Raw genomic sequence first — 288,358 nt, 5'->3', positions numbered from 1 at the left:
TCCTGAATCAAACAGCCAGCTGAAGTTTGGAAATTAAGTCCATCTTCCTTTCTTCTGCTTTTATTATATTTATGGTCATTTAGGATAACAGGCTTGACTTTGCAAATGAAATGAGAGATGTGGCTCAGCAGACAGGTGGCAACACAGCATGCCTCGATAACCTAGTCCCTTTTGGCTGTGCAACCTGTCCAAGTTTGGAGAGCTTGTCAGTGACAAAAAAAAGGATTAGCCTCTTGCAGCACTTTATGCAGAGCCCATTGCTCATAGAAGCAACCACCTTTTGCATTTTTGGCTCTAAAAATGTTCAGCTTTCTTTGATCTAAACCTAAGACCTACTGAATAAGTATATCTGGCTGATGCCTCATAATGTTTGTATAGGAAGGTAAGTTCAAGAAGAAAAGTAAAAGCATGTCTAAAAGATTTAAGGGTTTGTATGTATGCATATATGCATGTATATGCAAATGCAAAGGGATACAAAACTTTGAAAATGTGGATTTTTGATAACCTGTTTTTCTTGGCAGCAAAAATATTTTTTTTTCACCGGTCTTAAAGGACACGCATCACTGAAATTCACAGTAGTAGTAAGAACCCTAAGACGAACAAAATATGTGTCAGCCCTGAAGGAAAATAAAATTATTCACAAGCAAAGGAAACAGTTAAGTCTGCATTTATGTACAAAATCTTGGAAGGTGTTATTTCCCTCCGATTTCACCACAATTGGAGAACCAGGAATTAAAACTGACAATATACATTTCTATTACTATCTAATTTTTCATAAATTAGTTAAGCAATGATGGTTTTCCATTTGAGACTGCTTTTGTAATGCTACACTAATTATTTAACCTACATAGGCATTGAGCATTCCCCTCATCAATACTGATGTTGAATTTATGTTTAAAAAGTGTCAGTTTGTGTCCTGTGTTTCATAAGCAAATGTACAGGCACTTGTTTCAGGGTTCCTTTTTTGTGTTCAGTGGCTGCAGGCCAAGTATAAACAAATTAATCAGGTTATTACCTTGGACAGGGCTATGAATTACTACTCCACACACAGAGAGCAGAACATCTAAAACTTGCCCTTATGACCTGCAGAATGGCTAAAGAATTGGCACAGAAACACAGCATTATGCAGGTACATTGTCCAAGAGCCTTGAAAGTCAGCCAGTGGAGCATAGCAGAGCACAAGCCTGACCAAGTCAAGCTAAAATATTTTAACACAAGTCCCTCAGTGGAGGCCTTTGCCCTCTGCTCTGACCTTTGTGCCTTACATGGCAACTGTCTCCAACCTCTGGTCCATCCAATCCATAGGTAGAAGCATAACTGACTAATGCTGTATAAATAATGCAAATGTCATTCCTCATATGTCAGACACTTTTGATCAAAGTAAAGTTAAGGGATGATATTTTGGGCAATTATGCATTGTCAAAACATAATGAACATGTTTAAAAAGCAAAGCTGAAAATGAGCCACTCAAAACAAACCTACCAAAAGAGTCAAAGGCTTAGTATGACTTAATCATACTTGGCATCCTAGTAGCACGGCCAGTGCAAGCACCGATTCAACCTGTTGCTGCTATGGGCTTGAAAGCTGACTTGGTAGCAGGACGTGAACAAAAGCTGGAAAGGGATGGTGTCTGGTGCTGGGAGCGAACCCTATGTCACCAGCAGAGAAAACGTAACGAGTGGGCTGAATAATATATCAGATGTGTGGTCATAAAGCACCATTCACACATGGGAGTGGAGAAGACATGATATGGAGAAAACATAACACAGAGCAGCCCCCGGAGGAGCCGTGCACGAGTAACAGAGCTGGGGTGGTGTGGCCACAGCAACATCCCCCAGCTCACAGGGAGATGTCTCCTCTGCACGGCTCGCTGGGCAGCATGCGGGGAGCTCAGTCACAGGGTCTTCTGCACACCTGCTCCTCTTCCCTTGCTGTACAGCGAGTGCTGCCACCGGGAAAGCTTGGGGGACACGAGGAGCTAGGAGCACAGCTCACTGCTTCCTTTTCCAGTGGGAAAGGAAGCAACCGTTTGGTCTGTACTAGGAAAATATTTGTTTCCAAAGAAGGGCAGGACCTAACCCTGGAATCTGGAAGCATCTAATGAAGTCCAGGGAGCATCAAAGTGTGGGAGAAGGATAACAGGGCTGTGAAGGATAACAGAATGTTGTTACCAAACATTTCTTAATAATTTTGCTTTTCTTTCTGCTTGCAAGTTCTGAAAGACTGCACACTCTGTGCTAGTCAAAATCACAAGACCTTGAAAGTCTGATTTACTACAGCACCAAAACACAGGTTCAGCAGTTTTAAATGACAGCTTTCAATTAGTTTGAAGCTGAAGTATATTTGACTCCAGCTTTAGATATTTTAAGTCATACACAAGTAAATGTATAAGTGATTTACTGTATATTGCTTTTATGATACAGCACAATAGTTGTTCATAGCACTTTGATATATTAAGTGAACAGTTCCTGCCTTATTATTTTATGCTGTAAAATGAAATATATATATTATATATGTGTATGTATGCTTATAATTTTAAATACACAGTTTCCAGTGCTGACAACACAGAATTAATGAAGTCAGCTTTCCTCCTGCTTAAAACAGCTGTCAGCTTTGGCTATTCTGAAAGAATCAAGCAGAATTCTGACAAAATCAGATAGAAAGTTGCTGCTAACGGTAACAACCTGAAGTCCTCATTGGGGAAAGCAAATACGCCAACTGAAAAAATAATTTCTCAATCCTTGTGAATGAGTTGCTAAAGATAATCTCAGTCAGTTAAACAAACCATTCTTCAGTTACACGACAGATAGCTCAGTAGGGTCGCAGCTTGCCTTGGCCCTCACATTACAGCACAGTCTCTAAGACAGGGTAGATACAAATACACACACGTTATACCAGCTGCTTTCACTAAATGAATACAAAGCAGGCAAAGACACTGAAAGAGCCAGAGGAACCTGATTAGAAATTAATAGCTTAAGTCAGGTTACCTTGAAGCTTTCCTTCCACCATGCAATACAGGAAACACATTCATTCCCTCACAGAAGGAAGCTGTGGGTGAAATATATTCTGCGTGTTCTGACCCTGCCTAAAATACCATGTATTGCAGGTCTGCTTGATTACTTCCTAGCTGGACTCTTACCAAGCTGCTGTGAAGCACAACCAAGACCTGGGTTCCTACATGTCCCTTTGCATCAGAACTGGGTGGTGGGCTTTTTCTCCCATTAGAGTGTCTTGCACTTTTCCTGGGGACTTAGACTTAGAAAATGACATTTTTTACCTGCATTAAGAATGGCAAGGCTAAGGGCATTAGCAGCAGATCTTGAAGGCAGTCCACCTATGGGAAAAACATGTTGACATAAAGGGGAGAAGGGAAATATGCATAGATCCTAACTAAGAGCTTCCCACTGAGGTAAAAGGTTAGCTTAGGTAAAGCTTAGGCTAGATCACTTCTACAGGTGTTTCCAGATGGTGACTCAGAGCATTAGGCTCCAGCTCTTTACATGTTCAGGGTGTGCTTATTTGTCCACCAACCATAGTGGGAGTTTGGGGAAACCATCCTCCTAAATCTGGTGCCCAGACATAGTTCCTAATGTTGGTAGTAGTAAACACCTTCAGTAGTTTCAGACTCTCTTCACATGTACTCTCCATGGGACTGTGGTCAAACTGCAGAGACCTCTCCTTTCCCTACTTTTTGGCTCAGTAATTTGGGCCCATTTATTTCAACACCATCATCATCTCTCTTGCCACTCAGGAAAAAGTGGAATTCCAAAGAAATTATATGTTTTCAATCAACCCAGAATATTTTTTCAGAATTTTTATTGGAGTCCATGCAATAGGAATTGCTAGTCATTTGTTCCACGTCAGAAGATCTTGCCAGAATATTTTCAAAAATAATCATTTCATGGTGCTTGAAAAAGTAATACAGTTTAAACATCCCTTCCAAGCACATGCTGTGCTTCTTTAGATGTAATTTTTTCAAATTCTTTTTTTTAGAAGTTAGTTCAGCGAACTTTGTTTCTGCATCACAAGCTCCCTAACTCTTCTAAAAAAATGCCCTTATCCAAAATTATCCAAACTTTTTTCATTCAGAGCACTCACTGGGCACATTAACTTGACAAATATGTCTACACAATATCATGCAGTGCCATATGGAGATACTCAAACCAGCTCCAAACCAATCAAGGCACCCAGTGCTGTTAGCATAGTTCTTTGCTCAAGGCTAAAGCATCCAGCATTGCAAGTGGCCTCACTGCTCTGCTCCAGGGCTGCCACTCTGGCCCTGTTTCCCAGACTAGACCATTCATTAAATCTTGCCACATTTCCCCCCAAATTTCAAAGCAGTATTTTTTTCTCCTGTGGAGATGAAAGAAATAGGAGTTACCAGATCCTGTAAAAAATACTGGGCCCAGGCTCATTTAGAGAAAGTGGTGAGTACAGACAACAAATCCCATGGCAACAGCTTCAAGGCAAGTGTGGCATCCGGCATCTCTGGGCCCTTAGGTCGTGAGGGCTTCTTCCTTTTTCACATGCAGAGGCACAGACAAGGCATCCAGGCAGCAACGCGATGGTGGAGCTGTGCTGCAAGAAGGAAACGTGACTGCAAGGCATAAACTAACACTATAGTGAAGAACATTAGATTATAATCAGAAACACTAACTTTAGCCAGCTGAAAGTTAGACAATGAGTCTAAGGTAGTTGTCTAAGCTCCCTCTTTCAGGGGAATAGTTGGGTTTCTTCCAGCCTAAGATTCATCCCACCCTAAAGTGAGTTTCTAAAGTAAATGGAGTGAATCACTGTTCATCTCTCTTTACATCAACTAGAGAGAGCGCCTGAGAAATACTGAAGCAGGCACCAGATGACTAGGTGGCTGAAGTTACATGAGATGGACATATGACAGGAAACCGGCTCCATAGATCAACTATTCCCTTATTCTTCCCTGGTAAGGACTGCCACATCTTTCAGATCCCTATCACATGGGTTCCCCTAAGATCCAAGACAGAAAAACTCTGCCTACAGGTTCCCTTCAGCATTAGGAAGCATCAGAGGCAGACAAAGTCACTTATTCAAAATCCTTTCACTTAAACCTCTTTCAGTGTTTTCTGAGGATGTGGAGCTGAGAAAGGTTTTTTTATTTGCATTTGTTTCCACCTAATTTCTATTCCTCTCTGGTAAAATTTTACAAGGCCATTAATCAAATCTAAATTTAAATAAAAATCCTATTGCATTATCTTTTATTGTTGGTACTATTGCTCTCTTAATGCTGAATAATGTTAATGATGTGCTTTATGCAACCAAAAGATAAATTAAAAAACATTTCATAATGGAACTTCTTGTTTCACATTGAACCTAGGACAGATTTTGCTAGATTAGGTCTGGTCTGATATATTTCATTGCAAAATAATTCAAATTTTCTTTTTTATTTGCTATAAATAAACTGATTTGCAAATGATAATTATTTTATGCAGAATACTAAACAAACTATAGCCATATATATATACACACACACGTATATGTATAACCTAGTTATTAATACATACATGAAGCAGGTAGAGCACCTATACATATCAATCTTTTTGCAAATAATTTATACAGTTTGAACAGACGTGCTGCATTTTTCAGTACAAGGTCTAATTCTAAGGAGTGCCATTCCCCTATATCAGGGCGGTCAGCATTTTGCTAGTGCAGCTCTTTTACCTCTTTGCTTTCATCCACTTTCACATGCTTTTTGTCTTTGCTTTTGATCCTAATAGAACTAAGATCAATCCCAAAATTCCTGCTGGGAGCAGAAGGAGATGTTATCTTTGTGATGTCTAAATCCAATATTTGCCACCATTCTTCTTTCACAATCAGCTGCGGACAGGTGTCTGCTCTTCTGACTAGTCAGTTTTAGATCTTTCACTGTTTAAAACAAAGAAGAAAAGAATAGAAAGATGAAAAACTTCAAATAATGATGCCTATTTCTATTATTAACATCCCAGAAGTTTTGCACAGCTTATTTTCTAATCCCATTTCATATATTCACTGTTGCACTATTGGTTTAGCTACAAAAGCCTGCAGGACTAGAAGGTCAATTTCTCCATATTTTTTCACAAGAGCTGAGCAAGCAAAATTCACGTTCCCTAGCTGCTTATGGGTTTTCAGAACGCATAAAATAAACCCACTTATAGAAATCCATCAATATGGCTATAAAAAGATATCCGGTTTCAGCCACTCAGAGAGGAAAAACTGAGTTGAAGATCTGCAGGTTGTCAGTAGGTCTATGCTGAAACTTTCTTTCTGTCATACGGCTCCTTTGTTGCAGTACTGTGATGATTCCTCTTGAGAAATAGATTTTTCACAGTCTTCACACAGGGTAGAAGAAATTAAGTATATTTTTTTCCCTTCTAATACCAGCTCACTAGGAGGAAAATAATTAAAAATTATGTGCATTCTCATATCATTTCTATTTTCAAAGGATGCATGGTACACATAGATTGCTCATCTCACTAAACATACTTGTGAAATCACTTTAAAAATGAATACTTGCCGCTGGATATTATTTTTATCCAATTAAGACTGATAGTGGATGAAAGAGCAGCAAGGTAAATATCATTTTAATCAAAACAATTGCCGTAACTGCTCTCTGCTATTTTACTACTGCTTCCACTGGTATGGAAAATGAAAATTATTTCTCTGATATTTCCACACCTCAATTTTAAGACTACCAGTTTTATGAAACAAAACAGAAATCTTTTCGTCAGGTATTTTTTGAATCAGCTTTAACTTTTGTTGGAAAATAGATGCCATAAGAAATGCAAACATTTTAACTGCCTTTTCTGCTGCCCTGATAGATTAGCATGCAATTCACTGATTTTTTTAAGTTCTTAAGTTATCACAGAGTTAAAGGTACTTCTGAACATGACAGTCCATGCGTGTGAATACATACGGACTAATCTTCCAGATACACAATATTGTTCTTCTGAAGTTAACCTCAGGATTTCTACAGATTTCATGAGGCATTGCTTAGACCAGGATTGTTGCCACCAAAGAACTATCAGACAATCAGCAACGAAGCTAATCATGGCTGTGAATCTGATACAATTTGGATCATGGTAGGACTTCCCATGATACTGGAAAATTGTTAATTGTACACCAGTATTCCAAAGGGTGACCAGAAAGACCAGGATAGTGTGATACTCAGCCAAAAAATTGAATTATTTAGGAATGAATTAAATAACCTAAGGCTGGAAGTAGAAGTAATGCCTATCAAGATGGCTTTATGGAAAATAGATTGTTAGCAAATCCAGTTTTATTCTTCTAATAGCTTACAAGACTAAAAGGACAAGATAAAAGTAAGCATATAGACATTATATATTTAAATGTTATTGTTGTCTGTGATTTAATAGTATTCTTCAGAGCAGGAAAAAACAGATTCAGAAGGTCACTCACAACACGTTCACAAAGTCCAAGAGCAGTAAATATAGAAAGATAGAATTGAAAAACATTTTAAGAGGTCATTCAGTCCATACCCTACCAAAATGATGCACTACCCCTATGTCATTCCTGAAAAATGTTTGTCAAACTTGTTCTTAAAACCTTCAATTATGGAGATTCCTTGAGGACTTCTCTTTCATTTCTAACCAAGTTCTCTCAGGCTTTCCTCAGAGACTGTTTTCTACATCAGCAAGCATCCCCGCTCTTTGTCGTGGGACTCCTTCCAATTTGTCCACCTTCTTGAAGCTGAAACATCAGCAATGTGAAATGAAACAACAGAATTACTGCAGAAACAATGTGTTTCCTTAGGAGGGATAGTTTGATGAGAGGATTAAAATGAAGACTACAATCCACTGAGCAGTCACATGTAGCAGTGTCCTATCAACATCACCTTTTCCAATTATGAATGTTCAAAAACTGTAAGACAGACAGTTCAAAAAAAAGTTTTAAGTTGTTTTAGAATTTGGGTTTTAAAAACAATAAGCACTGCATTATTTTTATGACCTTCTAATTTGCCTTCAGAGTAAAGCTGTCATGCCTTTGAGTTTTTCACTGCAACCACTAAGACTAATAACTGTTTGTGCTTTTTTCTTTTTAAATAAGGGAACTGTAATCACTTATTTCCATGAGCAAAAGCTTTGACTGAAAACCCAGCCACTGCATAATTTGAAAACTATTGTTTCTCATAAAGAGCTGGCAATTTTGAAATGCAGTGCAGCTTTCCAGAAGTAAGTGAGAAGCTGGAACTACACAGAGATTTTATCAGATGACATGAAAGAAAACAAAAGCAAGCTCATATTTATTAGAAGGCACGCACGAGAACAAGAGTCATTTAATAACTGAACACTTCCTGTATTTTAGTATTATTCAGAATTTAGAATTGTCCTAGGTGTCACTTTTATTTGCCATCAGTGCTGGACCTGTGGGTTTTCTAATACGTGTTGGCCCTTGGAAATTTGGGAACAAAGATTTGGACAGAGAAAGACGATATTTAAGGAAGAAGGGTGTTTATATTGCCTGATTTAAAGAAAAAAAAAAAAAAAGGGAAAATTCAGCAGCTCTGCCTGAGACAAACAAAATGTCCAAAGCTTATAAAAAGCTGGCTGTCCACATCAGTTGCTAACTGTTCATACTCCTTAAAAAAATAAAAAAGACAAAAGCTAACCTAACTGTCTTTTTAGCATATATAATTTCTGATAAGTTTTACAGCTAGTTTTCTTCCATAACCTAAATGGCAAATGGGGTTCAACAGAAGCTACTGGATGGGGACATTGTGTGATTTTCACCTCCCAGCAGCTCTACAATACTGAATTTCATACAATATCACCACCTGGGATGACTAGGAAGAGGGCAGTCACTGAGCTATTACACTGTATTTGTGCATGGTAGAGTTTAACTCAGTTTGACTGCCACATCAAAATGCAGCCTGTGCTAGATGCTAATGACAGGCTTCTGCAATTCAATGCTTTCAACAATTTATTAGCTTGGATAGAATCTAAGAGGGCATAAGGCATTATATTCACGAAAATGTATTCAAATAAACGAGAAACACCATCAAAACACAGCAGTGCTATTTTCATGACCAGTCTGTGGGGGCTTCCACCTATTTAAAATTTTAACACTTTTTTAAAGCTCTTATTTATTAACAGTCCTAGTGAGAAAACATTGGAAAATGGCTCCTAGCACAAACAAATCACCAAGGACTTACAGGCAAGGTGACTAAAAGTGAGCTGTTTCTCCTCAAGTAAAGTAACGCTCACTCCTATCATGGGATGCAGCTGCAGATACACGGCTATTACTTGTCTTCCTCATCCCCTACCATTTATATCAGGGTTTTATCCTCTTCAGTAAACAAAGTGTGTTTAAAGGAGAAACATACTGGAAGTACATACAAGGCATTGTGCAGCAAAGGTTCTTGCTAGCTAGCTCTGAGCTCAAAGTGCTCTCCAGAACCAAAGGGAGTTAGTACTGGTGCTAGGGAGCCTACACAGAAAGTTCTTAAGTTCAAGAACTTTTTTGGCTGCTGGCACTAAAAATCTTCATGCTCCTCTAGATCTGGGCTGTTTTCATGCAGAAAGGCTTGGATATTTCACTGGAGTTTCCTTGTCGCAGGCAGCTCTTTACCCCCAGAGAAGGAGGAGATCTAATCCCTCCTGAGCATTCAACAGCTTGGCAGGAAAACGGACTCGCTCTAGCTGCAGACCTCAAAACCTTCTCAGCATACATAGGACGAGATCTGGGCCATCCTGAGACTTTCCCACCTGGCAGCCCCACAGCTCACTTCCACACAGCAGGCACCCAAACTGGAACTGATGAAATGGCCAGGATGGCTTATGCATCACTCAGGTCCTGAACAAATACAGTGTGAGAGGGCAAACCAATACCAGCTAACCCAGCAGGCTGGAAACTGCAGAGAGGCAGTTGTTCATAAGGGGTGAACACCAGAGTGCAGATTGCTGAGGAAATGGTGAAGCGGGCAAGGGTTGGCAGTCACCACCTTGGTGCTCATCACATCTTCATTTGCTGCTCACGAGCTGGCTCCTACCATGGCTCCATGTCATTCCCAAGTATCTTGAAAGAAGGGCATCCTTTTATATTGTCACGTGCAAGATCAACATGAAGAAAGCATGCCTGCAATTTCCAAGCCTCATAACTCTGTACTTAAAAACAGCCTGCCTCAATAAAATTCAAATAGAAAAATTTACCTCTTTTTTTCAGCTTTTGATAGCTTCTGTTATAAAAAAGAAAAATATTGAAAAGAAAGTCATAATGTGAAACTGTCTAAATGGAGATACAATTTTGTCTCACACAATACATGAGTCAAAGACTAATGGCATCTCCAGAGTCCCATCTTATTCCAGTCAGCCTTTTAGGTTATGTGATAAAAACCTCGTCTGCACACACACAGAGGAGCACAGAGAGACAATGGCAGGAGGGGGAGCCTGAATAATACCTGCTCCAGTTACTCCCAGGCCATCATGGGAGAGCGATCACCCCATCCAGGGCTCATCTCCACAAGCACAGAAGAGCACAGAGGCATGGTGGCAGGCAGGGGAACCCAAAATACCTACTCGGAGAGTAGGTGAAGGAGTTTGTGATTGCCAGCAAGTAGCAAGCAGGACTAACCAGCAAGTAGGTTAAGTGGCCTGGGAGCCAGACGTGTGTGTGCATCTCTAGGGCTGAGACCACAGGGGAGCTGGCTACTGGCAGGACCAAGGGGTGCTGGCCAACCGCTAGAGTCAACTGACACCTGCTAGTGCGTGTGTGTGTGTGTGTGTTTATGAGGGGTCGGTACCAGCAGCAGGAGTGGGGCTACAGCCCTGAGGGTGCATATGTACAGGTGGCAGCAGCTGGGGATACTGGGGATCCCAGGACCAGCTACTGGTTTGACTGTCTAAGCCCAACTACTGGAGGGATCCACATTGTATGTATGTATGTATGTATGTATGTCCCACTAATGGACCTTCCTCCTGATCAGCCAAAAAGGGGAACAAGATGAGGCTGCTGGTGCTGCTTGTGTTTGTGTGAGTGCTGTGTATGCTTGTGTGTGCTAATCCGGGTGGCCAGCCGTGTGTATATGTATGTACATATGTGTTGTATATGTGCATTTGTGTGGGTCCCTACTGGGAACACTGTCTCAGTCTCGCTACCTGTTGGACCTGGGGGTATGAAGCTGCTAGGAGACAGCGGGAGAAAAAAATCAACCCCAGTTCAAGCCACTAATGTTGGTGGGTTCACAATGCAACACATACTTACCAAAACCATCCTGGATCACTTGAGACAGAAATAGTAACGTGGGAAGCAACTCCCTTTAAATAACAGGCTATTTATGCACTTATAATAAGGTCCTTTGCAGAAAAACTGATCACAGCTTGACTTTCCATGGGGCAGAGCCTCTCCAACAGGTTTATATACAAATAACCCCATATTTCATACAGCGTTCTGGGGGCTTCTTTGAGAGCCAGTACTGATCACTTTTTGCACAGTGGCAGCTTCTTAGTTAAATAAAAGGCCTTTAAAGTATAGAAGGGTTGAAATTAAATATGCCTAACTTCTCCCCTTCAAGGAAAAGCTTGTTTAGCTGAGAAGTGCTAGTAAAAGCAATAAGATGCAAACAGATAATGTCAGATTGCTCAGATACTAATTCATCTGTTTCCTGCAGTTTTATCCTCAAGTAAAAGTCCTTAAGATTTAGGGACGTTACTGAGTTTTTCAGAAGTGCCATGTGAGCATTATCTACTGGCTTGTCTCTCTGACTCTCGCTTTCTATAGATAAACCTCAATTGCTGGACAGACTGTGTAAGCAAGGGCAGATCTATCTCAGATATTACCAGTGCTACCTGCTGCGAAGTTATGCCTCCATGCAGTAGCATGATGGCATGTGGCCCAGTCCCAAGTTTTGGTCACTCACCAGAATGCTGTCTTGGGACTACCTTTTACACTGAACACTGCACAAACTGGATTGACACAAGTCATTTTTCTTTTCATCACATAGTTTTTGTCCTGTACCAGTTCAGCAAGCAAAACAGAGGTCTGCTATTATGCAAAAGAAAGAAAAAAATCTTAAGGCTTAGGCTTAAATCTGGAAACAATACCTAGGAATCAGACTGACTGATCATACAGGATGGGGAACCTTAGAGGTATGATGCCTGTATTCATTTATTTGAATTACTTTTGTTGTAATTACATGGTAAACCAAAACACAAAATAGGTACCTGCAAATGAACAGGTTATTTGATATCAAATTAACTGGTAATTAATATAATGTCTGCATTTTGCTGAAAACTATTTCTTGTTATAAGTGAATATTTTGAAATTTAAGAATATGTGATATTTCTAGCCCTAAATAGCTCTCTTTGCTGTTGAACAGAAAGGTAAAGTGTCTTAGAGTGCAAGAGAAGAAATCAGCGCTACAGAATTTCCTCTCAGAAGACATTTAAATTTTATGTAATAAGCAAGCCTATGACAAAAGTATGTGTAATGTAATATAATTGTATCATTTCTCAAAGTTTTACATAATGATTTTCTGTTTCTGAACAGTACTTCATTATTCGGAGTAGGAAATATAATTGTTCTCTGGGTGCTACTGATAGCTCCTAAGGGTGCGATCAGTCCTGCTGAGACATATAATTCACATACTGTTTGTTTCTGATATAACCACATTTATGAAAGGAGTACTGCGATTAGATTTCTCCAGAATAAATGTGTCTATAAATCCATGTGTTGCAAATATTACTAAAAACTACATCCAGTAAAGGATTTGGGCCACTAACACAGGGCTGAAGCAGAACTAACCAAAACCATAATCCAAAAAAAAAAAAAAAAATCCTCACTCAGCTGTTGCTTAACCCTCAACACATTTATACTCATGAGGCACCTTCCTGACTAACTCTTGTCCTCTTGGTGCCTTCCCTTCTGCTCCTGCTCCTGATCTGTAGTAACTGGGCTGCTCAGACATCTCTTTTCCACATGAGGGAAACCAGAATCAAGACATTTTTGGAAAGATTCAGTCTGAGAGGCCTTTAACACAGCACAAGCAGAATTAGAGCCCTCCACAAAATGTAACTGCAGCCACCCTCATAAAACAGCAGTCGCATTGCTGGCCACTCTAGCTCTGGGCAGATGCTCATGAAGGGAGACAGCTCTCTGCAATGCCTCCGGCCAGAGGAGAACAGTGCCCTCAGCTACCTCAGCCTAAGACCCAGGTACATGCAGAAGTTGAACACAGAGGGTGAGATTCATCTCTCCAAATTAAGACACCTGCATTGGAGCTAGCAGGACAAAGATGAGCGTTTTTAGGGCATAATTCATTTCACTGTAGGGAACATACACACCTAAAATTCATGATGTGCATCACTCCTTAGGGTTGTGTTTCCCACACTAACTGTAAGGGAAGCCCTAAATAGCTAGGTAAGATATAAATGTATGCACTGCAGACTGACGAAGTTAGCTGAAATCTGTCTTACAGTAAGTGTGTATTAATAATTTAGCTAACCAGAAACAGGGATAAAAGAGAGTCAGTGCATTGTTTTAATGTTATTTATGTTACCATTGAACCACACAGAGAGCAGACAGATGAATCAAAGATTGAAAAGGCAAAAATCTTGCCTAAAGTGGGAGCCCTGATAAACCTATGGTACTCTTATGGGAGTCCAGAGATTTTCACCTGAGCTTCCCAGACAGTACAAATTTTATTGGGTTCCACGGACACTGTCAGGGAATCTTCTCAGGACAGGAATATATTCAGTTTGTTTCAGCACATTTCTGAATCAGTCTTGAGGCAGACTGATATTATTTACCTTACAGTATAAAAAGGCAGATTCTCAGAGCTTTCCTCCCATTTGCAACCAGAGTATATAATGCTTGGGTATTTGTAATGCGTTACTATTTCCACAATGGCCTGTTTCCAACATGTATATAATTCAAAGACAGACCACCTGTGTGAAGATATGGTCCAACTTATTTCCTGTGTTCATACCACACCTAATAGCATGGAATCCCAGTGCAGACCTGACTGAGACTTTATTACATTAATATTACATTACATATTACATTAAAAATATTTAATACTAATCTCTATTGGCCTGACATTATGCATATAGGCCATCTATGTGAAGGCCCACTGAAGTATGCATGACTTTGCCTGGTGCACTGATCTGCTCACATCTTTACCCCATTGGCAGAAGTGAAACCTAAATTTCCTGTTGGATGATGTGGGATGTTTTATGCTTTGAAAGCAAATGAGAACTACACATCTACTTTAAAAAGGCAGCATCATTGCCCTGTGTATCACCTCTTGTTGACATTAGTCTCTAATTTGGAATATGCCCACATCCACCCAGTGAATCTCACCAATAAATCTGTTGGTTTCTTTGGTTCATAGCCTGACTTCCAGAAGAGCATCACTGATTGTTTTCTGAATGTTCAATTAGCTGGTACTTCAGATAAACACATACTGTAATTTTCCTGCAAATGACTCATTCAGGGAGAGCCAAAGATGATAACTATCACAATGTCAGAGAGAAAAAAAGACAAGAAAAACAACAAAAATCAAAGGCAACAGTTGGTAAACCCCCACTGGATTTTTCAGTCCTCACCAGAAGAAAGAAAGATAAGAAGTAATCACTAATTGAAAGAAAGCAGTACTCAGAGTCCAGCACTCACATAGTTCATCTCTTTCAGTTCTGCTTTCTCCCTGAGTGCACACCAGCTGCAGCATAACTATTGTTGGCTGTGTTGGCTACGGTCTTCTTTCATGGTCTAATTGTTGCCTATGGTCTTTTTTATTCCTCATGTTTTAACTCTTTCCTCTCTTCATTACCCATTCTCCCATGTTAATCTTGGCTCGTCTCCCATTTTTAACTTTTATCCACTATCTACTTTTTGATTTCATTTTTTTAATGCTTTCTTTTCCCTGCTTTGTATAAGTACAAACTCATTTACGTATGTGCTCTTACGTATGCACTCAGTCCAAGCCATCTCTTCAGCATGGGCACAGGCAGGGCAGGCACCTTGACACCCTCATACCTACCCAACCAGTGACTTGAGCTAGCTCTGCATACGCATGTTTGGATGTTAAGGCATGGGGCAGCTGAGATGATTGCTCCTGAGGGCATTGCCCTGACAGCTCTGGTCTCAGGCCCTCTCCTTATCCCTGTCCCAACAGAGGGCTGATGCCAAAAGGGAAGCGTAAGCGCTAGGATACTCCTTTGCTGTCTCAGTCCTTCAATGCCATATTGGCCCTAAAGAGCATCAAGACTTTTTCCCCTTCTCTTCTTGATGCATCACAGCTGCTTTAGCTCTAAATCAAACTCTTCAACATCCAGGCTTATATTTCTCCCAGCTCCAAACACTGTCAATGGTGCATTCTTCTCAAAAAATTACCTAGGGACAAAAGGAGGGCTTATTATATTCGATTCTCAATTTGACAGATTGGGCTCACTCAAAGCTCTGAGCAGGCTGCAGTAATTACATTGACAATAACCACCCAGGAATATAAATACAAATAAACAAACTCACACAGCACTCAGTAATCAAATGGAGGTAATAATTTACCTCACCCAGCAGATGATAAAAATGAAAAATCTCCAGGGGAGGTCTTGTGATCCCCCAGATCATATTCAGTGGCATACCCTCAACCTCCTCACAAACTCATGTACAAAAAGGCTAGTTGTACTGTTCTTGTCCAGAAGGATATGTGGTAACCCCAGGTAGCACTCGAAGGATTTAGCCTCTGAGCTCTCAGACAGTAATTATCAATCCCCTGAAGGAAAATAAAAATCATTCTGTTCTCTGCAATCATTCCAGTAACAGCAATATACAGCAGTTTCAGTATGATACTAGATCCAGTTGGGGTCTTTAATATAAATAGGAACCATAAAGAGACATAAAACTTTATTAACCTCCCTTTTCCCTCTGTATTGTGCAATTGCAAGACTGAAGGAACCTGAGGGGTGAAGTGGTTTAATTAGAGTTGATCTTGCCTTGAAGGAGATGGGGATTGGGAGTCCTCTTGAGGTCCCTTCCATCCCCATTTTCTATAATTTTCTGACTGGTTAAAGTAAAATAACTCTCTATTCTGCCTAAAGACTGACTCTAACCTCTTGAAAGAATCAATTTATAATAAGTAAGAAAATATTCCTCAGCTCTTCATCGAATTGGAGGATGTCTCCCATATTAAAAAGAGAAAAGATCTATCCACTTAGCACTTAGATGACATTCCTAAGACGTGTTCAGACACATGAATTGCACCGATTCCTTAAAAAAATTGTAGCAACAGTGCTTTCACTAAAAATTAGTAATACTTATCATTTTCACAGGTATTTTTTATTTCTGGATCTCAAGGCCTTTGGCAGAGGTAAATAACTGCAAAATAAACCTCTGAGGGAGTGGAGTTCTAGCAGCTATGTGTTGTATGAGAAATTGGTTATGAATGTATAATTTAGAGCTTCAAGGAATGTTTTAAAGCCAGGTATAAATTAAGGACCTAATACTGCTTTCACTGAAGTCTGTTAGAACATGACTGGACTCTTAATGACCACTGGAGGTTCCTGTTTCTCCACAGAAATTCAACGAGTCAAGCATTATGCTAATTCTTTTCAATTATTAAAGACAGACATCCATAATATCAATGGCTGCAAACTGCTCCCACACATGGCCAGTTGTGTGAGTGTGTTTGGGGGTGGTAGAAAGGGAGGGTGTATGTGAGCATAGTGAGGGAGTTGGAGAAAGATTTCTTTTTATATATTATTATTATTTATTATCATTTGTGTTACCTCAGGACCTAAAAAGCCAACATTTACCAAGTTTCTGGCGTGTGAAGTGCTCTACAAATTCAAAATGCTGCCTTAACCACCCACAGTCTAAGTGAAGAGACAATGGCCCCTTTTGGGCAGTGAAGAAACACTCAGACAGTATTGATCGGCATAATAGACAGCGTCAGGACACCAGCAGCCTGATCATTGTCACGTCCTGGTAGAAAATCCGGAAACAGTGGGCTATTTTAAGGGAAGATCTGAAGGGGAATAATGAAGCTGTTTTGTACTTGTTTACAGAAGTTGCTCTGAAGCATATTGAGCAGCATGAGCTTTAGTGGTGCACCCTTGAAAACTGGCAAGCGGATCTCTTACATAGATTTAAATAACATGTAAATACACACACAGATGCTAATCTTGGCATTCTGGGGCAATTGGGGCAGGAATCAACATCCTCAGCATGAATGAGAGATGCTAGGCTGGCTGATATGACTGATTAACTTTCTATTTTCAGATTTTAGCCACTGTGGGTGCCTTGTACAACACCATGTCAGGAGGAGACACCCCAGGTAGCATGGGTACAAGAACTTAGATAATCACTTTAACATGCCACTTTGCCTTGGAGCTGGTAGGAAGGTGGCTATTTTAGGATAAATGTAGCATTATTCTCCTTTGACTATATTCTTTTGCTCAGCTTGCTCAGATTTTTCTGCACAGCTCTGCGGAGATTTAGGTCCCTGCTGTAGAGTGGGGATAATAACATTTTCTTTCTATTGCCTTTTTTCTGTCTTACCTGTGAGAAGGCAAGCTCTTGGAGGCAGGCATTGCCTTTTAATATCCATTTGTATAACATCTGCGCAACAGGGTCCAGATCGAGATGAGCTTCCCTAAAAACTCCTTCACTGCAAATAGTTAAAACAATAATAAGGTAATTCCACCTCTCAAAATATCTTCAGAGAGAAGACGAAGTCTATAATATTATAAACCATGTCAGGAACAGCCTAATGGCAGTTTACCCACGAGAACCTTATCCTCTCACTCACTATTGGCACTCAGAGGAGCCTAATGGTATGTTAGAGGCAGAGGAACAAGGGAAGATCAATGTGACACAAAAAGAAAAAACGCTAACCCAGTGGTGTGTGGAGAAAGCATTCAGTCAAGCACAGGGGAAGCAGCTGCTTTGTCATCTGTAGGACTCTCTAATATACCATGGTATAAAAAGAATAAAAGAATTATAAAAATAGTACTCCATTTTCCCTTCTTTAAAGATTTTCACCCCCATCATTTTCTCTTCTGCAAAGTTCTCCTCACCATCAAAGCCTTTTAACTTTAATATTAAAGTGATATATCACTTCCTTCATCTTTCCTTTTTTTTTAATTTGAAAAATTTCCTTCATTGTTGGATTATTTTTTTTCTTCGATCTAAAAATGGTTTTGAAATTCTATGCAGGTTTAAAAGCTCTGGTAAAAATTAAACAACCTTCTCCTAGTTATTGAAAAAAATTTTTTTCTGTGACTTAAATCTCTGTCATACCACGTGAGGGGATTAGCACTCTCTTCAGCTCTTTGCAGCTGTTTCATGGAAAGTCTATCTGCAGGCAAACCTGAGCAGGACTGCAGAGTGCCAGAGGAAGCTCCTCTCCCAGGGTATTCGGTCTGGTTGCCCTTCAAATGCCTTCTCACGGGCACTGACCAGCACCTCCGTTGGTAGTAGGATATAGAGTCTTTCTCCTTCCAGCCACTTCTTTGAATCTGTGTGAGTGGCAGACAGCAGTAGCCGTTGCCACTTAACTCAGTATGGGAAAAACACTGCAGGACAGACTGTTGTTGGTGTAAGGCTATTTGTGACCCTTCTCCCAGGACTTGAATGGAAGCAGGAAGAGGTTTAATTTAATAATCGCGTTTAAGGGCTACATCAGTCTGGTCAAAATTCTCCAGCTCTCATCACCCCATCAGTCTTCCTGGGAAGCACAGGCTCGGTGCTGCCAAGAGCTGCGAGGTACGCCATGGCCCACCTCATCTGCCCAAAGGACACATGAACAACACTCTCCACTCCCTTTGCCGTGCCGGCACAAAGGAAAGGGTCTCAGAGCACGCTGGGTCTCAGAGAGCTTTGCTGAGTGCTGGTGCAAGGTGAGCACTGTCCTTTTAGGGAGGATGCCCTGGATTTTGGCAATCCCCAAACATGGTTATGTGTCTTAGGGTAGGGAGGGCAGGAGGGAAGGCGGAACTAGAGAAGGAGCGCACCTTTCAGCATGCAGACATGTCCCTCTGCCCCACCGGAAATATGGACAACAGTTGCTTCTTACATGTGCTACCTACACAGCAATGTGATGTCTCTGCTCCTGCATTTTTGCACAGTACAAAGCATTCAGCTGGAAACTGCTTGTTCCAGCCCCTGCTTTCTAACTAGCCTGTGAAAGGAGACAGACGTCACTCACCTCCGAGAGCTGCGCTGGCAAATTGTGCTCTGAGCGACAGAAGGTGCTGATGGCTTTCCCGTGTCTAAAGAAAAGTGACTATTGTGACGGGGGCAGAGGAAGCACACAGGGGAGGAGGCGCATGCAGGAGTACCCTGGCAGAAGGGAAAACAAACATTCGCATGCAGATGCCCAAAGAGGATCATGATGGTGGAACTGGAAAGGAAACAAGAAGACTCACTTAGTGTCATACATTTGCTTTTTCACAGGTCTGGAAGCTCCCAGGAGGTGAAAAATGTAGCCTCCACAAAGCCTAGACAATACTGTGTTTCATCAAGGGCAGAATGAAAGGAATGTGGGGGATTCCTTGTTTCCAACAGGAAAACCATCCCTGTCTTGTATTATAAGTGAAGAATGCTAGTCCTGATAAAACCTCATGCAAAACTCTGAAAGAATGTTCCTCAAGAACCTTAAAGATTAACGTTATAGTACTCAGTTAATCTCTTCACTGCAGAAAAATGTAAGGCTGATAGAAACAGGACCGGCAAGTTCTGAACTCACTCTTGCCCCAGTCAAGAGTTGTCTAGAGCAAACAGCATTCTTATTGGTAAAATAACATTTCATTTATTGTGGTTTTTATAAGGATGCCTATTTTGCTCACAGAAATCTGCTGTTGATTGAAAAAGCCAACAGTTTTCAAAGTAGCAGAGAGACAGAAATGATTTGCCTTTCTCTGTGTGTAGTGTTTGCTTTTTCCCCTGATTTAGCTGCCTTGGTAGCAAAATTGATTTAATTAAATAAGTGCAGCCTGCTTGGGCAGATGCAGTTATATCAATATAAAGATGTTTATATATTTATAGCTGGTATCAACAAATAAGCACATCAACATAATAGTTATATAGATTTAAATCAATTTATTCTTCTCCCACAATAACTGAGTAGAGCCAAGTCTTCTGAATAAGTGATATCTATAATAGGTACACACAATAGTTGGTAAACTTTTATATCAGCTTGATTTGATTACTAAAGCTGAGATGAAAATTGTTACCCATGATTCCTATCTATAAAATCCCAGAAACATCCAATAAAGATTTTAAGGAAAAAATGGTATTTTGCTGGAGCATTTATTTTCACTGTGTAGTCAGATAAATTTCAGCCAGTGCAGACTGACAAAAACGAAGCATTCAGTGGTTCCACTTTGACTGCAACCATTACTATACTGCTCAGTCCTGTGCCCCTTCTTTTATAGATCATTTCATGCTTTTTTTCAAGCAAAATAAAGAGTGGAATCTGACTTTTTGTTCTACCTTTGATCAGCAGTATGACAGTGGGGGGTTGATTTATGATAACACAAAATAATTAACAAATAGATGTATTACAGTAGAACTGGTAATTATCAGTTGATATTGAAACTGCAGAAGGTTAGCAAAAAGGAAAACACATTTGGAACTGCAGAGCACACCAAGTAATCCACAAGTTTTGATTACCACGTCACTGAATAGTTTAACATATCTTCAATAACAATCAAATTAAACTTAGCTCGTAAGAGAGAGACCATATGCTAAAGCTTTCTTCAAAAGTTTATTGCTGAAATTTTTATAACATTTTGATAAATTATGCAGTCAGTTTGGTCATATTTTCTTAAAACTGACAAATGTCGCTCTTTTTGAAGCTCTGAACATGCAGTAACCATTCTAGTTGAGATGAAAGGAGGAGAGGGGAGCACAACTTACCCATTTCAGAGACTGCCCTTTCTAATTACAATCAAAGCAGTCAAAGAGTTCTTTGTAGAGCAGGTCAAGAATTTTTCAATTAAAGGCTCCCACCTCCCCAGTGGGAAATATTGGCTTGGTGAAACTCTTTGTAGAAAAGAGTTATTTTTGACAGATTTCTTCATACAAAAAATTGGAAGTAAGTTTTCAAATTGTTGTATGGTTTTATTTGGAAACAAAAAGCTACAATTTATGTGTTCAGAATATTTTGTTTTTAAATTTAAGCAAAAAGAACTTTCACCTGGCCTATGTTCTTTAAAGATTTTTAATGACAAACATTTTTGAGATTTTAATTTTGCATCCTAACCAAGAAAGAGAATATTTTAATGTCTGGAACATTCTCCCACTTGCCTCTCATTTTTTTCCCTCTGAGAATTAGGAGAGTTTTGAATAGTTTGATTCAATGTACATAAAAGTTACAGGCGGAGACAACTGTCAGTGGGATGTTTTAACATGCTCTGAAATTTCTTCTCCAAAACAAGTTTTCAGCAAAATCAGTAAAATTTCAAAAGATAACAAAACCATTCCATCTAATTTTTCTTATCAGCTTTGAGCACGTTATTTACCTTCTCTTTCACTGATGTTCTGTCTGCTTCCTGTCTCTATTTTCATCTCTTCAGGTTGCTTCTGAAGTTTGGTTATTGAAATACTGTATCAGAGAGGTAAAATATCTGAGTTAAAGACAGTGGGACATCCATCTCATTAATAAATTCGTGTGCAGGAGGGGTCACCATGTTACCCTTACTGAACCATTTCCATGAGCAATGTATTGCAGAATTACCAAGAACGTCTTTAGGCACAAGAAAATAATTGCTGTAGCATTGTAAAGCCAAATAACCTTATACAAGTTGTAGATATTAAATGTTATTGGTTCCACTAAATCTGAGATCATGCAGGCTGAAAGTTTGTCCAGTGGAGAACTAGAGAGATGTATCCCCATAACTCCGACATAGTTACTGCCACCTTATTCCAAAACACTATTAGATTAGATTAGATTAGACTTTATTAAAGGAAGGACATAAATTCATAGCTTACTTCACTTACTCAAAAGGAAACAAAACAAGTCTCCTTCTGTTACGCATTCTGCCATTTGGAAGGACACTGACAGTCAGGAAATTTTAATCTGGGTGTTCCAAGGAGAACACATCTACTTGATCTCCTTTGATGTAGCTCTCAGTGGAAATAGACTTTAAGTGAACAAACTTTAAATGAACAAAGTAGTTTCTTTTAATCTCCAAATAATGTCTTGAAGGAGAAATGACGTTAGAGGTTTATTTCACAGCTGAGAGGAAAAAAGAATGGGATCATTATTCCATAGTCAATCTGAGTGTATTTAAACATTATCTTCCTCTCTGGATTATGACTTTCAGTTCTACTGCCAATAAATTTTGAAAGGTTTATGGTGGTTACAGTACAGAACCTCAGTCTTGTCATCAAACCTTAATGTTAACCATTGCATTTTATAGCTGGTTATCTTAATCTCACAATGCATACCTGCCTTCCAATTGCAATGATACAACCTAATCATTTAGTAATTCTTTCCCCACTTGGGACCACAGCCATTTTTTTCTCTGACATAACAACACACGTAAAAATAGATAGTGAAAATAACTAAGAGGACAGACTCCATATCTTAGAGGACATAATCAGAAGTCTTCTACGCAATAAGCACCATCAGCAAAATCTAAAATAATAATAACTGACAGTGCAATACAGGCCAAAAAAAATAATTTGAACACAAACCAGGAATAAAGAAAAACACTTCAGTGTTTCTTTCAAGAAAAGACAAATTGAATGCCTAGTTCTGTGAGTGGCAGAAATGATGAAGCCTCGTTTCCTGCAGATTTGTATCTCAAGATTATGCTTTCCTCTGAATTCTCTGACATCTAAGCAACGTCATTCCACACCAGCTTTTCCCTATGGGAGCCATTAATGTTCTGCCTCCTCTACCTGGCCAACTGTTCTCACAGAACTTGTAGAAGTTTATTATTTTTGATATCTTTACCTTCCTGGCAAATTTGGATGACATTAGCTGAGAGGTTCAAAAGTTTGCGGCCAGCATGAGCACAGGACTGCGGACAACAGACCAACAGTCAGACAGACAAATGTAATACATTTCTATAAGCATCATTTGCTTATGAAAATTAGGCTAAAATAAAAACTCATCCTTGAAACAAAAATTGAATGTCTCCTGTTATTTACTGAATATTAGCTTCCATGCGATCTCTTTCAGCTGGCTACTATTTGGTTGTGTCATTTACTGCTCTTCCCTGCCAACACGCTGCTTAATTTTGACAACATGTGAGGAAGTTGCCACTACATAAACATAACATCAACACCTTTATTACTGTTTCTTATGCAAAGGCAGGAGGAGAAGCAAACAATGAAGTGGGACTACTACACCTGAGATTATTAACAAGGGGCTCAAACAAAGGTGTAGATACAGATACAGAAAAAGGGACATAAATTCCAACAGGAGAAAGGCCCAGCCAGTGGAGGGAGAAGGGGATGGGGAAGGTGACTGGGATAATGAGGCAGAGTTGTTACTATCACATAGGAGGCCCTGTCAGCCCATCATTATAACAATCTCTGTCCCCTTGCCTTTGAGTTAACAACCAGGAAGTGCAGCTCACACATGTCACTATAGAGAAACCAATGTGGGTCAGAAAATTCCCAAGGACAGAACTAAGCTCAAAGTCAAGGAGATGACTGATTTTTTATTTGTTTGTTTTTCCTGGTGTTCCCACCTGACATCTTCCAACTCTTGCTACTTTTGCTTTATCTACGAGGAGGAGGATCACTAACATGTCAGAAGAAGGGGTAAAGGAGGGAAATTATCAGCTCTTCTAAAAATTACAGAATTGAGGAAGGGTGGAGACAGAGTGCAAGAGAGGCGTTTAGCTGCAACGTTACAGACATGCCATGGGAGGACACTGGGAAGCGGATGGCCCAGAAAACAAGGGAAAATCTTGCTCCACATCTGAGAGCTGGAAAAAGTGTAAATCCCCTTGAGATCTACCCAATGAAGAAAACCATTCCCATGAGAAAACCAAATCTTTGGCACTGAAAGCAGTAGTTTGCTTTCTGCCAGCCTGAAAGCAAAACTGCTATTTCCAAAACCAAAATGTTCTGAATCACATTGAGAGTGTGAAGAAAGGAGCCACAGATGTAATAGGTATCGCTTATCCCTAAGTACTTCTGTGACTCATCTGGTGATACAACTCACGTCTGAATGATTCTCAGAAAACTTCTGAAGCTCACTAAGCAAGTATTGCAAAGAAACAGAAAGAGGCAATGGCATTTACCATTTAAATAACATCTCTGTCTTTGAGCTATTCCATGCGAGAAGAGACAACAAGGAGAGATGTCTACCTTTAGTTACCAATAAACAAATACGAGTGAACAAAGCAATAAACAGTTTTTATAAACATGCATTCATTTTGCATAATGGACTTACTACTCAGAATATTAACTAATGTTTGAAGGCTGCCACTGCTCAGAACGAGGGTAGAAGTACTGCCTCCTGTGGGCTGCCATGTCCCAGAGCTTTTAGTGGCGTTCTGGCTACTGCATTATACTTTCTTGTGCTTGTCCCACTTGTCTCCAAGCAAAGGGGAGGTTGTGGAGGGTTAGTAATTGACTCCAATTTAGCTTATGATAGTGTTGACTAACTGACTGTTGGCCTGTAAGAAATTAATTTATCGCTGTACCATTTCATTATCTCATTAACAATTAAACGGTTAAAGTCTACTAGCTGAATGCCTGAATCAGTTGTAAATTAGAGCACCATCCCCAATAGAAATGGGCCAAAAAACTAGTGCCAAATTCTGTATCTCATTATGTTTTCAGAGGGTTGAATTTTGAGGTATGAATCCAAACTGTTCTCATTGATACTTTGCAACGGCAGATGAGTAATTCTATCCACTTTTTAACAGCGAGTTCTGGTAGCCACATCCCAATGTAGAAGCCCCATTTCCACACAGATAAAACAGCTGAATTCAGCCTCTCTTCCCACTTGGAAGGAGTAAGAAAAGGCCCCCACTTTCTCTGTGTGATTGTCATGGTGATGAAAGAGACTTCCATGAATCTCTCCTTCTGGCAGCTCGAACTGACATGGGTGAAGGTATAAAAGGGTAGAAGTGAGCCCAAGTGGATCTCCTGGCTTTGCCCACAGAAGGGAATGAAGACGGTACTTATATCCATGTCTTCAAAAACAAGAAGGCACCTACCTTGAACTGGAGTCAGTGGAAGTTATGCAGATGCTTACATTTGATGACATGATCCCTAAAACTGTAGAGTTTAGACCCTGTATTGATGTCCCATTGTGAAGATTAAATTGTTTTAGACACTGGATTTTAAATAAGAAAGAACAGGACAAACTCTGTTTCAAAAAAATACCCTTACGTGTTCTGTCCATCTCTAACCAATATTTACTACCTTGACCAAGAAGGCAAGGTTTTAACACGGATTTGAAGATTGAACTAAATTAACTTTTCATCCTTAGAAATAACCTGGTATGAACAGTGTCATGTGATTCTGTGTTTTGGAATACAAATGTATTCCAAAAGATTTTATGGAGTTAAGAAATCAGTCTTAGCAACACAGTATTTTCAGTCCTAAAGCACTTCAAAAGCTTTGCCCAGGACTGATGCTCCACAAGCTGCCACAGGATTTGTGCCCTCGCATTCGCCTGTTTGCCAGTATGGGTGGCACTGATTTCTTCAGGGCCGTTCCCCTGGCTGAGGCCAGCCATGGTGCAGTGCTGGACAACCTTCCCCAGAAATGCTAAGCACAGAAATTTATTGTACAACCATGGGTCATATGTACATTCAATAGCTCTCCAGAAAACACAAGGCAGCTTTGGGAAGATTGCGCCTTTTCTCAAACTTTAATTTCATTCTGCTGCCAGTGTTGCAAGGCTCTGTGCTTCATCGGAAGAGGTACTTGTTAACAGTTCTGCTCTGGGAACTCCAACTGATTTAAAGGAGAACATGTACCCTTTGAAAAAGATCTAATGGGAATCTTCTCTTTCAAATCACTCCTCAAGACCTGCTTCTGCTGTGACATCCCTCAGTTAAGCAGCAATCGTTATGTAACAGCAGTCAGGGGCAACCTGCATTCCTTATTAAACATGTTTTCTAATGATGCAGAACACCATGCTGGGCCCACAGATAATTTATGTAATCTTGTGATAACATTCTCACCTTGTTTCCTTCCTTACTACCTCCTTCCTCTTTTAGTTAAACTTACTTCTTACTTTTATTTTTTATTTTTTTACAAAAATCTCTGTTCTTTGATGGTTTTGGGGTTGCACCAGAGGCTAGCCAGATTGCATTAACCTTGCAACTGAAGTTCTGCACTGATAGCTGTGCAGGTGCCTATGTATACATATATCCATATGTACATGCATGTGTACACACTCATAGACAACTCTGTGTGTGTGTATATATATATGTATACACACACACACATATATATACATACACACCCCTATACACACACTCTCAGTTCTCAGAAAAACCCTATGGAGCTCCTTACAGCAAAAGTTCCATAAATGAAATGATTCATGCTTTGTTGACCTTGTAACATATACAAATCTTAAAAACCCAAAGTAAACAAGCCAGAATTCTCTTACATATGCTTTTTTTTTATCTGATTGGAAGAATATTTGTTTTACAAGGAGCATGAATTAATGTTCTTAAAGATATATAATTGCATTACTTGAGAAATGAAATTATACTTAACAAGATCAAATAAGAGACTACACCTGTCAAAAGAAATCTCTTTAAGGAAAACGTTCAAACACATAAAAATCTTAATAGTTTTTCCCTTGGAAGTCGCATTTAAGAGAAAAGCAATTGTGTCATCATTCTAATGAATTTTTAAAAGGTAAAGAATCACTGCTGGTTTTACTACCTCTCTATATATTGAAGATTTACTTACTTACAATGCAAAAGATGTTTGTCAACAAAGTGGTACATAAAACATGATAGGCTAAACTCAAAATGCTTTGGGGCTGCTAGTGCTTGGGAGAGGGACTGTTTATTGCTATGGAGGACAGCCAGGCCCTTCTTGAGATCAGTTCAAGCTTTGCTGTCATGGCTTCATTCAGGCCATTGTGCTGGGACAGGCTGGTCTCTGTTTGATTACCTGGCTTGAGCACTTCAACCAGTAACACACTGGTGCAGTGGTGCAGTGGTGCAGGGAAAAATTAAATATAAGAGGAAATGAAATGTCAATTAATCATCGCATTTAGAACAGAAATCTTTCAGTAGAGTTTCAAGTTCACAAGGGTAGGTGCAGCCGAATTCTGGCCCTGTTTACACAGGGGGGACCCAATAAGTCCCTGGTGAACCTGAGGTCAGCCTTCAGTCACGCAGGAAAGCAGCAAGCTCCCAGTCCCTTCGTCAGTGCAATAAGTGGCTCCACAGGCTGCTCCTTATATAGAACTCATTGCAGTCTAGACTACAAACTTTTCTTGTTTCCAACTTTGCATGCTGCTGTAAGAGGCTATCAAAGCCTTTTCTCTAGTGCTGAGTAACACAAGCTGAGATACCCTCTTTGGCTATGAATAGAAAGGCCACAGTGGTGCGGCCCCGGGTCCATTAAAACTCCAGACAGCTGTTTGATGGATTCCTGATCCCAGCTTTGAACATGTTACCACTTTTCTTCCCCACATGAAAGCTCTTTAAAACTTTCACAGCTGTCTGAATGCCACAACAGTGGCAGATTATTTAATAAAAGCAGCAGAGGGAAGCTGAAAATAGTGCAGTCTGAGGGTTACACAATAGCGAAGATTTAGGAAGTCTTTGTAATTGCTTGCTCACAACCCAGCACACATTAGAGCAGCCTTAGCGCTCATGACTTCCAAAGTCATGCCAGCACCTGGGGATTTTGCCCTCTTGCAGGATTTTCAGCCGCATACCAGCAACCAGGAGGGAGATAAGGGCTGACGTAGTGGTTTCATATGATCTGGAAGTTTCCTCAGCAACACTGAGTTCTCTAAGGCCTGAAAAAATGCACAAGTGAGTTTCACATTGTCCAGATAGCATGAAACTACCTCCTAGAGAAGAGACTTCTATGTCTTGTGCTGTAGTTACGGAAGGATTCCTGATCAACCTTTCCCTTATTTGGGTAACAATGAGCATGCTCAGAATTTACAGAAAATTCACAGAATTTACTGTTATCACAGTGAATATAAGAGATTATCAAGGACAGACATAGCCAATTTGTAAAGCTGAGTTAGGCTAAACCAAATACTACACTATAAATTAGATATCATACTAAAACCTTTGCCCCATGAAAAAAAGCAGACATAGATAATGTACTCCTGTCTTTATACATCCTGAACAACTAGGATGTCTCCAAATACCTCACTCATTATGTCTCAGAACCAATCTGTTCAGGATTATTTATCACCTTCTGTAAATGAGGTTTACAAATGTAAGATGTACACAATAAAATTAAATTTTTATTAGAAACCCTCAGATGTCATATAGATTAAACTGCTGTTGCTAAGACATTTTCATTCTGAGCTGTTTCAAGCCATCTGCAGTATTCTAGAAAATCATATCAGGAGTACATGTCAGAAATCATTTTGCAATATATTTGCCAAAGATAAACAAAACCTGATACAGCTGCATTAAGCTGATGATTTAAAAATGTAAAAAAAGGTATAGGAATGAGGTGCTAGGGAGTTAAAGTCTGTTTTGGGAAGATGTTTGAAAAAAACTGCATAGAGAAAGGTCAAAGCTCACCTTTTTCCACCTGTCTGTATTCTGGTTGTCTGCTCGCTTCTTGGACTACCCAGTGTGGCTAAATCCTCTGGCTAAGCTGTAGATTTTCTCTAAAAAGTGTCTCATCTCCACAAGTAAAATCTGAGCTGGCACCTTGGACTTCCTGAGCCGTAAGCCATCCAAATGCCCATTTCAAACTCTACTGCCATAGAAATGAGAAGCTATCCAGCAAAGTGCTTCCTTACCACTGATGCTGAACTGTAGACCAACTGCAGGTTTGCACACATTTACTGAATATTTTGCATAACAGAAGAGTTAAAATACTTTGCTACAATATAGTAGAAAAGTTGCTGAGCAGAATTTAAAAAGCTTGTTAAAATAGACTTGATATGCCTCCAGAACAACATAAGTCAGGCAATATTCCAAAACATGTCCTTAAAATCACTATGACCAAGAGAAAGTAGTTCAAAATTACATTATCTGTGCATTTAAGTCCTAATGGTATTCATACTGAATTAGCTCCCACTGAATATAATGGTATAGAGTCACCACCTTTATCCTTTATATCCTTTATATGCTGTCTCCTAGGGTTTGGGTTTTTCTTTTTCTAATAATCTACAGAAAGAGACAGATGTTAGTGTCCTTGTCAGCAGCAGACTGTCTGTATAACCTTTGGTCCATAATTCAGCTTCAACACTATTTATGCACTGCTTTTACTGCCAACCAAAACTAAAGGAATCATCCCTATTCCAAGAACAAATTCACCTAAGGGTGTGCCAGCTTCTATCTCTTTACAACATCAAAAGGAGAAAGAACAGTCTCCTGATCACTCTAAAGGAAAGGATAAAAACACAAATTCTCCTTTGTTAGAGGGGAAATTGAGGTGTATTAAACATGCATGAATCAGAGACTCCCCAAAACATCTCTCTCTACTAACCTGCAATAAAGTCTGTGTCCCCAGAGTGCATCTCTCCACCAAAGGAGTAAGCCATAGGAAAGGGATTTATTTCATCTCCATTTAAATACTAATGCACTATTGAAAAATTCCACACTATTGCACTCAAAAATGTGGGAAGAGCTGTGCAGTGCTCCATGTTCCTGGGATTCACCACTCCGGCTATTCTTTGTGTAGCTTATTTTGAATATCAAGGTATCCTACTTGAGAGATAAAATTGTCTATCAACTTGCAGAAAGTGGTTAAAGAAATCTAAAGAAAACTATAAACTTTCTATGCTGTCCTACAACTCTTGCAGCCTCTCTAAAAAAAACTGCAATACGTGTCTACCAGTTGGTGCAATGCAGTGTATTCCAAGGGCAAGAACTTTTGTTCTTCAGAATTATTTTTATAACGTCACCTCTGCCAGGGATGATTTAGGAGTTTCCAGATAAAGGAATGAATTTCATCAGAAGCAGAGAGATCACCTCAAATCTCCATTTTGCCTGTTGATGACTAAAGTACCCTCCCCAGCCCTCTCCGACATCTCACTGCTATGGCCAAAGGCAAGACTTTCAAGGGAGGGAAATTATTTGTGTGTCTCAATCTAAAGAACATTCCATAAAATTAAGAGAGTAAACATGAACATACTGATTAGAGATGAGCTTTCTGACTAAGCTTTAGACACCTTTAAAAGTGAAACTGTCTTAAACCAGCAACATGTCCAACCTACCCCTCTGAACAGCTGTTTCTACTAGTGCCACAGTCGGGCTGCAAGTAAGAACAAATAGTACCTCACATTTTCAGAATATCAGTCATTGCAACAGCCATCACAGTATTTCAGTAAGTATCATCATGTAAGCAGGAATCCTCTCTCACTAAAACTAACTTATACTTCTTCCAATGCTAGACACAGCTGAGCATCTGCTAAAAACTTAAATAAAGCCAATTCCAAAGGGATTTAAATGCAAATCTTCCTCACTATCTAGAAGAGATTCCTACTGGTCTTTCTTACCAGGCATTTCTTTCCCCACTACCTATCAGTTCTTTTTAGTAACCTCAAATAAATGGGCAAAAGAGAACTGGAGCTGTGAAATCATTTGCAATTTGCTCCTTCAGCCATCATAAGCAGCAGCTAAAACAGTATGTGATAGGGCCCATCCTCTATTGCAATCCTTCTGCACTGCACCATTAAGGAAAAGGAATCCTAAATATTGCACGTACCCAGTCATGAGTTCCCCGCATTAGGCATTATGCTGGGTGGCCAGCAATACTCATGCACTGGGACCTTTCCACTCAGGTGCTGGATCTGAGGTGATTTTTTTAAATAAGTCTTCATAGGCCTGGCCATGCTATTTCCCATACAGACAACAGAGGAGCAATATTGTTGTATTAAGCTCTGATAAGGAAGGTGTCAGCTCAAATATCAAGTACAATTCTTAATTGTTCATGTTATAGAAAGAGGAATTCAGACCAGTACATGTTTGGAGAATACTAGGTACAGGATTGGAGAAACAGAGAGTCTTGTCTTGTAAGGGGACACTATACCAGCTAGGCTTATTTAGCTTAAGAAAAGCCAATCCTGAGACAGGATGTGATTGCACTAGAAATACATCAGGGAGCAAACACAAAAGAGAGAAGAACTTTCCAAGCTCACAGACAGTGTTGGCATATGAAGAAAATCGTTACTAAGAAATGAGATTTCTAGCCATCTGGAGCCTGAAGTTCTGGAACAGATTTCCAGAAAAAATTTTAGGAACAAAAAAAAACCCCAACCAGTTTCCAAGATAAGGCTGGATGTGTTTATAAAGGGGATTATTTGACATCTACTTCAGTACTGTATCTTCTCTTCCAATGCTGGGAATAACTTATAAGCAATTCTAGGGAATCAAAGCATCCAAAAGCTGTTTAAACAAACCACCAGTCACAGTAGCCTAGTGGCTGTTGTGATCAAAATACAACACCAAAATACAGTGCTGTCAAAAAGCTTTTTTTTTTTTTTTAACACTCTTTCCTGTCTCTCCAACTCCACTGCTGTCTGAGTGGCACCATGAGGTGCAATACAGCATTATATTCAAACAGAGCAACATAGTTAGGAAAAATGTATCTGAAATATTTAAGCATGAGGCAGCAGACAAAATAAAAGATTTAAACGTTCATTTAGGAAAAATATTACCTACAGCACACAGTTTACTGAAGGGCAAGGAATGCAATCAGTGCTTGCTGCTGTATTTCATGAGTCCCTGATCATTTTTTCTCAGCACATAATTTACATATTAATACCGGAAATGCCACTTGTTTGTCCATTGCATTATCACTCCTTGGTAAGTATGTGTCATTAATGCATACAAATAAGAAGCTTCCACCTGTCTGCTAGGAATCACAGTCAGAAGTCTTTAGAAAGCTGTTTTGCACTGTAATGAACCTGCTGCCTCGCTATGGACACCTTTCCTTCCTCCACACCAAGCAGGTATAGAAAGACCCTATCAGCAGAGCTTGTTCTATTTACTGCATGCTGGGTAATGACACAAGACTTGAAATCTTTAAATCTAAAGTGGCTCTTTGCTATGAGAAACATATACAGTTGTGCTGTAATTGTGCCTCTGTGCTTCCTCAATGTACCACCTTGTATTTATGCTCGTTCAAGAGAAAGGAAGTTAAAACCTGACTTTTAAGAAAATCAAGGCTTGGGAGGCAAAAGGAAAGTACAGGACAGTAGAAGAAGTAGGGACAGCCCGAAAGCAGGGCTGGCCATCAGCTCAGCAGGGCCACCACCTCCTGCTGGCAGAGGAGCTACTCACACACAGCAGCCACCTGCCTCACTTGGCGCACACCAGGGTTTGGTCACTCAGTTAACAGTAAAGTGCAGGGTAAGCTCCATGTAACCAACAGAATGTATACTAACAGAAATAGTATTAGCCACTGAGGTCAAACTAAAGGTTCATTTATTCCTGTAGCCATTCTCTGGCACGGGCTAGAAGCGGATGCTACTGCCAGGAAATATGGCATATACACAGCACTATTTACCACAGTTTGTCTTCCCAGGAAGCAGGTGTTTGAGGCTTCTCTGTGCCAGAAGAAGTTGTTGATGGTCTTTCTTCTCTGAATTCATCCAGTCCATTCTTTTAACTCATTCATGCTTTCAGCATCTGATACATCATATGGCAACAAGTTCCAAGGCTGTATTACTGGCTGTGTGGAAAAGTACTTCCTTTGGTTTGTTTTAAGCCAGATGTCTAATAGCATCATTCCATTGTCCATACCACATGTGTTATGAGATACAGTGAACAACCATCCCCTACTGACCTTCTCCACATACCACTCAGTACAGTAGTCTCTTTCCCAGACTAAAAGACATAACTCATTTAATCTCTCCATATGCAGAAGCCATTTCACACTTTGGTTAACCTAATTGTCCTTCTCTCTACCTTTCCTAGCTCTACGATATCCTTTTGAGATGAAGGGATCAGGAATGAGCTCCCTGTTCAACATCCTGCATATGTATATAGTGACAATGATATTTCACCCTTCATTCTTTTCCTTATAACTTCTAACATTTGATTTCCCTTCTGATCATTGACCATTACAGTGATTTTGTTCAGAAAATTATGCATAATGACTTCAAATTGTAATAGTTAATAGCAAATTTATCATTTTGTACATTTAGTTAGTTGTTTTTCACAGGTGCGTTACTTAAACTTTACGGGCACTGGATTTTACCCACCATTTTTATTTTATGATCAATATCAAGGAATCTTTCTGTTGCCCTTCGCAGGTGGTATGAGTTTGGGTTATTCTGAATGATTTTGTCTGATCAAGCAGCAGTTGTCACCACATCATTCACCCCCTTTCTCAGGTCATTAATGAATACACTAAATAGCACATAGTCTAGGACAGTGGACATTCTTCTCCGCTGTGAAAGTGGAGACCTACCTTGTGTCTCCTTTCATTTAACCATTAATCCATGACAGCTTAAACTCTTCAAAAACTTTTGGCAAAAGACTCTGTTGAAAGTTTTTTTGGAAATCCATTATTACCTGCATCATCCTTATCCACACACACATTGACTTTCTTCAAAGTATTCTAACAAGTTGTGAGGAATAACTTCCATCCACAAAATCTGCATTCACTCTTCCCCATTATGTTGTATTTAACATGTCTCTACTAATTCTATTATTTCCTGCATTTTCTGTTGATTTTTCCAATACAAAAGTCAGACTTGCTGTTCTGTAGTTCCTTGAATTCTCTCCAGAGCCCTTTGTAAAAAATGGTGTTACATTCGCCACTTCCCAGTCATCCAAAAAGAACGACCATTTTAAACCACAGCTCAGAAGCCACAGCTAATTGGTCAGTCCTGAGTTCAAAAAGAGCATACTGATTGCATACTGTCTGGTCTTGCCAATTTGATGCTGCTCTTTTCACTGATTTTTCTAAAGTCTCTTCTGGTGACACTTCATTTTGAGATAGATAGTCCCTCAGATTTACCACATATAATGGAAAGTCCTACTACAGGAACATCTTCTACAATGAATGGCAATGAAAAGAATATATTTTAACTTTTGTCCCCTAGTTTCACAAGGTTCACTGTATTTTTCTTCCACTAAGTTTTTCAGATGTCAGTATCTTCACTTAAAATCAGATATTTCAGGTTGTACCTCTCCATTTTTAGACTTCTAATACTGAGATAGAAATACTGATATTCCTATCAGTTTTTCCAGTACCTATGATCTTGGTCAAACTACCTATTTGTGTGTGCCATGCTTAATGGGATGTTCATATTTTTTAAAAAATAAACAATGGAGACACAGAGCTTATTTACCCACACATGCAGTGTTATACAGCCTATATCAAACACTCACTCCATCCCAGAACATCTAGCATCCAAACAATGGATGAGAAAAGCACAAAGAATATATTGAAGACAGCTAGCGCTTTTACTCCTATGTAAATTAGTTGTGTTTTTTTTCCCTTGACAAACTATATTGAAATTGTTAGGCTAGACTGTATTATTTAAGCACAATCTTAAATGGGAAAGGAAGATTTATGTTTTTGGTCTGGGTTTATCATTAATCTCTGAACACAGAGCAAATGTTCAATGTCATATTTACACTGGCACGTGCTGTGATTTTTCCTGCCTGAGAGACTCCAGGGAATATGCATTCTGCTCATGAGCAGTTGTGATAGTATTTAAACTTCTGTTTGTAGAAAGAACAAGGATTAGGGAATAGAAGTGCTAAATCATCCTTTTAAAAACACACAAAATACCTTTGCTGAAATTAACAACACCACTGCAGCGCTCCCTTACAAAACAGAAATATGGAGTTGTCGGTCTCTAATCCCACTTTTTCTTTCACAGCTTATCAAAATTGGATTTTACTTTCATGATGAAATTGATAAATGATTTCTATTTACAATTCAGCATCAAATTTTCTCCCCAAATGCTTGTCAGCAGCGTTTTTTCCTCATTACTTCTAACTAAATATTTTCTAGTAGCAGTATGTTTAGACCTATTAATCATAATCTTATCCAGTCCTTTTAAAAATATGACAATGAGCTTTCCAAACCTATTTATGAGTATCTATTGAGAAACTTTTGGCTCCACACAAGCATGCACTGATATTTTCTTTGCTATGTTAATGTATAATATAAAACATTTTTAACAGTTCTATTTCAGAGAACTCCTCGATAGCTTGTGTTGACTCCACCCTACCCTCTTGTTCCTACCTTCTGTGCCTCAGGCACACAACCACCAAGCTACTTAAACACCTAAGCCCACCACATAGGTATCAATGACTTGCAAAAATACTGTTCTGCTCAGCTCTTACCCTGCAAAGACCCAAGCATCTGACAATAGACAGTAAAAAAATAAATAAAAAAAAAATCACTGCTACAGCCGAACAACTAACATGCTGCCTGCAGGTTTAGCCTGAGCTGAAGCCGTGAGGCAGCTTTTCTGAATTATTAAAGGGAGACACTGTGTCAAAAGCAAACAGAGTCTGGTCACCACTAATAACTGGTGTGTGCCAGCACACTTCTCAGGTAGCTCAGGAAAACCACCAAACAGCAGCACAACATCAGCGCGAACACCAGCAACTTCATATGAAAAGAGAGCATCAAGACCACACAGGGTCATGTCCTTGCTTTGCCTGACTTGGGACAGAGACTTAAACCAGAGATGGTATAGATACTAAGAGGGTACCTCAGCAGCTTCATTTGGGAAGAGGAACTTTGTTTTCTTAATGAAAACCGTTGACATAACTACATGACTGAGAAAAAGCTCTTACCTCCAGAAGAAAGGCCACAGGTAAGGCTGGGGGAGGGGGGGAGGCGAGCACCATTCTCAGGATCTCATCCCTTGGCAGCTTGGGTGGTCAGTGACTGAGCTTGCAAAACTGTGAGAGGCCACAGAATTTCCCCACTCACCGGTACAGGGAAAGCGGCAGAATACCTAGAGCTGGCAGCAGCAATACTGAATACACCTAATACTGAATACACCTAAGAAAACACTTCCACAGAGCTGAGCCCCTCTTTTTGTGGCTTACCTCAGTACAAAAGTCCCTAACTGCCAAAGTCACCGAGCCTTACCCATGCCAGTAGCACTACCAACCTTGGTGGGACTATTTGTACAATTAAGGACTAATTGCACGAGAAGAGATTGCTTGATGAGGTTCTTAGACTTGCATGTTTTGGGGCAAATCATCAACTGATGGAAATTAGCATAGCTCCAGCGAAATCAATGAAGTGATGCTGAAGATTTGACTCCTTGTAATTGTGTGTTTTAGAGGGAGCATGAGAGCTACAAAGAGATTTTGTAAGAGAAAACTGTGTCTCTACTAACATATTAGTATTCTAGTCAGAAGACTAGGGAAGGAGTAATAGGAAAAGGAGACTGGTAAGGTATAATGTGTTTGGATTTTCATTCAGTTCCTTTTAAGGTTATTAAGGAAACTAATGGGTCATGGGTTAAATGTCAAACCTCTGTCCTGGGATTTGAAACTGTTTAAAAGATAGAAAACAAAGACAGAGAATATAAGAATGCGGACTGTGCTAATTTAAAAGAAGCTGTAGATTGGGCAGTATTATTTAGTGTATTTAATTTATTCAGGAGCAGTCAGGAGATCATTTGCTAGGAGTCTATTTGGACGGACACAAAAATGCTGAGGTGCATCAAGTCTGAAGGGGGTTTGAGGAATTAAAAAAAGATGTAAGAACATAAGAAGAGAGTTGTCATTTCTAAGACCAACGTCCCGTTTCTAGCAGGGAACACCCTGCTCTTAATATGAGAGAGCGCTGCCCCCAGCTGTTCTGAGCTTATTAAACTGAAGAACAGTTTCAGCAATTTAAAATAAGTCTCAGCTGAAAAGGGGGAGAAGCCCATCTCCTCCCACAGGAAATGCCAGTTTGTGTGACCATTGCCAAAGCATGAATCAACCTTCTCATCTTGGCTTTTTTTTCTTTTTAATACATGACAATGCTAGCCAGGTATTTATTTTGTCCCAGTGAAAGCTTCTGACAACTTGTGTGTGTCCTGCAGCAGCCTGCAAACAAGCAGCAAAGAGCCGAGTTCGCGGCAATGTGTCCGATCAGCAATGCGTCCAGCAACACCCTGATTCCTATTCAGGGTGATTCCTCCTCACCCAATTTCCATGCAAAGGAAACCTGGAGACATGGATCGAAAGGGAGTCATGCTACCCTCTAGCCAAGTCCTGATTGCTGAAGAATCAGGGGACCCAAAAGCGTGCCTCAAACATATCTACCACACAATTTAGGCAAAACCACGAATGATGAACCCCACTACATGAGAAAAACAGACCAGACTCTCTCTCTCAAAAAAAAAAAAAAAAACCTCAGGGGAAAAATTAAATATTATCAGATTTACAAAAAAATAATAGCGCAAGAGGCTGTACTGGCCACCTTATGGATAAGCAATTGTGGCAAGAGCTATGGAAGTTAAATTATGAGTGAGTTATAAGTATGAAACTCAGGTTTATGCTTTAGTTATAATTGTGGTGTAGCTAGGGGTAGGTGTTGTGGCTGCATGCCCACCCAGGGCACTTACTCATTAATTCCCTGCAAGGCCCATGAACCCCCCAGCTAGTCATCTGCGTAGATGGATGGGCTGGAGACAAGTGACCCACATGGCTGACTGAACTCCCAGCCCCCTTTGCAACTAAGTATTGGACTGATTGTTACAGGAGCCCTCCAGGGGGGAATTCTGGCCACTTCTAGCAGCAGAACTGCAAGTCCCAGGCAGCTCCTGCTCTGCCTAAGCCAATTTGCACGCTCGAATGTGTTGGTTAACATCCTGGGTGAAGTGATCCAGCGACTCTCAGGCAGTTCCTGCTGCAGAAGTGATCATATTGGACATAGATAAGACATTTGTAAACAGTTTAAAAAAATGTTCCTGCAGATGCAGGACAGTCTTTTCTATGCAGTTAAGATGCTTAAGAGATGTTTTTTCTATAGGTAGGATAATTAGTAGCAATGATTAAGCATGTGCTTGAGTGGTCACACAGGACCACAGGCCAGCTGGACTAGAACTGTACCAAACAGCGGTTTGGAGAGTCTCAGCTGATCCAGCTGAAGATACCACTGCCAGGACCCTTGCAAGAGATTCCTATTGCCACTGGACACCAACCAAATTTTCTGCTTGAGAGACTTGAGTCTCCATGCTAGCATTACCCAATGCAAGATCCCAATAAATTTGCTTTTCTTCTTAACACTCTGCTTGTGTTTGTGCAACACCATGATATTGCTTATGCCATGAATGACACCTGTTTTGTAGCTATTTATACACCATATATAACCCTTCTGACTAGTTCAGAGGTGCCAGCTCAACCAAAAGGATGTGCCACTGGAAGTTTCAGTTTATTATATTTAGAACAGGCTGCATTATAACAGTATCTGCAACTCCCATCATATTGCTTTGTCATTCCCCCTTTTCCAAATGCTGGCATCCCTCTTATGAGAGAAGAGATACTCCAGAAAAAGTTGGTATAGTTCAAGGTTGAATTTTGCTCAGGGTGCTTTAATTACTTTTATCAAAAGGCAGAATCATATTAGAATTCTGTCCTCACCTTCTGCTGCCTGCTGGTGCATTTTCCTAATGCTGCTCCAGCTCCTAAGAAAAGCAACAGAATCACAAATGTAATAAAATTGACAGACAGAGCCCAGATTTGTCATTAGAGCTAAAGTAAGTCCACCATCAGGACACTTGCAACTCTTATTTGAGACTATTGTAAGTCCTGCCAGTATTCTTGAATCTTCAGCAAAGGACGCAGCATTGCCTGCAAGCGCTTCATATGGCCTGAGCTAGAGAAAAGCAAAGCTCTAAGATAAGGGCTTTTTTCTCAGCCTTTGTGTAGAAACTGCCAGGAGAGGAGCTGGGTCAGTGCAGAGGACAGTCCCAAAGCACAGTGGAGAGACTGGTGTTTCCCTTACACACCCCCTCGGCCCTGGCAGCGCTGCAGCTGGCATGGCACAGTGGCATTTTCTGATGCTCTGTAATGGTGACTACATGATGGCCAGATGGGCAAGGAATAAGGGAGAAGAATGACTGCCTCTTCCTTTTAAAGCAAGCAAGCTGTTTCTCAAGTTCATTATCAGAAATTTATTATGCTGACTACAAGAATCAAACAAAAGGCTTAGTAAGTGATACTGCAAATCAAGAGACTTTCCTTCCTTTCCTTCTTTTCTTCCTCCCTCCTTCTTCCTTTTCTTTTTTCTTTTTTCTTTCCTTCTTTTTCTTTCTTTTCTCTTCCTTCTTTTCTCTTCTCTTTTCTTTTCCTTTTCTCTTTTTTCTTTTCCTTTTTCTTTTCCTTTCTCTTCTCCTTTTTTCTTTTTTCTTTTTCTTTCTTTTTCTTTTTCTTTTCTGTTCTCTTTGCTTCTTTCTCTTCCTCTCCTCTCCCCCTCATTCTCTCCCTTGCTCTCATTCTTTCTCTTTCTTTGATTTTCTCTACTATAAAATCTCCTTGGGATGAACCACAGTCTATGTGTTTCTGTTCAGAGATACCCTTTGCAGATGCAAGTGTTGATTTGGGAGATGGGGGTGCAAATAATAGTTCTTTCAGCACATTTTCCTATTACTGTCTCATACTTTTAAGGGCATAGTGGCTTCAGAAGACTAAGGAGTCTTGCACACCACCATTTATACAAAAAGCTTTGTCCCCCACTGATCTTGGTCTTGTATATCTGTGGGATACGTATGGTATATAATAACAGCAGTGCTTGGAGAAGTTAATTCAGTCAATCACAGCTTATGCACAAGTAAATGCATTTTATTAACTGGAAAGTTAATAAAAATTATTTTCTTTCCTCTCATGAGTTCACAGGGGCCTAATATAGCATTCTTCTAAGGAGAAAATAGCACAGAACAATCTTTGAAGAAAAGAACCCCATAAAGCTCACAATTAATTCAGCCATATAATATGCAGAATACAGGCCCAAATGCCAATTTAAAATCTTCAGCATAAGATCAAAAACTACTACAAAAGGATATAAGTATTTTTAAACAGGAATTTTCTCTTTAGGAGTCAAACTATTTCTCAAGTTGACAACTTTCTGTGTTCAAACCTAGTAGCTTTCCTTTGAAGCAACTTTCCACTTTGAGATCTGATGTTATCATTCAACATTACAGAACAGGAAAACATTATTCTTATTATTTTGAGAGTTCTAAAAATACAGTCACAGATAAAGACCTCAAGATGTGCACAACTTAAAACAAACAAGTAACTAGTCCCTCCCTTACACAGATTGTAACTGACGTATAAGAAAGCAAGTGGACACAAACACTCAGGAAACATAATGCAATGATGGGTCCAAAAAAACCCCATGAATTTGTATCATGTGAATTTGTACAGGATCATATATAAAGAAATAGCAGGTCAACCATATATTTATAGAAGTTCCCTCTTAAACCAAACATTAAATAAGAAATCTTTTACACTCATCAGTCAAAAATATAAAGATAGGAGTGTAAAAGAAGTGTCACTTTTTTGTTAGGTCAAAATATTGTCATAAACTTTACTTGTGTCTCCAGCACCCTTTCTTTAATTCAACATTAGACTTGCATGATGATTTAAAAAAGAGGGTACTGGTGCTTGAGAAAAAGGAAATGATTTGTGGCTGTTTCCATGACTCCTATGGTAGTTGGAATTTGCCTTTCATGGGATTAGCTGCCCAGACATGAAGTTAGAAATAGGGGTGCTGCAGAAGATAGTGCACCTTTATTCAGGACCAACTGTGTGATGGATTCACTGCTTTAAAGTAAGGCTTTATTCAGCGATGCTACAGCATTCTGATTATGCAACACCACATGGTACCAGCAATAAACAGAAATCAAAGACAACAACATGAATTGAAGAACAGTGCAATTAAAAGCTTCAACAGTGCAGAAACTCTCAGGGAAAAAGGGGAAAAACGATCTGGAAGAGGCTTAAACAGTATGTATCTCCAGGTAACAGGTGCCAAAAAAATAGAAGGATTGTCAAAGGATAGTCTTAATTCTGACAATCTCTAGCTATGAAGTAGTGGATGTTTTACAAGTTTTCAGTTAATTTGGACAGAGGAAACCAAACCTGAAACCATAATACATAGTTTGAAGGAAATCTGTCTTCCATGCAAAAATGACATTCCTTGCTGGCTGGCCCCAGGCTGGATACCCTATGGGTCAGCAAGCAGTTTGGCTCATTTCCAGGACCCCTGTCCCACATAAGTGTCTTAATGATTAAGACAGTTTCATTCACTTTTAGGTATCCTTTAAAAAAGATGTATGTAAATAGTGCACATTTTCCCTTTTCCCACCTTCCTTCTCTTCCACCTTTCACATGTGCTCAGAATATCTGTACCTTCTTGGTTGAGACACTCATTTTGGATGATCTGAATCATTTCAGGTGGAGAAGGGAATGGAAATGTATCACACATGAAGTACTCTATCCACTCAGAATTATAAATTATATATAATATAATTATACACACACATTGTGCGTGTGTGTGTGTGTGTGTGTGTGTGTAAAGAACACACTGCTACTTTCTCTGGTTATGTCTTATAGGCTATGACTGCTGTTCCACTTCTGAAGAAAATTTTTGGGGCACACACCTTCAGCAGCCTGTCTGGAGGGAAACACTTTCCTGCAGATACAAGTCAGATGATTATGAGTCCAGGCAAGGATTTAAGACAGAAGTTTATCCCCTTTTGTTCCTCATAGTGATTTTAGGCAACTTTCCACTCTGAGTGCTGACTGAGAATTCCTGGTGAGGCAGCCACCCCTCAGGGTGCAGGAGACAGGCGATGTAAGGTCCTCAGAAGCTGTGGATTCTAGTATGACACTAGGAACCTTAAGGCTAGACTAGATATACAGACACTCAGCTCTCCAACACCTAAATCCGTTGGTGGACCCAGGCTCATGTCACTGTCTCATGTCAACTGGAGAACCCCTGAGGTAAGCATTGGCATTGATGCATGATGAGCAGAGCATACAGAAACCTACATTACTGCCAGTGGTGCCACATGTGGATTAAAAGGATTTCTATCACCGCTGGGACCAAAGAATTTAACATTATTTGTGAATGCTCTGTTTTCTCTTAAAATAATATTAGAATACTGCCATTAAATGCTCCCTGATTTGCACAGAATTACACTATATGATTCTGTAATTTTTGCTTTGTTTCCTTACGTATTATTTCCATTGTTGCCATAGTCTTTTGAGATTTGTCATCTGTGCCTTGAGCAATAAAGAACTCACTGGGATGCTTCTTACCTTAATCTTTTTTTGACATTTTTCATACACAAAGTTTCCTGCATAGTGACAGGTTCAGTATTGTTAAAAAACAGCAGGAGAAAAACCCAATTAAACTTGCAGTTTTCCATGGAGTAAGGCACATACACAATACGACTGCAAGATTACTTGCTCTGACCTTGCCTGTACATGATATATCTACAAGAAGATTTTCCCCTGTGGGTACGGCATGTCCCACTTCCTAAAATTCTGCTATCCTTTTGCAGAAGAGAAATATGAATAAAACCTGTTTGTGATGCTTTTCTTTACCTCATATCTATATACTGAATTTGCAGGAAGGGCTAAAGTTTCAAAAGAGTCTCTACATTTTTGAAAGCCACCTATGCTTTCAGTTGCAGTTTCTTTGTACACGCACAAAAGAGTTACTGCTTGTCAATTTGTTCAGGCTACTTTGGTGTGTAACTCCTACATGTAATTTTTTAATTTTCACACATGTGCAACTACAGGAGGAAGCCTGTACACACATTTATGTACACAGAACTGGACTCCTCCTTTAGGATCCCATTTGCACTTCAAAATCAATCATACTAAGGAAACTCCAAGCGTGATTCACAGTGAACTTAGACTATGATTCACAGCAGACATAGAGTGTGATTTGTCTCCCATCACTTCAGTTGTCCACAAGCTTATCGCCTAGACTAAGTCAGCCTTCTCCATTCCCTCACAACTCAGAGGAGTAGTAGATATCTTTCTACTCAATGATTCATCAGCATCTCCTACTTTAAGATGGGCTGAATCACCTTCTAGATGTATCTGTCTCTCTCCACTGGTTATAGCAGGAGCCCAGATCACTTTCTTAGACTAAACAGCTAACTCCAAAGCAATTAAAGTTAGGGCAGGTGAGTCTCACCTCCAGCGGAATTGTTATTCTTCAGTACAGGTATTGTTTTTATGTTGGACATGAAACTATGGCATATATCCCAGGGAACTTGGGCAGAGTAACACCTCTCTGAGAGATGAGAGTCCAAGAGTCCCAGGTGTTAATCTCTATTCCAACACTGCTTATACACTTACAATTAAAAAGCCATTGGATAAAATGCATGAACAGTGTAGGAGGGGCACCTCTCTCCCATACTGTGACTCTCATCACTACCCAACAGTGTCAGGTCCCTTCTTCACATTGTCCCATGAGGCTTCCCCTTCTGGCTATTCAACGGTCCAGTTTCAGCGGAAGACTGGAGACACCCACTTGACACCCACAAATCCATGGGCCCTGATGGGATGCACCCACGAGTGCTGAGGGAGCTGGCAGACGTTATTGCTAAGCCACTCTCCATCATCTTTGAAAGGTCATGGAGGACAGGAGAGGTGCCTGAAGACTGGAAGAAAGCCAATGTCACCCCAGTCTTCCAAAAGGGCAAGAAGGAGGACCCAGGGAACTACAGGCCAGTCAGCCTCACCTGCATCCCTGGAAAGGTGATGGAGCAGCTCATCCTGGAGGCCATCTCCAAGCATGTGGAGGACAAGAAGGTGATCAGGAGTAGTCAGCACGGCTTCACCAAGGGGAAATCATGCCTAACCAATCTGATGACAGCCTTCTCTGATGGAATGACTGGCTGGGTAGATGAGGGGAGAGCAGTGGATGTTGTCTTCCTCGACTTCAGCAAGGCTTTTGACACCGTCTCCCATAACATCCTCATAGGTAAGCTCAGGAAGTGTGGGCCAGATGAGTGGACAGTGAGGTGGATTGAGAATTGGCTGAATGGCAGAGCTCAGAGAGTTGTGATCAGTGGCACAGAGTCTAGTTGGAGGCCTGTAGCTAGCGGTGTCCCCCAGGGGTCAGTACTGGGTCCAGTCTTGTTCAACTTCTTCATCAATGACCTGGATGAAGGGACAGAGTGCACCCTCAGCAAGTTTGCTGATGATACCAAACTGGGAGGAGTGGCTGATACACCAGAGGGCTGTGCTGCCATTCAGAGAGACCTGGACAGGCTGGAGAGGTGGGCGGAGAGGAACCTCATGAAGTTCAACAAAGGCAAGTGCAGGGTTGACCTGCTGGAAAGCAGCTCTGCGGAGAAGGACCTGGGAGTGCTGGTGGACACCAAGTTAAGCATGAGGCAGCAATGTGCCCTTGTGGCCAAGAAGGCCAATGGTCTCCTGGGGTGCATCAGGAAGAGTGTTGCCAGCAGGTCAAGGGAGGTGATCCTCCCCTTCTACTCAGCCCTGGTGAGGCCACATCTGGAGTACTGCATCCAGTTCTGGGCTCCCCAGTACAAGGGGGATGTGACACTACTGGAGCAAGTCCAGTGAAGGGCTACAAAGATGATGAGGGGACTGGAGCATCTCTCTTATGAGGAAAGGCTGAGAGAGCTTGGCCTGTTTAGCCGGGAGAAGAGAAGGCTGAGAGGAGATCTTATCAATGTGTACAATTATCTTAAGGGAGGGTGTCAAGAGGATGGGGCCAGACTCTTTTCAGTGGTGCCCAGCGACAGGAAGCGAGGCAATGGGCACAAACTGAAACACAGGCAGTTCCATCTGAACATGAGGAAAAACTTTTTCACTGTGAGGGTGACAGAGCACTGGAACAGGTTGCCCAGAGAGGTTGTGGAGTCTCCTTCTCTGGAGATATTCAAAACGCGCCTGGATGCAATCCTGTGCAATATGCTCTAGGTGACCCTGCTTGAGCAGGGGGGTTGGACTAGATGATCTCCAGAGGTCCCTTCCAACCTCAGCGATTCTGTGATTCTGTGATTCTGTGACAGCATTCGCTCACCATGGTTTGCCCAGCAGCAAAGGTACTTCTCATTTGCAAGGAACCTTGAATTTCCTTCTCCCACAACCCGGGTGACAGCTAAATTATTACATAAAGTAAAAGCACCTCTATTACTCTTACTACAAGAACATTAGTTTCCTTTCCAAGGATTCATCACCTGAGTGCATGAAGCAGTTTCAAGCTGCAAATCCCTCTCTCACCTAAGCATCCAGAGGATGGGGAGGTAGGGAGACATAGTTCTGTTTCCACCACTGACTGGCTTCAGTGTAGGCCATCTACTGCTAAAACCAATCCTAGATGCCTAAGGGTCCCTATTAAATTCAGAAGGAAATTATGCACTTAAAATGAGTTTACAAATTATATTCCCAAAACTGATGCTTAGAGTTGGGCCCAGTGTAAAACATGATACAGATTTTGGGTGCCTGGCCTGTTCCTGAGTTGCTGAATACATTTCCCTAGGAATCTGGAGACACCTTGGATGGATACCACAGACAGGTGTTGATGAACTCTTTTACAGACAGTAAGTGCAATAACCACACAAGAAGCTGTAGCAGCCATATTTTCAGTGAATTGACTTTGGTAGCTAGGTAGGGATCATTAAAAATTCTTTAAACTTATTTTTGAGTAGGTAATCTACTAACCTTTAAATATTTAAAAATGAATTTTGTTTATTCATGCTAAAAAAGAAGTGTAAACATCCAAACTGAGGATTATTTATTCACTACTCTGCAACAGACTCATACCATGCAAGTGAATTTGTTTGCTTTTTAATTTATACAGCATCATTATTAGGAAAAGAATTCAAAGGGGCTATTGGCTGGAGGTGGGAGAGGGGGTAAAAATAATTTTGATCACTCTTCCAGACAGTCTACAGGCAAAGATTCATGACAGAGCCCTACAAAATGGTGATAATGAACCCCCACAAAAGCCAGGTGTTAGACTCATTGTACTACAATCCAAGGGAGACTGGGGGTGGAGGAGATTAAGGCATAAAATAATCTTGAACATGGATAACACTTTTGAGGAGCCTGCTGCACCAGATGCAAGATTTTCTTCCCTCCTGCCTGTGGGTATGCCTACAGCGCCATTCAGCACAGTGGTATCCAAATTATCAAACTGGCCTGTTTGCAGCACATTATCATTATCACAGCCTAGATATTCTGCTTCCCAGCAAGCATGACTCCTGCATTACCCCAGCTATCTTGCTTCGGGAACCTGAGGCACTTCACCCAGGCTGTTCTGTGCAACACTGCTTCATGCCCTGTAGAAAGACCTTAAGTGTGACCAGTAGTACTACAGTCATAAGGGAAGGTAAAACCACACCGCTGAAGAATGAGACACTAGTTCACCACAAATTTAGATTAAAAAAAAGGGCGGGATGACAGAGAAGAAAAGGATGTAGTAAACAAGCTGTACTCACAGGGGAAAACCTTCCTGGAGCTACGGGCAAGGGCAGAACAAGTTTGAATCACAAGCTCTAAATGACATGTTCACTTAACAAGTTCTCCTTCCTTGATCTTTCTCCTGCTCCTAGAAACTTGACATAACATCACTCTCACTAACCCAGAATTCAAGAATGATAAATAAAATAGAACAAACAAATAAATCTTTAATCCAAACATGTGAATTTGGAAATCTACAAATGAATTGCGTGAGGCAGCTGAAATCAGACACCTACACTGGTGGCCAGAAATCCCCACAGGACAGCATTCCTGAACCCACAAGCTATAAAAGGTAAAATACATATCACTAAAGAAAAAGGAACGCTTTCCATATTATGTACTCAAAAGATGAGAATTTCTTTTCAAAGGACTGAATGTGCTTCTACCACAAGGGGCACAACTCCTTTCAACTTCAGTAAGTAAAGCATTCTTTTATGCTGAAACCTTTTGCCTGTGAAGCAATTGCTTGAGTTATATAAAATGTTTGACTAAAGATACAAAAGCACATGAATCCAAATTCAATATTTGGGTGAGTACATTTGCTCATACAGATTGTATCCAGCAAACTCACTCCCTGCTTTTGTAAACGTCTAGAAAAGCAGCGTGTTTTTTCTAAGTTTATAACTTTAATATTCAAATACCTTGTTTTGAAACTTCTATTCCCAGTCATTAACACTTATGAAACAGGATTGTTCGTATTAGTCTAAAAGAGCTACAAAACTAAGCCAGCAAAGACAGTCTTATATCCACCTAGCCAGAACATTACACCTGTACAAAAATAAAGACTCAACATATATAGCCAATCAGAGAGGGCCTACAACTCTGAACAGATCAAATTTTTATATATAATAGATTTTTTATTCATATTTAGTGTTTAATAATTTAGTTTATCTACCAAAACTAATGAACAGCACACTTTATTTCAACATGGTTGCTGAGTTACAGGAGTTTACAGTATCACCTGGAATCAGTTCTACTTTGTGTAGCCTTATTATTAATAAACTGTTCACCTGTGTAGGGGATGTGCACCACGTCTTGGTCTGAAACACATTTATAGCTGTGGTCCGCACCCATGAAGATACAGACTTTACTGAAGCTGACACAACCATAAGAGTTCTCCTGCAAACACTTTCAACCTTTATGTTGAGCAAAACATGAACTACAGGATCTAGCTACACCAAAGGTAAGATATGTAAAATCAACCCAGGAATGGATATAATTGTTTTAACTAAAAGTGTTTCCATCTTCCTGCCTAAACCTCAGGAGAAAAACGCTGTCTATGTAATTTACAGAGTTAAATTTCTGAAATATGTTCTTCTTTCATACTGTGTTTCATGTTAGTCTCAGAAACTGCATGTATTATGGGGAACAGCCTGCTCACTGAAGGAAACACCAGTGCTTTTTCTAGTGCTAGCCTCAAAACTGACTTGGGGGGTGGTGGTGGTGGTGGGGGATTATTTCTTCTTGAAAACACACGAAACAGGATTTTAATTTTTCACTGGCATTCTTGCTTTTGGCTGATTCATTGGTGTACACAGATATGTTTACAAGCCAGTAAGAACAATGTTAAGGTTATTCAGAACTCAGTTTATTAATCCAGCTAATCCTAAAGCCATAGAGGAATTAGTGCAGGGATTCAGAAAGCATAATGAAAGACTATTTTGACGAGTCCCAGACAAAGTAGATCTGAAGACCAAAAATCTAGGTGTTTTATTAAGACAACGAAACAAATAAAAGAAAAGTTTACCTTCATAAATGCGAACACTAAAGCATTCCCTCAAGAGCTTAAAATTCTGGCTAACCAACTAGAGAATTTCACTGAAAATAAAATAACCTATGTTTATATTTGGCATATGCTTTTACTAACAAGCGTTCTATTTTATTAATAACAATTTTAGTTTACTATGCTTTACAACATATGGTACACAATTTTATTATTTTATATATTCTACTTTCCCATTTTGCTGTCAGTTCACATTGACTTCAGTAAGAACCATGTCTGTACAATCGAATCAAATGGCTTATTGTATTCCTTTGGAAATACCTGTATGTGAAGAATCAAACAGTATTTCTACTAGTCACAGAGCTGACCATTTTTAATATATATTATGGATAGGATTCAACTCCACTTGTTACAACAAAAGTGACTTTAATTTACATATCTGATTATGGAGTTGAATCTGACTCCATATAATTTAAACAACTGTCAATTTCAACCTACATTATGTCCTCCATAATGTTCAGAGTATTTAATGAATAGCTCTACTTTATTTGCAGTCATTTCTTCTCTTTTCTAGCATTACTAAAACAATCATTTTGTTCTCTCTCAGTGCAAAAAATGGAAAAAAGGTAGAGAAACCAAAGTCTGTATCTCAAATGATGATCATCACCAAAACGGGTCACGTGTAGTATCATAGATGCCCCCATTTGGACGACTAATTTCCTAAGAATTTTTGCTTGCAATGAAACAAAATGTAACACTCTAAAGAAGAGATCTGGTACATTAAAGTAATGGTATTTCTATTCTAATTAGATAACTCTACTTCAAAACTGAGAATAAAATCATAAATATATTCAACATCTAGGTCAAAAATGTCAAAAATATCTAAATATTAACTACCTTAATAGTCCACATATATTTTCAAATGAAATTTAGAAGCTTAAATGTCATTGACTAACAATGAGATGACTGAGGGCTCAGTAGGAAGATTCTGGTCCTTAAAAATGCAGTATTATGGAAAACCCCACTATGTAACTACCTGCACTTTTAGTAGCCAAATACCTTCAGGAACCCAGCTACTAGTAACAAAATCTCTTTTGAAAATGTAATGTGAGAAAAATTAACCTATACCAACTCAGTAACCAGGCTGTCTGAACAAACGAGGTGTCAGACTTTTTCTTCTCTATGTAGTAAATTGTTTTACTTCTGCATGCAGGACACAACTCTTTTCTATATAGCAATATGAGGAAAGAAATCAAGTTATTTATGCACATATTCTCCTGCATAAATGCTGGGCTGGATTTTTAAAGATATGTAAGTGAATTTTGTCAGTCATCGATTTCAACAAGAATCAGATACCTAAGCATTTTCTTTAATCCAGCCTTAAGAGTAGCAGCTGGAATACAGGAAAACCATATTTGAATCCATGCTAATTTATCATTAGAAGAAGTAGAAAGAATAATAGGGCATATTCAAACTATTCAGGAGGAAAATGAAGGTGCAGTTGAGTTGTGTTCTCCTGTCACTTCAAATTATATAACTAAGCAGCTTATTCAACTGGAATTATCACTCTTGAATCAGAAAATCCGGATTTTTCAGAGAAAGGAAATTAATTTAAGGTAAAATGGTTAGATAGCTGTTTCCTAGCTTATATTTTCTAGAGAAAAGGTAGACCTATCGGAGTGCCAGGAAGATGCCTTTTCCATCCAACAGACCAAGGTGGACTTACCTGCAATACAATCTTAATGGCTAGGAGGAGGAAAGGGGAGAGAGCAAGAGAGAAGCAGCAACAGCAACTTCTAGAGATCCCCATGACAGGACTTTTCTAACTTTATCATCTAAGAGTCAGCTGCCTAAATGTCAGCGAGTCCCCTGGGCTCCTTTATAGTCAAAGGAGAGAAAGAGGCACCTCCAGAAGGCAATTCATCTCATCCTAAAGTGGATGTCTAAGACAGGTTCAATGAATCACTTTCTCATTTCATTTTTATCCTATGGCTATGAAGGGAAAGTGACAACTAACTTTTAGATGCCCAAGTTTGGTAAGATAGATCCTACTCCAGTGTCATTTTTCACTCTACTCTGAAACGTCATGTTTGGATTTTCTTCACCTTTGTGGTATTATTGTCTTTGGGTCTTCATTCCTTTTCTTGCCACAACTGTCAAACTTCATGATGCCTGACCACTCATTGACCTGAGCCAAAGCCCACTGAAAGATTCTGCTTGAGATGAATGATCTTTGGATCAGACTTTAAGGAAAAATCAGCACAGGGGCAAAGAAGCTCATCAAGATTATTGAAGAACAACAAGCAAGTCAGCTTACTCCAGTCTATGCAGGAAAAGTTTTCCCTTGAGTCTTTAAGAGGGGACCAACATATTGAGTAGCCCACTTTGGTCCAGAAGGTTATCAGTTATTGGCCCTGATTTTCTCTACTTCATATCTTGTGCTGTCATACATAATTTGACAAACTGCACCAAAATTGCTCCATATGGTTGTCATTCACTTTTGGCCTGTAGAAAGGCCAATGAGAGGTGTAAGACTCTGTCAAAATCTGTACTGCAAGAGTACTTCTGCACCTGTCTGATGCAGAAAGGACTTTCAGCCAGAATCCTTGTATTTCCCGCATTCTGTTAATTAGAATTTTATTAGATTTGGGATTATGGAATACAACATGTAAAAAGATTGTTGTTTAAACGTGTTCATTCTTGCCGTTGAGGCAAAATCACATGATTAACTAAGTGATTCTTTTCCACTCCCAACAAAAGTAGACTTGAGGAAACCAGTAAATACTTTAAGATCAGATATATCTGCCTGTGTATAGACTCCTCTCTACTTGTCTGAACCTACGTGAGTTAAACATACAAATATGTATTTCATTAAATCAAACTTTGACGTTCTTTACATAATTCAATCAAAAATCAGGGATCTTTATCACTTTCACATCAGAATTAACAGGATACAGACACAGTAAAACATCGCATTATTGGGATTTCATTATTATGCAGTGCCATGCATTTACTATTATAATGTAAAATAACATAAATATTTAAATCTCTTGGTACAATGTGGAAATTAACACCAAATGAAAAATTATTAGCATCAGGGAAGCAGTAAGTTATTTCTAAAACTACTCTGTCTTTCTCACATATGCAGCATAAATGGATGATCTAAATCTCAAATCAGACTCCTTTTCCCTACCAGTACTTTTGTAATGAATGTTTAGAGTTTAAGCCTAGTCAAACAACTATGTGAAGTGCTTCTTATGATGTATTACCCTTGCTCCCCTATATACATACATGTAGCTATTATATTACATAAGATTGAGAATAATTTCACAAATCTTAAGTGCATGTCCACACATATACATACACATACTGAAACTCTTTCTACATAGCTTCTGTATAAGGGTCCAAGCAAATAAAAAAATATTCTGGTAATGAATTATCCACAGTTAAAATCTACTAGAAATTTTATGAATATATAGATGAACCACAGAATGATATATACAGAATGCTAATCTCTGCATTACCCAAGTACTAAAACTGGCAAGAGAATACAAGACCAAAGAAAACAGAAAAAGAACTTTTCTATTTCATTATGGGGGGAACATTTTTAGTGTGAAGGCTTGTTACAGTAGTGCAATATTAAATGTCACTCTATGCAATGTAGTTGAGTTATAAAAGTCTTTGACTGCTTTTGTCTTGTACAGCTTTTGTTCATGTCCTTTAGGATAGACACAATCATTCTGGGATGGTTCATCTAGCCTACATACCTGTCTCCAGCAGTGGCCAATAGCAACTATTTAGAGAAAATATAGAAATACAGAGCACGAATAGAGTAATTTGTCCATGCTGTACCTCCCAAGCAACTAGCAGAACTCTTGAGACTTCCTCTGCAGAAGGTCATATCCAGACCCTATCCTCCATTAGTTTATCATAAAAGGAATTATGAACCCGTTTGGGAATCCATTTATCCTAGAGTAAAGGTAGATAACAGGTGTGATGGATTCTGTATGTTTTGTTCAACATTTGCTGTTTAATTCATGTTAATATAGCACTCCTTTTAAAAAGAGAGTGGGTCAGGTGAACATGTTTGGAGGGGAAATTGTTCCATCTCTGGTATACCACTGGGGAAGAGAAGACTGCAGGGTAGAAGAAGAAGACAAGAATGAATGCTCAGAAAGGGAAGCCTGCAGCACAGTAGAAGGACTGAGGGCAAGTCTATGCTAGGCTGTCAGTTCAGACCAGGAGCATGCTTCAGAAGAAAATCTCCCAACTTCCCCACTTGGTGTGCTCTGGTTCGCATTGTAGAATGCTCTCTGAGCATACTAACTGTATTCTTTTTGGGTGAAAATAAATTGAAAGATGCCATCCAGGAGTGCATTCAGTCTATAGGACCATGCTAGACATAGTTTGAAGCAAATGTGCATAGTGTGGGCACTGGGTCCTCAGCAGCAACTGTTCCACTCTACAGATACGCTCCTAAAAGCTCCCACTACTTGACAAAGCAGATACAGCCTGAAAGACTCCTGAGAGGAGCAGGGCCTGCCACAGATAGCCCTCAAAGCTGATGGGGTGACCAGAGAGAACTGTATAAGTGTGCTACAACCCAGAAAGCCACTGAGTTGACTGAATCTATGCTTGGAAGCAAGGACCTGCCTTCAACAATGCAGTGGGCAGGGGAAGATATTTTTATAAACCATCTTTTTCTACTGTGTTTTGCCTGGTCATTTTATTTTATTAAAAAGAAATCTCTCCAGTTTTATTCTCAAAAACCTGTGTTTGTGAGTTTAAAAGCCCTCTTGGCCTCTAGGGGAGCTCACTATAAAGAAAAATTCTAGGCAAATCCATCCCAAAGCTCTAGCCAGTTCCAGATCCCATTACAAAAAATTATAAAGCAACTTTTAAATAATGAACCACGTAATCCAATTCTGACAATATTTATGACTGCAGTCCTAAACATCAAGTAGCTGAACCACTCCTTTTCATCAGGGAAATGAAAGCATAATCCATACTTACACTTTGTCTGTGGATTGTTGCTAGTCTTCCCACAGGAAACTGGGATGATGCTTACTACAGCCATATGCATGATTGACATTACTGATATACAGCCCACAAAATGCTGCATGACCATCTACAATGCAGAGAAATTGACTATATCACATGTGATCAAACACTGTACTGAAAAGACATACCATAAAATGTCCATTTGACCTCCCCAGAAGCATCAACATTAAAAAATGCTGAAGTAGTATCAAACGACTTTTGCTTTTCATTTCTTGAAATGTTAAAATGTTAGGAAGGAAACAGGCAGATATGAGTTACAACAAGATACTACACATCAAAGATGCAAATATTTATCTCATTGTAATCCATCTCCTATTTACGGATTAAGTTGTTCAGGGAGCATGATAGATCTATATCATCTTTCTGAAAGTCAATTTTGCATTTTGATCTCTGGTTTAAATAACAGATAAAAATCACATATAACTCCCCAGTGAATACATTAATGCAGATGCTGAAAAGAATCAGTTATTTCAGGAAAAATCATGAACTTATACAAACATGAATATTTCTTCTAAATCTATCTTCTCCTGATAAGACAGAGCTTAGACAATACACTGCTAGGCACTTTAGTAAAAACTTATTGCTCATTGTTGTTTTTTGTTGATTTTACTTCATGCAATCACATAACGCCCTTTTTGGTAAGTTACGCACACATTTATAAAGCACTTTCAGATGCAAAGACGAAAAGCACCAGCTAAAAATGCTACCATCATTACCTCTGCAGAGGACTCAGAAAACAGGCATCTTTTTGTCCGAGAGGAGCATGCTGAGGCTATAGAAAGTAGCTTTAAATACAAATGTAAATTCATTACTGAAAATTTGAGCACAGATAAAATGTCTGATAAAATCATAGACACTGCGAAATTACACACCCATATTTTGCAGGTAACATATGCACTCACTTTTTTAGTGATGCTTAAATCAGAGAAATCCTACTGGAATCATTTACAGAAATATAGCCATCTCTCTTTCTCCAGCTTCTTTTCAGATACTTTTCACAAACAGTGATAATCATCATGTTCAAAACTCATTATTCTGGGCAATATAGGCAATCTTATGTCTTCAGGCCATAACCCTGTACTGAAGAGTTATGAGAAGACTCTAAAGTGTAACTAGAACAGCTAATAAAGCATTTCCCAGGGCTTACCAGCCCCTACCAGCCTTTCACCAGGCACAGCCCCCTGGACTTTGACTGACTCTGCCAACAGGGGATCTAGGTCTGCAACAACCTGTTCTCCATGCTGGAGTTTATTAATGGATCACCTTAATAGCCTCTTGGTAGTAACAGGAGTAGTGGTTTTACAAATTCACATTGCCTCCACCACGCTAAGCAGGCAGTAAAGCTGTGTGTGTGTGTTACTGGCACTGCTCTTTGACCTGCTTCATTCCTATCAGTACATGACCCTGTATTGAATATGACTCTAAATCTGGAGTCATTTTCATGCAAGTTAGATAAAAAGTATTAGCACGTAAACTGCAAAAACTTTCACACAGATGGCAATGCAGTGAGAAATTCTATTCCATTTTCCTATACCAAGAGAAGAAACTATAAATGTCAGATAAACTGGAGATTTTCTTCCTCCAGGGAAAAAGAAAAAAGCAAAAAAAAAGTTAGAAACCAGCACCTAGATGGAACTCAGCAACCCCCATTTTGTGACTTGTTATATAATGGTGTTTATTACAAGCCAGTGGTTGATTCACTGGAATGTGTCACTCCAAAACACAATGTTTTGCAATCTCTTACTGCCATCTTATGCCACTTTTTGTCACTGCACAACCCATGACATATATTAAAAATTGTAAAGGAATTTCTCACCTATATCATTCTGTTCATAAGTGTCTGTCATCCTCTCAGCTCATTACTGTCTGGCACGCGTTTCCACATCCCCAACTCTGCAACAGAAAATTGAACACTCTGAATTCTTTTTGAAGTTGAGGAAAACTGAGAACACCCAACACCCCTGAGAAGCACGTTAGAGAGACTAATAACAAGCTCTCCCCTTCCACACTGTTTCTTCAGTTGCTCACTGCTTTTCAAACATTTTGCTTGATTTTCATTTGCACTGATTGATTTCCCTTTGTGCAGCATTGTGCAGGGACTACAAAGCAAATGAAGACAGACCTGTAGTCTGCCTTTTGTAACAAAGATGGCTATAAATGGTGAAAACAGATTCACAGAATGGATTGTTCATGCAAAAACAATTTAGAGAGGTTACTGTTTTAAACAGCGTTAAATAATAAAACGCCAAAATGATTGAGGCATAAGCAAAATTAATGGTCTATAATGTGATCTTTTAAAACAGCCTTTTTTTCTCTCTCAAAAGCTACTCTAAATGACATTTTGGACATTTATGGGTGTCTTCATTCTTTAATTCCACATCAAATCTCTACAACTTACAGGTAAAGGAACACTGTTGTTTTTTTGTTTTTTTTACCAGCAAAGCCAGAAAATTCTCCCTAAACTCTGAGAGTTAAACTGCATTTTCTCCTTTTCTTGTCCCATCAACTCTATCAGATTTTCCGACAACCAAATTATTCCCCTGGCATTACCTGTACCTGGGTTAGATGCTGGTTATTAGAATTCAGTAAAAGCATATCTTGTGGCTGATATATTAGGGAGAACAGATTCAGTTCACATTTTTTTTCTTCTCCCACTCAGTTGTGTTTTTGTTTTTGTTACTGCTCTGACGAAAATTAAAATAGACCTCAGCTTCTCAATACAGCTAATGTAAACAAACCTTCCAATTCACAGCAAATTCCGCAATCACATTTTATGCCACATAAACTCCATTTTCTTAAAATGTGTTGACTTCAAGCATTCCCAGCTATCGTAATCCCAAAGCACAATGTTGCAAGACGACTAACAATTGTATTGATTTTTCAATATGTGCTACAATAACTCCTTTTTAAAGACACTTCAGTGATCATTCTAAATGACAGTGCAATCAAACGAGAGCTGCATATAAGTATTTCTGTGTTTGGCTTTTCCTAGCACTGGAGTAATTGCTGTATCTCACTTAATAACACATTAACAGGAGAATCAACTAATGCCATAGGACTCTACCATGAAGATCGAAAAGCAAAATTATATTCTATGCTCAGTTTCCAGAGAGAAATTAATGTAAGCTAATATTACAAAAAAATGGACAAATTAATGTGATTTGCAGCACTCTTAGACTCTATTAGATTATATGGCCCCTGTCACAACTTTCTGCTCCTTGGCATACTCTAGCGTGGGGAAATCTAATCAGTTATTTATCCCAGCTTTCTACCTACTTGGAAAGAGAGAAGAGTGCAGAATCTGACCTTGAAATACTCCCAAAACATGCCAGATTGGTATAAACAGAACCATACGGTTAATCTTGCAATTATCCATTTTCTTCAGTACTTGTATACTTCCCTGTGGTCTGTATTTTTAAACATAAGGGACCTAATCCACCTTTTCAGGAGCATAGTTTGAGGACTGGTCAGTAAGCTGCCTGGTCAAGGTGCTGCATTGGTATGTAACCGCCATAACAGTTATTTTCACTTGGGAGCCACCCTACTACTGTGCCAAGAGTGCTCCCTGGTACTCAGGGTGGCTTAAACACCCTTGGACAACAGGAACAGCACCACTTCACTCGTGCTGTGTAGGGGAGTACCAGGCAGGTGCTCAGGACAGGAGCCACGGTCCCTCGCAGAGAGCGTACAGGTCCAGGGAGAAAAATTGTTGGTGGCAGGCACCTAACTTCCCACTGTGCTTAGAAGGCACACTGAACTGTCTTTTGTGCCAGAGAAACTGCCTTTAACAACATATATGAAAAATATTCAAGAAGAGGAATGTTAGGCAGTGAAAACTGGTATGATCACTCTACAGGGCTGCACTGCACTGGGAGTGAGTCTAAGTCTCTAATATTAGGCTTAGCTTTTCACAGAGAACAGGATTAGGGTTTCTAGGGAAATTTGTCCTGAGAAAGGACATGCAGAAGAGAGTGGTAACACAGTAAACCCAATCCTCCAAGGAATTCCAGGAATGTAGGAAAAATCTGTAAAAGATACAGAAGGTGAAAACCAAATTGGATGGATTGAGCAGAGTGAGCTGGGAAAAGGAGGGAAAGGGATATGATTTATAAAAAAACCCTAGGGTCTTCAAGGGAACTTTAATCATGGAAAATCAGTAGGATAATAGATGAAAGTTTGTCTAAAATAGAAAGAAAATATTAATTCCTGTTCCTTTTCCAATAACTCCTTATGTACGAAAAGAAAGTCTTGGTACAAAAGTTAGGGACACATTTATAACAGTTTCACTTTTTTAAGGTTGTCACTGTCCCTGTCTGGTTCAAAGCAAATGATTTTTCTAATTTTCATTCCCCTGAGTACAAATAAAAGCACATACAGTCTCTTGCTGTCAACTGCATGGGTCTGACTCTTCCCCTTCTGCTTTCTTTTCTCATCAAAATTCTTACATGCCATATTTTAGTTAATTTCTGAATTGTCACTCCTTCTCATAGCTATTCTTACATCTCATGTTCCCACCATCTGCAGCTTTGTCTTTTAACGTGTACTTTTTAAACAAATATCTGTCTTTAGCTTAACGTGCATCTTACAGTTGTTTATAATATTCATTATTTCAGATCCGTAGACGTTGTTGACAATGGTCTTAAGTCATTAAGCAGACCCACAAGAAAACCAGAGTTACATCTTGTTGCAATTCATTTAAAACACGAGATGCCTTGATCCCAGCCAAATAAACATGTATAGCAATCTCCTGTTAAATAGTTATGCTGATTTAAACCATTTAAGGATTATTAGACTGAAAAAAAAAAGATTAAGGTCATCCAAACATTGACTGGCCCAGATGTAAAGTTGTCACTCTTTACCCTTGTTTTTCCTTGCCTTTTCCTTTTTTGCTTTTCTTTCCTTTACCTTCTTCCTTGCTATTATGTAATAGCAAGAACTTATCTGAGTTGACAGGTTGGGAATGAAAAACTGAGAAAAGGAAATCTTCAGTCAGTATATAATCAACCTATGGATTTCCTTGATGCAGGAGTCTCCTGCTCAAATTACAGGGCCAAGTCTAATGACTGCCTGGGTGATTTTATGACAAATAACAACAGGCGTTGCATCACATACACGATTAATTTCAGGCTTCAATTACATTGTGACTTGTACTGCTGAAAGAGAACCTATTTTTTGTCCGTGTCATGGTGTTGTGAAACTAGGATAGATTCGGTATAGTTAAATAAATAAATAACATGTAAGGGAAAGAGTATTTTTTAATTAAAAAAAAAAAGTTTCTAATCCAAGCTTAGAAAGACAATTTTTAAGTACTGATTTTTAAGATGTCTGCGTTCTACTGTGTAACTTCCATTACATTAACAGAAATGTGAATGAGCAGGCAAATTCCAGGAACTAGACTGATAAAAGCTGCTCTGGGGAAAAAAACAGCCTCATGTCCACCCAGTTAGAATTTAGAGATTGTCACTAAATCAGGCCGTACCCATGAGCAAAGAATAGGGTCTAAGAGCTGAGTCCCAGAATGAAGTCCACTTGTGATAAAAATTGCTTTCTTTTGCATTTCAAAGATGGGACACAGGTTTCTGCAATCAGTTGTGAGGGAAGAAAGTCAAAGAGAGGGTGCATGGGGAAAACTCATCTGAAATTAAGGAACTATGCTCATGGAAAGAAGGGAGACTATGTCTCTTAAAACAGTGTTTTCTGATTACTGATGCTTATAATTAAGTGTTGAGTCAGTGCATTACTTGAATCTCTTGTCAAAAAGGACATGAGCAAACAGCAGACAGTAAGGACAGCTGAGACATTGGGAAGTGGAAAAAAATCCATCTTTGAAGGTTTTTTAGTCTAAAATCTATCAAGGACTGCTGATTCTGCCTTGGAAAAGAATAGACCTGTTAACTTCTAGTCTCTTCCAATCCCTATCTTCTATGAATCTATGTGGCATAATAACTTTTTTAAAACAATGAGAATAATTAATAAATAAATATCTGACCAAGAAAAGCAAGAGGTTCTTCATAATAAATAATTTTTCCATCAAGATGATATATTTTTCTAAAAGTTCAGACAGCACGCTTTTAAATTTATGAAAGCTGTATGGCTTCTTATGGAAGCCAGGACACAGAGATTTGTTTTAGCCATAAAATTTAGGATTCCGTAATTCTCCCCAGCTGCACAGTTGCCTCTACAAAGTTCATTTAACATGCTTTTACTGAAGATGCGGTTGCTATAACTATCAGGTTCCATGACGGTCAAATTACAGGGGTATATTGCATTGTTAAAGAAGGAAAATTTGTGGGCAGTTAACATTAAAATGTTTTATATATGAGAAGTATACATGTGTATTTGTTCACTGTTATTATGTGCTTCTAAGAAAATACAAAATTATAGGCTGGAGGAAATGCATATTATTTCCTTCATAACCCATGAAAGCTCAGCTGACATTTTAAACAATGAACTGAGATTTAGTATTAAAATTGCTAAGCTAGTGTAAATTTTAATCAACTGTTGCTTATAGTATTTTAAATTACTTTTCAATTAATATTATCAGATCCTACAGATTTGCTATTTTGTAAGTTATCAATTTATTTAAATATTGCTTTGTTTGACACATCAATTTTTGGCAAAGATTTATTACTTACAAAGAATAATTCCAGACCATTTCCTCACCAATGCAATAGTGAGGACCACTTCAAGGAGTCATTTAGCCTTCCTGCAATGTTCATATCCTCAAACTAAGACTATGATTTTTTTTCACTTTTAGGTGCCACTGACAACAGAACATGAGGTATTTCAGAGAAACTAGATTTAAACCTAATTTCTACTGGTCTTAGTTTAACTTTCTCTCTTAAAGCTGTCTGCATTATTAACATCAATGTGCTCCATGATTTAGGGCTTCATTCAGTTGTGACTAAGACAGCCATGGACTTTTAAATGATTTCAGCGGCAACTGTATGAAGTTCTTTAGAGGTTTTACAGAAATTGTCAATAGTGATCTGTTATGATGTTTTTTGTACTGTGGGCTCTTGACTAGTAGACTAAAATCTATCAGGTCATTTCATTGATAGCTACAACCAGAGAACAGATAACAATTTCATTGATCACATTGTATGTTAAATTTGAATTAGAAAACAGAGTAGAGAAAACTCCACTTTTATTAAGAGGACAAACTAAAAACTAGAAAAGGTCAGATCACATCTGAGCCCAGCCTGAGCAAAAGCCAGTGGTTTTGTAGGGGTTATCTCTAAAATTACTTCATTCTGTCAAATCACTATTTAAGGGAAAGCCTAGGAAGAAAAAAAATGACAAACGTCATTTCTGAATCTGTGAGATGTTTAACTCTTTAAAGGAAGGCAAAAATTTGAATACTCTATTCTTACTTTCCAGCAATACTGTGACTTTCCATATGTGGACAACATATTCCTCTTGTAAGAGGTGTTTTCCAGCAGATGACATCTATAGCAGAGACAGAATAACTTAACCATTTTTGACCAACCTCCCTAGTTACAAAAATTATTTACAACCCTTGAAAATGTTATAGTGAAGGCTCAGAATGGGAAGAAGCCTGGAGACATTTCTCTTTCTCTATGGAATTCTGAGGGTTGATAAAGGGAAAACCTTGATTTTGCTTTAACATTCTCATCAACTTCACCTCCTGTGAGCCCTAGTATGTTCCCCTCAAGTCTCAGCATGTCTGTCAGTGTTTCTCAGGAGTCTTTCCATGTGGAAAAAAAAGTTTTCTACATGCTGAAGTCTCCTGAGGAAACACATCCTTAAAATAGGATTTTAGTTTCACAGAAATCATCTAAGTTCTATGTTGGCTGGAGCCAGTGCTCCAACTTACCCCCAAAATTTTGATCTTGGAAATAAAACACCAGCCATAGAAGGGCCACTAACTTTGTTTTCTCTTTCCTTCATGCATGTTTCTTCTTAAAAGACAAAAAATGCTGGAGAAAAAGTTTTGAACTCTTTGGTGATCTTTATTAAGTTAAGAATTCAGTGATTTGGGAGAATTCTGACAATTTCTTTTTAAATCTTGTAGAATTTTCTTTATTCTCAGACCTAACATTCTAAATTTTGAGTCTGACAGGGTTTTGAAAGGATAACAAATCAAGGCTTATAATGGAGCAACTGCCAATGCCATATAAGAAGTGAGTGACCAACTCTGCATATAAACATGGTAGGGAATAACCAAGATAACATAGATATGAAATGCTGTTGTAATGCACTAATTCAGCATCTGAGGACAGATGACAGAAAGACTTGAGTCAACATGGTTACAGGAAGCTGTCTTTTCACAAAAAATACATGGAAACAGCTTTAACAGAGACTTCTTTTCCACACACATTCCAAACCTCAAAAAGTCTTACAATTCTCTACTGAACAAACCAAGCTCCATTATTAGAAGTCCTAGGCAATGCGGCACTTCACTGCTAACCTACAGAAATACATTCAGGCATAAACCACTTGTTTCCTACAGAAAAAGTAAATTCCAAGCACAATTTAGCACCTTCTTCATCTCTCCATAATCTGCAGTTAATTCTCAATTGTATAGCTTAATCATAAATTAGCAGAATGATATTCTCAATTATATTGGCTTTTCAAACATTACAAGAACAGTTTAATCCATCATTTTCAAAAATAATTCCTACTCAAAGTCAGAAAAAGCCTATTATCTACAGATTTGGCTTTATATTCAAATTCTGAGTGACAGCTTCTCAATATACTGGTGCTTTGCAAAGTACCCTTAAAAATACTGCAAAGTAAATATGGTTATGTTAGTACATTAACCTTAGTGTACGATGTTCTTATAGTGCATTTTAACTACTCAATAATGCTTGTACTGCGTTTCAGAGAAACATGTTTTTCCATAGATTAATTTGCATATAATGTAATTTCATAACTGGCCTTGGAAAATGTCTTCTAGAACACATCCAAATAAGCTCTTTAATTATGATACCTTTTTGCAGTATTTCTAGTAGATACACTATGTTCCCAGAAAGTTAAACATCGTATAGCATTTAATTTTGATATGCATAAAATCTGTGGCATTTCATTGCACATCTGCATATATGCACATAACTACTCCAATGGATTTGGCTGATACAAGCTGTATGCCATAAAAAGGCAAATTTAGAAGAAAATCAGTTTTCATCAACAGTTAAATCAGAATAGTGCTCACCACATAAAAACAACCTGGATGGTATGCAATTTGGTTTAATTAGGTTATCCAGCATTTTACTCATGATTTCTTGATGACTAGCATTCAATATTTAGAGTGTGCCATTTATACTGTTACATACTGAGTAAGTAAATTCACTACAACATCTCAGCTAAATGAAAAAAAGTTCTGTTTTGACAGACTGCTTTCAAAATCATTTTTAACTCCCCATTTAACAGAAGATTTTATTTCTGAGGAATATACGTTTCTAATTTCCTCCATACTAATTTTCATTTTACATTATATTTCCCTTCCTGAAGCCAGCACTGTCTAGAACTTATTTAAGTAAGTGACCAGACATCAGTATTTATGGATTCTGTTGCAAGCTTCTCCCTTGTCTTGTCATGTGACTTTGATCAAAAAGTCAGTTACACTCAAAATTCCAGGTGTCTCTACCTTTGGTTTTTCATGCTGAGAAACATGGAGTGTCATCTCTAGAGGCAATGAACACCTAACGGATACAATCCATTTCATCTGAAGTTTTAAGTGTTCAGCAAATCTGGAGAGAAAAACAGATTCAAAGTTATACTGGGCAGAAGACTCAAAATATCATGAGGCATGCAAAACTTATTAACATCGCTTAAGGCAGATGTGATACTAATGGTGGGAAAGGAAGTTTGTACAGAATGTCTCTAATGACAAGACATGGAGCACGCACTAAGCAGAGTTAATGAGGGGAAAAAGAGAGAACTTTGGTTCCCTTAATATTTCTCTTTCCCACCACCTCCAAAAAATCTGCATCAGACTTGTAAAATCCAATCTTAATGTCTTTGCATGTGATGAGTATAGCAATATTTATCTGTGTCATATTAGGCAGACTTTTTAATGTTTGCAATGTGTATTCTGAAGGTTACAAGACCCTATATAAACATAAAATATTGTCAGAGGTTTCCATCTCTTTCCCAAATTCATTCAGGACCAACCAAAACAGTAAACAGTAATGACATATCCAGATCCCCCCCTAGACATTCTAGTACAAAAGAGACCAGACATACAGACCAATGCTAGCTAGACACAGATATGAAACTTTGGTTTTAGCTCATTAAAATAATTTGTTTAATTTGAGAATTCCCCACAATCAGAATTTTAACAAATATTTTCATTTTTTGACAACTACATTATATGAACATAAGCCAAGATATGGAAAGCCTACACAAAATGAAGACTGTAAAGTTAAACTATGCATCCTGTTCCAAGCGTTTAGCGATGCTTTTTCACAGAATCACAGAATGGTTGAGCTTGGAAGAGAACTCTGGAGATCATCTAGTCCACTCCCCCTGCTCAAAGTAGGGTCAACGAGCTGACTGTTCTGGGCTGTGTGCAGTCAGGTTTTGAATATCTCCAGGGAAGGAGACTCCACAGCCTCTCAGGACAGCCTGTTCCACTGCTTGACCACCCTCACAGTAAAAAAGTTTTTTATGTTTAAATGGAACTGCCTGTGTTTCAGGCAGTGTTGTGCCCACTGCCTCTAGCCCTGTACCAGGCACCACTGAGAAGAGTCTGGCCTCCTCTTCTTTAGTCCTTCTCATCAGGTATTTATACATATTGATCAGCTCTCCCCTGAGCCTTCTCTTCTCCAGGCTGAAGAGTCCCAGCTCTCTCAGCCTTTCCACATGAGAGATGCTCCAAGTCCCTTAATCATCTTGGTAGCCCTTTGCTGGACTCGCTTCAGTAGCTCCATGTCTCTCTTGTACTGGGGAGCCCAGACCTGGACACAGCACTCCAGGTGTGGCCTCACCAGGGCCGAGTAGAGGGGAGGGAGCACCTGAGTGCTGAACAAAGCCGAGTCCCCACCCCTTTCCTAAGGATAGGGCAGCATTTACTCGGACATGGCCTGCAGACCTCTGTGCAGCCAACTCACGTGCTGCCAGATCCCACTATGGTGAAGGGGCAGCGCCAGCGTGGGAGTGCTGGGGCAGGCTGGTTTGTTACAGGCTCTGCCTGCGCCCTGCCTTGCCTCCAGCAGAGGCCGTGTCATGGCACAAGGAAACCTGGGCTTCCTGCCACACACAGCCACAACAACATCTCTTTTGCTAGTGCTTCTCCTCAGGCTGTATCAGGTCCTAATATTCTGGAAAAATACGATAATATGTGGAAAATATGACAGAAACAGGTGAGCTTTTCTTCTGAGTTTGTGGCCGCCCCCCACAGACCTCCCCAACGGCTGCAGCCCAGCCAACGGCTCCCTCCCCGCTTCAACGGCCAAGGACGTCCTGTCTCTGTATCTGTCATGGCGGAGCTCCCTGAGGCGGGCGGCAGGCACACTTCCGCCTCGGTAGCTGTCATGGCGGAAAGACGCCTCGCTCCGGAGCCCGCGTAGCGATGGCGCCGCTGTGGCTGTCATGGCGACGCGGGGGGGTGGTCACGTGGCCGGATCCCAGGGTGCAGCGGGCGCGCTGGCGTTGGTTGCCATGGTGCCGGGAGAGGCACGGCGGGATGGCGCTGCCCGAGCCGCCTCCCGCCCGCGTCTTCGCCCTGCTGGGCCCGACACCGGCCCCGACCCCGGAGCGCGGCGGCGGCGGCGGCGGCGGCGGCGGCCCGCGGGAGGTTCACGTGAGCGGCAGCGCGGAGCTGAGCGCGGGCCCGGACCGGGCGCGGGTGCGCGTGCGGTTGGGCAGCCGGAAGGCGGCGGCGGCGGCGGCGCGGGGCAGCGTGGCGAGGCGGCTGCGGTACATCGCGCAGAGCGCCCGGCAGCGCGGCGTCCTGGTGAGAGCCCGCCCCGCCGCCGCCGCCCCGCCGGCCCTGCTGCCGCCTCGCCTCGCCTCGCCTCGCCGCCGCCGGGCCAGGCCGCGGCAGGGGCCTGCAGCTGGGCCTGGGCCGCTTTGGCAGCGAAACTTTCGGGGGGGGGGGGAGTTCTTTTATCACAAGAAATTATTTAGCCGTGGGAAGTCATTTTTATGACAGCACAGTCTTTGCCTGAGCAGCTTTGTCCACACTATAAATGCTCCATCACGGTAATTTTTGTCCTGGTGATCCTGCTCGTGGTGTGTTTGGATTTTATAAAGACAGCTCCAGGCGCTGTCCCACACCGAGGCCTCTTAAAATAGAAAAAAAAAAAAAACCTCTGATGGCATAAACGGTCGGTTTTGAAAGTGTTACTAACTGAGGACCCCCAGGAAATTTGTGCCTTTCAGTGTATTCACAGTTGAGCTGGGGAAAAGGGAGATGACCAAGTTTGCTGTTAATGCCAAATTATTCAATGTAGTAAAAATGAAAGAACTGCAGAAGGTTAGACATCTTAGATGCTGTGTGCATTGGAGGGTAAGTGCGGACTATAACTTATTGTTAAGAAAAAGAGCAGGTTTTACTGTTTTATTTTAGAATTGATGGTGCTGCTGCCTCTTTTTCTGTATTAGCTGAATAATGCATTTGTTCTGGAATAAGAGTGATCGTAAGGACGACCCTTAACCCCTGAGTTAGGGAAAGCTCATACTGCAGCCCTGGGGCGAGATGTCCTGCAGGCCTGGGCAGGGAGAGCGCTGTGGGCTGGGTATGTGACCCTTCTCTTATGGGTTTGCTCTAGCACGGCTGGATGTGTCTGTCACATCATGCGAGCCTTGCCCAGAAAAATGGCAACCAGAAGCAGGATGCCTTTAGAACAGCTTGTCCAGTCAGAAACATTTTTGTGGGGGTTTATACATGGACTACCTTTGGTTTCTATTACATGAATTAATAGGAGTTTAAGGTCTGTTGTGTTTGGGGGAGCAACAGGGGAAGGCAAGTGAACGCAATATGCATTCGTTTTTATTAGCAGAGAAAATAATAAGCTTTGTACCCATCACCATAGTGAGTTATCAGACCATGAGCTGTTTTCTTTCTACCCGCAATTAAATAGCTCTTCAAAGCGTGGAAAGATTAGAAAAGATAGTTGCAGATATCTAGCCTACAGTGAATCTGAATAACTGACTTCTGGTTTTGACACGGTGCATTCAGCATCATTGCAGATGATACAGAAAAGGCGTAAACAGAATACTAAATAAATGAGCATACTTTGGAGTGCTGTAAACACTACTGCAGACTAGAAAAAATAATTGCAAAATGAAGTATGACCCGAACAAATAAATGATTGCATTTATGTATATGTAGTCAGATTCAGAAAGGTAATGGGAGCGTGTAAGTGATGGTGTTGTAACCTAGGTGGAGAGAAGACTATTTTTACTCTGTGAGAGCTGAGCATTCAGTGTGTTATTATAGTTATAATTTCATGGTAATCTTTTGGCTGGGTTCAGAGATACTACATGTTGGAGAATGGAAATGTTACTTTTCCTGCTTACTAGAGAGACTGTGAAATGCTGCTTAAGTTCTGGGTTTCTCAGTGTTAGCAATGTGTTAGCTCTAGGAAACTCTGAGAACAACAACAAAAAGTTGTCTTTTTTCAGAGTAGTTTTCTGTGGTATAATTTTGAGTGCTTTGTTCCATCCCATTTTAAATCATTCTGCTACTGGAGCATTCATTTGCTTTGTAGCTTTTCTACTGACTAACAACTCGCATTGCTGGCAATTTCTTCTTAACTGGATTTCCTGACATCACTTCTAGTCAATACCATTCTAGACCACTGTAAAATTAATATCCCTTCATGATATTCATACAATTCCAGTTGTTGCAAGCTTATCCAAGGTCTCTTTAGAAATCATCTGGCTAATCTATATATTTATTTTTTAATTAATCCATAGCACAATTTCCTTAATTTTTTTTTCTTTTTTTTTATTGCTATCATAGGAGGTCTGGGAGATCAGAGGTGCATAATCTTTGTAGCAGCAGGGGCTTGCATTAGTAGCTTGTCAGAAACCTGAGGGCTGCACCTAATTTCCATATATATTTACACAGGATTTTAATCAGAAATAGATGCACACAATACTGTTTATTTATAGAGTGCTGTAAGTATATGCAGCACTTCAGAGCACAGAATCTGCTTTGAGGGCTGCAGGGAAAGTAAAATCAACGGGGAAACCAATCTCTTAGCCCACTGTTCAAAAGTCACATTTTTTTCTCTTTCTCCAGAAGCAAATTGATTTAAATTTATAACTTATGGTTTATTTCAGCATGGTGTGGAGATGATACCCATTTTCTTTAACCATTGCAGCAGACAATTGTCATTGGCCACCTTGTTTAAAAATAACAGTGATATTTGTTGTACTGGTTAAGTGAGGCTCCAGAATCAGAGTATTATTTAACAAAACACACACACCAGCTCACAAATTGTATCCACGTGGGCTCTGACTTAGAGGTTGTCTATACAGGGATATATTCTTGGATATATATGTAGTATCCTCCATATTTGGAACCTTTTATTCAAGAGTGACAGTTATGGATTCACGTCCAGACAGTCAAGGAGAAAAGGATTTAAAAGTTTTGCTTACCCAGATACAAAATTTTCTAATTTCAAAATGTTCTTGATTAAGAAGTGTAGAAACCTGCATAGACATCACCTTTTTTTAGGCTACCACTTATCTTAAGAAATATCCCTGAAGTATTCTTACATTTGCATACAAATCTTCTTCCTACCTTTGTTAAAATAATTGTTCAATATACTTCTGTGATTCCTGGAATGGACTTTAAGCATCAGAAACTTCATCGCTGTAGGTATCTGGTTGTCATTCTGTCCATCTAATGCCAAACAGAAGGGACAGAGTGTGGGAACGAATGGCTGGAGCACGGACACCATGCCTAGTTAGAGCACGTGCGCAATGCTTTCTTGCTAGAGGTGCTCGTGATCTTCAAGCACTCCAGAGGTATTTTGATGGATGGACTGGTAGGAGGTACAAGCATGCATCAAGTCTTATCAAGTATTTCTTTAGCACTAAGAACAAAAATGCTATTTTCAGGTGGAAGAAGCTAACTATCTTTTGGCTGTTTCCTTATCTTTGTATTATTTTGCATAGAGTAAAATTATATTGGATATATCAATGCAAATGTACAAGTACATTTTAAGAGACATTTCCAAGTGTCTCCAGATTTGTAATCTATAACTACACATAATGGCATAGCCCACATAATACACTGCTATGCATTTGTATACGTTTTCAAATTATAAACATTTTTCCTTATTAAGACCAGTCTGGTGCTTTATGAAAAGGACACACAGTTTTGTGAACTCAGTAGCCAGGAGTAGAACACGCAGTTTTACCTTCAGATAGGTTTTTTTCATACTGTGTTGTCATATAGCTGTCTCCTTGAAGCATGCTTTCATTGAATATATATTTAGTTTTTTTCCTGTGCTCTTCTGAGGAAAGAGTAGTCATTCTTTTAAACAGCAGTGGTTTAATTAGGGTGAGCATGATGGTTCCATGAAAAAGAAAGTGTTCATAAGTAGCGAGGAACGGAGGACTATATAGGATTTTGCTGTGCTGAAATAAAGAAAAATGGAAGGTAAAGCATAGTTCTGGACTTGATATTAAAAGCTCAAGGGGATATTGACTGACTTTTCATTTTTGTACAGTACCTAACACAGCACAGCTCTAGTCATAACTTTGGGGTTCATAAATGCTCTTATAAATTGAATAAAATGACCTAATTATTTTTCTGCAGCAGTGATAGTTTATTTCACTGGTGGTTCAGAAAATGCACTTATAAGCAGAGTGCAAATGTGATTCTGTTAAGAATAGTGCATGGGATTCGGGGGGTAATTGAGGTATCATGTAAAAATAATGTTACATTGATTTAATATTTCTGATGTGATTTTTGTCCCACAGATTTAGCAAATGAAAGAAACTATTCCAGAAGTGCAGAGTACCTGACACATCAAAAGTGCAGCTTGTCCTAAAGCACTGTGAAAACTATTTTTTCTCTTGTGACTATTGCAATCAAATAAGTAGCTCCTCAGCCAAAATCAAGTACAATATAAACAGTAGACATAAGCAGTAGGGGAGAAAAAAAAAAGGCTCTTTCTTCTGATGTAGTGGAAACCTTAATTCCAATTTGAAACTGTCACCACCTACCTGTCTTTCCTACATCTTTGAGAATAGAGCACACTCCTGAACAGGGACAGGTATCTAATGGAAGATGTATCATAAGAGGGCATGTTGTTATGACTTCAGTAATTATTTATTCCATTTATCTTCACTACCACATACAGCTACTGTGAACTCTGGTGGGATAAAAATTAGCTCTGAGGGAAATCTTTAATAGATGGCACAAAATGATTTTTCACTTTGATTGCAGATAGATAGTGCAATAGTGCCTAGAACCACAAGATGGCACTGTGCTTAAATACACAGCAAGCGTGCTTAAAGGCAAAACCAAAAAAAGCTTTAGAAGAAGAGGATTTTAATTTGTTCAGAGAGAGATAATGGAATGGGGACCAGGAAAAACAAATGCGCTTTTTCGATATTTATTCTAAAGTTTTATCGCAGTTTGGTTATTTTTATGAAATATGTAAGACTTTTAGAAAAAAAGCTTTACCATATGATTATTTGTGTGAAATATGAGAGGTTTTTTTTTGGGGGGGGGAAGCTTTCCTGCCAATTATATTGAATTCTGTCATAAATAGTAAGATTTTCCCCATCTCACAAATTAAATGAATTGTTGGCGCTGAGCACTCTTCAGTGAGCCATAGCCAGCCTTGCTGCTGAAGTACCTCAAACCTATGACTGTAAAAGGGGAAATATAGTTTCTGGGGGCTACCTGGTCCTGGTCCATGCCTTTACCGGAGAGAGTATCCAAAAATAAGCACTGTCATGCCTGTATTTGAGCACTGCCAATCAGTCATCAAATTGAAATTTCAGAATTCATTTCTTGTAGGCTGCTGCACGGTGATAATTATGGATCTAAACTCCATACAACACTTTAGAAGGAAAATAGTCCTAGATAACAGATTATTGTCATTTCTATGAACTTTTTCATGCTACATGGTAAAGTTGAAAATTTGAATCCTCTACAGGAAATATTCTGAAACAAAGCATCTTTTGTAATAGGTCAACACTGTAAGCAAATATTATGTTTTCCTATACAATCAATTTGAAAGTCTTAGTATCTGCTTCCCAAGGGTTCCTGGGTATTAGATTCAAATAAAAATTTGCAATTAAATTTTAAACTGCACTTTTTGTTTTGCTGCAGTAATTTTTCAATGAACTGTTCTTCCAAAGTGTTAACCTGAGAGGGAAATTGGTGAAAGAAATGTGATGGTTAGACCACTAGTAAGCTGGTCATATATTCAGATGTAACCAGAGTTATTCTGTATCCTAGTTAAATAGTACAGTATCCTATTTGCTAGTGCTCTGTGCAGTCATTACATTGAATAATACAGCTGCTATTAATGCGAAAGTGTCAATGGTGGAATAACCTCTTTTACGGGTTACTGTTCTGCTAGAATAAAAATGATTTACTCATTGTTTAAATCACCTACTTGCTACAAGCTGCTACTCTGGAAATATCTTAAAATAGGGGATCTCTGAAGCACTTTTCCTATACTAACTTTCTGAAAACAATTTAAACTTCTAGTTTTGTGAACCAGGTGAATTGACAGTTACACATGGATACACACAGCTTCTAGCTAGCAGTTGCTTTCAAGACCCAAGTCTTCTCCTCTTTAGGTGAATAGCAGCAGAATTACATTATAGAACTACTGTGTAATTCACTTTAAATAACTGCAAGAAATCTATCTAGTTTTTAATTGAAGAGACTTGCATATAAAAATTACACACTTATGTTGCTAAATTATAAGTAATAAGCCAAAACTGTCCAGCTTTTACAGAATATGATGTACATACATTTCTAACATATCTTGATTTCTGAGTTTTAAAATTATGTTCTTGTACTTTGTTTTAGGAAGAAAATATGACTGTAACAGAGGATTTTAGTAGACTAGAAAACACTTACCAAATGGAAGCAGAGGTAGGTACTCATCCTAGCAAAGAAAAAAAAAATGCACCAAGGACCGGTGGAAATGTGCAGACTGTCTTTCATCATGACTAGAGTAGCTGTTCTCTATAGTAAAGGCAGCATAGTCCAAAGAAACTATGGAAAGACTGCCATTTAAAGTGGCGTTTAGTTGCAGCCTGCTGTTTTGTGCAGAATATTTGTTTGCTGCTACTGTAATACAAAAAGAATTATTTTCTTCTCAGATGAATACGTGTATTTTAAATTTTAGGTGATGCTATAGAAGGGAATATTGTGTTCTAGGACTCTAAGGCTGTCGTTCTATGGCAGTACAGGTAAACATAGGTTAGTGTCCTATCATTCTGCTCTCTCATTCACTGCTAGCCATTCCTGCCCTCTACTTTTTGCCAGGAGTTGTACTTATGTGATCAGTTGGTAGGTTAGTTCAGAAAGCTCCTCAAAAAGTGATTATTTTTTCCATCATTTCAGCTCCCTGAACTGGAGGCAATGCAAGGCAGAGGACAAGAATGGATGGGGGACAAGAGTGGCAACCCCAGTCTAGATCTGCTTAAGTCACAGTTGAGCAGCACCTGGACCTTGGGTCTATTATACATGACTCTGCCACCAGCCTGCTGCAAGTAAAGCAGACCTAATTGTTTCCTAGGTAATTCACTTTGAATTCTGTAGGTAAAAAGTGCTATGTGAAAGCTAAATATGGGAGTAATCCCATTTACTTCAGAAGTGGCCCAGGGGAGTGCAGTTTTGCATGTTCATGCTATAGCAAAAGTAAATGTTGTTCTACAAACGTTCACTGAGGGAAATGATGTGTTTTCAGTCAATGAATCTTTTCAGTGCATCAAACTTTAATGACTACCCAGTAACTTTACGTATTCTTATGAAATCAACCTGGAAGTCTGCAATAAAATGATAGCTGTTTTATAGAGCTGCTACTTACAATTCCCTAAAGCAGGGTTCAGCCTCTTTGATTTGTTTGTTCATTTGTTTTCAGGCATATTCTCATCCAAATAACAACAATAAATATAGAAATAATTGAGAATTTGCAGAAGACAATCTGGAGATAAAAATGAGTCCTCAGCTACTTAAATGATATGCGTCAGTGTCATGTTCTGAATTATTTTAACTTTATAATGTAGACAAGTACCATAAGGAAAGCTGAAATTACCAGGTCTTTTAGATAAGCTATACTTGAAAAATCAATAAAACTGTATCCAATTATTATTTAGACTACAGACAAGCTTAGGCTTACAACTTCAGTCTTAAGTGGTAACTTAACCAATCATCTCCCTTTTCCCGCTATTAATTTTCATACAACAAAGACTGTAACTGGAAAAACTAACTACATGGATCAAGTGTTTGTTTGTAGATGATATGGGCCAGCTGTAATTGCAGTTCAAAAGGCGTATGGTTGCCTAGAACTAGGAGTCAGAACTTGAAAATCTACCCATAGGACTGCTACTTTGGCCGCCTTGTAAGTGTAAGTAGCAGTATGGTAGCTCTTTATGCAGAGATTAGTTTCTCCTTTCCCGCCCCTTTATTTAAGCACTAGTTTCATTAGTACAGCTTCATAAATCAATTAATTTTTATTGACCAGTGCATTTGACTGTTTTAGCAATATAAATTAATTTAAAATTAACTTAAACTGGCTTCTGTACCAGTGAGTTTGCTATTATATTTGTGTCATACATCAAATCTCAAAAGTCATGTTATATTCTATGAACTCTTTTTTAGCATTTTTCTGCTTTAAGAGTTTTTAGAAGACTAAAGAAATTATCAGATAAATAGCTATTTTAAGATAAATATTCAAGATATACTTAAGACCCACAATTCTTTTGTGTGATGGTTCTTTGATCGCCTTGAGGGAACTAATTTTGTAAACACTGACAACAGTCTGGAAGACACTGTGACAGACCTCACAGTGAGACTGTACTTTCTGCTTTCCACAAAATACAATTATGACAACGTTCTTGCAAAACACATCCTAAAAGGATATATGCTTTTTATAGTTTTGGGAAGAGCTCTCACTGAAGAAAGAAATCTAGGATCAGTTTCATCTTCAGTCTTAGTTCAAATCCATACTGCACCTTCCAGAAAGTGCTCCAACTACTATGTTACAGGTAGAGGGTGTATAACTCAGACGAGGAGGCAGACTTGGTGCAGTTTTGCGCACCAGACTTGCCTCTCTGTCCTTGTAGTGGATGGAAGTGAAGATACTGAGCCAGTGCAAGGATTATAGCCAGGATGAGGGGAAATGCACTACACTGAGACGAGCTACCAAGAGTAACAAGATTTGTGCATTAGTTACTTTATGATAATTGTCAGTATCCGTATTTACCTTATCCTGTATGTGAAGTAGTTCTCCCCTCTCTTATTGAGGGGTAAACTTCCTTGGATTCTCTCTCTTATCACAAGGTGTCAATGCACACAGGAAGTAACTGTAGACCAGCTGACATGCAGTAACTTGGATTTTTGTGCTATATACCTTAGCTGGGATAGCTTGCTTCATGGACTGCACAGAAAACATGTTCTGTACCTCACATGAGTGTGCAATGGAATTTTCTTTGCCATGGCTTTCTTCTTCTCTTCCTGTTGAAGCTGTATTAGTGTGCAAAAAGAAATGGGATAAGAGAGAGGAGGAGCCTGACTTGGTGGTGGTGAGAGCACTCTACTGGGAGTTGAAGATAAGGATTTGGTCCTCCTAAAGAGGAGTTTGTGACCTGGGATTTCTGCTACCTGAATGCTCTGACAGCTGGGCATCATGGGTTCACTGCTGACTACTGTGCTCTGCCACAGAGAAAGGCTTGCTCCTGGCTTGAAAGTCAGGTGGCAGGTCCTTGCCTTCAGGGAAGGCTGTAGGGCTCTGGATCCTGGGCACATAGTGATGCCTGTTTGTAGAACTTGTGAGAGCACCTAAATTCTGGAGAGGAATAAGATTCCTGAAGCATTTGTATTTAGTGCTTCTTATTGCCAAAGCCACAGGCAGCTAAATGTTTAAATAGTTTTTAATCTGAGTCTGAAGTGCCCAGTTCTCTACAGGCACTGGAGTGAGCCTGTTCAACCGAAACACAGGGTTTTGAGCCCACTGCAGGGACCAGGCTAGGGTTAGCTTAGTCCGACAGTTTAGGTTTCTTGAACCTAATGCTTGGAAATAAAATGTAAATTTCCTTCCTGCACAATGTTTTCCACATCATTTTGCTCGGGCGTCTACATAATTAACATCTAGTAATCTAAAGCTAATTGTAAAAGTCAGGAATTGGGGTGCATCTGGTCATGTGTCCCAAAGAGCATGTGTTCATTCTTCAAATTGTTTACATACCAAGAATACTGTACTTCCTCACAAAAGAGCATCTTCTCAATCCTCAATTTTAAACCATTTTATAAACATTTCTGTTGCGAAACCAATGGTAGACTCCTTATAAAAATGTTCTAGCCAACTAAATGTTACAGTTATATAGAGGACTCTAGTATGTTTAGTTTGTACACACACTGTCTTTGTAGTGATTTAATTGCAAGTGCATCATAGGAGAAAGTAAAAAGAAAAAAAAAAAAAAACTTGTCTAATCTCTGTGTTCACTCACAGGTCTGTATTATATTCAGTGATTTTGGAAAAATGCAGAATGTTTGCAATCTACTCATTGAAAAGCTAGGGACCTCTGTTACTATCAGTCCACCTCATTTCTACCACACACCAGAAGCTGTAGACACCCTTCGGTAAGTTCCTTCTCACTCCACAAATTTTACAACCTCAGATAACAGTTAATATGAATACATCATGTATACTGATTATAATGGGGACAGATAGTTTCCTTGATGCCTATTAAAATTTATATTTAAGTATTTCAGCATTTTTTCTAAATATAATTTTATAAATTAATGCTGTTCAGCCTAGAAAGATACAGCTTGTTCCTTCTACAGTGCCCTTGTCCAAAAGCAGAATTAATAAAAAAAAATGTTTTCCCACTGATTTCAGTTGGCTGTATAATCAACTGTTAACACTAGCTAGGTCAACATATTTTGGCTTTTGTTACATCAGTGCATATTAGTTTTAATTTGGATTTATGCATGAACGTGTTACCAGATGTTGATAATGCTAAGTACTCTTGCCAATTTCCATTACTCTTAGCTGCTGACAAGCGCTGAAACAAACCATTCACAGTCCTTGCTTAGCATCAAAACATGCTACTTTGAAGCCCAGGGGCCTTGATATTTCCATGGTTAATTATTCAGACTCCTGTTTCTTCTATCATTGAGTGTGTGGGAGGTGGCAGAGCGGACCTTATCTTGGATTGGATTTTGGCTTTTTAAATAATCATCAGGCCTGTTCCCAGGAAGGAAACAGCTAGCTGCTACTAACAACTCTGGAGATGTCAGAAGTGTATCTCAAAGGTTTGTGCAGGAGTCTAGCTGGAAATCAGGCCAGTGAGGTTAAACAGGTCCTGGCATGCCTTAGAGCTGGGCCACCCAAAGGCCTGGAGCAAAGGCTGAACTCTTGCTCTGCACCACACACCCAAAGTGCCTGCAGCATATACATTTGAAATGCTTCATCATAGTTGATAAGGATGCTGACATTTTCTCATTGCTGAGTTCCCCCTCAGACTTTTAAACTACCACTTGGAAGCTGGGGGAGGATGATGTGCCTTGCATCTTACCTAGTCATGAAAACAGAGGCACTGAAAAAATTATTTGGCAGGAAAACTTGTACAACGGTTGGCCCTGCTTGTTATATTGCTGCTTTTCTACTTCTCAGCCGTCAAGTATGTGTTGCTGCTGTTGGAAACACACGGCGAAAAGCTCAAGAAGTCTGTCGATTGTTTGGCCAGTCATTGGGAAAACCCTTCTTAATAAGAGAAGAAGAAGCAAAAGAATGGGGAGGCCACATAGACAGTAATCTATCTAACACCTCAGATTCCCTGACTATGCAGGAAAGAATCCAGAATGCGACTGTTTATGCTTCTTGTAGAGTATTTGCTGTATTTGAGATAAAGGGAAAAGAAAACAGAAGAAACAAGTTGCTCTAGAAATATTCTTGTCACTGAAACCTTGGATTAAATGTCCAAATGTCTTTGTTTTTCAAACATGTACCTTTCATGGAACAGTTTTTAAAAAGAAAATTCTCAAATACTAGACACTTGTAGATTTAGTAGAAGTTTTCAAAGTCACTTCCACTGGCACTGTATATACATTTTATTTTTTTAATTCATACGCTTTTCATGCTTTCTTCATGCTTTTTTTTTTTACTTCACTCTTATGGTAGCAAGTAGGGCTAAGGTAAAATATTAAGAATGCAGTTCATGAGCCAAAGTAGACAGCTTCTAACATGTCTATCCAGGTGCAAGAAATTACATTTAATACACTTCTATGTCACTCACAACTCTTCTTTTGCATGAATCATTTAAAAGCATCACAATACATGCTTTGTAAAAACAGAGTGGTCAAATTATTGCAGGATTTACTTATTACAGCTCCCCCTTGAGTTCCATTTGGCCTTTATTTAGCTCTCTGCCCTTAAATCAAGGTTACTATTAGTTCTGGAAGCTCGTTATTTAACCATTTAACTTATTCCCATCCCTCTGGCAAAAGGCCAAGATATTTGACATTCAAAACCTTAGGTACTGCTACCTGAAGTCTGGCTATATTTAAAGCCTTCCTCCCAAATTAGGAAATGAAACCCAGTCCCGAGTTCATGGTACACTGAATATGCAGTGCATTCATTTCTGCTGAAACAAACTGTCCAACATAAGACATGCTTAATAATTTCAGATTTATTTCTTCATATGAAATAATATACAATCTATTTTATCCTGGTGTCTATTTGCTCCAGTTTAAAGAGGAAGGGTGTTGTGCAGATGTACATCACATATAAAAGAGTTAAATACTTCAGTCATGAGGATAGATTTTTTTCAACCATGGCTGCATAATGTATTTTGATCCATCATAGCCACTGAAGTAGGCTTTCATATCAGGGTGATGTACCTGAGAAAGTAATTTTTCAAGGTGAATAGGTATCAGAACTAGCAATATATAAAATAATCATTAAAGTATCAATTTGTAAGTTATTAAGTTATTATGGTTAATTCCTGTTTGTTGTTAAATACATAATGTATGTAAAGACACTTATCAGGATTTTTGACACACCTTAGCCATTGTTCTGATGGCATAAATGAGGTTTTCCTCAAACTGTTGAACTACTCTACAAATCTTGAGCATATCTCATGAAATAAGTGCTAGATCTAAACTGGGGTTGATGTATTTAAATCAGCACTATTTCTTAGTGAAGTACTTTCCACTTATTTGTTGCTGGTACAGCTGTTTGCTATTTTTCAGCTGGATCAGTTATTTAGTCCAATTAGGCAGCGGGAACAGTAAAGCAGCAGTTGGTGAAGTGATGGCCATAGGTAGCACAATATCCAGCTTTAAGATGCAAATCCACAGAGGGGAATTCACATTGCGTGCTGTGTCATGATCCAGAAAGCTTACAGTGAGTTGTTTAGAACTGACCATTAGGAAATGGTGAGAATGAGTTTAAGCTTTTTCTCTTCCCTTCAGTCCCAAAACCCTTTAGGAAAGTACATTGTCAATTAGATCGTAGGAAAGGAGAAGCAAGGGCAATATGCAGACCTCCTTGTGAACTTAAGGTATAGGTGTGACTAACAAAGTTTGTAATTAATCTCACTCAATTAAACAACTTTCAAAGGTCTGATTTTGCAAGCTTGTTACCATCAGTTCCCCTAATACTTTATGTGTAGAATAAGCCTCTCCTGTAGCTGAATAAAGCAATCTGACATCTTAAAGGCTAGCTTTCACATCAGGTAAATGTTTAAAGTGAGGTATCTGTTTCTCCCCATGGACTATAAAGGTAACTGAAGGTGACCAACTGACATAATGAAAGGTGTGTGGTTTTTTGAAAGGTAAGTTAGAGCAGTCAAAACCCAATTCTAAATATATATGACACTCATCTGAGATGGCATAATTCCCGCTGGAGAGTTCACACATGTTAGCACGTTTTATATTAGTCTTTGGCTAAAACGGAGGCACAGTTTCAACAGAAAGCTTGGAGATTCTTCAGGCCAGCCTAATTTACACAATTTGATTGGGGCTTTCTCCTGAAAGGCAAAAAACACCCATTCGAATCTCCTCCATTTGGCAGGATCAAGCCTTTCACATGTTAGATGAATGGTTTAACTACTTGATGTTATTTTGAATATGGATACTGCCACTGTCCAATTTAAAAGAAAAAGCATCCGCTATAGTGCTGGTTGCCTTGCAAAAATGCTGCCTGTATGTGGCATGCATGCTTGAAGGCTGTCTTCTGAATCAGACTCCTCTCAGGACTTAAACACATCTCCAACTAGTTTAAGAATCAGGTGCACCTCGCATGAGTTAGACATAAAAAGCTACTGAGATCATGATACACAAAACAGAATTTTCAGCTCCCACAGATCTTTGCAGTCAAGCAGAGAGATATTATTCAGTCTGGGCAGCATCTGAGCTAGAGCTCTTTGAAATGCAGTTTTTCCAAAGGGGAATTGCAAAACCAGTATTCTTTGCTAGCTCTAGTAGAAAGAGATTAAATGACTTGTTCAAGTCTGATGGGTCAGTGAAATTCTGAAACAAAGTCCATGTCTGCAACAGCCTGTTTGCAACAGAAGTCAAGTTGCTAAAATCTGATGAGCAAAAAAACTAGAGAGTTGGATACTTGGAAGTAGGCAGCACTTGGCTTTGGTCATTTATCACCTAAAAATATGTATTTGAAAGTACAGCAATAATTTGTGTATCTGCTTTTTCTGCTGGTTTTCACTACCTTTGTTAAATGAATAGTTAGCATCTACAAAGTCAAAGGTCAGCCAACTTTTAAACATACAGGATAACAAACAACTTGAAGTTAAATAAAAAATAAATACTACCTCTAATCCCATAATAATTGTTATCTCCTCCTCAGGAATGTAAGCTGTAGGTTTGCCAAATCCATTTGCTTTGTTAATTAGAATTCGATAGTGAGGAGTATCTTTTAGATCCTGTAAAAATACAAGAAAAATAAATAACCTCAAGGGGAGATCATGACTAAAGATTACATTATATAATAAATTAACTTTCAGTAGATTTACAAATGCTTAAAAAAAACCACCACACACACACACCTCAATATATACATAGGGCAGATTAAATTTATGATCTTATCAACATCAGTTTGGAAACTTAAATATAAAAAAAAAAAAAAAATCAAACCTGTAATCTGTGAAGTTCTATTTGGCATATCAGAAACACTCTTTAAAGAACCAATATTCCAAGTAATCTTTTCTCCAGTAAATCTTACAAGAAACGTGACTTAGAATATCCCTGCTTTCTGTAAGTAGTTCCCATAACAATTTATTAGTCATCCTTCTTCCTTCACATTCACAAGTTTTTACAGAAAGGGACTGAAAAGGGGGCAAATCTAGAGCAAAATAATACCTCTGACAATCTTGGTCCCAATCTTGGGCATCACTTAGGGAACTCCAGCCATGAAGGAGAAGTGTGGCTTACTACTATTTATTTTTATATTCTTATAGCACCTAAAAACCCCAGTCCTAGACCAGGGTCCCAGCATGACGACTACTCAAACATTCCTGCCCCTAACAACCCACAATCTAAACACAAAAGTGATGGATGAATATAGACAGATAAATGGAGAGCCAATGAAGCAGTTAGGCAGTACTGGTCAATGCGACAGGCAGTGGCCTCTGCACTGGTCAATGTATTAATGAACTAGAAGTCAAAGAAAGGCAGTGATGCTGTGAGGAGGTGGAGCTGAAAGCATGGATAGTGTTTGGAGGAGATTTGCAAGGATCAAGCTCAGTAGTTGACTCTTATGGTCAAAAGCGATTTTGTGTAGCTGATGCATGTAATACAATGATGCAAAAGCTAGTTTGAAAAAAAGAAAAAGGGAACCACATGAGTCATCACTGTTGAAATTAAAATCATAAAGATGAACACAAGGTCATTGGGAGAACAGAACTAAACAAGATATGTGGAAGAATCAGCATGCCTGATGGGGAACATTTGGGTGTTCAGTAGGTGACAGTAATATAGAAAGAGAGAAGGAAGAAAAGCACTGATGCAGATATATTAGAAGTCAAGGATGAGTGGCAGGTGGATAAAATTACAACAGGGAAAGGACAGAAGACACAACATAGGACTGAATCTGCTCCCAGTTGAACACCAATTCTCATCTACAGGCAGAGTTTCTTTCTTTTTCTCCTTTTCAGTCCTCTTTGGCCTCCCTTCCACTTTTGCAACATGTGAGCAGGCAACCTGCAGAGTAAGCGACGCTGTATTATCAGAGCAGCACTGTCAACATAGATTTAGGATCTTATTTTAAAATAAACCAAGGACTTAGGCTAGACAATTTCAAAAGCTTCAAGAATTCTAACAAAAACATGTTGTTAAATAAATCTACATTTCAAGTGTCCAGATCCCCCCAAACGTAGCTTTTAAACTGAAATTGATTAAACACAAGAGCTTACTTGCATTTCTTAGGTGCAATGAAGATATTACTATCTGATGTGTAGATGTAAGTAAAGGATTTAAATGCTTCTCAACTTTAATAACATACCACGAGAAATTAGTTCAAACATTATAGGTTGACACTGCTGCTTAAAAGGCAATGTTGCATGTTAAAAGTGAGTAATTTTAATTCAAGAGACTGCCAGTACATCCCTGATCAGTGAAGTTTAACCAATGAGTGCTGCAACGACAAGGCTCTACTGTGATGATAGAGCAGAATAAGCAGAACTATCCCTCAGCTACACAGGTGATGAGAGACTCAAACTATTTTCCATTAGGTTAGCAGAAAGTCTGTCTGTAATGGCGTTTCTGAGTTTTTTTTTTTTTTAAACCTGAGTTATTCCATGTATGTATGAATAAAGCAAGAATTTAATACATTCAAACCTGTTTTGCTGGAGGATATTTGTGTTGTAGCCATTCTTCCGGAGCCTTAGCTTTTACATCCCATCCAACAATGACTCCTGAATAGCCAAATCTTTTGTGAACTATTACTTGTCCCACACTGAACTGAATATATTCAGGCTTTGGACTACGAATGTAAGTTGATTCTAGTTTAAGGAAAAAAAGAGACTTAGCAAGGAAAAGTGTTTGATCTAGTATATTGAACATTTAAACAGATGTTCATCTGACTTCCAGCGCAACAGAACTAGCAGTTATATTACTTGGTGAAGTAAGCAAGGAAAGAGATAACATTCTGGGGAGGGGGGAGAAAAAGAAAGTATTACAGTACTTGACAAAGTAGCATCCACTACGGAAGGTATTTTTGTATTTGTACACTTTTGATATTACGCATGGATCTTAACAGAGTTTTGGAAAGCATAAACACAAGTATGCATTGACAATTATTTTTTACCTTTAGCCTTGTATACAGTATTTTACAAGGCTACACATAGTCCAACTAGTCCTAACCTAGTTTTTCCAGATTGTGTCACAGAATTTCTTCTATTCAGTCAGCCACAGGGATTTTTTTCTTTTTTTCCCTTAAAGGGAACAGCACTAAGTCAAGATCAAAAGACTGATCAACTGGTTATTTATCCTTTTATGAAGCTGATCTAAATCGGTTCACTTGAATAAAATGAAAGGTATACCACTGTTTTTTCGTATGTCAGTTCAAAATAGGTACACTCAGATCTATTCAGTAAAATAGACATACACATATAGGATGGTATACCATATTGATACTGTTATACAACACAGAATGAAAAGGTTTCAGATTTTACATTTTTTGTTTTGCTTACAATCAATAATGTTTGGAGAGAAGGGGGGGGGGGGGGAAGACCATCAGTTACAAGGTAAGTGTAGACATACACCTTAGAATACAATATCACAAGCAAAATCCAAGTAAGACTCCAGTACCTGCAAAGTAAGAATGGGTTGTTTCTTCATTTTCTCCACTTTTAATTTTCTTTTCTCCATAGTACCACTTCCTAAAATGTAAAATTAATAAACCAATGTTCAAACAAGTTCTTTAGAAACTGAGTATTAGGATAATCAGTCTTCTGATTATTTTAAGTAAAGCAATACTGTGAAACATTTGATACAAAATTCATTACAATTTGAAACCCAAACAGAATGACAGTTATACAGGAACACCACTTTTAGGGGATATACAAGAAAAAGGAAAAAAAATTTTTAATCTTGGTTTAGCTCAAGTCTGTAGAAATGCTTAAGGTTGACAAATAGCTTTTAACAGGATCAAAAATGGAAAAAATGTCCTGACTTGTCTGGCTGCATTGTTGAAAATAGCAGCTAATATGGAAGGTTTGGAAGGTCACAAATGTCACCATTTTTTAGAATAATCAATTCTTTATAGTATTATAGGATTTTTAGAAGACACAAGCATCTCCTACTGTAGACAAATAATCAAAGGATCATTTGGTCCTTGAAAGCTTTATCTTTAGATATCCCTGGAGCTTTCTGCAAAGTTAGAGTAAGCAAGTTAAGGGGGAACCTGAGGAAAGCACAGTTTCATGGATTCTTATAAAAAACAGAGAATCTTCCTTTCATATATCACTCCTCTGGGCTTCCCTGGGGGCAAAATTTAAGTCTGAATTTTCCACAGTTCAGAGGTACTCCATGATATTCTTTATTTTTTTTTACCTGGATTAAGAAAGGATCTTTGAAGATACAGACAGGTAAAAACTTTGGAGGATTTCTATTGCACAATAATCGGATCTCACAACACTTTTAACCTCCGCAAACAAGTACAAGCAAGAGTCTTCTTAATTGAAGTGGTGTCTATGATACAGTCTTACTGTTTTTAGACCAGCTCACTTCATCATGAATGTCCAAGTTTCCCCCTTTTTTCTAAATCCATCTGTGTATTCTAATTCCATCTGTGTTTTCTAATTTCACATTCAATTTTCTAATTCTAACTCCAGAGCTGTCATATACAGCGTTAAGATGTTCGTCCCATGTTGCAGAATCTCATCCTACAAACACACCTCTGCTTAAAATCATTAATGTGTTAATCCTACTGACTTCACAATCAGACAAGTTTGAAGTAGAGGATAACACATGCATAACTACTGCTATGATTTATGTTTAGTTTTGCATGGAGTCCAGGATGCATATTTGTGTAGAATATAGGCAAAAAGTAGAAAATCCCAAGTCAGTCTCAACAGGAAAATATGAGACATTTCCCCTTTGTTACTCACATCATCCCAAAAGCATACCTTTCTGTTAAAAAAGAGACCAATTTTGAAAGTTAGACTTAAGTGTAGACAGTAAGTATGTAACATCCTACCTTGTCTTTGATAGCCAGAGCTTTAAATGGTCTGCCCATGCATCCAGGCTCAAATAAGATTTTGTAAAGCTGCTCCACCAGACAATTATCCTTTAGTAGTAAAAATGACCATCACATTATGTTAAAACTCTAGATAGTGTTTATATATATAAACACATTATTTGCTCACATTATTTGTTGTATTTGAATTCTACAGATTAATCACACAACCAATATACTAAACAGACTGTATTATGAAAACCGTAAATCATACAAATCTCTCTTTGCATGGTTGATCTTCAAGTTATCAACATTTGCCCATGGTTATCACCATTAAATATTTGTATCTGATGTAGCATTCTCCTCTTTATATTTGGAGACAGATGGGTGTGATCCTGTCTAAATAATTTCTTAATTAGTAAACAAGATGGCACTATTTACTGAATTCTATCATTATGACTGCCTTAAGCAATTTACTATGAAAGAATTTTTGTTGCTTAAGACTCTACACTGACTCATACTATGCTAGAAAATCTATTTCAATAGTAAGTGTCTAAAGGCAATAGAAAGTTAGAAATAGTCTTATTAATCACACATTTCTCAACTTTTAAGAGATTAAACCCATAGTAACATACATCAGACTCTCCAAAAACAGAATGAGATTAAGATATAGTCACGCAGATTATACAGAGATTTTTATATGAAGAAAACAATAGCTGTTATTCAAATGCTGACAGGAATCTTTAAAAAACTAAATATGCTCACATTAAGCCACAAAAATGTCTGAGGTATGATTTGAATGTTGTTTTTGAGTAGGAATGGCCAGCATCTCCCACCCACACTCCAACTTCCCAGGACAAAGCGTCATTTGGGATAAGGAGGAGATTCTTTTCTAAATAAATACAGTAGGGAAGGAGAGACTTACAACCTTTCTGTTATTTGGATGCGCTGAGCAGAGTCTGTTCCATACCACTGGGATATGAAATACTGCGCAGGAAGCGCAGACAGCAGCACGCAAATCTGCAGAAGTGCAGCTGCACTGACGTTAGGCATTCCCACAGGAAGTTTCTTCAAAGACACTTCTCTGCTCTCTATCTGAAAAGAGGCAAAAAGAGGGAAAGAGGGGGAAAAGGTACGAGTTGGCTTTGCTAACTGTATAGTGCTTAAAAGTTTTCTTCAGACTGTTTTATTGGTTCACAAGAAAATGCACAAAATGTACATATGCATTTCAGTTACATCCAGAGCATATCCAAATTAAATCTAACTGCATTAGAATTTGAGGCATTTATAAAAACTAACTGAAGGCTATCTAAAGTAGACAGCTTCACAAGACAATGAAAAACCTAGTTAAGAGTTATATAGAAATCTCTCTCATCTGGAAATAGAAGAAAAAATATGACTAGAAGTTGTATGATTGCCCGATTTGCAATAAAAAGCTGCTCTCCTTGAACAAAATTCATTGTGCTTCATTATCAAATAATTAAGTGCATTAAACATATTTGACATATCAGCTTGAGGGCCTCAAGAGAAATCTATTTAGACATAGTGATTATTGTATATACAGCAGAAGGGATGTTTTTCATTCAGAATGAAAATGCATATAGCACTACACCAAGACAATAATAATGTGTCATACATCACTATACTAGAAAAGGATTTGACAACATCATTCATTCCATAGACACCTGCACACTTTATCAATGCATTAAAATATTAATAATGATTCCCATTAAATTAAGATTCATCTTCAGATGAAGAGTGCATTTACTGTCTTTACACACCTATGAGAATTTTTCAGATTAGAACTAGGACTTGCTAAAATTAGAGATGTGTATCTTTTACACAAGCATTCTCAGACTGTTTAGGTTTACTGCAACCTTCAAAGAGTTATCTATATAGTATGTGCTCTCCTTTCTGACTCATTAATTTCCAGTAGTGGCTCTTAAAGCTACTACTATGTACTTTCTAGCAGAGTACTCAGCTTGCAAGCACATGCCAATTGCTTCAGTTGTGTCCACTCTAGTTTTTGCTATCCTAGTTTACTTCGTTTTTAAAAAATAGTTTAGGTTACTGTAATACAGAAGGGACATATGCACATGAGAAGTTAGATTTATAAAAAATGCCCAGCAAAGGTAGTCGGAATCACAAAAACGATACTGAAGGATGCCGGAAGGATACTGTAAGGAGCTCAGAAACATCTGTACATACGATGAGCAGTTAGCAGAAGTCAGATTTTTCAGTTCTGCGCTACCCCCGTTAGAACCAACAGCAAAGCAAGAAGGTCTCCTAACGTTAGACATTAGCCGTATTTGTAGGTCCTCAGTACTTGTTTGCTAGCATGTGCCCGGCTGGGAGGAGGGGGCAGCGAGGACCAGGGAGCCGCAGACCAGGTCGGCAGGGAAACCCAGCAGCCCCAGAGCCGGGCAGGACCCCTCGCAGCTCGGCCGTGGCGCTTTCAGAGCATCTTACGACCTTCTCCGCCGCGGGTCTTCCTCGCATTTCCAAAAGCGGCTTTTTGCACAGCTGGAGCCACCAGACAAAAAAGGATGTGGTAACAATATGAGGAGAGAGTCTGAAACAAAGGCGCAATCCTCCCGCATCAAAATACTTTTGTGCATATTCCCGAAATAGCTGGGGAAAAAAATAGCCAGAAAGGAATGATTCCTTCGCCGCCAGTGCCCGCAGTGCGCACAGACACCGCCGGGAGCCTACCGCGGGACCGGGAGCCGCCGTCCTCGTCCTGCCGCGGAGCTGCGCGCCCCCCGCTGCTGCTCCGCCACACCGACAGCAAGGAGGAAGCCGCGGTGGCGCTCGCCGCCTTTGGGCGACACCCCTGTCTGGGGGGGGGGGGGGAAATAAATACATACATAAATAAATAAATGCCCCCCCCCCCCCAACGGGCCGAGCCTCGCAGGTGGAGGCAGGCGGCGGCGCCGCGCTCCGGCCCGGCGGGCGGGGCCTCCCTCGCGCTGGCGGCACCTCGCGGCAGGTAGCGACCGTTGGCGCGGAGGGAGGGGGCAGCGGACATCTTGTACCGCTGAGAGAAGGGCGGGAAGTGCCCGGCTCGCGAGCGTGCGTGACAAGAGGGACCGCGGCCGCCCCTCAGGTAACCCCGCTGCCCCGGGCTGCCCCGTACCTCAGCCCCGCTGCCCCTCTGCCGCTGCCGGGCAGCTACAGGAACAGAGATTGACTGTTTCTCACGCAACCAGGCTAATGTTATATATCCCACCTTGCAGAGTGGCAGGTTCACTGAGGCCTTGGTCTTCAAGCACTTCCATGCAGGGTTTTACATCTAAATTTATATTCTGCTGATCTTGAGAAAAAAAACACACACAAAAAACACATGCTATTAGAACATACTACTCTGTGCCTTGCAGAAGAGGCCAGTCCAACCTGGTGCTTAACAGGCAAATTTTAAAATGATGTATATAAAATGATCTTAATTTGAAAGGTCCTTTTTTTGGTTTGTTGTTGTTGTTGTTGTTGTTTTGTCTCCATAGCATATAAAAAAGGGCTGAAATCTTCTATTTGGGCATGTGGCTCATTATGATTTACACATTATCCTGCTTTACTTAAGGGGTGGGAAAAGCAATTGAATCTTTAATAAAATAATCATTTGCACCTGGAACTTAGTGCATTTCAACAATAAAATGAATTCAGAGTTGTGAATACTCCGACTAAAGTTCTGTTCTCATTTCAATTTTTCACTACTAGTTCTTCTATCACTTGAAAAATCTTCCAGGGTAGATCAGATCTCAAATTTTAGTTCTAAAAAAGTGACAAAACCCCAAGTAGACTTTCCACACTTACCATTTTTAAGGACCTTCTAAAGAAAAAGAAGAAAAACTTTTTTTTATTTTGCAGATTAATTTTAAATAAGTGGTATTTGTTACTCCCTTGTGCATTAAAGCTCAAGGGGTTTTAAGTGTTTTCTGTGGAAAAAAAGCTAGTGTCTTTAACCTTCTATGACTAGGAGTAAAAGGAAACCATATGAATTTTATGTAAAAGGAATCATGTCTTAACATAAACTTTTAACCCAGTGTCACAGCAGGCTTCCAAGTGTGTCTTATGACCCTGCTGGTGGTTCACAGAGCACTTCCTGGTGGTCCATGGGGCTGATTTAGTCGCAAATGGATGAATGCATAATTGAAACAAAAGCCTCCTGCACAGTTTCAAGAGTGCACGTGTCAGACTTCAGACAGAGCCCCCCTATGGGCCTGTGACTATTGAGTTGCTGCACAGTGGATGAAGCCTGTTAATTAGTCTCCTCTTTGCCAGATATTTTTTTGGTGTAAATTCAACAGTGATCACATTTGTTGATGACACCAGAATCAGAATGGGAGCAAACACAAGAAGATAGACTCAAACTGCAAAATGACCCAGAGGGATTAGAGCAACAGGGAAATTACAGCCAGTGGGGAAGATTCAGCAGTAACCAATGTGAGTCTTACCAAAGGAGAGGAGAATTACTAAGCACCTCTTCTCATTTACTGAACACATCTCTATAAAAGGCAGTACTACAAAAGCCAGGAAAAATGTTATCAAGCTGTATGTAGTTTACTAAAGTAGCTTAATTTTCATTGTTTCTTCAGTAACATTTCAATATCTACACTTTCAAAATAAAAAAACTATAGAAAGCACTTTTCCCTGAAGGGGTATGCTAGAAGTGAAAATGGTCTCAGAAATAATTTGAAAAATGCAAGAACTACACCATTTGATAATACAGGCTGTAAATACCTCCCTGTTTTCTGTTACATATAAAATCAGCAATGTACAGTACAATTACTGCTCTAATTTGCAATATTATTAGGCACCTAACTAGAGTAACTGTGCTTCTTCTACGGACAGGGAAAAATAGTGCAGAATCTCCTACACTACACTGGATGGAACAGAGGAGTGAAATTCAGGTTATGACTAAAGAAATCAGTGTTAATGTTTTCCCAGTTATAATGATGCCTTGGCATTCTAGTGCAGATAAGATTAAAACATTGTATGGAATTAGAGTATTTTACTCCACATCATAGGCCAAAGCATGTTGAAACACCTAATCTTACAGACTGTAATACTAAAATGGTAACTAGGCTCCTCCAGCACTGTTGTATGTTAAGACACAGTTCCCATCTTCCACTTCCTAAGGCTGTGAAGCTGCATTTAGACCGGTCTTTAAACAGCCATGTTGGAAGACTAGATTCATAGTGCTCTCCTTCCTTCAAACCTTCTTCTTTTGCTGTGTACAGGCTCCTTTACCTTACAGCTTCAAGGTGTCCTTTCTATAAGCACCACTGGACTGGCTTTATCTTTCAAGTAGAGTATATTGTTGGCCAGATCAGTTTGACCTTTCTCCTGCTTGGGTTGAACTGAGATGTCTGGGGCAGTGGTTTTCAGCCTGGGGTCTATGAAAGATAATTAAGAAAAGCAAGCATCCTGCACATTCAGCATCCTGGGGTTTGCAGTCAAACAAGAATAATCGATTTTTCTAGTGCAGAAAGAACCTTTGAGTTCCTGTGCCATGGCTATGTAGGAAGCAAAGGAAAACAGTGTTAGGATATGGCACCACTTCTTTCCCTTCTTCATTGCTTGTGTTACTACTTGACATGTGTTCTCCCAGTGACCTTCCTTGATTTGGGTACCGGCTGTATTGTGAATTTGAAGACTGGAAGAAGAAGAAGAAGAAGAAGAAGAAGAAGAAGAAGAAGAAGAAGAAGAAGAAGAAGAAGAAGAAGAAGAAGAAGATGTGGGGCTGGAAAAAATTGCAATAGCAATTTCAAGACAGCGTTGGTGGAAAATATATCATGTGGTAACCAGGTGTCTACAGCCTTAAGGTTCTGGTTGTGGATATATTTAAACCTCTGCCCAATTAACAAGTCACATAAATATTGACCTAGACTAGAAATACAAATGTAACCTGAGAAAAACATGTTCTTAAAACATAACTAATCAAGTTGTTTCTCTATAGATAAAATACAATGGAAATAAAATATAATGGAAGTATAATGGAATATAATTTTATTTATCTCTGTAGATAAAATAAATGGAAAATATAATGGTTTCAGTTGGATAATTTAATCATTATTCCTCAACCCAATTAAATTTTCATTATAGAGGGAACATAACAGGTTAAGCATTCTGAAGGTGTTAGGAATATTTCATCACAGAAGGTATCACAGATCATGGCTGCATCAATAAAAGAAAAGATGCCTCTTTATCCCCTACATTGCCATTGTAATAACAGAGGAATGAGTTTAGCACCTAAATAGGAAAATTTCAAAGAATCTATTTCTTCCAGGAGCCCAACTTTCCTTCCAGCCCAGTAAGAATCAAAAGCTAAAGCCACTTTGATTAACAGAAAGGAAGAGTCTACCCCAGAAACAGGGACAAGAAAAATCCACTTTGTTTTGGAAAGCCTCTTTCCCCAAGTGAATGTTTGGTGCTTGGACTGCTCTGTTTAATGGTATTAGCATTTAAATGGGCCAATTAGACTTTGAAGGTAACAACTCTTTGAGGAAGAGTGATGGAGAGGTTGAGGTGACACTTTTGCTATTACTTGAATAGAGACAGTTTCCTGCAAGACGGTATATTCCTACCTAGTGCTGAAAAGGTTATCTGTGCAGTAGAAAAGTCTCTGTATATTAATGACATCAGAATTTTTTAAATTATCAGTAAACCAGTGAGCAAGTTCCTCAAAAAGGAGCATTTACAGTTCTTTTGCATTGCTCATTGGTTTAGATTAGAAGAACTCACTGCAGTGATCTGGGCAGTGAGGGTCTGTTCTGCAGGTGTGGAGAGAGTCTTCCAGTACAAGTATATGATGTTATATATGTATGTATTTTCTTTCCTTTAAGGAACAAGAATGTCACCTCATGTAATGGGCTAAATTGTATTTTATTGGCTTCTGGTAAAAACTAGCTAAAACTAGCTGTGACTTCACAGCATCTGTGGGGTGTCAGAGGTGGTCAGAAAGCAATCTAAATCTGTATTTTGTTGTGAATGTTGTATGATGTGCTGTAGTGGTGTTGAACTTGGTCACTTTTCCCTCTCTTACCATCAAGTCTTTAATTATTCTTGGCAATGGTAGGATTAAAGTTAGGGTTTCTGAAGTTAACCTTTTTTTGTGCTGGATTAAACACATAACTTTTCAAAAATTAGAAAATATTTTGTTCTTTTTCTTTCCCCCCCCAGTATGGGAACAAAATGTATCCTCTACTACCCTGAAGATTAGATGCTGTTTTGTAGGTTTCATGTTCTTGTACACAGAGATTAGAAAGGCTGGACAAAACAAAATGAGAATGTGCTGTAATAGAAGACAGTCAAGCCAAAAAAACTTGAACTTGTAACTCAGTGACAACAATACTGTTATCGTGATAACTGTCCCTAGCAGAAGAATTGTTGTCTGAAAGTGCTCCAGCTGCAGCTATAATAAATAGTGGAGAAGCTAGGTTGGAGCAGACTGACAGAACTGTGATTGCAATAGGAAATAAGCTATTAGACTTGGCTCCTGTCTCACCTCTGAGTGTGGAGAGAGGTGCCTATGCTCCTTTAGGGAACTAGTTGTGCTTCCTTTCAGCACTACTTTGTATAATTTGCACTCATAACAAGACACAGGCTAGGAGACAGCAGCTAGGATAATAAAGGAGCAGAGGTTTAATGGTGGGAAAGCACAGTACTAGATGGTATTCTACACTAATGGCTGAAGGGTTCATCATATGGAGCAGAAGATGGTGTGCTTTTTTGGTTAGTAGGCTGAAGGTAGCAGAGCCAGCTCAAAGACAGAGTGAAAAAGTACATGCAGTAGACACTTGGAAAAACTGCTCAAGCGTAGTCAGTACCTCCACATAGAGGTTCCTGGTTTTCAGAAGCCAGCACTCTTGCTGACTCTCCCTCCAAAGTACCAGATGTGATCAGGCAACCATATTCCTGTGATGAAGACTGTTGTTGTTGATTTTTTTTATGAATTTTTATTTCTTTTATGAATGAGAAGTAGAGATTTCTGAAGAGACTCATGGATCATTTTATTGAAACTGTTAGCACTTGAGGCAATGCTAAGCAAAGATGAAGCATGTTATCTGAATGCTACTTACCCTCCTTTGCACCCTTGTGTTAGCAGAATGGAGATTACTAAAATGTGCCAAACTGACTGGATAATATAATTGCTAGCGGGCCGGCAAAAACATGGACCTCAGCTGCGTCCCAAAATCTTGACAGTTTACTAGGTGATGGTTACGGTAACACAAGGCAGAAGCCTCGTTTGCCTGTTCTTCATCTTTTCTTCAGCCAGTCCCTATCCATACATCTGTCACTCTTCCCCTTTTTGTCCCAGTAGGGTATAAAAAGTCCCTTCTTGCTGTCTGAAGTGCTATTCTGCTGAACACAGCCTATGATCTTAGTAAGTGCATCTCTTTGGTCACGCACTTCCTTAACTAGAAGGCTATATGTGTACAACAAACCAGGTCCTGCACTGTATCTACAAACCTCACCTACCTCTTTTTTCAGCTGTACTCTAACCCTATTTCAGTTGCTCCTTCTTATCAGTTCTTCCCTCATCTCTATGTACAATGCTTAATTTAATATTTTATGGTTTTCAGGAATTAACTTCTGGGTCATCTTTGTGGTAGCCTCCTGCTCTTGATTCATATGGGGTAGGCTAAGAAAAGGTACTCATATTGTTCTGTGGGATCTGGATCTTTCCTCATACCGTCAAAAATAAAAGGGACAAAAAAAGGGCTAAGGGCTCATGTAGATCCTGGATTTTGCATGGTGGGGGGGGGGGGAGAGAGCAAAGAAGGAATCTCAATCTCAAAGGTATTTAGAGGGTATGGCAACCCTTTCCTTTTCCACAGATGCTGTGTTTGACTTAAGTGCATGTTCCTTTCTTGGCTGACTTATTTTCAGATTTGCACACCGCCTTTCCCCCAAAGTGGCCACAGGCTGTCACACATGCACCAGGATAATTTTCAAGTGCCTTGAGACCATTCTGAGATGCAGTCAAAGCTGTAATTGGTTTGATCACCATCTGGTCATCTATCAACCTAAGACAAAAATGCTTCTGCATCCTCTGTATCTTCCCTTTCTTTCTCCATTCTAGGGTTTGCATCTTAAAATTTTTTTAGCTCAAATTTAGAACTCAGCTACAATTTTAAATCTCAATAAGACACTTGAATATCTGTGGTGTCCAAGTTGGAATTTTGAGCACTTAGAAGAATGAGCCTTGGAACCAGTCAGGAGTTGTCACAATAGAATTGGATCTCTGTCATCCTAACGTATGCAAAGTATGCAAACCTTTCTAGGTGTTTTGTGGTCTACATCAATTTCCTTTTTGCTCCACACAGCCTCAAGGCAAGTAGATTCTTCAGAACCATCATGGCTGTGCTTGCATCTCTCCAGCCCAGGCTGCAGGAACCAGAGGGACCTAACAGCTCCCTTGGGAAAACCCCTAAGGACCACATTAGGTATCTACTTAATCCCAACTCAGGGAGGCTGAAAGTCTCTAATTCAAGTGATTCAAGCAACTTATTCTGAAACATTAAGGGACTTTCCAGATATACCAAGTAAATTAGTAGAAATTGCGAGATGCTTCTGTTTTCAAGCAGGTGGTTCCCCACGTGCTTGAGCAGAGGCTTGTGGTGCAAAAGTCAGACAGAAACCAACCACCTGTGCGCTGTTGTGACTCAAAAGTGTGCAGATAAGAGGCCCGAGCTACATTTCATTCACTGGAGCATTGCAAGGCCTTGGTATTGGTCTGACTAAAAGGAAGTTCGTAGTCTGACTGCATTGGGTTCCTGCACAACATAACAGTGGGGCTTCTTACCAGCTAGGGGTTAGTATGGCAGAGTGCTTCCCAACTTTCCTGTTGTAGCTGGGCCATTGTGGAGACAGGCGTGTGAGACTCATAGCCAGAATGAGCACATGCAAAGGGGCAGCCTGATTTGAACTGTGTGATTAGAGCAGGCATTTGGGAGGGAAGAAACCTGTTCCATGACAAAGGAGCTAATGCAGAATGCTTAAAGGGAGTCTTGAGCACAGAGTCCTTACCCAGCTCTGCCTGTCTCTAACTGGCGACTCAGACAACACCTCTGAGGGCTGCTGTGGCCATGAATACTAAGTGTCTCCCATTACCCCTGTCAGTGGTCTCTCCTACAAATCCAAGGTAGAGAAGACTGCATGGTGCAGCATATGTTAGAAGATCATCCCAAGATAAATGTTGAACAACATTTTTCAAGTCCAGCATTTTCATTGTCACCATGCCCATGAAGAACTTCTGTGCAAGTGAACTTCACACAAATTTAACCAGATATATTTGCAGCAAGCAGCACATGCCACTATCAGATGTTTTGTAGCTGCTTAAACAGACTCCTTTCTCCCCCAAATAGAGTCACACAGACACAAACCCACCCTGGCAGGATAAGAAGGAAGACTCTGAGTTGTCTTATTCTTCAACAGAAGAATGCAAAAGTAGGGCTGGAATTTCTCCAGAAGTGAGGGCAGCTTCAGTCTCTGCTCAGGCAAACAGCTTCAGGAGGCATAGAAAACAACCACAAAAAGACTATGTCCTGTAGCCTTACCTCCAACTTGCTCTACTGATATTTTTGATTTCTAATCTGGTAACTGTGCACCTGTAAACAGAGTCCTGGACTTTGATGGAACCAGCCGCAACACCACTGCACTACAATCTAAGAACGAGAAATTCCTGATAGGAGGAATTAATAATTTTAATTTGTAAAGCTTTTTGATTTATTAGAATACCAGAGAGAAAAATTCCAAAAAAATTTCCTGATGTGCAAAGGGAACTTCAGACCAAATGCACAGATAGCAGACACTTTTCTCATGTTCCAAATAGCTAAATGACACATAGTCACACTTCGTATTAAAGACACATTAACATATACATTAAAAAAAAACTCTTGATAAAGGGAGGTGGACTGTTTGGTTGAAGGAAGTCCTGGTAGTAACAGTTTGGATTAGTAATGGAATAAAGATTTACTAACCTTATATAAATGTACCTTAATATAAATGTGCAAATAAACTTAATCATATTACTGTAACCTTTATTAGCAACTTGAAAGCTGAAGTTTGTAGACAAAAAAGTGTTTCATCCTTATCGCTGTCAGAATTGTATTTAATTTTAAATTAATGGCTTCTGCTACATATTAGCTTTTGCATCAAACATACCAACTTTGGGTTAGTGATAGGCCTGACAAACCTCCTCCTTTCTAGGAGCTACAAATTGATGTTTTGGGTAATACAACATCTAAGAGGGAAAAAAGTTGGATAGTGTTTGTTATTCCAAGTTCCCTGCACAGAATCACAACAGGGTCATCACCTAAGGAAGAAGCTTCTCATGACAAGACTAGAAGCCACTCAAGCCAGAGCATCAACACAAGGTTTGAGATGATGATATACCTATGGTAAGCAATGCTGAATACACTGGAATATGATCTAATGCCTGCTACCTGCTAATGCCTGAATCACACATAGCAGAGGACAACAGAACCTTATCAGCTTTGGTGTAAAAGGTTAGAATAATGGTCAAAGAGAGGCAAGAATGGAACAGTGACCTAAGCCTCTTTCCCTTTCTATTCATCCCCTTGTTACTCCTTATTAGTGTCCATAGGCTTAAGTTGTCTTCTCTGAGAGAAGCCTCCTTATGAGCAAGTCTTCCCAAAGCAACTTCCTAGTGCCCTGTCTGGCTCCCACACAGCCTCTACCCCCCAACCCCCACACAACTTTCGAGGCTTTAATCATAATTTCAACATTTCAACAGTCAGAAGTATGATCTACATCTCTCTTTTCAAGTACCATGGCCCTACTATTTGCATCCCTCAGCTCATATCACAATTTTCAGTCCCTGCAAAAATGCTTTCTTTAGCTTTTGCTCATACTACAGCAACCATCTTTTTTTTTTTTTCTTTTAAACCAGAGTTCAGCCAGGATTTAAGTTCTAGACCACAACATCCTGATGCCTCAGAGGCCATACAGACATGAAAGACAAGAGTTCCCACTCCAAAGAGTTTACAATCAAAATGTAGAAATAAGAATGGTGTATATGCATTTGAATATGTCAGCACAAAAGCAATTTGCTTTTCCTTCATTCTTGTACAATCTTAAGTACTAAAATAGTTCTGTCTCTGACCATCTTACATCTTTGTATTTTTCATTTTGATAGCATTAAGTCAGAGGTCTATGCATCATTAGAATTTCAAGAGCCAGTATCCATTTGGGGTGATCTGAGTCAACAGAAGATCACAGGGATAGGGAACTATTTGCAGAAGTTTTCTTGCATATGTAAAATCTATAGGTTTCTGCCATTCTCTTTCTCCATGCAGAAGCAAGAACTTCCAGACACACAAAAGTACTAAATTTATCTCACTTGATATAAGACAGGCATCATTTCACAGATCTGTGTGAAGCAACTAGCAATTGCCAAGCTGTAGAAAGTAGAACTACTGTCTGTCCTGTAAAGATTCAAAACTGCCTCTTCGGTGAAGACAAGAGTTCTCCATAACCTCAATACAATCACATTACATGCACAGATCGAAACTGGGATTTTCTACAGATGTGTGAAATATGGATGAGGGTGCTACTCTGTGAACTGCATTTCTGCCATCCTGGTGGCCATGAGTCTTACCTTGACAATAACAATCATCTGAGAGAGAGAAAGGAGGTTTAACAGGCAGTCAGGGGCACCAAAAGAGGTATAAACCTCAGAACCAAAACTCACAAAAAGTTTTATATGAATTTAAAGTTTTGGTAAAGGCTTGATGCACATCTACACAGGCTGAAGCATTTTCTTGGAACATTTTTCAAAACCAAAAGGAAATTTGATGAATTAGCAGATAAGAAAAAAAATTCTGTCCATAAGACATAATTTCCAAGGATCTAGCTCTCTTAAGAGGAAGACTATATGAAATTTCTAATAATTTCCTAAATAAATTCTCTCCTTTCCCTTATAGCTTAAACTATCAGGACAGTTTGTTTAATATTGACACACATTTTACAGCCTTAAACTCTTTACAACCATGAAACAGAATAAAAAAATCTGTGTACTGTATTTTTAATCCTTCCAAATGTTTTTCCACATTAGGAATTGATGTCAGTGAAAGACAATAGTACATAAAAATATGGGTGCATGTGTCTATGTTAAAATTTTAGTTGGCTAAAAATAAACTGTAACGCAAGTTGCTGACATGATCACAAATTAAAAAATTTTACTCTTTTAAGTAATTTTGTTCTGTAAATATCATTAACATAAAGCCTTGGTGAAGGGGGAAGTTTTGGGCAGCTGCAGGTTTTTTTTCCTTTTCTTTTTTTTAAAGCAGTTCATGGCAGCTTGCGATGGAAGATAACCCTCCCTCCCTCCCCCAGTACTGAAGAGAATTAAAATTTTGAATTAGGGTGCTGGAAAATGCAGAAAAAATAATTCCACTTGATTCTTCTACTACATAATGCAAAACAAGAAAAGCAAATAATTCTTTCTAGAGTTCTAGGCATATTCTAAACTAGCTTTACATTTTAAGTTCTAGTCTTTCTTATTTTGAATATCCTTGTTCAAACTCAAATTCAGGGACCTGAAACAAAGCAAATGGGCAGATAAGGCTGTCTGGCACCTTGAATGCTAACTACTATTTAGTTTGAACTCAGTATCTCCAGGATTCAGCCATGCCTCATTTTTTCTCATTCACTGCTTCTTCAGTGATGCACCTACAAGCTAAAGCAAAATGAGAGGTGGATAAAACCAAGTTTAGGTAAAATCTCCCCATTTTTGAGACAAGAAAAGGAAAAATGAAGGAAATTTGTAGGGATGTTATCATTCAGGTCAGAAACAGCATCCCAGAATACTCTATCCTGTTTTCTCCAGCTAACACAAAGATTTCAAAGCACCAGAGAGGATTCCTAAATCCTTACTACGCTCTCATAAAGCAGTAAATTAAGCCTGTTGTACAGATACCTATCACACAAGATTTCTCTCTGAGCTAGAAAAAACAACCTGAGAGTTTTGGCTTAGAGTTTCCTGTCCACATTAGTTTAAAAAATATATATATTTTTTGCATATTGATTTTCTGAATAATAAGTTAATTATATACTATTTAAATTCCAGTCACCTTCTACATTGCTTGCAGTTTTTAGTTTCCTGGCACTTGCTTTATTTTCATATATGCTTCAAACAGAAACACTGATTAATTTTTAAAGGCATTCCATTTTGCTCATTTGTCCTCAGGAAAATGGCAAATATTCTCTTTTGAAAAGTTCAGGTTGACTGCCAGAGCAAGAACAAAAAATATTTTTGGTACAAGAACTTTCTCATTTTGAAAACAAAATGGTCACGTTCAATGATCATACATAATTTTCTTTATTTAACGAGCCTTATGATTTAACAGGAGTAAATGGTTTAACAATGTACTGAAGTATTAGTGCTGGCACAGTCAGCACGTTCTAGCTCTCAGATAGCAAGCAATGTTTCACAGTATCTCCTAATCCTAAATAAAACCTTGATCCCTACCAGAAGTAAAATAACCACAGCAGGATTCAGAAAGACACCTGCCACACATGTGAAGACAGAGAGAACTTCTCTCCATTACACCCATTACAGTGAAGTGAGACATAATGGTATTTTAAAGTTGATTCTGTACAGTTATACAGAAGAAAGATCTTTGAAGTAGAAAAACTGGCAACATTGTAAAATCGTCACAAGTGTTCTTGTTAGCAGAACCTTAAAAAAAAAAATCACAAACTTAGACTATTTATGGTAACAAAAGCAAAGCCAGCCGTTGGACCCAGTGATTTGTTTCTGGAGAAGTGCACTACCATTATTAGAACTTTGTACCACCAAAGATGTATATACAAGAAAAGCACCACCTTTGGTACTTAACAGAAACATGGAAGAAGTATGCTGCATTTTCAGAAATTTAGAAGTATTTCTCTCAAAGCAGAACACCCCTACTATTAAAATTCACACAGATGCTTGATAGGATAGGTTTTTCTCGTATGCTAAAACAAGCCTTCCTTTTGCCATAGACTTCGTCGTGGACATATCTGAGAAGCACAGGTCTTAGGGGACACACTATTGTGCTACGACCATTCCCTGATCCCATTGCTTGGCAGCACTGATACCTGGATCTACTCGATGGTTCCTTCTATCATTTAGCTGTGATCTCAGAAGGAGGAAAAGATCATCTGATAAAATAACTGGTGAAAAGAAACAGAATGCATGTGGTGTGGTATTTGAAATGGCAATTTTCTTTTGCATCACAGAACAGAAATATGTAGGTATGAAAAAAATAAACTCTATTTTGAAAACACATCCTTTATTGAGTTTTCTATCACCCTTTCAGGGCTACTAAACTGGAAACCAGTACTCGTCCCTTGCCTCCCTGCATGTAATCTATTGCTTAGTTCTTTCTAGCTTTTTCTAGAGTTGACGAGAAGTAGAGATTTCCACGCTGTGGTACAAACAGTTGTGACCAGAACAGGGACGGCTTCTTGGAGGATGAGAGTTACACATGTGAAAATGAGCTAAGAGGACTAGCAATATTGTGCCTTGTCAGATGTTAATGCTTTTACATTGCCTCCAGATCTGCAGTTTTTAATGGAAAAGCCTACAAAACAGCAAATTTTGATCTCTCAGAGTGATTTGGCTATAATTCTGTCTACTGCCATGTAATGTACCAGGTAATACCATATTCCGCAGGGAATCAAAATGAGTTGACTTTAGGCTGTTTTAAAGAATAAAGATGCAATTTTCCCACAGCACAGTAATTCACTAGATGGAAACAAACACTGTTGGACAGCTTAGAAAAACATGTTTTCTATTTATTTAAAAATAAGTTTGTAGTTACTACATTGCAGTGACAGTAATTCTTACACATACATTCTAGTTTGTATAAAAGGATTCAAAGTATTATGCATCAAAACTAACATAGAAAGTGTCCACATAACAGTAAAGAAATTTCCAATCAATATGTACAAAAAGAAAGGGCACTGTTATCCTGGTGAGATACTTCAGGTTATAACATGATAATCCAGATTTCTGGAAAGAAAAAAAAAAAACCTTGATAAAGCTAAAGAATTACAGTTTTGAAAACTGTGTTACTCATTACGTACAACAGATTTGTTTTACATTATTCTGTACAAAATAAGCATAATTTTTAATCTGAAAATGTGTCAGTTTAAAAATTAACCTTTCTAGGTAATTTCCTTAAAGTTGAGCTCCACTTTATATATATTTAAACATTATGACAGTTTAATTCACTCAAGATCGTTATCCAGTTGTCTGCCATGGTTTTGCAGTTTTAGTATGGTCCAAAAATGTAACTTCTATATGGTCTCAATATCAGCAAATCAACATGCAAAGTTGTGAGCACAAAATAGTACATGTACATCATATAGGCATGTGTACACAATAGGTACTTACAGTAAATTTCTTTATACTCCCAATTTGTATGACCTTGTTCTTTGTTCTTTCAGGGTAGAAAATCATGGTATATTACTACCTTCCCTCCCTAAAATGTATTGTTTGCATTATCTGAAGTGAATTTCCTGATGTATTTATCTGCATTAAAAAGGATCCAAAAGGTCTACTTGTCTCACTACCTACCTCCTAAAAGCTAAATTTATTCACTTTTATTTTATTGCAGCATATAAGGTTTCTCTCTAGAGTGCCTTGAGGCTGTTATAGCCTTGGAAAAGAAAAAAAAAGAAAAAAAAAAGAAAAAAAGTCCCCTTTTTCTGCAATTTAAGATGTCTTTTAAATGAGCTTTCCTGGAGTGTTTCCTCCTCTAACACATTGTAAAATTACATGGCAAATGCCCACATTAAAATTAGCACAAATGCAAGAACACCTAGAGGTTAGCTCTAGTTTAAAAGCTACCTGTTATTTCCACCAGACTTAACAGAAAGTGTACAAGCTGTATTCCCAATTCAAAAATAGCAAGTTATGTAAGCTGTCAATACCAGATTTGTTAGAAACATGTTGTCAGTCTTGGCCAATTTTATGAAATTTAATACACTTTCTTCTGCATATAAACAAGCATTTATATACAATAATTTACAGCAGAAAACTAACAGCCCTTTTATCAGTTGAATATCTAGGTCCCCTTGGAAACCAATCTGTTACAAGAACTTCAGGGAAAAAGAGACAAAATATATAGTAATTTTACACTGGTAATTTGTCTTCATTAGGTAGTAAACAGAAAATGAGCTTTTGCTGTTTCCAGGTGAGGTTTTAAAGCCCTCTACCTTCTGTTTCACAGCACTTTTAGAGTTGTATTTAAATTCTTTTTAAGCACTCAACTGAGTTAAAAAACTTTTTTTTTTGTAAAACTACTGTGGACAGAATATACTACCTTAGAGTAAGGTTAGGACTCAGGGCACAATGCAATTACTGTGATATGGCTGAACCTTGATTGACCAGCAATACATTAAAATCACCTCAGCAAGTTTCACATACTTCGAATTAAATTTGAATGCTGATGAAACAGGTTAAAAACCTCCAGCCTCTAATCTAATATTTATGTATGTATGTATGGGGTGAAAGGGTCTCATTCAGTTAAGCCCACTCCTTATGGAACCAGTCAACCATTTAACATGCGCCTAAATTTGAATTACATGCTAAAGCATTTACTTGTAGTCCTTCATCCAGCAAACATGAGCAGGAGATTTAACAATGTTGTGTAAAAATTGTGACAAGCTTGAAGTTACCGAATGGATGGACTATTTTTGTGTTGTATGCATTTTTTTTTTTTTTTTTTTTGGTAAGGCAAAAGCCTCTGGCACTGAATCAAAATTGGTACTTGAAAAATATTTGTACAGCAATACAGTGAATAAGTTGTCTCTACACTACAATTTATTTTTTATAGATACTAATAATATCCTACGTGCTGCATCAGGGTCCTTTATCAATTAACAGTTTTACAAATATTAAGCCATAGTAATATTTAAACTCAACCAACTCAATCTTACAAGTTAACAACAAACTGATCACACATGTACAAACCAGACACTGTACAAATAAACATATGCAAATATATATCACAGCAGTCTAATCACTGGAGGAAGACATTTTTCTGTAAAGTTGTATCACTGGATCATTGCACAGTGACAATGAACTCTAGTTCAATATTGACAATAATGAACAATAAATATAGTGGTAAAATTTAAGTTCAGTTCCTGGATAACACGTTAACAACAGAAACAAAATGATTAGAGTTGTTAAATACGTAGGCACAGGTACAATGATTCTGTTAAACATTTAGAACACAGTGGTATCAGAGAAACAGTTATTTCCTCATCTGTAGTTAGGGTACACGCTGTTGTTAGATACCACTCAGTGGTAAATACCAATTTTAATGGTTCCCAGTATAGAACAGAAATTTCAGAACAGTATCCTCATATCTATGTCAAATATAAATGAATTTAATGAATAAAACTATGTTAATTGCTGCCATGTCTGTAAGATTTGATTGCATATGAATAAGACACCTATGTAATATTTACAATGCATATGTAAAACAAGCACATGAGATTTTGATGTTCCATTTTCTGCATCAGTTGTTAGGTACCAGAGATGGCATTATCTACAACATGCAGGTAACTATAGTTCTTAAATTATTTCAAAACATTAATAGTTTATTGCTTACAGTAGAAAGTTTAAAACATCATAATCAAAAGCTCTTTTTCTGTGTTGATACAGTATGTCACAACTGCAAATAATATCTTTCCCAACCAAAATGCACACAGTCTGATGGTAACAAAAGTCTCATAAATAAAACATTTGCAACCTAGTGAAGCTAAATTATAAAAATATAATTTTTAAATAAATCTGGTATTAACTTCTACTAAAATTTTTAGTGTTGCTTCTATAAAAAATCTGACCCAAATTATGCACAATTCATTTTAAAGGAAAAACAGTAATGTGTCTAATATGAATTAAAAAAATAACAGGCTAAAGTCACCAATATTACTGGGAGAGAAGCAGTACCCTTGTTCCGCAGGTAAGGCCTTCTATTCTTGTAAAATTAAGATGTGTAATTTTCTACCTACTGTTAAGGGAATGCATATTATTTTAGTCTCCAAAATTTACATACAAGGTATTTTCAATATATAAATATATACATAAACATGCCATAAAACATTATTACAAATGGAGTAAATACAGAAGTTGAATTTTAGATATAATCTATTTCATATATTACAATGCAGATAACATCAGGAAATTACACATTTTCAAATGATTGCCTTCATCAGTGAGTTTTCATAAAACTAAAAAGTTTAATTTGCCTTGAAATGTGAAGCTGTACTGTAACTGTACAACCACAGCTTTCCATCTTACTATATGTTTAATGACTCCATTTTAATTGAATAATAAGGAAATGCTTGCTAAAAAAAAATAAAAATAAATAAATACACATACAAATGAAACACAAACCATTCCCTGCTCCCCAAATTCATAACCAAAGCAATTCAATGAGGATCTGGAAAACACTTAACTCAATTTTCGTAACAAAATGTGTAATGAACTATATTAAACTAAGTATGGTGGATACCAATTTGCCATCCACAATAGCATATTTCTACTCCTCTTGGTGCCAAATACTAACATTCTTTGCTCAAACATTTAAGCTTTTTGTTAACAGAAAATAAAGAGTGAAGAATTTGGCCCCAAATAAGTAAACAGAATCTGTGCAAATTTAAGGTCTTAATTCTGTAGGCCCTTCCTTCCAGATGTTGCAGACGTTGTTTGTAAAAGAAGAATCATTATAAAGTAAGGGTGTAAAAACTGGGCTTTCATTTCAGGTTTGTTTTTCCAACTAAGTTAGGGTCACACAAAAATTCTTTCACACTACCCAGAGTTCCAAAATAATATATAATCTGAAAATTTTGGTTACATTTTTGTACCATACCAGATCTCAGAAAATACTACTTACTTCTGTATTTTTTCCCCTTAAAACTGGACAATACGTTTTAAGTGATAGAAAATGGTATTAAAGTTTGTTTGTAAAGGTATAAAATAACTAAATGTACCATAAACAAATAAATAACTGCTTTTCTTTTCCATAGCAGTACATATAGTAATACATTCCCCTAAGTCATATAGTTATCATTTACAATAGACAACTTAATTTTACTAAGGATGCAAGAAATAATAGAATACAAGGCACAATCATTAAATGGAATTTTTTCTTTAGGGTGTATATTGACTAATGTCAGCGTGATATACCATAAAAAGTGCAGAAAAACACAATGTGCAATGAGACCACTGTATAAAACATGATTGCATAAAAAGTGATTTGGCCTTTTTAACCTTAATAATTGAAAATAACCAATCTTCCCCTTAAAATTAAACTATAAAGTATGACATTTTAAAATTTATTTTCAATTCTAGTGCTATCTAAAAAATCCTGAAAAAAGAATTTATACCTGGGTAATATTTTATATGTGTTTATGTATATATTAATATATACACATACACTCTTCTTTGTAGGTCATTTCTAGCCTCTTAAGCATGTCTAAAGTTGTAGAAACAACGATCAATCTGGATCAGAAAGTAAACATCATAATTCCATACCTGTCCTGTAATTTCCTTGAATCCTTTAACCAATTATACATTTTGTCCAAAACATCTCTGTCAAAGGACCCCACCAGTGCATTATTTTCTACCATAAGTACCAAAAAGGATACACTTCAGAACAATGTTAACTTACAATTTAAAACAATACACAGCTTTTATCACTGCAAACTGAATGCTGTACTGACACTCAAAGAAAAAAAGGTTTTCCACTGCACTGATTCTCAGTCTTTGGCACAATAAACAGAGATTTAGTGATTGATACAAGAATCAAGGTCTGAAAAACTAGACATTAGTCAAACTTTTTCCAATGTGGATATATATATATATTTGTGATTACATTTTTGCTATGTTGGCAGAACTTGGATAAACCAACAGCCTGTGCTAGGCTTCTTTTGCAGTTGAATGTTCCATCATTACTGAAATTAAACATTTTCAGATTAGCAAAGTTTGGTATTTTTGCATTTGTATTTAATAGAAATGTAAGTGAATTTACTGCCACTTTTTGCCAAAATCTGCCTTCCTAGGAGACTTGACTTTACAATCAATAAAAGTGTACCTTGCTTGGTCAAAAATAGACTTCTGTTCTCAGTTTGTGGCATTAACAGTTCTATCACCTTTTTTTTAATTGTGTAGAGATATTATGCACTACTCAAGAGCAGAGTAATTCTCAATTCTGTAAGTCAGTCAGAAATTGCTTCAATTATTCTCAACTATGAACAAAATGACTGTTGAAATGCATAACCTATTTGGAGGGCAATAAATAGCAAAAGTTTAAAATATATATTTCTTTCAAAGAATGTTCTTTCAGTTTATTTTTTGCTAAATTTTTCTCCCCAAATCAGAACACATTCTTCTAACCCATAATAGCAGCAGGGAAGCAGAAGTCTGTGTTCTGCTCGTTCCTTAACTGTACCTGCTTCATAGCATTCTGAAGTAAAACACTTGGTAAAAATTACCAACCGATTAAATTAGCCTTTGCTTTTTCAGTCAACTTTCGGACTCTGCCTCTGCTAGATGTTCCAAAAGTTAAAGAGGTGTCTTCAAACAATAGCTGCCTTTGCTCTTCCTCAGAGTCATCTTCATTGTAAAAGGCTGTCCTCCTACCCTGGTTTCTAGTTCTCATGTGAGGTTCCGAATCTTTAAGCTCTTCAGACCCTTCTTCCATAGGCTCATCTATCTTTTTCCTCCTGCTTCTTGTTTGCATTTTAACATTTGCAGGAACTAAAAGGTCCGAGCCTGGCTGATGTGTCTTCATCTTTCTTTTTGGCTTTCTACCCCCACGGCCTTTTTTTTGTAACAAGTCTTCCTTCATATTACTTTCAGAAAGAGAATTGCATGCAGTGGAGGCAGATGCTTCTTCTGGTATATTCCTTGTCGTCTGGATTGTATTCTGCTCTGCAACCTTCTGTTCAACAACTTGAAGCTTTTTTGGTTTTCTGCCTCTTTTCTTGTGTACCACTTCACAGCTACTGTTATTAGTCTCCACCTTAGGTTTCCGCCCAGGACCTCTTTTAACTGGTGGTTTTGAAGGCAGCCCTCCATGTCCATTTACCTGAATGCTTCCTGATGCCAAAGCACTGTTCTTGCAATCTGCTATTAAGAAATGAGAGTAAGTATGATGAAACAGATTTGCATCTACATTCATTTTCATACTACCTTAATAAAACTCTGTCAGTAAAATGTATTATAACAGATTCACAGTGATTGCCGAATTGTCAAAAACCAAGAGACCCAAAGATGAGGTACAAGTAAAACTTCAGCAAGTATTGTGGGATTCAGTATCTTGACATGACATATGTACCCTCTCTATTTGTAATTTCCATTACAAATAAATGCTAGGTTCATGAGGAATCCTGGAAAGTATTTGATCACAAAAGTCTGTATCTTGAAAGTGAGCACTGGGATAATCTCCTACTCGAGGGGACTATTACCCTTAAATTTTCTCCTGCTTCTGTTGAGAACTGAAAAATTACTTCCATTTATCATCTTTCAACTACAAATCAATTCTACTTTTCTTTTTCTTGAGGAGCAACTACAGCTTTTGATATGGACGTTCAGTTTCTCTGAGAGTGCAATAGAATGTAATACTGCATAAAGATGGCTGCATGGGCTACCAATTTCAGGGTAGAATTTCAACACACTGTTTAGATCTAACAATACTGTATCCTAAAATACCCATTTTTTCCTCAACATACAGTATCATAGCAGTTTTGATCTAACAGATCTAGCACAGTACAGCTCAAGAGTTTTATGTCAGCATGCAATGAAGACTAACTTCTATTTGGGTTCAGCTCAAGGGAGCTTCAAAAATGAAAAAAAAAAAAAAAAGAACAGTTCAGGTCTTTTTCTTGACTGATGCAACAGGAATGGACATAAACTCCTACTTGGTATCTGCAGCAGCAAGAAGTTGCTCAAGAAGCATTGCTGTAAGAATTTGGAATGTTTCACATCAGGTCGCCTCCGGATGCATGAAAAAGATGCCTTCATTCCAATGCAGCATCCTTTATAGCCAGTTCATTAAACCAGGGTTATTTCAACAATAAAGGAGAAAAAAGGGAGGAATGTAGGAGAGGAGACAAAAAAAAAAATAGTATGTAATCTGCACAGATTTCTCAGATTACCAGACAAATGGCAGAAAGTATTTGCTTGGAGATTTGTCTAGACTGAATTTTCCTTAGGTGGTTCCCAGCTTTCTAAGTGGGGTACATCACATGACCTCTTATGGAGGCGTTCTAAGACCACAATCCTCGCCTAACACACGACTGGGAACTGACCCATAGCCAGTAGAACACTGCACCCAGTCATCTGACTGAATATCCATCTACAAGCCCTGCTGCCTTCAAATGTGCCCCCATCATGCATCAAAAGCATAGGCCTCCATTCCTGTATGAGCAGATGTGCTGGAGCGAGATGATCACATAAATAAAATTCAAGTATCTGTGATGTGACCAAACACCCAGTCATATAATGGGTACAAATTCAGCCATGTAATACAGGAACTGCCAAGAAGCTTTTGTGGGAAAAGTTGCAAGGAATGGGCAGGCTGTAACTTATCAAGCTGCTTTTTCAGAAGCAAGAAGCAGTAGGAAAGAAGAAATAATCATCAGGGACAGGGGGACTACAGGGAGTAACTGGATTAATCAGGTGGGACCCAACTTGTAGACTACCATTTCTCCATCTTCAGAAAAGACACATGCTTAGTAGGTCTATCACTCAGGTTCATAGCTGCTTCATAAACAAGAAAGCTTTTGCAGCTGGGAGATCTGTCTCCACAGCAGCCTCGAGTTTGAACATAACCAGACGTCAGAAGATTACGTGCAACTAGGTCCATCAACCCATTACAAACACACTAAATAGGCACAGTAAACATTGCACAGTTCCATCTTGCTGTGGAGAAAAAAGAAGGAACCAAATCACAGATGCTCTGATCTTTATACTCTAGGTTGTAGAAAGAGACAATGTTACTAACCCAAATAAACCAGATGAATATTATCAGGTAAAGCCTGCAGAGTTAAAAGCATGACCCTGCAAAAGTCTACCTTGGAATTTTAGAATTCATCAATTGTGTACTTATAATACACTGAAAACACAACACTTGTAATAATCTAAATTAAGTTATATGATATGATATGTTAACATGCCAAAATTGGCACAGTTGTTATACCATGAAAAGGGTTTTAAGAGTTTTAAGAGTCAAAACCATGCTAATTATCTAGTAGGAAACTACCTATCCATTAGACTTTCTTATTCCATTTAATCATAATACATACTAATTTCCTCACCCCCAAATTATCAAGACTAAGGTGCAACTACAGCCACTACATCACTAACTGGGGGACAAAATGTTCCAAAAAATCCTTACCTTGTTGATTAACAGTGGATGATTTCACTTTGCGTTTGATTTGCTTCTCTTTTTCAGGATTTTCTCTTGTGGTGTTATTCCTAGTGTTATGACCATAATCAGATTGAGTAGGGACTGATAAAATATTCTGGTTCTTGGAATGTTTGGTTGGATTCTCTAGTACTAGAAAGATGAAAAAAAAAAACCCTTGAATAATTCATTTTTAAATAGTTTACACCACTTTTAATCTTATCTGGCTCAAAAGGAAGCAAGTTCTACTACAAAAAAACTTGAATCAGTGATCTGGAAGTGAAAAGGTTTCATGGGTATAACAGCATAGCATAAAAATAGCATAATTTTGTTCAGTTTTCCTCTGATGAACCTCAAGGCCCTACAGCTTAAGCACTTAGAACCAGTCTTAATTGAGACAAGTAAGTTAGATGCCCAAAAAACAAGAATTATGTTTAAAAATGTTCACAGTGCTCTTCAGCTTTTTTAAACTTACCTGACTTCCCTGACCCTGCAGCAGTACTAGGCTTTGTAATTAAAGGCTTTATTGTTAAAGGCTTTCCTCCTGAAGAAGTAGATGGTTGCTCTGGAACAGCCACATCCGTTATCCCCCTATTGCTTCTAGTCCGCACAAGAGAAGAAGTTTCAGCTGCTTTTCCGTTCATTTGAGCTGGAATATGTCTCAGTGCTGTTGATCTTGCAGGTGCAGAAGATGAAGAGGAGGCAGAAGTATCTGCCTTCAGCTGAGGTTTTATTAATCTCCTCTTCCTTTCAGGGCTGCAAAATGAATTACAATTTGTAACCTGGGTAACCATTTTTTTATTTTACAGGAATAAATAAAATTAAATTCTAGTGTCTAGGATTGTGGGAGTAAAACGATCATTTCTGTATGAAATATGTTAAAAATATGACATTTACTGTGGAAATTCATGTAGTTGTGAGCCTCTGAAAAGTGAATCTTTAGTGAAGGATCACAGTAAATGCTACAGTTATATGACAAAGCATGATGCCACCACTATCCTAACGATGCTGTTTTATTGTACATGTTTAGCAGTTATTTGAATTTTAAGCACTTACACTAGGATAGCTCTAGTTAAAGTTTAAAAATCTTCCACATCATAGGGACTTGCATGTCAAATCTATCATTCTGCAATATAGGGAATAGTAAAGGCAGTATTAAAAAACACCACACTAAGTTCTAATATTTAGGTATGTCAAACTTGCACAGCATTTCATGAATACTGTAAAGAAATGAATGTACCTGGATGCAACACTACTGGAAACTGAGCTGCTTCTACTTCTTTTCTTCCTTCGTTTCTTTATTGTATTTCTTTTATGAAAACGTAGGGCAGATTTATAATCTGACAAAATAGAACTTATATGTTCCTCAAAGAAAGCAGAAAGGCGCAAACTCATGCTGTAGATCTATAGAAAGAAAAGCCAATAAATGAGCAAGTTCTGTACTCTTCCAAAGCATCATTATACTTATTTAGCATTAAGCAATAGCTAGAAAAATATTAATAAGGAAAAGTTTTAAGGAAATTTACAGCCTATCTCCACAAACTTACATTAATCCATGCGTAGGCTTGCATTATCTATTTTCGTGGCTTAAAAAGTGTATTGTGACTGAAGATCCACAAGCAGGATAAAAGAAAGATTTGAAAAGCCATCCCTCTTACTGTCACTTTCCAAATGCCTTTCCAGAATGCATTCCTTTCTAGCTTCAACAGAACCACAAGCAGAGATCCTTAACAGAATTTACTTTGGCAAACCTATGGTCGAGAAACCTCATTTTCTTCAGCATTAAGTTGCATCCATATACCCTATATTGAACATCAGTCATAGTACTTTTATGGATGAATTGATACTACTGGTGAAGTGGTTGCAAAAGTATCAGAATTATGTAGGCACAAATTTTTCTTATTTTTTTCCCCTCTAATCTCAGATGATTTACAGAGAGACCTGATCAAACTCAGTTTAGATCACAACTAATTAATGAAGCACAGCTGCTATTAATTCTGGACACAAAAACATGGAAACTAACAGTCTAGATACTTTAAGTGGGGACAGCACTGTCTTAGAACATGAAACACACAGACAATATTGCATCAGTTGCCTACCTAATGACATACCGGACAGACTATTTGAGTGCCATACTAAACAGTAAATGTGACAGTTACTGAATGCATTACTGAAGAGGACATCCCAGGAAATTTCATAAGAAATTATATAAAAGCTAGATAAAAATATATGTTTGATGTGCCAGGCAAAAGGAACTCAATGGGTTTACTCTTCAAGAAAAACATCAGTGAGGTGAAGATGCTAAACATATCATCAAATGACAAGAATCAGAGTGCAAACGTAGCCATTAAACAGCTATGTACTTATAATTACACAGATTCTGGAATATTAAAATTCTGACACCTAGAACCTTACATTTCTGCTTCTAAATAAAATGAAAAAGAGCTACAAGTTTACTACCATACCAGTTCATTTGGAATAACATGAAAAAGAATACAGTAATTCTGGCAGAAGAACCGATGAACCCACACTGGAGCTAAGATAATGTCAGGCATGTTCTTATTTTGATTTGAGGAGATCAAGAAGAGAAAGAGAAAAACTACAAAGGAATCCAAATTACCCCCAAAGCCCTGCCCTTTGATGCTGGCCAAAGGACAGGAGACTGATTCTTAGGCAGTCCAAACACTGAGTGGTATTGCCTGTTACTCACTGAAATCAGACCAATCGCTGACCAGTCTTCCTTGCTAAATTCCTCTACTAAGGAATCAGTCCCTGCCTTTTAACAATGAAGTCCTGATGATCTATTTGCCATTTAGAATAGTCAAACATTAAAGGCCAAGTGAATTTTAGTCTAACACCTAAACCACAGTATCAGAAGAAAGGCCTTTTACTGCTACACAGAAGCCTTGACCACAAATAAAGTATATACATTTGCAGCTTTCACTTCCACCAGGTTCTGCAACCTACAAGTCAATTTAAGAGAAAATGTTAGTAACTGTACCACTGGCAAGGCCTTTCAGTATCAGCTCATTAACAGCAGCTTTGTATGCTCATATTCTACATAAACAGTTCTATTTCTCAGAAATCCTAAGCGCTTCTTTACAACCTCGTGAATCAGTGAACAGCACAGAACTTCACTGTCCACTCCTAGTCTATCTTAAATAGACTTAGGTATTTCGGTTTTGTGCAGCTTCAGAAGTGGAGGAGTTTGGTGCTGGATACGAGTTTTGTGTTTTGAAAATCTAGTCTCTATCAGTGAAATGTCACTATTGTACATACAATCACATTTCTACAGATCAATCCTTCAGTGTAGTTCTCCCTCTAGATCCACTTTCATATTTATTTTAAAACTGTACTTGCAGAGCATCAGAACTTTAGACATTTAAACATGTTAGACGTTTCTTTAAAATACAAAGCTACCCTACTTTCTCAAAAACATTCATGTTTGAAGATCAGAAATAATCAAATTTGTTTTTAAAGTAATCAATTATACCATTTCTCTGTTTTTCTGTCTTGTATTTTTCAAATAAGTTTTCTTTCAAGCAGAAATCACAAAAATTAAATCTTACCCTTGACCTTTTACTTGGCGTGTAGGCTTTGGAATTGCTGAAAATAAGTCGCACATCTTTACATAACTCCATTGGTGACTCATAGTTGCCGGCTTCCAACGTTTCTCTAACAGTAGCAAAATCCATTGGTGTGTCAATAATATCTCTATAATCCTGTTACAAAATAGCAAAGCAACCTATTACAATTTTTTTCAAGTTTGAATGTATCTTTTCTGTTAAAATATATTTGGTAAATTTTGGTTTAAACCAAACTATCCTCTTCAAGTAGGTGTGGAAGACCACTAAAGACAATTTGCTTCTTTCCAGTCCTACATAATGTAACTTCTGGTAGACATACTTAAAAGGTGCCAGTTTAAAAGTTAACTGATACAAGATCTAATCAATTTTGTAAACAGATTTACTGAAAATACAGGGCTCAAAGTTTTCTGGTTGCTAAACTACTGACATACCATGATGAAGATAACTGGGATATAAAAATGCAATGAAAAGCTCTCTGGATGGTTTAACAACTCAAACTTAGTACTAAGCCTAATATATAGTAGCTTTAAAAAAGGAAGTTTGAACAGTCTTTTGAACTTGATGCCAGTCTTAGTGCATCTCTGCTGAAACCTGAGTGGTCTCCTAAATGGAGACTTGGCAATTTAGGAAAGCAATACTGAAACAAATGAAAAGTCTGCAGGCTTAATTAGGCCCCCTCTTCAAATCAATGATAGAGCTTTTTTCTAGACTACTGAAGAAAGAGAGGAACATCCATATGACAAAAAGCTCAAACATCCATTTGACAAAAGGTTAACTTAATCCATCAGAACAAATGGCACCTGCATGTGTGAGTCAGTGCCTCTGAATGTGAAAAAGGGTTGTGAACACTAGGAAGCAGAGTGTTTCATCCCTGACGGTAATAAGGTGTTTTCTATCAGCTCATTGTAGCACCTGAAACACAAGGGGCTATTGTAGTTGGCTGAGGTAGTACCTTTAGGTTACTTCAAAAATTATGATATCCAATGGCTAAAGAGGTGGCAAGACAGACCAAACAGTGACTTCCTCCCAAAAGCATTTCCTTTCAATCAGTTGACTTTCCCCTCAGTTAATCACCTTGGAATGATATTTTAAATAAAAACTTAAGATACACTGGAAGGAAAGCATGCTAAAACTTTGCTTTGTTATTGAAAGTAAAACTAGCATAGAAGGCTAAAACAGATCCAAGGCAATAAGACTTTTGTGTTAAAATATTCTGTAGTTACAAATGGCTTCTCATAGCTCTCTGAATTCCACTGAAATCACCCAGGTAGAAAGTGAAATTTGGATAAATCATTGCTATTTCAGTTAATGTTTCACTACAATTCTTCAGTGAGCTGAAACTCATGAGAAAAAAAAAAAACACGTGTATTTTTTCCCCAGCAGCCCAGATGACTGTTATGAAAATTTTATGTTCTACTTCTTAAATGAAAAACACAAAAATGTGCCATGACAACATTTGTCACAAGCAACAACCAAGTATTATATTTGCTTCAGATATGACTGCTTTGCACCCAGAAAGAGAAAGTGCATCTTCATTACACAAGTTGTAATTTACTCAAGAACAAAGACATCCCTAAATATAAACCATTCTGCAATTAAGATATTTAAGAGAACAGACAAGTACAGTTTATTGTGAAATTACTTAAAAAAGAAGACAATAAATAATATTAGCAGGTGACGACCAAGCCAACTGATAACAAAATTGTCGTTAGAGCTGCCTGAAGTTTCAATTTGAAGAGTTGGAAAAATGGTCAGAGTTTGCAAAAGTAAAAATGAGATTATAACTAGTCTTCCTATTCTAAAACACTCACTGGATATTCAAGGAGATCCACTGGTTGTCGAAATGGTTCAGAGTCTTCACACTGAAAAATGAGATTCAACAACTCCTGGCATTGCTTCTTCCATGACTGAATGTCATATGACTGGGCTCTATTACGTAGCCGCCGTTTCGGCTGATGATCCTGAAATGACAATATTGTCTGGTATATATAAACCTAGCTGTTTTGACAAAATGAAAAGAAAAAAGTACACTGCAGGATATAAATTCTAATTAAACTAGTAATATGCAACAGCACAGATAGAAATACTTTTACATTCCATAGCTCATTAGAACAATACTTCAGTCACTAGAAATTCAACACTTTCCAAAAGCTGAAACTATATGATTATAAAACATTTTCAGTTTTACATCCTTTTCTTTACAAATGCATTTCAAACTATTTACAGAGGTATAAATCATTAAACAAACAAGCAAAACCAAAAAATCACATGATCTTACCTTTCTTTTTCTAGTAGAAGTCCCTGGCACATTTGTATCTTTCTCTTCTTCCTTTGAGCAAGATAATGAGTCGCATAAAAAGGTTAAAAAAATATAAACACACATGAGAAGCTGAGCCTTTTAAAACTTCACTTATAATTTGAGTCTTTGCAATTATATCCCTGTGCTTTGGAAAGCATTTCATATGATTGTCAGTTCTGAAAACCTCTCAAAAGTCTAAAGAACCACCTAACTTCTCCAATAAAGCGCTTAAGCTCTCTGCTCTACAGGAGAGGAAGCTGGATTTTTACCTGTTTCCTGGCTGACAAGAAGAAACTGATGATGAAAAGTACTTCCTACTCCCTTACAGTGACTGAACACAGTACTTTTGTATCAAGTGGGACACCGAGATCAGCCCCATTTCTCCAGTCTAGCAATGCCAATGTCTAAGACACAACCACTTACCTCATCAGAGTCAGACAACACTTTCTTCTTCATTGCATTGTATAATGGAATTATATCATAGCAACTCTGGTCTCTGTGTAACAAGAAATACACACGTTAACATTTATTTTTCATCTCCCTCTACAGGATCACCTATATTTTGACTAGGAAAGGGCAAATATTTATGAAATCATTCCCAAATAGAGTGATTACTGCCATAGGAATACTAAAAGCAACACAGTAATAAGAAAAGCTAATCTGTTCAAAAAGCTGTATTATATTATCTGAACTTCCTACAATATAGACCATTTAACAGTGACAATGTTTTAAAATGAAACTATGGATTTTATCAGCACTAGAAAAATCTAATACTATACCACATAAAAGGCTTTTGGGTTCTTGCTTTAAGAATGCTACACCACTACATTAAATCCACTGTAATGTATTATCATCCACAACATAAGAAGTTAGACAAATAAATGTTGCTTTTCGAAGGACTCCGACTGCCATTGTTTACAGACCTGCATAATCTAATTCAACAAAACATACATCTAGTTTTGATTCTTGTATAACATGTCTAACTTCTACAAACTCAGTAACAGTAAACAAAAAGAAAACCCAAAGGTTTTTTACTATGTAGCAATTCAAGCCACCACCAAAAAAAAATAAAAATAAAAAATAAACACTAGGCAACTTTGCACTGGAATACTAATCTGTAATACATGCTAATAAATATGATGGGAAAGGAGGAGAGGGGGAAATAACAACAACAAATCACAGGATTTTCTGCTTTTAAAGGGCTTAAGTAACTTAGAGACTAACCCACTGACTGTCAGAAGCATTTAGGTATTTTAGTCTCGCTAGAACCACAGAATCAGCTTGCAGGGGTTTTTACTAAAGTTAGATCCCTAAAAATCTCTGGAAATCTAGGCTTTATATGCATCACTGGTTCACTTAAATGAGTATATTAATAGGCACAAGCTAAAGTGGTGTTAGGTCATTATTAAATAATATACATCTGTTGCACTAATTCAGCAACATCAATTAAAAACACAGTCTGAAAAACCCTGAGCTGTTTAATTAATTGAAAAAAGCCACACAGGACCAAAGATGTTAAAGAACAAAATTAGGAATACGGAAGCTCTTTAAATATGTACCTATTCCTAAAGATGTGTTTCAATAAAACTTTTAGCATCTGAAGCATTTCTAAGTATTTTCCAGTATTTCCCTTCCAGCTAGTATCAGAAACAAAAAGCATATATGATGTCAAAGATTTATGTAAGGAACAAAAATCTTGTTTTCAAATAAATATGTATGGCTTTAGTTATCATTTAAAATATAATACCTATGTTTTATAAGAAAACACAAAATTAAAAAAAACAGAATCAATATCCCATGTTACACTGAGTAACTCTGTTTTAATATGTTAATTTCAGTACAAAAAAAGTCACATGATTTTTGTTAAAAAAAAAAAAAAAAAAGAGAGACATCTTTTCATTTTTCCAGGTGGGAACAGCAGCATTCACTGTACACAAGAAAATCTACACAGTGGACACACTCCGTAAGCTCTCACAAATTTCAGGTCTGGAGACGTCAGTGGAGCGTGAGAGCTCCGAAACATTCCTCATTGACTTCATTTTTCTTTTAACAAGAACAGAAAAACATTTGAAAGAGAGGAGTCTTTTAATCTCTTTACATGAAAACATTACTTCTAAATTGAGACCTGCTTTCCAAAAGCAGTCCTTCTAGGTTGGGGGAATGGGAGATTTTTAAACAAAAAGGTTTTCTGTAAGAATGCTATAGTTTTTATAAAAACTATAAAAGTGTTGCAATATCTTTCCCTTTTCTCTGTCAACTACAAAGCCTCCTGATTTTTCATTTTGCATGTTAAACACCATTTTCAATCAGGTTATAACAGTTATAAAGACTTTAGAATTCAATTACCATAATAATATTAACATATGCAGTATTAAAAGTTAAAATTAGACTCCTAAAGTACCTACAAACATACATATCATTGCATAAAAATACTCAAACCCATTTCCATCATTTGAAGTAAAAGACATTTGAAGTAAAAAAAATTTCTGTCAATCCACTATAAAACATGTCCTTTTAGTTGGTACATTTCTGCTTCAGATGACTTCTTCATACTTTTTATACTCATTGAAAAAAACTTCTTTAGAAGCTTACGGCAGAATTCCATTTTAAAACTGTAAAATCCACCTTATTTTTCATTATTAAATGCTTTGCTTTTTAAACTTTAAAAAATTATAGCCCGCATTTTATCAACTTCAGTACAAATTTTATCATATTTTGCAAATTCACATGCTCTTCTTTTGTCAACACAAACTTTATTCATTTCTGTCCCAACAGCAGACAACAGACTTATTCTAGTTGTAGAACTACCTTGTTTTAAAATTCAGATTACAAAAAGCTAAATATCTTGGTAAGAAACAGGAAAACTATCAGAGCTACTAAGCAACTCACTTTATGAAATGTAGCAGAAGATCCGTGACAAACTTGGCAGATTTGACAATAGGACTTCCTGGTTCATTAAATGTGCGAGTATTATGTTCTATATATCGGACTTCCCACATTAATGAAGAAAGTCGCCTGTGTATGAAAAGAGAGAAGAGAGGGGAAAAAAACAGTATCAAACAGACTACATTTTTAACAATGCGTATGAAACTGGAGAAAAAGTCTTACATGATTCCTCTAATGCACTGTCCCATTCATCATCTTTCTACATTAAATCAGAAAACATACTCTTATCTAAGTGGCCCTACATGACCAGCAGCAGGCAGCTTCCTCAGGCTTCCTGCTCTCATGTATGTCCTGTGATAAATATGTAAATGGCTTTAAAAATATACAGCTTATGCTCCTTGGAAAAATTCAGCTGGCAGTCTTTAGCTTTTATTATCCCTTTATTATATTCATAACTCAGCATAAATCACCTCTTAAGTCACAACTAAGGATTGAAATATAGTACTAAAAAATGTACTAAAATTATACATTTTTCTCTAAAAGCTGGACACTGATCAGAATTCTCCATCACCCTTTACATAGCTCTGATTTAATGACCTAACTACAGAATAGCAACAACAGTTATGAAAAAAGTGGCACATACAAATAAAAAATAGGTGAAAAAATTAAACTAGAATCTAAAAAGATGCAATAAAAAAAATGACATTATTTCCTAGAAAATCTCAAACAGCACAGAAGCTACAAAGTCTTCCACTTTTATACTAGCAAAACGCAACAAAAGAAAGGAAATGCACAATTTGTTTTTAAAGTGTAGAGTGAAGCGGGGAACCATTTAACATGTTTAATATACCATAAGCACTTAGATGCAATTTAATTGTGCTCATGGGTCCAACATTCAGTTCTACAATATGCCAGAAATGATGGGGAAAGGATGATATTTGTTGTTTGTTTGCTTGCTTCGTTTTGTTTTTATTTACATAGAGGTATGCTAAGTCTCCTGTTTCATAAGGAAGAATATGATCTAAGACAAGCCTCATGAAAAGCTACCAAAGACATCACATGTGGTATGAACAGTCCCTCCTGCAGAACGTAAAGAAAAAGTTTTTACTGGAAAGCAGAATACATGGCAGAATACAATACTCCTATTACTTACCAGGCTTTGGCAATACTACAAACTAGTAAAAACTGGTTTACTAAAGAAGGTATGCTAATTATCAAAAATAACTGCTTACACTTTCGACCAAAGAAATAAAAGAGTGATTAAAAATTCCTTGCCACCTCTGATTACAAAGCAGTACATTATGAAAGCTAAACCTGGATTATCTCATATCACAGAACTAACATGGAACAATACATGGGCACTATGGCCTTAGAATGTATAAAAGCCAAGGCTTTTTGAAATTGAAGAAGTAATTTTGTTTTAGGATGCTATCTTCACTTATTAGTATACAAATCAACTTTCAAATTTGCCCAAAGCAACATGCTATCCATATGTACTCAATGCAAATATTAGAGGGAGAATAGTTTTCAGTTAGAATTTTTCCAAGAATCAAAAGAAAACAATATTTTAAAGGAACATGCTTCAACCTGGATAATATTTACTACCAAAAAAAACAAAAAACCCCTCCCCAAAACAGTGATTGGAAACATAGTTTTGGAAAAGGTCAAAACTTTGTACCACGTTATTCTAAAACACATTTTGCGGAAGAGATTTTCAGTCCCTTACGTTTTATAAAACAGAAACCTAGATCAAGGGTAGGTGAGACAAATGGAAAGAGCACACCTGTACCCATCTCCTAGTCAGGTATTACAAGAGAAACACCTATCGAAAATATGGTTGACAGCATTTCACAGTAGTAACTGAGACTTGGATCTAACCTGTAAAATCTGCTTTCCAGTCTTTGTTTAATGGTACTGAGATCTGTGGGATATGCCACAACAGTGCAATACATTGGGTAAGCCTGAAGATCCACAGGCGCCACAAATGCAGAAGCAATATCTAGATAGAAAAGAAAAATCAGTTATGTATACAAAACCAGTCCTTTAGCAGTTTTAAGATTTTTTTTCCCCCTGCAACGTGGTATTTCTTCATGTTTGAAACATGCAGCAATTACCCAACAAAAATCAGTGACAATTCTACATAGTCTAAACTATTTGTAGTATTTTACATATAAAAGTGCTTGCTGAGGTGTACGCTGTAAGTATAACTACTGTAGCAACCAGCCAGTCTGCTGCGCATGAAGCACCATGCTCCTCAGAGACATGCTAGGTGCATGGAAAAAATATGCACATTTTAAAGTAGATTCAAATGAATAAATTATATAGATTAAGATATGCAATTCAATACTGTTACTTACAAGATGGACTTATTTCACTTGATTTTATATTGCTACTCTCACAATTTCAAACAAAGCAATTCATTAAATTCTTATCATAAAGTTACAGCCCTACTTCAATCTCATTAAGATGTGAGGAGAAAAAAAAAAAAAAATACACAAAATAAAATAGAAACTACCTCCTGCCCCCAGCAAAAAACAAAGCAGCCTTCCCAAGGCAATCCACTATAATGCCAAAAGACTGTAGAGCAATTTAAGTCTGTACATCTACAAAATTATTTTTTCTCCTCTTATGATTAGAAGCACCACATGTGCTTAGACACATCATTCTAACATCTTATACCCCAACAGAAAATACAATAATACAAAAACAATTAAAAACCTTCAAAGTCTCTCTCAAGTCTTTAAAAACAGAAGATATGTTGTTGCTAAACAGACTGCTCTTCTGTTAAAAACTGTTTACTTACGCATGTTCTAGCGACTAGCACTTTGTGCAGATGTGCACCACATATATTATAGTTAAATCCCAAACTAAACAGTACACCATATGACATAATGCAAAATATAAAACCATTACTGCTAGATGGCATACACATTGAAAACAATTAAAATCTCATTTCCTTACATGTTTTTGTATAATTCTGTAATGTGGATTAATGTATTGTATAGATATTCCCTTTCTTTCAGAAGCAAAAGCAAGCTGCTTATGCAGCCTGTCACCAAAGAAATCATAATGTGAGTTATTTAGGTATTAGAAATATTTGAAGATTGGGAGTTTCGGTTTTTTTTTCTTTGAATCTTAAGTGTCTTACCTTTCTTCAAGTACTTCAGATTCAGTTAAAAAAAAAAAGTAATCTGTGACAATTCATGTATCTAATGACCACTGTTACCCAAAAACCTAAGACTGCTGTTGAACTGTACACTTATCAAAGAACATACAACAGCACTGTGATTCTGCCTATATTTCACTAATAGATCTCCTTCTGACACAGCCCTCTTTGATCATGTAAATGTTTGAGTTGTGTTAAATGTTTTAACAATTATTTTTTCAAAAGTTGGCTATAAAGAGTAATTGCTCCTCAACGAATTAGCAAGTGGCTTTTCATAAGTTAATCAATTACTTTATCCTCAATATTTTGTTTTTAATGAGCCTCTCTTCTCTTTTTCAGATATAAGTAAGGGGATTGGGGGAAGGAAAAAGGGGAATTAAAAAGGCTAATAAAGGAGAAATCTACACATAGGTATTCATTCTGTAGGTAAGTACATAACATTCTTCTTTCTGCTTGTAATATAGCTAATGTTTTGTTCACCACAAGGCTGATAATTTTAACCCTAACGAATTTTAACCCTAACCAAGTGATTCTGGTAGCCAAACTCAAAAATCAAGCACCTGTTTTTAGCATATAAAAACCAAACCCCTTGCATACATCAAATTATCTATCAAAAAACAGTTACCTTTGAAAACAGGAGAAAATTTCAGTTTTAAATGTACTTGCACTATAAAAAATTAAAAAAAAAAATACACACTGCAAAAATTTTGTTTCAGTTAATCAAGAGACAAAGGTATGTTTTTCACAGCATAAACAGTTACTCATTTTGGTGAATTCAAAAGTATACATCAGCACAGTCTGCAAAATTTAATGCAAGAATGTTTCTAATATTAGTCAGTATTTACCTAGAGTCATGAGCTGGTTTATCCCTGCAATAATTCTGTCGCACTCTTCATCTCGGGTCCTGGAACCCCACTCCCCATCCAGAGGTTTGTAGAGCAGCGTTCTACGTTCATCATCTGTTAAAGGAACGCTTGTTCCCAATTCTTCTGGAAATACAGCTAGAATGTAACATGAAAACTAAATAAAGCATCTTGTATCTTGTGTAATACATATACCTATTCAACTAAGAAAAATTAATACAAAGATATATAACATCATTCTACTAAACAACAGAAATCCATAGCTCTTGATATGCTCAAAAATATTTTGGGTGCATCCAATACACTTTGTGTATTGTTGTATGTTAAATTTTAATCCTCATAATGCAGTTTGGTGCACAAGTTCTTCATTTACAAGATTCATAGCCTTCCAAATATCTACTTAGAATTTATTTTGAGACACTTGAACTGCCATTCAGACAACTCAGACACTTTTTCATAATTCTTTTTTAAAGTCCCCCAAATTCTTGGTAACGTAACTCAGCCTAGGATTTGTGGTGGATGATTTTCAGACAGAGCTTAAGATAAAAGCTTTAATGTAGACAAAAAGCAGTCTCCACTATGTAATGATTCCACCCTGTTACAGATTTGTGATGTCAAATGCTAAAAGCAAAGCTCCTGAGCAAGCAAACTGAACTGCGATCACCATAGCATTCTTGAGGACCTACCATCTTTGGTAATTCAAAACATAACAGTCAGATTTTCAGTGTATGACGCGAAGTGCTCCTCTTTAATCAAAATCATTTTGAAAGGAAGGTGTAATAAAAGTTAGTATTTGTTGATAAGCAACACGTTCAGGTTCCCATTTGGTTAGCTGGCTATTTTAGTTACTTGCTTCAGACACATTAACTTCTATGTTACTGTGCTTTCCTTATGGTCAAGAGGTACCCATTAAAAGAAGGGCTGAAATGAAATAAGTTGAAATGAAACATGCCTACAGCTTACAAAAATAAAGAATTTCAAAGTTTTCTAGGAAACGTGGAAAAATGCTGATTCTACTCTATTTTTTACTAGATTTTTAAAGTAGTCTTCAAGAAAAAAAATCCCTCAGTGCTTAAAGAAGAAATACTACATTCCTACATTCTGTCAGTCGTCTGTGAACAGTGCCCATGACATGCCGTCCACTCTGCAGCATGTCTATCCACCAGAGGTTCTGGACCAGACAGGGAGCAAATCCTACTATTATCAAGCAATCCCATAGATGTATGTTGCATCTTCAATGTGCTGAATGTCTGCAGGCATGCTGACAGGTCTCAGAGCATTCAGCTTCCTCAAAGCTTACTCGGGGCACAGGTTTATCTTCAAGCTTCTCTAACCGTACAAAAAGACCATCTATTATAACCTTTGTAGCATTTTTGGCTTATTTCCAACACACAGTCACGCTTATAAAAAGTAAGTGTATGCCTGTTTTTTCCAAGGAAAGATGGCAGTTCATTTACTTTCATTCATATTTAAGTATGATCTTCAAGTACAAATGATTTGTGGATTCCTCCTCCTCCCCCGCCAAGAGAAATACAATTATTTTGGTGGCATCATATAACATTTTTTTCCTTCTTTATATACACTCTTAAGGCAAATTAAATTACTATGTACCATACCATTACTTGGTATCAGCTCCATGTCCCAAGGACTCATCTTCTCGGTATCCCCATTGTCCCAGCTTAAAAATAACCACATTAAAATTACCTACTAATAATGTTTAAACAATGTAATTAGTTAATGATTGTAACATAACATGTTTACATATTACAAGGTTTTATAATAAACTAGTACAGTGAGATGCATGACTGAATTTAATGAAAGCACGTTACTTCAATCAGTATTTCAAATGAAGTATCTAATTAAAATAAAAGATTGAAGATAAGTTTGCTAACCAGACATTGTAGCACTGAAACAAGCTATCAGGATAATCAGGCTGAAGAGGTTCCTGGCTTTCAATTGTTCCAAACCACCAAGCATCATCTATTACTGACCTGAAACGATCACCTAGGTAAGAACACAAAATGATTTCATCAATACAAGGCACCTTACTCCTCTCAGCAAAAGCAGTTTTTAGACACCTTTGGATTGACCTTGAAAACAGAAATCCCTTGGAACACTCGCATCAACAGGCATATATGACTCATAACCAGATCTTTTTAAATAACACTAGTAAATTCTTTCTGGGGGCTGTTTTTAAACCACAACAGAACAGTTAATTATTAACATAAAAATGATTAATGATTTGCAAATCTATCCACATAACCTTTATATATGAATTTACTTCTTAAATGCATATAAAGTAAGACATTTCAATGCTGCAACTCCTTTAAAACTAAAACCTACTTGTATTGAACACTACATGCTACCTTTAAATAATGCATTCTGTGACATTTCTGTGACAGTATGGGGAATACTTCTGCATGCTACTGAGCTCCTCCTCTTGGGTTTGAGAAGTGTTTTTATCTACTTGTATAAACAACTCCCTAATTTAACTCAAAGGTCCATTTCCTTTACTACACAGGTGATATGACTAATAAAAGAATTGGATTTATTTAAGCTTTTTTAAAAGGCTAGCAATCATTTACTATAATCTGAAACAGTTTCATAAAAGCATTCATACAGCTGAGAAAAAAAGATGAGCAGCACATTAGAAAGAAAAAAAAATTACCTGCCAAAATAACAGTCATCCATTCTAACATCTTCCATTACACAGGCCACAGAATTTAGAAACAATCTTTTAGTTAAGTATTCAATTCATTCAATCCAAGAACAAATGTAATTTAAATCTGAGATTTCAAGAACTGCACTTTTTTTTTTTTAATGGAATTTGAAGAATATACGCACACTTTCTCAACTGCTGCGATGTTTGTTCTATTTCTATACATCCACATGAAGGGAAAAAAACATTCTGCCCAAATGCCTGCTGCAGATGCCCGAAGCATTAGTAATTATACAGACTCTCAGAAATGTTCCTCTTTCTTTTCTGTACAATTTTTTTTTTAATTTAATGGATTGCAAGTAATTCTAGGAGGAATACAAAGCTTTCATTAATAGTCCAAATTGTGCTGAATGTAATAGAACCAAGTATTTCATATGTGAAATATCTGAAATGGAAGATCGAAAATGTAAATAAGGGTTTGCTTTACTTATTTTAAAGGAAGAAACCATTTTTAAGAGCTCTTAAGGAAAGTCTTCTATCACAGCATTCCCTAGTGATCAGTTTTACAAAGATGGGTGTAGGTACAATTATGAGCACCTTCATGGGGCTGAACATTAATCAGTTCAAAACTGCTTAAAGGAGAGTATCCTGGCAGCTGCTTCAGATGTCTCATGAGCCACTGAGTTCCTATGGATAGAATGCTTAAGCAGAAGGAAATGTGGCTGAAAATGCTCACAGAACATTCTCTTGAACCACTTGTTCCAGTGTCCTCTGTATCACCTCACCTGTGGGACACAGGAGAGCACATCTATGTGGACCAGCAATTCTCATTAAAATGGTATTTAGCATCTTTTTCCAAAACTGAGTATCACAAGATGATGTTAGCTTGACGAAAATATAAAATATAGGTTGAACTTAAAGCAGCTGCTATATAAGAAACAGGCATGCATACCCGTCTAAGACAAAAGCTGCAGGAATCCTAGTGGAATAGGTTTTAGCCCAAGTATTAGTATTTTTGTTAAACTACACACAATAAGACAACAAATATATTTAATAAGTAGAATCTCAGTAAAAATAAGATACCATCACTCCTCAAACTTTAGAAGTGTGCTCTTTCTAAAAGCATTCATACATGCAAATCATAGGGCTCTTTAATATTAAAAAAAATATAAATATCATAGTTAAGCAAACATTCTTTCTTAAAAATACAAATACAAAAACATACCACAAAAAAAACCATCACCAAGGATTGTTATCAATAAGCTATAATGGAAGTCAAGCCACATATGACAAGGTTGGACAAGGTTAAAAGATCAATGCTTTAATAACCTAAGAAAAGTGTAGTCAGCAGTATTTAATTACCAGTGACTGTGCAAATAGTAGCTATAAAAATACTGATTTGTAGGCTAAGCGGCAGAAATCAGAGCAGAATAAAAAAAGATGGCAACAGTAGCCCTGAGAAGACAAACTAGTGACTGGATGATTTGAAAAGATGATCAGATTGTTGATGAAGAGCTATGATAACAGTTCAGAAGACCTGGGCAGGTCAGATAAATCCTGGGGATTTCATATTCAAGTGGTTCAATATACAGGAACAGTTTCATTCATAGTATAGTATATACTTCCACACAGAAAGGATGATCTCCTTTCAAGAAACATTTCCATATTGTGTTCCACACCGTGATAAAACAGCACACAATTCGTTCAAACAACATAAGTATACACTACTAAAATAGCCAAAGTGTCAGTGTACATGGCAGCACTTCAGAAGATTGCTGGAAGAGCTGTAATGGTTTTAACAACAGTGTCTTTGCCATCTCTACTTCAGCATTTCATGTGGTCTCACAAAAGGAGACTATCTTACCACTATTCACACCACCCAGAAGTGGAACTGTAGAATGAGCTCTTACATGCAGCTGTCAGTGTTACAAACCAGTGGCCTGAAACTTGCATCATTTACACTGAAGGCTTGATAAAAGGCTCTGGCTCTTGATACTTCGCTGTGTAGCTCTGATTCTTTCCACACTTTCAAGTTCCTGGAAGTATGCTTACCAGCCCAGAAAGGAGATGCTATCTGTGCTCCTACTAGTCTTAAGAGTAGGAAGGGTGACACTATTAAGCCCCTCTGCACTTCCTGGATTTCTACCATGACTTCTGGCTAGGCTGTTCACATATGAGGTATGGCAGTCACCCTTCTACTGCTGCAGTGATCTTGTGGACAAGCATGAATATGGGGTGGGGGGCAGAGGAGAAGACCACCACAGATCCATAAACAGCAAGAAAAACAGCAAGGCATGGTGAGGTCTTAGTAGATGCTGACCAAGATCATCTCTCAACAGATCTTTAAATTAAAATGACCTTTAAAGGAGAATCAGGTATATTTGTACAGATTTGCAAGCCTGGAATCATTACCACATTCTATACAGAGTTGAAAACCAAGTTTCTTTTCAGACAAGATCATGAAAAATATGAGATGATATGGCAGTTATTAATATGGTATTATATAATTTATACATATGTTGTTTAGGCACGCATCCTGAGTTAAGCAAGGACATCATGATCTGCAAAGGACAGGTGATCAATCCATCTTTCCTGGTAAAAACATCTGATAAGAAATAATATAAAAGAGCTTTTAATATCCAGCTGAGCCACTTATTCAGTTTACTTAGCTTCAGTGAACTCAAGATAGGACAACCCTTCAAAAAGGAAACAGCAAATAAAGGCCGAGGAGGCAGAGTATTTGTGGAAAGATATGCCTACTTAGGAACAACTGGTAAGATAATCAGATATACCAACATGATGTTGCACTGAAATCCTCTGTTGTCCTACATGATGCTTTGTATCTTTTTTTATCTTAACACTTCGAACAAAACGCTATCAAGTCAGCTTTGTTAGATGCTAGCCACAGCTCCTGAATGGAAGAACTGCAGAAACTGAGCCTGTAAAGTAATCGCTGCAAGTTTAACACTGAGATCTGGTTTAAAATGGAAGACTATCAATATTTCATTTGCAGAGCATGTCACTTCACAGAATATACTGAGATACTAGAGAGGACTTAAAAATGCCAATATGTTTATAAACATAGTATCAAACACAGATTTCTGTGTTAGGGGAACAGTGACTAACTATCCTGAACTCTGAAGAGTCAATAATACTTTTTTAATCTTTTAAGTTTAAAAGCCCATCTAAGGCTGTTCTTAGAAATGAGAACATATGTAATTTTTATCTCCTAAAAAAAAAAAAAAAAAAAAGACTGGAGAATAATTTTGTTATAATGAAGCTTTCACTTCCCCTAGTAAGATTTCATTGTTAAAAGGTGGTCTTTCCCATAGCACAGAAAAGATGACTAGGAAATGGATCCGACTGCAGGACATGCCTGCAACAGACATTCTCCAGTATCCACCACTTTGAAATAACTATGCACAGGCAAAGAAAACAAACCAACAATATGCCCCTATCATGCAGTACTGAATTATAATTATATACACTTCAATGACGCTAAACCATATGGAGCTGAGAAAGGAATTCAAATGAGCTAAAAGAGATGGGAAGGGCATATTCTTTATGCAAACTCTTTATGAACATAAATTTCAAATGGTTGAGATGTTTCTGTATTTCCACAAATGAAAAGGCCTGAAGAAATTAAAGACATTTTTTCTAGCAGCGATCTAGTCATAAAAGGCCCTTCAAACTAAACAAGAGAGAAAAGCAATATATAGAATACAATAAACCATCAGTTGCCAGTAAACACCATATTTAAAAAATATATATTCTTAATTCCTCCCTACAAATACATAACAGATTTTCTTTGTACTCAATTTCTTTTACAAATCACCATCAATACTTTGGTTGCTTGTAGCTTCAAAGGCAAAGAGAGACTCCGTACCTAAATATGGGCAGAGCTTTTTCTCTAATTCCAGCATAATATTTCAGATTCATTTACCACAATCTACTTTTTAATAAGTTATCATGAAAATACGTAGGTTTTTTTTTTTAAACTCACCACATACCTATATTCCATCGCCTATGTTTTGCATCATCAAACTGCTGCCTCAAGACTAGAAAATCTATGACATCAGGCATATCGTGGTACCTAATGACAACAGAGGACAAGACTAGTAAGTGATAAAGTAGCAAAAGCATACAGAAAAGATTATTTAATAATTATCTTATTAACAATTTAACACACTTGAATTCAACACTTCAAAAGTAAAAACTCAAGACATATCATTAATGGTATCTTTAAATTAAAAAAAAAAAATCCAAAAATATCTCTACATTTGAACATAATAGTGCCTCCCTTACTTCATGGTGAATGATCCTCCAGTCAGTTTACCCGTATCTGGGTCAAGAAAAGCTAGCTTAAGACAGCAGAGAGTTGGCAAACCCACTTCATACTTAATACCAACTATTTTCATCAGCTCTTGCTCCTGAAATAAACAAAATGTTATGTAGCACTGCTGAAGTTAAGACTACTCTGAAACACGAAAGTATGAGTGTACTAAAAACACTAGACTTCTATCAGATCATGCCAAAAATAAGTATCTAAAATTTACTCTTTCAAACCAAGAAATTGTTTTCCAGCATGACATATTTTAAAAAGTTTGCTGTGAGGTACAACCACAGTAATAATCAAATACAGCATAATACTGATACTTGTTCATCAGATTGAAGAAAACACACAGCTTAAACTCTGAATTCCTTTGACTGTTAGTTAACTTATCATTCTTAAATATATCTTAAAATATTATGAGCATAATATTAAGAACATCGATATCAAGAATCTTCTTTCAGTTAGTTTCTAAACTTTTTTTTTTTAAAATATCAAGACACCAAACAAAATGCAAAATAGTCATACCCGTAATTCCATTTTATGCCATGGTTGTTTTTTGGGGTTAATACTATATATTTTGTTCTTCTTAGCCATCACAACATATGCCTCATGACCTTGCCGGAAATAGTAGACCTAAGAGTGAAACATAACAGTTAGCTAACCAAAACTTTGAGGAGTCAAACTGCCAGCATCCTGTTGCCATACAATGCATTTACTCTACAAAAAAAAGTCTCTGCCAACTTTCTACATTAGTAGTTACAGAACTTTCTTAATGTAATATAGCAATTTTTTTTAAATGGAGAAGGACTCTACAGCTTCACTTCACACTCCAAGAATTTTTAAACCCTTCTTTTTCAGAGTATTTGACACACACCATATCCTCCTAGGAAGAAAGAGCACAGTAGTTACAGAAAGCATGAAAACTGTGAGAATCTACTATATGCTTTAACAATCTGATAGGAAAAGAGGCTATTGAATGACAGATCTAAAATAGTATCAATTTAAATTACGTTTTCAACATTGTGACAATTGTTTCCCATAAAAACACATCTTCAAGTACAAAACAAAAACAACAGGTTAGTTGCATGGGCTACAATTCTTTCTACAGTTACTGACTGTTCCTGCTAAATTTCTTCCTAAATTCAATCCACTGTTCACAAAAGTGAAATAGTTTTATTTTTTAAGTGGCTACAAGCACTGCACCTTCCTTCAAAACAACTAATTACAAGAATACCTGGGGAAAAAAGAATCTGTGTTTCTTTCCAGGAAATTATATTTTTAATCCTGGTAAATTCCTGCTTCTACAAAATTTGCTGTAGTACTCAGACTAAGTGTTCTTTATTGTGTTAACAGCAAAATATTACAATGCACATTTACTCTCTTAGGACAATCACACAGACAAATGGCAGTCTGATCTTTTTGGTATGTTTCCACTGCTCCTCAGGACACAAAGGTCTGCAAATTGCACTAATCAGAAAGGGAAGAAGGGCGGCTGTATGTTATTCTTACATACGTGTACAACTAAATATAGGACTACTGTCATTTCCCTACTGATTGTACAGCTGTAAGAGAAGAAGTCTGAAATCTCTCTCCTCCCAAGTCTTACAGAACATATTAACCATTCCAACAAAATGTTCAAAGGCCACATGAGACCTCTTCTCTCACCATATTCCTCTAATTAAGCATATCTTTTACTTCTGTGGATCTCAAAAGTAGCTTTTTTGAGATGAATAGCTTATAGCATTTCAAACAAATCTGGGAAGGGCAAGTCACCAGAGATGGGGTTTTAGACTAAGCAGCTTGATTACAAATGTACTCGACTGGTGCAATCATGCCTACTTTCTAGGTACAGGACAGGAAAATTCCTGTTTACTAATATGAAGCTTTTTTCAGCAAAAGATTGCAGCTTACTTAAATATTCCTTGTATACGGTGCACAGCTACTCAACGGGTGCCAAACCAAATCTGGGAGTTAATCTTACTAAGATGTTAAAGGATATGATCCTGGGTAGTATGGTACAGGTAAATTCTTGGCTACTTCACAATACCCAGATGGTATCAGGGACCAAACATATTCATTTGGATTTTATCTTGTGAACAGCACAGTCTCCAAAACAGGCTTACTGGAGGGTATAATTACACAACCATTTTAGCCAGGTGCAACACTGACTTGAAATGTTCCTGCCCTCCCTCACTAGTGAGGCCAATGTAATTTTTGTGTAGCTATGCTGTGAACGGGATCAGCGAAGTGACTCAGTCAAAACAAAAGCAAAGCTCCTTGCACATGCAACCACTGCTCCTGACACAGTTTCTAAGGCACCACTCACAAACAGCTGCAGCTCAGGAGTGGGTGCACCTTTATTCGACTTTGTCACCAAGCGAGGTATTCCTCTAACTGCATTCTGAGCATGTGAGGTACAGAAGAACTCTGCTTAGTACCTCAAAAATGCACAGCTCCCTGAAGAGCCAACAGACTACACGTTACAGCATAAGACAACTATTTCCTTTTATTTTAACCTGAGGGAATTTAGGAAATATTCACAGAGTCTGCTTTTCGAGATTGTCTTCTATCTGATATTATTTCTTCATGAAATTCACTGTACTGTCCATATTTTATATATTAAAAAGTAGTGATTGGTGTGTGCCCTCTTGTTACTGTATTGTGAGACTTCTGTACCACGTCTAGTTGGTATAAAATGCATATACACAAACTTACCTTGTGGTTCTCTGTGCCAAGAAAATAACAGAAGTTTTCTGAAGTCACAAATTTAAGTGAAAAGAGTTTCTCTTTAGAATAAATTAGGTTTTTAAAAATACCAATTCCTCCAAATTTTTCTAAAAATAAAAGGTTTAATTCCAGGATTTTACTTCAAGTCCTAAAAAGAAGTCTTTCAAACAACACCTAGATTCTTATTAGACTTCTTACATATTCTTCAGCATACAAGATCCCCTAAAACAAAGGACTAATTTCGCTAGATAAAGCATCTCATGCTTAACAGTTTGCATAAGTATGTCATAAGGAAAGTAACACAGCATAGTAAGGAATGTTACTGTAACAGCATTGGAATAAAAACAGCCAAGTACAATACTGTGTGCAGAATCCTTTAAAGTATGGGAAAGACTAATGGAAGTGCTGAGAAAAATTCCTGTTTAAAATGAAAGCAAAATTGGTGTGATCAAAGGATGTCTTAAAAGCAATTCAAAATATTCTGATAAAAAAATGGCATTAAACCTCTGCAACAAGTGTGTGGATGAAGCTAAAAAAAGGCAAGAATATGCTAAAAGAAGCAAGAATATTGAGGAAAAAACACAATACCTCATCCCCCATCTGTGGTACAAACGGGCACCGACGAGGAATAGTATCTGTAATCCATGCTGAAGGCAGCCATTCTTCTAGTGTTAAGCCATTTTCTGCCAAAACTCCTACAGCTAGCCTCTGAAGAAAATGCACAGAAAAAATGAGTATGAATAAAACTATCATTTGTGCAACTGCTGCATTTTGACAAGTATTCTATTAAAAACAACTGCTATTTCTTAAATATAGTGTAAAAAGGAAAGTATTGCTAACGTGAAGGTAAGTCTTACAGAACAGCTTTCAATAATACCAAAACAACAAAAAATATTTTAAATTATCTGAAGAACTTTTAAAAAGTTTTTTTTTCTTTTTTACAACCTCTTGCAACACACAAAGACTGAATTTGCTAAGGCTCCATTAACAACATCTGATGCCTCAAAAGATAGAGCTGAAATATGCCATGCTCTTTAACCAATTGCACAAAGACTTTAAAAGAAGGCAAGAAAAATTCCTAAATCTGAACTTAAAAGCTGCATGGCAGACTTGAATTTGAACCTTTTTTGCACTGAAACAGTCCTATAAACACAATTTTGCATTCAGAAACAAAATTCAGCAGGCACACAGAACAGTTAAGCTTCTTATCCTTTCTCCTTGTTAAAGGTACATCTCAAATCCCATTCCTCATAGATGACAGTCAGCACATAATTAAACAACTTACGAGGACCAAAAACCATTTTTCATCAGGCTGGATCTAACCAAAGCAATTACACATTTCAGGCTAAAAAAAAAAAAGAGCTGTTTCTCCTTAGTCCAGGTCTCAAGCTATACCATATGTTGGGCTCCAACACTAGAAGGGCCACACAATATAACAAAGCAATGCCAAACTGTGGAAACTAACAGGCCAACTCGCCAGGCCAACTTACAGGGGCCCACAAGACACTACAACTATACAGCTGCTTTCAATTAAGAAGCCCTGCAAAATGAGCAGAAAGATTAATGAACAGAGGTAAAGCAGGTGAAAAGGACCTGGGGTGAAATAAGAAGCTGGCTACTTTAACATGCATGGGTAATCTGCATTACCAACTGGCATATTCAGTATAACTTGTTGTGGGACTTTTTAAATACTTTCTTTAAAAGTATCAAGAGAGAACCTCTCCAGAACTTCATGATAATCATCAGTTTAATGCCCTCCTGAAACCAAGCCTGAACTCAGACTATTGCACTTAATAATCAGGAAGAGACTAGCCCCAATGAATTTGTCTAATCATTTCCGAAACCCTACAACATCCATTAGTATTTAGTTCCACAACCTAATTCCATGTTCAGGTGGTTTGGGGTTTTTTTGGTTGTTTGTTTTGGGGTGGCGGTTCTTTTCTGAGCTTGATGTCTCAGTGTCACTGGATACCTCATAGTGACAAAGTAAGGGAAGAAATCATTCTGTATTTACTCATTTCTAAACCATTCACAGTTTTATAAAAGCTTTTTATCATACCTCCCATCCCAAAATCTCTCGTCTAAGCAAGAAAGTCAGTCTGTTTTGTCTGCCTTCATGCAGAAAAAAATCCCTATATCCTTTGGTCTTCTCCCGTCCTTATTCCCTTTTATATCCTGTTTTCAATTGATTTTTGGTGGAGAGGAATTAGAAATGTAAGCACTCCTCAAGATCTGGGCAGCCCATGCATTTACAGAGAAGGATGACGTTCAGCCTCTACTGCTTAATTCCTGCCATTCTGTGTGCCTGCCTACAGAGACTCTCAAGACCTCGTTCCTCAATGATAAGACCTAATTTTGATTCAGGTTCAGTAAACATGAAGAACTTGCTACCAATTAGGACACTGAGCTCTCTGAATAACCTCCCAGGAAGGCGGCAGAACCTCTACCACAGGAGACTTCAAAGACAAGCACCTGTCAGGAAAGACAGGTAGACATAATCCTATCTAGGGGAAGGGCAACAGAGAGATGATCTTCTGGTATTCCCTCCAGCCTAGCATCTTCTTCTGATTCTAGAACGCTCTAGGTCATCTCTAAAAATCTGTAATACATTAAGTCAAGACATTTTTGGAATCAAAGACCTCCTACATCCAGATAACTGGGATCAAAATGAATTTAAGCCTTCACACAGTTCAGCCTTTGGAAATATTGGGCAGTCACCCAGTCTTATCTATTATAGTAAAGGCTAAACTAGAGGCTTCACTCATTAAATAAATAAATAAATCACATTTTTCCCTACCTAATAGCTTCTTCTGATTCCAGACCATATAAATAACAAGATACTATTAGTAACAGCATTACAACCAATGACTGCACCCAATAAACAAAAATGATCTAATCAAAGAGTAAAGATTGCCACCCAACACCCTGCACTTCTTAGCAAAGATTCACATTTTAGCCAATACTACGCCAACCTGCATCTTAAAACAGCTCTTTTTGTCAGCCTACCTTCTCCATTCTAACGTGGGACAAAATGCTGAAATAGTGATTACAAGGAACAGTGAGAACTCCTAATCTTATAAATAAGATATTTAGTTGCTTAGATGATACAGTTGATTTCCTTAGATGATATAAAAATCGAAGCTACAAGCTTATGAAAGCCATTAGCATCTACCAAATATATCATATATGGTCTCCATGAAGAAGAATGAAGAAACCAAGCTTACTGAGTCTAACATCTACTTCATAAAAAAACACCGAGAATAAGAAAAGACACTGAAAAATTTCACGCTGTGCACCAAACAGGCATGACGTGACTACGTTAGAAAACAAGCAAAAGCCAATCAAACAACAACAAAATCCTGATCAAGTGAAATTCCTCTGGATGTTATGATAAGCACAGTGCAAGCAGCATACACCATGGAATTAGTAGAAGAAACCATATGGCTGTGCAAACCTAAAACTGGAATTAACTGGGGAGATGTTCAGCACAGCTGAAAAGATATAGACACATATTACATCAATACTCAATGTATCTGTAGAAAGGAAGTTTCTGGTCTGAAATAATATGGTGTTAAGGATATTAAAAGTGTTAAGTGAAACACCTCAAATTTAGAAAGGATATCATTACAGCAATCCATCATTTGACTTACAAGAGGCAGTAATTATCATTAACATTAATTACTTGTAAAAGTCAAGATGTGTTTGCAAATTAGATAATATTAAGTTGTATACATAACTGAATCAGTCATTTGATTCTTTTAATGACAGTACAAATAAGCATCCAGTGATCTCCAAAGTACATCTAACCTTCTGTTTTCTTTCTTTGGGTTTCCTCTTCTTTGGTGATGTTGTTGGTCCGTCTTTCTCCTCATTCCCTTTTTTCCTTTCTTTCTTAATTTGCTTCTTTTGTTTTTCAGGTCCTTCTTCATCCTCTGAACTACTTTCTGCTTTCTTTGTTTTGAGTTTAGGAATTTTCTTTGGTGGTTGCAGATTGATTCCTGCATCTGCTGTCCAATCAGAATAATCACTAGAATAGTCACTAGGGATGGAATGCCACAGAAAAAAGAAAGTTAAGAAACAGAAGTTAAAAAGCAATTTGCAGCGCCATGGTTTATATAATATAGCCCATTGCAAGATTGTTAGTTATGGTCTAGATAACTACAATATTTTGAAATTGAAAAGCAGTGCCTAAAATCCCATACTCAAACTATGTTTTAAGCAGTAGTAAACTAAGACTGAATCATTTCAAGGTTTTTGTAAGAAGCTCAGCTTCTGGCATCGCTGAAAATGAATCCAATGTTCACTTTGTCAGTTCAAGAAAATTTTTAATTCTGGATATTGTTCTCAGAACTTCTGGTTTTGAAGACCTTTAAATAGAAGTTGATAAAAAACCTACTAAGGTCCAACAGGTAGCACTTGATCCACCTTATTTCTTTACTTTTAAGAAGACATTAAGGATGAGTTAGCTGTCTCAATCTTTGCTCTGTAATTGCAAACCAAAGAGTCAGCAGAGGCACTTGCACAGCTCAGACAGATAGTCACGGCAATTTGCTATTGTATGCCTGAAATGTGCATGTGCCTGCAAAGAACCACTCCCCTGCAAAACCAATAGGAAATACTTCTGCTGGCAAACAAGGATGAAACATTTCCTAAGTTTTAGTTAACTAATAATACAACTGAAAAGGAAATCCTGGAAGTTTTAAGTTCTTTGCCATCTGTTCCTCTAAATGTCCACAAGTGTTTGCTATTCCTAACTAATTGTTTACACAGAAGATAAGGTTCTTTAAAATTTTCAAGCAAGATTTTTTTCTGTAAGATATACTGTTACTTACCTAGAGCTGCCATCACTGTGCCATGCTCTTTCATCATCTTCTGATGTTCCACCACTGGCAACAACTACTTCTCCTTCCTAACAAGAAAAAAAAAAAGTAGCATTTTCCTCAGAAAAATAATAATACATGACAATATGACTAACAGTCTTCCGGGCTCTCTGTATATGTTATTAACATACAATATCAGAGAAGTTTTGCACTGTTGAAAAACATTTTAGTTTGCACATATTAAATTTAGTTGACTTATTTAAATGAAAGCAAAATAGAAAAATATCTGTATCTGGACAGATGCATGGTGTAGAGCAACATTTCTTAACACACAGCCCATAGAATCCTGACTGCTTTGCAATCTCCATAAAAAAAGGTTACCATATCTTTTAAAAAATTATTTCCAGAACTTTCTTTATAGTAACTGAAAAAATGTGAACATACTATCAAATGAAAATCAGGATAAGCCTTAAATATGCTTTTATTACTCATTTCACTTTAGCTACATACTCAGACTTGTGTGTATTTAGAAAAGATGACCAACTCTCCATGTCTTATGAGCCGTTTTCAGATTCTGACAGCTGAAAAAGCCCCAGCAAATCTTAGCTCTCATGACCTTAAGTCACTTCATCTTTATGCCCTTCTCCTCTAAAATCCTGTTCATCACTTCATGCTGTATCAGCCTGTGTATGTGTGTACACACATCTCATCTCTTTCTCTCCCATCTCAAATGAAGCCTCTAGAAAATCAGAATGCTAATACATTGTCTACATAATGATTTATCCTATTTTTTAAAATAACTATAATAATTAAAGAAGTCAAAAGCATTTTGATACAGTCTCTGAAACCAAAATTATTTTTAAATAAAAAGTAAAAACCTAACTTATAAAATCTGTGTAGAACATCTATTAGTTTGACAGTAACCCTGAAACCCAGTAGAGTGTACTTCCAGAAAATTAACTTAGATGTTTCTTATAGACACTGAAAGTACAAGATACCGGAACAACTCATTTTCAAAAAGAAAAGAGAAACAAGAAACAAAACAAAAAACAACAAAAACCACACACAAAACAGAAAACCTCTCTTCTTCCCCCACCCCCAAACTACACCAGCCCCCAGCCCCAGAACAAGGGGTGCAAAGTAGCGACAATTCCAGAGAATTTATCTTGGAGTATGAACATATTGAGACTTCAGTGGAAAACTAGTAATTCCTTTAAATCCATACAAACACCATACTAAGTAATTGACCTATGTGATGACACACCATATCAAACAATTGATCTAAGACAAAGATTGAGAACAGACAAAGTCTAAAAAGTTATAAAGTCTTTCATTTTTAGTAACTGTTCAGAGTCAAAATGCACTTTGGCATTAACGGGATGATTTATACCTGTCTTTTTCAATGCTAACTCCCTCACACTTTCTAAAGCCTTAAAAAAGTATATGGGACAAAAATCAAACCTATTAGGTTTAAAGGTAATAAAGAGACCTTTTGTGATGAGTTGCATGTATGCAATACCTTTGCGCCCAAATAGGACAACACAGATACTACACTGATAAACAACTGAAAAATGAGTATGTATTTAACACTGTCAGGAGGAATAGAAGAATCCAGATTTAATGTCTTAGTTACACTTCTCTGGAAAGAAATTCAAAACCCTTACCTCTCATCTTTACCATAGCAAATGTCACCCTTTTTTTGCAACAAGTCTGAGATACTGATAGTACAACACAAAAGCAGCTTGCACTGAACTAGTATAACTCTATGCACAAATAAGTTCATTTTGACAAACAATTTTTCAGTTTTCTCAGTGTTTCCTTCTTTAAATTGTCTTCATTGCTTTCCAGTAGAAAGCAATTTGCTTATACATTGCAGAAAAATGAGCAGAAGCTCTTTAGTTATTGGATAAAAATTAACAACACAAGTATTAAAAAAATACAGATGTTCTTGCAGGTTCTTACTAAGAATTTGTTGCTTAGAGCTACACTGAACTGAGGTATTGTCTTATACCCAACAGGCATGTGGAAGAAGTTTTAACAAGGGCACGAAAAGGAAAGATTTGAGGAAGTTTACAAGTTTTTTTTGCCAACTTATGCAGAGTAAAATTTGCATTTTAGAATATGGATTAGGCACATAAACAGTTCTGTTAGCACAAAACCCCAACCATACAGTTTTAAAGAAAGTTATGTAAGAGGTTAGGTATCTACCATATATAATGTCTTATATTTTATACACACAATTTTCTATAAATTGTGCGTATGAAAGCTCTGAACATAATGAAGTTACATAAATATATGGGGGTTGGTTAAGGTTTGCATTTTGCATTCAGGAAGCAAATTTACTTCTTCTATTAAACATTTGTCTCCTTTTATCAGACTTAACACGCTGTGTAGTTGACAAAAAACCTGTGCATTCAAACTTGGCATATTTATAGCCTTTTTATGTACAAGTCTTTCATCTTGAAATTAACACTATTTACCATCACCTCCATTCAAATTCAAACATATTGCCCATACCGATTAGGCTCATGAATACAGGTAAGATTTAACATCAAAAACATTTACCTTGGAAAACGTCCTTACAAATGAACGTTTCTATCTTTTTGCCAATTAGTTTTAAGCCAAAACTGAAGACACAAAAGCAGCATATGTGAAAACCTAACTGAACATCTATTTTTAAAGAAGTGAAAGAAAACCCACAATGAAAACATATCCTGAATTTCCGCTAGAAATAGCATTTAATCAGCTGAAGCAGGAGCTTTAACAGATAGAAACAGAAGCTACAGTATTGTCTCATGACTGAGAATCTTACATCTGAGGAACTGTGTCCGTTTTCTAAATCTTCAGCAGGCCTCGCAGTTTCTTCTAATGCGTATCTGGTACGGTAGTTGTGCTGATTAGCTTGCTGCTTTCTTGATTCACTAGCATCTAGTAAATGATCATGAGAATGGTTCTGTGAAAACACAAAAGTCAAAAATAGGTCACTTTTGAGTATATATTTTATTAATATTGGCTTGATTTCAGATTAGCATCCTATTTAAGAATAGTATTCTAAGAAGCAACTTCTGCAGTAGCAAAAAGATACAAGTGCTAATATTAGAAAATCCAAAACAAGGTCACAAGTCCAAAACTAGAGAGCAGTAGAGGAAAATTTCCCACATACACAGCTTAACATGAGCACCAAGCAGTTCAGTATATTCTGCAAAAAAAGAAAAAAATCTTTCTGTACAGATATAATAGGAAATTCTTATCCTGAATTATTAAAATTCTTCATTCTTTGCAGTACAAGGTACACAGACTGTTAACTGATAGGCTAAGAGCTTGTAACAGCACAAAATTATACTAATAAAAATGGCTCAGAGGAAACAGGAATTATACTCAAGAGGTTAGCATAAGACAACTTTCCCAGTAAAAGTTAATAAGTCCCTGTAAAATAGAGCTTACTAGTTTATCTATACACATTGTAATAAATTAATAAAGTATGCCTTGCATTGGAAATCTATTTGAGTGAATCAAAATAAAAACATTTTCCCCATTTCAATATTATAAGTGCATTGAACTTTGGGAAAGCTGTATCTCTTAAGCTTATGCTCCAACTGTACATCGTTAGCAAACCAAGAAGCTACACTACTTATGTTTACTACTCGGTGCTCTTTTATGCTATACAAGTCCACACAGTTGCTGCAGCACTAGGATTTTAGAATAGTGCCCTTCTACAGATGCAAAACCAGCTATATGTACATGAAGTTTAAAATTTCCCCTCTACTACTATAGAATGACAATGTGATACACACCAACTACATGGAGTACCATAAAGAATTGACATGGTATACATGGAGTACAACTTATGCCTGAATTTAGAGCGTGTAAATATTGACCACTATATGACCAGAAGACCAGACAGACAGCATCCCAAAATAAAGTTCCAGTAAACTCCTATTAGTCTCAACACTTTGATGCTGGTAGCTGGAGACAAGCCAACCTGCAGATCTCGCAGGTACTGCATTTCAGTTGCCTTCAAGTAGTAGCGTATTGTTACATTTATTTTCCTTCAAATGACACATGACAAGAAAAACAACATGCAAGTGTGCCATTCTGCGTAACAGAAATGTAGATACTTATAACCCAATACTTAACTTACAGAGACCTTTAGCATGTGTTATTTTGCAACTGAAGGGTCAGATCTGCTAGAAGAGACCAATATAGCAGCACATCCCTTAGCAGACAGAGATGATGGTTACCAAGAAAAGGTTTTTAAATGGTAAAATGATACATGGAAGAGTTCAAATGGATTAAAGCCAAATGTAAAGTATCCGAGTTCCTCTAAAGCTTAAAATAATAAAATAAGGTTGTAATTAAGAAATGCTTCACACTCGAGTATAAAGAGATCTTGTTTCGCCTGTAGAAAACGTTATATAATGCAGTCACTTGCTCCTAGCACTGTAAGTATGTAGTTCTGTATTAGATCCCTGCCAAAAAATGCTATGATCTCAGTTTCCAGGGGTTTGTTCAAAAAAATTTTTTTTTGGCACCCATACTTGAACTTCTGTCTAGCCCAAGATCTGAAGAAATAGTTTCTGGACACTTTTCTGGATGCCACAAAAGGAGGGGGCTTTCCCCAGTGTTTTCCACAAAAGCCATTCAGATATCTATTAAGTGCTGACATGGTTGAAAAACTGGTCTCAGGAATGAGGCAAGCGTAACTGGAAGGAACCACAGAGAGGTACTAATATTATCAGAGCCTTCTGGTAGGACAGACTGCTTGTACCTATTCCCTTTGAATCTTTTCTTCTGGAGAAAAGAGAAGATCCTGCCTGTCCTGTATGATGGAAGTTTGGTTCATGACTGGGATCTTAAATTTTCTCATTAAGAACAAAACACACTTTCTGGCCAAAACTGTACTGTTTTCTTTCTGGCCAAAACTGTACTACTTTCGCAGAACACCTATTGGGAATAACTACTTTATACAAGGCCAGCTATCTGTTAGCATCATGAAACAGGGTACAAGAAAGCAAGGACAACAGAAGTGGGATCACATAGGCCCAATGAAACAAATGAGTCAAGTACCCATTATATTAATAAGGACACATTTTGCAGAAGCTACATTATAGCCTGATTAGATAAGCTTATTTGTCTTATCTCTCTGGAAATAAAATCTCTAAAAGTTTACATCCCCATTTCTAACTAGAGGTGAGATTTCTCAGTTGGGTACTGTGAATATAGCCCTTTCCCCTATTTATACTGAAACACTGGATCCCTGAAAAACAGGCATGTTTTGTATTACTTTCTGGTTTTGGAAAGAGTTCTTCTCTTTTGGCAGTTCAGAGGTTGACAAAAATGACAAAAAATCAATCAATCAATAATCTTTCCTTTCATGGAAGCACCTATCAAAACAGTAACAGGCTGTTTTGGGAATGATCTAGCACCAAAAGAAAAAGAAAGTTCAAGAAGTCATTGTAAATAATGAAGAGGGACCATAAGGTATACTTATTGTACATCTTACCAAAAATGAATTTTAACATCACTCCTACTCAACACAGCAATGCCAAAACCTGTTGAAAACCTCCAGGTTGGGCAGATACTTATTATTGTATTGGGAGGGGGGTAGGTTTGACTAGAAAGAGAAGGTATTACAAGCTTTTTCTAGCTAAAATGGAATCATTAAGATTTGCAGTAATGACTGAGGAAACACAGCTGACAGTCCTCTTTTTACGATATATATCATAGAGAAAGAGCTTGAAATTGGACTCTGAACTCTACAGGGAGGCTTGGAAATAAAGCCAAGATCATCATGGATTTGAGGTTCAACCATCACTTTCTATCTCTCTTTAGGTATACTTTGATGAACAGTCATATATGCTGACAAGTAGTTTATATCACATCCAAGGCTTCCATTCTATATCAGAGTTCATCTATGACACATTAGAAATTACAGCTGCTGCCAAAACAGTTTTTCTGAGAAATACAAATGGTGAAATTTCCTGTATTTAACAGTGATAGGTTCAAACAGGTCATCTGGACACAGCTGGGAGGATTTTTTTAACACCATTTATGAAAGACCTGTTGACTCAGTGAAAACTCTCAGTGGTGTCCTGACAACTTCCAAGTTTGAGCACTACATAACACTACTTTTATACAGGATTGTAGTAATTTTGAAGACCTTTGGCTACAATAATCTCACACTCTTTCTTCACCAGCTGTCTCTATTCTCAATCTGAAAATTGTCCGTCTTTCGTGAAGGCAGTAGGGATTAGGCTATACTAGCAAGTTAAACAGGGCTGGGTCACAAGCATACGCCCAGTACCAGAATGCAATCATCAACAAATGCTTACAACCTCCTTAGGACAGAGAAAGGAAACTCTTTGTAAAGATCTGCATATGCTTTCCCAACATTATGCTTTCTGTTCATCAGTTTGTCAGACAGCCTATATAATTGCTTTAATTCTTGACTGGATACACTATTTAAATTTTTCAGCCCAACATTTATCTCTGAACTTAATTTGTCCTTAATGAATTTCATTTTTTTTCTAGAGAGATACTTCTTCTAGAGAGACATAATTTTGTATTAGCGAGATCTTTAATAAATACCTTTCTCAAAAATTAAACACTCTTCAACAACTGTGAGTTCTCCCCAGATGACAAATTTAACAAATCCCCCAAACTGCTAGTACATAAAGCAGTTATTACTTTCTCTTCCGCTAAATATCATCCCTCCATATTCTCCTGAAGTATAGAGCTGTGCTTATAATTACTTACTTCTTACTCTTACCATCACATACGGGTAAGAAATTAATGTAAGGTATTCCAAAAGAAATGAAGACAACAGGCAAAAAGCAATAAGTGCTTAGCAGTAAGTGCTTCCAGGTCTTAAATATTTTACTCTAAACATCTTGCCAACATACCTGGAAGTAGTGGTTAAATCACACATAAGCGGAAGTTAGTACTTCTGAGGAACACAACAAAGCTATCTTTAACAAAGAAACACACACATTCCTCCTGTTTTGTTAGTTTGCAACACAATGATTTACACCTGCAATGGTAGAGGCCTATTTGTACTTTTTGTCCAACCACAGCAATCTCCAACTTCCTTGAAGCTTCTAATTTCTACCTATTTGCAATTAAAAACATTTCCATTTTTATCATTTAATTTTACTTGGATAGACTACACCAACCCTCTATTCTGTAGAAATTCCATAGCTCTTTAATATTTATTGAAATGCACTGTAATCCCATTAGTTTAATAAATGAATACTCTCATTTTATGAACTGGGAACCTTTATCTAAGCATGTTATTTATCTCATTTCTCAGCATTTGGCATGTTCTCCAAAAAAATTAATTTAAAAAACAGTTCCATTTTGAAAAGGCTAAAATTCTAATATGATGGTCTTTCTTGTGTCATTAATTTCATTTTTTTAAATGTTCTTATTTAACAGTAACCTCAAAAAACTCCATACCTCACCAATGACTTTGAAAGTCAAATCAAATTCTTCACTTGACATGTAAATCAGTAGTACTAAATGCTATTCAGGTCAAAATATCCAAGCCTTCAGGTTCACTCACACAGCTCCATTAGTCTTTCAAAGCAATCATGTACACACATTTCTCAATATGACCCACATCAAAAGAAATGTGGGTCTTCTAATTTTAAACATTAACATGCTTATCTGACTTCCACCTAAGTTGCAGATATTGTTAGAGAAGAAAGACCGAGTTATGACTTTGTACTGCTTTCACCACACCCTGGAATGACTCTGGAATAAAAATTAATAATAGGATTTAGGAAGGCTCCTAACTGTAGAAGTAACTTTAATTACATTATGTTCTTCCCCTAGACTTGAACTAAAATTTAGGCTGCAAACCAAAATGCTAAGATTTGTTCCTGTCCTTTTCATTTCCATACTTCTGAGATCATTTTAGTTATACAGAGGAGAAGAAAAGAAGAAAATATTATTTTATCATTATTATATGAATGGAGCTGAAAATTTTCAAAAACTGATATAAAGATGAATATTCTCTAGTGCATGAATGTAACCGACTTTGTATCCATATGAGGGTAATGTTTTAACACAAGCCCTGTTTACTTTGTTCCCAGCATTGCTGATGGTATGGCAGCATGAGACATTTTCTAGAATTCTTGACATTGCAATTCTTAGGGCCATAAATTACTAAAAGAATGTTTTCCTCTCTTTCGTATGGGGGGATCCCCATCTCTTCTAGACCATAAATTATCTGATGAAACACTGAAGAATTCACTAGGCAACAAAAGGGCTACAATCTTTCAATACTATTGTAACACAAAGATATCAGTATCAAAACCTACCACATGCACCCAGGGTTAAAAAAAAAAAAAAAAAAAAGATTTACACAGTACTTTCCATTTCTATCTTTAACCTACCACAAATAATATTAATTGAAGGCCATACAGTCCGTGTAAAGAACAGCAAAGAAAGTGCTTCTATAATTATGTTACTAATTTGTACAAAAAAACCCTAAAAACATCATATGACAGTTTTTTGGACTGGAATCAGTCCTACTTCTCTTCCCAGTTCTGTATATAATTTTATGATTACAGAAGGGGACAACAATTCTAATCCACCATTCCAAATGCTCAGAAATTACTGGGCAAAAATGTGCTTATGTTAACCACAAGAACAACAAAAATTGCTAAAATCTGGCAGTGTAGCTAATTGAGAGACTTAATCGCTTGGGACCAAGCACCCTTTTCACAAATTTGTTTAGCTTATTTAAAGCCTGTTTGATATCTACTCATTTCTTAGTCCCCCTGAGATCTATCTCAAAAGATTTTCACTATCAACATACTTTTCCATAAATCTGAGTGCTCCAAAAAGTGATATTTAACAAAGAATAAGCAAAGGAAGAACATCAGATTTCTGTCCTGAGATAAATGAAGGGCACATTCTCATCTGGATCAACATATAAAACTGAGCTAGCTTTTGCTCTGAAGGATTTTAAGGACATAAATATGTACAATGAAAATTTGGGATTCAAAAGGATCCAGTGAAACCTTTAAATTAAGGAGACTAAAATTTTTTCCTCTGGGAAGAATATTTAAAGTCATCCATTACGAGCTTCTTTTCTCAAAGATGTAATACAAGTAATTGCCAAAAACAAGATGCTGGACTAGAGCACCAGCTCATCTGCTCTGCTATTTTTATGTCCTAGTGATATTTTAGGAAAACTATAACCCAATTAGAAATCCAAGAGTAAGCTGGTAGGAATGCATGGAGCAGGAAGGATCATTTGACTGCATGTGGTAGCTAAAGAGAAGGGGGGGGGAAATCTCGAGCAGTGCAATTGTCCAAGTAAATTTAAAGAAAGCCTATAAATCAGCACCAAAACACATCCCCTCAAGTAAAGAAATAAAGCTTTCTTAAAATTTGAATTTTTGAGGCCCATCTTCTATTATTCCTGAGAGAAAGCAAGAGTTACCAAACACTACGATGCCCTTACAACACATTAATGGGCCTTATCATGGCTGCCTCCAAACCCCTGAAGGACAAAGGGCTTATTTCTATGTATAAAAACTGGCAGACACCAGACACACTGGGAGAAAAAAAAAAGTTCATTTGATCTTGGGCAAACACACTTAAGGGAGACTGCAGCACTGAAATTAGCACACGTAACATTTCTTCAGATAGTAATGCACAGAATTTTAATGAGACTCATTTAAGAAAAAAATGGAAAATGATTAGGGGACTACCGGGTGGGGATTACTCTCACTTTTGTTGAAAACTTTACTTTGGTTGAAGGCCAAAAAAAGAAGCAAAACTGAGCATGTAAATTAAGTTTAGGAACTGTACAAATGTGTTCATCTCTAATTGACTGTTTTTATTGCATATAAAATTCATTCATCATTGTCAAAAAAAAATTACAGGAGCACTATTCAACATCTGAAATTCACTTACTTTCAGATCACTTTCAGTCTCCGTCCTTTTCTCCCCAAGGAAATGGATAATATATGGTACAGGCATTAAGTATGTTACTCTGACAAAATTAAGAGTTGCAGAGTCTTTTTTATACTTGTTCTTTAATTTCTTTTGCAAAATATTTTTACTTATTTTTCTACCTTGAACCCCTGAATTGATTTTTACTATTTTCAATGGACAACTTGCAGGCATGTATTTTATTAAGTTTCACCCTTTTAATTAAGGTGAAACTGTCTCATCTAGAGCACTACAAAACCTAAAGCAGCTCAGTTTTACTGTTACTAAAAACCCCTTCTCCTTTACAACTTTACTTCTTTAATTACAAAATTTGGTAGGTTTAGCTAGGAAAGAATAGAGAAGCATGTGAGATGCACAGATAAACCCTAAATTCTAGTTATAAATATATGAAAGTTATATGAGAACATCAAGTCCATTACGATGATAAGTCTCATTTTTAATACAAATCATTTCTTGCTACGGTTTTCATCTATCCAGTCTCTCTCCTGTGAAAAATGTATTGGTAGCTCCATTAAAAAACATGGCTTACAAATTCCCATACAAAAAACAGCACCATAATTATGAAGGTACTGTGACCAAAAATACCTGATTCTTTATTCATAACAGGATATGTGCTTAAATGCATTTAAGTTAAGGACTATGACTTAAGTTTTAATCAAACCTTTCCACAGAATGCTTTATATCAAGCTCTAAAAAACAGTAGCAGGATGTATTGGTCAATAGTAACAGATTCCCAAGAGCAATTTCCCAACAGTCTCCAATACCAGATTTAGAGGGCTTCTCACTTAAGGACTTCCAAAAGCAATCTCAGTTGCTTATTTAGAACATAATTAAACATCAACAGAGACAAACTTTCTCATTCTGGGAAAGTAAACATATATTCCTGTGTTCCTGTTTTTTTTAAATTTGAAACTGAGAAGAGTAATGTAAACTCATGTGGCCTAACACACTGAATTAAATTTTATGGTTCTTGCTGTAATAAAGTACAAGTGGCTATTTACCTTAGAGAAAGTAGGTATTTTGTTGTCTCTTTGAACATGACTCATTACATGCTTTCTTTTCTCTTCCGACCGATAAACTTTTATTTCTTCTTCTCCCTTTGCTGTTCTCCATTCTTCTTGCCTACTGGAAAAAGAAAATTGAGAAGTTAACTTAAAAGCAAAATACTACAGTTGAGAATATTTCTTTCAAACATGGAATAAATGTTCGATGCTTATAATATTCTTTGAGTAGTAGTAGTTTCTCTCTTTAGAGTCAGAATTCAGCTTCAAAGTTATCCTTTCTGAACACAGTAAAATTTAAATGGCAAGTACTGAATACCTGCTATGTTGTGTTTAAAGGACATCCATCTGACTTAACTATCTCCAAATCTATGATTCTCAATTCAAAATCAAGATTCTGGAGAAATGGCCACACAACATCTGAAGTAAGGCTGAAAAACACAACTGAAAAGTACTCTTTCTTGGTTGTTAACAAGATAGCATTTTCTAAATCCAAAGGAAACCTGCATATTTACACCAGCACAGTGACTTGGACATCAGTTATCTCACCTTGAAAAGATTTTTCAAAATTTTAAACATTCAAAAAGCATTTGGTTAATTTCAATCGTATTTCAGAAAACTAGAGCATTTTACTTTTATCAGTAAAGCAAAAAATCCCTACTTGCCCTACACTAAGGAATGTATTTCTCACAAGAGTTTATTACTGAAAGAAACAAAAGTACTGCAGGTTTGGAAATTCATCTCAGGCACATGCTGGATTACGTCAGTGTCCCAGCTTTCTATGAAGGCCATAAAATGTCAGGGACTAACGTGGTCAAATCCCTGTAATCTTATGCTAATAGTCAGAACAAATATAAGCAGTTAGATCCCAATGCATATACAAGTTAAATTACTCTCTCATCTGCTCTGTCAGCATTCTTTAATTCATAACACTTCGATAATTCCAAGACTTTCAAATGTCATGGAAACAACAGTTGATTTCAAACTGAAACTGATTTTAAGAATTATGAGACCACAGAATAGCTAAGTACAACACAAGCTGTTCTGTAACAATGTGAATTCCAAAACTGTTTAATTTAACTAAGTTTACCAAATTAAAATCCACTGCAAATTTGGAAGACCTCTGTTTACCTGGCCACTCCGGAAGAAAGCTCAGGCACTACAACCCTTCGACTCCAAGCCACAAGGTCCCGCTCAGTGGCTATTTCACTTCTTGGTGCGTTGCTGTGCATCTGACGCACACCTTCAATTTGTCCACTACGTCGTAATCCTATATTTGGTGGTGAGTGTACTTCTGAGGTAGAGCTTATAGATCCTGAAAAGTCAAAAAGTCATAGCTGTATTACATCTAAAATTCCAAATGCGAAATGAAAGAAAAAAAAAAATCTATTACTTCAGAAGAAAGTATTAATGGAATAGAACAGTTGCAATAATCTCTGTAGTTTCCAAAACTCGAACTTCTTACACATCTGTGGAGCTGCAGTACTGTTTAAAAATTCATACTGAAGAGGAGCTGAGACATCAATACTCTGAGGTAAAGCAAATGTTTCACTGGTTCACTGTTCTTTAAAAGTGCTTCTGAAAACATTTACAAAAAGCTGACTATTGCTACTGCACTGCAGATCCATTTAATGAAATGCTGAGCTATCTTACTGAATCTGGATATTCTTTAAACACAAAGTCCACTACCTTCAAAAAAATGAAGCCACAACACTGGAAATTATTAGGAATCCAAGCTGTAAAATTTACAAACAAGAAACTGAAATGGTCAAAAGAAAAAAAAAAAAACATGATCCTTCAAACACCTACACTAAAAAAAAATTTCAACATGTTTCCATATCTTTCCACACACTTAAGATCTTCTTGCCCACTCAGGTGGGTTTACCATGATGAATTTTTTAGAGTTGAAGTTTACTGTGAAATCTACTGCAAGACATTGAAATGTGAAATAGTTGTACAGAGAAACATGAAGCTCTTTCCTTTTTTCTCCCTTCCATTTCCTTGATTATTTACCACAGTTCAGACTCCCATCAAGTATCTGGCCAACTCTAGACTAAACAGCAGCATAGTTATTATCGCTAAGGGAACACAGTTGCCGCAAATTCCTTGAGGGGGCATACAACAGCTATTACAAATTTGTAATGTTAATAACTCTGAGGTTAATAATTCTTTTTTGTGAAAGAAAAAAAAGATGGGAAAGTTGTACTATTTTCTATGGCTCCATACCTCCTTTCTAGTAGTTCAACAAAACGCACATACCATGCACAATAATGTGATTTACATTTTCCAACTGTTAGATGTTTCAATAGGAAAAACAAAACAAAAAACAGCCAGTAATTTACCTCTGCTTATCCGGCTGGTACTGCTAGTTCCTGCCTCCCCAGAACGTCTCTGATCCTGTTCCTGCTGAAGTCTTTGAATCATGCTATCCAATGGACTAACTTCTTGATTTGCTTGTTGACTGAGAACTTGATTCAATCCTGTGAAGTAAAATACCAAGAGAACAACACATAAATGTTGATTTGAGGAGCCAAATACTACAAACTGGCTATCTAAATTTTAGCTTTGAAATTCAGAAGTACAGTATATAATCACATGTTTAAGTATGGGCTAATACATACTTTAGGAATCTCATTTTTTAAAACAGGTAACTTTTTTCTTAATATTAACAGCATTAAATTTCCTGGGGCAGGGTCAAGATGATCACATACCACTCCTAATAAAGGTTTAAATTCAATCAAGTATCACCAAGTCACAGAAGACTGTTGTTTGTCAGCTGAGTTAATGTAAATTGTTCACAGGTATGTTCTTAGCCTGTCCCAAATGCACTAAAAAGCACATTAGCATAAACCTCAATGAAAGAACTACATAAAGGATGTCTGATTGAAATAGAATAGTTCTATCTATACTAGGGAACAGCAAGCAGTAAAAATGTCTCCACATAGGCATTATGATAACACAGGTAAGTAATGCTAATTTTCTTTGATATGTACAACAGCCATGAAACCTCTTTGGGTAGGTCTCTTGACAGGAGATAGTTCTATTTGAAAGGATTAGAAGGTAATAACATTATTTCAGTGCAGCAAGCAAAAACCATAGCATGTAAGCATAAACAATGCAAAACTTTTCTTAGTCACAATGGTCACAAAATACTAGACAGATATGGAGAAAAAGGCAAGGGTTACAGGCTGATTTGAAAAAGAAGTCAAATACCTCAATACAGAATTTGTGATGGAATGGAGTAGTGAGAAATTTGTGAAGAGAAGCAAGTTGCACACATTTGTTGAGACACAGAAGAGGGAACTTGCAAGACTTTGTAATGAGGGATGACAGCGTTCAAAGAAATAAGCTACAAAAGTTATTTTCCCAGCATCATTCCAAAGAGATATCACAGTGTAAGACCGCACTTACCAAGATCAAATACAAGATACTACAGTAACCATGCTATGAAATAAAGAGCTTTGATTATGTGAAAGACAGAAACAGCCATCTCTTAATGGATGATGTTATGCAGAAAGAATATAAATATTTAAGATAGTGGTCTCAGGTTTTCAAGGTTAATTTAGTTGAAGCCAACTTCCCCAAAGCTTAGAATCATGGAATGAAGTCTGGTACAATCACAGATGTGTTTTCTGACTGATGTGTAGTAAGGCAGTCAGATTTATTTGGTGAACTCATAAGCAGATGCACTGTCTCTTGCAAACAATTTGAAATGCTACAAACAACCCAGGAATGCTTTTAAATAAATAAAAAAAAAAACCTACCTAAAAAAGGAGTATTTTTCATATTTCTAGTTTGCAAAGTTTGCCTTCCTAAGTAACAATAAGTTAAAAAATAGTCTAATAGAGTGGTGTATATTTGAAATTTTCAATATATCTGGTTAAAAGGAGCTTCATCTAACATATAAACAGTAAATCAAGCATGACTAGCTGTTTTTTAACTCTTATAAGAAAGAGAAAAAATAGATAAGAATACAGAAAATTACTTTTCAAAAAAAAAAAAAAAAAAGCTTTCATAGCTCTAAGAGAGATCAGTCAAATCCTGTAATAAAGTTTCAGAAAGCAAGGAGCTTCCGTAGTGGAAGGGGAACATATAAAGTACACAAAGACAGTTTAGGTTTGGGTAAGATGTATATACTGTTGCTAAATTGTAGAGTAGAAAAACATCTTCTGTCTCTCCCAAATCTCTCTGGCTCTCTGCCAGCCTGGTTGATGGCTTCCTGCTATTAAACAAAATGCTATGGACATCGTCTTCCTATGGACCTTCATCTATCATGCAAACACATCATTAGATTTAATATTGTTTGGTCTGTGTTCAGGGTCTGACTTATTTCAAAATATTACAATGGAGAATGCGTCCAGGACATTTTCCTATTTGGAGATTACAAGAGTGTCATAGCTCCATGTAACAATGAAGTAAACTCACTGGAACCTAATTTAGCTTCAAAACCACTGACTAAAAAGCTGGAGATAAAGCATAGCAAACAGCAACAAAAGGATTTCTGCCTTCTTACAAGTGCTACTTAGGTAGCACTTTCCTATAATTTTGGAGGACATGTTAAAACATTTATTAAAAATTATTATTTAAGTATTCGGTGTCTTGCTCTCCTCATCTGTAGACCTGAGGATGAAGAAATCTCTCGAGCAAAATGATACGGTATTTTATGGTCCTTCTGACAAAAGATGATCCTTGGAACATCTCTCAGGCTAGCAACTGTAGGAAATTTGTAAAATGGTCTTTTGGTAAGGAGCAAAACTTCCACTCAACTTTCCTAGAATTTCTGACACACTGTAGACTTAAGCACGGCATATATAAGCCACTACTTACAGGCATAGCCAGTTTTCCCAGATTTTCAAGAAAATCCAGATACTTAGCAATGCCTATCCTGGAAACATTTAAAGCTAATGTCACCAGCCACTGTTTGGTCATTCACATGAATGCTGAACCAGTAACACACAACAAGCAGGCATCATTTTTAATTCTCCACCTATCTGTACCACATTTAGGCAATTTCCAGTAGCTGTTGCCCCAAAGTGTGTTCTCCACGTACACGGCATGTGAGGAACAACTTTAGGGGAACATCCTAGGTTTTTGCTCATCAAATCTTGAGAGATCTTTAATTGAACTATCAAAGCTTAAGTTGAATGATTTTCTTCATCTCAAGAGGAGGAGGGTTTGGCAGGAGGTGACAGGTGTCCTCCCACTTTCCTCTTCTTGTAGCTGTTACCTGAAAAGGCGCAGAAGATCAGTCTACTTCCTAGGTTCTCTGAAGTAGGAAGTCTTACCCCAAAAAGATCAACTGAAAGCTCACTCAGCATCTTACACCATTTCAATAATGAAATGATGAACTCCAAGCAAACTGGTATTGTAGCGTTAGCTAGTACTAACTTGAGTGATGACAGTACTGTAAGTGATGTAGACTGTCACAAGCAATGAGTGCCAAGCAACTCATAAGCCATGCAACTCTTACATGCTACATGAATTCTTATCACCAATGATGAAGAAAAAGTACAAAGCGAGAGGGTAGGGGTAGAACACCTGGAGGTACGAGGTATACTGTATAATGAACTGAAATTTTCCATACCTGAAGATGTCACTCCCATCTGAGGAATAAGCTGTTCCTCCCTGCAGTTCTCACGACCAGGAACTAGTCTTTGAAACCTTGCAGGATGAGGGTTGCCATCCACATCAACCAAAAATGGAGGAGGCATAAGGTGTGGAGCCTGCTGCGTCTGTTCATCCAGGACAAAGTTGTTGGCATCACGGATAAGGGGCCGATAATCACTATGAAAGAACATCTGATCTGCTATCTGTAAACAAAGTCATTTTGTAATTTTTAAAGAACCTATAAAAAAGCATACAAAACATATCTGCCAAAAGTATTCTTTACAGTGTTACTGGTGGTCACTTCTATAAAAACAAGGTTATAAGCTGATCTGTTTAATTCAGTCTAAAGGGGAAAATTTAACAAGTCTGTGTTTTTTTTCCCAGTACTCACTTACTGTATTATGTATGTATTATACTGTATAATACGAGGAGAATAATCCAAAGGCTTGAGTGTGGGGAGTGTTTAAAGAACAGGGGAATGGGGGAATGTTTAACAACATGTAGTTATTTGACACAGCACAGATATATTAATAGGTTACAAATTATGATGTATATACACCTGATGATGAAAACTGTACCACAGACTTCTAAGAGCTATGGTGTGGGAAGAATAGGAAAAATACTTATCACATCATTTGTGGTTCATCGCCTAGTATTTTAACACAAGCAGCCAAACGTACATATTCTTACTATAGTGCTAGATATTTGAAAAAGTTTCAATAGATAAAAAACTGAATTCTTCAGATTCAAAGGTTTGTTTTTAATTTCAGTGCATTCCCTCATGATTTATTCTAGGTGACTTTGCCACAGGCACTCAGGACTGAGGAATTCTTTTGTCCAGTCAATATATACAAAGGCTTATGCTCCACCCCCTCGCTGGCACATGCATCTCCACGTCATGCAATCAGAGAGATACTGGACTACAAGGAGAAAAGAGAAAGCAGACAGCAAGCAAAATGACAGATAGACTACACATCCCAACACTACTCACTGGAAAGTAAATCCCTTTGAGTGACAGTTCATGTAGACAGCTGAACTTTGAACAAATAAAAATAATACTCCACACAACCACAATTCACTAGAAGAAGATTTCCAGTGCAGCATAGAAATGGTTAAACAATTGATCAAAGGTGTAAACAGATCTCCAAATAATCTTGTCATGGGTGTTAAAAACAGATTTTTGAGCAAGGACACAGAAATACCCAAGTTCTGGTAGAATGTGTTCTGACTCTGCAGAGTATGCTCTATCATAACCAATTCATAACATAATTTTCTATAACTTGTAATTCAGAAATCAGTAAGAGAGACATGATTGCGTCATCAGGAGACCAGACCTCAGAGTACAATACAAACACTAAGTTTCCCTGTCCTGGATGAGAGATGACCGGGAAGGAAAGATGACAATAAACATCTGTCTGATACAACATCAAGAAGAAATCTGAGGTGCCTACATGCATCCACATGACGTGAATAAAAACATATAGGAATCATCTGTCACACAGGCTCTTGACTCTCCAAATTCAGAAAAGTAGCACCAGCAAGAAAACCGGAAAGATGCACAGGGAGATGCAACAGCAAAGAATTTACTTCTGGGATTGAAATGGCTACTCTTACTGAGTACATATGGACAAGATCATGTCCTATGCAGTAAGCGGCCCTGACTGAAAGAGGTATTGTTGCCAGATTCTTTACTAACTTGAGAGAATGAATGAAAAAGATAACAAGCACTCTCATGAGGGGAACAATCGTGTTTCATCAACAGAAACCTTGTTTCATCAAGGCAAGCTTAACAACTTTGTTCCTTCAGCTCCAAGAGTTAGCTCAAGACAATGAAGAAAAGTCCTCTAGGAGGACTTAAGGTTTTGTGTAGAATCATAACAGTAGAATATCTAGTACTTTCATCTAGCGCAATCCTCCTATTACTATTAAGTACTTTTCATAGTGAAAAAGAAGAGGTTCCAATGGCATGATCATACAGGCTGTGAGTTTTAATGTCCTGTGATTTGGCTGTACAGTGCTCTCTGCATCCCACATTACCAGGTTTTGTAAGCAAGGGGAGGATCTGAAGATCTTGGATTCAGTGTCCTCATACCAGAACAGTCTCCGGTGCAATATCCGCAGGGACTTATCTGTATTTACCTTTCTGTGTACTCTTTACTGCAAGCAAGTATGGAACAGAAAGTAAATAACAATTTTCCACTCCATGAGACAAGAATGGCATTTAACAGAGAATCCAGGCTCAGACCAGCTCTAAGCAGAACTCCGAAAAGCTCCTACTGGAACCTGGGGCTCAGAGATACACTCCAATGTAAGATCTTATCCTCAGGCCCCAGGTCCTTCAGGGTGAATTAGGAAACCTTAAATAGCCATGTTCAGTTTCTCACGTGTTCAGCAGACAACATGAACCTGTTAAGAATACTAACAAGCAGACCTTGCTATTCTACTTTTAGAGGTCAACTTCATGACAAAAACAAGATACTATACCACCATAAAAGTGTATTCTACATATGACATCTCAAACACAACTTTGTTGCTGGTGGGAAAGCTTTTGACACAGGTCTGAGCTCTAGAAGATAGACCGGAAGGTTCCTTCCTTTAGCAATTACACATTCAGAACCCCCAGTTTCTCCAAATAGGCAAACCTGTACAAATGCAGAGACTTTCCCCACTACTGCACAGGAGCCATCAATTTGCAACAAGGAACAGTGGTTCCGGTAGTCTAAAGGAACTAAGGCCTTGAAAGGCTCAGAGATATAGCCCAGTGTACGATTTTAAATTAACTGAAAGGTGCCTTATGCTTTAGGCTGGTTAGGCATTCTTGACAAGTTTCCCCACTTAAGCAAGGGGCTCCTGAAATGTACGTGCCCTGTTGACATTGAGCTCAACTCATCTCTGATGAACTTCAGACACGCAGAAATCTCAGCTGAGATTGGCTAAAGGTCCCCTTATAACTGGATCAAAGACCAAAGGAGTCCAAAGCAAGCAACAAATGTATACAGCCCCATAAAACATGTCACCCCCCCACTCCCCAAAAAACCTACCCACAAACAAAAAACAATATATCCCATCATCATCATGGCCAAGATCACACTGAAAATGTTTGCTAGGTGAAAAAGACAGGGAGGAAGGAGGGGAGCGCAAGAGAGGGGAGCCTAAACAGACAGTGGTCTTAGCCAACTAGGAAGCACAGATACTATCTGAACATAATATGAAAAAACGTACATATGGAAGATCAAGAAATCTCCTTCAGCAGAGCCAACATGATCTCAGCTAGAATCATCATCTTGAGCACAACTTGCAAATGCAGGAGTACAGGAAAAGTGTCAACAGACAGGTTATCACACTCCTTTTTCCTGTAAAAATCCTTCCCCAAAATGGATGGAAATAATTTTAAAGCCAAAAACCTACCCTCTACCAGAGCATATTCTCATAAGTGTCCAAATAAAACAAGCAGCTGGGGGGAAGGGAGGGGAGCAGAAAGCACAACACCAAGTCTCCAGCACACACCAATCTTTAGTTATATTTTTCCATAAAGCAGGTCAGGCAAAAGTGAAAGGAGATGGAACCAGACAAGAAAAAGATCTATAATTTCTGAGATGAGTTTTCTGAGAGCTGAAGACAGATCAAAAAAAAAAGTAAATCCTATTTACTCCCATTTCTTCTATGGTCAATAATGGTAAGAATACTGAGGCACAGTTATATCTGGAGAAGATCATTTTAAATCACCTGATAAGCAAAAAATTTGAAACATAATCTCTTCTCAGGGGCTGTAGGGAAAATCCCAAGGGAACAAAGGGTCTCTAGAGTTTAAAAAGTGAAAAACACTGTTTTCCTTCTTCAAACAGATCTAATCCCTCAAAAGTTAATTTATCAAATGGCAGTGTAAAGGAAACTCCTGGTCTGCCACAGCAAAGACAAAAAGGATCTTGGTATCATGTCCATTTGCAACATTTCTGAACTGCAGAGGACTATACAATTCCAAAACAGTTAGAGAGAAAAGGAAACCTGCAGCAATCCATGGGTTATGGTGAGAGAAATATTTCTATCGCAACAGGGTTTAAAATCTGGAAGAGCAGGAACTCTGAAAGACAGAAAGACTTTGAAATTCATCTTCTGGTAATCCTAGTTTTCCTGGCTTGTGTTGCTTCTGCTCCTGTGTATTTTCCCTTCCATTCCAAAGGAAACAAACAGGTGGATTGATCTATAGTAATAGCTGAGGGATAGCAACAACAGTCAAGTATTGAGTACTTCAAATAATAGCTGAGAAAAAGGAAAAGAACATCCCCAGTATTTAGCATTGCTGTAACTAGCATCAAGATAAGAACTGGAAGACTTCAGACAGAAATGCAGTTGTTTACAAGACAAAGATTAAAATTCTTTTTGCTTTCTCTCTCCTTCAGACCCGTGTGTTGTTTGACAGGGTGCTTTGAAGACTGGCCCAAGTTCCAAGATCCAAAGCAGAAGGCAGGATCCAGACACCAGCATTTCACCAACAATCTTCAAGCATCAGGTACCAGCAGCAGAGGGCCTTGTGGGTGCTCCAAACTAGGTACTGTACAGTTGACAGGGCATGCTCATCAACCATGGCGGGTTGAAAGAAAGAAAGAAAAGTCTTTCCAGTCATGAGGGTCTGTGACAAGCCATCCAAACTTAGAATACACAATAGTAACTATGATATCAGGATAAAGATATAATATTTTAATTTCACATTGCTGTGTAAGCACCATGACATCCATGCTTGCAGAACTACATAAGCAGACATAAAGCTGTATTGCTAGAATGCATAGCACCTCTACTGTAAATAATTGTCTCCCATGCTATGACATGTTTAAACAAATATCAAGAATTAGTTTTATTACAATGCCCCCAACCTGCCCTACCTTTTGTCTTAGTTAGAACCAGAAAAATATTTAAAGCCAAATGTGCAACTAACATCAATTTCACTTCAGTCTATTCACTTTATCCATGTGGATCAATTACTATACACCTGTAACCCCCTCACTTCAGAGAGGAGGCAATGGCTGATTTTTTTGTGATTCCCATGCAAACAACAATAGCTTCATAGTATGTTTCTGTAATTTAAAGATGACAAACACTGAAAGAAAGCCCGATCAATGTCAACAACAGGAATCTGACGCATCCCATATTATTGGCTCAAAAATATGTTGAGATACATCTTTTTGAAATGAAGCTCTGAAGTATGCACAAATACATTCAAAACAGACAAACATTTTGATTTTCATCTTGCACTGTACCTTGTCATATTTGCTACTGGAACCAAAGCCAAAAATCAGAAGGTGACCATGAGAATCAGTACATGCAAAATGCTGTCCATCAGGAGAGCACTTGCAGTCAAAAACTGCACCATGTCCTTGTCCTTCAATCTGAAATACATCAATATACAAAACAATTAAGTTACCAGAAATAAATTGTTTTAAATTATGATTCTCAAAACTGTGGTGTTGATGTTGAAATTTATATAAAATCGGTACAACAGTATACTGATAGATGGAAGTTACTTTAGTACATAGTTTACTTTTTAGCCATTCACTTTTCAGTGAATTTTGTGATAATACTCATGAAAGATGCCAAATTGATAGTAGTAGAAATGGACAGACTTTATCCACAAAGCAGGCACAGTATAGGAAGTAACAATAAAAGCTTCCCCTTGAATGTCCTGCTGATAAGCCTAACCAGAGAGCTGGGTCCAGTTCAGGGCTTTAGTCGCTACACCCTTTCAATCCTCTGCCTTTCTGCTAAGCTAGCTCCTAAGCATTGGCTGCTGTGGTGTATCAGAACACCTGCCCACTGGAAAACGCACTGATAACAGACAACCCACATTACACAACTTAGCAACTGCCTGTTCCTGTAATTCCTACTCCTACTTTGTTGGTGTGGGGAGGTTTAGATTTGTGTAGTTTTAACTCCAGTTTTTAAAGGAGAACTGCAAAGATTTTAAAAAAGGAATTTTTACCTGATACTCATTTTCTGTTTTCCAGTTCCATTAAGCCAGAACAAATGGGTTTTTGTTTTTCCCTGCAACCTGTCAATCAAGCAGAGGTGACCAATCACCACTCTGAATTTTCACGTCTTCAGCACCTCTTCAGAAAGCCCCTTTCTATTCTCCCCAGTAAAGCAATTTTGCATTTTCTTTAAGAGAGACCAAAAAAAAAATTCTTTCCCTAACTGCGGCAGGCCTATATATACTGCCAGAAAAAAAAAAAAAGGGAAAAAAAAAAAAGGAATTCAGTCTGCACACAGTAACACTATGCACTTCTATGGCACCTTCCAACAGAGGCCATCAGCATTGTTTTTAACGAACTAAGCCTCAAAACTCCTGTGAGCTAGGTACTGTTTTATCTTACAGGTTAAAAGACTGAGGCAAGAAGTCTGTTTTGCCCATGGTCATACAACACATCCACATCCACACCCCTGCACACACACACCAATGGTAGAAGCTGCTACACCTATTTTCAGTGCTTTCAATCATTAGATAATGGTCTCTCTTACTACAGCTGTTTGCCAAAAAAGTAAAGTGAGTTTCTGGACTCGCAAAAAAGGAACATAAACCAATTAAAGATTTATGTTCTATTTTGCTCCACATTATTCCAGAAGGAATGAATTTTAGTAGAAGTATCCTACAGAAGGAGATGGGAAATAAAAACAGAGCCTCAAGAGAGTGACACTAACATCACAACAGCTAAGAATGCAGAATTAATGCAAGCTAAGTAAATTCAAGATCCAACAACTGAGGTAATGTTACACTTAGCGTTGCTCTTTGTATGCAGAAAGCTCACCTTAGTAAAGGGAGACAGTTTGGGGAGGCAGGGGAGAGTGTGGGGGGGGACTTCAGCCAAAGATTAAACTTTGCAGATGTATACTAAAACCTGGAAAAGTGTTTATATAGAAGTTTCTGATCCCCTTCCCTACCCCCAACAAAGAAAACACATAGTATTGAGCTTCCTAACAACAAAGTCCTGCGTAAACAGAATTTCAGGGCCCTCCTAGAGGCTAAGATTTGAAGACTTTTTGCTGTCCAAGGAAAACTAGGCATGCAGTGGGAAGAATTATTTGCTAACCACGGTGAGGGGTGGTGGTGGGGAACAATCAGACATGACATTTTTAAACCTCCTCAGTGACGAATGGCTGGGACGGACCATTTTCAAGAAACTCCTGGGATTAGAATGAAGTGTTAGTTGAAGACATTCCTTTCTGATATAAAGGAAAAGAACAGTGATCCACTATTCAGCAATTAGTACAGTGTAAATAGTTTTACTCTAAATGTAGTCACAATCAGGTTAAAAAATGCTTTTGCAAAGGACAGCAATCAGATCTTTTAGTACCACCCTTTAAGTCTTATGCACAAGTACTTGGAAATAAAGAACCTTAATGCTATAAGAACAAAAAATTACTGTTGGAGATTATGCCAACATAGGAAAATAAGCTTCTAAGAAGTAACTGCTATTAAAAATTAAAGGGCAAGGCCTGCCAGGAGTGATATGCAGCAGAATTTTTTTTCCACAAAATTTTTTTTGAATTAATAAATGGTACTTTACAATAGGATTTCTTCAGTAATAAAGCTAACAGAAGAGCTGGTCATTTGGAGCAGAAACTAAACATTAAGTTCCAGAAGGGGTATCCACAATAAACCCATAAAACCTTAACTTAAGTAAACTTGATAAGGGACTTGAGCAAAGAGAAACAAATTTTTTTTTCTTTTAAATCAAAGATGCTAGAACTGTATGAAAATTGCATCCCAAAAAAGAAAAACTGTTTTTTCTGTCTGGAATTTTTCCCTGCTGAATAAAAGGATACCAAGGGTAAAGGGAAGAGGAGAACACTCATAAAAACAGAAAAAGCACTAGTCAATTAACAGCGGTCCCTACAAAATAGGGATTTTAAAAGTGAACGTGTTAAGATAGCAAAGGTTCTTCAACCAAAAAAGGAAAGAACCAGTGATGCTATACAATGAGCATGGACTAAGTCAAGCTTACCTTTAATCTCAAATTCAAGAATTCAGCTATTTCCCCCACTTTCCATCTTAGGATAATAGTGAGGAAACAGACAGATGTAAGTACACAGCAAAGGGAGGAATGCTTATGAAATAAGGGAATGAAAATGAATGAAATAAGGGAATGAAAAAGGAAATTATTCTCTTCCTTTCAGTTGTGATGAGTTTTATGTTCCCAAGTAAGGGAGAACAGAGTTGTGAAACTGGCTCAAAAAATGGTAAGTCTTAGTTCATAAAAAAAATTTGTTACATGAAATCAGAGTAGTAGTACTTAAGGAGGAAGTGACTGGGGCAATAAGCCACCTTTCTAACCTCTTATGAATAGCATCATAGAGTTAAAAACTGGTCTTTAAGGAAAGTAAAACAAGAGAAATGAAAAATTGAATAAAATGCAAAATGAGTCCAAGAGAAGAGAATATCAGACAAATTTAGCAGACTTTCTTCAGTAAGATAACTGATTTTGTATACCAAGAAAATACAATTCATTCAACTTAGCTCAATTTCATCAAGTCATCTAACAATGGTACCATGGCATTGAAAACTTAGTTCAAAGAGAAGAGATGGTGATTAGTGGAGAACTGTATGGCAGATAAACTTGCTAAGGAAAAGGTAACAGTTACTAGCACTGAAAAGACATACAGAGCTAAAAGTATGTTATTAGTGAAGTTCCTCAATCCTGGCCTTTTTATTAGTGACTACAGAAAAAAAAAAAAAAAAGAGTATGTTGATGAAACGTACATTAGGAAATCATCCATTAAAAACAGAATTGGGACACAGTACAAATGATATTGCCTGAAGCATTTAAAAGCTAATAGGACAAAACACAATAGGCCACAAACTTAATAAAACTAATAAGAATATCTAAAGTACTTACTGCTAGAAAAAACAATGGAATTCAGTCTACACACAATAACACTGTGCACATCTATCGCACTTTCCAACAGAGGCCATCAGCATTGTTTTAAAAAGTTATTGAACTAATAATCTTGTGAGGCAGATGCTGTTCTGTCTTACAGAATAAGAGACTGAGGCAATTGGCTGGAAACAGAAGGAGAAAGATCACTGTATATTCATTGCAATGAATCACACATAATGTACCAAAAGAAAGAAAAATATATGAGGGGGGAGGGAGAGAGAGAGAATGCATGCGCGAGCAAGAGAACACGCATGCTAGACAAGTACACAATGATAAGCAAGAAGTCTTCTAAAATGATACATGTAATTTTTGTTTCCCATGTTCAAGATAAATGAATTCTAACTGGAACAGGCGCAGAGAAATTTTCTCACTCATCAAGATAATGGAAAACCTAAGAGCTCGGCCTGTTAACAGGACTGCTTTGTACACATATACAACAAAGGGTTTAGGAGGAAGAGAACTATTTAACTTTTTAACTATTTAAACAAAGATTCTGCAAACTGAGTACTGGCTTCTACTTGGACTCACAGACATTAGGGTGGCTTTACTCCACAGGATCCTTTATGTGGTCTTACATACTAGTCAAAGGAGAAACTTCTCAAAAACCACACTTTGGCCAACTCAAAAATAATGCATCTAAACCTTATTCTAAGTCATTTCATCCTTCAAAGGTGCTCCTAGACTCCAAAACCTGATCTAAAAATAAAAAGTCTCATACAATTCCAGCAAAATAGGAAGTCTCTTCAGGCTTCATGAAGGCCACAACATAGGAAATAACTTGTTTTAAATCTCGAATAAAAATACTCTGTCTATACGAGCTAGTGGCATGCCTTTTCAGACAACTGTCCAAAAGTATCACCTCATATGGGAGAAACAGTCCATTCATAGAGCATTTTGCTGAGCTGTACTAGATGGAATATAATCTTCCATGTCTTTCTTCTGATAGGGACTCCAATTTTTTTGGGTGACATTTAGGCTAAAAATAATCAAAAAGTTTTCAGCAAAGCTATTGAAAGGGAAAAGATCCAGGGTAGGCAATTCAGGTTAACTGATTAATCAACAGTAAACAACATTGTAACTGACATGGTAATACTGTTAGAGCTTCAGATTTTATCAGGCTGCATTGAAAGTAAAAGTAGCATTAGAAGATCAGGAACCACCTCATAAAGATCAGTGAAAGAGGAAGCTTTCTTTCATAAGATGAATTTGTCTGCTTTAATTTCAAAATGAAGACTGGACCCCAGAAGATAGGATAGGAAAAGCACTAAGATAAATAGATATAAGGAGGCACAGCATAGGAATCGCCTGTCATGTGAAGTGTCCACTCAAAACTAAAGGACGGAGTCAACAACCAGCTCTCTGGAGGAGCTGGAGCATGCAGAAAAATCTGAATTGCAATTTAGTAGCCTCTGCTTGATTGACAATTTGCAGGAAGAAACCCTTTTGACTTGAATCGGTAGATGCTTTAACACTGACACCGTAAATTCCTCTAAGTAAAATAAGGATAAAACAGTGATAAAACAATTAAACCATCATTAAAAGTGGAGGGTGTGGGTGTGTGGGAGGGTGTGGGGGGAGGAAATTATTCAAATTCACGAAAAACAAACAATCTCCATAATGAAATACATTACTCGAGACAGTTCTATCACCTCCAAGGTGGTTCCCAATTTCTCTCACTGATTCATATAAAAATACATGTGGGAAGAGGGCAGAAAGACTGTGGAGAGGAGGAGGGAAAACAATGCATCCAGAAAGTCCGATTCTTCTGCGGACTTTCCATTAACTTCAAGTGGGGTCAGAATTCCACCCCATACAGTTTCAGTTGTAGAAATCAAACAAAATTCTTATGAAATGCTTAGCTTGACCTTTATTTGGTCAAATCTTGTATATGACAATTTCACTTACTGCTTATGCTAACATTTTAAATGAATCTACAATATATCCACAGTTCATGAAGCTAAGAAAATGTTTCTTTTTAAATTTTTCAGAAGATGTATTGTGTAGAAATTATTTATAAATAAAAAGTTGAGGAAAATGTATAAGCTTGAAAAAAGGACCAGGCAATAAAACTACCACATATCTTATAAAAGTAATTAAGGACCCACTTTGAAAGAAATGCATTGAACCTGGAGTAATACCAGACAAGTTTATATTAATTAGATACCAGCTAGCTGCAGACTTGGGAACCAAAACTCAGGCATTAGCTTCAGCAGTCTGGATTTTTTTTAGCTTCTAAGTGGCCTGCACTTTCAAGCTTAACATTAACATGCAGAGTAATCTTTGATTTCAATATAAATATTAATCTGTATTAACAGGTTTACACAGATTAACTAATATCTCGCTAGGAAAAGGCATATATTCACCACAACAATTTCATAAAGTGAATGTAAAGCAAAACTGATAAAAATGCATTCACCTTACTCGAACTTTCTCACACAATGGGTGGCAGTACATGTTTTTGTAGGTTTAAAAATAAGTTTAACACCTTAAATACAACTAATGTTTTGTTACATTATATGTCACTCATTTCTTGATTTTGTGCCTGAATTTCTGTAAAGCATGACCTGTTTCATTAGGATACCATTTGGAATAGCAGCAGCATTTACAGAACTTTATAACTGTAACTATTATGTAACCAGAAGAGGGTGGCTTTGCAAGGTAGATTAAGATCTGCTTGTTGATTCTACTACTCCAAGTGCTTTCCAAGGCAATTAAATGAAATAAAGCAATTAAAGAGTGTCTTCAGAACAAGTCTATCAAATTCAAATTTTCGTTTCCTTACTTCAAGGCTTCTCAAGCAAGAAGAGACCTGAAAAAGAAAACTAAGGACCAAAAAAAGCCACATTTTTTTTCTTTACCACACTACTGTCCTAATAGCTTGAGTCTAAACTTCCAGACTGGTCAAGAAATCAAGAAACCTAAAAATAAGTTTGTGAATACTCACAAACAAGTTCTATTCTTATGAAACATTATATACTTCACTGTATAAAGAGTTAGAGCACAGTCTAATAAAAGCTACTGCAGAAGACTGAGATGTAAATAGGTTTCAACAAGCAGTGCATCTTGAAAAGATCATTCCAATACACCGTTTCTTCTATTCAAACTTTTCTAGAGGGGAATACTAGAAATTCAGTCACACTCTAAACCTCTAAGTGCAAAAGGGAAAAGGCTGGAATATTTTTCCTCTCAAGTATCTTCTACTGAAGTAAAACTTTTCTTCTTCACACGCACTGCTTCAGGAACACCCAGACATAACCACTAGAGCAGCTATTCAAAAATGTATCTAAAATTTTATTTAAATGACCTCCTAGCTTCATATGCCTGACATGGATGAAAAGAGATTAAAAAGGAAATTTAAAATCAATTCATAATGGATTTGAAAGTAACAAGATATAGTCTTTTCTCTAAACATTATATTATGCTGAGAAAGGTGCATATTAAGTAAGTTTGCCTGAAGATTGCATGAAGAAGCTTTTGTATTTTCCCCTTTTTCAGAATATTTTCTCTTTAATTTGTAAAACAAACAAAACAAAATTTGTAAAAACAAACAAACAAAAAAGGTCATGCTAAGTAGCTGGTCTTAGTCATGCTAAGAAATTTTTTCTAAAGTATAGCTCTGCATTTTTTTTTCTATTTCAGATAACAAATATCATCCCATAAAATTTGAGACTTTACTAGAGAAGCCATCCCCAGTAGTGATAACTTTTTGGTTAACTTGGTAAAACAGTATAAAACATTCAATGCTGTGCAAAAGTCATAATCTGAACAAAGCTATTGTTACAAAATTGGCAGATTGTCAATGCTTTTAACCCTGCAGCAGCGTATGAGGGTTTTCTTCTCTCTTTCTTTCAAAGACAGCTACTTCTGCAACACCTTCCTAACTCCAGCCAAGTATATAAGCAAAAGATCAACCTGCAAGTTGGAGCTTATGCTTCTATGTACTGCATGTTCAATGGGTTATATTTAACTTCTTTGTAAAGCTTTTCAATACCAGGAACTTAAGATTTGCCATTCCCCCTTAATTTACTTTTTAAGGGGGAACAATTACATTTAAGTTTTGATGTGGTAGCATAATGTAAAGTCCGTGTAAATTTATCTTGTCAAAATGGTCCATAATTATTTAAATAAGGTTCCAGTATGATGTCCTTTAATCTCCGAATTCCAAGGACAAAATTTTTGTCCCTAGGTTTTAAGTCGTCACAAATTTTTCTTAAAAAAAAGTGCAAGTTTAACTTTATACAGTTAAATCTAGACTTTATCCTAAAATCTGAAATAATTTACTCCTGGGCTGACAATTTCAGATGAAGTAGCACAAAATCAAATACTACTAAACTGACATTAAAGACGCAACTGTGAAAACTTTAACTTGTTAGAAAATCGACACTTTTCAGTTCAACTGCTTACACCAAACTTATTTTAATGTATTGCTTTTAATACACATGGAAGAAACCATGTTAATCAGACTAGCCAAACCTGTGAATAAGCTGCTAAACATTTTGTGAAATAAACACAAAGTTCTTAAGTCCTTACTTAAAAAAAAAAAAAAAGTCGTATTTACCATCTAGGTTTCATCATCTTATGCTAATTGATAAGCATATTGATAAGAACACATGCAAGGCACCGAAACTTCCCAGTTCTGGGTACAATGACTATTTACATAAAATATAAGTAACAAATATTTTACATGAAAGTTTGGGGGTCTTAAATATGAGCTTCCATCAGAAAAGTGCCCAGAACAAAAGGAAACAGGTAGGATTTTGTTACACAGATCTAGATTAAAATATGCCTGAGTTAACAAACAAACAAACAACAACAAAAATACATCACAATTTTTTTCCCAGGAGACCAGAAAACCATTAAGGAACCTCACCCGACCACAGAAACTACCCCTATTGAAGACGCTGTGGTCATTCTGAGTCTTAATGAAAAAGCACACATCTTACGTACAGGATCACAATTTTTCAAAAACAGCAAAGAACTGTAAGCATACCCTAAATCTTCTCCAACAAAGATGCAACAGGTAGGTCAGCCTCCCTTTAGACTTTGCAATTTAAAGCTCTTTTCTGCTGCAGTCTCCACAAAGCAGGACAGAGGGCATGGGAACAACAAAACACCATTTCAAAGAATAATGGTTACGGTGCTGTAAGAAACTATCCACTATTCTTCAAGTACCAATCTGGTTTCCAGGGCAAGCAACATTTACTCAATGACAGAAAGGTGAACAATCATGTATTTCAGGGAAACCTCAAAGTATTTCTTTCCCAAATGTAACAGAGTTAGTTGCCATGCCAAAAGAGGCTAGGAGACGGAGGAAATGGGCATGGTGTGTTTTCCTCTTCCCCCTCCTCCTCCTCAAAAAGAATCAATAGGTTGCTTCACATCACTAGTTTACAGAGCTCAAGCTGTAGTGCATTTCTGAAATATGCTCATGGTATTGTATATGATCTGATGAAATATGCTTTGGCATTTAGAAAGAGACTCATCAGCAAATTCATAATAGCTGGAGATACCTAGTGTGACCTTTTGGTGTCACAGCATAAGGTGGCTTAGCCTTTCAACAAGTCAGAATAAAGCCACAAAGGTAGGAGGATTTCTAAGTATTCAGCTTTGTCAGTTTAACACAAGACTGTAAAAAACATTCTTCTCTACCAGTATTTCAAAGCAATCTTCACAACATGATGAACAGATTATGGCCACCTTTGCACTGAATTTAAAGTGGGTTCCAGAAGCACTATCCACCCAGAACACACTGTAAAGAGCACTGTAATACATGACAACACTCCAAAAGACTATCTTAAAGGTAAGGTAATTTAACAATAATCAGTCCAAGTGAAGGCTTCATAAGCATCAGGAGGAGAAGGTTAGTATTGCAAGCAAAAGTCTGACCTTAACAGATGTTTAGGCATACAGGAGGCCCTTAAGCAATGCGAGTAATGTCAGACATCGGAAAGCTATTACAAAGCCTGGCTTACTTATCAAAGATTCACTTTGCAGTAAGAGCCAACCCAGTAAGGCAGAAGAGAAACATCTAGTCATGAAAGATTTTTGGTTGGTTGGTTTTGTTTGTTTTTTTGGAATTTTGTCAATCAGGATAACCATTTTCATTTAAAGGCATCACTATTCCTAGCAGATTAACTTCTTCATTGCACAAAGATTCCTTCAGTCTCATGAGGCTGTCAGCAGGACTTTATCAAATAATACACAAGCCTTCAGGTACCGTAATTGCAATGCCTAGTTACAATATTTGACTGAATCCAGTAACAGATCCAGGCAAAGCAACTACATCCAAAGACAGAGAAAATATTAAACATTCCATGACAGCAAGGACTGTAAAAATCCCTGCTCTCCTTTCCTCCAATCTTTTGTTCTCGCTACTGTACTACAGTAATACTTTCAACAGCATACTTTCAAGTAACTGCAGTTACCTTATGTTCCTGCAACTGTTGACGAAGCTATGCTGTAAACCAAATTATCCAAGAAAAGATGAGAGAGAGAACAGAGCTACAGGCCCTTTCACATATATCCAGGTATCTTTTAGAAAGATTTTGGTTTTGCACTTCTCCTGGGCAGCAAGCTCATGGGACAAGAGCTATTAGCTTTACTGTAGGAGAAGCCTACACTCTAAGGCTCTAGACAGGCTCTGCCTTAGCAAGCAGTTAGAATCAGCAGACCTCAACCCTGTTCTGTATTGCTTAAAGGAAAACACAGAAGTCAAAGGAAAACCAAGAGCAGCACTGTAACACAAAGATATTTAGGTCCAGATTCAAAGAACACCACTACTTCATGTCCAGAGTGCAACACCAACAAAAACCCACCAATCAAATAAAACAAAATCTTTGCATCTACCTAACCTTACTAGGCACCTCCTTCTTGATCTGGAAGATCCTTAAGTCCCTGTTTTGTTTTGTTTTTTCCCCCATACATACTCAGAATTAAGACAGTTTTACTCAAAGCCTACAGGAATTACAGGCATTAGGTGAAGCTGCAGCATACCTCATCTGAGTGCCAATCTTAACATTCCTCATAAACCAATAGTTTTAGGTCTATTTAAAAACTTAGTGAGAACACCTGAAGAAAGAGATACTGTCACAACAGTAAGCGTTGCACAGCTTTTGTAACATGGCCTAACAAAGCACTAATCCTGCAAATTTAAGAACCTGTCTGAAGCCTGAAGAGTACAAAGGCCAATTTCTACCACTTTATAATTTACCTAGAACATGACTTCTACACCCAGGAATATGAATCTAGGACAAGCACCTAAACCAACCAGCTACGGATTCATGCTTCTCCACAGTGACACAACTTCAAGAGAAAGGAAAACGTGCAGCCTGGAAATTTATAGTTAAAGACACCCTCCTGGGTAAGTGACAAATGTTGAATTCAACACCTTACCTTGTGAGGAGAAAACAAAATCTGTGTCTCCATCTCCCAGCTGAACACCTTAACTAATAGGTAATCACAGAAGACGGGTGCCGTTGCCATCTGCTCCTGTGGTCCCCTTTTAGGACAGCAGTGCTCAGTTCTTAGAAAGACACCTAACCACAGAAGGGATCCTCAGTATACCCAGGTGCCTCAGTGCAGCTTTGAGTAAGAAGCAGCAATTCAAATACACCTCTATGTACACTATCGCCCAGTGGCTCTCACTAGATAGTTCACATTCTGCATAATTTTCTCTTGGACCATCCATTGAGACAGATTCATCTAATATACTGTACAGTAAACTGAGGTTTTGGGGGGATACTGCACTCCACTTTGGGGATGAAGAACCTAAATTTAGATGTCACAACAGTCAAGTCGTTCAGTGAATCTAGGCGCTGGGTTTAAACCCTTATGGTTATGGCAGCCACAGCTTAAACCCTTCCGAGATTTGTGCTGCCCTTCTGTAGCAAAAACATTATTTAGCAAATCACTACAGGTTCTGAAACAGTTATCTGCAACAATCACTTAAGGCATATTACTCTTGTTTTTTCAGTAAATCTGTTAAATTCTTATTCGTACCGGGGAAATAGAGCCTGTGAAATTGCCTTAACATTTCAACACCAAAGCCACAACCTCAACGCTTCTTGGGAAAAATGAATGTCAAAAATATATCCTTATAAAAAATAGATCCTTACTCTTCTATCTCACAGAGAACATATTTTTCATTAGCAGTTGTATTAAGTCAGGACTGCCAGGGATATTACAGTGGCTACAAAACAACGCTAAAACCTGTAGATGTACACCCCATTTAAAACTAGCCCAGGACTGGATTTCCTGCACTTGAAAACTGTCTAAAAAGCTTCAGCCCTGTCTTAATTTTGATATTCCTATCACAAATTTCACTCTTTAGGGTAGGGAAAGAATATATTCCTTGAGTCTAGTTGACTCAAGTCACTGAGTTAAGCCAGCGTTACCCATGACACTGAGTGATGTGATACTTAGAGGAATTATACTACACTGTCACCATAGCAAAAACTACAGATGAAAACATGGAGCGAGTGTGCTTGTATGCATGCATGTGCATGTGTGTGTGTAAAATATACATACTTACTGAGAGTAACCTGATCTGTGAAGACAGTCACTTATGCAACTAAGTTTACTATTAATTACAAAGACCAAAATCTGACAAGCAGAGCTTCAAATTCAACTATGACTGTGCTAATTGATTTTACAGCAAATCTTAAGGAAAAAGAGAAACAGGGAAAATGTTTTGCAGGACCACTACAGTCTCCTAGTGGCATCTATCTGTCGTCTACCCATCAAGGCACAAATGAACTTGAATTTCCCCCTCTAAGTTAAACACAAAACAAAAAGCATATCTGGTTACCATTGCTTTGCAGTTTCACATTCACTGGATGGATATGAGGAATTAAGTCTTTCTCTTAAACTGACTGATATCTCCTGCATTACTCAGATTTTGTGATGCTGACTGACAATGAAGAAACCCAGGTTGTGGGGAGCTTAAAAATACCCAACTCTACTTCAGGGATTTGCCACAAGGCTTTAGATGTACCAAACAACCCATTTAAGATGGGAACACCTGACTGGACTAAGTATTGTTAAGCTAAGAATTACCTAGGATTTTTCTAATAAAACCTCCAAAGTCTGCAATTTTTATTAAAGAAGCATCTGTTGTGACAAAGTCATTCAGTGCTAGTTTTGCTACCACAGACATTTGTCCTGTCAGGCAATGATAATGAAAGGTTCTTGACTGGTAAAGCAGAAATCACATGTCATTCACAACACAGGTTTGGTTCTTGCTGGTGATGTCTTCTGTCTGATCAAAGAGAACCCAGTCTCCAAATTTTTCCCATCCCCCAAATAGAAATACTGTTTTTCAGAGGTGTGAGATGACATTCTGAGCAAGTCCAAGAAAGTCACAGCAGTTATATCAGATAATTTTATTAGCCAGAATCAATTTATGTTCCCAGTTGATATGCCAGTTAGGAAACAAGGAGAAGCCTGCCAATTCTGTGCATACTCATGCCTTCCCTTAGTAAACCAACTTCTGCAGCTCTGCAGAGGTGACTATACAATCAAGTTTCATGCTCTAGGAGCAACTCTTCCCAGTCATCTAAATAAACTGTTTTCCCTCCACCCATGTCTTCTGAAACATCAGACATGGAAGACTGGCTAGTGAAATATTCCCAAACTGTAGGGAGAAGCCTCTCTTAGATACACAACTGGCATGTCTTACTCTGTGGTTTGATTCAAACTGATTGCCAGACTTACAATTCCCCTCACCTCAGCAGGCAGACTTTTTCACATACATTTCCAGCATGAAACACAGATTACTAGCTGCTGAGGTCTTCTGACTCTCATTTCTCTTTGACTGTAAAAATCTTAAATATATGTGATTTTTACTCTTTTTTGGTGTTTGGTTGTACCACACAGCATCCTTTAGCATTCAGCTAAATATTTCAGTCTTTCAGGGGGTTGCCTAAAATCAGAGGTAAGGAATTTAGATTCAGATAGCTCTCAAATGGACTTGTCTTATAAAGAAGAGCAGAGGAACTCGGGCTTTTCTGACCTTAAATTCCATGAAAACTATCATACATCAGTCATGAGTGGTCACAGAAAGGCAACCTAACCAGGCAACAAGAACATACGCTTCAGTGGCAAACAGTGAACAGCACTGAGGAACAAAGATCTGTACTCACAGCTCCAGGCTGATTGTCTCAGACCCTTCATAAGCTCAGTTACAGACATCAATGCGGAGGAAACAATACTGAACCTAGGCCAGTGCTGAAGGAGTCTCTTTCTAGGCTGCAAATTCTCTCTCTCTCACAAAGCTTGGCAGAATTTCTTCAGAAAATCTGTCCTGTACACTGCACATCTCAAATCTTCCTTTAGGTTCAGAGTGACCCTCTCCTAGCCTGACTTTATTTCCAAATGTCTTTTTTTTTTTTTTTTGGTCACAACAGCTACATCATCTATGGCAGGTCTCTTCTTGGGACAATCTTCTTTACTCTTGTCTCCAAGACTGTCACTCCACTAAGGCTGGCGGCTGGAAGAAGCCCATTTGCTTACTCTCGAGATTCTAACGATTCTTCAGATTCTACAAAGACTTTGTGTAGCTTTCTCCAGGAGACAAAGTCTGAGTTGAGTAACACATCATTACCTTGTTGAGGAAAAACATACGTATATCAAAGACCTACTTAATACTAAGAAACAGAAGGAAATACCTGTTGCATCCATCTTCCAGAAGAATTAGTTTAGTGCAGAACAGACCAAATTTGAAACCTGCATGTGGAGGAGCTCTACACAGAAAGGCTGACAGTATTCAGTCCAATGGGTCAAGGCAGCATACAACAACATTGTATGAGATCAGGTGACTCCTGAAGAGCTTTAGCCAGATTAAGAATTAGTAATGCAAAAATAAACCAGGTTCCATCTTGGTTCCCCAGACAGGTAATAGAGCACCAAAGGAGGATCTCTGTCACCTTGTCTCTTATGCGTGATCTCTGACAATGTAAACCAAGACTCCAATTTCACATGGATGAAGCATACAGAAAGATGACACTATGAAACACAGCTAAAACCCCAACTTTTTAATATGTTACAGATTTAATCTTTGCCCCACTAAACTGAATAAGGGTTGCTCTATTGATTTCACTGGATGCAGGATCTTGTCCTACATACAAATGCATGCTTCAAGATGGCCTATGTAAGAATTTATTAATATCAAAAAGTTTAGAAAGGTTTTTTGGCATATCTACAAAATATAGGATAATTACCATGTTGAAGTAAGACCGGATTTTGACCCCTCTTGCCAAATCCCAAACTATGACGTTTCCATCATGTCCAGCAGAGAAGAGAACTCTTGGATCAAATGGATGAGGTTCAAGTACAAACACTTCATCTTCATGCCCCTGAAATTAAAGACACAGTAAGCTGAACAAGAGGAATGTCTCAAATACTTACACAGGAATTCAATACAGTAACGTCGGTAACTGCAATGTGAAACTATGAAAGTGCCCAGCATAGAACTATGCGTACTATGACCACATATTTCTTTTTTTGTTTCTGTATATTATACTCTACTCTACTCTTTCCAGTTGCAATTTTAACTTTATTACAAGTACATTAAGTAATTCCCAATACTTTTGCCATGATTTTAAAAGTGCAGAAAGCCTAAACCAACATTTGACATTTTTGATCTTGATGCTTCACAGACTTTGATTTGTTTAGGCATAGTAGCAGTTAGAAATTTATTTTAGACCTGCAGAATTAGAATTTAACTAAAAGTTAGAGAATTACATTTTTTAAATTAATACTAAGTTTAAAGCTTTGCTTAAAATACTTCCATCTAGTGATGTATCTAGTTATTTGGATGAAAAAAAAGTATTAGACTTTAGTATAAACGCTATCTGATTTATTCTAACTAGAGGACTACTTTTAGTATCCATGGAATGAAGAAGTTGCAATAAGAAGTGGTTCAGACATGGCAATTTTATTCATTAACTGTATTTCAAAACCTCTGTCACACTAAATAAAGGTCACAAGTAGCAAAAATTGTTTCCCTCTCTCCTTCCAGATAGAATTTTAGGGGGAAAAAAGAGTCCAAAATTAGTTTCAGACATCTCAAACAACAATGGAGATTTGAACTTTAAACCTTTATTTTCTAGGAATCAGCAGACAGACACGTCTACTACATTTCAATTATCCGGAAGTGTTTAAGGCAGCCTTCAGGTAGAAAGAATGTGTAAGGAATAATTTTGGTGATATATATATAAATTCTGCACTCAGGATTGATATACCAAGATGGAAGACCTTACCATGAGAATATGAATGAGTTGGCCAGTGAAAGAATTCCAAACTTTCAGAGTCATGTTATTTACTGCAGTTATAACAGAGTTGTCATGGCGGTCCCATGCCACCATGGTCACTTTCAGTTTTGTGATTTTATCTTCAACTCCCTGTAGACTTTGTCTAAAACAAAAAAGCAAGAAGGGTTTCAAAGCAATCACAGTTTACTAAAAATACTGTTATTTCCATAGTAAATGAAAACATTTCTGTATTTTGCTTTATTAGTAAGAATAGCAGCATTATGTTTTCAAGAACCTGGAGAAATGAAAGATGTTACCCACTGCATAACGTATACCACCAAAAAAGACATTTATAGCTGCTTAAACAATGACTATAAAGTCACCTTAATATTTTAAAGAATCAATATATTGATTTTTTTTTCCAGATAATGCCCTCTGATACCTGACCTAACCTATTTAAGACTGCTCTCTGATATGTGCTTACCGAAGAGTAAAAATCCAAACTAGTGATTTGGTGAACAGTAATTTGACCTGAAGAATATTTATATTAGGCAGCTATAAGCACAGACAGAAGTATTCTCATACCTTTAAGTGAGTTTAATTGTCAGGCCATATTGAGTACTATACCACCACCCTTACACCACTTTGCTACCAGTAATAACAGTGCTTGATCTTGCATGTATTTTATTTTTATCTACATGAAAATGAAACACTAGCCATTTGTAACATAATCTATCAGAATACCCCCAAACCACGTTTTTGGAACTGTAATTTAAAGATGAAAAACCGTTGAAGTCTCTAGTGCAATAAATTCTGGGAAAACATCAAAAGCAACAATAGCATGTTACCACTAAGAAAGCAGACACAAAATACAGAATCTTCAATATACCATGAATTATAATATATGAAACAATATTATATATTGTACAATTCAATAATACAAGAAGTGGTTATAAAACCAGATTCCTTTCTAGAACAATGCAAAACCCAGGAGGCTTTACAAGTTGAATTTACTTTTACCTTTCAGTGCAATTCCATTTTCTTTGATAAAATTGCACATGTGTAGACAAGATCAAATTTGGAATTGCATTTATCCCTCTAGTTAAAAGGACAAAACAATTCAGCTAAATCTGCTTTACTGAAATGAACAGCTCAGTGTCTCAAAGAAGTTTAGTATTTGTGATTGTAATGAAAAAGAATCCATTCTTATTTTTCCAGAATCAATTAAAACTAAGACTTTTTACAGGCTGCATTTTCAAGAGAGATTAAGTCCATCTTTGTTTTCACAGTGCCAGCGTTCTATAGACTCTCATTTAAGATAGTTTTATTGCATCTGACAATAACTGACAAGACGCTTTCTGATCCAAACTTCTAACTAAATTGTATCATATTTAGCCACTCTCTTCCACTGCTCTTTTGGCCTTTCAGCCATCTCTTCAGCATTACTCCTGATGTCATTTCAGATTTTTTTTCATTAAATATTCCCCTTCAAAATATTCAATACAATTAGTAAGTGGAAGAGTTTTGCGTCTTAAATCATAAAATCTTTCTAATCTATGTCAGTTGGAATACACTTCTCTATGCAAACTAAAAAGGTCTAAGTCACAATTCCTACAAAGCCCTTCTTAATCCTCAAGCCTCTTTCATTGTTTGGGAAAGGTAATACAACCTTCCATGTAGACTCTGGTTTACCGTACAGAAATTTCCCATACTTACAAAGCCTTGTAAATTCTCAGATTATTTTAGCAAGTGAGAACACATTACACTGCAAGTAATTTATCTGCTCTGGCATGCAGAATAAACTAACCCAATACTGCTTTTCTGAGCATGCAGATTCCACAATAATTTTAAATATTACTAAAATGCAAGAAGTCTCAATAATAGGTCCGACTTGGCTTTCTTAGTCCAGAAACAAATACCTACTTAAAAAGCCATATAAATTTCACCTTTGATAGGTTTCACATATCTTTTATGTTTTTAATCTAATCTAATCAAAGTACTAGTGGAGCTATTATCAGGACAAGTCAGTTTCCAGAGTTGAGTAAGTAGTCAAATATTTGTTTTCATTGGAGTTAAAGAGCTAAATCAGCATACTGTACATTCAACCCATAATCATTTAAGAGGACATTTTTTTTCAAGTCAGCAAACAATATTTGAATTGAATGGACTTCAAATATCTATCCGATAGCAGAACATTTTACATTACTTACCCTGCTGGGCGAGCAGCCATATCTAACAAAATGCTTTTCCATTCCCTTCGCTTAAATTGCCAGATCCTCGCTGTTCCATCACGGCTTCCACTCACAAATCTAACAAAAGGAAAGAAAAGTTTACTCAGAGACCAAAGGGAGACCTGTACAGAAAAACAAACAAACAAACAAACAAAGGTAAAAAGCTACAGAACTCAGAACTCAAAAGTAAACTGCAGTAAGAAGTCTGGTAACAGTTTCAGAATGCTGTACCACTGGTTTGGGGTGAAAATTACTTCACGTGACATGAAAAAAAGCCCTGCAAATAATGGAATCTGCTTCCCTATCCCGAGTCCTTTTCAAACTAATTGTACTATGATCCATGTGGCACCTTGCCTACTTATGACACTGGTCTGGCATGGGGACATAATAACCCAACGAGCATTCTAAGCAACCAGCTCTATCACACTATATAAAGCTAAGGAAGGAATTCAACTGGACAAAATAGCTGAAATGCCAGGAGAGCTGCAAGACTGAAGTAAAGTAAAGACTCAGTAACTTAGTAGTGTATGTTTGGTAACTATCATGATACTTATCTGAACAATTGTCTCCCAGCTGGAGCTCCTCCCCCACCTTTTTCTTCCCCTTTTTTAGAGTGCAGGGGGAGAAGGAGGAGAAAAGGGTGGATGGAGCATAACGAAGTCTGATTTGCAACTATTCATATCACAGTAAAAATATACATTAGAACATCATTTAAGAGTCAGAAACTTCATAAATAAACCCAACTCCTTTCTTTAGCATCGTTCACACCCAATATCCAGAACTTCAGTGAGGTTAGACTAGTTAGACAAAACATTCTTAGAGTATGATAGTTTTCCTGTATCCAGCAGTCAATTTTTTGAAAAAAGTAAATATATATTAAAATATACATATTTTATATATGAATATATATACGTGTATATATCTTTTAAGAAAAAGTTAAAATATTCTATAATACTCCTTAATTTTGGTAAACTCAAAATACTTTAACCATTCATTACAATGAATATGACTGTAAAACTGAAGAGTTTCATTCCACTAGTGAGAATCCAAAAAACTCTGCTGATAATATTGATGAATATGTTGCATGAACCTAAAAACAGAAAATGATTTTTTTTTATAACTACTTCCAGAAGCTGATATTTACAGATATCCAAAAAAGGTCAAAAATTAGCTCTGAAAAAGAAATTGTTTACTTACCTGCTACTACTATTAGAAAACTGAATGCTGTCAACTTTGTCCTATATAAAAAGAAAAAAAAGAAAAAAAAATCAATATTGATTCCAAATTATCCATACATTCTAAACAAATACATATGTGATTTTAAAATAGTATTTACAGTATGAAACTCCAACTCTGATATCTTCTCTGGCTGACCTGATCCAAAGAAATAAACCCTAATGATGTGATCTGTACTCCCAGTGGCCAAAAACATTCCACCTGAGAAAGGCAAACACAGATAAGCAAGTCATAAGAAAAAAGTGTGATCTAATGCTATTACAGTATTTTTTAATGCCTGTAACATTAAAATTATTCCCTTTAAATTTATAGCCATATCTCATTTCAGGTCTGCCTGTAACTAGCCTATAAATAAAAACAAGAGTTTAACTGAAGACTACACTAAGTTGAAGTACCTCACATTTGCTGTCAGATAAGTAAGCATTTACAGACATATCTGAAGCATTAGCTAACTTTTCCAACTGTAGTAATTTGTCTCTGACTAAACTGATAGAGGTCTCAGTCTTAGTGAACTACTGAAAATACATCTCTGTGGTTTTGATATTTTATCCAATTGTTTATGTTGCATTCTTTACCAGTTGCCACTTCCAGGGATCATGGAAATTCAGACCTTGAGAATCTGAGAATCAACACCTTCTCATCCAAACCCTTACAGATTCTATTTTACATAAAGCAGACTAACACTCACACTCTCAAGAAAAAAGTATATGTCACATTTTAAAGGATCTTCAGTCAGTCACCAGAGCATTATTTTCAACATTTTACATGTAACTGCTTTCAAGGATTTCTGTATCACCAAGAATTTATGCATAGATTCTGAATATCTATCATTAATATCTGGGATTTTTAAAATCACTTTAACTCATTTTAATCCTATTAACAAGATATATGCTACAGTAGCTGTATTATACTTCATTTTACCTTCCAAATAACTTTTTATATTCAGACAAAGGAAAAAAGAAAGTCCTTTACCAGCACTAAAAGAAGAACAGATCATTTGGACTCCAGGCCGAGGGCGTTCTGTAAACTTTGTTGGCCTTGGACTACAAATAAAGAAACAGTTAAATGATTTCCTAATAGGGTTTCAAAAACAAGTCAGTATCTTAGAAATAAAGTACAGAAGGACAAAATTAAACACGGAGGAACAGATGGCTGCCCATCTATAAACAATTTAGTGCGACTACGCTTCATGATCTGATCTTTAGGAAACTAAGACATCCAGATGGACTAAGTAATGCATGTATCAAAAAGAGCTGTACCACAACAAATTCTGCTCCTCCCTCCCCCAAATATTACTATACAAAACACTCTCCTAAGTCACCTGCAAAGTAGAAAGGAGGACACCAGAGCCAGTTATCCATGACGTTCAGTTTTAAGCCAATGAATTCTGGGACTCTGGTCTTCTCTGGCAGTACATGGCTTTACTACAAGAGATAAACAGAGCGTGGTGCTCTTTGTAGAAGAGAATGTAAAAGAAATTTAAATAAACTTGAAGTTTTTCAGTGTTTAGAATGTACCAGGTTGTTCAGAAAGCATATATTCCTGTGGGTGGCACTAATTTCACACTGTCCCCAAAGAATTTTAGGACAATGGTTGGAAGTTCATAAGAAATTTTACTTTATGCACTGTGCTTCCTTTTAGACATTTCAATACCTGACATGCAAGCAGAACTAAAGCTTCAATGGATTTAACACTTTAAGAGTGTATAAAAACAAAAAATCAGATCTGGTACTTCAATCATTACTTCAATTCTGCTCATGTACTGCGGCAACCTCAAATCAGTAGGTGGTCTTACATAGTATACCATCTGCAATCTTCATTCCTTAAAGAATAAACTCACTAGATAATTGCAGCATTACACCCACAAGTGTCATCACTAAAGATTTGTTTGGATTCTTTTAACATAAAAGAATACATATTCACAACTCATGTAAAATTTTCTCTTTTAAGAGCAAAATGGTCCACGGAACTATAATTTATTTCAGCTGAAGGCAGATAACCTTCATCAGATGCTTGAGACCTTTCTCCACCCTGTCAGTCATTGCTACCTCAGAGAAACAAAGAGTAAGCACTAAACCTTAATAGTGCCTATGCATAAAGCAAAGTAATGAAAACATTGAGAATACTAATTAATAAATATTTTCCCAAATTGTTCATTCAGTATAGGATGTTTCTGTGAAGCTTCTTATAAGAGTTTTCAGGCACTTCCCTGCAAAGATTCATGGCAGGAAAACATCACAAGATACACTAGACAAGACAGATCTATTATGTAAAACAGTTTAAATCCTTCTTAATTGAGATACTAACATGAAAAGAACTATCAGAAGATTCAATATGCAGCTTACATAATTTTGAGTAAATATAAATAGATATATAGGCTGCTGCTTTCCTTCACTGTGGTTTGTAAACTCTGTCTTTAGATTTAGCATGGCTGCAAAATAGAGCAAGTAATGCACTCAGGTTCTAGTTTTGGATAAACAAGTTAAATTTTCCAACTTAAATCTATTTAATGCACGTTATTTTAGGCATTAAGAGATAAAAGATTACAGTATTCTTTCACACTAGAGCAGGTTACGGTCTTTACAAAATGAGCTGAGCAATCAGTATTTCAAGAGCTGGAGGAACATCCAAAGTATCAGTATTTTTGGGGGGGGGGGGGGCAGAGCAAGGAAGCTGGACAAAAGAATAATTTCTTGCAACATACAGAAACCAGGTGAATTCTCATGTTACAAAAATTCTCAATCCAATTATATAAGTGGCTGAAAGGCACTAAGACACCTTCATGAACATTTCACAGACAGGTCCAGAAAAGCCCTGGAAAACCATTTTAAGATCCTATTAAGTTCACTGTGGATCAAGAAATGAGAGACTGCAGTCAAAAAGGAACCTGCAGTAAGAGCAGCAGACGAAGAAGCAATTTTATCCATGTACCTCAGCTGAGGGACACACAAATCCACACAAGCACCCCACAAATTCATCTTCTTCAAGATGCTGCAATGATGCAAGCACGGTTGCATAATCCAAGCCCTGCACCCTAACCTCACTCTGAACGTTTAGAGAGTATTTGAATTTTGATGTATGACTGGTCGCTGTAACACCAATTGCCTTCTGCATAAGAGAGCAGATAGGAATTATCATACCACATTAATGACAATCGAGAAATTAAGGCTTTCTTTTCTAAAATAGGAATGTCAAAATCACCAGCTCCTGTTCTTCCTAAACCTTTTACATTTTAATATTATGGGAAAATATTAGAAATTAACAGCAGTATAGTAAGTTCCTCTATCCAAATTTGTGACAGGTTTCAGCTACTTTGGCCCCATAGCCTGCCAATGATAGACTAATGCTGGAAACTTGTGACACAAATAGATGGCAGAAGAGTAATGAGACAACTCAGTATCTTTCTCAGAAAGAGAAGATACACATGCAAGTATTTTGCAGTGCAACTAGTTTAACTTTTGGGCCCTGACCAGTTGTAATATTTTCCCCCTCAAACTTGAAGCAGACTGCTCTTCAATTCTGATGATTTGAGGTTGATTCTCTCTCTTCTCCCCACGGTCAAGTGATAAATGATGTGACTCGTGTTTTCTATCATGATCCAGAACAACAACAAGAGACTAAATACTGGGGAAAGCCTTGATTGCCTAAATTTTTCATCATTTTCCTATCCTGTTTGGGCAACATTTCATAACTTCCTTCCTCTGCAGCAATAACCAACCTTAGCGTTCATCTATTTAGAAACTAAATTAATCTGCCTGGAATGATAAGGCTTTTGGGCACACACGGTAACTGCCTGGTCAGGAATCTCTTCATTGAAAGAACAGGAGTACACAGGAGGCTCTGTAATACTCCACTGAAGAACACGCCTAGTCACAGCCACAGTACACACAGAAGCACATGAATGGGGCTGACTGTTCTTTTTCTTAAGCAACATGAGAATTTTGTGGTGAGCCATGCCATGTCTGTGTTCCACCCTTTGGCACAGAACCTACTGTAAAGTGTCCTTTAGCTGTTTATCAAAACAGAGCTCTGTCACCAAGCCTCTCCCCTCTGGGCCACATGTACGACCTAGATACAGAAAAGGCCTCCATCAACAAGGTTATCCAAGAACTGACCAACATGGGAAGTCTCTAATTTCACAGATACTACTACTACAGCAGCAGAGCTGCTGGCAAATCAGAATACAAGGACTTCTGTGATCCAAGAATGAAACAAAGTAAACATTTGCAGAGAAAAAACAAAAAACAAAAATCAGAACTGGAATAGGGCACTAGACATCAGAAGGCTTAAAGGATATTAGTTTCCTTTCCCATGACAAATAATACAGTTTAAGGTAATCACTGTAATTTTTCAATTCTTCATTATTTGTTGAGATAAGTAAATGCTCCATAATCTTCTGACTTATTTTTAAATCAAGGAAAGTGTGGAATAAAGAACAATTTCCAGTATACTCATCTCCTGAAGAAGCTGACAGGGAAAGATTTCCTTGACAGAAGGGAGGGACTAAGTCTAATTTAAGTTACTAAAAGAGATCTGGTTGATCCAGTAGACTTATCCATTCAAACTAGGTTTAATTGAAACAACTTCCATGCAGTTAAGAACAAAGTTGATTATCCTGAGTTCGGGTGCACACTGAATAGAGCAGGGTCTCCAGGTGCTGCTTTTCCTGTATTTAAGAACAAGTTCAGCAAAGCACTGCCGGCACTGCCTATCATATTGAAATAACAGCCACATGATCAGCATGAGGTTGCCCGAGCACTCATCATTTTAACTCACTGCCAGATGATTCAAGTAGTGCTGAGTATAAAAAGCAGTTCTTTTTCAAGCAACTGAAACTTCAAGACTTTTCACTGTTAGTTCAGTTTTTAACGTACTGGACACTTTAATAACACACCTTCACCAGTGAGAGCAATTGCATTTTTGAAAGACAGACTGCAGACACTTTCAGAAGAAACATGAGATTCATAAGTCAGAATTCAATATGACAATGCTCTTGACCTGTACTACTCATATCTTTCAGTTTTGCCTGAAATCTCTCATTTCTCCTCTCCAGGGGGGAAAGAACAGTGATATGGGGGTTCAAGCTCAGAACCTGAGTAATTTTCATAAAAAATCTTATTTTCTCTATCATCCTTCCTCCTTTGTAAATATACTGAATGGAGGCAAGCCTGCATTTTTTTTTTTTATTATAGTGATAAAACAAAGGACAAACTCCCCACCCACCAGCTATTTTCTTTTTCAAATGGCCTACACATCACGTTTTGAAAAGCAACCTTGCAAAGTGCCTTATGAAAAAAATTAGCAGGAATCTCTCTTTCCTTTATTGCTGGCACCTTTCTACCTCAAAGTATTACTGAATGGACATGGAGGGCATCTGCTGTATTTCTGCAGTTCTGGAAGCAGATCCAGATCTAAAGGTAGAAGGAAGTGCAATCACCTCATCCAAAACTATGCGGCAAATCCTGCCCGTTATCGAGCTGCTGGTCCATATTATGTGTACCTCCTATAATTACGCTGGATTCTTAGTTACATATTACCACTTAATACGGCTTATGTGAATAAGCATGACAATCATAGTTCAAGTTCACAGTTCAGCAAATTTTTAAGCAAGACTTCCTGTAACTAACAAATTCCCCTGATTTAGTATATTGTTTAATTTAATAGGAGCTACATCAAGACTTTTCTGGGTGTCCAACTATTTTAACATCTTTAGTGACTCAGTGAAATGTTTTAGCAGAGTAACATTTACCTGGATACTATTTTGAGCAACACCCACTTACACAGTTCATATAATTGGTCCTTTTAGGACTTATGAGGGAAATCTCAGCCCACAGTAAATGTGGTAATCATTTACAAAAGACAAATTGCAAAGTCAAGACCACAAACATAACAGCAATGAAACAGCAGTGGTCAGCGTATAAAAATTAATGTACAAAGCTCTTAGCTTGTTATATTGCCCCAGAATTAGTATGGATATCCTGAGGAAAAGAGTCACTTCACAGTAGAAGATATAAAACTGCCTAAATTTTACATATGTAAATATCAAAAAGACATGGCATCAAGCAGAAAGCAAAACACATTAATACAGCAATATAGTACAAAATAAGGCCTTCACACTGAATAAGATAGATTTTGGATCAGCAGTTAAGTAACTGCTAATAATTTCATGCAGCATACAAATTTCCCAACAAATGTGTCTGCCGAATGCATTATACGTTGCAGCACCTAATTATGTCTTGTAACAAAACACCTCTCATGCATTTTGCAAGCAAAGAGGAAAAGATCAGGGAGATAATCTTTCCTATTTTCCTCCAACAGAAATAGGATTCTGCCTTTTCCTCTGCTCCGTAATATATTCTCAAAGCAGCAATGGAAGTTGTGCATGAAAGTGGCTTTGAACTGCTACTGACAGCCTTCAGCTCTACTGGAGGAACCACCAGTATCATGCTGATTCAATACTACAGAGACATCTCATAAAAGAAAAAAAAAGAAGTTAGGAGGGGAAAGTAAACACAGAATTGTAAAAAGACTTTTTTTTAATTTTTGTCTTTTGCTGTTAAATAGGAATGGGATTACAGCTTTCCTTTTCTGAAGCTAACTACTGCTACTTTGCTCATCAGATATTTCTGTCTCATCACCTCACACCAGAAAATACCCTTTGACCAAAGGCCACACAATTATGTCCCATTCCCTAAAGACACACTTGCTTCTTATAAAGACTAACATACTTGTATCAAGTGTTAGTTCTGACCAAAAAGTATCTATAACTTCAAGTACATAAAACAGCAGTAATGCGTTAGAACAAAAATCTGAAACCAGTATTCTGCCTCCAAGAATGGTCAAAATTAGATGCATATGTGCATAGAAAGCATACAGTGATACCTCTCTACACCTCCATGTAAACTTTCAACACCCACAATATCGTGTGGCAAGGAGTTTCACAGCTTAACTGCATGTTTTGTTAAGAACCACCTCCTTCCATTTCAGAATTGGCTACCTTCATTTGACACTTTAGTAGAAGAAGGGACAATGAGCAATTAATTCTTATATGCCCTCCAGAGTGTCATGACTGTAATTTGAAAAGGGCCAAAATGTCCTTTTAATCCACATCAACTATATCGCTGTGAATTCAGCCCGCGAAACAAGAATTTGGCATTTTCTCTGATTAGTCAGCAAGAATACTATTTTCCATGTTGACCAAACCAAACCACAGGTAACTGCCCACTATTTTTCCTCTGCATTGGCAGTACCATTCCAGATATTTTGAAAGCACACTTATTGCTTTGGAGGATTAAGGTTAACTTAAATATCTTATGAAAGTCCCCAAAACTCACACTATTATCAAATCAGTAGGAATTCCACCTTTCTACCTTTCCTTTTTCTCTTCTTCTTCCCATTTAAAAAAAAAATTAATAATAAGAGAGAGAGAGAGAGAGAGACACATACACTGGCTCAGAAGGCTTTAAAAAGCAAGTAGGTTAAGATTTCACCATGTCAAGAAGAGCTCAGACCTCAAGAAAAATAATGTGGTGGTAGCTCCTCTCCTTAGCATGGTGAAACAAGCATGCAAGCCATCTCTTTCTCTCCTTTCCTCACTACCAAGGAGTGTTCCATTGATTACAGTGTGCACCAGACAGCAGAGGATTAACAGCCAGAGAAGCAGCCTCATCTATAGCATGAAACAGGAAAGTCAAAATGCCCAGAGAACATCAAAATAGTTAAAATCTAGACAACTAGGGAAGTGGCAAAGCTAGCTGCAAGCCCTGCATACCCTTAGCACACTGGAAAAAAGAGATTCTAACAGCAAATGCCCAAACTGCAAGAAAATGAGACCAACCTATCAGAATACATCCCTAAGAATACATCCCATCCTCAAAATTACATTACTAGTGATTATTAAAAACATCCTTTTTCAATTTTAAGCTACAGATGTTTTGTGATGATGGAAAAAAGCAGCAAAAAGTATTTTAAAGCCATTTAAAAATTCCTTTCGCACATTACAAAAAAAAATTACAATTTCTTACTAGATTAACAGAGATACAACAAAACTAGGCATGTATCTATTTGCTTTACCCCACAAAATCCTCAGTGCTCAGTTATGTTATTTACTTAATCCTTCAGAGATAAGCAGGTAACCTAAAGCTACACCAAAAATAGATGATATCCAATCATATAGACTGTGAACCACCCAGTGACAAGTTTTGCTTCAGTCAGACTTTTCTCTAACATTTGCACATCATTCTTAATTACCGACAAAGAAATAACAAGAAGTAAAATAGCAACTAACTTTATTTTAAGGGTGCCAGCATCCCACAGCCAAAAGCATATTGTTCCATCTGCCCCAGTTGAAGATAAGTATCTCTTTGAGCCACTGCACAGTGGAGAGAACTGGGGGGGGGAAAGAAAGAAAGAAAGAAAAGGTCTGATGTTAATCTGTTCCAGACAAATGCTATTTTCTGTCATGTACTATAAAGCTCCCCAAGTCATTGACCTCTCATAAAAAATTCAGGTATCCAACCATATTCAAGAAAAAAGTAATAAAATGCAACAAACACCAAAACAATACGATGCTTCTCAGAATAACTCTCTCCCTCCAAAACCACTTTCTCGGGTTACTTGCCAAAGCACTCTGGGCTCTCCCTCCACACAATCCAAGATTGTACAATAGCACACACCACTAAACAGAAAAACTATTCAGCTGTCACTGCAGTTCTTAGTTAACGCACATTTTTATTACACAGAACATTCCCAGGTGTTTTTTTTTTTTCCAGTCAAACAAAACTTCATTGCTTAGATGATTTCACAAAGCAAAATCCTACCTGCAATGATGTTATAGATGCACTGTGGCCCTGCAGAACTGCTAAGGGTGCACATGTTCGAAGGCACCAAACTCTGATCATTTTATCACAGCTCCCAGCAGCTATCATGGTGTTTTCATAGTTCACTGCCATATCAGATATTTCAGCTGCATGCCCTCTCAGGGTAGCCAGCAACCGTCCATCATCTGTTGCCCAGATTTTCACAAGACAATCATCTGATCCCTAGAAGTAAGGCAGAAATCATTTCAACCACACCATTAGCTGTTTTGATACTACAGTTAAATAATACAAGGAATTGAACAACAAAACCAGTGACATACATGGTCAAACTTTCTTTTTTTTTTTTACTATATTCGAAATGCTTTTTAATTGCTTTCCACACTGCATTCAAAACAACATAATATCACATTAATTCTCAACAGTATATGCAAATCATACATTTATAATACCAATCACAAATTCTATAGCAAGCTGTATTTCTTCTTTGGCAATATGCTTCACTTTTTTCAAAACTCCAGCTCAAACCGAAGAAGTAGGCAGTTGCAATACCTTAAAATTTACATTAAATGTGAAAATCAATTATGAATTGGTACAGTGTTTCTGTCATTTAGCATTATACTCATTTCTGTTCCATGACTAGTTTGTCCTTCATGCCCTACCAGTTTCAGAAATATACTTACCATGGGAAGAGTGAGGTAAAGAGTAATGGAATAGCTGTTCACACAAGCTAAGTCAAAGTATTACAAGTGTGCTTTGATATTCGCATTAATAAATGCTGAAATGACCATTTTCAGCAAACTTCAGAGGCTTCACCTATCTATCCATGCTTAACTCATATTTTGCTGGTCTTCCTACATCACTGTAAAAGTTGTTTGCCTGTAAGTAACAAATCCAAAACCCTAGCCAAAAATTCAAACTCAGTCCCTCAATTTTCATTGCATTTCTGAACCTCCCTGAAAGACTGAAATTCTTCCCACCTCCTTGAACACAATGAAATTTCAACACTGCACAGAGACATTGACAGAAGAGATTTGCGCAGTTCCATATTATTGATTCAAACTGCCTGCAAGCTTCAAAGATAGCTATTCCTGTGTACATTTCATTCATTTGCTTTGGTCCAAAAGGATTAAAAAGGAGGGGGCAGGGGGCATTTAGTTTAACATCTGGAGCACTGATATACTACTGGACACACTCAGGTACAATAGTAAGTTTTAATGAACACCATTGTTACAAAGCTTCTCTTGGGTTTTTCCTCTTCCATCTACTTGTATTGTATCTGTGCATGTTTACCTAGTATTTATTCTTTAAAGAGCACGGAAGGCAGAGTGAAACCATTGTCCATAGGTATCTAAAGCACAGAGGGACCAACAGTCAGATTTTAAAAAGATTGGTAGGCATCTGGTTAACATATGTGTCTATGACCAAAAGTGCCAAAAAAATATTTAGAGGCTACTGATACTACTTTCATACATAAATGCACATAAGCACATAAACGATTAAGTTTTTCTTATTTTTATGAACTTTAGTCCAGATACACATAATTATACAGAGATCCTACACTGCTATAGCTTAGCTACTCTTCTTTTCCAGACAACCCAATCCCGGGACAGCAACACCCAACTCGGAAAGTCCTCACCAACACACAAAGTACGAAGTAGAACCGTTCCATGAAAAAGCCAGGCAAAAACTGCAGAAAGCAGTTTCAAAACGAACCCAAATACATCCTACAGTTTTTTGCCCTGCATAACAGGGTTGTGAAAGCTCTTGGGGTTTTTTTGGGTTTTTTTTGTTATTAGATACTGACTAGTCTGTTTACATTATGTTCATGTTGATGAACAGAACTTATTTCCCCTCATTTGCTTAACTTTCTATGTATTTACTAAAAATGTTGCAGTTCTCTATTTCAAAAGGTAGTTAAATTTTACTCATTACACTACATTGGTTCAGATTCAAAATATCAGCTGGGAGGAGGAAGGGAACAGTATACCTGTATTTATCTCACAATTTTTATTATACAACCCTTTCATTTGTAGCACTACTCAGCAAACTAGGCAACTGCCTCAGGCTGACTTTTTGCTTAGAGAGCAAGAAGTTGTTTCTTCTCCAGCCGCTTGGGAAATGTTAAATGGCTGCCTGGCTCACAAAGTCAGTTATTTACAACAGCTTCTCTTTTTCTCCATTATTTACATCAATTCAGACAAGACAACATATCTCTTAACACAGAGAAATACAACTATATTCCCAATTTTTAAAAAAGTAAAAAGGAAGCTGGTTGTATTTGGACATGCTGAGAAGATCTTTATCTCCTAACATCTGCAAAAAGGCTACTTTGGAGCATTACTGACATTTTAACCCAGCAGAAGCTGTTCTGCAGAGGACTCTGGGCATGTGAAATCAAGGTAATTTAAAGTTAATTTTCAGACTGCCTCAATAGGTGGTTCTGATTTACCAGCTGCCATGCTTCTACTTTTCCTCAGAAGGGCACAACTCTTTTTTTCCAAGGGAAACCTTCCCACCTGCCCCAGCTCTCCAAGAGGTGCGCCCATGAATGTAGAGAGATTTGGGGAGAGGTGGGGTGGCAGGCTTCCCCCATACCCTTACCTTAGTCATTTTTGGTATAAACTTCTGAGCTTCTAAAGGTTTTCAAACAAACTCTACATCACTTGTACATTCTTTTTAAACAAGCACTTCTATCAGAACAAGTTCCTTCTTCCCTGAATCAGAAATTTACCACTTGAGATTTCAGATTTTTTTGCTCCTGAAAGGATAATGAGGCTGAAGAGTATCAGTGTTCTATGACAGCAGTGTTAGGTACATTACTTAACACTTCATTAAAGGCATCTTCTCTTGTGCATTCTCTGGTTAGTTACTGCAAGCAGTAGCCAGTTTTGTTTCTAAAAGCTTTGTTGTAAGTGGGATTGATGCATGGATGTATCTATTCTAAAAAGGAGGGAATAAGGGAAGTTTGTTAATAATTACATTTTCTGCCTCTTAGGTCAGGAAAACAAAGGTACAGCCTATACAACTTCTATTTATGCATGAAACTTCCATGGAGAGATTCTGTGGTACGCATTTATCTAACCTATTAAACAGTGCCAGCCCAGGGATAACCACCTCAGACCACAGAGTTAAAAAGAAATGGGTGAGAAGTTGACAGAATCACAGAATAACCGAGGCTGGAAGGGACCTCGAGATTGTCTAGCCCAACCCTCTCCTCAAAGCAGGGTCAACTAGAGCAAGTTGCTAAGGACCTTGTTCAGTTGAGTAATGAATATCTCCAAGGGTGGAGACTACATAACCTCTCTGGGCAACCTGCTTTCCAGTATTTAATCATGATGCTTAAACAAAATTTCCTGTAATTCAATTTGTGCCTACTGCCTCTTGTTCTCTCTCTGGGCACCACTGAGAAGAGTCTGACTCCATCTCCTTCACTCCCTCTCATCAGATATTTAAACACATTGATAAGACACCTCAGCTGAGAAGACCAGGCTAAACAGTACCAGCTCTCTCAACCTCTCCTCATATGTCAGATGCTTGAGTCCCTTTATCATCTTTATGGCTCTCTGACGGACTCACTCCAGTATGTCCATGTCTCTCTTGCACTGGGGAGTCCATAACTGTTGGCCATTTCTGCAGCCTGTCAAGGTCCCGCTGAACAGCCACAAAATCCATTTGATGCATCAAATCCTCCCAGTTTTGTATCATCTGCAAACTCTGTCCCATCATCCAGATTGTTAATGAGTTAAATAGTATTGGCCCCCATATCAGCCCCAGTATCAACCCCTGGAGGACACCACCGGTGACTAGCCTCCAGCTGGATTTCATGCTGCTGATCACAACACTTTGAGCCTCACCATTCAGCCCACTTTGAAACCACCTCATTAACAACTTATCCAGCCCATACTTCAGCAGCCTGTGAGTGAGGATGCTATGAGAGACAGCAGCATAAGCCTTGCTAAAGTCAGGATAAACAACATTCTCCCCTTTTCCCTCATTCACCAAACCAGTCATCTCATTGTAGAACTCTATCAGGTTGGTCAGGAATGATTTACCCTTCGTAAATCCATGCTGACTGTTGGTCTCTTTCTTCACTCTCTCAGCATTTTCTGATCTCTTTCTGCCACTAGAAGTAATATAAGCTCTGTGCACAGTGGAAGGTTGTAGGGCAAATTCACCGAGACATGAGAATAGCAGCAAGTTGTTTTTCTAATACTAATACACTCAGCCCTCCTGTATCTATGTTACACTCTGTGTGTAACACAGAATTTATTTTTACACTGCTGCAGCCTTCAATAAAAAAAAAAGCATGGGAATTGTCTGGTAGTTTCCTCTTTCTGCAGCTGTTGTCTTTTTCTGAGATACCTGACCTGCTAGTGTCAAGAGATGCCTCTTGTCTGAAAAGCCCTGCCACTAACAACAAAAAAAATGCTGATGTATACCTACAAAAAGGTACAAATCTGTGAGGAAGCAAAAATGATGTTTTTCAATATGTGATGAAGACTTCTGTACTACAGATGTAGGCCATGCTAAAAAAAACATACTTTAACCATGTTTTTGGTTGTCATAGATATTAGTTTATAACTTATAAATAGAAACAGTTGTAAAGTTAAAGTAAATAAATAGGGGATACAAATATAATACAATACTACTTTTCTATAATAATTTTTAGGAAGTACACATATCAAAGTAATATAGTCCTACATCACCTTCCATATCCAATGACAACATTTGTACTACAGGACCACCCAGATACCCCAGACAGTCTTTGAATTATAAAATGAGAACTTATTCTGATCATTTCCTTATAAATGAATATGCAACTGAAGGCCAATAATTCAAAGTGGTGGAGGTCTTGAAGAAAAGGGATAAAGTTACACAAAGTAAGCAATCAACACGCTTCTAGCTAGTTGCACTTTTTCAAACATATCCTAGGCACCCAAGTCTGGTAATTATTTTCTTTTATTATTATTTTTCCTTGCAAGTAGTGGCTTTGAAGTAAGAGAAATCTTTAAACAGCACCAGATTATTAATAATCTGTGACAGCTAGTACAGAATATGTCTGAAAAAGAAACCTGCCTAGCAGTTCAATTGGGATGAAGGAATTCCTATAACCATTTAGAATTTTTAAAATTAGTTTCAGGACAATGTTACAGTTCATCTTTGAATAAGAAAAGTGTTCAAGCACTCCAAATTCACCACACTACCATCATGATGGTTGCCAAGCTATCAAGCTCTTGCAACACATCACAGTTCTCATCAAGAGCTCCTTGTACCATAGATTCAGAGGCATCTGCGCCACCTTGAACCACCACATCCACTTCAAACCTTTTCTCCACCATGAGGAAGGCAACTTTCATTCAAAACCACTCTGCACAAACACTGTAGGCCATAGCAGGAAAGAGAGATGTTTAGTACCTAGTCACTACAAAACCAAGTGACTCCAACTTTTCCATCATACTAAAAGTACAGTCAGTTCCACACATATTCTAGAAAGGCAATTGAATTTCCAAGTCTGATAGTTTCCATTTTTTGCCATAAATTTCTCCTGACTTTCTACAGAAATAGAACTGATATACTTCCATTGAAGTCAGTGAAGGAACCACACCAATGAAATTCAGAGCAGATTTTGGCAAACACCGTGTACCCTGGAGAACTGGAACTATTTTTTGGCACTTCAATGCTATGGTCAGACTATGAGGTGTTAACATTTAAGGTCACAGTAGCTGAGGTTGAAAGAGAACTCTGGAGATCGTCTAGTCCAACCCCGCTGCTTAAAGCAGGGTCAACTAGAGCAGGTTGCTAAGGTTCTTGTCCAGTTCAGTTTTGAATATTTTCAAGGATGGAGACTCCACAACCTTTCTGGGCAACCTGTTCCAGTGTTCAAACACCTTCAAGGTTTAAAAACCAAAAAACAACAAAAAAAAGTTCTTTCTTATGCTTAAATGGGATTTCCTGTATTTCAGATTGTGCCCATTGCCTCTTGTCATGTCGCTGGGCACCATCTCCTTTACTCCCTTTCATCAGATTGAATAAGGTCTCCTGAGCCTTTTCCTTTCCAGTCTAAACAATCCCAGCTCTTTCAGCCTCTCCTCGTATAACAGGTGCTCAATCCCTTAATCATTTTTGTGGCCCTTCTGTGGACTCCCTCCAGGATCTAGAGTAGAGTCTCTCTCTTGTATTGGAGAGCCCAGAACCGGGCCCAGCACTCCAGATGTGTCCTCACCAGTGCTGAATAGAGGTGAAGGATCACCTCCATCAGCCTGCTAGCAGTGCTCTTCCTAATGCAGCCCAGGATACTGATGGCCATCTTTGCCACAAGGGCAAATTGCTGGCTCATGTCCAGCTTATTGTCCAACTTGTTGTCTACTAGATCCTTCTCTGCAAGGCTACTTTCCAGCTGGCCAGCCCCAAGCCTGTGCTGGTGCATGGGGTTATTCCTCCCCAAGTGCAGGACTTTGCACTTCCCTTTAGTGACCTTCATGAGGTTGCTCTCTGCCCATTTCTCCAGTTTGTTCAGGTCCTTCTGAGTGACCACACAACCATGTACCACAACTAAAGCCTGTACTTCATAGGTTTATCACTGAGGATGTCATGGGAGATGGTGTTCATCCTGACTTTAACAAGGCTTTCAACAACACCCTTCTCTCTCCTGCAAAGCCAGTAGAAGACTATCAGGTTGGAAATCATGCCTAGCCCCTTCATAAGTCCATGCTGACTGCTCCTGACCACTTTCTCGTCCTTCATATGTTCAGAAGTGTTTCGAGGATTATTTGCTGCATCACCTTCCCAGGGATCAAGATGCAGCTAACTGGCCTGTAGTTCCCCAGATCCTCCTCCTTGCCCTTCTTGAAGACAGGAGTGACATCTGCTTTCTTCCAGTCCTCACAAACCTCCCCAGTCACCATGACTTTTCCAAGATTAATTGACAGTGGTTGCGCAATGACGTTGGGCAGCTCCCTCAGCACGCGTGGGTGTCTCCCATCAGGTCCCATGGACTTGTCTATGCCCAGGTTGTTTAAGTGTTCCCTAATCTCATCCTTCTCCACCAAGGGCAAGTCTTCCTTGCTCCAGACTTTCCCATGGGTCTCAGGGATCTGGGATTCCTGAAGGCAAGCCTGACCAGTAGAAAACGAGGCGCAGAAAGCACTGAGTACCTCAGCCTTCTCCATGCCCTTTAGCACCAGGACCCCTGCCCCACTCAGCAGCGGGCCCACATTTCTTTAGTCTTCTTTTGCCTGCTGATATACCTGTCAGAGCCCTTCTTGTTGCTTTTCAGGTCCCTCAGCAGATTCAATTCCAGATGGGCTTTGGCTTTCCTAATCCCCTGCATTCATGGAGAGTGTTTCTGTATTCTTCCCAAGTCACCTGTCCCTACTTCCACCCTTTGTACGCTTCCTTTTTGTGTTTCAGTTGAGTCAGGAGCTCTTTGCTCATCCACGCAGGCCTCCTGCCACCTTCGCTTGCCTTTCTACACACCAGGTGAACCATCCTGGAGCTTGGAGGAGGTGATCCTTGAAAACCAACCAGCTATCCTGGACCCCTCTTCTCTCCAGGACTGTCTCCCATGAGATTTTTCCAAGCAAGTCCCTGAACAGGCCAAAGTCTGCTCTCCAGAAGTCCAGGCTTGTGATCCTGCTTTCTGCTTTGCTTTCTCTTCTCAGGATCCCCAACTCCACCATTTCATGGTCACTGCAGCCAAGGCTGCCCCCAACCTTCACATACCCTACCTGTTCTTCCCTGTTTTTAACTCTCAGGTCCAGCAGAGCATCTCCCCTTATCAGCTCCTAGATTATCTGTGTTAGACTGGCATCATCAACGCAGTCCAGAAACCTCCTGGACTGTTTGTGCCCTGCTGCATTGCCCCTCTAGCAGATATCAGTGTGATTCAAGTCCCCCATGAGAACCAGGGCCTGCGAACACAAAGCTTCTTCCAGTTGTCTGAAGGTCTCACCTACTTCTTCCTCATCAGGCGGTCTGTAGCAGACATCCATCACGTCCTTCCTAGAGGGAGCCTTCCACTGCAGCACTCCAGTTGTGTGAGCTATCCTACTTCTCTGATTCCCATGAGATCATAACCTTGCAACTATACACAGACCTGTAAATCCTTCTGTTTTCTCCCCATATTGTGTGTGTTAGTGGACAGGCACTTCAGATGGACACCTAGTCAGGCTGATTTCCCAGGAAAAGCGTGAAAGCTTTCCCCATAATGCTCTCTGCACCTCCTTATTTGTGTGCATACACTTGGGGTGTGCCTCCTTCAGCCCTGTGTTTTGTTTTCAGGGTCTCTTGTCTGCACCACCCTGCACCCTTTGCTTACCAACCTCATCCACTACTTCCTAACTAGATCACGGCTCATCATCTCCCTCGCTGTCTTTCCTATTTTAAAGATCTCCTCACCAGATTATAGCCTCTCTATTGCTTTTGCCCCATATTTGCCTCATATTCTCCTTTACACATCCCTCAGCATCCAGAACATCATCTCCCCTGCATACCTCTGGCACCTCCACAAGGCAAACACCCCAAAGCCTCATTACGAAACTCATTCCTTGCATTGACTCTCTCTTTATGGAAGATATCAGAGATCTGAATATTCCTTCAGCCACTTTCACCCTCTGTTGGCCTGCTGCAAGCTACTAGATTAGTAGCAATCCCACACAGTGTTGCTTTTATGGCTATCTTCATTCAGTCACAAATAAAAGTATCAGAAGCTTCAGGACCATTGCTGCTAACTCCCAGTGCTCACTCTCCATCAGAAAGGGATCCTACATTTGTGCTTCTCTTTTCAAATCACAGAGATTCAGGTTGGGACCAACACCTATCCTATTCTTCAGAGAGTAAGAAGAGTTTTAGCTTCCGGTGTTCCCGAGAGGATAATTCTCTTTGCACAGTATTTCAGCACCAACCCATGGCTGCTGGTTTCCTATGCCCTCTCTACCACCACTTGCTCAGTGTCTGCATAAGTTTCTGGCCTTTGTGCTTGTGATTAGTCTTTTATTTGTTCATTACCAGAATGCAATAAATGTGCAGGGATGAAGCTCACTGCTTGACTTTGATGACTCAGCCTCTCTCTTCAGATGTTTTAATAGTGAAGATCATGTCAGCAAAGGAGCAATCATTTCTGCTGTATACAGAGATGACCTAGCTCATGTGATCTACAGGAGTGTCAAAAGTCTTAAAGTGACCTAACTGAACATACTACCCACTCCCCCATCCTTACCAGGTACAAGTTAGTCCATTATCATGGCTGCAAGTCTTTTAAATATGCAAGAACTTTATCTGTGAAATGCATCTATTTGGATACTCAGGAGCTACCGTAGTGCATGCACACACTTGTCATCACGTAAACTGTGAAGTAAATTTACAGCTTGTCAGTTACTCCACAGAATTTTGAGACACTTGTCCATATTTTTTTATTTTATTAAGGGGTTAACTTACTATAGGGTAAACTTTCACATTTGCCACACATCAAGAACATGAACACAGGCAGTTACTGAAGATTAGCTGACATCTTGTGCATTTCACATACTAGCTCACTTTTTGAAAACTTGCATGCATCCCTATGCTCCAAGTCAACACAGAATTTTCAAGACAACTGTGATGCTCCTATACTTTCAACTGACAGAAAAATATGTAAGTTGTTCTACTTCACAATGCACTAAACAACAAATTTCACATTCAGATTAGTATTTACATATAGTACAATGCTTTCCAGATCTGCATTAGGCAAAAAATTACAAACTAAAAGCAAAAAAACAGACGCAAAGAAATACCATCTTTATTTACATTAGTCCATTCAAATTTTAAAAGTTAAGCAGGGTGAAAAAACCCTCAAAAGTCAGGAAAGTACTCTCTTCTTCCAATCTTGGGTGCGGAGAAGGCCTGGGACTAGAAAGAAAAGAATGAAATCCTTCCCTTTGTGTTCTTAAATGACATAGACCTGTATTCAAAAATATTTGAGTGTGTAAAGATAAAGATGTCTAAAAAGATTTTTCAGAAAAAGCTCGCATATCTAATGGTGTTTTTAAACAATGAATTTACGAGGAAAAAATCTTTCTGGGTTCACCTGGATTCATCTCACCAGGTTTTATCTTAGAAAAAAGTTGGCCTAAACAATCACTCAGAACAAATGCTTCTCCCTCTCTACTCAATGAAAGGAGTGGAAGGCTGCTTCAGAGAGCAAAACAACCCCTTCCTACGTTCATGGGATCAAACCTCCTCTGAAAGTTCTGTAGCTGAGGCAGAGAACAAACCCAGAAACAAAGGTAGGGGACAAATACCTCCACTCCTGCCTGACTGTATGCATAGCATACACTATAAGACTCTGTGTTTTAACTCTTGCTTAAAACTCAGTAATTTAAAAGACCATAACTCTTAAAAAGCCAAGCCTTCTGAATGAAAATATTCTTGAGTGGCAAAAATCACTAAAGCCCTTGATAAAACTGTCCTAATGGGAAGTTACTCTGTTAATTTGTACTTTATTTTAGTCTAAACTTACCTTCTACTTCCATAAAGAAGAGTTATAATAGGTTCCAATGAAGAAACGTACCCCATAGATAAAACTGCAGACTGCTCAAATCATCCCTTTGCCATTACACTGGACACTAGTAGCTCTACAACTCAAGTAGGCCAGAGCACCTTACTACAAGGGCATGGTTTTCCAAAACTTCCATATGTTTCAAACTTAATAAATAAATAAATACATAAAAAACTAGAACTTCAGAAAGTTTCAAACTCAACATCAACCTCAATCATGTGCTTAAAGTGGTAATTCTCCCTGCCCCCTCCCCTCCACAAAAGTAAGAGTTGTTAATACACCAGTATCTTCAAGTTTTTAAAGGTTCTTCAAACATTTGTGTTGGCCTTCTCAGGTATTGATTATTAAAAATTTTCCAAGTGACAATAGGAGTCAACATACAAATTTGCCACAGATTTTTATTACAAGTACATTCTTCTGCCAGATCCTTGGATCTGAACAGGTTAGTTAAAATTTGGCAAAAACGTTACCTACTCAATGTACTGATGATCTGAAACAAAATATCAACTCACTCCATTCTACTGTTATCACTATGCGAGATTTAGAGTATGAAGAATCTTGCATATTCTTCTTAAATGTGTAGTTGCCAGCAAAATTAAAAAAAAAAAAAAAAAAACGCAGAGGAGACAAAAGAGGTGGTGGAAAACAGATGGTGACAAAGAATATCCTCAAATCCCTGTTTTGAGGGGTGAAAGTAGAAGAGGGGAATCGGGAAACCAGAACTGCCAAAACACTTGGCTTGTGGGGGTGAGTGAAGGAATCACATGTTCATGAACTTCTTATGCAAAGCAGTACATGCATGAGAACAGAACCAAACCATTAATATTAATTGCTTACATCACAGGCTAGCAGTCCCAAACCACTAGCCACGTTTTTCTTGGAGCTGCGTAAGTAAAGTAATGCTCTGCCTAAAGGACTGTACATATTACATAAAACATGCTTTTGCAATTCTCACTCACATTGTAAGGGTCAATATTTCAAATAAGCTATTGATTTTCTAGTAGGCTTACAACCTGCAGACATTTTACTGGATGAACAGATATAACATTCAAAGCAGAAAATAAAAAGACATCCAATAAACGAAACCCTGCATTACAAGACCCCTAAAAAGCTGCTTGCAGAATATAATTGATGGACAGCAAACAGATTTTTTTTTTTAATCACTTAACTCTACATGGGCAATAGGAATTTACAGAGGAATCAACTTATTACTCATCTGCACCTAGATAACTTGAAGATGTAAAACAATCAGCAAGAAAAACAGAAGATAGCTCTGTAACCTAATGCCAGCTGGGCAGACCTCAGAGGTCTGTTTAGTAACAGTAAATTAAATGAAGAGGACTAGCACAAAAGCTGCCAGTTCACTACAAGCTGGATACAGAATAGCTATAGAAGCAGGTGTTTTACTTCTCTATTGTAGGGAAAACTTAAACAGCTGTTAGCAAGTCTCAACAACAAGACAAGGAAAAGACAAAAGTAAAATTGTAAATTCTGTAGCTTCTTGGCAAGATAACAATATCAGGGTCCAAAAAGGCCATGGGAGTCTGACTGAACTGAATGGGACAGTTCACAACTCTAAAATACGGTTGCAGTTTTGCCAACAAGGACATTGGCTTAACCTTGGAAACATGAGCTGTTGTGTATGTCCACAGCTGCTAGGAATTATGTGCATATTAAAAGTATTTGTCAAAAGTGAATTCTAGAACAAGTTTAACATCAAAGCAGAACTGATGACAGCATTATCAAGGTATGGAGTAGAACTGGTTCACTTTCCTACCATTACTCAGACTTGTGGGCAGAACTGAAACTGCCAAGAAATGCACAAATTAATCTTTGGTTGGAATCTTATAAAGACTATTTCATACTGCTGTTTACTATTCCCTAGAAAGCATATCTCAAAGACGACAGGAAGACAGACGTGGGGAAAAAGAGTGCCGTTCTTTGCTGTCAGAAAGTTAAGTAGCAGGTGCTCTGCAAGAACCAGAGAAGACAATGCCTTTTCCTAGTACACAGCATGGGTTCTGCCCCTCACATTTTTCAAGAGATCCAAAACAGACAGTCAGAAATATTTAGATTTTCTTCACTAATGCTGATAGCCCTTTTGGTTGTGTCTTTGCAAGTAAAAAGGATGTCTTAAATACAAATGATTTAAAAATCTATGTTACTAAGCCAACAGAGTTTGCATATTAGGAATATTTTTGTATATTCAGAAAAAACAGCTAAGAGGTTAATCTTTAAAAAAAAAACAAGAAAATCCCACCACACTCTTGTGAAGTCTGTAAAAGAATTTCACATGACCTATTAGATAGTAGAAAACCTGTGCAATGTCCTGTTTTCACTGCCTCTAGGCAAACTAAGAGCATCCTCTACATTCTAGTGAAGGTAACATCTCTCAAACCAGTATGAATCAAAAATGTGCTGAAGTCACTTTTTTTCTTTTAATTTGAAACAGAACATAAAGCTTGAATTTACAGGCTTTCAATCCTTCAGATGTTAGGAAGGAAAAAAAAAACAGCTATAATACATTTTCTACAACCAATTATAAATCTAAACCAACTTATTTTATCTAGCTAATGCCACACTAAATGCCAGAAGTTTTAGAGTGAAAATGTAGAGCAGGAACGATCCCCTATCAATATATGCAAATTTGTATTGTGGTTACAGACATGTCTAGAATAAAAAGTAGTTCGCCTTCTTTTGAATTATAAATTCCTGTTTCCTACTTGCTACACTAGAGATTTTTAGACATTATAGTGGTCAAAATTGAAAAAAACTGACCACATTTCATTATTTAGATACAATTACAATAAGACAGTTCATCACTGTTTATCCTACTGACTACATCACTCCAGCAAAAGCAACTTGCATTTTACTTGAATGTTGAATAAAACACCTTGGTTTTCCATTTGTCAACAACCACTTAAAAGTCTCCAAAAAAAACCCCAAAACTGAATTTTTCAGGGAATGCTGAGGCAAGTTCTGCCCCATTCCCCAAAATGAAAAACACCAGTCACAATTAATTTCTATAGACACATTATTTAGCACTGGATTGAAGTCATTATGATTTGAACCCCAGACCTTTTTCAAGCTATCACACCAGGACACTGGTACATCTGTCAGCAAAGGACTACCAGGAAAGCCCTAGGGCTGCAGAAGCAATTCCCCCTGCTTTTACTTAAGGTTCTCCTGCTTTTCTTTTGGAAAGAAATTACTGTTACAGTCAAGGGAATTGCCCTTCTTTAACCACTTTTAAGTCAGACTGTAAGAAACTAGGGAATGCACAACTCTACTCTTCATCACAGATGCACTCAGAGGAACTTTAGTAAATCTCTGAAAGAGGACAGATTTTAGGAACATAGGCAGATATTAGGAAAATGAAGAGTCAGAAGACCTTATCAAGGAGTTTCACACACTTTACCTACGAAGCACCAACAGAAGTTTTCATTCAGACGTGAAGAGGAAGAGCACAGGAGATTTTAATACTTGCACACCTAAAATTCCTAATCCATTCCACCATGTCATAAACCCATAAAACAGAGAGAGCCCCTTTTCCTGAGAGATGAGTCATGCATAAACCAGGGAAGATGGTAAGAATTTAACGTCCATCATTATTGAGGGAGTTAGCTTGTTAATGAAAGCTAAAGAAATATGAAAAAAATCTCCAGGAAGTGTGAATTAACAAGTGAACAAATAAACCAAAGTTTTTCAGAATACTGCAAGTGTCCCATCCCCACAACCACACATCCCTCTACACAACAAAGCAAAATAGATGTGGGGGAAAAGGGAGAATTATATTTACAACCACCTTATGAGAATTTTAAAAGTCAGGGCTGCAATGCAAAAGTAGGAGAAATGAGCTGTATTTCCACCTACATCACCAAAGTATCTGTCATGAGGTTAGAAAAGACACTCAAGCTCCTGAATCCACAAAGTTGTCAGCTGCATACAGTATTTGTGGGAAGGCAATCAATGCAGCCAAAGTGTCCCAGATTGACATCAACTGTGTATTTATAACCTTTAGATTTACTAAAAGTGACCACTTACCAAGGAATCCAAATTACACTGACACCTATTTGTTTTCCATCATAATTCCCACTCTTTGGGAACCTTGCAATCTCAGTACTTATTTGAGGCATCTTTCCAGCATTACTTTGTTTAAAAAAAACCCACACAAATACTATGAACACTGGTTCAAAAACTAATTCCAGGAATCTCAAAGACAACTCACCATGAACCAGCATTTATTACCATACTAGTTTTCAGCTTTTTAGTTTCTATCAATACACTGTACAAAATCTAAGTGTATCACCAGACTGTTAATCTTATTAGTCAGGTTTTTAATTTAACAAAACATATAGAAAAAAGTTAAATTCATCTGCAATTGCATATTGCTCGTCCTCCCCGAATTCTTAATCAAATCCTGTGGTGATGGTCTGTTCTTTTGCCTATGTTTTGTTACAGAATAACTTCTAGGAGAGAAAACAATCTACAGAAGGTCATTTCTTTCCACTGAAAATAACCTGACCTTTCTTACTGAACTACAGGGATCAGAAATCAGCATCTCATTTGGCTTTAAGACGTGTTATATACTTCTTAAAAAAAAAGCAAATATGAGAGCAGCAGTAGTAAGACATTTACCTGGTCTTGATGCACAACATCAGCACAACTAGTTTTTGGTAAAAAATTTAAGTGACATGCAATCTATATGCAAATAATAATTCTATAGAAAATAAAGGTTTTTGTACTTACAGTAAATATTCGCCTGCCAGTCCGATCAAAGGTTACACAGTATACAGAAGATAAGTGTCCTAAAATTCGTTTGTGCATCTTCATATGTTGATAGACAGCAGTTGGAACAAGGCGTTCAAGTCTGTACTTCCCATTTAGTTTTCTTGAAAACAGGGTATCCACTACCAAATAGGGAGAAAAAAAAAAAGACATCATTTATATTGGGTTCATAAGCTAAAATGCTTGTTCAAAGGGGTAAGTTCATTTTGGCCCCGGACCTCTTACCATATGCACAGCTTATTATAAAATTCTCTCATTTTACCATTGCCCATACTTTAATCAGGGAAAAATATAATACAAAAGTACTCTGTGATACAAATATGCAAAAAGGTACCAAAGGCCAAGGCAGAGCATGAAGTTACAACACATTAAACATTCAATTTTAAATGCCCAAATGTATGCTTCTCACCTTATATTAAGTGTGAGAAATTCAGGAGGATTGAAACAGCTTGAGAATAGTAAACTTCCTCAAACTTATCAATCATAAGAGCTTTCAGATAGATATTAACTGCAGATCAGCAAACATTCAAATCTTCTCCAGGGCAACCTGTTTTGAGGTCCACATAACCAAATGTTTATCTACTATTCACAAGGCACAATCAATCTTTGTTTCAAAGAATATTAATACCAACTGGGAGGGGGAAGGGGGGAGAGAGAGGGAGGAAAAAAGTTACATTCCAAGTTTGAGACTTTACAGAGACTTAAAAAATCCCACCCCCTCCCCCAAGTTTAAAATGCTAAGAAGGTCCAGGAGCAGTAATCTACTTTGCTGCAACATGATGCAAATCTTCAATCAGGAACTTCAGGAAAGAAGCATTATTCAGAAGCTCAACTTTATTATTTTTAGACTGCTACTGATGCAATGATAAGCAATGGAGTACAGTGTTTGCAGGCATGGATACACAGACATTAGCCAAACAGTTCCCCATATTATCTTTAGGTTGAAGAAACAAGGGCAACAGCAACACATTTTATATTCCGTAGGATTGTGATAAAACAGAAAATGTATTCAGACCTCCAACTTTTGAATATGTGAAAATTAAAAAATAAATGCAAATGTATGCTCAAAGTCCACAGCACTATACATGAAAAAAAAAAATCTGCCAGTGTCAAGACAGGTAGGTGATACTTTCATTACTACTCTGGTTAGACATTCATTCTTTACATTTGACCAAGGCTATGTTTATACTAGTAAACTACAGGACCAATTCAATCAGTAGTATTAACCGCAAAACAGCCAAAAGTCTTTGGCATTGCATGGTTTTGACACAGGCCAACTAGCACTCTCTCAGGCAGTGGTTTGTGAGTCTGCACAGGTCAAAGATCATTCAATAGGCAAACCAGATTGTGGCTACACCACACGGGGAGCAAAAGCACTTAGTGGCATGGACAACTGCCAAACCTGTCGGCATCAGGCAAAGAGAACAGACCAGAACCATTTTATTTACTGCATATGTAGCCCAAAGATTCAAAGAAGTCTGGCTAGTTCAAGATGCTTGGCGAATGAGGGGGATCATCAGCTGTGGGGTTAGGCACTTTTAACCAGTGCTGCTCCTGCTTTAGGCTAAACTATATCCTCTCCACTCCCTGAACACCAGAAGAAAAAGATGCAGCTGCATTTGCCTTGCAACAAAGCTTTTTCTTGCCAAAGGACAGTCTGCTTTAGAACAGCCAGAAACCAAGATGAGTTCAGTTAGAAAAAAAAGGCAGTTTCTGCTTCTGACAACTCATCCTACAGTTTAAAAAAAATAAATAAATCAGAGCAAGAAAGGTCTTTGTCATGACAATGAAGTGAGCTTACACAATAATCTTGACCTATTCAAAAGTTACATTTTGTTTAAGATGCAGGTGGTTACTTGGAAATCAGCTTCTAGCAATGCCTTCATACGAACCCATGGCTCACAAAAAGGAAGAAAGCTTTATCTAAAATTTTAATTTTCAGAGATGTTCTCATCTGTCAATGAATTTAATAGTAAGCATTTATGAGGAAGAAAATTGTTAACCAAGATCATGTAATTTGGAAAAAATATCACAATCTCCCACAGGTTTGAACAGTCTGTCCATTAAGAGATTATTGTTAAGACTTCTCGAACTGTTCTGTTGAACCAAATTCTCACATCCATCATTGTTCTTAGATATGACCTTTGATTTAACTGTATGTATGTTTACCCACATTCACTTTGCCAAGTAATCCAGTTTGATTTATTTCACTGACCTACTCCCATTTTTTATTGCTAATATTTACCACTCCAATATGTCACTTGCACACTTTGCTAGCACAATAATATTTTTTTTACCACCAGAGTTCAGGTAAAAATTACAAATAGCTGTGTCTCAAAAATAGATTCTGCAGCAGAACAATAAAAATTCATACTTCTAATGTCAGCCAAGGTCAGAAAGGCCACAACCCCTGTACTAATTACAGGCCTTTGGTTTTATAACAATCATTACCCATACGTGGCCTCATGACTTGTCAAGCCTTGTCTGGTCTTTACCCTATTTTAGCTTGATTTTTACCTATTTACAAAAACCTCATTTCAGAAACTCCTGTAACAGCAAGTCTGGTACCTATCTTGTTTTAGCCATGTTAGTAGTTTTCTGTCTTTGCTTGGCCTAACACAGTTGTGTCAGTATGAACAAAGGTGTTAATCCAGTCACAGAAAATGCAATAAAAGTATAAGCAGTTCAACAGCTGCAGTGCGAGGCACTAACCATGCATGGTAAGTGAGAAAACAAGGACATGAACTGTATCCAAGGAAAAGTTATAGAGTGCTGGTTGAGCCTTATAGTGAGCCATCCAACATGAAGGGAAGTAAGGGTTGGAAGGAAGAAAGAACAAAACTACACAACAGATTGCTTGTTGCCCACTGGAAGGGCACTGTGAAGAGGACACACTGCACAGAAATAACTCCCATCCAACACATCTCTAGCCTGGCCAATTAAGGGAAGTAAAACTAACTTAGCTTTGAAAGCCTGTCTGTTACTCACACTTGTATAAGATCCTGCTTAAAAAGGAAAAACAAAACAAAAAAAACAAGAGGTGTTACCAAGTAGTTGTTCTGCAACACTGCATGACAATCCACCCCTTAGTCCCAAGTGACATTTTGATTTGACATTTAATAGTGAAGCTAGCTGATCAGGCTTTCTTATTTTAGTTTTATCATTCAAAGTCACACGCCTTATTTACATGGTCCTACCACAGAATGTGAAATATGCCTTTAAAGGCAGGGGAGAGAAAATGGCCTTGGTCAGTAATAAGCCAAATTCAATTTTTTACCAAGTACAAGTTACATTAAAAAAAAAAGTATACTTAAAATCATTATGGCTTATCTTTCGTTTTCTTTCTTTCTGAAGTTGTATTTAATTAACAAAAGTACAACTCTGAAGAACACAGACTAACTTCATCCCCTTCTAGTGACACGAAAATGGAACCAGAACCAGCACAAGCCTGGGATGGCACCTCAAGAGCATACTTCGCTTATGACTCTTACTCATACTGAATTGAGTTTCATAACTGGTGAGGCTGGACACACCTCTAATGAATAAAATTTAGGGCATTTAGAGTTGCCAATTAAAAAAAAAAAAAGTCAAGACTGCCAGACTCCTCCTTTCACTCTTTAAGCTAGTAACACTAAATGTGTCATGCATTCAGGTGATTTTTTCCCCCCTTCTTTTGATATGTCCAAAATCAAAAAGAGCAGCTTGAATTGACCTCTACCCTCCTACCCTATTTCTGTTCAACTTTTAAATGCTATACAGTACTCAAAGTTTTCTGGTTTATAGATGACTGTCACCTATCTAAATGGGTTAAGCCAGCAACTTGATCAAGCCATCCTGTGTCTCAGAGCATTTCATGAAAGTAAAAATATAGTGACTCCTCACTGGAGTGTCTATGAAGAGATAAAAATTCTATATACATCTCAAAACTTGACATACATACTGAATTTATTTGTTAAATGAAAGTAACTGCCAATCCTTACCAATTCAGAGATGTAAAAGGAGAGATGTTTAAAAAGATGCAGAGTAACAACAAAAGCAAGTTGTACAATCCCAAGCATTTCCAAGCTATTCCCTGATATCAATGCAATCCTGCTTACTTTCAGTAGATATCTGTTCAGTTCATATTTGACTCAAAGTATTGTTACTGTAAGACTTCTATACACACTTCTTACATAACAAGAAGGCATTATTTAGTGTAACTCACTTTAGATCTGAGTAAACATGTATAACTTTATTTTATACAGATCCCTTAAAATAAGCTTATTGTATTTCTAATGCTCAAAACCTAAAAACTATTCTTTTGGCTTAGATTTTTGCTATAATTAAAAGAATAATATAGTTACACGAAGCACTCAGGTTAGCTTTTAAGCCTGAAAGATTAATCAGTAAATTTCTAAAAACAGACATCTACCCCTCTTTCAGAACATCACATTCTGTTTACAGCTGAAACAGTAGCAGCATTCAATAAAGAAACTGTGAGAAACATGGGCAAAATACCGAAGAACTCTTCTCAAAGTGGACTATGAAACAAGCCCATGAAATAGTATTTTTCAGATGCAGATATATTCATCGATCAGGAAGAACATTCTTCATCGTCAGGAAAGAGCAGCCAATGTCATTCTGGTTTACTCACCTGAATGACCAGCTTCCCCAAGAACATCTAACTTTAAGCTTTAGTTCTATTCTGTTTCAGCAGTTCATAAAAACTAATGGAAAGAATTCCTTTTCTGTTTCTGCATTCAAGAAGAAGGGATCTTTAACAAAACAAAGTAGCATAAGGAAAAGACTTTTAGCTCTTTTTATTCTTAATTTTTATTCTTAATAATTTCTTAATCTTTGGGCCTGACATGATTTATTTTGGTCTGATGTGATTTTTCTTGGCAACTCCTCTTTCTTTACATACTATCTTCTAAATGCCCATAACTAGTATGTTAATTATTTGTTCCACTGTTTCTACAGAATTTGAAATTAACTGACTTAGTTTGTAATTTTAACCCTTTTTTCTATTTCTTCAGCAACTTTTTGCAAGACAGGTATGTTGCACAGGCAATATCAATTGGACAAAGACTATTCCACTTTTTTTTTTTCAATGATGTTCCACATATAATTCTGTAGTTTCCTAGAGAAGTACATATTTGTACAGATGTATTTTAACCGCATATAAAACAGCTACCTACAAGGCAGCTGGCAGAATGTGCACATGATTTTAATTCTGAAGAATCTCTCACCAGCATCATAACTATAGCAGTTCAGCAGGCTAGGAAACCAACGAATATAGCTATATATTTAGTGAAATACAAATGAAGGGAAAAAAGTCTGCACAAGCTAGAAAGACTTCAGGATTTTTCTGTTCCTCAACTGTTAGTGGGCTCTCCACCCGAAATACAGCCTGAAGAATAATAGTTCCTGAAATTTTCGTTAGACAAATCTACAAAACGCAGCCTTTTCAGGAGAAAAGAGGAAGTTGTTTAAGGAAAGAGAATGAAATTATCAAGCTCAATTTATAAAAGAAGTGTGATTCCAGCTCATGATTTCATTGAAAGGATCAGAATAGAACAGGATAAATCAGAGATAAATGCTTCAACACACAGTTCTGAACCAGACACCCAAAAACCTAAATAATTCTTCAGTAGAAAACATTTAACTACCAGCACTTATCTCAAAGCTTGAAAAGGATTCAGTGCAAATATTTAGTGTTCCACAAAAGGTTCAATTAAAACCAAAACAGATCATCTATGTCTTTAGAAAGCCTTGCTCTTCCCTAAAAAGCGGCTGAAAGTTAGGGGCTGAAACTGGGAGTTTGTCTACCAAGGCAAACCTACAAATCTCTTTGAAACCCAGCTGCTATGTTTTTCATACTTTTTCCCTTTAAAAACTATATACCATAGAGCAAGCTACAGTACAATGCAAAATAATCCATTTCCTCTTCCACCCTGACTTCATCATGTTTAAAAATATATTCTCAAGTATAAAAGAAGCTAAGACACCATTACTAAAGAAATCTTAATTTTCTAAGGCTCAGGCCTCCAGTCACCTTGCAGAAAAGATTGCTGAGCTAGCCCAAGATTTCCCAAGTCCACATTCTTCAAGCCAAGGCATGACCACTCAAGAGGGGAATTACTCAGCAATAAGTGTATTTCTCCCCATCTCTAGAACACAATATAGAAACAATTCTTTAAATGAATGCCAGAATAACAGTTCTAAATAAAAACATATTAAACAGATGCAGGTGCTACATAAGGGTTTAAGTAATCACCTTTGACCAATACCCATCTGAGCAAGTTCTGAAAACTCACTTCTGAACACTCCACAAAGCCATGTTTCTCTTCCTATATCCCAAACATCTACAGAAATAACATCACAGAAACCATGCAGCTTGTCCTTTAAAATAAATGAAAGGCTTACAAGAACACCAAATACTTTTCCATTCTACCAGGTCAAAGTTGGCAGTGCTTTACCAGTTATATTCAAAAAGGAGTTCAGACATTGATAACTTTGTCAGTTACTATGTTTAATGCCTCTGTTCTGAAAAGCACGTAGTGCAGATTTGTATTGTGTTACTCAGTAGTTCACTCAACATATATTCAGTCCTCTCTTTTTTGCTAAGACAAAACTTGTCTTTTATCAATGTCTTTTAGCAACGTATCTTTTATCACAGTGATGCAATATATTAAGCAAGGTTCAGAGATTTTGTGCTTCCATGAACACTTTATTTTGTTCCAAGGAGGTCCAGAAACCTGCTGCTGCAGCAATACCTACTCCTCAAGGTATCACAACTCCTTCACTCATCTTTAGAAGTTTCCCAGATACTTAAGCCTCCAGTGCATTACAGAAGGAGCTTCTGTGCCTAATAAGGAATGCTGTATTACACTCCAGAAGTCCTTGCTTTGTGTGATAAAAATATTTCTGTGCATCACCACTGTTAAATTGATCATGAAATTTAAAGAAAGCTTCTATGGATTTTCTTTTTCTCTTAGTCTGGATGTTAAGTGGTGCTTATACTTTACAGTGACTAAACAAGTGCTTCAATGACTTTCAGCAAAAGAGGCTCAAGCTACCCTATTTCATACCTGTTTTTGACTAATCACTCTTTTGTTTTTGTTTTTAAACTAGTTCAACACTTGATCTCCTCAGAGGATTTAGAAAAATTCTCAGAAATGCTTTTTGCGTATTTAGGCATAGAAGTATCTTTGAAAAAACTGGCCGCTCTCTGCCTAACCTAATATTAGAGAAATACTAGTTTTAATACACATTGTATTTTGAGAGATTTTATTGCTACACATAATTTTAACAGAAAATAGATTATAGTTGAAAATACCCCCCACAAGAGATGTTGAGTAAATTTTCATTCACTGTCAACCTAACAAGTAAGAAGGATGGTGTCCTCTGGCAGCTGGCATGGGTTGGGTCTGGTTGAACTTTGGTTGTAAGGGAGTAGACAAGAATAGGGGAGTAATTTAAGGGTAAACAACCTGTTAATCACTGTGAAAGCTGTAAATGTGCCTTTGCAGACTTGTGGAGAACCTCTGAGGGGGCAGACTGTGAGTGCCAGGGATGGTGACAGACAATAGTTAGGTGCAAAGGGAGCGTGAATGAACTGGTCAAGGATTGAGAATTGTCTATTCAATCTTGTAACTCACATTGTCCAGAGTCACTCAGGAAAGACTTGCAACAGACTCCAAGAGAGACTCCAGAGAAGGGAGAGATTTCAGCTGTACCAGAGAGAAAACAGAGTGGTGTCCACAGCCCTGTCCCAGGACTTCACACAGCACGGCAGAAACCACTATGCTGACTTGTCTGGCCTCTCTCCCAGACTGCGCCACCTCTCTTGCAGGACAGGGAAGTCATATAATTCATAACACTGTGCATATATCTGTCTGTGACTGGTGTTTTGGTGTCTGAATCCATTTAGTCTCCACATCAGTCTTAACCCTTCTCCCACCATGCAAGGGGGAAAAGATTGGCATGAAAACTTGGAAAATAAAAACAAGTGCTTTCACAGAGTTTTCCTGCCCTATCCATGACAAAAGAAAAAGGATGTACCTTAAAGAACCTCCTAAAATATCGCACATGTCCTTTGATTCTCCTAGCAATTAAAAACAGGAAAATATATTTTCTTATTAGAAGGTTGAAAGTTTACAGAACCCATTTCAGTGACAAAGATACCAGTAAGAGCTATAGTAACTACAAAAGACAAGCGGAAGAAGAACAGCAGAAAAATACCCCTCTGACCTCCAGCTTCTCTCATTTTTTCCAACTGCACAGACAGCACATGCATGCTTTATGATACAGCATAGCAAACTACAGCACAGCTACAAAAATAGTGGACGGACCAAAGAACAGAAAGAATCACTTCTATAAGACACTCAAATTAAAAAAAAAATAAAAAAATTAGGAGTCTATGTGACTAACTCTCCCCAACAATGGGGAGAGACCATGCTGTCCTGATTTTAAATTTTTCCACTGTATTAACTACTTTTTTATTGAAAGCATTATTAAATCTTTAAGAAAAAAAGTTTTATTTGTATGTTTTCACTGTTGGAAGATATTATATTCAATTTCATACCTCAAAGATGAGTTTAATAATAATAATTAGCTTCCAAGCAGAACTGGTACATAAATTTAAAATACACATTTTTTCCATGTACAAACCGGTAAATATGACAACACAACATCCTAATAAAAACAACACTGAATGCAAGGTACAGCACAAACAAGGACAAATATAAATGGAATTGCTACTTAGCTCTCATCATCACAGTAATCAGTTACCCTGGGAGTTAGGTATTACAATGGCAATGCCATCATAAAAATGACTTACCTATACTGGGTGGACTGCCATAATTGACAGGTGACTCTGGAGGCCTTCCACAATGTAATGCAGCAAGAGCTGATCCTTTCCACACAACATGTTTGCAACCTGTTTTTAAAAAATTACACAAAAATATAAACCATTTTATTGCATGAGAAAAATGCAGAAGAGGCATGGAAAAAAAAATTAAGAACATTCAAAAATCTCATTAAATTTTCATACTTTTGTTTGTACGAAGCAAAGACTGTCTGCCAGCTCCTAATAATGTCTGCACTCCAGGGACACTTTGGGGAATTTCTTGCTCTAGAAGTGGTCCTAGTCGATGGCATATTTGAAGCAAGTGATCAGGTGCCAAATGTCTATAGTATTTCACCTATTATATGAAAAAGCAAACAAAGCATTTAATAAAGAAAGAACAAACATTTTTGAAGAATTAGTTTGATCTTTTTTCCAGTTTGCTATACAAATTCTTAAAAAAAAAGTATATAAGGCATAAAAACAGATAATGACCGTAAGTACAGTAACTCTTTTCGAGCTGGTCCTAATTAATTCTATTCACAGTATGCCACTTGTACAGAGAGCTGTTGGTATTTACTATTTTGTGACTTTAAAGCAGAGTTAGCCACAAAATATTAAGCTGCTTTATAATAACAGGGAAAAAAGGTAAAAAATATATTCAATATTATGCTTAAATAGTTTTCTGGTCAATTTAAATTACTATGAGACAAGGACGTTAGGGACAGCAACATTTACAGATTTCCTGGAAGATTCATATATACTAAAGAAGCAACACAATTTTGGATAGAGTACTTTTCACACACAAAAACATTCTTCCTCAACTCACCTAAGTTATGAGGCCTGGCTAAAGCTCCACAATTGGAATCTTCACATCTAAGCCTTTTAAATCAAAGTATTGGTTTAAGTAATTCCATTTTACAATTGGTATACATGTTCCTCTATTACACTGCAGACATGAATTTGTATCAATAAGGGAAACATCCTCAGACCAGGTTTTGTACACTACTCAGTTCTCAACTGCACAGCACTAAAACAAGCTCCTATCATCATCAACAGATCTTCTCATTATCATTTGATAATAACAATATCAAACCAGCACTATTGACTGCCCATACAAAACCGAGTTCATGTGTTCTGTTGAACTACCAAAATTATAGATCAGAAAGATCATCTTTTGGAACTGAACAGCTTCAAAATATATGCAAGTGATCACAGTAAAATCCTGTTAACATAAATCCTTCAATCAAGAAATGGCATTTTAAATACATAAAACTGCTACTGCCAGCTTAAAGTGTAAGAAATATTTAAAAGAGCAAAATTAATAGGAAGGATAGAAACTCAGTTTTCTTCAGTTCTAGTACAGGATTTGGCATGTAGTAGTTTAATCCTTTTTTCGGTCTGAAATTTGTCTGCACAGTTTCATTTTGCAGCAAAAAAGTACTGCAGTAAAAGCTTGTGATGTTTTCTTATTTTGCAACAGCAGAAAGCCATGATGGACATTTTAAGATGACTGATGCTTCTGTACTATACACAATTAACAGGAATATACCTTATTCTTCATCAAATGTGCTTCTATCTTGCTGACACAACGTAATTGCTCCATGTATTCCAGCAATTTGTTAACATAAAAAGTGCTGATGTCTGAAACTGAGGCTTTAGAAAAGCCTTGTTTACACTAGAGTGAGTTTTTCCTCCCACCATGTCAACCTTCTAGTGAAGGAGGTTTGTCTTCTGCTACTCTTCTTGAGCTATATTACCTTTGTAGGAGGCCTTGCAAGTTATCTGAACCTGACTATCTAGAAGTCAAATGACTTAAAAAAAAAAAATTTTTTTCACATAAGGTAAACAAAGAAAAAGGCTTTTTTAAAGAATTTAAGATATTATTTAAGTAATAGTTAAAATTTACAATTAATTCTACAGATTTATTTTTAAGATAAGCAAATTTAATGTTATCAGACATGCACTTGGTTAGAAGAGTAGCAAAAAATAAACCACTCAGCTTGGAACTTGTTAGTCTGATTCATTTTTCTTATAAGTAACATACAAATGAAACGGCCATCTTTCACTCTACTTAGAGAGGGAGGAACCACAGTCAAAATGCATGGTTGAGTGCTCCCCCAAAAAAGCAGTATAGCCCTAAGCAGTGACTAAGCTGTGTGCAGTTTCTGCCACTGACAACCTTCATCCATTTCCTTAGCTTTTATTCTCCTTCATTCCTATCCAAAGGATCAAAAACTTAATAAGTACTGCCCTTTGTATAGTTTCATCTGAAAACAATTTTCCATTTATGTGGAAACTGAACTTGTCTCTCTAAAAGATTAATAATCAGTGATGTTCTGGTTTAACCACATATATTAAAACAACTTATGCAATACAGTTAAGCGTAATTTTATCCTGCTAAACACCCTTCAATTTTATACACATCCACAAATGTACAAAATCTAAAGTAAATAAAGCAAATCAGCTTTCACACATTCCAAAGCTACAACTAGCTGACATCTTGAGTCATATGTCTCATGATTTGTCATAAACCATACGGGGCTCACTTTTTCTGTTCCTGTTGGGTTTTTTTTGTTTTTGTTTTTTTTAATAAAAGAAGCATGAACGAGGCAGGCTCAATTCCACAAGCAACTTTTAAAGCAAATGTTTTAAAGAGTCAGATCTATTTGTATTATTCTTGATCATACCTATTAAAGACATTATCTTAAAAATATACCTTACAGACAAAACCAGACTGTAGCGAGGGTTAAGTCGCTTTATGTGGAAACTGCCAAGTTACACATTAGTTCTGTGATGCTTCTGAACAGAAAATTTCAGAATCATCACCATTTGCTACCAAACAGTATTTACATCCAATTCATTAAGAAAATGATTCCATAATACTAAGTAAGCTGTACTCTAAAAGGAAATTTTATATATATATATATATATATATATATATATATATATATACATACACACACACACACATGCACACACCTTAGAGTGACATTGGCCATTTAAACACTTGTCAGTTCCAGAAAGTTCTTAAAACAATTTCAGGTGCAATATAAAGATGTCAACACTTGCCTCTCATTTTCCTAAATGTTAAGACTAATACATACACAAACTTTTTAAAAAGAGGGGAGGGAAAAAAAAAAAAAAAGTGTGCTTCATTTCACTGTAAAATCTGTCAGACAGAAAATCTCTTGTCTTATTATAGGTTTTATGTGGACTTGTTTCTCTTCTTCTATAAAGAATAAAAATGGAGGAAGGTACTTAATAACCTATTTTTAAGAAATTTAACTTTTTCTCTTGAAAAACTTCTAAAGTACCTCCATCCTCAGGAAAAAAAAAAAAACACCTGCTTTTAACAATACTAACTTGTATGTGTGACTTAGGACTTTTACCATTAGAGTACAAGTCACAAATGAAAAAGAAAGTATGTAAATTCACCTTAGTCTTAGCATCCTTCCCTTTTGAAAAAGGAAAAAAAATATATATATATAATAGAACCAGAATAGGGCAGCAACAAGCTAAGAAAGGACGAGGTAAGGAAATTAAAAAGAAATTAAAAAAAAAAAAGGTACTTCAAGGCTAAAATTATTGGGATTTTTAAAAAAGCGTAATAGATCAAAAGAAATGAAGTATGCAAGCTGATGTTAATTATTTCAGGGATTAATGAAAAACAAATTTGGGATACCTATGTTCCAGAAAGAGACAGAGAGATCTAAGGTGCAGCCTACTTAGGGGCAAACCTTGCACTGACAAACTGTAAAAAGAAGCTAAAAACAATATAAAATATACCTACTACCCTGTCTCCTCCTCTTATAAAAAAAAACAGTCAAGAGTACCTTTCAAGTCAAGTGACAAGGAAGAAATCCAATTATTTTTTAAAAGGACATGTTACAAGCTTTGTCAGATACAAAAAAGTCCATGACAAGCCAAGTAGGATGATGGAAATTTGTCTTGTTATCAATCACTGATCCCAAGATGAGAAAGTGAAAGTGGAAGAAAAAAAAAACACAGATGTGCAAGCATTTAAAATTCATATAGCTCTAAATGAAAAGTGAAAACTGGGCTCTCTTTCAGGCTTTTATGCCAAATCTGTGACATCAAAACAGCGTGTAAACAGCATTTTCTTTTTCCTGCCAGTCCCCCAGATGAAATTCTAAGTGGTTTCTTTCTTCCTATTAGACTTTCTGTAACACCTAATTCTGTTCTAATCTTCCAATAGAAATGCAGAGAAGATACTTTCACAAGTATAATACTAAACTAACTCACTGTTAGTTCGAAAGAGCCATTCCACATAGGAAAAAGTTACTACACTTAAACATTACTGTAAATCAGTGAAGTTTAGAGTCTAAATCAGCAAGAATAACAACACTGCTAGGAGGTAAATAGTTTTCACACCTTAAGCACAAATATTTTCTAGAAAAGTAAGAAGAGGTATTACTCTCAACTTCACCCTTTGCCTGCTATCCTCAACTTCACTTATCGAGAATGAATAGCAGGGGAATACACAAAACACAGCTCCAACAGCTATTTGGACAAACATTTAAATCTATTACTTTTGCAATACACCTAAGTGCTTGTATTTTCATTCTCCATGACTCTGCAAAATAATTTAACATCAGAATCACAATGAATGAATCAACAGAATCATCATTTTACCTAGACTCTTTCATTAAGTTTGTAATACATATTTCAGTTACACAGTGCAAGTGTTTTTAGACACCAAATAAAATATGATCCTATTCTGAATTTTGCACTAAGCAGTACACATACTGAAACATTCTCCAAAATAGTGCATTTTTTTCCTTGCTAACAGTCAGCATGCTTAACTACAAGTTTGGCCCTAAATATCTTTCAGAAAAACATATTTCCACACAGAACATTAAAAAAAAAAAAGTCAGCTACCTTTATTTCAACATGCGAGAGCTCAATTTTACTGATACCAGCATCCATCCAAGCTGCAACTATTCCACTTTATAACATATTACACAAAACAAACTCCAATTTGAATTACAACAACCGTTGTACTATATCAGACTATCAATCTAATTGAGTATCCTGTACCACTAGTGACTGCCTGATTGCTTTAAAATTAGGAACTGCAATAACATACAATTACTTTTCTCTGAAGCATTCTCATTCTCTTTTCTTGGGGGGAGAGGAATGCAGCAGAAGAAAGGGGAGAATTAACTGTTTTCCCAGAAGCATTTTTATTTTTTTATTTTATTTTCCAATTATGCATGAGCTAAAAGGATATGGATATTTATCCACTACATACTATAGAAATGCACACTAATGTAAAATTACTTTTCCTCTAATGAAACAGACGTATATGAAATGAGCTGTCCCAAGAACATACAACCTGCTTTTCAACAATTTAGTGCTTTTAATAGGTGGAAGAGGGAGTAGATAATAAAAAGAACCTCAGCATAAACAGACTGCTACGAGCTTGGTACTTATCACAAAACGTTAGGAATGATTAGAACATTTTCAGCCTTGTGGACTTACTTATTGCTGGGAGCATACTTGCACCTATTTGCCTATCTTAAAAAAAAACAAAAAAAAATCCAAAATGTTTGTAATGAGTTTAGAACAGATACACCTTAGAAACAGAATATTCCTCTTTAGCCCGTCTCTTATCAGCGTTTCTTAACTCCAATCTGAAAGACACTAGGGTTGACTTGCCAATCCTATTGATTATCTACAGAACAAACCAATGCAAGGTGCTTTACACAATGAATGGGAGCTCCTCATCATAAAAATATAAGTTTCAACACAGAGTCTATAACTTATCATCTAAACTGCCAGCTATAGGAGTAATCTGTAGAAGAGAAATGCTTGACTTGTAGAACTAAAATGAAATCATTTAAGTTTATACACATCGATAGCAGCACTGATAATGAGACCAAACACATTGTTAAGTATCACAGTCATTATCATCACCAATTCACTAAGCCTTTCAGACTACCTTTCAAAACACTGTATATACTTTCCCCAAAATACCATTGATAAAACTATATGACAACACAGCTTTGGGATTTGATGCAAGTTTTATCTTTCCTCCCTATTTATTTGTGTACCTTTACAGCACAGGGTTTCCTGAAGAAACGAACCACTTATTATTTCAGTTACTTACTAAGAAATGGAATTACTAAGCAGTAACCAGAATACTGCCTAAAAGACTTTACTACCTTAGATACTACATAGACAATGAAACACTGCAACCGTTCTAACGTCCCAGTTCCACAGATGATCTTTGTAACTTCACGCACCTATGCGTAATTAAAAATAAAGAACACTTGAATGGCCTGAAAACAGAGTTTGCCATTTTCACTTTAAAAAAATCTTTAACAATGGCAGGAAGGGGAGAGAGGAGGAAAGAGATGTTAGCAAAATAATAATAAACAGTTTCTGAGAACAATAAAGTATATTCCACTATCTACTAAACCCACTGCACTGTCACCCTATTTGACATGGTTCCCTGCTCTCGTCCATCCACAACCACCACCAATACAAATAAAAGTTTAATTGAACAGAGAAAAAGGACAATTATGTGAATAACTTAGGTAAGACAAAGAAAGTTCATGCAATAGCTCTGATCTTCTACACCACAATGCTGGTACTTTACAAAATCTATAAAGCCTCTACAGTAGCTTTAAATTGTTAAGGAGAATCTTAATATTCATCTTCAGCCAGTGGAAATTCACTTTGCTTCCAAAAGTGGTAACCCCAACACATTCCCTAGCCCTCACTGTGCATTGCTACTGTCTCCCTCATGGTGGTATCAGGATCAAGGTGGCTGAAGTCAGAGGGCTGAATCATCTGAAAATAATTTTGTACTGTTTATTTTTGAGACAGTTCAGCACCCTGATCCAACTAACTGCATACTTGGATTAGCGCTAGTGCCTACACAACGGATGCAGCAGAAATGCATAGCTTTCAGCAACAACACACAATTAGATCAGCTACACCCATAGCGAAACTGCAATGTGAAAAAACAATTACCTGTAGTCAAATGATGCCACAAACAAGCTATGGTGTGTCAGGGCCCTAACAAACACGTTTTTAAACCTAACTACACAACACAATGTATTTAACTGCAATCTATACACAATTCAACTCTGACAGAAGGCTCCTTCATTCTGCTAAAGTAAGCAGTTAACTCTCTTAGTAAGACTCGATTTCCATTCCCCATCATAAGAACTCCTCAGACTTTCAAAAAGAAGAAAAAACAGCTGTTTTATATTTAATAGGGTTTCACAGCTAACACAAGAGAACACAAACATTCAGAGATCTGTTCCTGAAAAGTCACTCCGTCCTCAATATTTAGGCTAAAAGCAACCTACCAGAGACACAACTCTCAAAAAGACTTTGGATAGACCACAAATAGTAATTGTAACACTGACAATATAAAAACTAGATTGACACTCTGAAATAAGAGACTATACTCTCAAAGACAGAATCAAGTAGTTTATACCACGAATAGTGACTCCAGAAAAAAATATAATATGGAAATATTTGAATTTAAGGAAAACCACTTAAGACTATAAAACATGGTATAACAGCTTTTCTGAATTCATGTATTTTCTTGTAGCATTACAAGCCTGCCCAGCATGGTGCTAGCTTATAAGAAAATGAAACATTTACTTTCACTGACCAAACAGAAGAATGGAAGTAACATACAAGATGAAAATTGTATCAGATTTAACATTATTTGTAAAAATTAAGTGACGGCAATAAAATATCTAGGCTGTGAATTTCAGTCTCACAGTAGAAAACTGACTCTAATAAAAATTCTTAAACATGTGTTTTCAAAAGAAGACAAATAAACAGGAACATAGGCATCGCTTTAAAAGATAGACTACACAAGATTCACATAAATATATAATGAAAGGCATGGTTTTGCAAATAATAGAACAAAAAAGAAGGTTAGCATTAAATTCCATCAACTGCTATACACAGCCTTTATTTCATTCCAGAGTAAAAGTCAGGCTTCTAACATTAAATTTATTACTATTTTTGTTTGTTTCTTAGCTTTTCTCAGCTGTTTCTATCAATTTTCATGAAAGCTCAAGGCATTCAAGTGAGAGAAAGTGGTACTGATGCATGACAAAACGTGCTTTCTGCAGAAAGACCAGTTAGCATCTGAAAGCTGGATATTTTTTTTTTTAAAACAAAAAATGAAGAAACAGAGGGTTAAATCAACATCAAGCTCCAACTTAAAAGCTAGAGATACTTAGGTTAGAAATAAATGAGTTCTTGTTCCATTTTTTTTCTTGTGTGTGAAGTATAACTCTCATCCTACAAATATACTTTTGTAACAGCTTTCACAAGCCTAAAACGTGGAGTAATACAAAGTTTACACTTTTGCTTCTCCAACTGAAGCAAAAGTAGAAATAGAGGAAGGAGAAAAGTATCAAGCACAAAGTAACCAACTTTTTTCCCCTCTCCCCCCTTTTAAGTAGGAGCAAGATGGAAGAAGGGCATACAGATGTTTACCAGAAAGTATATGAAAAAGTCTAAGAAAGCTTTGTTAAGAACAGAAGACTAGAAAGAGAAGAAGGACCTAAATAGCAGTTAATCTCTAAATACACAGGTCCAGAATCAAGTCCAACTTTGGACTCCTGGAATTTTGGAGAAGTGCATCTTATGTCATTACATACTAATTCTGACTAAATTTGTATGTATCTGTATTCCACCAAATAAAAGACGCTTCGAAGGCAGGATCTAAATGAAGCCTGCATTTCTCATTAAGTCTTATCTCAACCTTCTAAGAATTTTTTTTTCCCGCCTTCTCTTTTCTCACATTCTCTTATGCAGACTACACAGGAGAACCCCAACACCATTCTATACTAGGACTGCACCTACAACTCTAATCTTTCCCTTTAAAATTGAAAGGACAAAAAAATAATACTAAGTTTTACCAAGCAAATTGCGATCATCGTTTGGAATGGATACGATACCTTCAAGTGTTAACACTATCTTTTAATAATATATGTTAATAGTGCAATGTATCATTTAAAGGTACCAGCACTTTGAAATTCCTAGTTGAATTTCTTTACAGTCTTTGACTTCAAGAAAATCTGAAAGTATCGCAATGTATGAGCATGTTTTCAACAAGTCAACTGCAATCAGTTCTTCCACAACTACATGCATTAAAATGCTCAGGCCAATCCACCTCATGCTCTAGAAAAAAACAATGCAATAAACAAGCCTGTTCCAGCTACAATAGAAACTTATCACTTGTATTGTAATACCCATAATAAATAACGCACATGCAACCACCCTTCATCAGCTGCGTTATGGATGGGAACTGTTCCCTCTCCCTTCGCATGAACTCAGAAGTTCACATGTCTAAATCTCAGAAGCACTGGAACTTAGAGCTAATATAACCAACCAGAAAGCTCAAAGGGAAATCTTGCTTTACAAATAACAAACTAAGATGGCACAGCTTTCCTCCAAAATCTTATTTAGAAATTCAGAGATGAAATTAGATAACAACAGCGCACCTGTAGTGAAAACAATACTAGCAACAAGTTGCTAAGGGATGCAACTCCAACATCTTAATAGCTGTTTTCCCACAACATCAGCTGAGAACATATTAGAAAAACTACTCAGGCCCACCTCTGCTAGTAGGTAGAACAAAAACAACTACACACACCACTGCAACTAATACCTTTTCTATCACAGATCCACAACTGAGATCAAAAGCACACACTAGGAAATGGAGTTTTTAAAAAAAAAAAAACAAACACTCATATCTGTGATACAAACCTGGCAGTTTGAGCTACCTTACATACTAAACAGGTTGTATGTAGAAAACAAAGGCATATAATGCATCTTGTAAATATGTGTGGCCACATACAGCATCAGGACGGGATACCTCGGAGCAAACCCACCTCCAGCATAAATCCCGAGACAGGTTTACAGGAGGGAAAAAAAAAAAAGTCTTGCCCGCGCTCCGGGGCAGAGCGCGCCCGGTGCCGCGCCGCGCTCCCGCCGCAGCCAGCCCAGCGGAGGCAGCCGCCCGCGGCCATGGCGCGCGCGCACGCGCGCGGGGCGGGGCGGGGCCGAGCGAGGCGCGCCCCCGCCGCCTGGCGGCCCGACCGGCTCCGGCAGGCGCCCCGCGCTCGCTCCGCCCCGCGCTGCCTCCCGTCTCCCCGCAGCACATCCATGACGTACCTTTATTTCTAGCCCGGCGGCTCCGGGGCTCCCGCTTTAGGGCGCTCGCGGTTGCTCGCCCCCGCGCCGCGGCACCCCGCGTGAGGGGTTATCTGTCCCCCCGCACGGGCCTCCCCCCGCTCGCCACAGCCACGTATGTTTCTCCCCGGGGTTGAGAGGGAGGAGGAGGCCGAGTTAAAAAAAAATCCTCCAAAGTTTTTTTTTTTAAGTTGTATTTTTTTTGCGGGAAATTCAATTTTTTTATTGGGCCGCTCAAGGAAAGAGGAGAAAAGAAAAAAAAAAAACTTTGCCCGCCGCATCGCGCTCGGCCGCGGCTCTTACCAGGTTTTCGTAGCTCCGGGGATGCTCCTTGCCCGTCCAGTCCGTCCGTTTGGGCAGCAGCTGGGGGGGGGGGTGGAAGCAGAGACACGGTTGAGCCGCCCCCCTCCCCGGGCTGCCCCCCAGCCGTGCCCGGGATGGGGCGGGGGAAGCGGGAGAGCGCGAGGGAAGGGGGAGGGAGGCCGCAGGCGGGGCAAGCGCCGGGCGTGCGGCGCCGCTTACCTCTTTCTCCGCCACTTCTCGGATCAGGACCTGCAGCAACAACAAAAGGGGGGAAAGGACGAAATAAAAATAGCGCGGGGGGGGGGGGTAAAAAATAAATAAATAAAAAAGAAGGGGAGAGAGGGAGAAAGAGGCTGTGAGCGCGCCGCCCGATCCGCCGCCCTGCCCGGCCGCCCCCTCCCCGCCAGGCCCGGCGGCGCCATCCATCCCCTACCTGAGCCGCTTGCTGGCAGGGTCCGTCCTCCAAAAAGCGAGCGATGAGGAAGTAGAGCTCTGAAGGGAGAGAAGAGGCGGTGAGGGCCCGAGCGCGCCCCACCGCCGCGGGCTTTCCTTTCTTCCCCCCGCTCCCCGCCTCCCCTTTCTGGCTCCCGCTCGGTTCCCGCCGCCCCGCACGGCGGCTCTGCCTCCCGCCTCCCCCCCCCCCTCCCTCGCCCGCCCGCCCGCCCGCCGCGGCACTCACCCGCCCGCAGCTCCGCCGTGTGCCTGCTGCCGCTGTCCCCGGACATGGCGAAGCGAAAACCCGCGGCTGGGGGGAGGGGGGCGGGGGGGTCGGGCCGCGCTCCCCCGGCAGCGTCGGGGCCCTGCGAAACGCGCCCGCCCGCCCGGTAGCTGTCACTGTTCGTTCACCAGGAAGAGTCTCGGCTCCACCATTCAACCCACGGGCAGGAGGAGGAAACAACAACTCACGGCAACCCGCCGCCAACGCCGCCGCCGCCGCTGCTAGCCAGCCGGCGCGAGCGAGCGAGCGCGATCCCTCCGCCCGGAGAAAGAGTCCCCTCCTCCTCCTCCGCGCCCCCCGTCTCAGCCCTCCCCCGGCCCCTCGCGCCGCGCCGAGCCGCGCCGCGCGCCACCCCTCCCCCCGCGCCCCGGCACCCGGTGCCCGGCGGCGGGGGCGGCGAGGCGGGGAGCGGGAAGGGGGGGGGGGCCTGCGCCGCCGGCCCCTTCTCCCTCGCCGCGGCCCCGGCGGCAGCAGGCTCAGCACAGAGAGGGGGAAAGGGCGAGCGCTACGTGTTTATTAGCAGGCGGGCAGGCCGGCCGGCCACGGAGGAAGATGTCGGAGCGGCAGAGGCGGGGCGGGCGGGAAGGCGGCGGGCTGGCGGCTGAAAGGCGCTTTCTCTGCGAGGTGCGGGCGGCCGGCGCGCGGAGGGATACGACGCACGGGAGGAGGGGCGGGCGCGCGGGCGGGCGGGCGCGCAGGCAGGCAACGGCTATTCGCGGCGGCGGCGCCGGGGCTGGAAGTTGCCGAGTTTTGGCGTTGCAGAAATGGGGAAGCAAAGCGAAGCCAAAGTGCCCCCGGGGAGCGCGGCCCCGCTGGGAAGGCGGGCGAAGGAGGCCCTTCCCTCCCCCCGCTCCGGCGGCTCCCCCTCCCCCGCGGCCAGGCCCCTCCCGGGTGCGGGGCTGCGGCGGCCCCGCGGCTCCCGCGGAGCCATGTCGGTGCCGGGGCGCTGCGGGCTGGTGGCTCCTGCGAGCGCCGCGGTCACGCGTGGCGCTCGCTGCTGCTTGCGACGTTGTACCCGGGGGCAAGTTCATGTGCTTCATGTTTTTGAGAGAAAAAAAACAGAAAAAAAGAAAAGGCAGAAGCGCGCTGCTTTCGTTGTTCGGCAAGGCTGCGCTTTGCTTGGGGTTGCATGGCTGACGGTTGCCATCTCCGCGGGGGCTGAGGGTGGCGGGCTGGCAAAGTGCTCTCGGCCTTGTAACTTAAAAAAAAGAAGGCTTAATACTGATTTTGTTAATTATTCCGGCTGCTAGCTGAACCAGACACACGGGACTGGCGAATCTTCCTGCTGCTGGGAGCCGTGGCGAGGCCAGGAGCGCTGCCAGCGCGAGGACGGGCGAGGGATGGCGATGCTTGCAACTTATGGCCGCCCTGGAGGTAATTCACTAGCGGATCAATAACCCACCGAAGGTTCTTGAAAGGCTGCGATGTTGTACGAAGCCCGATTAGCGATTAAAGCTCTTAAATGCTTGAATGCTGCGCTCACCTAACGGTGCCGAATAAACGCTCCGATTCGCGTCGTAACTGCATGTTGGCTGCTTACAGTCGAAAAAGGAAAAGAAAATAAAGCCAATTTCTTCTGATTATTACATTTAAAAAAAAATCTATCTAACGAGGAAGGGGCTTAGAGGCGCGTAATTAGTTGTCTTTATGGTTTGCAATGCAGCTGTGCTTTTTCAGGTCGGCTTGGGGCCTTGTGAGAATGAATGTATTTGTAGACAATGAGAATGAATTTAGCAGTGATCGATGTAAACAGGGAAAGCTGTCATTTCTTAATGCACACAGTTATTAACTAATGTAGCCTGTCATGCAGAGCCAAAAGTACGTTTGAAAAGGTATAGAAACTAGACAGAAATATTTTGCGAGCAAAGAACCTGAAGCTCTCCACTATATAACTTTTAACCAAATTCAATTGAAACCGTATTTTTGTGCAGCCGGTGGGGGACGGGACGGGACGGGACGGGACGGGACTGAGTTTGGGATTTTTACGTGTGTTTCCAAGGCCCACGAGCCTGGTTTATGAGCCTCCTGCGTGAGCTTTGTGCTTTGCATGGGGAGAACGCTCACTGCAGCTTCCCTTCTGCTGTATTGCCCGACTGTAACCGTGAAAGAAAGGAAGCTAAAATGTCACAGACTTCCATAAAGTCATGTTATAAAAAGTGATAAAAAATTGATTCATATAGCAGATGCCTCGTTTCAAGGCATTTTGACATACAATTATCAAATGTCCTAAAAATCATTAAAATCATAACCTAACGTGGGCTATAATCATCAGGGTAAATGCATTGCTTAGTATGGGGGGGGGGGTTGTAGTATTAAAATTGCGCATACAAGATTTGATCAGTTTATCTGTAATTACCCTCATTTAATATATTTCAAAATGTATGGGTGTCTCCGTTTTCCTTCTTTTTATGCCAATAACCATTCTGTGTTTTGGCTTTATTTTAAATCAACTCTTCAAATAATTGAGATGGCAATGAAATCATATTTACCATCTAATAAAGATTTAAAAATAAAATGACTCAAGTCTTTTCTTAGTGATATAAAATATGTATTGTAATAACTCTCATAGGTGGCTCTCACAACAAAGGACTACATGAATAATGTGATTAACATTTTAATTTCCCTTGATGTTTGTATATAACAATGTATACTTATGATATCACTAAACCTATAACCAAGGAATAGAGAAATTTTAACAGTGAAAGAGTCTGAAAGTAGAGGAAAACTACCTCGAATATTTTGAACTTTCCTGTTCTTTTGGCAACTCATAACTTTTCCTGATGCAGCTTAAAATACAGCCCACAGGATCAAAATGTTCTTGGTATTTTCATAGTAAAATAAAGATGTCTTTTATTTAATTTTTGTACAGCACCTAGTAAAATGGAATCCAATCCCTAACTTGGGCCTGACCACTGCAGTAATACAAATAATATTTAATAAACAGCTTTTACAAACATACGCTCCACTTAGCTGTTGCATTTTGTAGTTCTTTTTACAGATGAAATGTGATGATTTGTTTTTTGTTTGTTTTTGGTTGGCTGTGGCTTAACATGTAAGTCACACTGGCCACAAGAGGAGATGCGGAATTATTTTTGCTTGGTGATGCATGTTAAAATGAGTTTTAAGAATTCCTGCAGTGGTAATAAATATTCCATTAATTTTTCAGACATATTCTAACAGTTTTTTTCCTGTTGTCGTTCCATGGAGGATGTTTTTGTTACGTACGCAAGAGTAGAAAAATATTCTTATCTCTGAATTGTTACAATCTTAAATGCTGTGCTTTCAAGTGATTCCTTTTATTTTGTGTATTCTTGCCACCTTACATTATTCTTAAGTAAAAGTACATCAGTTTTGCTTTATTACTGAGATTTCATGCTTTTTGAGATATTTCTACTATGAAAGTTCTGCATTAAAAAAGTAATGAAATTATTTTCCTTTCTTCAGATTTAATTGTTAGAGTAAAAAGAAAATTTCGTAGATTATTTTAATCTGATCATTTGTTTGTTTTAACATCTGATAGTTTCTTGATTTACCTATTCTTTTTGCAGATGTTAAGTGTCCTGTTTTATTTTGTGGCTTTCAAATGTGAATTTTCACAAATGTTCACTAAAAATAATTTTGCATGAAAGTAAGAATAAAGTTTAATAGATTTTGCTGTCAATAAAGTTGACACGTAAAATTTACAATCAGGTATGGACTAAGCCCAAGAGTCTTTTTTTGCCCTACTTGGCGCCTTGTCCTGTTTTCTTTTTTTTTTTCTTTCTCTTTTCTGCTTACCCCAAAGGTGCTCAGCACTCTAAGTATCCAAATGCAGGTATGTTAGAGAACTCTCTTGAATTACTGGTCACTTTGGGGAAATAGGAACATAGTATCTTTGATTTCTTCTTGATTTTTTTTTTTTAATCTTGATACAGTTTTTTTATCATTATTAATATTTGTCTGCCTACTGTCTACTTTATATCAATTATCAGTGTAGTTTCATTTCTTGCAACCAAAAAGTACATTACTTGAAAATTAATGGCTGCACTTCCTGGTATGAAAATGCTTTCTGTTTTTTGTTAAATCTGACCTTTAGGGTTTGTAAATTAAGTGACAAGTTGAACAATTTAGCTTCATACACCTTTTTCTTAAATATTTGAAGCACTATATTTGGGGGAGGGGTTGTTTGGGAGCAACAAAAAACATTGACTAAACTTTTTTTTTTTTTTTCCCTTCTTCTCGAATCAGAAGTATCATCACCAGTTGCTTGCCTTTTTCTGGCTGTTGGTTCTCATTCGTGAAACTAACCATTAATTTTTCAGGAGTGAGAAGAGAGTGATTTTACTTATGAAACCAGCCAACTTTTTTGTTATTGTTTATATTAAATATCTGCAAGAAGGACCAAATGTGCCAAAATACAACATAAGTAAATTCCTTCCACAGTTTTAAACAATAATTTACAATATAATTATAATTAATAATTACAATATAATTAACTAGCTTCACATCAAAATGCTCATAAATACTCACTTGTTTACACTTTGTGCCAAGAATCCATTCCTTCTGCATTGGTAACTTGGATGAACTTTCAACTATAGAGTTTCTACCAAATGCTTAGCCAATGTGTATTCTACCCATATCAGATATTAAATAGCGAACTGTTTGCTTTAATCCTTTACTTTTATTTCCTTTATCAATACACCCATTACCACAGAATTCAGATGTCTTCCCACTCAAACTGAAACACACCATTTCATCTTTCACTGTTGGTGAAAAAAATTCGTATTACCCAGACTACCATTAATATTGACAAATAAACATTTTGTAAAAGCATACAAATAGCTTAACCCCTAACAGACAAGTTTCTAAATATTCACATCATGTGTGGGTAGAAGAGTAAAGCAAAATTAAGTCACTTATAAAAACATAATTCATTTTTGTGTAAAAATAAATAACAAACCTTGAATCTACAATCAAGCTGCTGAAATTGGATCTATATGTCAATTATAGTTTGAATAGCTAATGAGTCTAGATAAAATTCATCAAATAACCCCAAACACCCCTTTAGTCTGCTGTTACCAAAATAAATGGGAATTGCACCTACAATGACATTCTTCTGGTTTCACTATTACATCTTTGAGTGAATATGAAAAACTTCCATTATCAAGAGAAATTAAGAATTAGAGCTATGTAATTCCTACTGAATAAAGGAATTCTGCTGTTTAAGGTTTTTTTTTTTTAAGTCATGTAATTTGTGCTCCAGTGTTTTGTAAAAGATCTTCAATTGAATTTACTGGATCAGTTTGACAGTACAACTTTGTATGCTGAATACATTCCCTAATTGTCCAAAGAAATTTAAGAAAAAGATTTAACTGCTGTACTTAATTGTTCAGTATTGCACTGTTCTTTACAGAGAATCTTGGAAATTTGCCACGTTCAGTTTCACATCCATTTGAGGCTTCTAAGGTTATTTGAAAATTCTAGGGATTATGGTTTTTTAAGTGTTGCTTTCAAAAAATTTATATATAAGGTGCATTTTAGAGGAGATCCACTCCATAATGAATATTGAGTAGAAAAAAAATGTTTACTATGTTGCTTTAGAGATTGACAGTTATTTTTTTAGGTCATTTCTTCTAGAAAACTTTTGAAAACATTTGCTCTTACTATACCTGCTAGCAAAGATATATTCTTTTTAATTAAAATATGCTGATGAGACTTGTTGAGCAGAAGAATCCCAATATTGCATTTTAAATTGAAGTGACAAATTTTGTTTGAATTGATAACATAAATTGCAAAGTTTATTAATAGACACATTTTAATAGTGTCTTTCAGTGACTAATTATTTATCCTTACATTTTTAAAATGAAAAGCTAGATTTCTGTTTAACTAAGTTTGAGGGCCATTTGTGATCTGGGGTTTGGTATGTGGTTTTTAAAATAACAGTAGTGGCCTATTAGAAATGCAGCTTTTAAAAATACAGATGAGGAGTTGTTTGCCAAACTCTTCAGAATGGGACTCATTATCAGTTGCTTTGGTATAGATTTGGAATTTCTCTGAAGCTAATACAATGGACTATTATAGATTTACATCAATATAATAACTTGAGAGATTCTGTCATAATGTGTACAGTGTGATATACTTGTTAATATGTAATTACAAGAAAGGTGGAAGGAAAAAATTTTAGTGCTTACAGACACCCATTATGCAATTTAGATTCAGAAGTATCGGAGAGACCTACCTGGACAACATATGAGCAAAACAATGCTAAGTAAAATTTGATGTTATATTCAAAATTCTCTACTGAAAGAAATAGTCGGTCATGCTCCTGGGGTCCTAAATCAATACAAGAAAAAAACTAGACTCAATAGGCAGTAGTAAATCTTTTACAAAGACCTATTTATAATATATCCTAACATTAAAAACACAGGATTTTTTTTCTAGAACTCTAATACGAAACCAATGACACAAACCAGTGATGCACCTTGTTTTGGCATACTGTGTTGAGTTTTTCACCTTATTGCCAAAGAATTAGAGTTCAGCGATAGATGAGGAAAATAGTTAAGATGGAAGGAAAAAATATTCTAATTATTATAATCATTCTAAGATCAAGCAAATGGAATAAATTATTTGAAGGAGGTAATATCAAAAATACAGAATACAAAACACCTGTTAAGGAGAAGATGAAGCAGGATCTTCTGAAAACTCCAGAATATAGTTCAAAAACAAAAATAGGTGAAAGATTCCAAATTAAAAATGATGATTTTTCTCCTATCACAAAATATAGTCATCCTGTCTCTACTTTTGCTTCCAAAATCATTCAGGCAAAGATTTTAGCAGACTTCAGAAGAGTTGACATTTATACAGATAAGAATATCCAGTGATAGTACAAATACAGGATTAGATGGATCATTAGTGTGATCCAATACAGCATTGCTGTGTTGCTAGCTTTAAGACAACGATCAGTTTTTCCTGAATGTTTCCTTCTGATGTCATTTAACATCTCATTCAGAGCTGTGAATTTCTATTTCTCCATAGCAGAAATATCTGCTTTCCCCAAAATAGTAATGATGTAGTGCAAGTAGTACCAAAATTTGCACTTAAAGATTTTAGTGGTTAGCATTGAACCATTTGGCTGACAGTGCCTACATTGTGTAGTGTATGTGATTTGTCAATCATCCAAGAAATACACATCACTGAGATGCTGATCTCCATTTATTGTTGAGTCTTTTGAGAAAATTCTGAGCTGTTGATCCAGATTTCTTAATGTTTTGTATTCCTCTATAGCATACACTTGGTGCCTTGAAAGGATTTTTTTTTTCTTTTTGAGTTTGCCTAGACCTACTGCAGCAAAGTTTTGGTATGCCAAGTAGGCATGGTTTACTAATTGAGATATAAGATGTGTAAGGTAGCTGCTGATTTAAAATCATTGAATCAATCTCTTGATTTTACAGATTTTAGAGCACAGGAGACAGTAAGTGTGATTAGACCACAGATGACCCTTGTACTACGTGATGCTGTTAGGTGTTTTGTTTGCTTCCTTGTTTTTAACCTAATACTGATTTAAAATGGAGACTTGCATGTGTACTTCTCTTTTCCCAGGTGAGGACTCACCACAATGTTAAAAGATTGTGCTCACTCTAGCCCAATTAATCTTGAGTTTTTCCATGCAGAATGGAGCAGCTTAGTGGAGGCTAAGAAGAACTCTCTTTCAAGGATATCTACTCAGGTGGCTAGACCACTCTCTTAGGAGGTGCAAAATACTGTTTTCCTCTTTCCCATGGAAGAATTTGAGCTGAATTTGGACCTTCTGCACACACACCTGACTGGAATAAAACTACCAAGTTGGTGGAGAAAAGGCACAACTGCCATTTTCTTTGGGCCTAGGCTGGTAAGTGTGCTCTGCAAATGCTTAATGCCTGCAGCTTGCAAGACAAGCAGGGGATTTGTGGATCCTGGGTTAGTTAGAACAGGCAGCTTTGGGCACAGTCAGAAGTCTTAGACACCCAGATACCTTTACTGTTGGAAAACTAAGTATGTTTTCAACTTGAGCATCCATGAATTATTTTATAGTTATACTGTTATGCATATTCTCACCCAGCTTTGGGTCAGTTTATCACTGACAGGAGTTCATTCAACAAGATTTGGAGCGTTAGCATACTACTAGATTGCGTGTGTGCGCGTGCATTTTTTATTGAAGCTCAGACTTCAAATTCAAATAAGAAAGAAGGAACTGAACTTGATCTTCTAGCATCAAGTTTTGCTACTACTAATTGCCTCTCAGTAGGCCCATATAGGTAAAGCCCTAAATAATGTTTAAACTCAATCAACTAATATAAAAAAACAAGATGTCTTACAAAGACTAAATTGAGCTTTTCAAGAAATACCCAGACATTTATTTTTATATGGTTCTAATTTTGGAGTTTGTTATTCTGGTCACAAATTATTTTAGTCCATATGTAAGTTTTCTGTATGTAAGTAAGTTTGGAAGTGCTTTAAAAGACAAACGACTGTATAGGATTCATTTAACCTTCCACCTAAATACAACTACCTTAAGTTTGAATCACCTAATTAACGTACAAGTATTGCCAAACCCACCTGTCAACATTTGAGGAGTTGGGTCCTCCAAAATCCTTGCCTAAAAATACTCAGGTCTTTTATTTATATGTTAGGTATATTAGGTCTTAAGAAACAGTTTCGTGATGCTTTATCTGTTAGACATTTATTAGAGATGAAAGCTGAGATTTTCACAGTTTTCTTTCTTCCACATCTGAGCGATAAAGTAAAACACCAAATTCCTGCAAGCTGAGAAATAAAAATGGCAGATGTAAGAAATAATCCTATATGATCTAATACAATTCATAAAGTTTGTTAAGGATTGGGAAGAACAAGAGGAGCTGTTCTATTCAGCTGCAAGAGGAATTACCCATAAGAAATCTGGGTAACCTATAGAAAATAATATACTGACTTAAAAAAAGCATCATAGGCATCCTGTTGGTCACACATTCACCAAAACTTAATCTTTGGGACTCAGATTAAATCTTAAATTTCAACAGATAGTTAAACTTAAGAGAATTCTGGAAAATTTGTTTTGTACAAACAGAAGAGAGAGTTGCCTAATAAACTACCAAAAATATTTCTTGCAGAGCCTGCCAGTTGGCAGTTTTTGAGTTTTGGTTTTGCTGTTTTTAAGTCATGAATAAGGAATGAAGTGAAGAAGTAGCAGATGAATCAACAGAAATTGGGGCAAGTCACCTGTGCTATAGCAAATTTCAGAACAAGACATAAAGCCATTTAAAAATTTAAAGAGAAAAAAAAAGGAGGGGGAACAGTCCCCTAGTATACTGAAAGAGTTAGTTACACCAGCTTTCCATCCTTCAACTAAATATCTGAGTTAAGGAAGAGGGTTTTTTTTTTTATGCCAACATTCATAATGAGTAACTTAAGATCACAGAGGTTCCACCGAAGTTATAATATTGATGTTTCTGGTTACTTAAAGTTAAACATTACAGTAGTTTCTTAAGACCCAGCAGAACATTCCCTTTTCTCAGATTCTTGATAACAGTAACCCTTTGGCCTTTTCATTCATTAGAAGAATGACAAAAAATGCATTTGTCCATGTTCTAAGTATTGCATATTCACATTGCTACTTCTTGCCAGCTTTGCAAGGCAGTCTTAAAAGTAAGTTCTTAGGCCAGACTCAGACCTTATTTTATTCCCCAGAAACATTACAGAGAAGTTATAGGTAGATCAGAAACCGTGAAAGGCACAAAACAATTATCTGAAACACAGGAGTTTCTATCCCCTGTAAAGAAATGTGAAGATCATAAGACCATTTCTTTTCTTCATCATAGTTATTATGTAAAAATTATTTTCAAAGTAGTAAACATTCTAAAAAATAATCAGGAAGAGGTAATCACCTACCTAATCCCATTTTTCAAAAAAGCACTTCCCAAGAAATTCTAAAACCATGGCAGTCCCTCAGCTCTCTGCTGATTCCAACAAAATTCCTTTTCTTTTGAAATCCTTTTTGAGTCCTATAGAAAACAGTCCAAATTAGAAGTCCTAAATCACATGCCTGCCTTTGGGTCTTTTAATCTAAACTAAATAATTAACATAAGTAAAATAAGCAAACACTTCAACTGAAACTGGCTTTTTGATTTATGGTCCACCACTCTCACTACATGCAATATTTTATCAGATTAAAAAATAAGTATAACTCTGAAATATATTGTCCATGTAAATTCCCAACCCTGAATTTCAATTTAAATCTTTTGGTTACCAGCATCCTTGGATTCTTGTTCATCTTGTAGTAGAACAGCATGTGTGGCACAAACCTAAATGCCTCTCAGTTCATTCACTGTTGAGTGTACCTAATATTATAGGACTCTCCACAGGAGTGCAGCTAATGGAATATTTATAGACAATAAAATTTTGAATTCCAGTGTGCAGAAGGTAAGGAGTACTTGTTGCTGTGTTCCTCAATTTTGAATTGTATCAGTACTAGTAAACTGAACAGTACCAGAGCCCACTTTATTTCTGAGGCAAATTGCCATGCTCTGGCCACGTCCATATTATTAAACTCTTTTAACCACCAAAACAGGCTGCATCTAAATTGCCGACTGGGGCTGTGCTAATCCGTGAACCATGCAAAGGACTGCTTGGGAGAATGCTGCTTGGCCTGGGCCAAAAGTAGGGAGTATAGGGACGATTTAATAGCATAGACAGCTGGGTTCAAGCGCCTAGCCCTGAGCTCTGGTACTGTTTAATTTGCTGGTATAGTCATAGCCTTTGTGATTCACAACCAGCAACCTAGAGTAAAGGGATGTGTGCTCAGAATGCGCTTAAAAACAAAAAGGTCACCCTTGTCATTTACTTCTAAAAGTCAGATCTCAGTCTTTTTCCTGAGGTATGATATGTAGAATATGGGCTGAGCCTGTAATTGTACATATCCAAAACAGATGTGCTTTTTTAGGAAGCTTTAGAGGCTGAGCTAAATCCTAGGTTGCTTGTAATAAACACTAATACATGTCAGTACTTTTTTGCACAGCCTCCAAATTATTTGATCCTTCATTCTGTCCAGCAAATAAAGACATAGCTCTGAAATGCTTGGATTTTTTTAATAAAATGAGGACTTGAAGTTTTTGGTCTTGTTTTCCTTTGACCAGTGCATAAGTAAAAATATTGATTGATCATTACATATAATATATCATATATATACACCATATGTGGCAGTTGATATATATCAAAATATTGCTGTATTATTTGACACAAGTCTGTAAATATTGTTGCCAAGAATTTGGGGTGGGGATCTTAGGTTTATGGAGTACTAAATAGCTACAGCCCATCATAGCTTGCATTTTCCTAGTTCTAGTTGATGAAAATCCCATGACAACTCAGATGTAGGGCACTGGAGATTCAAATAATTGATCCCACAAGCCTTTCAGGACCACATTAAAGTTATTTGGAGAAGGAAGTGTCTCCTGTTGACGGAAAACATGATAAAGCTGCTGAGAAGTTGAGAGAAAATGTTACATTAAACAGAGATAAACATAAATTAGCAGTTGTAAGGAATATTCATAATGTCTCATAATCAGTTCAGAACACTGTAAAATTAGGTAGTTAAAGACAGTAAAGGTCTGGCTGCAGTTGTTTGCAACTAATCTATTTAAGGGGATATTGCAAAGGAGATGCTATGGTGATCAAATACTTTGTGAGACCTTACTAGGAACTGGAAAGCAAGTGCATGAAGACCAGTGAAAAGAATCCTTAAATGGGATTTGAGTTTAAATCTTCTTACTGTCTTGTTTTTATCTGGTGAAAATAGTTCTATTAAGAGAAAACCCCAGTTCTGAAAAAATAGATAACTGAGTCCTTCATTTCTGGTCCAACAATAATATAAAAAGTATCAGACGATCTGCTAGATATGACAAATGCATTGTTGTAAAGAGATATGTAATATCAAATGGGTGATTGTCTAATTGCTTCCTGAAATAAAAGGGGACAGTCAGCATCTTCCATGTTTGTTCATATAAAACAAGGCTATTGTTATTAGTGATAACTTGAATCAGTCATTGAATCTTGTAGCAATTCAGTATTTACACTGCAGGCTGCTTTTAATGTATTACTTCTTTGTATTTTAAGATCTGTAGACCTAAAGCACCATCCCACCATGAAAGGGTGAACCAGGTCATTAAGACTCCTATTAGCTGAAGCCTTCATCAGACAAGGAGCATATCATTGTTTTCACTTAAAAGATCCAGCACTTCAAAAAGAAGTTTGACACTCCCGTGATCAGGCAAGTGTGAATCAGACAGTGGCTTGACAGAACCAAAGAAAGTGTTCCAACATCAGTTACTTAAAATCTGTGCAGCAGTGATCCCCCTGAAAGTCTTGCAGTTTCATCACTGTGGATGACATCTGCTTGGAAATACAATTTCATTTTTTTCACTCACCTTTGGGATACTTTTACATCTATATTCAACTGTTGCCATAATTGTGCTTACAACTCAACATTTCAAAATTAGTTTTATATGTTTTTTTGTAGTCCTAATGTCATCTGTAATACCAGACAGCTAATTGTCTCCTGTAATGAATTCCTATTAATATTATCCACATACACTATCTTGGAATAATTGTTGATAGCTTTCTGACTTGCAGTGACCACTTAACAGAACCAACTGCCAAAGGAGGCACAACCAAATCTATCTTTATGTAAGCTCTTTGGAAACATGCCCTTTCTCTTCTACTCTACCCATGCTCTGTATCTTCATTTGCAATCTTCCATCTCACCTAAACATCTAGTACCTATTGTCACTGATGTGAAGAAGCAGACTTCTCAGTAGCAGCTTGATGCCAGGCAAACTGCTTATGTTAGCTGATTGCCTCCATGACAAAAAAGGGCAATGAGATTCTGTCTTCTACATTCATTTTCTAAAGAGCTGCAGATGTTGAGGCTGTAGACTTTCATTCACATCATAGAAGATGGCTATGTCTATAGACTTGTTTATAGACCCCTACCAGCTTTGGAAGGGAGTGTGAACCCTGTCATCACAAATGTCATGTTTGCTAGCAACGATAACTTACAAAGAAAAATAATGTCTCTGCACAGTGGGTTTCTAATGATTGGAGTAACAAGTATTCCAAATAGGACCAATGGGGAAAAAGAAACCAAGCTTGTTTATGAATAGAATATGATACATTTATGAAGTTGTATAATATGATGTGACTCCACAAACTCATCAAGTGTCCCAGTAGTTATCCTGCAAGTGAAAAGTTGGCACTGATACACAAATGGTACTTAACTGTAAAAATGCAGATGGCAGTTTGATTTCTCTCTTGCCCTCAAAGAAATAAAATTTTTAAAATTACAAGATTTACTAGAGATGTATCTTAGAGGGAACAAAAAAATATAGTACACTCAGTTAACTGGATTGTTGATAAAAATCTTCAGGGGAAAAAAATATATAGTGATACTTGAGGCTTGCTTACACATGCAAAGAATTTTGCAACCTCTTTCTTTCTCACATCTGTTCCTAGAAGAATCAGTTTCTCTTGTGTTGTACAAGCTCTCTTCTTCTACACCCACCTTCCCAAAATAGAGGGTCACACTTTTTTCCTTTTACTGTTTTTTTTCTTTCTTTCCTGGCTTGTTTTCCACAGAATAACATTGATGTTGCAATCACTGCAGAGCACTCCCACACCTCCTCTCCCACATTCAACTGCGATGGAACGTTCTTCCAGCTTCATCCTGGGACATCCCAAAGCCGCCTCCTGTCGCCACAGTGGAGGGACTCCTCCCTCCTAGGCCTAATGGGCAGCTGTCTCTAAAATGACAGTAAACAGATTAAAAAAGGAGCAAAGAGTTTTGAGAATTTTTGTCAATCTCAGCTATCCTAGATGTGATATATTTACATCAGTTTCTTAATTTCTTAATGGTTATAAATCACTTTATGTTATTGTAAGAGTGGAAAAGATCTGACCTCTTATAGAATATTATCAGAAATTAGGAGGGTTTTGGTTTGAAGAAACTAGATCATTACATTTTATTCTGATTCTCCTAAACAGAGCTTAGAACAACTGGCACACTTAGTCCCAGAACTGGCAAAAAAAAGTTCTTCTATAAGCTTTATTTTGTGAGAAACTAAAGTAACATAACTCTTACTGATTTTAGGAAAGGACTGAGTATTTTGACAAGACCACTACTTCTAATCTCTGCATTATCACCTGATGTTTTATTGCTTTGAGTTAATTATTAGAATCAGACTTGTATCAGATAACTTAGAAGCTAAAATCTTTCAATACTTTTTTTTTTAAATAGGCCCCAAGTCTTGAAACTTGTTTCTGACTGAAAAAATCAAAAAAGCCATAAAAAAATTCCTACGAGTCTTATTACTGAATTCAAGTTACAGTAACATAATTAAACACAATGGGCACACGGACTCAATTTCTTGTTTGAACAGGAATTCAAATTTTACTAACTTTACCCATATCTTAGCAATTACTAAAATACTTTTTTTTTTCCAAATGTGAATGGAAAAAGTGATACCAATTTTTTAGTGTCAACTGATCAGAAATGTACAGTGTCAGTTAAGTAATTCTGCACCACAACTTGTTTGCGGTCAGTATCTCTAAGGTGCTTCCAAGAAAATATTTTGCTGTAATAGTCAAACACTTGAAAGTCTCTATTTGTTGCATATGAACTAGTTTGTGGCTAATAATATGGTTCATCACAAAAGAAATAATATATCAAAACAGTTTATTTCTCATCCTGTCCATTTTCAATAGGAAAATCATAATTATTTCATTTTAATGTAAATCCATGATTAGACATTATAGAAGGTAATCTAGATAAATAATAGCTTTACAGTAAATTCAAAGTTTCTGAATAAAGCAAAAAAACCTCTTTATTATGGTGAACAACAGTAGGAAATTCTTGCCCTTACAAAAATTACACTGACCCTTCTAATGCTTCTCCTAACTATTAGGTATAAATTTAACCAGCAATAGAAGTGTTGCTCCAGTTTTCCTAAACATGAAAGAATGATGATAATCCACAAATTAGGAGGATGACAGACTTCTTGCCACTTAACTTGTTTACAGATAGTCTCCTAGATCTTTATATGCCTTGTTTCAAATGTAGAAATCTAGTATCTCATTTAATACTGATTAATGTAGGGGTCTAAATTGTCATGTAAAGTTGGATAACAATTTCAGCTGCACAGTAATATTCTAGATACAATGGCTTAGGTGAAAATACAGATCCAATAAGGCAGCCACATCAAAAACAATTTATTGAGCAGAGACATATACTCCTTCATATTTCAGAGTTTTTTTTCCCCTTTCTTGTTTGATGACAACTTATGGTTACAGAATACAGAATGGCCACTTGTTTTTCAGTTGTATTATCTCCTCAGAGTTATATACATTTCTGTATATTTTCAGTAGAAATTTAATTAAAATGGTGGGTGTTGAGACTTAGTATAATCATGTATACCTTAGGATCGTAAAACTGGTTTAATTTCAAACCATGTTTTCCCTTTCTGCTTTTGCTTGAGTGTCCTCCAGCATTTAAGTAATCTTATTTTTCCCTTCTACGACTACATTAAAAAAAAAACACCAAACATCATTAAAAAAAAAAAACTTTCCCCATTCCACTAGAAATCAAACTCTTAAATGTCTGATGTATTTTTTCTAACATAAGGGACCTTTATTTTCTTGCTATTCTTCCTCCTTTCCCTATTTTTTCTTTTTGTAGTTATGAAATTATAAACAGACCCAATGTCTGTCAAATTCTCAAATTTTTAAGAGTTGAGCAAAATGTAGCAAAACAAAACAGCTTAATTTTCACTGCTGTACAGCATAAGCATTAATTTTCCATCAGCACCTCCTTACATGTTTGTGTCTCATCTGCACAGTTCTTAATTCAGAAAAAGCTGCCTTTGCCATTTGAAGAGTCAAAGTGTCAACTGTAACATTTTGCTGACGTGCAATTAGCCCAAGGTCAACCAGGGACAGGGAAGATGCAGAAAGTAACAGCCACGAGAAATCATCTAAAACTCAGTGAAGCTGCATCTTTCACTACACAAGGATTACATTTTTTGATTATTCATTAAGTCTTATTTCTGATGTACCCGCTTTCTTTAAACTTAAAAACAGTTCATCCTTCCTGATCAAAAAAAAGGTACTTGTTCTATGTACTCTGAACTCCCTGTTACTTCCCCAAAGAACAAGTACCACCTTTATGGATCTTTCCAAACCCTGTGTACAAGTGTGACACAGCCGATCATTTAATACTGATGACTGCGATTTTCTTCATGGCCTAGATACAGCATCTGGCACCTTCGAGTTACAATTCAAAACTGAAATGCGTACATACTTCCTGAAGGTGTTCTGCAGTTCACCAGCTGCCTACACACAAACACCCCAGCTATAGAGATTGAAAGTGCCACCATTCCAGTTTAAAGGAAAATGTGGTCTACAACTTTCCACACTGCTTTGAAAATTTTCCTGCATTGCAGTGTCAAGTTTTCAAAGACGAAAAAGATTGAAAAGCATCACATTTACTAAGCACTTTCTTAAAATTAGAAATGTTCAGTGATTCAGCAGGATAGTGTGTTTCATTAAACCTCACCCAAGTGGATTTTTATTGTTAAAAGCTTCTAACAGAACTCTGGCACTGAACTGAATCTCCTAATTTGGTCAAGCTGACCCAGGAATTCTGTGCCAAAATTATTAGGTTGGGATATTGTCCAAATAATTTAAGGACACAACTTCTACCTACATTTTAGGTATTTAGTAAAAAGAGCTCTCCTAAAATAAGCTTGTCCAGAGAGGTATCAGTGTCTAATGACACATAGGTCTAGATTAAATTAGTGTCGTGTATGGTCATTTCAAGAACTCCACCTGTCTAGGTAGGATTAAGCAACTAATCTCTCAGTTATCCACACATAAAATGATGAGACTATACAAAATCCCTCCTCACAGTAATGATAAACCATAAATTGACAAATGCTTAGAAAAAGTTCAGACAGTTAAAATTCCCATGATCGTAATATCTAGATTAACAGACTTTTCAACGGGGTGCATCAGAAAGCAAATCAGAAGTATTATGCAGGGCTATTATGTATCACTAAATAACAATAATGACTTTCCTTCTAATTAAGCTGCCAGTTTTGTTATGGCCCTCTGTTTTCCATCACCTAAAACAGAAAAACTTATTTTAAATCTTCTTCCAAGATTAAGTTCATCATGCAGAGAACAGCTTCCTGTTATTTGACTGTAGCAAGCCTATCACAAGAGTAGCAGCAGTGCTTAGCGCAGGCCTGGACTACTACTCTAACTAGCATATAGAGTTTTTTGTATTCAATCTTAAAAATTGAAGAAGTGTAGAGAGGCTTGGCTTTTTTTCTTTTTTTAAATAAGAAAGGGAGGCAACTGGAGATTTCTTCCCAAAGAATAAAAAGAACACTAGGTCAGGCAGCAGTCATTTATTTATTGACTTAAACAAGCAAAAGTATCCTCAGACATAATGGCCACCACTCAAGCAATACAAATCAATGCTACTGAAGAACAGGGAACATCTTATCTCTCACCCCTCCCACCCCAGAAGTAATAATAGAAATATCAGGATCCCTAGAGAAAAGAGTAAGAAGGAGAAAAATTATCAAAGGTGCTTAGAATGAGCTGAAGAGTTGAAACATAGATACTAAAAATCATTGGCTAATTCACCATATTGCCACAATCACCTCAAAAATAAACTTTCATTGTTCCATCTCTACTAGGTACCAAATATATAGTGCTGTTTAACAGCAATTTCAATATATTAACAACTGTCCTCAGCTGAAGCAGAACAGCAATTACTAGTTTATAATAAATTTGAGGCTTCAGATAGAAACAAGGATTTCCACAGAGTAAGATGCAAGTCTGCTCTTGTTAATGAAAAGGGAGTGGGGGAGAAACAAAGCTGCTCCTAGTAGTTACTGTACATCTGTAGCAATCAAGCAATTCATTCTTTGTTGATATCTCACTATAGACACAATATCCTGACACACTATGGCAACTCTACTCACCCTGTGACAGAGTATCTGAAGAAATTATTTATAAGTGCCTTAACTCGTGGGTCACTGAAAATCCCAACCTGCTACTCGTGTGGTATTTTTTAATCAGAGGTCAGAAAAAAAAAAAAAAGGCAAACAGACTGCATGCAAAACACAACAGTTGCTAAATCACTTAGTTTTCCTTGTAATAGTTGAAAATATGAGTAAGGCATTCCTCAGATTTAGAGAAAACATTAGGAGGCTGTAGTTTTGCAGGCAAGAAGACCTTTTATTTTAATCCATTAAAAGAACCCAAAATAGTCAGCAGGTGGCCACATCTATCCATGTTTTGTTAAAATCACATAAACCCTAAGTACAAAAGCACCACTGATTATTGCTCTAGAAAAACTGCATGAAAAATTCAAATACGCACAGTAAAAACATCACCATATGCACAAGACTTGATATCTTAAAGCAAGTGTATGGAATGCTGATCCAATTTTACACATACCTTGCAATATTAATTTGATATTTATATTACTTGGCAACAATGGGAATTTCTAAAAGCACTGTTATGAGAAGGGAAATGTTCATATACAGTTTAATATGTCAACTATCATAGTCCTAAAAAAATTAGCATTTACAAAATACTTGATAAAAATATCTTTTAAAAGTTGTCCGAGAGGTACATAAAATCAACCCAAAATTTTCATGATAATTCATTCGTTCTTGTCACCTACAGATTCAGTTTTCTGAGCCTGTGAAGAGGAAAGAAAAAATGTAATTACTATAATAAATTGCTATTATGTATACAAATACCCACACTACCCTTAATCCTTCGACTCATTATTTGCAACAGCTCAGTTTCAAACCTATGTCAATATTACATTTACACAAACAAAACAGGTACATACACACACTTTTCATAATTTATTGGTCCCAGCTTTTCAAAAGCAATACAGGCCTTACCTGTCAGCTTCCATTGTTCATACTGAAAAGCACCACACTACTATCTGTTTCTATTCACTGCACACATGCAGAATGCTCTACCGTACCCTTAACTTTCACTGTTTCAATCTGCCCTTTTACTGACAGTGTGCTGGGTGGGGCACCTCTGGATGTTGAAACACTAACAGTTGAGCGAGAGACGCGAATCTGCAATAACATTATGGGCAATAAAAAGAAACATTATGAACATGCTATCAATGTCTGAAAGGCTGAATAATTAAAAAAAACCACTGATTCAATCAGCAGGAGGTATGTGTGGAAAGTACCTCTTCAGCTTTATTTTCACCATTTTCAGATGGTGTAGTACCTTCCTTTGCAGCTTCTTGCTTTTCATCCTTCTTCCCTTTAGCACCTTTGCTGGCCTTTGTTCCAGGTTCCTTCTGACAGAAGATTAAAAACATGGGCATAGTCTGTATGAGTAGCCAGCATCCTACATCTTTATCAAAAACCCTTCATATAAACTAAAAAGCAAATCTTAGCAAGGTGCATGTGCTGGACTAACAGAGAAATTCACCTAAGACTACCTGGAAATTTTCAATATACAGAAGTTATACAGACTGTCAAAATGTCCAGAAAATGCTGAAGTGTGCTTCTGCATTTTTTCTTCATTATATAATTATAATTTACAGGGATACAAAAACCCCTCAGACTATTTTGGTAAACTGATTAAAACCAGAGGTATATAAAAAGACATGTTTATGAACAAAAACAATTACAATAAAAAAGCTTATTCAGCCAAGCACAAACAACAACACACTGCTTGTGTAACAGCACTACACTTTTGATTAACATAAAATATTGAATTAGATTTTTAAAATTAAGCATTTTTGTTGGTTGTCCTTTTCTTAGTTTGATAACATCTGTGATGTTCATTTCACATTAATGAAAAACAACTAACATATTAGGGAGGCAAATACTGATAAAATTCCATCTGCATCAACAGAAAGCAGAGAATTTATCAAAAGGAACTATTCTACCATCTACAATTTCTTTTGGAGAGTTGCTCTTAAACAAACAATACAACTCACATGTTGAAGTCTTATTTTTATATCACTGCATCTATGGATCTATTTAGGTTTGTGATCTAAGAGTATGCACCGATTAGTACAATGACAGGTTAAGGATTTAAAGTCTTACGTGTTAAAAATGTAAACTATGTTTGCTTGAAAATTTTACATTGGTATTTAAAGGAGTTCTGATAAGGAGATGTTCCATGCAATCATTTGCTCCAAGTTCTTCAGGCAAAATGGCAACAATAGCTGTGAAGGGAGATACTAAGGTCAGTCTCCCTTTGAATCTTTTGATCACTACCTTTCCCCGTGCAGGAGTTGGGTGTAGGGGGTGGGGGTGTTAACCCTAGTTACAAGGCAGTCTGAATTACTCCTCTCACTCTTGAGCTTCCATGTTACACACCAGCTCCAGCAGGCAACCAAGATGCTTATTGTTGGTTTGAGTATAGTCCTAACTCTTCACATAGGAAAGAAGTAGTTAAGGACTTGACTTAGTGAAAATAATTTGCAAGCTCTGAACACTAAAAATAAACAACCAAAGACAGTGCAGATTTGGGATCATTAGCAGGTTCAGAGTACACACTTCCTGATTTTTGTTAGGAGACCAAAATTAATATACTCCTTAAAAGGAGATCCAGTTAGAATTTAGAAAAAAAAAACAAACAACCTACAGATCATTGTATTAAGAAGTTACTTAGAATTACATCATAGGGGATTCCACATGCCTGAAATAAGCCTCAAATGTCTTTCAGGCAACTTGGACTCGATAACACCCAGCTCATTTTACAACGTGTGCTGAAAGTTATAAAATCTATCACATTCCATTCTTTATTAATACTCCTCTTAAGAGGGGAGTAGGTTTATTAAACTGTTTCCACGAATTAAATCAGTCATATCAGGATAATTCATGAAGTCTTGCTGAATTTATCAACTGCATTATTAATAAAATCTTCCAAGTCGCAGAATTACACATTCATACATGAACCTCATATCCTGATACTTGCCCAACTGAGATACCAAAAACAAGAACTTGAAAAATGTAAGTGCCAAGAGGGCTACACTCAGTTTCCACCAGTATGTTTTTTTTTCCTGATGAAGCAGTTGTTCTTATTTAGCATTCCCCTTGGGCCCAAGTAAATCTACATTTTCTGAAGTATGTGATTTATATGCAGATATCCTGAAAAGGTATTTTCAGACACTACTAAGATTTTAATTTGACTGTAACTGGCCTAGTAAACCAAAACCATCCAATTTAAATATATTTAATTTCACCTTTAATTATAATTGCACATTCTCAGCAATGGCCAAGCTTCAAAAAGAGATAAGAGCCTCTCACTATTAAACGAAGTACCATCCCTCTAGTCAAGCAAACAGGATGGCATGGAATAATCTCAAATCCTATTGCGGGAATTGCTAAGTCCCAGGTAGAGCTAACTCGAGCAAACCTGTACATTTTTGGAAAGGTTTGGAAAAGGGAAAGATTCTTCCTAAACTTGGTATTCGCTACAAACTAAGACAGTCTGCATATCAAACAGGCAAGACATTTTGTTTGGCCAGTAATGAGGCCAGGAGGGGGTGGAGCAGAAAAAGAGTGATCTAATTTGTTTTTTTCCTGGTTAGGGGTGAAGCGGGGGGGGGGGGGGGGGGAGCTCATGCATCAGAAATACTCTATGTGAACTGAATTGTTCGCAATGCAAAGAGAAAGTATAACCTGGTTATTACTGGTTATAGTGATGGCAGTTAAAAAGAAGAGTATTTACCTTAGTGGTTTTCCTTGCTTTAGGTTCAGGTTTTGGTGGAGCAGGTTTCTATAAAACATTTTTAGTTGCATGATGTATTAAATATATTACCAGTAGCCAGCCACCAGCCTCCACACAACAGCTCCCACCCACCCCACACCAGCTTCCCTTACTTCCTACTCATTAGTATGCACCTACAAAAAGATCAAAAAACCTCAGTGAGCAAATAAACCTCATCACTTGCACATGCACCCATTTCTATTAGCCCTCTCATCTAGGAGCCCAAGTAATTTGGGGGTCATTTTAAGAGTCAAACATGGAGATTAGAAGGAACTATTAACAAACAAACAAACAAACACACACCACCACCACCAACAAAAAAAGCCTGTCAGATAGATACCTTTGCTAAAAGAAAGTGCTCACAGTCTTTTCATACTGCTACATCGTTGAAAGGCTCTTCCACTTTCTGAAGGGTTATTTGGTTTATACATCTGTACACACACACGCACTTTGAGCAAACATACTAGAAAAAATTTAGCATCTGCTTGTTCTCATGTCCAAATCTAATAAAGAAGAGGAACTAAAACCAAATACTAGTAGCTGCATCAATCAAGCCCTTGATGGATTGCTCTTACTCTTTCACAGAGACATAGCCACATTTCCACAACTTGCGAAGGTATTAAGTCAATACTATGTGTAACCAGAGTGCTGCACTGAAATATGGAAATACATATTTTTAATAAAATAACCTCCAGAAACCAATAGAATAAAAAAAAACTCTAAAGATGTCTGTAAATACACTTCAGCAAGAAAAAAATTGAATTAAGCAAAATGTAACAAACCTGTTTGGTCTGAGAAAGCATGTGCCTAGAAAATTATACACCAAGAGGTGTTACACATACTTACAGCTGACAATCTTGCTGATCGTCTTGTGGGCTACAGAAAAAGAAAGAAAGAAGACATTTATAGGCTTACGGCAAATCTTACCCAAGCCCAGATAATATCAGTCATTTCATGGTGACAGAGTAAATAATATATACCCTACCAAAATATGTATCTATAAATGTATATATCATATCTATATATGTATATATCACTGTATATATCAAACAGAACTCAGGGCTTCCTCATTTTGAACCAGCAAAATTTTAAAGGGACAAAGTGATGTGGAAATTAGTAATGAAAACAGTTCATGAATTATAATGCCTAAATCTACTCTCAAATCTATCAGTGCTTGTAGTTGTAAAATACTATTTTAGTACCTCTTTAACAAATATTTCTGAGTCCCTTGCTGCTCTATGAAAGGTTCACAAATACAGCAAGTTTAACTACCTGTACACAGGACAGAACAAACCTTTGTCAAAAGAAAACAAAATACTTAAAATAATGTTTATCTAATCTATCAGATGTTATTTTTAATAGCAGGTAAAAATATTTTCTGATAAAAAGCAAAGTAAAGTTATCCTTTCCTGGAGGATATCAGAGTGCTAAGAGGTCAAAACATGAAGTGAAGGATCCCTCCAGTTCCCCAGTACCCCCCCCCACAACTGCATCTGAGATTCCATCTGTACAAAGACAGCTACAAGATCAGAAAAAAAATGAATTTTTAAAGACAATTATAAAAAGGAAAGAAGAAAGTCCAATATTCCGTTTTTCCTCCACTTCTTCTCTTGATTACATCAACATGCTTTCCTAATTAAATTTTATTTCACTTTGCTTTTTCATAAATCTATTACTGAAGATGAGCAAGTATAGAAATAGTTGTAAGCTCGTTAATTTGTTCACAGCATTTTTGTACTCATTAAAACATGAGTCCATGATCCAGTTACACAGCAGTTATCAAACAGTTAAAATTTGGTCTATGCCATAAAACTGAAATCACATTTGTAATCAAAATAAAGCTACAACTCAACTGCAACAAATATCCAACACAACACAGCTTAAAAAGTGAAACAAAAATATCTTTTTAATTATGTATTAAGCATTTAAGGTGGGCTGAAAAAACATGGCCCCACATATCTCTTGCAACAGGGAAAAGGTGTTGTTAATATCTGAAGAATGCAGTAAATTGTATTTGTTGGAGCCATGTAAGTATTCTTAGGGGAAGCAGTAGGGAATAGTTCATATTTGGGTCCAGCAAAATACAAGTCGTGTCAAAAAACACCTAAAGATATTTTCAACTACCAAATATTTATGGATCATTAACCAAAAAAAAAAAAAAGAAAGGAAACTTCTCTTTTCTTGGCAATTTAGAATATTACTCTTTTGTTAAGCAGCCTAGCATCACTTTAAAAAAAAGTTAAATACAGCATTTAACTTGATCTGGTAACCAAAGAACTCCTAGCTCAAGGCATCTTTCACAAGTCTGTCTTCTTAAATGAAGATTTTTATCCCACAAGCTTGGGTGTTAAAATGTTGCAAGTTAGCATCCACTTTTTACAAGATAACATATTGTCTTAGATGCAAATTGTATCCCCCCCCCACCATTGTTCTTACTCCATGATTGATTTCATATAAGATTTGCACTGTGTGAGAAATTTGGCATAACTTCCCCAGTTCTTTAAAAATCCTTGAAGGTTTACTTAATTTTAATTCTCATTCAGGGTTTGTATGCATGTTGTGTTATCCAATTATAAGGATGGAACTATAGTTAAGTCAGCAAAGGTCACATTTCTATGTACTTTTAAAAAAAGCCAAACCTCCTCCCCCCTCTTAACAGCTGTACTAAGCCAGAATCACCTACTGTACCCAATAATCTACTTGACACTGTCCCACTAGCAAATGCTTAGGGAAAGAGTGTATGAGATGGAGCACACACAGAAAGACACTTTGCACTTCCCTACTCTGCCAGCTTCTGACAATCTACAGTTGTGCACTTTCCAGTCTGGATATTATATCCACATCATGTTTTTAATAGTCCCAGATGGACATTTTTTCCATGAATTTGTCTGTTTGCTTGAAAGTGAACCCATTTACACTTTCAGTTTTCACAATATACTATAACAATGAGTTTCATAGTGGGATTTTATGTTGTGTGGAAAAAGAAACAAAAATCAAACCAAAACAAAAAACACTCCAAAAGTGAAGCTCCCCCCACCCCACTGTATTTCTTTTGAACTTGTTACCTCTTACTTGTACTGGATTCCTCTTATTCTCAAATTATGTCAGTAAAAGCAAGTAATCATTCCCTAACTGCCCTTCTCTATTTTGCAGATAAATTTATTATCTCTGCAATATAAAAAACAAAGAATCCTAGAAATTTTTCTTTTTCATTAAAAAGCTGCTCTATATCCTCCGTTCATCCCACTGTCCTTTGTACCTTTTCAATTCCATCATGCCCTTATTAAGGGAGAGCCATTTAATAGTCCCCATCTAGGTGCACAATGCATTTATGTTGTGATACAGTGATGTTTCCCACGCTGTTCTCTATTCAGTCAGTAATTTTTCCCCTATTCTATTCACCTTTCAATTATCAGGACGTTTTCTAAGAAGGATCCACAGTCATTCCACAATCTCTCTCCCGATTAACAGCCAATTTGACCATCACTGTGTCTTCCCCTGCCCGTGAGTATTAATTTGCATTTCTCTGCATTCAGTTTCCACTGATATTTTATCACCTAGTTATTCAGTGATGTCACATCCTTCTCAGTCTCTCTCACTTTTGACTACCCTGATGATTTCTTGTAAACTTCAGCACACTTTGTAGTTTCACCAGTAACTTCTCTCCCAGATCATTTAATGAATACATTCAGCAGCACAAGCTCAAACACAACTCTCCCCAACACTCCACTAACTCTCCTCTATTAGGAAAACTAACTATTTCTTCTCTAGCCTCTTCTCATATCTTCATCTGTTATCAATTTTTAAGATGATCTTCTCTTTAATCCATGGTTTGTTAGGTTAAGAACCTGGTTGGAGAGCCTCATCAAAAAGTGTTTTTATATCCAAGTACATTGTATCAATTGGTTCAACATCATTTATTTACCTGTTGACTTCTACAGAGAATTCAGATATTTGAAGTATGATTTCTCTCCGCAAAATCTGTCAACTCTCCTGTTATACATTTGTCTGTATCTACTCATTCTACACTTTTTTTAAAAACCTTTTTATTAAAAAAAAAAAAACTTTTACGAGTTAGACTTACAGTCTTTATTTTCCCGAATCTCTTATCTAAAACCCTGAGAGCTTATTCATTGCCTTCTGTTACTCCGGTACTGAGGCCAATGCAAGCCTCTTAATAGTTTAGCAAAATAGTTTTAGCCCAAATTCGTTGGGCTGTTGGATGAATACCATCTAGTTCTCAGATTTATTATTATTCTTTTTATCAGTTTGTTTAAAAAAAAAAAATCTAAAACCACTTCTGCTCATACCCAATTCAAGAATGTTCTCCAAACTCTACGCTCATAAGAAAAGGCTCCATTATGACAAACTCCCTAATAAGTCTGCATAGCAGAAGTTTCATCTAGTTGCTGTATTTCAGCTTCACATTTGACATACTGGATGTTTTGCTCCTTTCCTCATTATTTTCTATCTATACAAAAATACCTTTAAAAATAACAATTTTCCTTTATTTTGGTGTTAAATCTTTCTGGGTTTTTTTTTTTGGGGGGGTGGAGGTCCTTTTGAAAAATAGTACACATTTCTTCAGACCTCTAGGATGGTGTATTACATAGCCTCTCTGCTGCCTGATATCATTAAATATTTTAGCTGTTCCTTTTAACAGGCTCTCATTTTTAATAAAAATTCCCTTTCTTGACATCGCATCTTACCATTGGGGAGTTTATTTGGACTTACATTCCCACAATGACTATGAACTGAAATATATTATCATCATAATTATGGATTGGTTCTCTGACAACTGTCTTTTTAACTAGCTTCTGTGTACTACTGAGGACCAAATCAGGAGCTCGTTATTCTTTTCTTGGTCCTTTGACTTGTTGCTCCAGGAAGCAAACATTCCTGGTTTTAACTTTTTAATCTTTTAATGCCTTCCCAATGCATTTCTCAAAATTGCTCTTTGCCATTGCAGATGCAAATTTTTATGACTTCTGTTTGTTTTTTTTCCCCCCCTAAAGATAGAGAATTCTGACTTCACTGTATGTGCCGTTCAGAACCTGCCAGTCTCCTTCAAATGTTTAGTTTAAATTTTTTTCAGAATAAAACTCTTCAGTGTCATCCACATGGGTCTGTTTTGGTTCAGACTGAAGCCATCCTTTCTGCCTAAATTCTACCTATTCCAAAAGTTCCCACAGTTTCTAGTCTAATCCTTCACTATTATCCTCACTTACTGAGCACTACAGGTGTGTCTACTGAGACTATGTTCATTTGTTTTTTCTGTAGTGTCCACAGCCACTATTATCTCATCTTGACTGAAGACTACTCCAAGAGCTCTTGTATTTCAAAGAGAACAGGCCCTCCCCAGAGAGGGGATATTTCTGCAAACTTCTTTCTTCTTATACTAGCATTCAGCTGTCTTAAATATTCAGGGTAAGGAACCTTTACTTTTCTGTCTCTTGAAGAAACAATATTTAAACTTGGACAGAAAAAAAAATCATTTAGAGGAAAAAGATTACATTTTTACTATGATGTAGTCAGCCTTTTCATATTTTGTGAAACTAAGAAACTAATTGGTATGCTGTCTTCTAGGAAATCCCATAGGAAGCTACTGAGATACCAAAATCCATTTTTCTCAGATCTTTTTACTCATCTGTTTTCTTCATGATTTTTTTGTAAACATTACTATTTTTTGAAATATTCTGACATTCCTCTGTACCATTTTCTTCTGCCTGACTGAGCATCAACCAGCTTCTCAGTTCAGAAAATGTAAAACTTCATTAGGCTTTTCTCCCTGTTCAAATATGCCCAAAGCTTTATGAGAAGAGCAATTAATTCTTAATCCGTTTGAATATTCACCCAGTCTTTTCAAGGGCTTGATTGAACTTTGTCAGTTACAAAAGGTGACAATCTAAGAAAATGAATCCTCGATACTTCTCTACCTCTTTTTTAAACTCAGATTAAGGGCTGTGATAAAGTCTAACAGACCTTATTGTACTGGTCAAGGTACCACCAGCTGTCCACCTTGCCTCTTCTGCCAAAAGTTAACTGTGCCCTTAATGCAAATTCGGACAAAGGAAACATACCCATATGTCAGCTGCTCCAGTTTAGAATCTGGTATCTTAATTCAAAACACCCTTCCATCAGCCACATAAGCTAAGAATAGTTTTGAAGTAGAGTGGCTGAGGTGTGCGCATTAGCTCTCTTCTGCCAGCTCTGCTAGAGAAAGAGGCAAGCAAAACACAGTTCCAGGCAGTAACATGCTAAACTGTTGCTGTAAGGTCCACCAGAATGCCTCTATTAAAGCCCTAAACGGCTTCTGGAATTTGTTTTGTGTACCAGTGAGTCCTATAAACCCTCAGTGCACAAAAATCAAATTATGCCAAAAAGGCTACAAATGTGGCTTACTTCTAGTTTTAAACAAACTATCATTATTTCCACTGAAAACACCTGAAAACACTAGAAGTGGATGAGCAGTACATACTCTTTTGATCTGCAAGACTTCAGATCTCCAATCAAATAATTACATGCCAAAATGAATTTTTAAAAAAGGGAAATATACTTGCCTCTTGTTTAGTTACTTTTGCTGCATCCTTGCCTTCAGCACCCTCTGGAGACTAAAAGAAAAAATAAGTCAGTGCTTTTATTATAGATTTAAAAGCATCTGGCCAACAGCAAACCACCGATGACAGTGAAGATTCTTCTTTCTATATGTTGGAGCAACTTAAAGAAGCCTGGCAAATTCATGTTAGTATTTACAAGCAACATCGTACCAAAGCCATTCTAGATTTTCCAAGCAAGAAAACAAAGACTGATTATCACCAGGTATGTTCATAACACACAGCATCCCTCAGTGATCCTTCTAGCCAATTAACTAAAAGCATCTGCAGGCTCCAATGGGAGTCATATCTAATCAGCAGCTGGTAGCATAACACTATGAACTGGAAACTTGAGGTTTGCTCTACTAGGGCTTTAGAAATCCCCGAGAAAGTTAACAGTTTTCTTCCTAAACATGAACTTCACTAGTAATTAGCTATGATGAGATGAGCCAAAAAGCACAGCACTACTGAAATGAATGATTTCCTTATCTCATTTGTTCCTCTGGTGCCTCAGGCTCACTCATTTAGAAGCTTTCAGAATATCTTTCCCTCATTGCATCTGCTCCATCAAAACAGTAAAAAATAAAAATAAAAATAATAATAAAAAAAAAAATCAGTAAAACACCAAGACTTTGACAGGACAGTTAGGGAAACATCTTCCTTCACAAGAACAAAGTATTGACCTGACCATTCTAACTCTTGTCTTCCAGAGGTACAAAGAAATGCTAGTTAAACCCAAGCACAGCTAAAATCAAGCTTATGTTCCAAGTCCTTTGTTTAAAAATCAAGATATATTACTTTACATTTTGAAAAAGACAGGATGTCCATCTAGGGGCAAGCAATCATGGAAAAACAGTGAGCAGTAGCTACTAGAGAAGAATTACAAAAAAAAAAAAGCAGGTGTTTTAAAAAGTCATTTAATAGGTAGGAGAGAAGGCAATTTGGTTGTTGTTTTGCTTTTCAATCAGTAAAGGAACAGTAGAGGAGTTATCTTTTCTTTGCTCTTTCCATTTCAATCCTAACACAAACTTTCTACAAGGTTTTGACTGGAATTTCTGAGAGTTACACAATTACGGTTTGGAGCAGAGAAAAAGACTGGCTAGTTTGCAGTGGAGTTGCCCACTGTCTTCTCCTGTCATTGGGCTCTAACATACCTACAGAAAAACAAATACTCTTCAACCCCCCACCAGAAAATAAAACTTGGCTTTATGACTGTGTGCTCTCCTAAGAGAAAAGAAGCATGCCACAAAAGCAGCTGGTTTAAAAAAAGTCTAGGACTGATCATTTAAGTAGCTAAAAAACAGCAGGAAGTTAAGCGGCATTGAGTAGAGTACAGCAACTCAGAATAGCAACACAGGCATCCAAAATGGAGCTTGACTGTTCCCTGAGGTACTTCAGTCTCACCAGCCTCCTGTGGGATTGTTTCAAGTTTGTATTCCTAAAAGCCTTTCCGTTTGTTTACTGAAGAGTTGCCATAGCTTGATAATGTGATGCTGGGAGCATGAGAAGCCATAAGCAAAGCAAAAACATGTAGTTCCACGATCACTGGCAGTAACAAAGCCCTGTTTCCTACAACTTCCCTCTTCAAAACACAACGTTGTACAAGTTCCAAGCACAGCTTTCCCATAGTTTGGGAATTCATAACATCTGTCTTTCCTATAAGAATTTTCCCAAGTCTAATAAACTTGCACAGCACTGTTAAAGGGAACTCCAATAGCATCTTTCCTCTACTGGGCACCTATTTACACGGAAGTTATCTTTCAGAGTTTATAAGTCCTTCCTGAAAACAGCCAAGAGGATCAGGATTTATAGGAGTAGGGAACAGAAAGACAGCATGATTCATTTCCTTAGGCGGCCAGGGTAAACACCTCAGCATAAAATGAATGAAGCTGAATCACATTCCATGATCAGGGTATTTTACACTACTTCACTTTTAGGAACCTTAGAGCTTTGAAACAGGGCTAAATCATCATGAGATGCTACTACCACATGCCAGTAGCTTTGCAGTAACTGCCCAGGAGCAAACTCTCATCCTGCAATACTGTATAGTTAACACACAGTAATTTACCCCACTTTCTTTAGCAATAACGAAAGACAAATCTCTTGTTTCTGGTACACAGGGCAGGCTCTTTTTAGATGTTAATATTATTGCTTGACAACACATTTTAAAAACCTCTCATAGAGCCAACCGCAGAAAAAAATTAACAATATATTAAAATTTCTTAAGTCAAACACTGTATACTATTACAACATATTACATAACATACTTCAATTAAGTTAGCTAATTAGCCCAGAATTCCCTCTCAAGCTGGAAAATCCAACAACAATTCCAAGGGCTAAAGAATTTTTTCCATGGAGAGACTTAAACATTAATAACCTCAGAGGTGAGTAACAGCAGCAAGGGGTTCTTACATGCTCTCACTCCCATCTCAGACCCTATCCCTCCTTTCTGCAGTCACTACAAGTTCAGGCAGTCTGAGGCTGCACTCTTCCTCCCAGGCCCTTGGCTCTCCAGTATGCTGGCAGAGCTGCGTGGGAGGTCATGTCGCGAACAAGATAATTGATCGAGCTGAAAAATAGCTTGCTGCTTAAACACATTTATAAATATTATAAATATAATTAAAAATGTAAATATATTCTCCTGCTACCCCAGCAAAATCATTTTACTCTACAGCTGCACAAACAATTGAGCCAGTACAACCCACAGGATCAAAGTGGCACGGGGCTGCTGCAAGCAGCCTGGGACTCCTTAAACTGATAGGGACACCAAAAAACATGCATGTCAGAAATATGGCTACAATATATCTGTTGAAAGAGGAATGGAAGCTTCCTCTCCCCTCCAACTAGTCCTGCTTAGACACTCCAGGGAATCCTGGCTGGTTTGAATCTTTGTGCTAGTTTTTGCAGTGCTTTCTCTTTTCCCCAGGGATCAGACAGATTTATACATGCATGTCACAGGCAGTGGTTGTCTGCACTAGCATCTGGAAGTCACAGAACTTTTACGTGGAAGCCACCAAAACCTTGAAGACCTTGTTCCCAACTCTTCCATAGGAACCCTTCCTCTGTCTTCTGTCCTGGTGAAAAACTATTGAAGGAACTCTGGTTTCAAAGCAACTGAGCTTACTAAGTAACATATCCCCTTGGCAGGTTTTTCCACATGATGTAATGCTATGGCTCACTGTATTTCACATGACACCCTGGTCACGTTAAAGTGCACTCTGATACTGTGCCTTACAGTATAAACTAGCCAGGGACAGGACTGTCCACACTGCAAGTTTCATGCAGCAGAATCAAAGCCCCCTGAATCACTGAGAAGGACAGTACTCCACCCCCAATGATTCTTCAACTTTATTCCCTCATATACCTGTATTCCCTCACATACCTGTATTATAGCCATAAAGTAGCCTCTTTAGGCCTGCTGCGTCTGACACTGTATGGATGCCAGCAAGAAGTGACACAGATAATAAAAAACAGAGAAGAACATAGGTAACAGTGATTTTTTTTTTCCAATCAAATAGGCACATAGCGGTCATAGCAAAGGAGCTGACTGGCTAACTATAAATATGCTTTCAATATTCAAACTAACGGCAGGTTTTAAGTGCAGACAACCATGCATTGTGTCATATCTCAAACAGTACTACATATTGCCAATAAGAATGTAAAGTAAGCAGCAGCTAAGCTTTGTAAGATCTGTCAGCTCTGCATAACTTTTATACCACAAGATTAACCTGGAAGGATGTGTGCAAGATTCCCTGTGAGTATCCACAATTAGAAATTTTTAAGGGACACAACAATTTATTTTTTTAAAGGGACACAACTTAAAAAAATGGCTTTGAGAGGATTTGAAAACCAAGGGAATATTAAAAATTGATCTTGTTTATATAAACAGGTTTTTGTATTTCACCAGTTATGAAGTATAAATACCACAGGACACACCACGACAATAATGTGGTACCTGCAGTACCAATACCACAGAAGAATTGCTAAGTTGAAATAAAAAAAACAGATAACTGTTTTAAAGAAACATTTAATAGAACATACATGCAAGTTTCCTTTATTTGTCTTAAGCCTGGACTACCTGGTACAGATGCACCACAAAAGAAAAAAAAAAGCTTCATTTTTTCTAATTAAAACCCTGCAATATAAGCAGGATGCCATATGAGTACAATACAATTCTAGTATCTACAGTTACTGATATCCATTCGAGAAATCCAAGGGTGAGTATTTGAACTCACAGTGACCAGCTTCTGGATAAATATTTTGTTTGTACTTAAATGAACAGAAGCAGTGCATTAAAAGCACGAAGAATAAGAACACAAATAGGTGAGAAGTAACAGTCAGTACAGAAGGTTGCAGGTAAAATGAAATAGATCATTCATTCTTTGAAGGATCTTATTACTAGCCGATACTCAACACCTCAGCTCTGAGAGGCCAGAAATTAGTCTTCTCATACCCACATGAAAAGCACAAAAAAAGCAGATTCCAATTCCATTAAAACTACCACATTAAGAAGAGGCAGAAAGCCTTAACCTGCCTCGCACATGAGTATTCTCTGTAATGTTTCATCCCTTCTTTGCAAAGTGTTTTGTTCAGCCACATTTCAATATACTGCCTGCAATGGGATTTGCCTGTAGATACTTTCCTGACTCGGTATTCTAGCTGCAATTTCCATGATGTAATGATGTAATGGAGGTCAATCCTCCAACAACTTTTCTCTCCAAAATACTATAAAAGTTTGCAACAAAACCACAGTGGCCAGAAAAGAAAGACATATAAAGTCCTAAGTCTTTTTCAGAATTTACTGAACTGTTCCACTACAATTTTCCCTACCATCACTTCCCTTTGAGTATTATCTACTGCATTTCAGATAGCTTTTACATGCTAAAATTTAAACCAAGTTTTCTGTGAGTAGAGCTTAGTTAAAAGCCAATAGAGTTGCATTATAGTGAATTTAATTCAATGCATTGTTTCCCTCTACATGCTAGATCTTCTAATTGTGTCTGTCTTCACAACAGCTCTGAATTTTGTGCCAGGTCACAAATGTAATTAAAATGTTGTTTACTTCTTGTTTTAGATTAATGAAGACACTATATGTTAGCTAATTTAACATCAACCAACTCCTGTGACACTCTTCTAGCCACCAGATCCTCCAGTATCTTATCATTAACCTTTGTTTATAGCTAATTCTCTGATCTGTTTTCAGTTGATACAACAGTGCTCACTGCCAAGCCAATTTGAATGAACTTCGCAAGTGATTTAATTCTCTCTATTAAATGCTTTATGAAGCCAAGTATTCTTCCTACTATGTTCCTTTACTTCTTCTTTTCTACAAAGAGCCTGATCCTGAAAAAAAAAAGATGCATGCCACTAATGTCAGAAACAAGTAATTCCACCAGAACCATTTATGAAGTAAGCGTTGGCGGGTTTTTTAATACCCAAACTGTTTCCCGTCATTATTCTTCCCTGCATCTGAGTTCTTCAGTATAGTCTTCCAGCAATTTTTGAGAGTTCTGCTATGTATGACTTAAGGGACATATGCTTTTATATAGAGAGATATATTATATACATCCTTATATAATTTATACTTTTATATATACACACACATCTATAAAATTGATGTTATACATATTTATTTTTATATAATTTATTCTCTGTGTGTACATACACACACAGACATACATATATACATACACACACACACACACACATATATATATAAATATAAAAATTTTTTTGAGGTAGTAAAGAGGGAGGTTGGAAGTCACACATTCCAAAGGCTTTAAGAAGCATTTAGAAACTCTGAAATCTGCATTACATACTAACTCCCTCCTGCTCCAGACAGATGCCTTTTCCTGAACACCCAATTATATTTGATTACCTGTATTAAATCAAACATATATTCTCCACTACAAAAAAACCCTTTAAGTCTATATAATATTTCAATCTTTTCTGTTAAGAAGTATTGCAAAGAAATATTATACAAGATGTCTTTTTTTTTTAAGAATGTAAATCCATCCCTTCATCTCATATCTATTAAGAGCAAAATATTTAATTTTCTAATACTTTAGGGGGAGAACGTCAAGATCATGAAGTTCTGAAAAGACAAACTGTACTTAAAAATTTAAATATAAAGACCATCATTAATATCCCCTGGTATTAATATGCAACCGGGAGGCAGGGGGAAGAAATCAGGAAAAAACACGGTTCCTGATGAAGTCTCCATTCTTGCTTAGACTTTCAAGCCAAACAGGGTGAGTGGTTAACATGCATTGGATTTTCAAAGAATATATAAGAAAATAAGAATATAAACAGCCTGGCTATAACAAAAATTAGTAGGTTCAGAAAACAAAACAACTAAGTGTATTTTATTAAATTCAGTAATTCTTAACAGGTAATTTCTGTGACCTTTGTGTTCTTCCAGGCAAGAAAGAAGAGACAGAAATGAAGTTAGGTCTGATGTATTTCTAGATATCTAAAATCAGTCAGAATAAATGTTTCTCCAAAAGAGGAAACTAAATTCCTTCATTGTAGACTAAGGTTTTGCTGTTCCCGCTGAAAAGAGCTCAGAGGTTGACCAATATAATTTAAACCATATTTACATTTGATGGGACATTTTAAAAGTCTCAAAGTTGCCTTCGCTTTATTTTCACCCCATTTACCTGGGAGAGCTGTCCAATTTTGATTGTGCCAACTAACTTAAGAAAACGGAGGAAAGACCTTCCAAGTTTCTCATCCCAGTAGTCATTTTCTTGAAATATGACATTATCTTCTACCTATAACTGAATGAAGGAGCAAGAATAGTTTCTAGAGACTGATGCTTAAATTTGCACTGTCTTTTAAAATCAATATTGTAATTCAAAATTAGACAGACAATTCCCCATTTAGACATTGTAGTAATTAGCTGGATTTTGAAAAATACAGATCAGTCATGGGAGTAGTGAGCGCACAGTGCATCTGAAATCTTTCAGCTTCCCCTGAACTCCAAACTTGAGAACTCAGCTACGCAACGAGTAAATTCTTCTCTCAATATTTGCTTTATCATTTTACTGTCACCATAAAATACGAAAGCGGATTCAAAGAATAAGATGAAATCCAAGCACAAATAATATTATTTTTGTGGCCTAATGCTTTCAAAGGTGGGTGCCAGTTCTGCAAGTGAGACTAAGCGAATACTCATGCAAGTGTATATGCAGAGCCAAAGTTTTAAAAACTTTAAAGATTAGGTCCTACATCAGTATCTAAATAGAACTGATCAGATGTGCAAAGCAATCAGCACAAAGTACTTCTGAAAAGAGCAGAAAAAATGTATTTTATCTGCTTAAAAATAGAGATTAATTTCAGACAACTATTTTCAATAACAACTGATTTCTGAAAATAGCCACCTCTGACAAAGAAAACTATCCTGAATGACTGAGAAGAGGTATGTAATTCCTTCCCTTCCACAACACATAACTGTGATAAAAAACACAGTAATCTGCTACGATAGAAAAGAACCTTTTTTATTTTTGTTTCAACTAATTGGCGCTATGGAACATCAAACCTCTGAGATAATGACAGCAGCTCCCTAAGTAAGAGGCAGGAACTAAAGGCACACTTGGTACAATGCCCCGTGTACACTGACCTCTTATGTCCCAGTAATAATTCCGCCAGGGATTAACAGAAGCATTGCACTATGGGGATAGGCAAAATGGAGAACCTCATGGACAACCTAAAATGCAGTTTCAAATGAAGATAAAACAAAAATGATTCCAAGAAGATGCAGAAGGGATACAGAAGAAAGGATGAAGAGATAAAGGATGCTTTCCTACTACAGAGCACTGATGCCTCTCCTCAACTCCGCTTGAGAGGAACCAGAAAACACAGCAGTAATAATGCTGTCAGCCAGACATATCACAAAATTCTTTGGAAAGATTACATTTTGTATCTGCAGCTTTCACTGTTACCAAGAACACCACTCTTTACAACAGGAAGACAGGATCTGTATCTCCAAATCACAGGAGTAACTGATTGAAAATTGGTCACTTCCAAAGACACCAAAAGAAAAAAACTCAACCAAACAAGTCCAGTGCAGGTTTTTTTTTTTCCATAACTGTGCAAGGACAGAGTTTGAGCACTTGGTCATTGTGATGAGCATCACCTAATGAACTAAAGAATACTCCTCTGTGCACTCAGAGACTTTCAGGGACTATCAAAGAAAGGCTGGTTAAGGTTGCCGTTTGATAAATGCCTGGCTGGCACAAGTTGACATGGCTGCTGCTTAGAAGCCATTCTGCTTTCTCCAGATAATCATTTCTGCCCTTAAGCCAGCTTGATTCTTTGTGCCAATGTATGGGAAACCAAATTGGTTTGACTGAAAACTACCATGAACTTGTATGATACCCCCATAAGTTGCATCAAGAGTAAGGACAGAAAAGTTGCTGGAATTGCTTCTTTTAGCCTGTGTATGCCAGCTTGAAATATTTAATGAACTATAGTCTTAGTAGTAAAGTCCCACACTGTGAATTTCACTGACAATAAAATTGGTACAAAAGGATCCTACTTCTGCATATACCCAGTTGCTTATTTCCAGCCCTACTTCCTTCTAACAGGTTATTATCACCTATTAGCTGTGCCGCTATGTGGCATCTCTAAATAGGATCAGGAAAATGATCTAGGATAAAAAAAATTCCAAAATAATGTTTAAACCTGTTGAGTCAGTAAGATTTAAGAGGATAATGGCTTGAAACTTAGGTCCAGCATCTGAAAACATCTTTTTAGCTACAGGACCATACGATTTTTTAAGCCACAGGATAAACCACTATGCTAGCTATCTGCAGTTAAAGAGAGAAAGTTGATGGCAGCCATTATGATCCTACAAAGTATTAACTTCCAAGAGGTGCTGTAATCTGGTTTACTTGCATCCTACACAAAAGATGCTATTACAATCATTTCAAGCAAATTTTAACTTCATACAACTTATCTAAACAAGCATACACCTTAGAACATAGCAGGCCTATACACAACTACAGCTTTGGTATAAAAAAAGCAGAGAAAGAAAAGTTTTTCTAGTAAAATTGAAGAAAAGTAGTCTTAAACCACACAGCTTATACCAGTTACATTCCATTTACACATGCTGAACTTTTTTGATAATGAAACTTAACAATAATGATATTCTAGAATACAAAACAATATTATCCCCACTGGCTTGTTGAACTGCTATCAAACTTATTTTTGATCTCCACTAAGAGGAGGTATTCTCCTAAAATCCCTGTATGTAAAAAGATTACCTGCACCTTGTTGTTTTTGAACTAGGAGATAATGACTTGTAAAGCAGATTGTATTGGTGGCTAGAGTTCATCAGATATCACACTTTAATGCACAAAGCATCATTATGAATGACTTCTGATTGATAATTTGGTGAAAAACTAACAATGGAAGTATACTTTAGGTTGCCCATTCATTAATTTCAACTGTATTTCAATGTGGTCTAAGAAGAAAATTTATGCACATTGTAACCAATTGTTAATAAACGGGTCAGATTTTTACAAAATTATGTAAAATGATCAGAAACATTTTAGATCTATAAAAACTTGGTCGATGAGCTTATAACCTTAATAACTCTAAAAAAACAGTCATAGCTAAAATGATATAATTAGCTCTTCACAAGCTATTTTAAAGCGTATCTTTAATATAAAATGTGGACAAATACATGCTGCATGTATTTAATAGCCCTGCAACACCACATTGCAATGAGGCATAGCAGCATTACTCATGCATCTTTTTTCTTCAGTGCTACTCAACACTGTTACACTGTAACATATCCAAGTGTACCATATTCAGAAAGTTCTGGGTTTTCTTTTTCCACCTAATTTTTAACTGCTAGGGATAGACCCTTTAGGTTAGTCTGGTCATGTTTATCACATGCCAACATACTCTTGGAGTAGGTTTAGTAGGCAATTTTCAGTTGCTTTAAATTTGTCAAAGTTTAAAATTCTCAATGATTACAGATTTAGTACATGTAAAACAACTTGTAAAATGAAAAGTGACAAAACAACATCTTTTTTCCTTGTACTAGAAGACCCTTGCAACCTTTTCTTTTAAGATGGAACCCTATTCTGTTTGTCTTGATTGAATGAGCATGCACCTCTGACTGTGCAGCAAACATTTTGCTTTTCTTTGTGAAGGATGCCCAAAGTGGAAGCCCACCTGAAGACTGCTACTGGCACATTAGGTAGGAGTTTGTCAAAGTCAGGGGTACCTCAGTAACACAAATCCAAAGAAGGTCTTTTTCTGCTGTTGCCTAGCCTTTTTCCAGTAGTTACTGAACAGCCTGCCATTGATCTAGATGAAAAAATGGGAAGAGAAACTACCTTTTTAGAGCTCTGACTTCTGCCCTTGCCCTCATGTTACACAGCGAGAAAGGAGGAAGCAACCAGCTTGAAACGCAGGGGGAGTTTTAAGGGAAAGTTTGGAGAGAAAACAGGGAGAAAATAGGATGAGTGAGGGGAGAAGGGCATAAGGATTTGCTACTGCCCCTCATTTCTCTCTTCTCCTTAAGATATAATCACCTGCAGAGCATGAAACAGAACGCAATTCTCCCATCTCTATGTCCCACTGCTAACAGAGGATGCCCTATTAGCCACACTGGAATAAACTGAGAAGTGCCTCTGCTACAGACCCAAGAGCTTCCAACTCCGCTGATGACCCTGAATGGCAGGGTGTGAGGGTAAGAGCAGAAAAGGAAAAAACAAAAAACCCCACAGGTAGTTCTATATAATGAAGCTTTCCCTGTCAAGTAGCTTCAAAATGAAGATAAATTTAGAGAAAAAAAACACTACGTTAGATTGATACCACTTTGTTAAATTGACACAGACCGATTAAAATATGGGAAGTGTTAGCAGCTTGGGCTGCACAGCAATGACTGTATCTCATATTGCTGTGTTATGACCACTACCTCACATACTACTTTTCCCACAAGATCTACACCTCATTCTAGGGATGAAACAGTGACAGCCACAGCAGACAGAGCTGTGATCTGCAGGACTTATAGCTTCATTAGTTAATTGGTGTTTGATCACATACAAGTTGCTTTTAAACAGCCAATTACTAACTGCAAGTTCTTCAGTTTCTGTGTGTGCACTATAAGAAAAGATAACAAATTTGCAGAAGTAACAACAACCACACCACCCTGAGCATCGGAGGTGCTTTGGGGGCAGGGGGAGTGGGAATGAATCAGGTGAGACATCTTAAATTGAGAATCCAGGTTGAATGGACCTTTCCAACAACTTGGCCATTTATCTCTGCGCCCCAGTTCACTATCAGTGGAACAGGCAGAACATTCCTCTGAATATTCATGACACTTTGGAAATGCTGACTCAAATATGAAGCATTTCACAAACAGAATTGAGTTCAGGTCCAGAGAAAAACCATAGGTGGACAACTCTAGGTTAGTGCAAGTTTTGGATGATGAAAAGTTAGAGATGTGTCAGGCTACGTATTTAACCACAAGGATTAGAAAATACATTGATTAGATACTCAGTTGGCAAGACAAGTAATATGGAGAGTCCCATGAAAAACTATTATGTGATCATGTAATTAAATGCATTATGACAGAACAGGGCTAAACTACAGCACCTCCCAACTTCTATTAAAGGATTTATTCAAAGCCAAATATTCAGAAGTTTTGTTTTTATATAGTAAATATACTCTGCTATTCTCTCCCACTTTAAAGAAAGTGAGTTTGTATAATGGAACAGGAACCTGCCACAGATGTTACCTCTACTACATTTTCATAGCATCAACTCTACTGCAGAAGCTAACATTCCTGACTACAAAAAGCAGGCAAATAGTCTGAAGTGGCTAACTAATCAAGAAATTTTTCTGCTCTGAAACACAACAGCAATATTCAAAGATGTTATTAAAAAAAAAAAAAAAAGTGGCAACCAGTCTTCACATCTGATACAACTGCAAGTGTTTTCAAAACAACAGGTGAGGTGCAGGCCATGTTGCTCATAGTCAGATTAAAGAATGAGTTGGATCATTCCAGAGTGTAACCCCAGCTATCTCACAGTCTCCCTGTTCAACACTGGACAAGTCACTGCTTGACCTTTTAATATCTCCCAGTGATGGTGCACACACTGTTGAGAGCTGCAAGTACTGTTCATCTTGATGACGATTACATTAAAGCTTACACATGTATGTACATGCCAACGCATGTATATGACCATACCATGATTCTCCTTGTCATTAGGGAAAGGATGATTCTTTATTCTTTTATAGTGACACAGAGACCTTTTTACTGGGGCTGTTTCAAGGTCAAGGAGTCTTCCAATATGACCCAAGAGCTAATTCCAGCTAGACAGGCAACAAAACAAAACTAAATGCCCCAATCCATTTCAAGGCATTCGCTACCAATACCACAACAGATACTCTAGTCTATTCCACACTGGCACGCCACTCTTCTTGTGAAAGGCCATGTTCACACCACAACATGTTATTACAACAGACAAAGCATGTAGAAGCCTGACAGAAAGAGTCCAGAGTTCAACCTCTTTTTATTTTAGTGCAGTATTTGACACCATCTCAACACACAGTAAATTCTCGCTTCCCCCCCCCATTAACCTTGACCAACAACTAATTAAACACCAGTACCGTAGACCACATCATTTGTAATGAAGAGGCTCAGCTACTGACCTAAGTTTATGTAGGGAAGGAAAGAATCAAGACAGAAAGAAAAGCAAACACAGAGGATCAGCCAGTTTAGATAACTAAGACATACACAGAAACAGGTAAAGGTGGATTCTTATATATAGTCTACATGCCATTTCTGCAAAATTATTATTTATTTACCTACCCCCATAATTGTGAAAATCTCTTGCTTTGGTTTTTGAGGTTTATTTCCTAATAAAACCTTTGGTGTTAATGGCCTTTTTAGAAGTTAGAAACTTTGTGTTAACAGAGGAATCTGCTACTAACTGCATGAAATGGTTTTGTCTCCATGCGGAAACTGAGTGGTGTTAATAATTATTCAGCTATTGCTATATCACTAACTTCTCACTCTGCGGATGCTACTCTGGAATAAACTATTATAGAATAGCTATGGCTATTCCATTTTTCTCATAAAGTGAACCCATCAGTTATATACTTTTCCTAGAACCAGCACTTTCCAAAACCCATAGATTCTATACAATCTTATTTTTAACTATGTTAACTATGCTAAATGGATTAAAATTTACTCAATAAGTCTTCATATTCATTGCTTTGATCACATACATATTTTTTTTCTGATGGCCTTCTAAAGAGAAGACATTTTTATGTACTTATTACTCAAAAATAAAGTGAAGCGTTTATTAAGAGAAACAACAGACAACCAAAACCTACAAGAGTTACTATAGCTCTACCCTGTTTTAGGAAGGACAGTCTGAAACATTATCAGTAATGTAAGAACATTAAAGGGTAAAGAAAACAGGGTGGGAAGTTTGCAAGGTTTCCAAAGTAACCTTTAAAGTAAACTACAAAGTGTCTTGTAGGCAGGAAGCTAATTTTCAACTTTTTCCTCATGACAAGCAACGGCACTGAAAGAGCAGAAGCATGTGAGGCCAACATGAGGTGCAATGACAGAACATCAAGGGAAAAACTGCTCAGCCTTCCCTAACTTCGAGCCAAGTCACCCCTACAAATGCAATCAGCCCTATGGGTGTATCCATTCTCACAAACAGAATCAGGTTAGTTTGGATTTTAACTTTGAATTAGGTAATTCAGTAGCATGCTTCACATTTTGATACCACCCCTAAGGAATCAGGAAAGGATGAGAACTGAATGCCTAGCTGCCTGAAAGTCATTATCTACTGGTAACTTCAGTAAAACAGATTTCAGCCCCAGACCAGGCATGATGTATTAGGAGGTCATAGGTGACATTTGGGAAGTCTCCAACAAAATAAATTGCTTTGCCTTGGTTGACCTAGTTAATATTAAAAGACTGCAGCTATTTTTTTAATAGTATATATTAGTGTCAAGCCTCTCATTACACTCAATTAGTAACTGCAGAAGGGAGGAAGTTCCTAACAAGGATTTCCAATAGGGCCTCAACCCTCGGGGAACTGGGTGGCCACCGTCCTTAGCCGCCTCCAAAACCCGCAGCCCTGCACCTTGCAGGGGGCAGGTACCCCCGTCCACGCTCGGCTTTGCCTTCTGCAAACCCTGCGAGCGCTCCCCGAGGCCCGACGCCGCGCAGCGAAGTGTCCGGGCTCAAGCAGGAAAGGAGGAAATAAAAAATCCCGAGCGCGGGCACCGGGAGGGCTGCCCGACCCAAGTTTCTCTCCCTTCGGGCACGCGGTCTCGCCGCCGGCCCCCAGCCCCTTCCCGAGGCGGCAGCAGCAGGCGCGGGCCCCGGCGGCCCCCCCGGGCGGCGGGCAGGGCAGGGCGGCGCGGCGCGGCGCGGCGCGGCCCCCCCGAGCCCCGCGGCCCCCCCGCGGGCGGCGGAGGGAAATGCGCCACGGGGCCGGCAGTCAGGCCGGGGCCGGCGGGAGGCGGCGCCGGCGGGAGCCGAGCGCGCTCCCTCAGGAGGCGCCTCCCCGCCACAGGGGCCGTGGTGGCGGCGGCGGCCTCGCTCGCTCGCTCGCTCCCGGCCCCGCCGCCCCGGCTGCTTATGAACTCCGGCGCCGCCGCCGCGCGAGCGGCTCCCCCCGGGCGGCATGGGGCCCTGCCTGTGCCTTGCCGGCTCCTGTCCTGATTGACACCGGAGTTGGTACATACGGGTCTGTCACAGGAGGCGAGGAGAAGGGTGTAGTTTGTTTTAAACATGGCTTTTCTCTCCCCTCCTCCTCGTACCTCGGAGCCATCGCCGGGGCACGCCGCGAGGCGCAGGGCGGGCGGCGGCGGCGGGTCCGGGGCCGCCCCCCCCTCCCTGCCTCTCCCCACAACCGCTCGGTGCCGGCTGCGAGCCGGAGTTTGCGAGCAGGAAACTCCTCCCGCGGAGGGCCAGGGGCGAAGCTGCAGCTGCTGCAATATTTCTCCCCGGTGGGGCGGGGGGGGACCGGAGTTGTGACAGCGACTTCGCCCCCCAGGGACGAGGGAGACACCTCCCCGCAGGGCGCGGGGAAAGTAAACAGGAGAGGCGGGGGGGGCGATAATGGCACGGGGATCGGCGCGGAGGGGCGGCCGGGATTTGCAACAGGCAGCAGAAATACCTAGAGTCGAGAGCAATCCGCAGGCTCCGAAATAAAACACCAACGGCCCAGGTTTGAAAAGAAACACCAGCTCCACATTTTGAAACATATAAATACACACATATATAGATTTTTTTTTTTTAAAGCTACTCGTTCCCAGCGGCCCCTTCTCCCCCCCCCCCCAAAAAAAAAAATCAGCAGGAAGGCACGAAAACAGAACCAAACACAAGCCGAGGGGCGCGTTACCTTTCTCTTCGGCATAATGTCCCTGCTCCGGGCTGCAAAAAGTAAACCGATGGGAAAAAAAAGCTCCCGCACAAGCGCAGATCCGCCCGACAGCAGCGGCGGCAGCGGCGACACCGGAGTCGCTCGTGCCCGCAGCTCTGCCCGCGCCCGGTGCCCGCCGCGCCGCCCCGCCGCCCCCGGCGCCCCGGCAGCCCCCACCGCCAGCGCCCGCCTCGCCGACGGGGAGGGGAGAGCGGGGCAGCCCCGGCTCCTGATTGGCTCCCCAATTGCGTCGCGCCCCCCGCTCCGGCGGGAGCGGGCTAATCAGGGGCAGCCCGCGCGGGTCAGAGGCCGGGCGCGCGGGCGGCGGCGGTTGGGGCGCGCGCGCCGCGGGGGCTGTTGGGGCGCGCGCGGGCCCCGGGGCCTGGGCTGGTCACCAGGCGCTCTCCGAGACCGCCCGCCGGGGGCCTGCAGGCCTTGGCTTGTCAGGTGCTGCGTTCAACCGTACTGAGGTTTTTAAAGCGGCTGGAAAGCAGACTGTAGGTCTGAGTGCATCTGGCAAGTTGTGCGTGATGAGCAGCAAATAGCATCCACTCCAAAAACTATCCTAGGATAGTATTTGCTAAACATATGAATTATTTCAACCTGTTTAAATTTCCCTTCATGTTCTCCTCCCACTAGTTCCAACTTCTCCCTCTTTATTGAAATCCACTGCTGTCTTTCCCCATCATAACCATTCTCCTTTTTTATTCCCCCCCCCTTTTTTTTTTGCCTTGTAAATCTATTAATCCTCCAGCCCTTAAAAGCTTCCTTATTTGAAGTCTCCCCTTTGTATCCTCTGTTGAATTAACAGGAAGACAAAACACTGATGGGAAAAACACTCCATGACAAGGTTGACTGCAGCCAGTCAGTTCTTCAATGAAGCCAAAAAGCCGACAAACAAACAAACAAATGAAGTAGAACTAAATCCACGGATTTGCCCAGAAATTTAATCATCTCTCTTTTAGCCAAGAGCTTATATGGTTAGGACACTCACAAGGATGTGGGAGCCCTCTTTACCTGAGGAAAACCTTACCTTTACCTCTTGTTCTCCTACAATTATTTTGACTACCACACTACAGAATCTCTGGAAGCAAACAGAGGTTAGATTCTCTCATTTACATTGTGTCAACAACTTTGTATTAATAATTCATTGGGGCAGGAACCCAGCTGTTTTTGCTCTCAGTTAAGTGACCAAAGCACCAAGCTAGAGAGTTACACCCACTTGTTTGCATGCTACCTCCATACATTTTTAAATAGTTTGTACAAAGTGGTATGGCTCCACACAGAAAGACCGAGAAACATCCACTTCAGCTTGCCATGTTAGCCAGCAGTAGGTGTCTGTGCTGATCAAGATTTAGTCCAGCCTTAAATAGTGTAATGCCTAAATATTGATCAATATAGGAAGGAAAAAAACAAGAATGACTTGTTTGCTTAACCTTGCCCTAATTCTTTGCTCACCTGATCTCCAGCTTTTGTCCCATGCATGCTTAATTATTTATGGATGATGGGACCAAGCTCTACAGCCTTACTGTAGCCTGTCCCTTCAGAAAGGGAAACCAGAGCCAGGCCTCCATTAGTACGCAAATGCTATGGAGAGGAGGACAGAATACAAGTGCAGTGATGAACTCAACCATAATATTTCCTATGCCACACAGCAAATTCTGATTAAGTCCATCTCTAATTCCAAAACAAAATAATTTTTGGAGGACAAAAATCGTTAAAAAAAATTCAATTAGCTCTGTGATTACCTTTCTCCGTGTTCTATTCAATGCTTGGTTCATGTTGTCCCTCTGCTTTTAGACTCACAGAATAATTCAGGTCGGAAGGGACCTCAGGAGGTCCACAGCACAACCCTCAGCTCAGAGCAGGCTGCTTCAGGCCTCCTCAAGTTTTGAATATCCCCACAAACAGAGAGTATACTGCCTATTGGGGCAACCTATTCCAGTCTTGAGTTTTTTCCCAGCTTATTCATAAGTTCAGTTCTAAAGTTGTCCCACCTCCTTTCCACATGTCTGGTTTTCCACATATTTATTCTTAGTCTCTTTAATTTCTTTAGACTTTCATCTAACAGAAGACAACTCTGAGAGAGCATTAGAAGTCTGCGAAAAGGCAGAGAGGAAGTCCAGTAGAGTTGACAGGGTTTTTTTCTGTCTTTCTGTCTTTACAGGAAGGGGAAAAACAGTCCTGTTGACAATTCATTTGGAATTGGCTAGAACTAATGAGCAGTGTGAAGGGAAGGCAAAAGTCTAGTTGCAAGAAAGCGAGGGAAAGAACTACTGGAGCTGACAACAGTTATTTGCAGATGTCAAAATAGGTAGGACAATGGTACTTCTGTTAGAGCTCAAGCTATCAGACCAGGTCTTTCATCCTACTGAATTTGGGCTCAATGGATATTGCACCTCAGGAAGCAATCACTCAGGAAAGTTGGTGCTTAGTAGAGCAGTCCTGTTGGTCTCTTTCTTCACTCTCTCAGCATTTTCTGATCTCTTTCTGCCACTAGAAGTAATATAAGCTCTGTGCACAGTGGAAGGTTGTAGGGCAAATTCACCGAGACATGAGAATAGCAGCAAGTTGTTTTTCTAATACTAATACACTCAGCCCTCCTGTATCTATGTTACACTCTGTGTGTAACACAGAATTTATTTTTACACTGCTGCAGCCTTCAATAAAAAAAAAAGCATGGGAATTATCTGGTAGTTTCCTCTTTCTGCAGCTGTTGTCTTTTTCTGAGATACCTGACCTGCTAGTGTCAAGAGATGCCTCTTGTCTGAAAAGCCCTGCCACTAACAACAAAAAAAATGCTGATGTATACCTACAAAAAGGTACAAATCTGTGAGGAAGCAAAAATGATGTTTTTCAATATGTGATGAAGACTTCTGTACTACAGATGTAGGCCATGCTAAAAAAAACATACTTTAACCATGTTTTTGGTTGTCATAGATATTAGTTTATAACTTATAAATAGAAACAGTTGTAAAGTTAAAGTAAATAAATAGGGGATACAAATATAATACAATACTACTTTTCTATAATAATTTTTAGGAAGTACACATATCAAAGTAATATAGTCCTACATCACCTTCCATATCCAATGACAACATTTGTACTACAGGACCACCCAGATACCCCAGATAGTCTTTGAATTATAAAATGAGAACTTATTCTGATCATTTCCTTATAAATGAATATGCAACTGAAGGCCAATAATTCAAAGTGGTGGAGGTCTTGAAGAAAAGGGATAAAGTTACACAAAGTAAGCAATCAACACGCTTCTAGCTAGTTGCACTTTTTCAAACATATCCTAGGCACCCAAGTCTGGTAATTATTTTCTTTTATTATTATTTTTCCTTGCAAGTAGTGGCTTTGAAGTAAGAGAAATCTTTAAACAGCACCAGATTATTAATAATCTGTGACAGCTAGTACAGAATATGTCTGAAAAAGAAACCTGCCTAGCAGTTCAATTGGGATGAAGGAATTCCTATAACCATTTAGAATTTTTAAAATTAGTTTCAGGACAATGTTACAGTTCATCTTTGAATAAGAAAAGTGTTCAAGCACTCCAAATTCACCACACTACCATCATGATGGTTGCCAAGCTATCAAGCTCTTGCAACACATCACAGTTCTCATCAAGAGCTCCTTGTACCATAGATTCAGAGGCATCTGCGCCACCTTGAACCACCACATCCACTTCAAACCTTTTCTCCACCATGAGGAAGGCAACTTTCATTCAAAACCACTCTGCACAAACACTGTAGGCCATAGCAGGAAAGAGAGATGTTTAGTACCTAGTCACTACAAAACCAAGTGACTCCAACTTTTCCATCATACTAAAAGTACAGTCAGTTCCACACATATTCTAGAAAGGCAATTGAATTTCCAAGTCTGATAGTTTCCATTTTTTGCCATAAATTTCTCCTGACTTTCTACAGAAATAGAACTGATATACTTCCATTGAAGTCAGTGAAGGAACCACACCAATGAAATTCAGAGCAGATTTTGGCAAACACCGTGTACCCTGGAGAACTGGAACTATTTTTTGGCACTTCAATGCTATGGTCAGACTATGAGGTGTTAACATTTAAGGTCACAGTAGCTGAGGTTGAAAGAGAACTCTGGAGATCGTCTAGTCCAACCCCGCTGCTTAAAGCAGGGTCAACTAGAGCAGGTTGCTAAGGTTCTTGTCCAGTTCAGTTTTGAATATTTTCAAGGATGGAGACTCCACAACCTTTCTGGGCAACCTGTTCCAGTGTTCAAACACCTTCAAGGTTTAAAAACCAAAAAACAACAAAAAAAAGTTCTTTCTTATGCTTAAATGGGATTTCCTGTATTTCAGATTGTGCCCATTGCCTCTTGTCATGTCGCTGGGCACCATCTCCTTTACTCCCTTTCATCAGATTGAATAAGGTCTCCTGAGCCTTTTCCTTTCCAGTCTAAACAATCCCAGCTCTTTCAGCCTCTCCTCGTATAACAGGTGCTCAATCCCTTAATCATTTTTGTGGCCCTTCTGTGGACTCCCTCCAGGATCTAGAGTAGAGTCTCTCTCTTGTATTGGAGAGCCCAGAACCGGGCCCAGCACTCCAGATGTGTCCTCACCAGTGCTGAATAGAGGTGAAGGATCACCTCCATCAGCCTGCTAGCAGTGCTCTTCCTAATGCAGCCCAGGATACTGATGGCCATCTTTGCCACAAGGGCAAATTGCTGGCTCATGTCCAGCTTATTGTCCAACTTGTTGTCTACTAGATCCTTCTCTGCAAGGCTACTTTCCAGCTGGCCAGCCCCAAGCCTGTGCTGGTGCATGGGGTTATTCCTCCCCAAGTGCAGGACTTTGCACTTCCCTTTAGTGACCTTCATGAGGTTGCTCTCTGCCCATTTCTCCAGTTTGTTCAGGTCCTTCTGAGTGACCACACAACCATGTACCACAACTAAAGCCTGTACTTCATAGGTTTATCACTGAGGATGTCATGGGAGATGGTGTTCATCCTGACTTTAACAAGGCTTTCAACAACACCCTTCTCTCTCCTGCAAAGCCAGTAGAAGACTATCAGGTTGGAAATCATGCCTAGCCCCTTCATAAGTCCATGCTGACTGCTCCTGACCACTTTCTCGTCCTTCATATGTTCAGAAGTGTTTCGAGGATTATTTGCTGCATCACCTTCCCAGGGATCAAGATGCAGCTAACTGGCCTGTAGTTCCCCAGATCCTCCTCCTTGCCCTTCTTGAAGACAGGAGTGACATCTGCTTTCTTCCAGTCCTCACAAACCTCCCCAGTCACCATGACTTTTCCAAGATTAATTGACAGTGGTTGCGCAATGACGTTGGGCAGCTCCCTCAGCACGCGTGGGTGTCTCCCATCAGGTCCCATGGACTTGTCTATGCCCAGGTTGTTTAAGTGTTCCCTAATCTCATCCTTCTCCACCAAGGGCAAGTCTTCCTTGCTCCAGACTTTCCCATGGGTCTCAGGGATCTGGGATTCCTGAAGGCAAGCCTGACCAGTAGAAAACGAGGCGCAGAAAGCACTGAGTACCTCAGCCTTCTCCATGCCCTTTAGCACCAGGACCCCTGCCCCACTCAGCAGCGGGCCCACATTTCTTTAGTCTTCTTTTGCCTGCTGATATACCTGTCAGAGCCCTTCTTGTTGCTTTTCAGGTCCCTCAGCAGATTCAATTCCAGATGGGCTTTGGCTTTCCTAATCCCCTGCATTCATGGAGAGTGTTTCTGTATTCTTCCCAAGTCACCTGTCCCTACTTCCACCCTTTGTACGCTTCCTTTTTGTGTTTCAGTTGAGTCAGGAGCTCTTTGCTCATCCACGCAGGCCTCCTGCCACCTTCGCTTGCCTTTCTACACACCAGGTGAACCATCCTGGAGCTTGGAGGAGGTGATCCTTGAAAACCAACCAGCTATCCTGGACCCCTCTTCTCTCCAGGACTGTCTCCCATGAGATTTTTCCAAGCAAGTCCCTGAACAGGCCAAAGTCTGCTCTCCAGAAGTCCAGGCTTGTGATCCTGCTTTCTGCTTTGCTTTCTCTTCTCAGGATCCCCAACTCCACCATTTCATGGTCACTGCAGCCAAGGCTGCCCCCAACCTTCACATACCCTACCTGTTCTTCCCTGTTTTTAACTCTCAGGTCCAGCAGAGCATCTCCCCTTATCAGCTCCTAGATTATCTGTGTTAGACTGGCATCATCAACGCAGTCCAGAAACCTCCTGGACTGTTTGTGCCCTGCTGCATTGCACCTCTAGCAGATATCAGTGTGATTCAAGTCCCCCATGAGAACCAGGGCCTGCGAACACAAAGCTTCTTCCAGTTGTCTGAAGGTCTCACCTACTTCTTCCTCATCAGGCGGTCTGTAGCAGGCACCCACCACAATGTTGCTCATTTTGGGCATCCTAACCCATAATCTCTTAGCTGGCCTCTCACCCATCCCTAGGCAGAGCTCCAAGCATCCCTGCTGCTCTCTCATATAAAAGCAACTCTCCCTTCTCACCATGCCAGCCAGTTCTTCCTGAAAAGCCTGTATCTATCCACTGCAGCACTCTGATCAAATAAGTCATCAAAGTATCCAAGTGAAGCAAATCCAGTTGGAAATTTCTTCGGAATCTCTTGTAACTACTTTGGTTTTGGAAGACCAAGAAAAAAATGAAATAATGAAAAAAAGAAGCTTTTAGTTTCTTGAGCAAGCAAAACTGTTAACTTTCTTCAGATATCAGAGATTACTCTGGGAAAAGTCTCATTGGTTAGATTTCCCCATCTTTCACTCTGTCTTATAAAGAGAATAAAGAATGCAGGAAAATAAATTATAACAAAGCAGAAGAGAATCAGGACTCCATGACACACAAGTCTGTTAAGCTCTGATGCAGTAGTACTGTAGAAACACTTGTCCTGTAGAGACAACTACATATTGAAATGAAATAAGAAGCACACCACAGTGTTATCCAATCCATTGTCAAATAAGACAATTGCCTGTCATTCTAGCTTTTTTACTCTATTACATAAATCCATGAGGCTATTTTATGACTTATTTATACACAAGCATGTTGTTTTGCATGACTTGCTGAAGCAAGAACAAAGGCCTTTATCTGTCTTAGCTTCAGCAGCATGTCCCACTGTGATGGCTTCAAAATATTAACACTAAATTGCTCCAACTAACAATATTCTTGCAATATTTTTCTCTCTCCCTTGCCTCAACTTCTTACCCTCTGATCTCCTCATACACAAATGCTGGACCAAGCAGGATACCACCTCTTGAGGGACAGTAGCAGTAAAAGTAGTACACCTTGAATTAATCTGCGTGGCCAGGGAAGAGCTTTCCTGATCACTATTAGAAGAGAATTCCAGAGAACAGATTTTATCATCTGAAATCTTTTCCTAAGTCATTCTACTTGTCTTCAGGAGGCAGTCTTTAATTCTATGCCAGGCCCTTCTGAAAGCACCCACAAACACATACCTGTAAGCATATGCTCATTGTACATCCAGTGAGGCACTAACATTTGTTTTCTGAACACAGGAGATTTACCTTGAACACACCCCTCCCCATTATTTATTTCCACATTTATTCTTAGCACATCTAAGACCTTCCAGAATCAAGTAGCTGATAAATGAGAACAGAGAATCACCCTGAAACACTTTCCACATTGTGGTTTATATCAAGCATGCAAGAAGCAGACATGACCCCTCTTCTAAGGACTTTAACAAAGGTCTTATGTGCTGCTCTGCCTACTGCTGAGCCAGGTGTAGCTAGCCCACTCTCAGCTAGAGATTCATCTCGGGTCTGTCAATGTACCAGCTCCTGTGGCCACTCCCTAGTTCACTGCTATCAAACTGTTTAGGTTAGAAACACATGTATTTAGAGGGGTTTAATTAACCAAAATAATTTTGTAGAAATGAGTCAAAGAGCCGTCACACTTACAGTTTGGGATTTGGGAGAATACTAACCTCCAGGTAGTGAGGCAGGGCAGTAATCAGCAACTGGGGGCAATGTACTCTTCACTTAGCTCAGATGCTGCTGGAACAGCTCCTCTGACTATAGTCTTCTTAACTGCAGCATTCATCCTTCCTCCTAGTCTTCAGACAATTAACTGAGGTGATTCCCCAATTTGATTGCAGCTTTGCTGGGTCCAGAGATCTCTCCACTTCCTCCAGCACTGTGTTCACAGCAATCTTCTATAAGCTACTACCCCCCAGTTCTGCTAGTCCAGTCTCTCAGTCACTTTCTATTTCAGTTTGGACAAACCAATACGGACCTGCAAAGACCTGTTATTGGAAGTGTCTGAGTGGGCCTGGCTCATTTCAACACAGGCTAGAGAGCAATCAGACAAGTTACACTGACAGAGCCTGGCAGGTGGAAACCTGTGGTAGGAGGTGGTAATAAGCAGCTGGGGCTGACCCAGGTGTTCTTCACTCAGCACTGCCATGGCCAGAACAAGATGTGTGGACATAGGAAACAGGTTGCCCTGCTTATCCTCTTTAATTGATGGAGAGAGATGGACAACTATAGGAGGTAATTTATCCTACCAAGCACCTGAATCACCCTTTGAAACTGCAAAGACCACATAGGTATTTGGAGAAGGGGAGATTCATAAATCCAGATTCATATTTTCCTAATGGCATAGATTAGCGTTTCCATCACTATCGTGTTTCTCTGAATAATACTATAGCTGATTGGCTAAAACAATTGAGAGTTTCTTTTAAATTTTAAAATCAAGTTAAATTTTAAATCAAGTTTAGGTGAATGATAGGTCCTCTGTTAACATACAACAGCAAAAAGAGTGTTGACCTATTTCTGTTCCACAGCATTAAGCACAGCTGCTCTCAGTAATCAGTAAGAAATTATCTGTAAGGAATATGATAAAAGGCCTAAGTGGATCAGCTAAAATTGACTTAAAAAAAACCCAAAACACACCTCTCTAAGTGCACTGACTATATGTTTATTTACTTTCGTAAAAGGTAAGGGGAGGGGTGTTTTGTGTAGACACTGTATGAAGTTCATCTTAGCTGAAGGTATTGTGAGTTCACCCTGATTAAAGACAAAATGCTGCTACAATGCAGAAACAACAGTATTTCTGTGAGCTGTTGTTTAATGAAATTTTGAACAGCTCAAGCCAGTGCTCTTAATGTTCTATTGAAAACCTAGACCAGCTAAGCAAAATAAGTACTTCTTCTGTATCTCATATGACCAGTTCTTCTCAATCTTTGCTTAGGGTTTCTTTCTTTGCTATCAATTCATCTTTCTCAAACTGGAAAGACAACAAGCATACAAGAGAACACAAGCAGAAGCTGCAGTGCTCTGGCATGGAGTTCATGAGATTACAGTAATGTGATTGCTCTCTTACCCTCTTCATACTGGGGCTGCATCCACTACTAGATGAGATTCTGCTGTTATATGTAAATGCAAATCAGCCTCCTGTAAGTTTGCACAAAGGATGTAGAGGCTAGTTTATTAGCTATCTTGTAGAAAGGAAGTGATGTAAATATATCTTGATTAAGTCTTTCCATTTTCCTTGCATATGTTTTCCTGGACTAACTGCAGTTGTCCTTTTTTGCATGTATTTCATGGAAAATATGTCAATAAATAATCAATTGAGCTGACAAGAAGAAAAAGACAATGCAATGGAAACCTTGTCAAGTCATACCTTTAAGTATCCAGTGTAATTTAAATGAGAAATCCTAAATAAACTGCTACATAACGTACTAAGTAAACCTATTAACCAGCCACAAAGTCCTAAGTTATGTTTGTTATTTTATAGCAAAATCTACTCATAAGTAGTCAACAAAGACATGAGGAACGGTTACTGAAATTCAGTATATCTGAATTTAAAAAAAATTTTCCAGAGTGCTGCTTTAGAATCATCATTAAAAAATACATGTTTTGTTCTCAATCAGACCTAACCACTTGGGAGATTTATAGGCACTAATGCTCAAATAAATAAGCTTAGAGGTGGAGAGTTATTACTTCTTTAGGCTTGATGTAGCTTTCATGGAAATTATTAGCTGAATTTTCAGGAAATTCAGGAATGTATGATAGAACCCTTATTGCAAGAATACTTGGTTCTGTGTAGTAAACAGTATGTGATCATTGAACAAAAGAAGAATGTTGCTGAAATTTTGTCACTGTTTTTTTAATCTGTATATGGATGCAGGCAGGATGTTTACTGTGTTTTATAATAAGAAACCTTTTAAAATTTGGTGCTTTAGACAGATCTATATTTATAAAAACTTTTTTCTTTTTGTATTGGTCACACCCGCTCATGTTTTTCCATTAAACACAGATTTTTTTTCCCTAGAGTAATTTTATAATTATCCCCTCTAGTAAAAGCATATATGAGAATATAACTAGTCCATCCATTTCTCCTACAAGTTGGTTTCTAACACCCTAAGATAAACAAAAGTAAAAACAAACCAAAATAAAACCAGCAAAAAAAGACACCCAAACCCACAAAACTTTAGGTCATGCACCCTCTTTGAACGGAGGAGACATAACTGGGATTTCCCAAAGGTTTGCTGTCAGCTAACTGCTCCCACTGAAAACAATGAAGCCATTGTCTTTGATAGGATCTAAGTTAGGCCAAAGCTGAGCACTTCTGCAAATCCTTTCCCTGTCAACCGGGGAACATTCAAAGATGTCAACATTCAAAGATGAAAAACATGTGAAAATGTATATTATACTTAAAATGTTTGTAAGCGTATATGACTAACTCAGTAAATACCCTCTCCATCACAAACTGAACTAAAAAGAAATCTTTCCGAAATTTCACATTGCTGCTTCTCACCCCCAAATGATAAAATATGTTAGCTGTTCCACTCATTGTTATTTTAGGGGGAACCTGTATGACTGGGTGAACAGTGGAAGTCAGGAAGTACAGTAATACGTGTTTTTAGTGAGGAGCTGCATGGATCTCATAATTGTTGATTTAGGTATTTGGAATTTAAACAGTGGAGAACTTTAGTGAGAAAAGTGTTAGCTGGAGTTGATAGAGCTCAACTCCTTTTGACTTGTTTTTTTAATAAATATGTATCGATAGCTGAGGCTATGTACCTGATACAGCCTTTACTGATGTAGCAGTGCCAAAGTCAGAGCATTGTAATTGAGAATTTCAGAGGTCTATGAAATATATTCAAACATACTGCTGCTTGATAGAGTAAAATTTTTCCCAGTTTGGTGATGATATGAAACCCTTAAGAGACATTCCTGGCATGCTGTAATAGGTGGGGCAATGCCTCCAGAGGGGATCAGCTTTGCACATACAACTAGTGTGTCTCCTGGGTTTAATTTTCTTTGTTCTAACTGCCAACAGAAGTGGTGATGATTGTTTTTTGAGGGTTTACAGTACTATCTCCAACAAAGACATTTAACTATTAAAAAAAATTGGTAAGCCGGGCCCCGAATTACCACTTAAGGGAATTTCTCCTTGCCTCCTGCAAAGAAGTTGGGAAAATGTGTGCAAGCAGTGGGAAAGTCCATAAACAAAGGTGTAATAACCTCTCAAAGCCCTATCATCTGAATCTTTATGATAATAAGCATTATTTTGCCCTTCTCTTCCACCAAAGCTGCTGAAGCCCAGTATGCTAATGCACTCTGAAAGCACTTTTACACTATACTTTGTAAAGTGCCTCAGTGTTTTGCTACAGTAATCTCTTCTGTAGTTTCTCTATATGTCAGAGACACAGAGAGACATATCTTTGCAGGAGAAGAGAGGTAGAGTTGTTCTGCTATACTAGGTGCCATTTATTTCAAAATCTCTTTAAATTAAGGAGTAAATGTTTTTCATATGTATATAATATGCATTTTAAATAAATATCTATATCACATATAATGCCTAATATATAATATATGTTATATATTGTTATATATATATATAATTAATAAGATATACATTAAAAGTCTACTTTTGTTATTTTATCTGGTTTCTTCACTGGAAGTTTGTCTTGTTCTTGAGGGAGATAACGAATGAGGTCACAGCCTCAGGCCCACCTGCATATCACTCTGCACTCAGAATCTCCAGAAAATGCCCTGGAAGCAGCTTCATACATCTGCTATTCATCTGCTTCTTTATTTCTATTCACACACCTTATCTAAAAGCTATGCACATAAGCTAGATAATGAGAAAGAAAATTGCTAGAATTCCTGTTACCTTGTAATGCAGATGTACCACCTCTGTAGTGGAGATGGTGTGTCTGAATCGTTCTATAAAGCACAGCATGCACTAACCAGCTTCAGTCAGCTCTGGTTGGTAGTCCTCTGTAACATCTTCACTTATGTAGTATAGGTATGCTTTCCATCACTGATTGAAAACATTGCTAGGATGACCATCATGCTGTGAAACACAGAGAAGAGATCTGTAGAAAGAATGAAATCCTGTCTTTACTGAGGGGAGGGGGAAACCAAAAAACTTCCCATTGAATTAATTAGGGTCAAAATTCAAAACACAAGATACAAAATGATTATCCTAATGTCCTTGGAGGAGATTATTGCAGAGCGGAGTTCAGGCACATTCACAGGATATGCAAAGACATAAAAGAACTGGCGTGGATGCCCTTGAAATGGTACATATCTTCAAGATAAATGCAATAGAACCACTGTAGCTGAGAAATCAGTATCTTTCTTGGGAGCTCATATCTGTATCTAAAAGGGAATATCATAGTCTTGAAAGCTGCAGTGCCTTTGATCCCATGCTGGAATTTCAGGATTTCTGTATAGCATCAGCTCAGCTCCCTGCAGTGAGCATGGTCAGAGGAAAGTATCATGAAGAGAGTGTTTACAGTCAGCACACTCTTAGGGTTTTGGCTTGCCTACACCTAGCCAATGCTGACTGCTGACTGTAATTCCAGCTCTGCTCTGGGACTTAGGCATTCAACAGTACAAGAGGGACCTCTCTTCTCCTCAGGCCATGCAGCAACAATGTCTTTTTAAGAATGGGAGCAGAGCTACAGACTTGAGATCAGTGGTCTTTTGGCTAGAATTTCTGGACATCTGCAGTGTGTTGGAGCTGCAATTGCCAATAATTTATTAGCACCAGAAGAATGAAAAAAATCTTTGAGTTCCACCCAGTGGAAAAGAGGATGTGATCCTAGGTTCCTCAGCTTTAGGGACTTTACCCAGGAGGGGGGAGGTCTAGTTTTTAGTTTCTGCTCCAAGAAATGTTCATGAATTTTCTTCACTGACTATTTCTTATAAAATACAGAAATCATCAAAGCAGAGCTCAGAACCCAGCTGTTTCTCTAAGGCCAGCCAGGTTTCTTGACTATATTCCATCTTTTTTTCCAGGGAGGTAGAAGAACATCATGGTTTTGGTACCTCAGCTGGTGTAGGTGTGAGATAGGTACTGAAATGCTTCACATATACCTACAGAAGGCAGCTGAGGGTTTGGTAGAGATTTGTTCAGAAAGAAGTAGCATCTGAACAGAGCTTTTCAAATTGTCATTTTGGACTTAGACACCACTTATTCCAGTTTTGAACCTGAAATCATTGTTCTCCTTTTTTAAGTGCATATCAGTGTTGATTCTTTCACCAGCTGTGTTTAGCCAATGTCACACAATATGGAGAAGATGACAGAGAATAGAAAAATGAGACAAACAATCTCAAAGCTGAAAGCTGAAGTCAGCAAAACTGGTATTAGAAATAAAATACTTTTTTTCTTTTTCTTTTTTTAATAGCAATAAGGATTAGTTCACGTATGGAGCAGGTAACTGAAGAATATCCTCCAGCTGCAAAATCAAGAACAGAAGTTTTACAAGCAAGTATGTGTAGCTCAGTGCTAAATTACTGGATCAGGCACGAGAACTGCAGGGTGAATTCCCATGGCTCAGTGCTAATATTAATTTAGACTTTTAGAGACAGTGCCTCACTGTAAGTCTAAGATCACTATACCTCCATGAGGACATACACCTTGCTTATTCTGCCTGTCTGGAGATTTTTTCTAGTTTCTTCTGGATGTGACTGTTGATGAGCTGTGTTGTCAAGTAAGGGAGTTACAGGTGGAGGTCAGTAGGCTGCGCAGCATCCGGGAAGCGGAGCAAGAGATAGACAGGGTATTTTCGGAGACTGTGCAGCTTCAGGAGTCCCAACACCCCACAGCAGTGGAGTTGCCAGAGGGCTCTGTGCCGTGTGAAATGGTACATATAACACCGTAGAAGAAGGCTGGAAACTGGTCACTGCTCGTGGGAGGAGAAAGGCTCCTACTCCTCCCGAACACTTGCAGCTGAAGAACAGGTTTAGTGCCCTCCAGGATGAGGAGGAGATGGGTATGGCTGCAAGGGAAGTTCCTGGGACAACAGACCCTGTGCCCTGCTGGATCGCCCGGAAAAAGCGGCAGGTGATTGTTGTGGGGGACTCCCTGCTGCAGGGGACGGAGGCATCTATCTGCCAACCTGACCTCATGTCTAGAGAGGTTTGTGGCCTGCCGGCGGCTCGTGTGAGAGATGTCATGCAAAGACTGCCTAGGCTCGTCCATGCTTCGGACTATTACCCACTGCTGCTCTTCCATGTGGGCGCCAATGACACCAAGGGCAAACTGGAGACCATCAAGCAGGATTTCAGAGCTCTGGGGATGGTAGTCAAGGGTCTGGGAGCCCAGGTCATCTTCTCCTCAATCCTGCCAGTGAGGGGGATGGATGAGAGGAGGAGAAGACAGACTTTCCAGGTTAACGACTGGCTGCACCGCTGGTGTTGGCAACAGGGTTTTGGTTTCTACGACCATGGGACCCTGTTTGAAGATCGACAACTGATGGCGAGAGATGGGATCCACCTCACGAGGCGGGGCACGCGGGTCTTTGCCAACAGGTTGGCCAACCTGGTAAGGAGGGCTTTAAACTAGGAAAGATGGGGGAAGGGGAGAGTTATAGTGCCAGGGTAGCTGGCAAAAGACTTCTCAAGTCAGGATGCCTCCAGCAGGTGCATGCAGCCAGGGAAGTGCTCATGGGACGTGGCTATGGAGGATCCTCTTGTATCCCTCCTGGGAAACCTGCATGCTCAATCATCTCTCTGAAATGCCTGTACACCAACGCACGCAGCATGGGGAATAAACAGGAAGAAGTAGAGATGTGTGTGTGGTCACAGGGCCATGATCTCATTGCCATTACAGAGACATGGTGGGATAGCTCGCATGACTGGAGTGCTGTCATGGATGGCTACGTGCTTTTTAGGAAAGACAGGCCAGGAAAGCGAGGTGGTGGAGTTGCTCTTTATGTGAGAGAGCAACTGGAATGTATTGAGCTGTGCCTAGGGGTGGATGAAGAGCGAGTCGAGAGCTTATGGGTAAGGATTAAAGGGCAGGCTAGCATGGGTGACACTGTTGTGGGTGTTTACTACAGGCCACCTGATCAAGAAGAGGAAGTTGATGAGGCCTTCTACAGACAGCTGGAAGTAGCCTCACGATCCCAGGCCCTGGTTCTCATGGGGGACTTCAACCACCCTGATATCTGCTGGAAAGACAACACAGCTAGGCACAAACAGTCCTGGAGGTTCCTGCAGAGCATTGGTGACAACTTCTTGACACAGGTGGTGGAGGAGCCAACAAGGAGAGGTGTGCTGCTGGACCTCGTACTAACAAACAAAGAAGGACTGGTGGAAGATGTGAAGGTTGGGGGCAACCTTGGCTGCAGTGACCATGAGATGGTGGAGTTCAGGATCCTGCGAGGAGGCAGCAGGGCACCAAGTAGGATCGCAACCCTGGACTTCAGGAGAGCAAACTTTGGCCTCTTCAGGGACCTACTTGGAAGAATCCCATGGGTTAGGGCCCTAGAAGGAAGGAGTGTTCAAGAGAGCTGGTTAATATTCAAACATCACTTCCTCCAGGCTCAAGGGCAGTGCATCCCTATGAGTAGGAAGTCAAGCAAAGGAGGCAGGAGACCTGCATGGATGAGCAAGGAGCTCCTGGCAAAACTCAACCAGAAGAAGGAAGTCTACAGAAAGTGGAAAGGGGGACAGGCCACTTGGGAGGAATATAGGAACCTTGTCAGAGTATGCAGGGATGCGACGAGGAAGGCTAAGGCCCGTTTGGAATTAAGTCTGGCTAGAGATGTCAAGGACAACAAGAAGGGCTTCTTCAAATACATCAGTAGCAAGAGGAAGACTAGGGAAAGCGTGGGCCCTTTGCTGAATGGGGTGGGTGCCCTGGTGACGAAGGATGCGGAGAAGGTAGAATTACTGAATGCCGCCTTTGCTTCAGTCTTTACTGCTCAGGCCAGCCCTCAGGAACCCCAGACCCTGGAGGCAGAGAGAAAGTCTGGAGGAAGGAAGACTTTCCCTTGGTGGAGGAGGATTGGGTTAGAGATCATTTAAGCAAACTTGACACCCACAAATCCATGGGCCCTGATGGGATGCACCCACGAGTGCTGAGGGAGCTGGCAGACGTTATTGCTAAGCCACTCTCCATCATCTTTGAAAGGTCATGGAGGACAGGAGAGGTGCCTGAAGACTGGAAGAAAGCCAATGTCACCCCAGTCTTCAAAAAGGGCAAGAAGGAGGACCCAGGGAACTACAGGCCAGTCAGCCTCACCTCCATCCCTGGAAAGGTGATGGAGCAGCTCATCCTGGAGGCTATCTCCAAGCATGTGAAGGATAAGAAGGTGATCAGGAGTAGTCAGCATGGCTTCACCAAGGGGAAATCATGCCTAACCAATCTGATAGCCTTCTGTGATGGAATGGCTGGCTGGGTAGATGAGGGGAGAGCAGTGGGTGTTGTCTTCCTTGACTTCAGCAAGGCTTTTGACACTGTCTCCCATAACATCCTCATAGACAAGCTCAGGAAGTGTGGGCTAGATGAGTGGACAGTGAGGTGGATTGAGAACTGGCTGAATGGCAGAGCTCAGAGAGTTGTGATCAGTGGCACAGAGTCTAGTTGGAGGCCTGTAGCTAGCGGTGTCCCCCAGGGGTCAGTCCTGGGTCCAGTCTTGTTCAACTTCTTCATCAATGACCTGGATGAAGGGACAGAGTGCACCCTCAGCAAGTTTGCTGATGACACAAAACTGGGAGGAGTGGCTGATACACCAGAGGGCTGTGCTGCCATTCAGAGAGACCTGGACAGGCTGGAGAGGTGGGCAGAGAGGAACCTCATGAAGTTCAACAAAGGCAAGTGCAGGATCCTGCACCTGGGGAGGAATAACCCCATGCACCAGTACAGGCTGGGGGTTGACCTGCTGGAAAGCAGCTCTGCGGAGAAGGACCTGGGAGTGCTGGTGGACACCAAGTTAAGCATGAGGCAGCAATGTGCCCTTGTGGCCAAGAAGGCCAATGGTCTCCTGGGGTGCATCAGGAAGAGTGTTGCCAGCAGGTCAAGGGAGGTGATTCTCCCCCTCTACTCAGCCCTGGTGAGGCCACATCTGGAGTACTGCATCCAGTTCTGGGCTCCCCAGCACAAGAGGGATGTGGCACTACTGGAGCAAGTCCAGCGAAGGGCTACAAAGATGATGAGGGGACTGGAGCATCTCTCTTATGAGGAAAGGCTGAGAGAGCTTGGCCTGTTTAGCCGGGAGAAGAGAAGGCTGAGAGGAGATCTTATCAACGTGTACAATTATCTTAAGGGAGGGTGTCAAGAGGATGGGGCCAGACTCTTTTCAGTGGTGCCCAGCGACAGGAAGCGAGGCAATGGGCACAAACTGAAACACAGGCAGTTCCATCTGAACATGAGGAAAAACTTTTTCACTGTGAGGGTGACAGAGCACTGGAACAGGTTGCCCCAAGAGGTGGTGGAGTCTCCTTCTCTGGAGATATTCAAAACGCGCCTGGATGCAATCCTGTGCAATGTGCTCTAGGTGACCCTGCTTGAGCAGGGGGGTTGGACTAGATGATCTCCAGAGGTCCCTTCCAACCTCAGCGATTCTGTGTGCGATTCTGTGTGACTACACAGTAGTGAGCCTTCACTCTAGATGGGCATGAGTCAGCTCCAAACCATAAACAGTGTAGCCATGGTTAGTAAGACTGAGCTACTAAGCCTTGCTGATAGCGTGGGCACAACAAGTTGTGTCTGCTTGGAGCTCAACCAAAGCAAGCTCACATCTGCTTGCAAAAAAATGTGTAAACATATCCTCTCTGTTCTTTTCCTGCTTCCTCCCCCTGCCTTTCTCTTTCCCTCTCCCTCTCTCTTTCTCTCTGTCCCACCCACACATATCCACAAGAGCATTCACAGAAACTACACCCATCTAAGCCCTCCACCCAGATAGTTCAAATTCCTGAGTGGGATCTCACAGGGCACACATTTGTTTAGGGTGGTAATAAGTGGCTGTGTTTTGGTATGAGGCCCCTTGCACAGTTCCTTACAATTAACTTGAACAAAGAGCAGTTGTTATAGTCACCCGTTTCTACAAGGTTTAACTCAACCTAAGAAGTGTTCATTTTTGCCCTCTAAAGCTGTTTGAACCCAGAAAAGGGGAATATGAATCTTGGGAAGGGGGGGAGCCACTGTGTTATGTTCAAAACACTCTTGTGAGTTCACAGTCAAAGGGGAAAGACCATGAGCTTAACTAAAACCAACATGTGGCAAGATGTCTGCACCCCGTAGCTCACAACAGATACTAGCTGCAGAAATGTCAGTAGTAGCTCTCCTTTACAGTTGACAGTGGAAACCAATGACAAACAAATTTTGGGCGTAACTTTCATGTGGCTACAAGATACAGGTTCCATGGGGTTTTCTCACACAGAGGACAACAAACAGGTTACTTTTTTTCCTAAATTTTCTTTTTATCTGTCTTTTCTTCCACTAACTAGGTATTAATTCTGTTGTGCATCATCTTCTGCTATTTTTCAGCCACAAGCAGCATGCTATCACAAGTTGGTGGAAATTCAACATTCATGAAGGTTAGACTATGTATCTCAGTCTTAAGTCCTTTTATATCCTAAGCTGATCACCCACAACAATGAGGCTAACACTTAATTTCATTTTACAACAGAAAGCCCTCCATGTTAGATAGCCAAAATACATACACTTCATCTTGGCTAGCATTGCCTTGATGCCTAGGATTTCGTTTTCTAAGATTTGGGGTTTTTTACCAGTAGATTTTGAAAAACATCAACAATCTCAGTCACCAACCCGCTTGCACAAAGACTGAATTCTCAGAGAAGTAGTACTTTTTGACAGAGCAACTATGAAAAATACTGAGAAATAAAAGGATCATCACAGAACACATGCCTTTCTCTTGTCGAAAAGTATAATCCTTACAGGAGATTATTGATCGGTGAATATCAGAGCTGGTCTGCCTTCTAGCTTGAAAGCCTGTTTCTCAGGGAAAGCTGTCTTCTGCTAGATTAAAGGAAATGGAATTTCTTAGGATCCCATTCTCCCCTGCTCAGGAGAAACTGATGTAAAAGAAAGGAAGCTCACAGCTTCCTGGGAAGTCTTCCTCTGTGTGTGTGTGTGTGGGGGGGGGCAATATTTTTCTTCCAGTGGCAAAAAACAAACTTCTCAAGGAAACCTCAGGAAACAAGATAAATATGGCTCTTGCTCTGACACTTATTCCTGCTACCTGCTGAATGCTGTAGGTCCTGCCTCCACATGCTCTCTGTACCTTGGTTAAATGCGGGAGAAATACCCTATCAGTGTTCTATTTGGAAGATATTTATATAGCTCCTACTACTGCAGCCTGTTTATAATCTTTATTGCTTCTTCCATGAAACTATTTCAGGCAGACTAGCACTGGCATTCCTCTATTACAGAAAGGGAACAGAACTGAAAGTGTAAATGACTTGCCCAACATTACATACTTCCATACAAAATGGTCGCACAAAATCAAATGTGTTCCCTGGCAGAACAAGGCTTGATTTGTTTTACAAGCCTGCAAAGTAGTACCTTAACCCTTACATCTCTAGATCAATACCTTGTTATGGTGGAATTAAGTATCATAAGGTACAGAAAACAAATACAGGGTTTTCATATCTGTCAAGTATATATAGAAACTTCACAGTATTTGGGCTAAATGGGACAGCCAGGGATAACAGATGGAGTGCAAAGCTCCTCACTTTCTGAACAGGTTTGGGTCTTGGAAAGACAATCAGTCATAGAAGTCAAGTCCCACATAATCTTACGTGCTGGAGAAGGTGGGAATCCTATTCTTATGCCTTCTGCAAGTTAGTTTCCTGTTGTTGCTCTGTGTCTAATCATTGAAAGCCTGCACTCTGAGGCTATGCAAGTGATCTTGGGGAGAGGAGGGAGAATCCAGTCAATTATGAACTACCTCGCATTTGGCTTTCAGCAAGCTATTAGTAGACAAAATCTGGTTGAGGCCCTTATTTGATTTAGGAGTGTGGTGTGTCTTGGCATTCATTAGGATTTGCTGATTCTGATAAATTGCTCATCTCTGTCATGGTTCTAAATAGATATATCAAGTTTGTCGCAGGCTCCTTGCTGAGCCTTGATCTAAATGATCTTTCATCTAGGAGTATGGAGCAGTTGTTCTATTATCTGGAACTGCTATGTGGAGATCACATAGCATTTATCTAATTAGGAATTCCATTATTATTTTCTATCCTGTTACAGCTGGGGGTAAATCCATGTAAGTCTACTTTAGTGGAGTTCTCTTGAACTAGCATAAGAAGATAAATTAGAAATAGCATGAGCCAAGTATCCCCTAAGATATCTTTACACACAATATCTAAGAGAGCCTAAGTTGCCATCTGCAGACATGCTGTTGCTAGATCCAATGTGATATAGAATTGGAAGAGGTGGGTTGGGGATATATTCTCTATAAGGACTCCAGAATGCTCCCTCCTTCCCCCCTACCCAGCACCTATTTATGTTAGCTACTCTTTGAAGACTGCTTGGAGGACTAACACACAGACAGATGAATGGGGGAGTATGCATACAGCTACTTGATAGTATGGCATGCACTGATTGTACTGAGTTTGGTTTAGTTAAATTTTGAAATAATTGGCAGGGTGCCCAGAGACCTGAGGCACTTTTATATTTTAAACCAAAGGAAAACTAAAAAAAAAATCCCTCTCAAATTCCTTTCTTTGTCCTTCATCTCAGCCTCCTGTGTTCCTAATTGGGAACTATCTAAAGTACTTTAACTTGTTTTTAAGACTAGTTCTCGAGATCATAGCCACAATGGACAGAATTCTGCTCTTTTTCACACAAGTACTGAACTGGAATAACTTGGGGGGGTTTCCCCCTACATTCTTTCCAGGTTCTTGTGTGTCACTATGTTGCTTGACAACTGAATTTAAGAAATCTGATTGTCTAGTTGCTTTGCTTCTAATGCTCAAAAATCACTCACTGACAAATACCACATCATTTCTGCAATGGAATTGCTGCACATATATATTAAATAGCTGCTTCTTGTTTGGTTTGTTAAGGACGGATAATTCAGGCTAGACTCTATTCTGCTATAACCAGATATAAAATCTGATCTGACTTGTGCCAGGTTTACACCCAAAGCTACATGGTAAGTGAAGTTTATGAACTTTCAACCCCAAAGAACTGCCTGGTATAACTATGTTTGTACCCTAACTGTCTTCTTATGTAATGGTGTTAAAATGTTCGGAGCAATCATTAGGTTCTTCCTCATTGATGTATCCATGGATTTATGAAAACAAGGGCTGTTTTCCCACAAACAGTACTTGCTATTCATTTATTGCTACCTATCTGTTTTAAAAATTTACTGTCTGATCAATAAGAAGAAAAGATGTGAAGAATTATCTATCACAAGTGAAAATCAGAGAATAGCTGAGCTTATCATATTGTGGAAAAATTCAGACCCAATTCTGATACCAAAAAAAAAAATCACTCAGTGTTTCAAAATAAGTAACCTCTGCAAATATTACAAACCTAAATAGAGTCACAAATGTTGCTGAAGTATTCAGAAGGAGAAGAAGAGCTTAAACTGATTAAATGTGATTACCTGGAAAATGCCATGTCTGTACAGCTCAATAGTCCATGACCAACCTTCCAGATGCAGAACTTCTTATTACCGAAATGGAAGTGTCACTCTCTCCTTGTATCACTGCACTCTGCCTTCTAAGGGAGATTCATCTCTGCCTGACTGGACTATTGCCTCAGCTGAACTTGTGGAAATCAGGTAATCTTCAGGCACTGAATATCTGTATATCGCCTTGAAGTTCCTTATGTCAGATGTCAGCAGTACTAGATATTTTTATACTGTTTAAGGTCGGTATTATTGTTCTTTTATATGTCAGGCTGAAGATATAATAGTATCATAAAGTGGTCTAGATGTCAAGGTATTTCATTATTATATAACAGTGCAGTTTTCTTTACTCTCCTGTAGCCTTACAGTAAAACTTGACATATTTATTTAGAAACCGTATATTACATATATGATTAACACAATACCAGACCAGGACATACAGTTACAGAAAAGGTACTCTGGGCCTAACAATTAAATAATAAAACAGAACAAAAAGCTAATTACAGTACTTGCTGCTTGAATAATGTTTTCAGTAATAACAAAATTTCGTATGGACAATTGGGGAAAAGCCATTCTTGGCTTGAAGGAAGAGGCAGTAAATTTCTAATCTTCTATTGACTGCTTAACTAACAGTATGAATGTAGGTAAGCTACCAGTTTAATAGAGGTTAATCAGAAAAAAATCAGTGTGAAGAAAGCAACTGTGTTTCTTTTCTTTACAGCCATGCAAATTTCAGTGAACCATACAGCTTAGACAAATGTGTCTATGTTTATTAGCACATTGTTTCAGTGTGTGACACCTGAGTAGTCATCTTTAATAGATAACCTCATATGAATATACTCAGCTCAGAATATACCATCTAATGTAGAGGTCACCAGAAGCTATAGCAGTCTGTGCAAAACCTGATATATAACTTCAAGCAGATACTCAGACCAGCACTTCTCTTTGAACTAGCATTGTCTTTTGTATTTAATATATATAAGACTATTGAGGGATAATACTAATTATTATCTAGCAAGTGAATCTCACTACTATTAATTAACAGTGAACTAAAATCTAAGTGACCTATTATCTTGAAAAAAAGTCTGCAATAAGAACATGCCACACTGTACTACATTAAAGGTCCCTCTGATCCAGTATCCTGCCTTCACCAGTGGTAATAAGTAGATTCCAAGAGAAAGACAAAAACAGGGGAAGCATATAGGATACTTCCCCCTAGTACCTTCTCAGACACCAATTTTCAAGGGTCTTACTGAGCCAGATGTGGTTTTTGCATACTTACTAACCTTTCATGGATTTCTTTTAAATTAACTTGTCCAGAGCTCATGGCAAATTTCAGCATCTTTGTTAAAACCTTTGGCAGCAAGATCCACAGATTTACATACCTTCTGCAAAAACTGCTTCTTTTTTTGTTTGTTTTGAACCTATCATGTGCTAGCTTGCTTTGATGCCTGCTAGTCCTTGTGCTGGAATAGTCAGTGACAAGTCAGTCCCAATCCACTCCTTGCCCACTCCTTATGCTACTTTTAGTTTAGTAGCCCTCCTAAGTCACTTCTTTTCCAGGCTAAGGAGTCCTAGCTTACTTACCTATTCATTATACAGAAGCCATTCCACATCTTTGATCATTCTTGCTGTCCTTTTCTGAACCTTTTCCCTTTCTGCTATACTCCTTCTTATATGAAAGGAGCAGAGCTCTACTCAGTATTCAAGGTGTGGGCAAATTATGCATTTATATAGTAGCAGCATGATGTTCTTGATGATGTACTTCATCATTCCTAACACTTGCTTTGCTTTTTTGTTTGCTACTGAGCATTCAATTTATGTTTCACAGAACTATCTACCATAACCCCA

General features: G+C 38.2%; 3 protein-coding genes and 2 long non-coding RNA genes across 14 annotated transcripts; 1 reads left to right on the top strand and 4 right to left on the bottom strand.

Annotated features, from left to right (window-relative positions):
- The first annotated feature begins 64,946 nt into the window (after positions 1-64,946).
- Positions 64,947-78,472, top strand: IRAK1BP1 (interleukin 1 receptor associated kinase 1 binding protein 1). Its single transcript, XM_067294091.1, has 4 exons — positions 64,947-65,245; positions 71,306-71,371; positions 74,955-75,085; positions 76,122-78,472. Exons 1-4 carry the CDS (start codon positions 64,976-64,978, stop codon positions 76,390-76,392), a joined length of 738 nt encoding a protein of 245 aa, XP_067150192.1. The 5' UTR covers positions 64,947-64,975; the 3' UTR covers positions 76,393-78,472.
- LOC106489728 (uncharacterized) lies at positions 77,283-83,763 on the bottom strand. 2 transcript variants are annotated; one of them, XR_010883804.1, is made up of 5 exons: positions 83,664-83,763; positions 82,274-82,344; positions 81,302-81,465; positions 79,279-79,389; positions 77,283-77,347 (listed from the first exon to the last, which is right to left on the bottom strand). It is a non-coding gene; the product is annotated as an uncharacterized lncRNA (long non-coding RNA). The 2 variants fall into 2 exon arrangements; XR_001293454.2 differs by lacking the exon at positions 77,283-77,347 and having other exon boundaries at positions 78,500-79,389.
- A 15,662-nt stretch (positions 83,764-99,425) lies between these two features.
- PHIP (pleckstrin homology domain interacting protein) lies at positions 99,426-220,833 on the bottom strand. Of its 9 annotated transcripts, XM_067294087.1 has the most exons (43): positions 220,777-220,833; positions 220,531-220,589; positions 220,317-220,346; positions 220,098-220,157; positions 209,805-209,955; positions 209,592-209,690; positions 200,732-200,892; positions 185,449-185,670; positions 184,917-185,017; positions 177,602-177,672; positions 176,730-176,830; positions 176,591-176,631; positions 175,373-175,471; positions 173,172-173,325; positions 172,131-172,265; positions 157,243-157,371; positions 151,965-152,190; positions 148,723-148,860; positions 147,512-147,695; positions 146,381-146,504; positions 138,226-138,366; positions 135,426-135,502; positions 134,401-134,632; positions 131,182-131,301; positions 128,392-128,499; positions 127,839-127,963; positions 127,544-127,626; positions 122,767-122,878; positions 122,491-122,552; positions 120,857-121,012; positions 118,724-118,844; positions 116,849-116,974; positions 114,383-114,455; positions 113,939-113,989; positions 113,472-113,621; positions 111,643-111,795; positions 109,314-109,477; positions 108,549-108,829; positions 108,065-108,226; positions 106,587-106,703; positions 105,163-105,792; positions 104,540-104,618; positions 99,426-99,663 (listed from the first exon to the last, which is right to left on the bottom strand). In XM_067294087.1, the coding sequence occupies exons 1-42, from the start codon at positions 220,820-220,822 to the stop codon at positions 104,584-104,586; spliced, it is 5,610 nt and encodes a 1,869-aa protein (XP_067150188.1). In that variant the 5' UTR covers positions 220,823-220,833; the 3' UTR covers positions 99,426-99,663; positions 104,540-104,583. The 9 variants fall into 9 exon arrangements, with proteins under 9 accessions (XP_067150188.1, XP_067150182.1, XP_067150183.1 ...); XM_067294081.1 differs by having other exon boundaries at positions 220,098-220,346; XM_067294082.1 differs by lacking the exon at positions 104,540-104,618 and having other exon boundaries at positions 220,098-220,346.
- A 4,467-nt stretch (positions 220,834-225,300) lies between these two features.
- LOC106489735 (uncharacterized) lies at positions 225,301-234,435 on the bottom strand. The gene is made up of 5 exons (XR_001293456.2): positions 234,380-234,435; positions 230,716-230,828; positions 229,390-229,596; positions 227,033-227,127; positions 225,301-225,557 (listed from the first exon to the last, which is right to left on the bottom strand). It is a non-coding gene; the product is annotated as an uncharacterized lncRNA (long non-coding RNA).
- A 3,830-nt stretch (positions 234,436-238,265) lies between these two features.
- Positions 238,266-264,820, bottom strand: HMGN3 (high mobility group nucleosomal binding domain 3). Its single transcript, XM_067294080.1, has 6 exons — positions 264,632-264,820; positions 249,207-249,257; positions 243,493-243,522; positions 242,608-242,655; positions 240,104-240,217; positions 238,266-239,587 (listed from the first exon to the last, which is right to left on the bottom strand). The coding sequence occupies exons 1-6, from the start codon at positions 264,644-264,646 to the stop codon at positions 239,549-239,551; spliced, it is 297 nt and encodes a 98-aa protein (XP_067150181.1). The 5' UTR covers positions 264,647-264,820; the 3' UTR covers positions 238,266-239,548.
- Positions 264,821-288,358: the final 23,538 nt, after the last annotated feature.

The sequence above is a fragment of the Apteryx mantelli genome, chromosome 3, assembly GCF_036417845.1.
Source record: "Apteryx mantelli isolate bAptMan1 chromosome 3, bAptMan1.hap1, whole genome shotgun sequence".
NCBI lineage: Eukaryota > Metazoa > Chordata > Aves > Apterygiformes > Apterygidae > Apteryx > Apteryx mantelli.
The sequence above is the reverse complement of the archived record's forward strand: the minus strand, read 5'-3'. Positions and strand labels throughout refer to the sequence as shown.

Coding starts and splice junctions, on each gene's coding strand:
- IRAK1BP1 (XM_067294091.1), top strand. CDS start 64,976: ATGGCGCTGCCCGAGCCGCCTCCCGCCCGCGTCTTCGCCCTGCTGGGC. Junction 65,246..71,305: donor CCCGGCAGCGCGGCGTCCTG/GTGAGAGCCCGC, acceptor ACTTTGTTTTAG/GAAGAAAATATGACTGTAAC. Junction 71,372..74,954: donor CTTACCAAATGGAAGCAGAG/GTAGGTACTCAT, acceptor GTTCACTCACAG/GTCTGTATTATATTCAGTGA.
- HMGN3 (XM_067294080.1), bottom strand. Junction 243,523..249,206: donor CAAAAGTAACTAAACAAGAG/GCAAGTATATTT, acceptor CTTTTTCTGTAG/CCCACAAGACGATCAGCAAG. Junction 240,218..242,607: donor AAGCAAGGAAAACCACTAAG/GTAAATACTCTT, acceptor ATCTTCTGTCAG/AAGGAACCTGGAACAAAGGC.
- PHIP (XM_067294081.1), bottom strand. CDS start 220,822: ATGTCCGGGGACAGCGGCAGCAGGCACACGGCGGAGCTGCGGGCGG. Junction 148,861..151,964: donor GATGGGAGTGACATCTTCAG/GTATGGAAAATT, acceptor TTTACTTCACAG/GATTGAATCAAGTTCTCAGT. Junction 134,633..135,425: donor CACAGTGATGGCAGCTCTAG/GTAAGTAACAGT, acceptor TTCCATCCCTAG/TGACTATTCTAGTGATTATT.